The sequence below is a fragment of the Pleuronectes platessa genome, chromosome 5 (genome assembly GCF_947347685.1).
Source record: "Pleuronectes platessa chromosome 5, fPlePla1.1, whole genome shotgun sequence".
NCBI lineage: Eukaryota > Metazoa > Chordata > Actinopteri > Pleuronectiformes > Pleuronectidae > Pleuronectes > Pleuronectes platessa.
The window spans coordinates 20,340,903-20,604,680 of NC_070630.1; the positions used below are offsets into that span (position 1 = coordinate 20,340,903).

The 263,778-nt window shown below is 40.6% G+C and overlaps 4 protein-coding genes, 1 long non-coding RNA gene and 1 pseudogene across 6 annotated transcripts; 1 reads left to right on the forward strand and 5 right to left on the reverse strand.

Annotated features, from left to right (window-relative positions):
• Positions 1–3,341: 3,341 nt before the first annotated feature.
• LOC128440804 (dehydrogenase/reductase SDR family member 13) lies at positions 3,342–8,619 on the reverse strand. Its single transcript, XM_053423645.1, has 5 exons — positions 8,444–8,619; positions 6,529–6,647; positions 5,687–5,810; positions 5,261–5,587; positions 3,342–4,565 (listed from the first exon to the last, which is right to left on the reverse strand). Exons 1-5 carry the CDS (start codon positions 8,568–8,570, stop codon positions 4,309–4,311), a joined length of 954 nt encoding a protein of 317 aa, XP_053279620.1. The 5' UTR covers positions 8,571–8,619; the 3' UTR covers positions 3,342–4,308.
• Positions 8,620–9,348: 729 nt separating this feature from the next.
• Positions 9,349–21,385, reverse strand: phf12b (PHD finger protein 12b). Its single transcript, XM_053423347.1, has 16 exons — positions 21,053–21,385; positions 20,641–20,749; positions 20,137–20,318; positions 18,348–18,420; positions 17,752–18,208; positions 16,688–16,808; positions 16,470–16,602; positions 16,184–16,348; positions 15,386–15,529; positions 13,626–14,370; positions 12,651–12,752; positions 12,398–12,544; positions 12,223–12,318; positions 11,604–11,686; positions 11,360–11,498; positions 9,349–10,550 (listed from the first exon to the last, which is right to left on the reverse strand). The coding sequence occupies exons 2-16, from the start codon at positions 20,704–20,706 to the stop codon at positions 10,072–10,074; spliced, it is 3,132 nt and encodes a 1,043-aa protein (XP_053279322.1). The 5' UTR covers positions 20,707–20,749; positions 21,053–21,385; the 3' UTR covers positions 9,349–10,071.
• Positions 21,386–27,259: 5,874 nt separating this feature from the next.
• LOC128439734 (free fatty acid receptor 3-like) lies at positions 27,260–30,035 on the reverse strand (annotated as a pseudogene).
• Positions 30,036–31,739: 1,704 nt separating this feature from the next.
• LOC128439735 (seizure protein 6) lies at positions 31,740–164,880 on the reverse strand. The gene is made up of 19 exons (XM_053422125.1): positions 164,837–164,880; positions 164,468–164,587; positions 163,426–163,517; positions 126,971–127,564; positions 119,460–119,593; positions 92,710–92,899; positions 73,925–74,110; positions 71,532–71,700; positions 66,184–66,350; positions 61,325–61,519; positions 60,116–60,254; positions 51,945–52,141; positions 49,273–49,467; positions 47,824–48,015; positions 44,917–45,111; positions 36,213–36,248; positions 35,832–35,940; positions 34,325–34,424; positions 31,740–32,319 (listed from the first exon to the last, which is right to left on the reverse strand). Exons 1-19 carry the CDS (start codon positions 164,878–164,880, stop codon positions 32,269–32,271), a joined length of 3,105 nt encoding a protein of 1,034 aa, XP_053278100.1. The 3' UTR covers positions 31,740–32,268.
• A 44,962-nt stretch (positions 164,881–209,842) lies between these two features.
• Positions 209,843–224,983, reverse strand: LOC128439862 (uncharacterized). 2 transcript variants are annotated; one of them, XR_008338457.1, is made up of 4 exons: positions 224,894–224,983; positions 224,274–224,445; positions 221,758–221,936; positions 209,843–209,928 (listed from the first exon to the last, which is right to left on the reverse strand). It is a non-coding gene; the product is annotated as an uncharacterized LOC128439862 (long non-coding RNA). The 2 variants fall into 2 exon arrangements; XR_008338458.1 differs by lacking the exon at positions 209,843–209,928 and adding an exon at positions 220,413–220,777.
• Positions 224,401–251,930, forward strand: pipox (pipecolic acid oxidase). The gene is made up of 8 exons (XM_053422335.1): positions 224,401–224,599; positions 226,588–226,736; positions 229,680–229,893; positions 234,212–234,394; positions 237,352–237,504; positions 239,906–240,055; positions 242,121–242,196; positions 251,167–251,930. Exons 1-8 carry the CDS (start codon positions 224,489–224,491, stop codon positions 251,295–251,297), a joined length of 1,167 nt encoding a protein of 388 aa, XP_053278310.1. The 5' UTR covers positions 224,401–224,488; the 3' UTR covers positions 251,298–251,930.
• The last annotated feature ends 11,848 nt before the right edge of the window (positions 251,931–263,778 follow it).

Below are 263,778 nucleotides of genomic sequence, written 5' to 3' on the forward strand. Positions count from 1 at the left end.
AGCAGGAGATTTTCCATTCAGACGTAACAGCAATCTGCAGAGTGTTCAGATGAGGGCTGGTACAGCAGGCAGAGGCAGGACAAACTGTAAAGTCATCAACATACCCACTCGCTCTCTGTGAGTCCTGTGGAGAATCTTCGGCTTGTGTTCTCACATACAGCTCCTCTGGAGATTGTCCAGGGAAAATCCAGAGTTTGGTGCATGTCTGAAAGAAGCTTAAATTGAACTTGCAAAAGTAGCATTATTTTTGCAAATGCTTCCTGCTCATTTGATTTTGTTATACCTATGTCATATCCCATTTAGAAGTTGGCGTGACAGTGGGACATGTCTTCTACTGTAATACTTACTTTAGATAACGTTAGATTCCTAATTTGTTTTATCTTTAATACTAAAAGATGCCATCATAAACAGTGACAAATTGAAACAGAATGTAATCAGTTTTTCTTCCCCTCACTCAGATTTGTTGATATTGTCCCCATGCAAACATCCCATATGTGGCTTCTACAGCATCCAAATCAATCAGCATGGCTCCATGCATCCAATAGCTGCCTAATTGATGCACTAATCCAGTCACTAAGTACTGCAGAGCAGTGAAGTCTGCCCAAAGCAAACACCACACACAAGTCATCAACAGGCAGCACCTCGAACAAGAGAGTGGGGCAGGACTGACAGAACATCTATGAACTATAGATCAAGGAGGAGCGGTGCACGCCCATGAGCTGCAGACCTTTGGCCTGAAACAACACTGCTGTCTCATCTGCTGAGCCTCCATGAGATGAAGCTAAAACACTCGGCTATTGCAGCACCTCCTGCTAGTCTGTGATATTATTTTACAAGTGTGGCTGCAAGGTATATATTTATTTTGCTGTCATCCCCTCAACCTGCACTGATGTCACAGCCTAGGTTTCTTTTCTGTTATTGGGTTTAAGCATCCATGGTGTTCCATTCTTTGGTGTTTTTTTAAGGCAGATTTCCGTATTATTATGGATCAGTGTATTAAAAATACGATGGATAACTGCATTTTATTCCTTATAATAGAGGACTGTTTTTTCAGAAAGTTTACTTTAAAGGGATCAAAGTTCTGTTTACCTTTTCTAAGAGCAGGTCTCATACTAATGTGAAAAGATGCATGAATATAAACATGAAATAAATTGTGTTTATAGATCGATTCAATTGACTCTATAGAACAGAGTAATGCTCAGGAACATACCAGCCGAGTCCCTACAGCCTTCGGAGGACGGGGTAGACGGGTAGACCGCAAAGGCTGCCTAAACCAGGAAGACCACGTAGACCGGGTTGACCACGTTGACAGAGTTGGGTTAGACAAGGTAGACTTCAGAGGCCGAAACTAAATTAGATCATCTGGTCTACAGAGGATTTCCTATTTGCTATTGGACTGAGTTGAAGCCTAATACTTACTTTCAAAAATGCATTGAAATGTATTTGTCAGACTGTTTTGTCAGCGGGACACAGTGAGTCCCCCGGGATAGGAGGTCCTGAGACGGATCAATCCATTGGATTCTTTGTTCGTAGGATTCATTTCTTTACCACATTTGAAGGAGCCTTAAAAGTGGAACAGTTGCCGTTACACAATCGGTCAACCTACAAATGCTGAGACCCCTGAATAGGGACATAGTTACTGAGTGCCTGTGGAATTCAACTGAAAATCAAACCTATGATCCAAGCCTTCTATAAACACTACGATTGCATCAGGCAGGGTGATCATGGGTAGATGGACCAGGTAACTGACAGAGCTCATTGTGGACCTACTGTATGTTTCACAGGGGAACAAAGAGAACACTGACATGCAGTATTCAAACATCTGCTACAAAGACACAGCCATGGAAAACAGCTTTTGCAAACAAGAGAAGATTTTAGTATGCTCAAAGTTAAAAGAGTAACTTTTTTCACTCCTTTAATATTCCATTAGGGTTCATACACTCGTTCATACACTCCCTTCCTTTTAGGGATATCAGACCATGCAGAGTTAATTTTTTGTTGAGATTTCTGCTCCAATCTCAGTCTCAGGTCAGTGGAGCATTGCTTAAAAAAATGACAATTAAAAAAACTTAACTGCTAAATCTATTTGCAGAATAAATATCTTCTGTCTGTCAGTGTCTGTTTTCAGTGTTATCCACAGATCTTGCTTAACGGCAACTGCTTGGGTGTTAAACTTTGTGTTCCTGTCTGGATGGACGATATTGAACTTATCGACCTCTTGCCTGTAACTGCTTGCCCAGTGTTTGCTGGACCACATGTGCTGCAGTGTGGTGGTGAAAAAGAGGCTGTCGTGAAAGCTGCGACTCCGGTTTAGCCCAGGTCCCTTCAACATGCCGCAGAGACAGTGGAAAGGGGGGGTGGAGGTTGGAGAAGGAAGCAGACAGAGGAACGGTCGCGGGAGGAGATAGGAATCGATTGTGGAAGTGTGTTTCTCCCCACCAACACTGAGGTCAAAGGAGGAGCCTGCAAAGAGGAATGTCCTACTGAGTAATTACAAAAGCACCGCTCTTAACACACCCAACTGACCTGGCTTTCATGCCAACCTGTGTTAATAATCAGTGCTCATAATGAACAGAATCCATAGGTCTGCTGGGTTAAGGTCTTCAACAACCTTGCTCCAAGCAGTCAACGAACAGCACGGTGAGGCGCTGTGGCCTCTTACTGTTTGAGCTGTGCTTCGCTAGTGACCCCTGGTGGACACATTGAGCACTCACAATTTTAAATCATTTAAAAAATCTAGTCTTTCAGGAGGGTCGTGCAACGTCTGAGGCAAAGACACATTTCATCTGTACGTCATTGCACGTCTGGTCAAATTAAATGGTGATGAACGTAGAATATTTATTAATTGTGTTGACCGATGGAAGTATTAATAAGAACCACACATTGCTGTGCAGGACTTAAAAAGTAAAAACTGTCTTCACTGCTATTCCATTCCTGTGAGAACCAGCTGTGGTAAAAGTAGCTTCAGTTATTCTCACAGCTGAGTTCCTTTAGTAAGTTTCTGATCCAAAACATTCAAATTAAGTATAGTGTAATTGTCAGAATGCAAATGTGAGTTATGTTAGTTGGGTCATACTGAATGCAGCTGGTCCACCTTTAACTAGACCCGCATAGACAGCGAGAACACACTTCTCTTCAGGGCTTTGGTACAAACACAGTTAGTGTATAAACCATACAGGTAACATTTACATTTCGTTCTGACTGCACTGAGTCTCCTATCCTATTCATATTGTTAAACAGTTATAATAGCTTTCCACTTCATTATATTTTCCCTTTTAATAGTTGCAATTAATAGTCAGAGTTCTGCAGTGGTCCTGATTAGGTTACATGGTCTGTAACTGGACGACTCAATACATAAATTAATTTGCTTTAAATGTGTGTAAAAATTATTTGACCATATTTGATTTTTTTTTGCTTCTACGTATACTTAGCTTTTTTTTAATCCCCCAATTTATTAACTTTACCTTTTAATTATCCATTTTAATAACACAATCAATTCATAAATTGTAACTTTTATAAATTAAATAATGTCTGCATTTAAAGACATGTTGATTTATTTATTTTTCATTTGACAGTTTTGGTCTTCCATAATGAAGAGAAAACCCAACCATGTATGTTTTTTATAAAATACTTTACAATACATGTTGACAACAGTTATAAAACGTGTTTAATTAGTAACCAGATTTCATGTTCAGGTGAGCTCAGCAAATCTGGTTAATAAAGATAGAAATGTGTTGAACCTTTAAGCCCCAGTTACAGACACTTCTGAGACACAAATACAAAGTAAACAGAAGGTTGGGGTTAGAAGACTTAGGTAAGCGAAGGCGAGGGAAGCGAGGAGGTCTTCAGGCTAAAGCTAACCCTCCATCAGCTATCTCGGAATCAAAGCAAGCAAGGGCATAGAGCATAATAACTGCTCTACAATGACTCAGCAGACAGGCTTTTTCCTCAATTGGGTTAACACCTGCTGCAGATTAGAATGCCTATTATTACATACACCACATGGTTGTTCATTTTTAAATAGGTCTGAATAATGCCAAATTGGGACTGGTGGTAAAACAGCAATCAATTTGTTGCCAGATAGAGTGAAAAGGGCAATTTAGACATATCTTTGGAAAACTGTCATAGCCCAGACAGAAGGCACAAGTGTTACAATAGATGTATAACAAATATAACGGAAAAAAGATCCACCTCATTTGAAACCAGCCCTTAAAGGAACATTGACCAACAACAAGGCATGTTGAGGTCTGCAAAGCACTAACAGTCCATACAGTCTTTGGAACATCTGGATCAGGTTTCAGTCAAATGTCATAAACCTGTTAACCTCTCACTCAACTCCCAGAGCTTCTTTGCCAGGGCATCATCTCGTCCCTTGGGGCCCACTCGTTGGAGTGCACAGTTAGAGAAGTAGCGCCCACTGAGAGGCTCGATGCCCTCTTGCAGGGCACAGTGCAGGGTGGTCTGGGCCCCCCCCTCCGGGTCCATGAAGAAAAGCTTGGCAAAAGGCATGATGAGGAGCTGCTGCCACAGGCTCATATTGCGTAATAGTTCTGTGTAGATGACTCCTGGGAAGAACAGAGTGGAGTTTACTGTAAAGCACAACTTGGACTACAGGTAGTTTGAGCTTCCAGTTACCCCCCCGTACTATTCCGACAACATGCAATCTTGTAACTATAGGGGACCAGCTTTCTTTTCCATTGTCATACTATCTTATTCCCTTCACTGGTGATATGTGTTGTCTGTGGTCTTCATTGTGCCACACATTCTTTAATATACGTGGAAAGTTTGTAAAGAGAACCTGTTACACCTATCAAGCAATTTTTTATATCAACACAATGCACTGGCTCATTTTAGACAAACAAAAACATAGTTACTAGTCTCAGGAGTGTTTAAGGCAAAAGAGCCATGGAGAACGTACATTGAATTAATAGAACCCCCTCCCCCCAGAAACACATGAGACTATTATCACAAGTAAAAACAAAGCACATTCTGTGAATTCACATAAATAATAGTAAAGGAGTAAAGTTTAAGTCCAAACCCCCAACATCACCCCAGAGACATCATGCACAGACATTAAAGTGCAATTTGCATGATTATGCGATAAAATAATTATATCAGTGGTATAAAATGGTGTGAAAATTATGACAATAATATCATTCAACCCAATAATTTCCGGGACAATATATCCTTGAAAATAGCTGCCACAGGATATGTTACATCAGCCAAAACTCTAATTTTAGAATGTGTGGTTGCCACTGACCTGGGTGCAGGGTGTAGCAGGTGACACGAGTGCCCTCCAGCCTATTGGCCAGCTCCCTGGTGAAGAGCACATTACACAGCTTGCTGCTGCAGTAGGCCTGAACGTTGTACCAGGTGGATTGACCCGACACCAAATCTTTCTTGGAAGCCAGCAGAGGGAAGTCAATGTTTCCAAAGCGGTGCAGGAGTGCAGACACGGTGACAATGCGGCTCGGTCCACACTGCTGCAGTCGCTCTAGGAGGAGGTTGGTGAGCAGGAAGTGACCAAGGTGGTTCACCCCAAACGCGAGGCCGAAGCCATCTTCTGTGCGTCCTTGACTTATCACACCTGAAAAGCAGAGTACGTGTATCAGGCAGCTGCTTCAGTTTATTGAAGCCATTTCGTAATGGGATCAAATATGAAAATAACCCAAATCATAATCTTCACCTGCGTTGTTGATAAGAATGTCCAGTCTGGGTTCAGTCTTTAGGAAGGTTTTAGCAAAACTGCGCACAGACTGTAGACTCGCCAGATCTAACTGCATGAACACCACCTGATTGTTCCCGCTCTCCTGAAATACAATAATTCTGGATCAAACTCACATAACGTATCTAGCAAAAATACACATTTATGATAAAACTCATTGCACTCATTCAACAACTTCCTGTTTGATGGCAAAATATCAACAATCAAGGTCATGCCATGGACATGCACTTCAACAAAAACCCAATCTCTAGATTTCAAAGTCAGTCTGAAGTCAGACCTGTTGACGTACAATGGCTGCAAATCCCCAAAAATGTCTGACTCCCCTTTTGGTTACACTATACTAAACCATGATTATGTGCAAGACCCATGCCAGACATTTATTTTTAGGTTTCAGTAAAGTTATGTCATGTTTTCAAGCACATTAAGCCACAAAAATTTGATTTGTTTGGGAAAAAATAAAAATAATTCCTTGCATTACAGCATGGTCCTCTCACCAGTCAGTGCTCTGACCTAAAGAAACATTGCATGATACAAGGTTTAAGACACTCAACTTAACGTGAGGGTTTTTAAAGGTGTTCAAAGGTTGATGTGATATACATTTAATCCTCTGTTCATGTCCAAAGCTTTGAACATACATGACGACTGAACATGAACAAGTCCACCTATGCAGGCTCCAGTGCGGTAGATCGATGTGCATGTTCACTGTGATAATCCGTTTTGAAGAATATCTGGACAACATGCTCTATTGCCACAATATTAAGATGAGTTGATCTACTGACGTCTGCACCTCTCAGAGTACTTACCCTGCGGATGTCAAAGGCAGCAGCATCGGCTTTCTCCTGGTTGCGGCAGGCCAGAATCACCCTGGCTCCTCTCTTAGCCAGCTCCAGAGCCGTGGCCTTGCCGATGCCAGTGTTGCCCCCTGTTCAGGCAAGTGAGTCATATGCATGAAAGTCAATGAAAAATGACCAAAGGGCATCAAGCTGCACTCGTCAAAACATAACTCTCATTCAAATGCCTGTCAATCAATGTTGATTCACATAACAACAAATATTACACAAAGAGCAATTGTATAAAGGGATCATTATTCAGCATCAGAGGAGCACTTCAATCCAATACAAGTCTTAAGACATCGGGGGTAGAGCACTGTGTCTTCAGCCTGTGGACTAAGTCAAGAATGTCTTCATCTACATCCTATGATAAACTACAGCAGTGGTCAGTAACTGGATGAAACCTCAGGTCCGAATCACCACAAGACCAAATTGAGAAGTTTTTATTTCACTAGATGAGACCAACACATTCGGAAAACAAGTGCTAATCATTTTCTCCAACTGGCCACCAAGTCTGATGTCAATAGACATCCAGGAGAACTTGATGTGTGAACTAATGATGTTTCTAACAGACCAAAAAATGAAAACAAATATATTCAGATGAAAAAGTGGTGACAAACACGATAAGACACCAACTGAGATGTTAAGAGAGTTTGTGGTGATAAGAGCTGACGTCTGTGTGTTGTCAAGGAAATCACGCGATCTCCGCAGCAGAATTTTATACGTCACTTCCTGCCTCTTCCACCTCTCGTCTAAATGATGCAGAGGATTTGTTGCTGTTGTGAACGCGTCTGTGCAGAGAGCCTCCCGTTGCGTTGTGCATTAAGTCTCTGGAATCAAGTCTCTGGACTTTACCCGCAAGTCATGTCTGAAAGTGGCTTCAGAAAAATGGTCCATCACAAAGTCTCACCGCATACATCGTTAAATGGCAATTAGGTTTACATCGCCAAACCCATTAACTGGCTGTATACCGCAGGCTTTTAAGGTAGAAGTAATTCAACTGCTAATTAAAAAGCACACTCTTGGCCCAGATGTTTGAGATATTTATAGACCAACATCAAACCTCCCTTAATTTCCCCAAATCCTTGAAAAAGCTGTTGCCAAACAATTGCGATTACTTGCACAATATCGTTCTGTTGGATTTCGATCAGTGTTTGGAATCCATCCCAGCACTGTTACAAGTTACTAATGACCTCTCATGTTAGCCTCACGATAAGCCTCCAATAATCTGGTTTGCTGTCGTACTGGTAATAGGTCTTTCCCAGAGTAAAGGGGGATTGACATGATAATCACTTATCAAGCTATTTTAAATAAAAGGCAAACTGAGTGAAGGGTTGACACCATAATCTCTATTCATATGTTTCAATGCTGATGATGTAATAGTGGTAACTTGAGTCAAGTCACTTTGTCCTATTTTTCACATTGTTTGATTGTGTACAAGGTGAAAATATATGAAAATACAAGTTAAATCAAAAAAATTTAGGGGAAGAAAAAACTTCATAGGAAAAATACTTTGTTCTATGAATATATTGACTTTACAGATCGAGTTTATTCTTTCATATTGGATTAATTAGTTCCCTAACTAATTTATCATGGAATGGAAAATGACTATGACAGATTGTTTGATTGTATGACAGGCAACAGGCAACTTTTAGTGAAAGTTGCCTGTTGCTTTGAGAGACCACCTAGCGGCCATCAGACAAACTGTAGATTCACTCTCCCCCTGAGCTGGGAGCTGTTGTGTCAGATTTACATATTCACACATGTCTGCCGGTGGAGCAGTTTGCAGCAGTGAAGCAGGTGAAGATCCACAGCAGCTCAGAGCCGGACGTGTCTCGGGAAACATGAAGCTACATGTTAGCAGAAGCTAACAGCTGAGGCTCTCTACCTGTCACGATGACCGTCCTGCCCTCCAGCTTCACCGAGCGGGAGCGCCGCGCTCCTCTGAACACGCCGTAGTACACGAGCACGTAGAAGAAAAGCGCGCACGCTGCGAGACACAGCATTACTGACATTACGGCTACAGACCGGCACGAGAGGGAACCATAGTCTGTATAGAAGGAACGAGTGGTCCGGAAGTCCAAATTTCCTTTCACAACTTTCAAAATAAGACCCTTTTAAAAGTAAAAAAAATATGGCTAACTGTAATTTATTTTCACTGATATTGAATCTGCTTTCAAAGGCCAATCTACTTCGAAGCTGAAGCTACTTCTGGTTGGCCTCGTGGTTTTGAGGTAGTCAGATTTCCTGTTGTTTCAGACCAAGCAAACTCTTATTATATAATCACATTTGAATGACACTTTACCAATCCAGGTTATGCAAACTTGTGTTTAAAATGATATTGCTAGTTATTGCACTGCACCACTTCATTGGCAGAGTAGGTTTTACACTTTGTTCACCAAAAACTGAGCAATTCACTTATTGAAGAAAGTCCTTGAATTCACCATATTAACATGGCAGCCAATTTCCTTTCAGGTCACCGGCAAGGCAATATGGACAAAAAGTTACATGTTTAAATTGATGCAGCAATCAAAATAATATTTAAAGATTAAAGTGGAAATCAAGATGTTTTTTTTTATTTACATGTTTATTTATTTCTGCATTTATTCATTCATTTGAACGAATGCCTTTTTTGTTCTTCATTGGCAGGAAGCTCCAATGCTGTTATTAAATAAGATGACTGACTGATCATCATTTAACATTGAAAATGATTTGATATGATGCAGAAAAAGGAAATCCAGACACAAATTGGACTCCCAAAGGCCTGGAAACATTAGAGAATACATCCATAGGTTGTTCTTAGAAAATCTTTCTGTATTTACAGGTTTGAACAGACAAGCAGATACAGACAAAGAGTGCTTATATACAGAGCAGCACAAGATGTTAAAATGAGTGCTAAAACAATGTGGTATTTACAGACGGACTACAGCGAAAATTACAGACTAGGAACAAGTTTTATCACAAAACTTCAGGTACTCTAAACAGTATCACAAATTCCATGAACTGTACAGTTAAAAACCAAAAAATGGTAATCTACATGAAATCCAATGTTTCTCCAACTGAGAGGCACTGAATTATATATATTTACATTATATATACATATAGTGTATAAGCATGTATGTTTTCATACATATATAGCTACCTGTGGTGCAAAAGCAGCAAAAGAAATAATGTATGGAATTCAATACTACAAAATAAAGGGTTTGTGCTAAATGGGATGACTGACAGAGTAATGTTACACCATACATAACTAATATACTGGCAAAAGAAAAATTGAGCATAGGTAAATAATGTTGCTCAAACTCCTAATGGTCTGAAGTGAACAGAAGGTTACTGTCAGTCAAAAACAGAGGAGATTGTCAATAATACTTCAAGTTCATGCAAAGATATAAACTATTAAAAATGACCAGAAAAAAAAAAACGTTTCCCTGTTGACCAACCAGCTGTGCAACTTTCCCTTCATTGTGTCTAGGAAGGTGCAAAACAAAGGCGGGAGGGCAGGACTTCCTGTGCAGGTTACGGAACAGAGTTGGAGTGCAGTACGGGCACTTGGTGGGGAGGGACAGTCTCAGTGTCAGCCTCCTCCTGGCTGGAAGGGCTGCTCACTGTGGCAGTGCTGGGCAGTGATGGTGTGGAGGGGGAGTTGGTGGCGGTGCTGGTGGCAGCTGCGGTACTGCTGCTGGTGGTGGTGGTGGTGCTGCCAGTGCAACTGCTGGCCGACGTGGCAGTCTGCTCCTCTTTGGGCTGCTTACTCGCAAACTCAGTGATGCTGAAGACAAACTGGAGGCAGCCCAGTTTAATGTAGCTCCCGTGATGGAGCAGGGCCGTACCCTCCCACCCTGCCCCACTGCCTCCAATCAGGCTGGAGCTGCTTGCCTTACAGGTGCACGACAGCTCAGAGCCGCCCTGAGACTGGCTGCTCATCACTCCACCTGCTGGCAGCAGACCCACCACAGAGCTTGGACCCTCGCCCTCCTCACGCTTCTTACTGCGACCTGCAGAGAACATAGGGAGACGTTAAGAGACATTAAGAGGCAGTGACATGTCAAAGAAGTCTTCGTGCCTGATCTCACTGGCACTGACTGGATTTAATTTATTTGAATGCAATGGCAATGAGGAGCAGATTTTCTTGTGACAGGCAAGTATCCAATGTGTTATTTTGATAAAGGCCCCATATTTTACAACTTTCAGGGATTGAATTTGCGGTGTTGGTACCCCTAAAATGATATATCAGTGGTTTCAAGTTGAAAAAACTGCTCCAAAGAGTATTTCCATGTCCTCTCTTCTCCCTCTCTCTGGAGCTGCAGCCAGAACAGGCTGTTTTCGCCTGCCTCTTGAGCCCCTCCTTTGATTGGCTGACTGCACTTTGAGTGACACGCGACCAAGCCTATCACCGGTCTCTGTAAACACATGCAGTGACGGCATCTACACCAATATTTATTTACAGTGCTAATGCAAAAAAAACATTTGTCTAGTAATCCTTCCTGGATTCACAGACAGGAAAAGGCAGCATCTGTGAGTCTGTATGGTGAAGCTATGTTTTGTAAGATTAGACTGAATGACAGCAACTCAAACATTAGATTGAGGCATGTGCAAGGAGTGCCATCTAGAGGCAGGATGGGGTGTTGTTCACTCCTGCTCCGACTCTATGCAACGACAATAATAACTATGACTGATAGACACACTTAGTTGCATCTGTTTTATTGACTGCATTTGAAAAAAGAAGTGAAAGATTAATTGTGAAACTTGCTGATGATCCCACAAACAGGGAAAACTTTAGTGTGTAGTACTATGATTTACTCACGAATGATGCCTTGGACTTTGGCCACCAGGCCGCTGGGTACAGCTGGTGAGACCTTCTCAGAGAAGTCACACGAGTAGAGAACATTGTCCACCGTGGTGCCGTGCTCACTGTAGTTGAGCAGCTCATAATGCTTGGTATTCTACAAAGGGCATACAAACTATTTAGTCTATGACCAACAACCACAGCACTGTTGTAGTAATGGTACAATATCACACATCAGGGAACAACAACAAAAAGTCCAAACCTCATCGTAGAAAATACAGGCGTGTTTCCCCGATATGTAGTTGCAATGACCATAGTTTGTAAGGCACACGTCCATGTCAGCACCTTTACAAAAAAAACATTACAAACTAAATTAATTGTTGTTATATGGCCAAACTTAGTAATGCTCATCTAATAGACTAACGCCCAGAGCAAACTGGCCGCAGAAGCAGCGCTGCTCTCGAGACAGAAGGTCTTGTACAGTAAATTACGCATTGAAAAAAATCTTTCACCAATTGCCTATTTCAACACTAAAGCTCTCTACTGTTTATTTTGACTGAATCCATTCACAAGGCTTGGAAAAGACTGGAAGATGCACACCTTCATATCGTAGTCTTATTTTATTCGAGGAGACACAGTAGTTATACCAACAGCTCAGCTGCTGAACCACAGCGGACAGGCTACCGTTCCACAGTGCGAACACAGCCAGTGTGGCCCGGGCATTGTATGCAACACTGATTACAGTACTTAGCTGCAAGGCACTACTCTTGCTAAATAAAGTTTCTCATTAAAGTCCATCACTCTACAGAAGCGCAGTCAGTAGAGTGCACAGAATGCAGCCGAGTAAATGGTTTGGCAGTCCCTGTGATAAAGTGTCTTACCAGATCCTATGTATAATGTCCTGTAGCACATGCTGACAGCTCCTCCTTTCCCTGTCAGAGGGTAGAAGACAGCTCGGGCCTGCACCTTCTTCTGACCTGTTTCAGAAAACATTTAACTGTGATACAGCAAACAACTTACTAAGTAGCAGTGTCAGAGGTCGGGTAAGTAACTTACTGTCAGGATGGGGGGGTGGGGTTTTGGGAGCATCGCTGGGCGCTGGGGTGAGCAGAGTGCTGGGTGCTTTGGGAGGGAAAAGCTGCTGGATCCTCTGCCAGGCCAAGAGCTTGATCATCTCTGCATCCAGTTTTTCAAGCATGATCCCTACAAACACACACACGACCATTTAAACATAATCATACCATTTGTTGGCTTCTTTACAGACATGGCATTGTGTTGCCACACCTCACCACTGATTGAGCAAACCTACCTCCATCACCATCCTTTCCATCTTTCATACAGCTCGACAGGTCAGCAAATGTGGGGAAAGTGCTGGGCAGCAATGAGTCAAATCCAGGTCCAGCCTTGACGTCTACAGAGGAGAAACACATAGGGGTGATGGAACATGTGGTAGATTATTGCCTTCTTTCATTAATTTAAATCTTTTTTTAAATAAATTTTAGACTGAAACTATTTCAATGTGTTTTTACTTCCAAAATCTCAATTCAGTTGGAAACATGGAATTTGATGACAGTGACCACAAGAGGGAGTCTACAGTCTGCTGTGATGTGTTGCCCAGTATCAGTGACAGTGGAGAGAGCTGTAAGTTGACATGTCTGATCACATTGCTCTGTTACACTGTTAAACTGAACAAGTGTTTGGTATTGTGTAAACATAATTTTATCAATTGCTGATTATTTTTTTATTAATCGAAGACTAAACAGCAAAAGATGTCTGTACCAACATTCTGGAGCAGAGGTTGAGCTGAAACCAGATAATGGGTTATTATGGACATAACAACAAATACATTTACCAGCAATGACCATAAGGAGTTCGTAGCAGTAATTTATGTTGTTGAAGGCGGTTTAATACGCTCCATTTACCTAAATGCATTTACTTTTTATGTTTGAATAAGGCAGATGGAACATGGTAACAGGTAAGCTTTGTGGTTTATATACCTCTTTCAACTTTCTTGTAGAATTAAGAAGAAAACAAAAACCTTAGGGTCAGAGTTAGGTGTTTGGTCTATTTGGAGTGGAGACGATTTGCTCTGGGTTCTATATAAATTAAAGGATTCACGTATTCATATTTTTCGTTTTTTAATGTATCCCATGAACCTTTTTTCAGATTGCTTTCGGGTAACAAAAAGAAAGGTAAGAAAAAAAAATGTTATATCCAAGCAATACACAATTGCAGACTAAACGAGTGAATAAAAAGATACTTGTCAAATACAAATCATTAGTACCTGGAGTAGGCGACGATGATCCTAGCTTGGTAGAGCCATGCTCCTGATTGACTTTAAGTGGTGTGTCAGTACGGGCACTGCTGGTAATGGAGTGGGAGGGTTTTTCTTTGCTGGACATACACGCTTCCAGGAGCGCCGTCTGATTCCTGTGGTTTTGCTGGCTGCTGTGGGGCCATATCGTTGGTGCAGGGGGGCAATTTTTCTGGGCCCAGGTGACTGTGGTGCTTTCAGGTTCCTTTTTAACCGTTTCAGCACCTATGTGGTTCACCAGACCACAGGTAGGAGCCGAGACTGCAGGCGTTGAGCTGAGCTTTGTTCTGCACTGTAGCTCCACCTGCCTGCAGGGGTCTGACGAGCTGTTACAGTCTATGGGTCCGTTGGCCTTGGGAGGCTGATGCTCCTCTGCTAGAGGTCCGTTGGGTTTCCTACAGTTCTGACAGGACGCCATGTTGCATTTACAGATACCCTGCTCTGCTGTGGTGTCCATTGAACGAGAGGCCCGCTGCTGGTCGTCGGCTGTACTGCAGTGTTTAGAGCAGGGGTCAGGGGATAAAGTCCTTCCTAAAGAGGCCTGAGTTTTCTTGTCCTCTGAAGTTAAACATGATTTAGTACCAATTTTCTGCTCAGACTCCTTCTCTGCTGACGAAGTTACTGATGACACGGTAGGTGCCGTGGATGAGGCCTTTTGTTTGATGGACAGGTGTCGCATGATGCTGCACTGGAGGGCGATCACATCCTGAAGCCACTGTTCAACACAATAGAATCCGGTTTAATTTCATGAGGTCATAAATCCATTAAGAGAAGCCTGTTCTATGTAATCCATATACATTTATATCATAGAATAATCTAAACAATCATTTTACTTTTGTTAAAATATTTTGATAATCTGATTTCTGAGGAACCATTTATCCTAACTATTCCGTCATTGAACATAAGGTTTTCCAAATGGTAAATTGACTGCATTTATATAGTATATTTATATCTGTATAGTGCTTTCCAAGTCTTCTTCCAGCCAAAGCACTTTACATTACAAGTTTCATTCATCCATTCACACACATTTATTCAACACTACTATACACAATATTTTTCACACAACAATCATACACTGTCAGTACAGCCATTGGGGTTAACTTGGGGCCCAGCATTTTGCCATAGGACATGCAAAATGGAGGAGCTGCAGTTCAAACCACCAACCTTTTGGTTAGTGCCCTCCCAAACTCCTGAGCCACAGCAGTGTTGTGTGGAGCAGTGCTCGGCGATATGAATCAATTTCACCAATAAAATTTTGTTTAACCTTTATTAAAACTAATGAACGATTATGTTATGTTGTGTTGTCTTACACGCATATCACGTTTTGTACGGATTAAATCTCTATGATTGTATTTCGTTATTATATAATTCTTACTTAAATCTCACTTCTGATTACTTTCTTAGAGAATAAACCACTTAGAATTAATTGAGTTTAAAAAGTCACTATGAACTGTAACATTTGTATTCAGGAGTTAGACTGTATGTTATTCTCCTGCAAAAGGTATAACGTATTAAGCTGTCTTTAAATTGTCGTCAAGAGGCCTGGCTTCTTTCTGAAGCCATTGTATATGACAGAAAAAATATTTACATATAAAAGTATTTGTACATAAGGATCTCAAACTGAACCATTTTTTAAACCTGCAATAGGAGTTGTGTGGCATACAGAAAACAATGTGATTATGTGTACAGTGCAATAGTGTGTAGTAACTGCAGACGTTTCTTTTGCCTACCTCCCGCTGTTCGGCCTCCGTGGTGAGTTGCTTTGAGGCTTGATGGTCTGGAACTCCACTACAAACCAGCTCCAACTGGTGCACCCCTGCAGGAAGCAGTATTGGGGGAGGGTTCTGGTAGTGGGACTTAATGGCATCTGGTACCTGAGAGGAAACAGTGATATTAAGAAATAACTCGATCGGTAAAATTTTGCTTTTCCAAATATATTTTAATGTCTCTAAATGAATAAACGACCACATTATGACTATCTTTGGGTAACATGCCAAAGTAGATTGACACCTGTGCAGATTATGTTCATTCATGTATTCATTTCTGATGATAGAGCTGTTATTAAACCGATTTCTGACAAGAACTCTGGAGAATGTTTGCACAATTGGGTCCGGACTCTATCCTGAGTCCGCCCTTTACAAAAAAAACAATTCAGCAGGAGATTCTCTACTCAGAAGCCGTCACAACATAGAAATCTCTGAAGCATTCAGGTGAGGGGTGGTTCCGCATGTAGAAGCAGGACAGAACATTAATTCCACTACAGAAATCACATTATTGTTTACAGCACATCACCAAAGGCTCTCAGAATCTTCATTGGTGTTTAATAAACTGTATGGCCCTACTTTTTCATCCTGAGATATTTGTATTATTTCTGAAAATTTTTCAGTTTTGCATGCATCGTGCTAGAGAAGTCATGACGTCCGACACTCCCACTCGCTCGCTCTGAACGCACAACCATCAACGATAAGGATGCAAGTTACGGCATGAACTGCCTGTATGTCATCGGCTTGTCTTAGCATTTCAGCTACCTTGATGGTCTTCCTGTTGTGGTGGAGGGGGGTGCGCTGGTTAGGGGCGTTCTGACGGTGAACTCTGCGCAGGAAATCCAACTTGACAGCATGCTGGGACATCCTGTCCTGGAACTGGTCGAAGAGCTGACAGCGGCTGGAAAGGGTCAAGCTCCTCTGATTCAGCTGGACATCAAACACATATTTGAGATGAAAAATAATTATTCTGTTGCACCTGCCCAACTGAGACAAACTCAAAAGAGGAAAAAAAGATTGTTTCGCTCTGAGCCGAGATCGAGCTTCTCACCACTATATGCTCAATGTGGTTTGGACACATCCATTTGCCAGCAGGTAAAGCAGTGAGTGGGGGGTCCAGACAGTCCATGTGAAACAGAAGGGGACAATAATCACACTGGATCAGTGGAGCCATCCTGCAACTCCTGTGAGAGGAAATAAAAGACTTCAGGTTAAGAGAGGAGACACTTCACAGTCTGTGTGCACCTACTGTGATCTGGCAGTACTGACCTGTTGCATGAAAAGCAGACTTTGACTGGAAGAGGGACCAGACCGTTAGTATCTAGTTCGTGCTGAGGCCTCCTGAAGGGTTTCCCAAATAGCTCTTCTTTTCTCCTCCGTTTACTGCTACCTATAAATACAAAAAACACAGGATCAATTGATTAACAACCCAGACCAGATCTCCTCACAATAACCTTATCAATACTATAAACTTTTGTTCAAAGAGCACTTTTATAAATCCACATAACAGAGAGCTTCATACAAGGCAGCCACTTCAAAATAAGCATATAACAAATACCTTTTATGCCTAGAGTTATAAGCACATAAAACCAATTATAGTGCAGCAAGCATAACGGCAGAGACAGTGAAAACCAAGTAAAATCCGGAAAAGCCAACTCATAGGAGCATGTATCAGGAAAGATTTACAAGAGGCCAGTGATTCTGCCAACCGTGGTTGACCTGTTCCATAGCTTCAGGGCTCTGGCATGAACGCTCAATAAATTCCAGGACACGCTCTACAACTAAATCAAAATCCACTTTCAGGACTTACTTCAGCTACTGCTAGTTTGATTTATAGTAGTGTCAGAGTTTCAAATAGAAAGGCTGTGATGGAGTTTCTGAACCATGGGTTCAGGATCCAGCACGGATCAAACTTTGTCATAATTTGTATAAACGTATTTGATGGATTAATGCTCATGAAAATAAAATACAAATGTCTTTCAGACTCAGATTCAAAGGACAATTTAGCAGCTTTTTAACTGTTATTTGTGCATTGGGAGTTAGATTGTGAGGTCAGAAAAGTAGTTGTACCATAAGCAAAACTCAAAAATAACTATTATGATTGAGTTAAATAAACACAGATCTCCAACTCAGTTTAGAGTTTTTTTAAACACACCAACTATAATCTACCGTGGCTTTGTAAACCATACGCGTAAGTAGAACTACACCAAAATCAGCATGACTGTGGCAGTATTTTACAAGGATTATTATTTACGTATCATTTGAACTAGATAAAAACAGAAACTATTTTTTCACAGTGGAGTTTATGTTGTCATAATGACTGACTGACTGACCTGGCAGTGCAGTGGTGCAGGTGAGCTCAGTGGGCAGCTGGAACTGTGTGGGGTTTCTCTCCATAGCAGCAGCTATCAGCAGCTGGAAGGGTCTCTTGAGGAGACGTGGTGTTGGAGCGGATAGCGGAGCACAGTCAATCTCTACACCCTGAACTTCATCCTCCGGTTCGGGTACCTCCTCCTCCCCATCATTCTGCTCCTCAGAAGGAGTCGGTGTGGATGAACTGTTGGAGGTGGGCGTCCCGGGTCGGCTGCTTGGCCTACTGCTGGTCCTGCGGTCCAAGAGGCGCACCTGGGCCACCCGTAAACCTGGTCCCGCCGCTCCGGCCCCTGGGGGCAGGCCATCAAGCCGAAGTGGGCCAGCATTGAGCTCCAGCTCGACGGCTGGGGAAGCAGAGCGCTTCGACGAGGACCTCTCTGACAGGCCGTTAGTCTGTTCGGACTTCTGCTCTCGCTTCTGACAGTTGCAAACAAAGACATACACTCAGATTAATATATATTCATGTAACAGAGACACCTTTCTCTTCATTTTAACAGTAGGATGACAATAGCATTGGTTAGGGATTGGGGTGTAACCGAGAAGAACTGCCTCTCACCTTTTTCCTGACATTGCAGCGATGACACATCCACTCCCCTGGGGGAAGCATCTCTTCACTTAGAGGTGGATTACTGTGATAAGAAAATAAAATGCAATCATAAGTAAATGGGTTGATATTTTATGCAAGACAAATAATATACATTCATATTTAATCCTCTGTATATGCAGTCCTGATAAACTATAACTAACTTTGGTCTTTTGTGCAAATTGTAAATTACCAATCATTTAATAATGAAAAAAACATCACTGTTTGATGTTTGCTACAGTCACAAGACAATCAGTCATGTGTTGTTGATAACAATTTGTAATTTAAATGTTAAATACATACTGGAAGTTACTACCAAACATAAAAAAAAGTAAACATTCAGCTTGTAATCCTAACACTGACTTTATTTAGCAGATTGATAATTACTTCAGACAATGTCATTATATTTTCCATCTTACTTATGTGTAATACATGGCTATGCACTACTGAAATCCTACAATAAATAGAGTACAGTTTCCACATAAATGACAATAGCGACCCTAACCCTATTCCCAATTGGCGCATGCTAAAAGTGTTATAAAAATGAGTCTGGTCCAGTAACACAACCTCCAAAATGATACACACTCGCAATGCAGCAAGTTACCTCCCAGTGTGCAGGGATACGAGCCTGTACAATCTGAGCAGATTAAGCCATCCATGGCCAGAGCATGTTTGATAAAAACATGTCAGTTTGCGGGTGACAGTCTGATCTCAGTTCGTCCAAATGCACAGTTACAATAATCCTGCGGGCGGATGTTGAACAGAGAAAAGCGGCACCGGATAAATGCTGCGAACGGGGGGACGAGTATTCTACGACACGATCACAACAAACTGTGCCCTGCTGCTCATGCTTTATCTGACAATGTTAACCGACATGTCATCGCCATTCCACCTTTTCTCGATGCTTGATTTCAAAGGTTGATAAAATGGCGGTGGAACAGAGGAAAAACGGAGCGGGGAGGTCGCCATATTGTAAACACAGGCAACTCGACTCCATTTTTAGCAGCAGCAGCAGCGGCTCCGCTGGCTGCAGCCACAACAGGAGGGGAGGACCGACTGCAAGCTGAGTCCAGCCTCTTCCTCTCAACACGGCTACGTGCACACGCTTCTCTCCGGCCCCATACTTCTTTCTAGGCATGCTTTTCGTTCGCAGTAACGATCGGAGTTTTGCTTAATGCAAACTCTCGGCTATCAACGTTGTACTGCAGCGCGTGTCAAATGGCACACGTCCCCCAAAGAATGAGGAAACAGCCATGAGCTACTGTAAAGTCCCCCGACACCGGCTTGCATCAGATGGACAGTTGTTCTCTTTGACCACCAGACTTCATTCAATAAACCTCTAATTTGATGTCCGCCTTTGAATACACCAAAGCTGGCTGTAAATGTGACTAAACAAATTTGTCTACATTGTTGTTCATGCGTGCGGATGTGTTCGGCATATAAACTGTGGACAAAAGAAGCCACTTTACAAAGTGTCATGCAGTTGGTTGGCATGAAACAAGGTGTATGAAACCCACCGATGAAAGAATTGGAGAAAAAACTGTGGGCATTTGTGTGGCTTTAGATAAGCGTTGATTAGTGGTTACAATCTCTTAATTTCATTCATTTACTTCACTCTGTGTCCTTCTTCCTGCTCATTTCTGCAGCACCAAACTCATTCATGGCATCAACCCTCCACACATTATGCATTGGTGCGTGCAGCTACTGAGTTGGAGTGTTTCACCCTGAACATGCAGTCGTGGACAGGCTGCACGGAACTTACCAGCACTGGAGGTGGAAAGCTGCAGGACAGTGGTCGCAGCACAGCAAGTCTCCCCCCTCCCGGCAGCTATCGCAGGTGTCATGGTTGGTGGCCCTGCCGCTTCTTCGGACGTCTCGCGTCAACTTGCGACTCCTCTTCTCGACATCCTCGGACTTCGGGGGCGCGAGCAGTGTCTGGATTTGCTGTGAAAACATGTTGAATTGTAGATGATGAGATCGCGGTGGCCCCTGTCGGACAGTTGGCCCACAGAGGTGGAAAATATGCAGCTCTCTGCCGGCTGTGGCTCTTCAAGCTGAGCTCGCGGCTGAGAGTGGGGGGCGGTAATGTTAACTTGTGGGGCTCCATTACCAACCCAAACTACTGAGTGAGCCGGCCGAGAACCGCTTGACAGCATGTCGTGGTGCTCTACGTATTACCACAATCTAAATGGGGGAAATTGCATTAAAACATGAGCAATGCAGGAATGTTTATGTTAACCACGGCCTTACAGTAGAGCAGCCTCACCTCCATTAAGCCCCCGGAGGTATCCAAATCGTACACAATCGTCGGGGTCTCCATTTTGTCCCACATTCATCCAGAAGCAGTCGCCACAAGAGGATTGCGGTTCTACTGCCTAGCGGGCACACAGCGACGACAGGAAACCCCTCAATAAGTCTGCTTTCCCTAATGTTTCTGACCAGCGGGTGGCTGGCCAAGCGATGCTAGCTAACGTTAGCCGGCTACAGGAGCTAACTACGAAGGCAAGACGTCAGCCAGTCAAGGTTGTGAAGCTAGCGGGCTTACTAGCTTGTGCCGCTGCCTCCTCCAAAAGAAAGCAGGAAACAAAGATAGCTGTGTGGTTAAACCACCTGCTGCTCAGCACCACGCTTTGTGTGCTAACGCCAGACCTACGTACGGTTTTTAAATATGAACGGACCGTCGCTGTTGGCTACAAAACCCATCTGCGGCCTAGCTGGCCGGCCATGATTCTGGTTTCTGCTCCGGCGAGAAGGAGCCGTGTACATTTGCAAACCCCTCCGCTCCCATTGTCAGCCGAGGACGTAGCCAGAAGAAATGCGGGAGACAATCGGTGCCGCGGTCCAATGCACGGTTTCCGACAGCGCTCGAGAAGTAAAATCCTCAAACCGGGAACGTGCAGATGCTAATTTTGTTGGTGTTATTGTTGTGAGAAGCCCGAGCATCTACAGTGGCTGCTAGCGACATCCTAAACCTATTGGCGCAACCGCGAACCACCGGACGCGCATGCGCAGTGCAGCGGAAATAGATGAGCGAGGAGGTCCATGCATGTGTGGCGAGGAGCCAGCAGATGGTATTATTTCACTGATGTGGCAGCAGCTTCGGTAAAGAGGAGGCTTCATCCAACAAAGGCGGGAGGAAAGGTGGGAGAAGGGGGGGCAGGAATATGTAAGACTCAGACATGGACACACAGGAGTAAACAGTGCGGTAAAACATGATACACGAAATAACTCATTACATTACATTTCATTTAGCTGATTTCATCATGTCATACACGGTCAGAAATATGAGCAAGAAAGAATAAACCTCGGCAAGATAAAAGCTAATTTTGATTAAAGATACAAATTTACTCAAAACGCAGGTGTATTTAATTATCTTATAATAACAAATAACACTTTGAGAGAATGTTTGCTTTTTTAACTCAATACAATAGATCAGACATCCTGATCCAAACTCCAATCCAGCTGGTGGCGGTAATGCGCCAAATCGTTGTCTGCCATCCGCCAATAAAACCCAGAATAATAGGAAGAAGATGGTAGACTTTAAAATCCATCCAGATAATGTCTTGTTGTACTGAAACTGACACATATAGCACTATTGAGTTTACTTCTTCTATTGCCATTACTAGATCTTCTACTTCTTCTATAGCCATCACTTCTTCTTCTTCTTCTTCTTCTTCTTCTTCTTCTTCTTCTTCTTCTTCTTCTTTTTCTTCTTCTTTTTCTTCTTCTACATATTCTATTTCTATACCCATCACTACTTGTTCAGCTTCTTCTATTGCCATTACTACTTCTTCTATAGCCATTACTACATCTTCTACTTTTTCTATAGCCATCACATATTCTTCTATTTCATATATAGCCATCATACTTTTTCTGTACTGTTGTTAGAGAGTAATGCAAACAGCTGCTTGTGTATATTTAGGAATTGGGAACATACAGCGGCAGAACTGGGAGGGAGTGCTGTGGAAGGTGTAAACCAAGTTGTCTAAATGGAAATGGCAGCCCTGAGAGCCAATAACCTGGTTGCAGCATCTCTGTGGCACAGACTCCAAGTGGTTACTCCCCCAGGAGTCAGGGAGCAGCTGCCGCGGCTGCTGGTGGACTTCTGGTCGGGTCATCACTGGGTGCCGGCATCCTTCATGTAGGCCACCTCCCTGTGACAGAGGGGTGGGGGGCCGGGCCTAACAGACATCATCTCTGGGACTTCTGCTTTTAGACTGCTGACAGGTCAGCGGCAGCTGTGTCCCTGCTGTCTGTGCTGGTTGGCTGTGGGTTGCCGCTGCTCTGGAAGCTGGGTGGCTCGGATATGATAAACAGCTCTTCGTGATCAGGTCCCCTCTAGACAAATCACTGGACAGGCACCATTTTACAGCTATTATATCGATGCCTGGAGGACTCTAAGCTTCCCTAGACCTGCTGATCCAAGGGCTTGGATGTGGCTGTTTGAGTAGCCACTGGTAGATAAAAGGATTTCTGTCTGACATTGTTTTCTCTTCAGCTCTCTTATGAAACAAATTCATTTAGGCAGGTAACATGAAGCTGAGACACCTTACGAGGACGTCACTTGAGAGGCTGGCTAAGGCGCCGGACATACGACCAGTTGAGTGAGGGACATGAATACATCTTGGTTTCATTATTGTATGGTGTGTCTGTGCTCACTGGGGGAGAACCACTCTGCTTTTAAACTTTTAGCAACTTAGCAATTTTTTGTATAATTTTAATTGCAGTGTTAAGTGTGAAAGTATGAAAATATTATCATTCACATTGATTTAAATATGTAAGTTTTTTGACAATGTGTCATAAATAAAGTTGTTTAAAAGTCTATAGCCATTACTTCTTCTACTTCTTTGTTTAGCCATCACTTCTTCTTCTGTACGGTTGTTGCTGAGAGTAATGCTAACTACTGCTTGTGTCAGTAGCCTTATTGCTAACGAAGGTTACTGTCATAATGAAAGAATATTATATATGTTATATATAATATATGTAATGAAAAAAGTAGTGATGGCTACTAAACCAGTAGCGACTGTGAGCTGCTTCCATCATAATTTCATCAAATGAGCATGAACATGTTCTATAATCGATAACCTGCACTAGTATTCATGGACAAATGCAACACAAAAGAAATCATTAAATTTAAAATACATTCAAGTTAAGAAAACATCCTGTATACATGTATGGTGTGCATCAGGATGTGAGGATACGGTTTTACATTTTTTGTGATAAGTTAAGAAACAATAAAAAATTTAAATGAATAAGGAATATCACTGATGAGTCCATTGTTATGTTGCTCTATATGCGACCTTGTTCAAATACATTTTCACCTTTTTTTTTACATATACTGTTATAATGCATTTTTTTTGTATGAGTCATGGGATGTTTCTGTTGTAAGAAAAATGTAATAATAATAAATGAGAGATGATGATCAGTTAAAATTCGGTAGACAAAGATAAAGGTCATAACTCCATCAGACACATCCCTGCCTGGTGGAAGATGTGTAATAAGTAGCACTTGCCAGCAGAGGGAGGCAGCACTCTGTCGCAGTAGTTTGATTCATGGGGAACTAGATGATCGCCATTGTTAACAGTTTGATTGAGATCACCCAGGAAAGCTTTCTCTAGCCAATGCGTTTAAAGAATCTCGTGTTGGTTTAAAATTGTTCTTTACCTAAAATGGCCTCCACACTACTTAGCAGGTCAGATCATTAGAGGTCAAAGTTAGCGATTGTTGAACATTCTATCCTCATGAGGTCTGTGTAAACCTCGTAATTGAAGCAAGTATAGTGAAAGACACTAAGGTGTTACGAGAAGAGGCACCAGTGAATTCAGAGCCAGGTTAGTTCCCTGTTGGATAAACTAAAACATCCGTTGCTGGCAGTGATCGGGGCTTCTTAATGGACAGTCTGTTGAATATGTCTCAGGAGTCCCTTAGTGTCAACTTAATTTCTCTATCTACAAAGCAATAGTGGGCATGTACCTGTATTAACAGACAGTCAGTGATTAAGCAGATTACACCATCATCTATGATCTGTATGGCCAGTTGCAGTTTAGCAGTGTCCTATTCAGCGTGTTCTACTCACATGTTCTTTCTTTGTCTCTATATGGGCTTTATCCCTGAGATGGATGGCCTCATGTTCAATGTTGGACCCATTTCGCCCACAGAGGACTATACATATAGTGCTGATCTCAGTCTGGCCTTAGATGTGTCTGTGTCCTCTCCCACACAGTCAAAGCTATAGTAAACACTAAAAGTCAGTCAAGTTATTATATATAATATGTATAATATATATAATATATTCTGAGACACAGCCATCTTTACACTGCTGTTTGATAGTGGTAACACCTCAGTAAGTATAATATATTTATTTGGGGCTCGAGCACTGACAGGCACTAACAGACAGTGAGGCCCTATTGAAATTGTAAGGATTATTATTATTTTCACGCAAATGAATTGGCTATTTGAAGGCTTTAACATGCTCAAATTCTTTCCAAAATTTGCAGAAACTTAGAAAGTAGTGAAATTTACTTTTCATTTATTTTATCTTATTTCTTTATTTTAAATTGTATTTATTAATTTTAATTATTTTAGTGGACCTGTGCAGAAGCGAATTGTGCAGGATTCATTTAATTTAATTAATTTATTTTCTTAATTTAAAATTATTTTTTATTTATGTATTTAAATAGTGTAAGATATTGTGCAATGAATGAAGTCCTGCCAATTTTAGGGGTCCAGTATCTTGCCAAGGAAACTGCAGAAATCCAGATGGGGAAGAGTGGGGATTGAACCCCCAACCTTCTTGTTGGAGAACAACCACTCTACCATCTAGGCCACACCAACATTACATTAACATTAAGGATTGGATTATTTTATTATTCCCATGAGAAACTAAGCACAGGACAAAGATCGACAAAATTATTGTGTGTGTGTGCTTGTCGGTTTTGATACACAAAAGCAGCGACTAAGTTGTCTTTTGCTCTTCTATGAGCTTCATTATTGTTCTAGTTCAGATGGTAATAACCTGTTAATTGACTTAGGACAACGTGCACAGCAGCACTGACCTCATCCCCCGCTGGCTGAAATTTAGTGGCACCAAACAACACTGAGGTTGATTACTCTCACATCAACTCTCAGATTTCTAAAATAATAAATATTAATAAATAGGTGTGAAAAAACTGAAGTTGTGCGTCGTACTGTAGGTTAGAGTGTTTAAGTCTCAGACTGTTAAAAAAGAAATCCATCAGTAAAACTGCTCTGACTCACTGCAGACATAATACATCATGACGAATGACAGATGCACTGCAGTTGCCTCATGTCAAGACTTCATTACATAGCTAATTAACACGTTTAATGGGACTATTTTCATTTCTTCATTACCCCATACGGCTACTGATTTCTTTTCTGGAGGCACTTACGAGGCCCAATGAAACTTAATGCAGTGGAAGGCAGAGATAGCTTCATATTCAATTGGAACAAAATGGAATTACTTTTATTATTGCTGAAATCATTGCAGTGTTGAAAAGAAGAGTGCAAGTAACGATTATTGCATACTTTCATTAATTGAACAGGATGTTTCTGCCAACTTCTCCAAATCAGTGAAAATGCTTTGCAATTTTTTTACTTCTGCTGTAAATACCAAAAGAAAGATATTATATCAAATATAAATTACAATCATGAATTAAATGTTGGCCTTCATATTGGTGGGTGTGTCATTTTCATACATTTGTCAATTCACAGGACATGACTCACGAATTCACATTTTCAGACAAGTCACAATGCACATGCTCATTGTTGGTGATGCGTGCATAAATGAAATAGACTGCCAGTCAACATAAGGTCTGGTCACTCCAAAGTGGACAGAAATTTAAATTCTAAAAGGCAGCGTCTCATTTAAATGTCTGTGTTATAGTTTAGATGTCGACAGCCACATTTTCTGTCACCACTTGTAAACCAATCGTTGATAAACTAAGGTGCAGGGGCGGCTCCTGGTACAGGCGACATAGGCGGTTGCCTAGGGCGCAAAATGCCGCGAGAGCGGCAGAAGAGATTGATTTATCATGACGTGACACATCCAATGTAAAACAATACAGTAACGTCATACCATCATCCTCTGACCCCGGGACGCACCGGAGGTAGAAGCGCCGCGAAAAGGGGTCCGCCTCCTTTCCTCGCCCATGTTAAATACTTAGGCTGTTCGCACCGGCAGCGTAGTGCCGTGAAGAAAGGGGAAGCGCCGCAGCCAAACACACACACAAGCACATAATCTCCTGTGGGGGGGTGGTGGCTACAGGCTTGTGTAGGTCTGTCACCTGTGAAGACCAGCATCATTTACCCCTGAACCATCGCGGAGAAATGCGCTCTCTGGGCCACAGGGATGAGCCAACCCCACGCCACTACGCTGCCATGGGTGGAACCAGGTCACCAGTGGACACAGGAGCTGGGTCAGACTGTCGTGTTGGCAGGACTTCAACCACCTATTCATTGCAACATATCTAATACTATGTAAATTTAAAAACAAAAATGAACCATAACCATTTAAAATTAAATATATATTTTTTTAATTAAATTAAAGGGGACATATTATGCCTATTTCACCACAGTTGATATGGTTCCTTGGGGTCTTAATGAAATGTCTGTAAAAATTTTTGAGAGAGTTTCAGTCACATGCAGGTAATAATAACGATGATGATATCATATCCAAGTCGGCAACACGACCATTCCCACAGGACAAAACACTCCCAGGACAATGGGTAACTTTGAATCATCAGCAAAAACCACAGACGTAACTCTGGGAGAGGATGACTCCACATTTGTAGAGACTTGCAAAACTGCATTGATGTTCTCTGGCTTGTTGGTGGGTCCATGTGTGTGGATGGAGTTCCACTGTGACCTCACTCCTGGCTGACTGTAGTCACCTCCGCCCCGGCCTGGCTCCTCTCAGAGAGCGTCGGTGCTGCCTTGACCTTTGCAGCATCATTGGTGTTAATGCACTGAGGCCGAATCCCTTCATTTTGGCTGAAGTGACTTTGCCGACCCCAGATTCTTCCCATTATGCCCCTGGACAGTGCCGGTGACAGCATCAGCATGACGGCAGGTTCCAGGAAAACGTTGCACGAGCTCGTCAGCATTGCGTACGTCCTCCACTCCACACTTGTCTCCAACGCAAAACCCAACGATGTGCGAGGCGTTGTAGGGCGCATGGCACACCATGAACACAGTGAGGGTGGAGAGCGCGACAGTCAGGACTCGCCTCTTCCCCATGAGGGGCAGATTGGAGCGCCACACAAGAGTAACGCAGCGCAGTGTGCAGAACGAGGTCACGACCAGGGGCAGGAGAAACAGCTCGATGGCCATCTCCAGAAGCATAGGCAGCAGAACATCCAGCTGAGAGGCGTTAAAATTGTCATAGCAAGATAAGGTGTCATACTTGACGGAGACAAGGTGGGTGCCCCCTTCGGCCACCAGGCCGCCGCCAAGGTGTAGAAGCACTAACGCCCACAGGGCAACGCTGATGACGCAAGAGAATCGAGCATGGCTGTATCTCTTGTAGATAATCAGGAATGCGATGCTGAGGTAGCGGCCCACTGTCACAGCGGTGATTAAAAGGCAGCTGCCGTACAGCCAGGAGAAGAGGAAGAAGCTTTAGAGTGGCAGCCTCCAGCCCTGAAGCAGAATCTCCATGGACTTGACTGGCAGCCAGGCCACGAACACCAGGTTGGCCACACACAGATTGAGGGCGTAGACCAAATTGGGGGTGGCGCCGCGCTTGCGGGATTTGCGTACATACACGAAGAGGACCCGCAGGTTTGAGGGAAGGCCCAGCAGGAAGGTGAAGGTGTGGACGGAGAGAGCTACGCAGTCAAATCAAAATCAAATCAAAGTTTTTTGTCACATGCACCAATGACAGCGTCATCAGAGCAGTGACATTCTTGTGACCTGGCAGGCAACATCTAAGCAGTAGATTTTTTTTTTTTTTTTTTTTGCACTTAAGTTTTTATTGAACTTTTCTTAGGCATGGTACATGGCAAATTAAAAAAATGTCTTTATACAGGAACAGGTACTATATGGTTGAGAATTTACTTTAATAACAAACTGAGGTATACAGTATTACAGGATCCCACTTGGGAAAAACACAGCAAAACAATAAAACCAGGGTCCTAGTGGGGATCATTATTTACCTTTATGTAATTCCAAAACCTGTCCCAAGGGGTCACCCCCTCCTCCCTGTCATCACTCAATCTACTAAGCATACATTCATAGGATGTAGTTTCAGTCATTGCACATAACAATTTAAATTTAAAAGAAGGGCAAGCAGCGGTTTACAGGATTAAGGAGTGAGGAATATTAAATTAAATATTATGAATATATGTGTAGTAAGTAAGTGGTAAGTGTAGTTGTATGACTTGGGGAGCAGCATAAACATGGTAACTGTTCAGTGGGTCAGCGTTGCTTGTTCAGAAGCCTTGCGGCCTGGGGGAAGAAGCTGTTTGTGAGTCTGGTAGTCCGTGCTCGGATGCTCTGGTAACGTCTGCCAGACGGCAGCAGTGTGAGAATTCCACAGCCTGGGTGGCTGTGGTCCTTGATGATCTTCCGTGCTTTTCTCAGGCATCTTGTGTTGTAGATGTCTTGCACAGAAGGGAGATGGCAGCCGATGATACCCTCCGCAGCTACCATACCAGGCAGTAAGGGAGCCTGAGAGGATGCTCTCAATGGTGCAGCTGTAAAAGTTTGTTAAAGTTTTTGCAGCCATGCCAAACTTCTTGAGTCTCCTCAGGAAGTATAGGCGCTTTTGTGCAGTTGTGACCACGAGACCGCTTTTTTGGACCAGGTAAGGTCATCCGTGATGAACACATAGAGGAATTTGAAGTCAGAGACTCTCTCCACTACAGTTCAGTCGATGTGTATGGGATCATGACCCCCCCCCGTAGCTTCCTGAAGTCCACGATCATCTCCTTGGTCTTGCAGATGTTGAGAGACAGGTTGTTCTCTTGGCACCAAGTGTGGGTGTGCTATGTCTTGAAAAACAGCTTCGGATTCCTATCACTTGTGCACATGTACCAACTTTCTGGAGGCCAAGTATGAATTACGAAATGGGAGAATGGATTTAAAAAAAAGAACAGTATATTGGTGTTTGGAACCGTCATCAATGTGTACGCGGACGTTTACATAATCCATTAGAAAAAAGCACTGTTGCATTTTAATCAAACTTAATTTCAAATTTACATTTTTCAAACAAATTTGTGATTTTCTATGCACAGCCTCTGCATAGTATGTTTTAGCATTAATAGGTGCATCATTGTCAGCTGTATAGCCAGTTACAGTTTTTATGTGGGTCCCATCAAAAAGTAATTTCAAGTAAAGTTGAAAAAAATTATAAAATCAAACTATTCACACAATGTGCTTCTGTGCCAATCCAGAAGGTTTTGAGGTACGACCAGATACTCTGAAGGGACATCAAATGGAGGGATAGTCCATAGGAAGCGGAGAAACAACACATCAAGGCATAGGATGAGAGATGGATGGAGTTGATGTGCTAATAGTCCAATAAAACCAAGTATATTTTCTGTCAGCTTCCCTCTTTAGCAATGTGCAATATTGAATTAGCTTGAAGTAGAGGAGGAGAAGAAGGAACAATATAGAAGTAAGACTCACCCCGATTATGGACATCATTAATGTTTATTTTTGTCGACATGATATATGCTATCAGTACAGCTGATTTCAGACTCTTTATATTTTTTATTATATATTTTTATTGTTTTTTATAGCTTACAATTTTTTCTGCCTGTCGATGCATCTGTATACAGTCCAAAAGTTATTGGGGATGCATGACAGTTTGCGTGTGTACATTGTATGTTGGGGGGTGCCAATTTGAAATTAGAATCAGTCAAAACAACATTAGAAGTCTTAGCAGATTTCAAAGTTGGCATAAATCAGGGTTCTTCCCTTAAAACTTGTCTTAGTACAATCAAATCTGTCCCTGTGAGAATTCAATGTTGGATTGAAATACAGTGTCAAAAGGCTATAAATCACTTATAAATGATGCCATGAATACAACACCACAACAAATACAATTATTATTATAGAAGTGTATCTCAGAAATGTGAGTTCTGAGAGTTCAGAACTTGAAGAAAACTTCTTAATCATCAGTCAATTCTGTTGCAGTCAGATTCAGTGTCAAAACATTCTATAATTCTCAGTTCTACAGATTTATATGTATGTATTCTCTTGATCTCTCTCATGTCATTAATTCTGTATGATTATAACAAACAGGAATTGGTTCAAAACCAGTCCCATAGTCTCACAATCTCAAATGAACACAAACCATTCACTCACCTGTCAAGGATATGAAGCAAATAAGAAACATTGTCTGAAGTCTGAACAATACCTTTTTATTGAAGATGCTTGTGATGTTAGCTTGGTCAGTACTTTGTGTGCATTCAATCAAAAATAGGTTGATTATAATCATTGTCATCACACCAGCTTGCATGGATACATACTGTATTCTCCTAGGACAATATATACTGAATGTTTGAATGACAGTAATGCTCTAAATTTTGACATAACCTGAATTCAGGCAAGGGTAATACTGTATAAACAACGGCTGACATTGGTGTGCAATTCCCTTTAGCTTAATAGACAGTTCAACACATGGGATATCACTAAAATTAGAAATCAATGTATGTCTAACTCTTTAATTTTGTATTTTACACACAGTATGAACACATTCAATCAGTTTGGTCATTTGAAAATATAAACTGACACTTTAATGATCCCCATCGGAGTTGGAAACATTTTCTGGGGTTTATTGACAAGGTGTGTAATGTATAATCTTAACTTGTGTGTTAACAGTGTCTGTTTTAGAAATGGTTCAACACTCTGGAAAATAGGCGTGTTTGCTTTCTTTGTCAAGGCGAAATGGGAACATTAATACAAATTTAATGTCTGTGTTAAACACAGAGCTGGTACAGATGAGTTAAGCCTAGCTGAGCAAGAGCGACACCTAACTAGATGGATAAAGTATAAATAATGTCTACTGAGTCTGTAAAGACTCACAAGCTAACAACTGCAAATGTTGTATAGACCTCTAACAGCCTTCAATGGCTTTGTGTCAAGCAGAACTGTAAAACAATAAAAGAGAACTCTCAGACATTACGACAATGGTTGTCTTCTTTGCAGACATTTTGCACAGCATGGTATTGGTTTAACCTTCTTTCCTCTATGTTCACTGTCACTTTTTCAGCAAATCACTGTAGAGAATCAAGTTTCACTCTCACTTGCATGGAGATGCACGTTTAACTTTCATATGAGTTAATTAATGTTTTCTCATGAATTAGCCACATCCCAAAAACCACCAGTTGTTAATTGGTTTCAGCTTGTGTTAAGTGCACATGGTCATTTTACCTTTAAAAGGCCATGCCCCCCTGCTTTTATAATCAAATGCTAAGCTAGGCTAACCACATCGTGACTCAAGCTCTGGTCTTAACATGCACACCAGGATGATATCAGTATTCTCCTCTCTTCTCATCAGTTTTTCCTTAAAGGGCCTTTTATTTAAGGCACATTCTGATTTCTCATGGGTCACTTAAAGTCAAAGAGCAATCATTTTGAGCAACTGCTTGTAAAAGCTAATGCTTTTCCTTTTTTTCTGTAACAGGTCTTACTCGTAATAGACATCCCATAAAACCCTTAGGGATTGTTCTTGAAATGAAAGTACAAGACAAATAGTGTATAATGTGCACAACACAATGCAAGACCTGTGGATATATGCACTTGATGGCACAAACTTTGCATCTCTTCCTCCTCCTTTCTGAGATGTTACTTGCACTGAAAGTCCTCAGGATGCAAGCACGGGATTAAAAACTGTACAAACTGCTGCTGCTGGACTGTAACTGTTGAAGAGCTAGAAAAATAATCCAGTGGCCCAGCCTTTCCAGGGGCGGTGAGGTGTCCTCTGTTGGGTAAATAAAGGGAGGCTCATATTCGGTGACCAGAGAACAGGGGTGTAGGCGTCAAATGAGTCACCAAAGGTGCGAGTCTGACGGACATTGAAAAGGCCAGCGGGCTTCTTATCTGTCCATACTGAAACACACACACTGGCGTCTTCAGATCGAAACCTCGTACTCTCTTGTTTCCTTTGAGACAAGAGAATGAACACGTCAAATGACAGAGAACTTTGAATGGTTGTCAGACATTTTCTCAAACCTCCAAATGGTTGACCTTCGACCACTAATACTGATTTACAGTCTAGTGAAATTAGTGTCAAACTGGTGCTCTCAGTAGATTTTTTTAAACAGTGGCACGGTATTCAAAGTTCATTTTCTTGTTTGGCTCAACACATGGGATTGACTGACCATAAGAAAAAATTAAGATTACCACCAGATTTATCCCTCAAGTCTATGACACATGCCGTTTTAACTTGGGACTGTTTAACGTTTGATAAGCTTCAGGTTAGGATGAACTTACGTCATTGTTCTTCAGGATTGCCACCATGGAAGAAGAAGAAGAAGAAAGAAATTAATATCGTCAATTATCATGATGCTGTACCTGGTTAATAGTTATATTCCGGGTAAGCTAAGTGAATTTGAATAGTTGTATAACATGGATACACAATTAAAAAAAATAAAATTAATAGTTTTAAATTAGAGATGCAACTGTTGATAGCAGGTGTCAATAAGTCAACAACTGAGATGAAGACATGATGACATACATGTGTTTACAAAAGCACATTTCAGTGCTCCTCTTCAAACTAATGACTTGGGATTCAACGACCTGCATATTTAACGTAACAAGTCTCAGGATCTGTGACAACCCATAGAGGTTTAACACCTGAAACCTCCAACTACTCAGTTGGAATGTGGATGAGAAGTGAAACATCATCAATAATCAGTAGCCCATCCAGTTGCCTATGCGCATATGTAGAACTCCTGAAGAACCTTCAGAGACAAACCACTGAGCGGGTAAGGGTGCATGTGGTGTTGAGGTGGCTCAGGTCAGAAGCTTCAGTTATTGTTCACATCATACATCAGAATGTGTAAAATGTGATCTAAGTGACTGTGACATGATTGTTGGTGTCAGATGAGCTGGTTTGAATATTTCTGAAGATACCAAAGCTGAACATAGATTAAAAGCAGATAATAATAATAATAATAATAATAATAATAATAATAATAATAATAATAATAATAATAATTTGTCTTGCTGGAAGTTTTAACTTCTGTAATGATTTGTGCTGATCTTAATGTGACTGCAATCATTCCTACTGTTTTTTTTCTGTCTGATTGTGATTTTTTTGACCGGGGATGGTAATGTTCTTTCACCAAATATTGAGCAATAGAATGAAAATAAATAGCTGAAAAGGGGCTTCTACCAGAAGAACAAATTCACAAGGAAATGCACCAGGGTCAAAGAGCTCCTACCAGGGTGGTAAAACTTGAATTTGAACAGGACTCCTTCCAAAGACAGAGCAAAGACATATTTGAATCATGCAGCACCCTGGAGCAATATTGCATTTTTGCAGTGAAGTGGTGAAAATGTTCTAACACGTTTGCAAGAAATCTAATTAAGAACCATTTTATGCACAGTGAACTACAGGCTGTTTTGGACCCCAGGGGATATTGCCCGCACTGCCCTATTAATAACCCTGCCATGTCCATGGGCTCAACTGGTTTGTGCTAATTTAATTGAATTTGTGTTTAGCAATATGCACAAATAATGAATAACTGACACGACAAGCTGCTCAAAGTGGTTCTGCTTTATTCCCTGATCTTGAGGCCCTAGAGATCTTCTCTGTGTCAAACTCTTAAGACTTGTAGTATTTCTGCTTTGCTCTTACATGCTGCATATTCCTGCCTGGTGCTCCTGCGTAATGCAGTATACAAAAGATCCTGCACCAGGATCAGTCAGGTCAAACTTCCCATCATATAATTACACAAATAATATAACATATGTTGACTCACAGTTGTCTCATAAACAGAGCTGTCGATTGCAGGTTCTCCAGAGATGTTTTCATATGGTAAGTTGGAGGAGAGGGAGAGCTGTAGTGACTTCCTCGGAACCCTGAGGTCCATAAAGAAAAATGCCTTAATATTATCTTTTGCAATACATGTACATCACATACAATAAATACAACACAGTACATTAAGGCTTCAAGTCATTGTCACTGTGAAATAATGGTACCAAAGTCAATGTAGTGAATAAATTAATAAATTAAAATGTGGTTTCTAGATTCTCAATACAAACCTTTATTTTCTCTGAAAAGGCTGTTGTGTCACATAATATGTCATGTAACGTTCTTATTCAGTTATATATCTAATACATGCCTAATTCATTGTAATCTGGATATATCCAAAACTAATGCATGACTTCAGTGGGAATCACAATGATTCGGTGCTGGCAGCCTAAATTGCACAGTGTCGGCAGTGCTAAGAAGGAGTGGTGCAGGCCAGCTATGATGGAGGTGTTGTGGAAGTGGGTGGATGGTGAACGATCAGACCTCATAGAAGTAGAAGTGAAAAAGACCTACGCTTGGCGTCGGCTCTTATCACCACAAACTCTCTCAATATCTTCGTTCTACACCTGTGTCTACATAGACTGGGTTAAGAATATAATCAGATCTGTTCAGATTTTAACCCTTTTTTTCCCGTTAAAAATTAAAAAAATTATTCAGATATATTCCCATCATAATCTCAGTAATTTCCGAACGACAAAGTGAAACTAGGTTTTAATTTTTTTAGAAATTTTTTCTAATTAATTCATTGTCCAAATAACTCTATGTAGACCTCAATGCTAAACTCATGGTGAGCATAGATCAGGGCAGGCGTATAAAAGCATTTCAAAAGCTTACAGTGTTCCTAGCAACACATAGGCCTTTAATAATAATGAAATGGAAGAAGAGTGGATCCACAAGAACCTTTCCTGCCACCCAGGCTGGTTGAAAAGTATCTAAGACTACAGCCAAGTACAGAGAGCTCCACAGAGCACATGAACTGCGACTGGTGCGAACATTCACCTTTTAGCTGACCTGGAGCATACAGCCAAGATAAAACTGAAGTGGCTTTAAGTGGTCCAGCCGAAGCTCAGACTCGAACCTCACCACAACACAATACTTGAGATAATGTGAAGACAAATTTCTATTTTCTATTTATTTATACCTCTCTCATAATCATTTGATATTTTTTGTGCCTTTTGCATAGCTCAAGTTTTTTCTATCTCTCATCTATTATGTAAACATTATTTTTTATTTATTTAAATAAATAATAACATACTTATTTTCCTCTGAAACCAGTGCTCACAACAACCTCAAACTGTTTTCCAGTTAATTTTTTTCTAACCAAGAATTACATTTAGTTGAACCTAAATAGAAGCTTCGATGAGGACAATTTTTCCGTGTATCAGTGATACAGAGAAGCTGAGTTGACATTCATATACAAATGTTCTCCATCTGTACTCATCATTCAAACTTACTTTGAGAAGTAGAGGTACATCCCAATTATGAAGATGAGGAGAAGGACGACAGGGATGAAGACAGCAAACGCCACTTGGGCCCCCTCCAGTCTGACGTCTGCAGTAGACACTATTGGAAATAGAAAGGGGGAAAAAAATGATTTGGTCCAGAACCAACTCTTTCATTGAATGTGCTTTTTGTTTTATAAATCCTCAGTAGAACTGAACTCATTAGAAACCAATTGTTCCATTTTGAGAGGGCAAAATAAATACTTTATAAAAGGTTTTATATTCGTTGAAGATTTGACTTATTGGGGATAGTTTTTTCTATCAGCATTACCACAGAAACTTTAATGTGAACTCAAAAAATCTAAGCAGACATAACATTATGGAAAAACTTACCATCTAATCTGTGGTCATCCAAACCCGCAGGGTTGGCTGAGGAGAAGACATTTAAGAGAACAAGGTTAATATGGGAAAAATACCTCAATTAAAAAAACAGAAAACGTATACAGTAATCAGATCTGATCTTCAAGACAAAATGTGGCAGCGATAACCAGGACCAGTTCAGTTCAAGCTTTCCTCAGTAAACTAACTGAATATGAAGTTGTTGTGGCTTGCTCCTGTAGGCGCGGATTTTCACCACAGGAAAAGACTTTTAGCAAACTTAACAGAAATAAATGAAAAACATTATACAGGGAAACTATTATCAGAGTAATATTCATTTGATTTAAGCAAAACATGTCAGGAAATACATAAATAAAACTGGTTATCCCGACATCCCTACTACATAGATCAATGTCACAAGAAATTGAGCATTGAGCGTGAGTTCAGACAGGCAACACAGTTAAGCTCAGCTGCTGATGGCTCAGCTGACTCCCTTCCACACATTCATAGGCAAAGCTCAAACAAGGCGCCTTATTTAAGCTGCTTCAACCTGGCTACTCCTGCTGCTTCCTCTGCAAGCTGCTTTAACCCACCTCCACCCTATCTTTTTCCCTTTTTATACTGTGTTTAATATACTCAGTGTCTGTTTGAGAGAATGGATTGAGAGGCGTGCTCTATCCGTCTTAGGCTTTCCATGTATGTGGAAGGGCAGGGAGATCCTGGAACAGAGATATAACGCCAAATGAAACTTATGCATCTGCGAATTATTTATTTGACGGAAGTGGTCCTGACTGAACCTCATAAATTGAATGTGCACTTTGACTTTTTAATTTGGTCCATGTTCCATCCACTGACATGGAGGAGGCAGAGTTTCTGACTGAGCTGTATGTCAGAAGTGATGGAGATAGACGCAAAACAAGAGTTAACGTTGATACTGCTGTCCACCGCTGCTCGTCATGAGTAGAGTGTAAAGGTTGACACTGAGCTCAGTAATTCTACAAAAATAGATCACAGGTGACACAATGCTGACACTGGCTGTGTAGCAGCAGAAAAAAAAATTGCATATGTAGGACACTATTCAACAAAGTGCCACCTTGGATTTAGATTTGCATAAAATTAGTTTCTAAAACTACCTATGTGTGGATGTGGTGTGACTTCCCTCTGTGGTTTCCACCTGGCCTAGTTACCTGTAATACTGCTTTTAAGTGGACTGGAAGCAAGACTGCCAAATCAGAAACTACCGACCCCAGTTTTACACTTGACTGGAGTCTGAGCTCACAGGTAAAACTAAGAGTGCACACAATAGAGACGCTGAGAGAGACCCCGTGACTGTGACACGGCTCGGCCGCACAGGAGAGATAGCAAGGAGAACTCATCGAAAGATTATTGTGCACGTTGGTAGATATTAGGAAACAAGCAACTTATTATCAAGAGGACAACAGAGACAACAGAGCATGATTGTAATGACAAAATACTGTTACTATACATACACAAAATCTGTTTCACACACTGTGGAATAAGTCATCAGTGAAATGCAGTGTGGGTGCATGATTTTAGGGATATGCAGAAGTTGGGCTGTGAAATCTCTAATAACAGCGCAGGTCTCCCCTCCAGTCCTGCTGATGTCTAATGTGTCCTCAGAGCTCTCCGTCTCCTTTAGGTGCTTTGGGCAGGGTGCACAGTTAAAGTAAAGGCCACTCTTCTGTTGTTTCAGCCTCTAAACTGGAACAACCTTTTTTAAAGTGTCAGGACAACAAAACCCAGAGGCATTAAAGCAAAGACCTACTTTTCTTCCCCCGGCCTTTAACTGTGATTGATTTCCTGCTGTTTTGAAACACTCTCGGTCTTCTTTGTTTGACTTGTTTCTTGTTTTGTTCAATGGTCTGTCAAGGTGTTGCATGAAAGCGCCAAAAAATGGAGGCGGTTTAACGGATCATGTGACACCAAGGTCAGGTTGGAATAAAAGTTACATGTATAATCCTTTCCATTGAGGCGCAGTGTAAGTAAAATATAGAAATTCTGACAACACACAACACCAGAACTTATGACACACACAGTCTCACTCACACACACACACTTATATATATATATATATATATATATATACTCCTGACTACTTAGACTCAGTGTAAATAAAATAACATGTTAAGCTCATACCAAACATCTTCCACATCACAGTGAAAAAAGAACAATAATAAATGTTTTGATAATGGCAAAATAACACAAGATTAGCACGATCTGTGTATTTCACAATAAAAGATTTAGCTTTATCCCAGAAGAAATATAGAAAGAAGGATCTATGTTCTATCACAGTTCAGCAAGCATAGAAGCCTGCCAGAAAGTATTAGAACATTTAAGTAAAACAAATCTCACTTATGTGTTTTGTGTTGGGTCAGTTGCCTCTCTAGCAGTTAATACTGGCAGCTCTGAGAGCAGAAACCCTTTTTAAAAGAAAAACATTAAAATAAAATAAATAGTCTGTTGTCAAACCTTGACACCAAGAAGTGAACTGCTGTGCATCAACAGTCCGAGTACAACTTGCAAGGCAAGGGGACAGGACAGGATAAAGTCACTGTCCACACTCATCATGATGAAAGGTTCGATCTGAATTCATTCAGCCAAGACCAAAGCTACAACTGTTTACATCTGTCATCCATTTAAATTCAAATGTATATAGATAGGTTGACAACAGGCCTAACAATGTTTTTGTTTTCACATTGTAACTACATTGTTACTGTTGCTAATATGCATAGTCATACAATTTAACTACTCATCATTATTTAGATTTAAATATTATTGAGTTTATCGCTTATATATACAATGAGTCAAAACCCAGCTGATGCCACTAACAGTCAGCTCTCATAGTTAATGTGTCCGATGTGGGACTTCTGTCACCTCATGGGACCTACACTGTCAGGGTAAGATTCAGTGAGAGACAGAATTTTACAGATGGTTTCTAACTAAATGCTTTTGTAGGAGAGCAGGTCAATTCTTTTTGCCCTATTCAGGCAGCAACCACTGAAAGTCACCTCTTTATCTGAATGTCTATGCAATCATAGTAGTGCCAGATATGAGGACGCATATTTGCGATGAAAATTAGGAGAGGAAGATCAAAATGTCAATGTTAAAGCCGAACTTTTAAGAATTTATCAAACTAGTGATGTCAGCAGATATGCCTCTAAAGAATTGTTTCAATTTTCTTCAGTCAGTCTGTTACGAACCATGTTCTGTATGTCCTATATGTGTACATGTATTGTGTTCTGTTTGTGTTTTTTGTCTTCTCCTCCTGGGTGCCTGGAGATGCCTGCAAGGACCGGAAGGGGGAGCTCTCGGGCAGGACGCGTCGGAAGTGGCCTGAGGAAGAAGCATCATGGCCGCTCATCTCAGCTGGTGCCAGCAATACAATCACCACACCTGGTCCAGATCAACAATCAACCCTTCCCCTTTAAAGAGTGCTTTGTTTTTTGTTAGCGAGAGAGGAGGCTTTTTGGAGGAAGCTGTGTCAGAGCGCTGTTGGTTTTTGGTTGGTTTAGCGTAGATATTTGCTGGTGCCTTGATATAATTTTGTCTTTATTAATTGAGTTGTTAGCTGCCGCCTACGTTTGGTTTTGTCTTTGTCTTTGTGAATGTTTGTTTGTTGTGCGCACTGGGACAACAAGGACAGGTAAGATACTCCGGGGTCTACATATAACACACACGTAGGTTTACTTCTTGTTAATACCCCAGGTTAGAGTGAGCACCACCCGCTGTACTTTTGGGTGCTAAGCACCTGTAAAGGGGGGGTGGGTTTTTTTTGTGTTCTTTTCTTTGGTGCCACTGAGAGTCCTTGTTGATCCCTGTGTTGCTTTGTTAAATAAATACTTTCTTTGCCTTTTATCGAGTAATGGTTTCTGTGTGATTGCACCCTCACTTCTCCAGACCTGTCGCATTTATGCTATGCCCCACTCCGAGCCACCAGGGGGCGTAACATAAATTGGGGGCTCGTCCGGGATCTTTGATCCGTTTAAGCAACAGGTTTGTTGAGTGTTGGTGTGCAGGGCACACGTCAAGTAGGCTGGTAATATTGGTTTGGCTTAAAGCTGTTTGAGACATCATGAGCATGTTTGATATTGAGGGTTTTCTTAGTGATCCTTCTGTGGAACAGATTGATCGCTGTAAAAAAAAAGATTTGTATGCCATTGGCACAATTTGAATTTGTAGTCTCACCAGGTTTGCTAAAAACCGAATTGAAAGAAGCAGTTGTACGTATGTTGGTACAACGTAAAGTACTTGGTACGGGCAGCAGTGCAACTGCTAGTTCGCCCGCTATTCCATCCCCATCATTGTCTTCTAATGCAGAGAAGGACAACAGGGAGGAAGAGATAGTTGGGGGAGGGCAGGTTGAGGATGAGTTAGGTCATTCAGATGCGGCCTCTGATCTGGAGCTTAAGCCTCCTCGTACTCTGCCCCGACTTTCTCCATTTTCCTTTCCTAAATTAAGTGATGATGCCCGCCATAGGCTACGCTTAGCGCGTTTGCAAGTGGAGGCGCAGGAGAAAGAGAGAGATGCCGAATATAGTCATAAGTTGGCTATTCGGAAAATGGAATTAGAAATAGCAGCAGAAAAAGAGGTGAAGCTAAAGCGCCTAGAGCTAGAAGCTTCTGCTATGAGTTTAGCTCAAACTAGGTCCATACCTACTGAGCACTCCGCGCCTGCGAGAGGTTTTGATGTGAGCAGAAATATAGTGCTGGTACCTCCATTTCGTGAGGCGGAAGTAGACTCATATTTTACTGCCTTTGAGCGAGTTGCTACCTCACTGAAATGGCCAAAAGAGGTCTGGTCGATACTGCTCCAGTGTAAACTGACAGGTAAAGCACAGGAAATTTTAGCTTCACTCTCTCTAGAAGATAGTTTGTCTTATGAGGTGATCAAGACAGCTGTGCTTCGTGCCTACGAACTAGTTCCTGAGGCATACAGACAAAAATTCAGAACCTTTAAAAAATTGTCTACCAAAACATTCGTGGAGTTCGCCCGTGAGAAAGAGACTCTGTTTAATAGATGGTGCAAGGCAAGCAACGCGACTAATTTTGACACTCTATCACAGTTGGTTCTCATCGAAGAGTTCAAGAATAGTCTGCCTGATCGAATGGTTACTTATCTCAATGAGCAAAAGGTTGGGACATTAGCGCAAGCTGCTGTGCTTGCTGATGAGTTTGTGTTATCGCACAAGCAAACATTTGGGATTCCCCGATATGAGAGTAGGTATTTTACTCCTTCTGCCTCGGCTAGAATACCCTCTAGTCCGCCACGTCCCTTGCCTCGCCGCTCTAACGAGGAACGGGAGTGTTACTATTGTCACCAAACAGGTCACATAAAGGCTGACTGCTTTATGTTAAAACGCAAGCTGTCACAGCCAAGCAAACGACCAAAAGAGGTTGGTTTAGTGCAAACATTAGTAGGTCCAGTGTCACTAGCCCAGGAGATGGAGGACGACACTCTGGAACCCTGTTACGCGCCATTTATGTTGGACGGACTGGTTTCCCTTAGTGCAGATGCGTTGACCCAGCGTCCAGTGCGCATACTAAGAGATACTGGCGCAGCACAGTCTTTCATATTGTCAGACGTGTTGCCATTTTGCAATGACACTTTAAGTGGTTCCAGTGTGCTTGTACAAGGCATTGAAATGGGGTTTGTGTCTGTGCCTCTCCATCAGATACATTTATCCTGTGACCTAGCAACTGGAGTGTTTAAAGTGGGCGTGCGCCCGTCTTTGCCCGTTAGAGGCGTCACATTTCTGTTAGGGAATGACATCGCTGGTGGAAAAGTTACGCCAGTTTTAGAAATTCTAGAAAGACCTGAGATTTTGCAGCCTGATGTGTTGGCTCAGGACTTCCCTGAAGTGTTCCCTGTGTGTGTGGTCACCCGTGCTCAAGCACGTAGGTTGGGTGAAGCAGTTGATTTGTCGGATACCCTGTTCGCGACTGAGTTGACTGGCCAGACTGTTTCCCCACCTGTGTTTATTAAGTCTACTGCTGAGCCGAGTGTCCAGCTTAAAGTTCAGGGTAATACTTCCACCACAGAGTCAACTAGGTTGCCTATGATTCGAAGTAGTCTTATTGCTGCTCAGAAGGAGGATGTCACTTTAGCAAAGTGTTTTGCTGCGGCTCTTGCTCCAGAGAGCGCTAAAAATAAAGGAATGGATTATTTTATAGAAAATGATCTCCTGATGCGGAGATGGAAATCTCGCGCTGATTTTGATAATGAGTGGAGTAATGTCTTTCAAATTGTTGTGCCTACACAGTACCGACAGTCCGTGTTATCTCTGGCTCATGAACATCTCTGGTCTGGTCATCTAGGTATTACAAAAACCTATGACAGAGTGTTGCGACATTTCTTCTGGCCAGGTTTGAAGCGAGATGTGTCTTTGTTTTGCCGTACGTGCCATGTATGTCAGATCACGGGGAAGCCTAATCAGGTTATTAAGCCTGCGCCTCTTCACCCGGTCCCGGCTATAGGGGAACCGTTTGAGCACGTACTGGTTGATTGTGTTGGCCCGCTGCCGAAAACAAAATCCGGTAACCAGTTCCTGTTAACAATCATCCGTGTAGCTACCCGGTATCCTGAAGCTATCCCTCTTAGGAGTATAACAGCTCAGTCAGTAGTAAGGGCCCTGATCAAGTTCTTTTCTACTTTCGGCCTAAGATTGTGCAAACCGATCAAGGTACCAACTTCCTTTCGGGTATTTTCGAGCAGGTGTTAACATCCCTGTCCATATCACACAGGATCTCGAGTGCTTATCACCCGGAGTCGCAGGGGGCACTCGAAAGATGGCATCAGACATTTAAATCAGTATTGCGCAAATATATCATGGAGAGCGGTAGGGAATGGGATGAAGGCGTTCCTTTGGCTCTATTTGCAGTTAGGGAAATAGTGCAAGAGTCACTAGGTTTCAGTCCAGCAGAGCTGGTATTTGGTCACACAGTGAGAGGCCCTTTAAGAGTGTTAAAGGATCAACTAACAGGCGAGAGTTCTCCCACCCAGCGAAACGTGCTGACCTACGTGAGTCGCTTCCGAGAACGACTGCACGAGGCTTGCAGTATCGCTAGGAAGAGTCTATCTGTTGCACAACATGGTATGAAGCGGCAGTTCGATAAAAAAGCACTTCCACGTTCTTTACAGCCAGGTGACTTGGTTTTAGTGTTACTGCCTATTCTAGGTAATTCAATGAGTGCTCGATTTTCAGGACCGTACACTATTGACAGGAGGTTGAGTGCCACTGACTATGTCATCCAGACTCCGGATAGAAGACGGAAAACCAGAGTGTGTCATATAAATATGTTGAAAAACTATTACACTAGAGGCGAAGTCCAGCCAGAGACACGCAGTGCGCCTCTTGTAGCCTCTGTTGCAGCTGCGGTGTCTGTAGCTGAGATCCCAAATGCAGTGAGTGATGAGGATGGCCTGAGTTTGCGAAATGCCCAGCAACAGACCCCTCGGTTATCCAATTCAGAGATGTTGTTAAAACTTCCATCTTTAATGCATCATTTAAGCAGGGAGCAGGAATCTGACCTACTCTGCCTTATCTCTGAGTTCCCCTGTCTGTTTGGAGATGTGCCTACCCGCACTACGGTGCTAGAGCACGACATAGAGGTGGGTGAGTCCAGGCCTATTAAACAGCACCCATACAGGGTAAATGCATACAAAAGATCTTTGATGAAAAAAGAGGTTGATTATTTACTGGAACATAATTTAGCCCAGCCCAGCTCCAGTCCATGGAGTTCTCCGTGTTTATTGGTTCCAAAGCCTGACGCTACTGTCAGATTCTGTACAGATTATCGGAAGGTAAACCATGTAACTGTGCCTGACTCATTTCCTGGTGCCTTGATATAATTTTGTCTTTATTAATTGAGTTGTTAGCTGCCGCCTACGTATGGTTTTGTCTTTGTCTTTGTGAATGTTTGTTTGTTGTGCGCACTGGGACAACAAGGACAGGTAAGATACTCCGGGGTCTACATATAACACACACGTAGGTTTACTTCTTGTTAATACCCCAGGTTAGAGTGAGCACCACCCGCTGTACTTTTGGGTGCTAAGCACCTGTAAAGGGGGGGTGGGTTTTTTTTGTGTTCTTTTCTTTGGTGCCACTGAGAGTCCTTGTTGATCCCTGTGTTGCTTTGTTAAATAAATACTTATCGCCTTTTATCGAGTAATGGTTTCTGTGTGATTGCACCCTCACTTCTCCAGACCTGTCGCATTTATGCTATGCCCCACTCCGAGCCACCAGGGGGCGTAACACAGTCACATGACAAAAGCCAATGCACCTTTGTATCTGATCATCTATTTTAAATTTCTTACCCTAAAATTCAGTGTTATTTGAATTTCTGTAATAGTTGAATTTCACTATTAATTAATTAGACTTTATATAATTGTCACTTTTCTCTTTCTACTGACACTTTTATTATATGAAATAACTGGACAAGGCTTTCATGAAATACTCTTAAACCAACACAACTTAACAAGTACCACAATATTTAACCAGCTCAGTTGAACCAAGAAAGTTATGAATTATGCAGCAATTCATAATTAATTATTATTTATTAATATATTTTAGGATGATTGGATACATTTGTGTATTTTTTTTAGTCTATGTAGTTTAGGAGGTTTTTAAAGACCCTCAGACACTGTTGAACTGTATATGAACCGATGATATGAAAAATACATCAAGCTGCAGTTCCTCACCTTTGCAGACAGGTGGCAGCCCACTCCACTGAGACGGGTGTCCAGGGATGCAATGGAGAACAGGCTCCCCCAGCAGCTGGTGACCAGTCATGCAGGAGTAGTGGAGAGTGTCACCTGGCTGGAAGTGGAGCTTGTTGGAGTTGGGGATCCCATAGGTAGGGGTTCCTGGGTGGCCGCAGGGCTCAAAGGTCTCAGCTGGGGGTAAAGGTCACCAAGACACTTTGTATAAATACTTAATAATTACTCCATCTATCCATCTCTCTAATAGCACTGCTTTCAGGAAAAAACGTTTTGCTTCTGTTGAGGATTGCCATCAAATGTACTGAACAGATTAACACTAATGTGTCAATGTAATGTCAGGCGGGATTTGATGTTACACATAGACTGAGATAACCCTGATAAGATACAAAAAAGTATCATACACAGTAAATGTACACAGGCACACACACACACACCCACACACGCACATGCAGGAGGTTTCAGATGTTAATGCTGTTAGAGGATCTAATAAGCACTTTCTTTGGAGTACACCACTGAGACTTTAAAAACTATCTGTCCTGAAATACAACCAATGAGCAAGGCACTGCTGAGCTGCAAAGTCAATATATTTAGAAGTCTATATTAAAACTGACTATATACAGTATGAATTATTTTCAAATAACAGAAGGTCCTTACTACATGGTTACATGAGGTCACTGAAATGCAGCTGAATCAATGGTTGTTTAGGCATAATCTGAACCGCAAAAAAAGACAAATTCAAATACATTCAGCAGTTTTAACCGAGACACCTGTGACCTACTATGAAGCTGCTTTATTAATTGCAATTGTGACCATCACAGTTGTGCCAACTGCTACAGTGATCAAATCTGGAATAAAATGAAATAAAGTGAACTTGACTTGAGTTCAGAACGAAAATAGGTCTGTGACATCTGAGATGGGGTTCCATTTTCACCTCATGACGCAGGTTTCTCTACAGCCGCTCGCTCCTGAGGCTGAATCTTTTTTTGGGAAGGACAGTTTTCCGCTAATAATTGTCTTTTGCTCGTGATCTCATACATAACAATGGCCTGCCTTGTCTCTGGTTGTCCAGTTAAATTAATTATAAGTCAGTGCCGTTGTACATTATGTCTCCACCTAGAAAGTAGGTGAGGCAGAGAATGAGATGTTCATGCAAATGAGATTAATGGCTTTAAGGCTAAGGGAAATCACATTAATTATATTTTAAATCAGACTGACGCACTTCTAGCCTCCGGCTCTGTCAGAAGAAAATGGAATGGCAGCAGGTCAAGGCAGATGGTGTTGGTGATCATGATTTCATTAAAATCAAGGAACACCTCTGTCACAATTCTTAATAAAATATAAAAAATAAGGCTTTTCCTGATAACTAAAGAACATGTCATCCAAAATGATCGAATGAAACATTTTAAACATACAACCTATATGCAACTTTTAATACATGAATGAAGATGTAAGATAAGATTTGAGTACCTTTCCACACTGTGGTATGATGATGGTTTATTCTTGTCAGTGAGATGATTCTTTTAACATTAATTTAGGTCATCCTGCGACACTAGAAGCCTTCATTCAAAACCAGGCTAATTAACTTCTTTTAATGTTAGAATCATTTTAAGGAATAAAAACTGTGTGATCTATAAGTACCTGAACCAGAATAAAAAGTCCAAAGCTCCAGGGGGAAGAATGTAAAGTGCATGCAAATTCAATAGGATTGAGTAGAATAGAGGCAAGAGCACATTAAGTTAAGATTTTTTGATGTTTCCAAAAGATGATGAAGGACAAGTCCTTAGAAAGTCAATGTTCAATCTTTGGTTTCAAATAAGGGTCATGAATCAGAGCTAACACAATAACGATGTTCAGAAAATATTTCAAACACTGTGCTTGTTTAAACATTGTATCAGTGAGGTTACACAAATACACTAAGAATGACAAATCATTTGGGAACACCTGAGTGTTAACGCAAGGATTAAAAGTTTTAACACGCTATGTGCAATTGTACTGTGTGACACAAGTTACAGGTGAATAAGGGCAAATTCTGGCCTTATTTTTGGCAGTGAAAACTGTATAAGAAAGAAAAATAAATCTTGAGGGAGAATTTCCAATCCTTTACACATCCATAACATCCTCACTGCATACAGTAGACAGCATTGTCTTATTGATAGTTTCAGAGAGATACAAATAAGTTGTAGACTCTCTGTTCATGCCCAAGTGTCTTGGGTGATGTACAGCTCCATGTATGTCAGTTCACATCTAGCATTAAAATGTGTCTCCAGATTTACACCGAGTGACCAACTGTGATCAGATCTCACTTCGCCACTCAATAAGCACATACTGGACATCCATTCTGTTTGAAAAAAACTAATGTGTCCTTTTCTCAAATCTCTGTTAATCATCAGTGCATTTCCTGAGCCTGGTTTTGATCTATTCCTTGGCGTGTTTCAAACAAACCAAGTCACCCATGATTGGGCTTTTTGAAAACGAAAAATGTTGATTACATAAATATGTACTTCTTATACCTTTAGGTGATATATTTACTTCCACTTCCACAGAGGACGTCAGTAGAGTAGGGTGTTCGTTCAAAGACAATGTGATGGTCCACACCACCTTATAATGTGGTCTGAGCAATCAGATATTAAAGTGTCATCAGTGCATCTCCAGTGCATTTGCACAGGAACTTAGAGTTGTCTTCTTGTGTTCTGTGTTAATGCCAAGCCCTTATAGGAGCGCCTTAATGCACAATTATATGATCAGACAAACCCATTGCTTAAGGCATGCTGAGGCTTTTGCAGTTTGTTTACACATTATATTAACTCAAGTAAATTAAATATAATTTTTGTATCTGAAGATTTGAACAGTTTCTGTTGTGACAAACACTCTAACTCTGGTACATACGCAGGCATCTGGGCAGCTTCTGGTTCCACTTGGGGCCTGAGGAGCCTCGGTTGAAGCAGGTGAGCAGGCTGTTTCCAGACAGAGTGAGGCCCTTGTTGCAGATGTACTGGATGGTTGAACCCACAGTGAAATGGGGACCCGACAGCACCCGCCTGCTCTGATCCACCGTTCCAGGGTCAGCACAAGACACCACTGGATGGCCAACAAAAGAAAGAAGGTTGGGGACAATCAACAACTTTTCTGTCCTCTCTGTCTCCATCAAACTCTAAACTTCACACTCTTGACGACCAGAAGCGCTTTCACACATTGATTGGCAGCTGTGAGCTTCCATTGCTGACTCTGATTGGATAGAAAGATAAGGCTCACTCAGTCGACTGTCAAAATTGACGTATGCAATGAGGACAAACAATGCGGTTCGGTTTGTCGATTTTTGGTGTGAGTGCATCGTTTTGGTGCAGTATGCTGAGTCCTGTGAAGGAATTTTCAACCATCCTCAAAAATTACATTTGTTCAGCACCACATACTCCCTTCTCTCCTAGCAATACCCAAGGGCAGGTCTTTGACTAGTGGTTAATTGTGATGTTTATACTCAGGGATACAATGTAAAGATATAACGTGATTTAGGTATGCAGGCTAGGTTTTACTTTCCTATAAGATGTGAACACTTACATCTAACATAGAATTAAAGCCTTTCATGGACATATGGTTTGAACGGGTAATGCACGGCGGAGAGGGAAGGCATTAATTTGGGGTGCTGTGTGAAACATCTTCAGAGCCACCACTGTGGGTCAAATCAACGGAAATGGTGGTTTTAGGGAATCTTGTAACTGTAGAGCTGTACATGTCACGTCTGTATGTCTTTTTTATGGAACGGTGGTTCAAGGGGGGACCTTGTCTGTCTGTGTTCCCACCACATTTTCCAAGGTTCCTCCGAAACAGGCACCTGCTGGTCTTTGAAAGGTCATGGGGGATTCTCGAAACAGTGACAGGGTAAAACCTAAGAGGAGTGATCATATTATGATGCACATTAGGAACAGAAGTCATACAGAGGTCAGAGGTCTGGCTATCTTAATATTTTTGAAAATGAGAACTTTCAGGTTGTGTGTTTTGAGAAAGTCACTGTACAGATGAAGTGACTGTGAGATACTGGGTTATATACTTTTCAAATCTGAATTGCGCTACTTGGTTGACTGAGATGATGCTAAGTTAACAAGGTCAGTCAAGGTGAGGATTCGTCTACCTGTTTGACGGTTTATTAATTTTGAATTTTCTTTGATCAGCCAATACAATCAACCACAATGATACCATCGATACCAATATCACAATTTCTATATTTCATGTGAATTCCCTTGTTGGTGCTAAAAGCGAGGCAGAGACACTCTGATGCTAAGCGTGTTTTCAACATGTTTTCCAGCTCAAGTAGATAGGGCAGTAGCTGTGTGTACTCACCTCTTTCACAGCTTGGTAAGTCACCGCTCCAGGTGAGGTCCCACTGGCACATGAGCAGCTCGGCACCCACCACCTGATAACCCGGGTAACACTGGTAGGTCACCACAGTGCCCTGAACCAGCTCAGGGTGCGATGCACTCTTCCATCCATTTGAGATCTCCGGAAGCTCGGGGCAGGTGTCATTACGAGCTACCTCTGCAGTTTGTAGGGGCAGACAGGGAAAGATGAGCATGAGAAATTGTTAGGAATATAAGGTAAATTGGAGTTGTATGAACTTTCAAGGGCTGATGCTGAGTTTCGGTCCAGCTAGCAGGACAAAGATATACTAATGACAGTTTCTGTCTGCCCACACCACTTTTCTCTCATACACACTAACCAGCAGGCTAGACTTCTCTAATGCTGCAATACTCTGAGCTTTCGACTCAGAATATGAGACCCTCAGTCACCCCGAGGAAAAGATTTAAAGTTTGCAAACTAAATTCCTTTTCTCTCACAGGCCATGTAAAACTGATCATTCTAATGGCCTCATGGCCCTTCCTCTAGCCCTTTCACACAGAGGTCAGTACAGTGGACAGCTATTCAAAAGCCATTTTTCATGCATCTACATGGGTTTTGATCACGTAGTTGCACATTCGCCGCTACATTGGATGCCAGTACATCATCCTGTACACTGCCAACCAGTGGCAAGTAGTTGTAAGTGCAATTTCTTTACTAATCCAAACAAGATGGCTGTTGGGCAGCCGTAAATGCCAAGTTGCCAAATCCTAAAAAAACGTTTTTTTATTACATTTTTCACAACAAAGGAAGTAATACAATTGTTACATTTTCTAGGTATTGATTTTAGATTGGGACGAATTTCTGATTAATCATCTGTCCACTAAATTGGACATCATGCATCACAAGCTATATTTCAGCTATGAATAGCTAGCTATATAATTCATACTATTACTTTGTTGTTTGTTCTTGAAAATACTTAACATTTTTGGCTGTAAATCAATTTTTCAAAGTTTATTTAATAGGAATCTAATTTGCAGTTTTTAATATTATGTTGAGCTCAAGAGCACAGTGTGATTGAAAGGCCAACATGATAGGGAAGCAAATACTATCTGAGTCAAGTGAGGATGATGCTAGTGGCAGTGATGATGAATGGCTGAGGATGCAAAGAGAGCTTAGGATGTTGAGGATCCTGAGGGAGCAGAGGATGCGAAGGGAACTGAGGATGATGAGGATGCAGCGGATGAGTACATTCAGTTTGCGTCCAACCTGACAGCATGCTTTTCACATTGTTGATTCATATCGGACAACATATTCTATCGTCACGTTTTGATTGAGAGAGTGTAGACTTTTGGTACATTATTCGAATCTGGACTCTTTGGATTCTTTCCCCAAAGCACGGCCAGATAACTCTAACCCCTCAGGGCTTGTTGGCTTTGCTCTGCTCCCTGGCACACAGCTGTAGATTTGGGTTCTCTGTTTACAAGTGTAATTTGGACAAACACACCAAAGTAATTGCACTTGGACACTGAACAAGCAACAATTCTTCAACACCAGCCCATGCTGTTGTCTTGTGTTTACATTTATCTCTTGTTATGGCTTGAGCTATTGATCTTTTCTGAAGCTTTTCTTTTCCTCTGAATTAATTATCTCTAATCTGACATTGTGTGCAAACTGCCGCACTGAGGGTGGACCCTGCCAACACAAGGAACGGATTCTTATTGTTTCTTTTTGGTCCAATACTTTGTTTTGCATAACTTTCCTTTTAACTGAATGACTCTCTGATCTTGGGCTACTTATTTTATATATCAACGTGTGTTTAGTTCTCTGATGTTTTATATAGCTACTTCCATATTGCAACATACACTGCTAGTACCAGTTTGTTAATTAATTTGAGTAAATACTGAAAATAAGACATGTTTCCATGTTTCCTTTGAATATTATCATTAATTTCACTGTGAAATACAGTAAAAAAAACTGTCTGAGTCTTGTGAAAATATGGACCTCCATCTTTTGTCTTACCTCTGGGTTTAATTAAGACCAGAAAAAAAAAGCTACACACTGATAACAGTATGCTAAGGAAAGTAGACGTTAAAATGAATTCACAAAACTTCTCGTGTAAAGCAGACCCCCAGTTAATATAGATACAGTGAGGCTGAATAAGGGAATTGGCTATATCCCCCTCCCCCTTTTTGAAGGGAAGTTCCCTGAGATAACTTTAAAATCAAAAGAATCAAAATTTAAAAATGTATTATTTTCTGATAGCCAAATTTACTGTGAACATATGGATGCATTTAGGCCAAAGGTCTTCCTGTCAGGGCTGTCTGAAACTCCATATGCACTGTTATTTCCATTTTTATATTACTTTGATTTATAAACTTAAATAGATTTAAAACATTAAAGATGATCCCTCTGAATAATTTGATAATATACAGAGACAGCTGATAGTTCATTACCTCATTACCTATTATCAATATAAGTGATGAGGGATACTGACTGGGAATATTACAATTATGAGAAACTCTAAATTACTATTGACATTTGACTGTGGAATGTGTTTTTTAAATGATAGACTTTTAACAACATTTGCCCATGGTGACTACAGTGTTGTCACAGCTCTCTGTTGAGCTCATCTCTGTGTGCTGGAGTTAGCGCTGAGCACCGGCCGCATGGCTTACCAAAGAAGTGCACAACGAATCCGTTGCCGTAGCCATAGACATTTGTGGCAGGGTCCGACTGGAACTGGATTGTGATGTCCGCAGTGGAGGTGTAGAGCTTAAAGTGAGACTTCGATCCTCCATACTGACCCAACACCTTGGCTGTAAGATCGTCTCCATCATAAAAGGTCAGCAGGTCATTCTTCCCGATGTTCAACCTGAACGAAGAGAATCATTCTTTAGAATCATCTTCCTGATTCTAGGTTTTTTGATGTGCAGAAACAGATGGATACACATGCAATTCACACTCTACTCTCGCCTGACTGTTGGACTATTGAAGAGTGACATGGTCCCAATCCACAGATTACACACCATGTGCATACATAACCTGCACATGCATACATAACTCTATTGCTCATGACATGTGTTTGACAGAACATAATGTTAATGGAAACCTCATAACGTGTTCTTGCAGTTTTTGACAGTAATTGCACAAAGAGGTCAAACCAAGAGAGACTACTTCATCATTCATGAGAGGCAATGTGGTTCCCGCTCTTCAGAGGAACATGTCAGGGTATTAATGTGACGATTGACATGATGCATCTTATTGTTCATGTCATCTTACAGATAAACATTTTACTCACCCATGGAAACAGGATATTATCAAACCATCATAAAACACCTTTCTAACCGAAAATTAACTGAAACCCCCTCTTCCACCAAATTACCTCTGGCCCTTGAACCGGTTAAGGTCAGGATTCTTGGAACCTTAGTGCAACCTAGTGAACCAGTCCACGTTTCCACCAGTTTTGAGTGGAACTTCTGTATTTAATAATTCATCCATAACCAAAGCCATTGCACAATGCTCAACAGTAAAAGCCATACGGTGAATCTCACTGATTTCATATAGGTGTTGATGCAGATACTACACTCTCTACACACGCTTTTTCGAAAGATTTCTCATAGTCCGTCTTCATTGTTGCCTTCTATATCCACTCATCTGACTCACCAACTTGCCCCGTTGAAAAGCTGCAATTTATTTTCTGATTGTGAATTGGATCTCCATACTTATTGTAGTTACATCAGTAGTGAACACTCGGCCAGTCCACCAAAAATGTGTGTTTATAGGCTGCTTTGGTCAAAACAACACAAAACTATTGATGTTCAAACTCAAACAGGAAAGGAGTAGTGGTCTCCTGTATCTTCACCCATCAATCCAGCCCAATGTCGTCCTTATGCACTTTTTCACTCTAGATTCTACCTCACCTCCTCTTCTCTTCATTCGTCATAATTGTTACAGCCACTAGAGGTCACCTGATGATGACATTTAGATATTGTTCATTGTAAGCTGCTGTTCAGGCGACCAATGGGCTCTTTCCTTAACAGGACAGTCGAATATGAACATGTATGCTACTTTGCAGGTGACTCAAAGAGCACAACATTCATCCTGAATGTAATGAGCATTGAGATATGCCTCTGTGAATGATGAATGAATCAACATAATGCTGAGTAACCGCAATCGCTGTTACAGTTAAATTGTCTAAGCGCCATGTATTTGTGCTGCATACCCTGTGGAGCTGTAACTCTGTATAAAATGTCACCTGGGGATGAGCTATCCCTTTGTAGAGTACAGATTCGGAGCATGGAAGAAATGGCTAAGCCAGAATAAAGCAGTGACATGCTCTTTGCTGTTGCTAATTAATCACCAGCGGCTTCTGATAAAACTCATTAGCCAGCCTGAGATTGAGCAATTAATCACTATGGGGATGCTGGAGAATCAAAGGTTCAAGAGGCGTGGAGCGAATCGACACATTACGAAGCCTGACAAGATGAAATGTTTATTTTTGATGCTTATTTATTTATTTATTTGACCAAACAACTGGAAGAAATTACAGAAGTGTGAGTGAGGACGGGAGCAGATGAGAGCTGGAGTGGGGAGTGTTTGTCTTTTCCCAAGAAGAACCATTTATCTTTTGTCAGCTGTGGGCACATCCATACACACACACACACACACAGACAGACACACACACACACACACACACACACACACACACAGACACCCCCCCCCCACACACACACACGTAAGGACACTCAACAGACTCAATCTCAAATGGTAACTATAACCCTCTGATCTGAATATAACTTGACCCAAATGTAAACCAGGAGCAGGATTTATTTTATTTTATTTTATTTTATTTATTTATTATGTCTCCCAGGGAAGAGAGCCGGTCCTTATTTCTGCTCAAAGTTCTGACACACATGCAGTCCTGCTTTGGGAATACATGCATTTAATCAACTTCTTTTACTGCAGAAATCAGTCATGACAGGTGGGACCACGGAGTTGTCTCAGGTGGTCCCATCGGGTGTGAAGTCCTTCAGCCTACATGAACATTTAGGTAAATAAAATTAGTTTCGGGAAAGCTCTCTGTCGCCATGGTTACAAAAGCCAATACTTTTTTTGTCACTGAGAATTTTTTTATTTTATTCGTTTTCATGCCTTCTGTACTGTAAAATTATTTTATTTTATTTTGTATTCATTTATGTTTACTTTATAGGGATTCCATTGTTGTAACTGCTCCTCTCTCTCTCTCTTAAAATCCAGGGATTCAAAGTTAATTTCCATTTCCCTTTTTTTTCTGTTTTTAAATAATAAATGTGTGTATAATTCTAAAATAAAGTCATTCATGTCATTTCTAGCAAATTCTAAATCAACCCTACGGTCACCCAAATTTCCAATCTCACTGTAGCTAAGTCAAACATGCATATTTATCTTATTTCTTCTATTTTATTTAATGTGAGAGTTGTGTTCATTTCTCTACATTCCAAATAACTTTCCAACTCTGAGACGAAAAATATTCCCAACTCAGAAATTCAGTGCATTGTTGATTATTAAATGCATATAGTTTCTGAAAATCATAACTGTGTAAACCCAAGTAGTAATTGGAAAACATCCAAACAGCTTAAACACAATATAAGAATTTAATCCTACTCTTAAACTCACTGTGATAAAGCTTTTTAAAGCCTGTAGCCGGGCTTCATAAGCATGGCAAAATGAACATGGAACTCATGGTGTTCCGTGTTTGATGTTTGATCACTAGCGGATGAAACCTCCCCTGCTCAGAGAGTGGGACAGATTGAGAAATATTTTTGGCTGGTGTCAAATTTGTTGTGATTAAGCTAAACAAGGCCTTATGCGGCTCTGCAGCGCATCTGCAGAGAAAAATCAATCGCCGCCTCGATTCCCTGACACTAATCTGATTTAGTTCAATTTGTAAAAACAGGGCTGAGTTTGGCCTGGCCACCAGGAACAGCTGCCAACACATTCTCAACTATACACTTCATCACCTAGAATTTCCATCTCACAAATGTCAGACATATAAGAAGAAAATTGTTGGGAATATTTTATCTTCTTTGATTGTCTGATTGTTCCCCTGGAAATGTTGGTAAAATCCCATCACTTCAACCTCTTCACTTTCGCAAGCTGTTTAGATGAAATGTGACTTTACTGTATCATTGCTCAGCAATGTCATCAGTGTTTTCAAGTTTGAAATACATCTTCATCAAATCTTTCTGACAAGACCTGCGAAGCTGGGGTTGTCATGTTAACATCAACACCAACAATATGGAAATGAAGAGTTTATTCATTTATTTAGTCATATACCCACGTATGTACTCACACACACACACATATCGATATACAGAAGGAACAGCCCTTGCTCCACAAAAAAAGCCATAATTAAAGGTGTGGCTCTCTTTCTCCTCATCCTTGTTACCATCTAATCATTAAATCACCAGCATCCACTGACATTCCACATGTAAATTCAACTGCTGACTTCAATGGTGGCCATGTTTACTTCTGTACAACAATGTGCTATGGTCACGTGTATGTGAATTTAGGGGTGTAACCAGCTCACACTGGAATCTAATAGGGGCTGCCCTACTGCTTACACCTGCTATCACATTTGCTTTTCTGTTCAATTTACGTAAAACTAAGGATTAGAACCCTGGGAAATGTAGGACATCATTATCGTTAAGAGTCTTTTCACCCCAAAGTCGCCAGGTGCTTGCTCATTGTAGGAACGGTTGGGTTTCTCTATAATATTGCAAGGTCTCAACTCTACAACCATAAGGAATGTGCATGACATAATAAATGTTGTGATTTGGTGCCATACAAATAAGGCTGAATAAAAGTGAATTAAATTGAGGTCAATATAAAATCATCACGAGTCAGTTTAAAAAATGACACAACACAAACCACTGACATATCATTTAACTGTGTGTGGGGCAGATTGTCTCTTTAACAACACAGCCTAATTATCAAGTTAACAGTTACTGTAATTTCTTGATTTCCATTTTCATCGTAAAAGCAATGGGAAGTCTATAACCTGTGGTAGAGACAGGGATTACATTCATTTTAATCACACCTTTCACCCCCTCTTCTTTGATTTGAAGGCCATCTATAAAAGTCTTTTGATACACCACAGTGATAATGTCCCTCCTGCCATTACACAGATGGAGCAGGAGATATGAATACATCCAAGTGTGCACAGGTGTCTGTGTGGAGTGTGAGGAACTAATTCCCAGGGACCTTGTTAAAAGCCTCATATATCTCAGTACACTGTCTAACGCCGAGCTCAGGGAGAACAGCTGCTACGGATAAGCTTCATATAAATGCTGAGACAGAGGCATATGTTCAGACAGGGAGGAGGCCTTGTTCTAGATTAGAAGCTTCTCTCCATGGAAACTTCTGTTTTGCTACACTCCCATGAGCACTCTCTGGGAAACTGGACCACAGTGTGCTGACACCTCAAGTTTAGTTGCAGTTGCAGACTTTTCAATCGTTGTGTTCACAGATGGTCCTACACGCAGGGAAATCCAACCAACCCCTGAAGGTTGCCGTGTTCATCACATACCACAATACCCCTACTTTTGCATTTTACTTTTGTCATGACCTTACCTCCATTGGGCTAGGATTTTAATTTTGAATTCATAATTAAAGTGGTGGGGACACGATGGCTGAGCCAAGAGCGCTGAGTTTATCCAATGTCAATTACATTTTTTGGCCCCTATTTGCCTGTTATGTATTCATAAACATATTAATAAAATAAACAACTTGTTCCCTAGTGAAGAGAAAAACTTCCAGCTCATCCAGGCCCTGCATTAGATGATAACTCCACTTCTGCAGGCTTGACAGTTTACACTACACAATGTCACAAATCCCGATTATTTTTTATTTCACAACATATAAGTACTTGTACTCTAGTATTTCCATTTTATGCTACTTCATGCTTCTAATCTGATACATTTCAGAGTGAAATGTTGTAAGAGAGAACCAAGCTTTCACAATACTCAGCCAGTGTGACCAGGTGCATTCACCGCTGGTTGATGTTCAGTTGCGAAAGTGCAGACTTGAAATGATTCTGGGCAAAAGAAAAAACATCTGGGGCTACAGCCTCGGATGCCCAAGCCAAGCGACGCCCATGGTTTTGACTCCTTCCTAAAAAGCATCCGAACCAAACCTACATTTACACGTCTGATGAAGTTAGGTATTGTGCTTTCCTCAATAAAAAAGGAAAACTCCTGGATAGATAAACAGTTAGGTGTAGCAACTGCTGGGCATTGCTGCTTGACGCATCTCTGATGATCAGCCAGGAGTTACCCCTCACTGTTTTGCTCCTGTCATCCCAGAAAACCTCCTTGTGGGGGGGCATTAGCAGAGACATCTCACTGTCATCTCTTGCAATCTTTTTTCTTTAAAGCATCAGCCAGAAGGTACCCTCTCTCCCTCCTTGCCCAATTCATTCAAGGTCTTCTAATGCGTTGAACCCTTGACTACGGTATTCCTCAGTGTTAGGTAGTTCTTATTTAGTGTAAGAATGGATTTCTACAGGGTAGGTGGCTGTCTTCCACTTGGCCTTGTTTGCTTTTTGTTTGCTTGGGACCACAGTTTTCTTCACAGATTCCATTGCTTTGTGCCACTGCAGCAGCTGCCAATCAGTCTTTGACTTCAGGGAGGTCCAGCTAACTTTAAATTGTAACTACAATAAATCAATTCACTGTTTTTATTAATATAAACACACTGCAGACTGTGTTGGCTGTCTGAACCAAACTCAGCTCTCCAAACACTGACAAGAAGCTATTCCAAACACACAACGACATCAGGTATTACAACATGAGAGACCCACAGTTATAACACACTTGCATCTAGTTGTATATTAAACAGCTGAGAGAGAAAGTAACGTAAAAGTAATCGTGTTGGACAGGTAACCCCAGGTCATAAAAATATCCAGTAATGCACAGAATGTTGTCTGAAGGAGTGTTTCAGTCGCAAATATCGACAAATATGTGAATGTGTTCTTTGCTAGCTGCTTTTTCTCACATCAACGATTGAGCATCGTTTTAGTGCTTTATATAAGAAATTAAGAAATCACAGCTCAGTTGTGATGCTGCAAGAGATGACGTTGAATTTGTTAGACTCGTCCACTATCAATGTTGCATATGGTGAAATGGTTTAAAGGAATAGAAAAGTTTGTGATACTATGAAGGAGAGAGAGTCATAGCTTTTACTCATTTCATTATCACTACCTTTACATGGCAGGTTTGCAGAACGTGTTAATGCAACATTATGCAACTCTTCATTTCAAAACAAAAGCTTCAAAATCATTTAGATGATGCAATGACTTGTAATAGGAAGAATTCCCTCTGTTTAATTCACATATTATATAACTTTGGTGAACTGGTATGATCTCCTTCAAGACGTGCCTCACTGAATGATTGTCAGAGGCTTAACCTGCAGGAACGAGGCCCAGACAGCAAGTTCAAGAGTAATGCTGAGCAGCAGATCAGTTAACATAATACTGATATATACACTGATATCCAGTTTGGAAAGCTTGATAACATTTTATAGCCCCCTTTATTTCTGTGACTTTAAATATTTTAAAGATTGGAACACCTCTCCATTTATGTTAGACCTTGACTTTTCAGTGCTGTTGTAAATATTGTCATTATGTGCTGTGCTATTCAAGATGTTTACTGCATGTCTTTCCGGCTTGGGAGAAGGATCCCTCAGATGTGGCTCTCTTTGAGGTTTCCATGATCTTTCCCCTGTTAGTAGGGTTTTTGACAGTCTTTTCCTCACTCTTGCTGAGAGTTAAGGACAGAGGATGTCGAGCCTCGTTAAGTCCCATGAGACAAACTGTGATTTGTGAATATGGGCTATATAAATTAAACTTGAATGATTGATTGCAACAGTCCTCCCAGTTCTGAAAGCAGAGGATCCTGAAATGTACAGCCTGTTCAGCTTTTTTGATAAATGTCTTGTCTTTGATTTTGGTCTTATAGTCACACATTTGTTAGGTTTATTGTATTGTCCAAATGTTTTCACAGGGTTACTTCACCTCCACTAAAATCACCTGCTCTGCTAAATGAAAAACAGCAATTACTTATGCTGACAAGCTTTCCTTTCAAAAACCAAGAGGCAGCCATTAATCAGTGTTTCCGAACATACAACAGGAGCACAGGTTGTGTTCAGAGAAGGAGAGGGAAAGAGAGAGAGAGAGAGAGAGAGAGAGAGAGAGAGAGAGAGAGAGAGAGAGAGAGAGAGAGAGAGAGAGAAAAAAAACAAGTTTAAGACGGAACCTATGCAAATGAGTCCTTCTTAATTTGCTTGCAAATTGCAAATGATTTTCAATGGCTGACTGACTTATCGGGCTCTGACATGGCGCGGTGTGCTGTTCGGTGTCCTCACCTTGGCACTGAGATCACAGGAAACACACACTCCCCAGCTGTACAAGCGCACCCTCCACTCCACACAGCAGCCATTAGGGGAGTAGGGGAAGAACTCCCACACAAAACATCCCTGATATAATTAGTTTTCTCGGCTGCACCTAATTAACCTTTGTCTGCGTGGCACTTACGCATCCTATTCACAAGCCGAGCACCCTTTCATTAGCAGCGCGAGTTGTTTTTTTAATGTGTTTTACCAGTCATGGTGAGGTAGCTCTTTGTAATCTTCAAACTGCGACCATGGCTCTGTTTGAAGCCAGGAACTGGTGTATGCATCATCCCATGAGGTGAAGTGGGTTTTGTTTTGATTAGATTCAAAGAGCCCAAGGAGAGGGACTGCAGTGATGTGGTTCTCTGCATATCAAACGAGGCGGATCAAACTGCATATGTAGAAGGTGGATACGTACACTTGAATGTCCAGCATGATCCTCTTGTCCTCCTCGACATGGATTCCCCAGATACAGTCCTGGCCTTTATCGTAGGCTTCGGGCCAGTTAGGAGAGAGCACCACTCCAGCTGAATCTGTGATTTCGCCACTACACACAGCTGGAAGACACAAAGGTTTTAGACAAGCAACCATGAATCTTGCCATTATAAAATACAGTTTGAAATGGGTCGACATTGGATTGCAACTGCCACAATGTCAGTTTTTAGAACCCTACGGTGTAGATTGTTCATTTCGTCTAGACAGTGCTTCACATCCATTAAAGACTGAGGTATCATGGACAGCCATTTCTTTGGTTACTTTAGCTCCGAATGGAATCCGTGACAAACAGTGTAGTCGTGTCATCTCTTAGTTATGAACAGGTTTTGTGAGAAGGACAAGTCTTTTTTTGTGTTTCGTATGGATTGTTTCAATACAGTAAGTTTTTGCCAGTAAACTGCAATGCAAGTAGCCATGTACATTCTGATCTATTACTCAATATACCTGTGTAACTTACAGACACAAACACCCATTGTAAGATAAAGTCCGTCGAATTGGGACCAGACTTAACTCGCAGTTTGCTATTCACACATGCACAACGCAGCAGGAGGTTCTCTGCACAGACGCGTTCACAACAGCAACAAAACCTCCGCATTATTCAGGCAATGGGTGGTCTAGCCAGCAGTGGCAGGAAGTAACTATGTAACAGAAGTAATCCGCTGCGGAGATCAAGTGAGTTTCTTGACAATGCACAGACACCGGTGTCGGCTTTTATCACCACAAACTCTCTAGACGTTTTTTGTCGTTGTCTTCTTCGTGTGTGTCACCACTTTTCCCCCAGGAGATATTTGCTTTCTTTCATTTTATTCTGTCGTGTTAGACCCCCCCACACACACACACAAACACACACTAGCTCGCTATGATTCCAGTGCTGAATCCCCTGCTGTGCCCTCACATCGGATTCTCCTGACTTCACACATGCACCTCCCTCTGAGCAAATGAGAAGGATTTCCAGAGTTCAACGCATGTCTGAAAGCAGCTTAAGTAAAGTCATGCCTGACCTGGACTTGCAGCCCCAACAGCCCTGAGTCCTGCTTTTCAGTGAAGTATGATATAAATGCCCAAATAAAAGATCAAGGTGTAAAGAGAGTGATTACAGAAGGATGTAGGCTGAAGTCACGGATATACAGACCTCTGCAGGCGGGCTCAGTCTCATTCCATTGGGGATTGTTGGGATCCATACATTCAATGGTGACAGAGCCTTGCTCCAGAGTATAGCCAGGGTCACAGGCAAACTCCACCACAGCTCCCACTGCCCAACTGTTGTCACTACTGGTCAGGTTACCATACTTCACGAAGGGCTCGTAGCAGTGGCCTGCTGCAAAGGCTGTGGAGACAAGGTGCAAAGACTTTTTCAGTGGTGGAAAAGAATGAAATTTTACCAATTAGCAAAAGAAAAGCTGCATCTATCCGGTGAGTTAATTTGAGTTGGTGCGACAGTCAAACATACAGCAATGAATATGGATGATAAATGTTTGAGATAATTGTGAGATAAATTTAGTTATTGCTGTAGCAATGGTCCAAACTGAAATATACAAGATTTTTGGGATGGATTGAAATTAACTTGGGTACAGTTACAGGTGTTAAGATTGCCCAAAGCCTGGTTTTGACATGCATGGTTCCCAGAGGTTGAACCATAGGCTAATACATGTGTGATTCACAAGCCCCAGCTCTTCTCTCTTTTCAAAGCTAATTTGACCATGTGACCACACTCTATTAAAATGGTAACTATTGGTACAATGTACTTTGCCTGCCATGCAACTTGCATTTCCCCCAACCTCACTACTTATACCTACATGCGCTGCACTCACAGAGCGGCAATTAATATAGCATAACTTAAATCCTCTGCTGAAGATGTACCAGTTGTACCAGCGGTGAAAGTGTGATTAATGTTAATAGCGAAATAAATAAAGCTATGGCTTCAAGTACTGAGTATTGTGAATTATTATTTACTCTACCGTTTAACTGCCAATCTCACATATACCATAGTTTCAGTAGAAGAACATAATCCCCCAATGTGTCCTAGCTACATTTCCAAATTGTTGTTGAATTAAATGGAAAAGAGGCAGTTGCAGTTAGAAAAGGCTAATGCTCATGATTGATGTTATCGGTTTGCCAAATTAAGAATGGCTTGTCAGGAGAAAGTAGGGACTATCAAATCTGCTGGAGACAAGCAAAACAGCGTTACGTCCTGTTAATGGCCTTAATGAGATCCAGTGGAAATATGCACGGTTGCTCCCTTTGGACCTAATCCCATTGGTAGCAGTGAATTGGAGGTCTAATCAGATTACCCTGATTGTATTTCCAAGTGGTCCTCGCGGACTGGAGACAAGGCTCTTATCTGATGGCGAGTGCTCAGACAAATGTGAGAACAAAAGATAAGAGAAGCTATGTGCTATCTCACCCTGACAATGTTGCTGGAAACTCATTGTAAAATACATCATATGGATTTTAATGCATAATATTATGCTGGTGGGATCTGCAAGTTCATATTGCGCACCTGAAAGACCCATGGCTCTTTTATTCACAAGCTCCATTACAACAAAACTAACAGATATGAGAGAAAAGGCAATAAAGAGACGTACCTTCCAACAGCCAAGGAAGCATTTAAATGAACCTATAATGTTTATTGCCAAAATTACTACTAGCAATGAAAGCAGTAATGAAAATAAAACTCTTCTGATGAAAGGATTTCGTAATGGGGCTTTTGTTCTGGCGAAATCTGTTATTGTCCTCTCTTTTTTTCCAAGTGGGAGATATAAAGGTTTATAGAGAGTTGTGTTGCGTGACATCTGTCTCACTCTATCACACTGAGACATGGTGGTTGCTCTTTCATCATTCTTAGCTTCATCCAGGATAGCTCCCCCTGGACCAAATTAGGATTTTAAACTGAAAGTGGCATGGTTCTGGGGGTGGCAGTTTTGGTCTGTTGATCCACAACTTGGTTCAAAATGAAATATCTGAACAACTTTTGTTTGACTTGCAATACATTTTTGTGCAGACATTCCTGGTCCTGAGGAAATGAATCCTGCGGACTGGTGCACCCCTGCCTTTTCTGCACCGTGACATTGACATTTGTGGTTTACATTAACACATTTTGTCAATCCTGGATGGATTACCTTGATATTTGCTACAGACCTTCATGTTTCACAGACAATCTATTCTAATGACTTTGGTGTCTTTTCTGCTAATGCCATATACGTTTGACATTTTCATTCTTATTGAAATATCTCCACAACTATTGGATTGATTGTTTGAATGTGCTCCTTAGGAGTGAATTCTAAAAACTCCCAGTGCTATCATCAGGTCAAAGATCCTTTTCTCCAATACTTTGGTTTATGACTAAATACCCCCTTAACTTTATTCCCACCAGCCCCAGTTGTACATTTTAAAAATAATTAGCAAATAGCTGAACAGATTAAACTTAAAGTGAAGCCTCACAGAGCTGTCAGCATAGCTGTAGACTCTTATTCTTACAACCAGCCTAGAGCCAGACAAACCTCGGTCACATGTAAGGGAAGTGTCTTTGACAATTTAAGACTAATGCAGATGTCGTTATCACTTACAGCTCCCACATTTCTTAAATAGCAAATGCACTTGCACTCATCTGAGCTCTTTGTTGCTGTTGCATTTTTGTTGTACATATATATATGTTTTTGGATTGACATAGAAAGATATTATGGTCATATGAAGACATCTACACGTTTTTCAGTGTGAAAATGTGCCCTGCAGTCTTTCCTGTGGATCAAGAGGTAGGTAGTGAAAACCCTGTATTCACACGTTTTGTTGGCTCTCTTCTTATACTAAACCAAACGGCCTCGTTCACATTAACGTTCTCTTTTTTATCTCCGCTACACTATACTCAAGTCAGATTGTTTTACTCGGAAAGTCGGACGAACACCACCACCCCAAAGTTCATTGTGTGGAAATATTTGCAGTTTGTTAACACAAGTGATAATGAAATTAGAATTACTATCTGAGTATAATGAACAGTCTCGCCTGTACTGATTGCCCTTCTTTAGTTCGGTTTACGTTTCGATCAATATAGTGCCTACCGTCTAGTTGTGAGCATTTATACTTGTGCACTGTTATGTGTTATAAATTAAATAATCCCTCTGCCTTTATTTGGGTGTTTCTTAATATTTATTTTCTCAGAGAAATATGAAGCCACCAGTTGGAGCATGATTGAAATCCATGCAGAGGAAATTCCTACAAGCCACAAGCTGACTTTTAATATGTTTAGGACGTTTGTACTTTGTGGATCAGTGGAAGAAAACTGCTAATATCAGTTGACGTCACAACGTACAGATGTACTTTATGTTTCTGTATGTTGAAAAACACCTCAAGCTGTCCTTTCAAAAGTGGTACTCAAAATTTGCCATTTTTACCTTCTCCTCCTCTCCATAGGATGTTTTTCCATTTACTTAAATAGCATTACTGCAATGGCTCTACTCTTAGCTAGCTTCATTGTTTACTAAATGGATAAGATTCTTTAGACATCAGTCTTAATGGCAAACCCAAGTTTACAAGATACAATGTCACAAAGTTTCAGCAGGTGTCATAGGAAACGTCCTTTAAACCATGGCCTTGTCTGTATTTCACAGTGGAATCATATGACCCATAAGCATGTTGGCAGGGCCATTTGACACTATGTTGAACAATATATACTTACAAGACTTAGATACCGATATACTTCCATAAACATCCTTAACTTTGGGGTTCTGCTAATATCCGGATGTGATATGTTTGACTGCATTACGCTGGCGGGCAGTGGAATAGTTTACAAACTTCATGGTGATCTGTAATGTCAAACTATAAATAAAGGGAGATAGGAGGGCGGACATATAGTGTTCTGTGGAGTTTACAGCAGTGTGGGAAATTAAGGGTTAGGGAGGGTGAATGGGTTTGACACTGAAGTTAAATATTGTTGACAGCTCTGCAGAAAGTAAGTAGTCTAAACCGACCTTTCAACTGAGATTATTGTATGGAGGCAAAGAGAGCGGTAAGGTTATAAGCAAGTGAATATCTATAATTGCGACATTTGACCCCTACCAAAATTGTAAAGAGGAAATTTTGCACTGGTTTATAAAGCATTTATACTATATTTTTGAATATTTATCAGATTGTTAGAGGAAAAGACCCTTGAATTTATTGTTTGAATTTGTGATACAATCTATATTCTTACCATCCTTGCTTTGATTCTATATTACTTTGCTGGAGGAGATAATGAATAACTTTACCCACTTCATTTAACCTGCATATGACACATCATAGCAATGTAATACAATTAGAAGATGTTTGAATTAACTTTCCGAACCATATAATTATGAGACAAATGTCAGAATCTGAATTGATTTTAGCATATTAGAATAGATTATTTATAATTAAATCAAGACAGTGAGGCAGCTGGAATCACTGAATGAGCCGAGAGAGATGAGCTGTACTTTCACTCCTACGTAAAGTCTCCCTTCAATACTACATGTAGCTCCCCATAGAGACACCTCTGACAAAACACCACAGTCTTCTTCAGCTCCGCTCTTCATATTCCTCTCTCCAACTGATTTTTCTTTTGGCCGTTTGAAAGGCACCTTTCACTGCTGCAGTGCAGCACTTTTAGAGGCTATATTGGCCTTGATTAAATGGATTTCATCATCATTGGAACTCCTGACCTCCATTCACCAGTCAGCAGCTCCATCCATTCACCGCAGTTAGCTTTTACACTACATTCTTTTGAAGGTCTTTGTTCATTATGCTGTTTAACTGCTAATTCACTGACAATCTCCTGCAGGCCAAAGTTTCTGACTTATGCTGAGGTGTTCTGGGCCTTAGGAAATTAGCTGACATCTTTTCTATGAACTCCCTTTTTGTGTTTAACGGAGAATTAATTCAGATGATCTGCTGTCTTCTCCATGTTTTTATGATTTGTGACATAAAGCACAAGCCCTCTCTCACATTATACACGCTGTGTCCCCACATAGTACTAAAGCTTACCTTGGTATCGGATGGCGATGCCAGTGGATGTGCCTGTAGCGTCTGTAGTCAGCTCAATGAATAGATGTCTGGACGAGCTGAGTAAACCTTCATTAGGCAGATACTCCACCTCATAGGAATCATACAGGGCAGCTGCATCTATGCTGTTACCGTTCTTGATCAGCACCCTAGAAGAGAAGGAGCAACGAATCATGAGCAGGGATCATCCTGGGATTTCTGTCTCAGCCCTTTGTTGACCATTCTGTCTCTGCCTCCTGTCATACTCCACCGGCCCACCGTACCTCCTCATCCCAGGTCCACCTGCTCACCTGTTTCCTAATCCATTCCAATCACTGAAACTTATTCATTCATTTTCCACTGGTTTCCTGTATTTATTGGGTGTTTCTTTCCAACTTAAAGTGGATGAAGATCTGTCCTTACTCTACCTCTGATTGGCTAACTCTGCTGTTTTTCCATAACGCTAGCTCAATCAGAGTCAAGGTAGGGACAGGTATTTGCCCAATGCAGGCAAACAAAGAAATTAAAAAAATTAAAAAATTAAGCCAAGCTCCGTGACCTTGCGCTTTTGAAAACGTTTTAAGCTGGAGTCTTTGCAGAAGTGATCAAGGAGTGGAGCCACCAAAACATTTCAACAATCAGAAATCTATTTCAGCTGTCACCTTGGTTTTGTTGCATCAAATAACTACTTAAAACCAAACTTTTAAGAGAAAACTAAACAGTGGAACTTACACGAATGTGATAAGAAAATCCTAAAATAACAGAAACCATCTTTTGAAACAAATATTTGGCTTTTATGGTGAATTTGGGTAATTTGGGATATTGGGTAATGTGGGACACCTGAATTCCTGTCTGTTTATTTCCATTTTTAACAAAATCTTGTCAACTTTAACTACTACTTAATGTTAAGGATATAAATCTGTTATAAATAAGAGTAAATGTTTCTAATTGTTATTAAATATATGTTTGTGGTGTATTTAATAAACACAATATGCATTGAGTTGTTTAAAATGTGTGTTTATTTAAAAAAAAATTGTTTAGGCGTCCTACTTTATCAAACGTGGTTGATAATGTGGGACAGCATGCTTTGGGTAATTTGGGACAGTTCTTTAAATTCTCTAAATGGGGGAAATATGCATTAAGGGACTTCCTGAAGTTAAACAAATAAATATAAATCATCATATTACCATACTTTCATATGGCAGGTGTTGTGTGTGGTTGAAAAAAATAAGAAAACCCAAGTGTAATTACTACTGAATTGTACAAAATCTCAACATAAATGTATGATTCAAAAGAAAATGTGGATCCAAACATTTGATCATGAAAAATTTAGAGATTTCCAAAAATATGATTGGTTCCCTGCAGTGCCCCATCCATCGACCATTTTTGACAGACCGATAGAAAGTGCTAAAAACAAAACCTTCCTGACATCAGAAGGAGCTTTTGTGAAGGAACCTTGTCACTGCTCACTGAGAAAAAATTGTTTCAAGTGTCAGTTTGCGTTGAAGAAAGGTTGCAGAGTAGATAACTGATATGGCACAAGACACTGATATATCATTGAAGGACATCTCAATATGTGTTCAGTCCTCTCTGGTCTACAACGAAATAACAGACATAACAAATACCATCCAAATTGTAAAGTTTTGCATTTGATCACTTCCGAGTTTGATACGAGGGAGGAACTTCTGTGTTTGTAAGTCAGGTATGGTACTACCACAGGCGCATCATCATCATCATCATCTTCATCATCATTACCCTCTGACATCACCAGAGAGAGGCAGATCTAGCCATCGCTTTTGCAGTGTGATGTATGTGTACAATAATTTAATATGTTATGTCATGGACATTATAAAAAATGATTTGCCAAAAAGCCTCCCAACCCCTGGTTTAGAATCTCCCTTCCATTTTTTTCAATTAAGATGTGGAGAGCTTGACCAGATATAGATAAACCTGGACTGATTCTTGAACTAACCCATTAATGATAATTTTGTACAACCTGTGAAGGTGTCAGGCTTGTAAAGATGCACTCAGAATTCTGCTGATGTTAAACTCCATGGCAGACATCTGTGACCTAGCTGATACTTAATGTTTGATTGCCATCTGCACCTGAAGCAGTCACTGTTCATCCTCTGCATGTCACAGCCCTCCGCCAGCAGCAGCAGCCGCAGCAGCCTCCACCCACTGCTCTGTTCCTTCATGGTTCCCCACAGAGGTCTGCATTGATCTCTCCCTGCTCTGCCTGTGATGACTTAAGTTATTCTTCTCAGGTAGCAGTGAAACAACACAACAGAGTCTTGGTGTCAATCTTAAATCTATATTTACATTTCTATTAACAGTGACTGAACTGATCTGAATGTCAAAATATTCTTCCTTTTTGTTTTGTATACTCTGAAGGGGTGAACAGTTTTGTTTTCCCCCTTGTTTAGTGAGGAAACAAAATTCGTTGTGATTCCGCAAAAAATACTTGATCTGGATCAGAGGCAGCTCTTGCTACTGATTTCCCTCTTGCGACATGTTGCTGTTTTTACCTCATTACCGAAAAACTGTTTAATGACAAACAGAGGAGCTTGCTTAACACAGCCCGGGGTGCTGTGAAAGCTGTCAGTCAGACTCTGATACAGACTAAACAAGCAAAACAACACAGTCTGAAAAGATGGGTCTTGCTCTTTGATGTGGTAAACAGCAATCCAACAATTTCTGTTGGCAAGATTTTTTATTATCTGGGGGCGCTATCACCTATTGCTTCTCACGTGCCAAGGTAGCCGACCTAGTTGAACTCATTCCTACTCTTACTGACCTGTGCAGATTTGCAAGATTTGGCATTGTCGCTGGCCCCATTCCAACAATAAAAAAAAAAAGTTTTAGATGACTTTTCAGTCTCCACCACTGGTTAAGATTCTTCTGCTCTGTAACATGATTTGAATCCATGTCAAACTTTAAGTACTTATGGACTAATCTGAGTCTTCACAGAGCAGATTGTGTGCATCCTAATGAAAGGGAGACAAAGCCGCTGACTGCTAATTCGTATCCAGTTTATAGCTTTTAACTTGTCCTGCACCACGACAAACCTGATCTAGACCTTTGTGTCTCCCACTATAGCATCAAGCCCTAACAGTGTCGGCCTCACGCACATAAACACACACGTCTCCAAAAAACTACAGACATCCTAGGCTTTACTGTGCCACTGTTGACAATTGTAGTTATTCTGCAAACTATTAAAAAAGTTGCACTCATCGATGTCACATCCCGCTTCAGCACAACTTTTGTTGTTAAGGACGTAGATCTCTAAGGTTTGATTGTATTCTACACCTAAGCTTCACCCCACTTTGCCACTTTTTCCAGTTTTATCAAGTAAAACTACTCATCAAGACTAGAAAAGCTCTATAAATATGGTCATGATTAATGTCAGGTCCTTCTCATGTCTGTGTGATCACCAGAGAAGATACATTAACAGCTGAGGTACACTCATGGGCTGCAATAAATAGCTCTCAGTGATGCTTTTCACCATGTCAACCAGGCAGCGCTGATAATGCTGGAGGATATCATTAAAACTGTGAATGAGGCTCATAGGACTTCACAAATGAGACACAGCTGTATCCATAGAGCACCAGGAGCACATGGGGATTGAACCTAGGATTAGAGGACACCCCACTCTTCCTCCTGAGCCACAGCTGCCCACTTCAACTTTACTCCACTGGGCTGAGTGGAAAAAGCTGCCAACTCAAACGGATGCAGAACTAAAAGGAAGGAATGTTTCCCCTTACTCCAGAGTTCAGTTAGAGAAAAATATGATTAGTAAATTGGTGCATTTACTCTTGGAGCTAGAATTCCATCAAAAATGTCAGGGATGATGGTGTTTTTCAGTTATGTTTATCTGATCAAACTTTCACTTCTAAAGTCATTGAGGCAGATTGTAAAGGGAAACCAAAACATCAGATGGTTAACGAGAAATCACTGACATAAGGAGACAGCCCGTGCCAGCTCTCTGTCTTCACAAACGTCCTGATCTTTTTCAGTTTCCTCAGAGCTGTCCAGATGTCTCCTCAGATCTGAGCTCTACACTTGTAGCAGGAGCAGTTATGGGCTGGTATACAAACTGGATTATTCAGCTAATTTCGCCCCTGTGGTATCTCTTCTCAGTCCTCTCTAATGACAGCCCCGTGCTGCTTAAATGACACAGCAGTCATTGCCATGAGCTCACAGCCAGTAGTCATTAAATCCCCCCCCACTGAAAACATTCACTGCAGATAATTTTCCAGAGTTCATATTTTTAGGTTGTATTTTCTTTGTCAATGTGTAAATCTTTAAACCTGCTATAACTGACTGATATCATATATTTACCATCACCTTTTCCCGTATGGCGAACTTCTGTCCAAACAATTTACACGTCTAATAGGTTCACAGCAACATTATCATTCACATTCACATTCTCATTGTATTTAGCAAATTAGAAAACTAAAGTGAACAATTCGGTCTCTTACAGCTCTCTTTTTGCTCTCCATTAATTCCTGGAGGGAACATCAGCTGCTAAATGTTAGACTATTTTCAGTCGTTAGTTTCTCACGGTCTCTCTGCCATTTGGCGTCGAGCAGGTGTGGAGTGCGTTTTTCAGAGCTAAACAGTGAGGTGTAACTCCAGCACTCTGAAAATCCGAAGAGCTCTAGATTCAGGCGATAATTCACTTGTGGGTCCAGCACAAAGAGAGACCCTTTTCACATTGCCATTTGTTACATTGTTATTATAGAATTCAACTTTCAGCAACTTTTATTCAAATCAATCTTTATTTCAATTTGTTCAGTCAGCGAGACTGCTAGTGAGATTCTACTAAGTAGTAGACCAGAACCACCATGTTCACATATTGACTGCTAACCCGAAGCTCTCCCTGATTGGTTATTTAAATAAAAAACGTAATTAACCTATTAGAAAATAGAAACACAATGTGGACAATGTACTTCCTGTTGCAAATACTACAGATGTGTCATTTTAGAAGATTTTCATTTCAAATTCCATTGACTTTAATCCTGTATATTTAGACTTTGTTTCCACATCCTCGCGTTTCATCAATATTGTTCTAAATATTTTGCATATCTCATGTCACATTGATGGTCTTTTAAGACAGGGTGTGATTGTGTATTCATTTTGTTATGTACTTTTATATCTTTTACATGTTTTGAGGGTCTTTTGTGATAACATTTTCGAAGTTTGATAAACGCAAATACATTTTGGTGCACAGTCTTACACGTGTTTTATGTTTACATGGGGCGACAATGTCAACCAAGACCAAATTGGCTCATTATGTCCAAACCGTCCTTGTGTAAAAACTCAATGTAAAAACTCAATGTCCTGCTTACCGATCGTCATCCTCGGCCAGTGCCACCTTCTCAAAGTGAATGTGAAGTCTTTGGGCCCCGGGAGCCTCCAGCAGCCAGTGGCACGTCAGGTTGTTGCTGTAGTTGCTGGGAAAACCAGGAGAGATGATCCGACCCACTGTGACGTTCGTGATCACACCACCACAGGCAGCTGAGAGAGCAGGAGGAGAAGCAGAACGGCTATTTTAACGACAATGAATGTCAAACACATATTCACGAGCTGGTGCTGAGACCATCCCGCCCCTATTAACCTGCTGATAACAGGTTCACCTCATCTGCCTGGATGAAACTCTTAAGTCAGTTTAGACAAAGAGGAGGTGTCTTGGTTGCTCCACGCTGATCCTCGAGCTGTTTAGATTCACCTGTCATTCACTTCTATGCTGCTGTCTCTCAAGTGCTGTTGACTTTCTGTCAGCACTTCCTGCACATGTTTCACAAAGAAGGGCCTACTGGGAACAGTGGAGTCTTTCAGCTGCCGAGAGGCTTTAATGCAGAATGCTTGTGCAGGAAGTGTTGCAACAGTAACAAAAACAGACAAAATGGAAGAAACTAGAACAAAATTGTGAAGACAGAGAGTATTTGTGTTTATAAAATGGATTCTGACACTTTCGTCATACTGATGGGATTTCTGTGGAAATGTACAATTCTATGTAGCAAGGTAAGAGGATGTCAAGTTTATGTGTGAGTCTGTGTGTGTGTGTGCTATAATTTGTTAGACAGTGAATCTCAATGAAAGTAAGAACAAAAATGAAAATGAAAATGAATCTACAAAAAATTACTGTTTACTTTTAATTGAGGAAACCAATAAGCAAGGTGAGAAATAAAAGAGATAGTATCTGATTTATTAACACATACAGAAAATATATTTGCAGCGATAGAAAGGTGTTTGTGTGTGTGTGTCTGTGTGTGTGTGTGTGTTTGTGTGTCTGTCCCAGCTGATCAGGTCAAGGTTACTCGTGCAGACAAAGCTTAATTAAAGCAGAGCAAGAAGAGTAAACCCAGTGGCATCTTGCCCAGATTTCAGTAATCACACCTCAATACACCTTCTTTATGCTCTGACGCCCACACAAATACATACACACAAACACACACACAAGCACATACACAATCAAGATGGCAAAGATACAGATGCACAGCCACACAAACCCCCTCTTAGAAATGGCTCTCAGAGGCTTATTTCCTGTGCTGCGAATCAGAGTTGATCCGAGTGGTCAGGAGCAAAATTGTCACTTATTATTCATCAGCCAGCCCCATCAGAGCAGATAAAGAAAAGAAAAAAAACATTCATCATCCACACAGTCCTGTGGGAGTCCAGGTCTGTCTATCTCTATGGTTGTCATGCAAAAGGACTAGAAGGTCCAATAGATAACTCTTGGCTGCAAAAAAAAAGAAAATAAACAAAGAGACAGAAAAGAGAAAAAAAAAAAAAAAATACTATTGATGGGAATTGTGCGGAAAGCTGGCATAGAGGGGCTGGAACACAGAAAACCGTTTAAATGAGAAAACCAATATTGAAATGAGTAGAAAAAGCCCATCGGGTCTGAACAAAAACAGATGTCCAAGGCTCCAATGATCAGGCTTACTAACAACAAAATGACACAACAGTAGTGTACTATGCTCAAAGATGGTACGTAATGCTAACAATCACTAATAAATTTTTTCTAAAGCCTCCACTTCATAATATTTTTTTAACTTTTTTGTATCATTACTTTACATTACATTACATAACATATGATTTAGCTTACGCTTTTCTCCATAGCAATTTACGAAAAAGCAGAACCACAAGTGCTAAGTGTAAGGGTCCATATATAAGAGCAACTAAACTCAATGATTAATTATTATTTATTTTTTATCAAATATGAACACCAGAGTTGACATCATCATCTTCTTAACCAAGTTAAAATAATACAATACAAAATTAACTATTATGAATTATATTTACTACTAACTTTAATAATACTACTATTATGCTATTTTTACATCTATTGTACTTTCTAAAATAATGCATATTGAAATTAGAAATCAATCTCAAAAATATTAAATATCACAATTAATATAATATACAAATTTATATTACAAATAGTTTAATATTTTCAAATTTAGAGTGACATACACTCTAACGCTAGTAGTACTTTTAGAGGTAGTTTTTCTCTTCTTGTCCTTTTCAAAAGTAACAATAGGAAGAGCGATAAATCAAGGAGAATTATGACTGTGAAGCTGATATCTTAGAAAAATGACACACAATTGAAAAAAAAAACAAATCAATAACCTGTGGAGCAAAATTGTAATTATTTCAAATAGTGTTTAGTTGCTGTCCTTCATTACTGCGGAAATCAAGGGTCAGCTCTGATCGTTTTCCCCCATGGTGACCTTACCTAGGCAGTGTGGTTCCTTGCCACTCCAGTAGGGGGTGCTCGCATTGCGGCAGGTCAGCACACTGGGTCCTTGCAGCTGGTAACCAGTCAGGCAGGAGAAGTAAGCCTCCCCTCCAGAATGGAGACTGCTCACTGATACATCTCCATAAAGAGGCCGCTGGGGGAAGACACAGCTCAACACGAAGACTGCAAGAGACACAGAGAGAAAAAGAGCAATGCAAGAGTCAAAGAGGAACGAGACTAACAGCAGAAGACAGACATTGACAAAAAGAGAGAAAAACCCAAAGAAGAGAGATATTTCAGCAAGAGGAGATGCTTGTATTTAGAAGCCAAAAGGGACCAGGGAAGTTAGTTAAAGCTTGTGATTCCTGTCACACCGAAACAACTTTCTGCCAAACTCCATAAAAATAACCACATTAGCTCCAGTAATAAAATGCTCTAAATCACCACAAATGGGCAAAACCATAACCTTTTCTATTTAGCACATTTACCAATCCGAATTTTGATGGCCTCGGCAGCCAGAGAACATTACTCAAGCAATTTTGAAGTGATTCACCCAAATCCCTTCCATGAAAAAATGAAAGGGTAAAAGCTGCATTTTGCAAGCGGGGCCATTGTCCTTCATCAGTGTTTGTTCCACCTTTGAATTTTCAGGCTATTGCATATCAAAGAGAGGAATCAAGGAGATTGAGATGAGAACTGAGTAATGGTCATCTCGCAGAATAGGCAAAGAAACAGACCAGAATCTAATGAAACAGAATAAAACCTGTACTATAATGCCTCACATGGGAAAGACAGTATAATGCACTGTATCAATATAACAACAGAGTGAAGTCATATTCACCACTCTGCTGCTCTCACTCTCCATTTTTAACAAGCCAAGTGTTTTCATTCACTAATTAATTTAAATCTTTGTCATTTCTTTTTCATTAGACGTGCAGGCTGCTCTTAGTGCCTCTCTACGTTTTCACATTAGATCATTTTCTCTAACACACACCCCACACTTCAGGACCACTTTAGTGAAAGAAAACTTTATTTGCCACTGCATAATTTACATTTGGTGGTATAGCTCTGTTCTGGGGCCTCCCTGCCCTTCCATGTTCATAAAGTGGACAGAGAGAGATGGAGAGAATGCACCTCTCCATCCCTGCAGTGTGCTTACATGGAAGCTTAAGGCAGGGACAGCAGCAGTAAGACCTCAAAAAGTATTATTAAGTATTACTATTATAAAGCTTTCGTTCGTTATGAAAAGGTTTGACCTTGGGTCTGAAGGTGTCGTTAGCTTAACAGATATCTGAAATAGCCAACATGCAATATTTTGGAAACATAACACCAGTGAAGAAGATCATTCAAACATATGTATAATCCAAATACTTCAACATTAATAAGGCAAATTCAGTAATTTATTTTGAAAAACATGGACAATTAAGTCTTCATTGGAGATAAACCAGGTGGGTACACTCTATCCTCAATCAGAACCATAAGCTGTTTCTAAAAAGCTCGGCACACAACATCCAGAAATCAAACAACAAAAAAGTTTATTGTAGAACTGTCTGCGGAGGACTTTGTAATGCACAGAGAGAAATAGCAGTGAAAAGGACACTTCTCGTGTGAAACAACCAGGACTGGTCCAACTTTGGCCGGAAATGTAGCGTATGAGATCCCTTGACAAAAGCAGGAACATGATTGATAAAAAAAAAGCATCAGAGTGGTGAATAGTGCTGAGGCAGACTGGCACTGTGGAAATGTATGAATGGAGACAACGAGTTACCATGAGTAATTTTCAGACATGACCTCTGGTGGATGTCCACAGAAATGTGTCCAGTCTTTCTCCGTGGTTGCCTTTCACAATCATAAAATGCAGTAGGAGATTCTCAGACCGTTCACAAGAGCATGGAAATCTGGAGCTTTCAGGTGAGGGAGGGGCAGCCGGCAGAGACAGGACATAACATCATGTTTTTCTGTTAACATCACATTGTTACTGGTGTTGGCCTTCGATCACCAAAAGCTCTCTTGACATTGTATGGCACTGGTTTTTATTCTGATATATTTGTTGTGTTTTAGTTTTTTGCATCTTTTGCATGTTAGAAGTTTCATCAACACTTTCGTGTTTATATATCCAGCCTCTCCACAGAATGTCTGTAGATCTCTGGAGCTCAGTGCTTGTATGAAAGCAGCTCAGAGTCGAGCTTACATTGACAATTTAAACAGAAACAGGTCAGACTACAGGGAGGTTTTGACTGAAATATGAACAAGATATACTTGTATATATTAAATTAAAATAGAAATATGGGCTTGTACAGTACATGTGATTGCTAAATATAGACCAGGAAGGGGGAGGGGACATTCCATATTTAGCCTCCATGGCACATAATTTGCATTTCAGAGTATGCTCACCAGGTGAGATTCTTTAAACAGAGATACTGCACTGAATCATTTCTAAGACTGGAATTAAAGCAGAGTAGTTTGTGAGTGTCTGTGACTGTCAAAGTTTCATGTATGTGTCAATAATTCAACATTTTACAAAGACGTCTGCTTTGACAGAGGTAAACGAAACAACAAACATCCAGTGGAAAGTACACAACATCAACACCAACACAGTGATATCTGGTTTAGCAGTGACCCCCTGAGAATACCACCTTCTTGATCTGTATGGAAGCATTTCCACCTACACACAAACACACACACACACACTTTTACAAAGGCCTGTTACGCCACTGACAATCTGTGAAGAACACATCCTTGCTGGCTCTCAGGTGGCCAGTTAACTAACTGGCTTTTTTTTTTACTGATGATGAGTTGTTATACCTCAGCCTCCTGGTGCAGGGCCAAACAAAGTAATAATATATTTCTGCTAAAGTCTCTGATCCATCTCAGTGTAATTGTCCTCGTTTTATTGTTAGCCCTCGGATGGCTTGGCAGTTGGGCTGCTATCGATTCTGTCTGCTGGGGACAACTCTGCGCCTCAGGATAGGAAATATGTAGGGAGATTAAAAAGGCCAATAAATGACAACCTATGACCTCCCCCGCTTCCAACACTGTGTTAGTGCTGAGGGATGGTGCTGGTGCTGTGGTGTCTCCCTGAAACAGTGATAAGAAGTAGAGTGTTGGTCTTTATAGTATTTCTCATTAGGAGCATCATCCCAGGCTAGTGCTGCCGTAGCCGCAGCAGCAGCTGCCGGAGCTGTGTCCTATCACTCCCTAAGCTAGTCATTACCATGGTCCGCTGTAGCTATTAATATCCAAGCCAACCAAAAACTGTGAAACTCACAGGCTCACTGGAGACTAGAAAAGAGATAAAAGAGCCATCATGGTAGCATTGTGGAATCATAACACTGGTGCTTTGCAGAGAGCTTTCACAGAGACAAATTGCTTCGAAGGGTGAAAATGTCTGCTATATGCTACATCACTTTGTCTTGTCTCCTGAGACCTAAAGATCATTTATCACGTTTTGGTTATAATGGAAGGCTATTGATAAGCCCTGCGTTTAGTTCTTCTTCAATACTAAAAGGCACACATTGACCTGTAGCTGGAGTCCAGTAGATCGCAGGGATTGTTTGGTTCTTGAGGAGACAAAGACGAGCAGCCAAACATAGATGATGAAGAGGGAGAGAGCAAATCAAAGTAAAATGTAAACATATCTTTAATAAAGTAATGCTACTTGTCTGTCAGAACAAAAGTCGGATCTAAGGTTTAACAACAGGATGCCGGGACGGTGTTCTCTGAATATTTCCTGGTTCCTGAGCTTGTCCCTCTCATTCCGTCACCTTCACCTATTTAAACCAAAATTAGTGGGTATACAAGAGTTTTTGAAATGCAGGTAAACCCGCCAAAAAGGGTGTGTTATGTTCAAAACCCTGCAGCAGTCAGCATCTATAGTGCCGGATACAGAATAGGAGGAACTGTTTCTGTCACTGTTGATTAGAGCAGGAGCCGTTAAAATATTATATGGGAAAAATTTATTGATGAGAGAATCAAGATGTTATAAGTTGTTAATGGGTTTTTGACTAATGGTAAAGAGCCTCTGCACTATAGTGTGGAAAAAAGGCGACATCACAGATGCCTGACCATCCAACTTATACATACAGTAAGCATTGATTGCCATATATTTTAAGAAAGAAAGAAAACAATTCTTTTTTTTTAGATTTGCAGATGGTTTACCAAAAATAATGACTTTTTGAGATATGACATTAGCCCTTCTGACTTAAGACAAGCGGTCATCACCAGCAGCTCCTGAGATGACCGGCCGCTCAGTGTGTACCAATACATTATAGACTGGATAGCAGATGTATCTTTTACTACATTGTCAGTGAGTCCCCCCCCCCCCCCCCCCCCCCCATCATATAAGTCTATTTATGGAGTGCTGTGTAAAGATTTCTATGTCATGTGGAATCTAAGAACCCAGCTTGGATGTTGAGGCCAGACTTCCCAGGACGGAGAAAACATTTGTGTTCTTGCTGACATCGGCATCCCAGCTGGGCACGTTTTTTTTTTTTTAGGAAATAAAGATACTCTTTTGCTCTCTCTAAGTTATTCAACAAATCAAGCTGAATTTATTGTGGACTTCACTTTCTCTGTTCACTTTTTATGTATATATTTGTTTTTATAAAAAAATGGTAACAGGGAACATATAAGAACCCCCAAAACAAAGACACTCTCCATGTTAAACTGTCTAAGAAATATTTATAATATTTATAATGAATTCACACTTATAACACCTACTAAAACATTACAAACAATAGAACGGAACCTGCCTTAAATTTCAGAACCAGACCATAAGCTGCTGACATGACCGTTGGTCTCAAACAGCGCTCTCTATCTGGACATTGGCCTCATTGTGGATCAAGCTGAACAAAGATAACAACCTGTGTGATATACCATATATATTTTTTACTTTTGGAGTCTCAGGGGTAAACAATGTTGCTGCCAGTTCCAGTACAATTATATAATGCCTCCATACTGCTCTTGTGCTGTCATCCAAATGTCTGCAAGCCCTGACATTCATATTTGACTCAAACTGTGTCTTTTACACCATATTTTTAGCCTAAAGGTCCTCTGATATCCTCCTCATAGCCGCGTGCATGTTCGTACACACACCACAGGAAACACAAGCTCTTTTTTTCTGTTTGAAGAAGTATCACCATTTACTTGAATTGTATTGGATTAGGCTCCAACGCTGTTTACCCTTGAGATTCCAAAATTGTTTTGTGCACTCAAACACTTCACCCACTCCTCCGTCGGCATTGTGTTGAGTAGATAATGAGTGAATTTTCTACTGTTCCTTTAAGTAAATAGAGCAATGTCTGTAAAAGTAAGTTATGAAAGTTGACTTTTACATAAATATATTAAATTGCTGCCCTTACTGTAAACCCTCAGCTGCTATTATCAGTACTTGTACTTAAGTAGGATGTATAACTGTTTCCTCTGCTGCTGCTGAGCTGCTAAACGAAAACAAGCCCCAGACTGGCCATAAGCGGCTCTCTACAGCTGCTCTGAGGAAATGTTGGCCTCCACCACATATAATCAGGCTTCATGGCCACAGTGTAGATCACAGGGGTAGAGCAATAATTTGAGCTGTTTAATGGTTCCCTGTAGCTGACGAATGTAAATTGAATTTATTTATTTTGCGCTCACATTGTGATATGGATTTCATGTGGAATGGCTGTGCGAGGATCAAACTTCATCTCTAATCTCATTTTGTTGCACAGAGCATTTATTTCTGCTGACCATTGACCTCGTATTACTGCGAGGAGCTGAAAAAGTCTCCAGAGATTAATGCATCTTGCCGTTCTGTTTCTGCACTTCGCTGCCGTGCAGCTGTGACAGAGTTTGTGGGCAAAAGTCCCCAGGCTATTTTCTGAGGGTGTCATGCTTCATTTCTGGCACATATGCTACGATTGTCTGAAAGGGTCAGTTAGGCACTACTATATATGGCTACTAAACTTAATATATACAGACATAAGAAACATTCCACAAATTCCTTCACCTAAAGGCATATACTCAAAGCTATAACCTGAGTTTCGGGGTTTTCAGTAAATCCAGCTTGAAACACCGAAATGAGATTCACAGACGATTCTTCTCAATGAGAATAGTTTGATTCAGACTCAAGAGATGATGATTCTCAATTCAGTTACTATAATAACAGCACTGAGTCAATGTTCTTTCTCTGCATGCATTCAAGAAGAAATCAACACATAGAAAATGTTTCTTTACATAAGAACTACTACAGATACACTCCTGTCTAGCTCATAATGCACACAAAACTATTGTATCTTCTTATGTGTACCCAGATCTATAGCATAGATAGTATACAGTCTGCATGGTGAATTATTTGATAGCAAGGCCAGACCATGAATATCTTTGAAGGCGTTGTCTGTATATTTTGAACAACAAATCCCCTGGACAATTAGAGCCCAACAATTAAACATCAGAAGTAACATATGATACCATTACTTTCAACTAATGAGCCACCTTAAAAACACAATAACAGAGTAGCTAGGAGCGGGAGACAACACCTTAAAAGGACGTTGACATGATGGGGTTGGTATTTCTGGAAAGGTTAACAAGAGCAGGCTAAAGTAAACTGACACTTCCCAGCCCCTCCCATCGGCCCTCAAAAACAAATGAAAAACTGCCTGACAACTGCCTGACAACTGCCAAAAGCAGACTTTTCCAGGACTCGCTTGTTAACTTCTGGCTATTATCTCTGCTTCAGCAGTGTGTGTCTCTCAGACTTGTGGGAACGCATGTGCAGTGGGAGTACATCTGCATGCAGGTTAGTTAGAGACAGACAGGTATGCCAGCCAATTCTCTCAATCGTTCTAAATCTAGAATAACTTTAAAGCTGCTTTCCGACATGCACTGAGCCCTGCATAATCTCCTGAAATTATCCCGAGCAGAACAAATATCAATGCAAATATCATCATATAGAAAGCAATTATCCGAGTCATATGCAGTGGACCGAAGCCCAAGTGAGAAAACAGCAGGAGATTCTCCAGAGGATTCACGGCAAGAGAGTGTGTTGATCACAATTCTGAGATGTGACGGACGCAAAAGTAAAAAACAAAATAAAAAGAATAGAAATATCTCAGGATACTAAAGAGGAGCCATACGCGTAGAAGACACTGACAAAGATGTCAACTTGGAAAGACGACGTGATTAGAGAGCTTTTGGTGATAAGGACAGACGCCTTGGTCGATATGTTGTGAGCAAACACAACGTACCAGTGTCTGGCCCCAGAAGTGTGGACATTTTCCAGAGTTCATGTCTGAAAACAGCTTAACAGTGGATAATGGTGCAAGATTAACTGATGAACTGTGACCAGTGATTTAATGGTTTAGTTGCACTTTTTTAATAAGTGAATCTTAAACCTGAATAACTACGTCTCTTTATATCTTTAGGTATAATCTGTGAACTCAGCCTTATATTGTTACACTTGCATAAAGTATTCACACAGCCAGGCGACAGAGAGCAATGTGAACTCACATTACTTTGGAGTTGTGCTTATGTCCAGCTGATGAATTCAAGTTCAATATTCACCTTCTTTTTATGGCCTCCACCAACCCCGGAGAAAAAATGCCTGGCTCTTCAGCTGCTAATTGCAACACTGTGTTCGCCAGCTGGTCTCTAACTGTGTGTGTTTGGTGCTGAGCAGTGCAGCGGGCAGGAGGGTGTCAGAGCAAGTTGGCTGAAACCAGATGCCTGGTGAGAGTGGTGAGAATACAGGGCGGGGGTCCTATTTGTGTGATATTAAACTAGTGGCTATGAATTTTAGAACACTTGACTATGTCTTGTGAATTTAGGCTTAAGTGTGACAGGAAGTAGCACCTTTTTGTTTAGACTTGCCAGTATTTGATAATTGTGGGATAAAATATATATTTGTTAACATTCTAAATCAAAAACACATGCCTGAAGAGGATGAAAACAATGTCTGGACCATAACAACCATAGTCTGGCTGGTAGGAGTCTTTAAATTAGGTTAGCAGCTCTTTAATATGAGTATGCCACTTTCTTTTATAAAACGACCTAGTTTGGACTTCCAAGTAAAATATTTCCGTACTACAGTAGATTGATTTCGCTGCTATAAGATATACAAATAATCGTATTAGTAGTGACACAGCAACTAGATGTATTCAAGGAGGAGTTGACTTTAGATCAGAGGTGGTTTTTAAACAAATATGATGCTCCACTTGTGTTCTGTTTCAACTGTATTCCAGACAATTTCTGCTTTGTCCTAATTTCGCTGAGATCTACTGGGAGGGAGTCTTGACAGAGAGAACAGAAGAGAAAAACAAACAGAAAGTTGGAGAAGACCGACAAAAGCTGCCCTGAGGAGAATCCACTGGGGCTGCAACCCCTCCTCCCTCTACCCTCAAAAGGCCATCAACTATGATAAATAGCCAGCAGGAAAGAGAGGATGAAGGCACAGAAACACCCACGTGGAGATCATACATAAAGCAGAGGACCACAGATGAGCTGATAGAAAAAAAGAGCGAGGAAAGAAACAAATTGCTGGCACACTGTGGTCCAATCCAGTGAATTTCAACCTTTTTTGAGCCGCGGCACATTTTTTACATTTACAAAATCCTGGGGCACACCACCAACCAAAATGACACTCTATGGACTAACACAGTACTGTATTAAAAAGCACTATTTTAAATTATTTCAGCCATTTCTTACTCTTACCTTTTAATGAGCACAAATTGAATCAGATTTATGAAACAATCTTTGATTTAACTAAACTTTATTTAACGGAGACATATTATACCCATTTTATCACATTTGATACGCGTCCAGAGTCGCTGCCGTCGACTGCCGTACCCGGTCCCCTCCAACGGCCCGCCTTCCGCACCGGCGACGGACACCGCCCCACGGTCCAAGAGAAAGAAAGCACCCCGCAACACTGACGCCGTGAGGCACAGCGGAATAGGACCTCCCCCCCCAAAAAACGTCGAGGCGTGCCGCACGCCGAGTCTCCGGCGGCGTGGAGAGGAGGGCGACTGCTCCCCCAGCCGCGGCACCTGCCCAGCGGTTTAACCACAAATACCAATGATATCGGTGAAAGTCAAGTTTATTACCGATGTGCAGATGTCGGTAAACGAGGCAAATATCTACCGCTACCGATGTTCGGCCGATACTTCGGTGCAACACTAGATATTAGATAATTTCCCACGGCACACCTGAGGATCTCTCACAGCACACTAGTGTGCCTCGGCACACTGGTTGAAAACCACTGGTCCAATCTACTGTGTGTTGCAGTGAAAACGCAGCTCTCCTCTATTCACCTCGCTCCCTGGGAGTCAATGAGCCAAGGAGGTGACTTCTAACATACTGTGCAACCGCCACACCCACCCTCTGCCCCGGCAATCCATTTTATTTATGCTTTATTGCATCAGCATCTCAGCTCAGCGGGGGCCTGTAGCTGAGGGACATGGACATGTTGTTATAGCAAAATCACCCTGCCGTTTGTTTTTCAATTAGCCAAACATGGCATGGAGCAGCGGACCTCCCGCCCCGAGGTAAATCACCCGGTAGCAGCTAGCACTGTCCCCTGAAAGCCAGGTGCTTTATAGGCCAGTGGAAGGACATATGGTGCTTGTAATGACAGGGACGGGAAGACTCTCTTGAGGTGAACCAGCGGTAGCTGATGACACATCTTTGCTGCAGCCCAACATACACAATCCCCACAAGGGCAGTGACTTTAATTGCTGTATATTGCTTCTCTTTGGGGCCTGCGAGTATAAGAATGGCAACGTCAGAATATATGTCAGTCCAGCAAGACTTTTCTACAACAACCAGCCAGATTTCCATTGGAGCTTGAACGTATACTCCTTTCACTCCATAGTTAATATTAAGAGCTTCTTTCTACTATAAAGTTTTTTCCCCTTCCAACTCAACATCCCTTGCCCTTTTAAATCAGTAGAAGGCTTTTAATGTGAAATGCAAGTACATGATATGATGACTTAATAGTTTGACAGTGATAGAAAAAAGTGATTAACAAAAATTGTATATCTGTTAAAAAGTCAGAGGGGCAGAGCGGGTGAGGATGATTGTCATGATATGGTCGGTTCGATCAAAACACACATAGCTCTCAAGATTATGCAGAATGTGTATCTTTCCAAGAGAAACTCATTATTTTTATTTTTTTTTAAGTGAAAGTCGAGCCAGTGTTAGTAGTTTGCGAGGACGAGCTTGCATTGATGAAAAATACTAATGTCAGCTCTAATACAGCAGGAATCAAGCAGCTAAAGTGGATGAGCTACAAGGACAAATGCTTTGTGGTATGGTGTCTACGAAGAAGCTTTCAGAAGACATATTTTGATAGAGACAATGTTGGGCAGACACTTTTACTTTTTCGTTTTGTCAGTTGAACCATCCACTAACATGGCTAAAACCACCTGTGCGTAGCATCATCATCATCACTACCATCTGGCATCCGACACCCCACCAAAGAGAAGCAACTCACATTATAGAGGTGAGTGTGATATTGAATTTGGACATTGAGTTGACTTACCAAAGTAAAGCATCATATTTTAGGTTTGGTTGTGGTAGCACAGGGAAGCTGGGGTTAGCACTTTTGCCTCACAGCTAAACTGTTCTGGGTTCACTTTTCTGTGCGGAGTTTGCACCTTTTCCCTGAGTTTATTCTGGATACTCCAGCTTTCTCCCACATTTCAAAGACATTGTCCATAGATGTGCATGTGGACATGTAGTGTTTATCTCTTTGTCAGCGCTGTGATCGACTGGTGACCTCTCCGGGCTGGAGCCGACCTCTTGCCTAATGTCAGCTGTGATTTGCTTCAGGCCCCCTCTGGAATTAATGGGTAGGTTGGTTGTATTTTAGCATTTTCCTACATACAATTGAAAAATGTGGGATTTGGTAAATGAAATGAAAGTTTGCATAAATGGCTATTGAAACTACTTTGAACATGCTGATTGAGAGAAAATTGGGTATTCGTGAGAGAGAGCAGCCAGAAAGAGAGAGAATAGACAATTTTGGACTCTCTTCTTATCAACATTTCAATGACTTCAATACAATGAGAAGCACGTCAACACAGCAGGATAGGGAACACTGCAGCAAATTAAAGAGTCATGTTACAGGAGGACCAGAGAACATAAAGACTAGTGTTTTCTGACCCTTCTGCTTGAATGTGTGATGTCAGGTGTTTGGTGCCGAGCATGTTGTGGGTTTAGAGGTTTTTGCTCAAAAAGAACAGCTGCCTGCTGTGGCACGGAATGAGAACGGTGAGATGAGTGAAGTTGCTAAAGCTCAATAAAGCTGAGCGAAGATTCAGGTGATCATTTTCTTTTGTTTCACCACTTTCACATTGTTATTTAATAAAATCTTATTACAAAAACATTGATTTTAGCCTCTGTAAATCAATGAAAGCACTGAAATATGATATGTTCTTGTGTAGCAGTAGCCTATAGCTGTAGACTTTTAAATAAACACCTAAATCTATTATGGTGAATGAGCTCAACAATTTGTTTCAAAATACATCTTTATCAAACAATAAAATGTAAAGCTCCATTAGTTTTTGTCTCTCTCCATTGCTTTGCAGTCTCATACAAGATTTGTGACAGTGTTTGTGATAAACTGCTTCTCCATTGAGCCTGTGTTCATTTGCATCATCAGTGTTGGTTTATAACTCGCGAAAATAGAAGGCACAGAGCAACACAAAACTCTGCACCTCTAGTTGGTGGATTATTTAAAAGGGACACTCCATTGATTTTAAGTTGGAACATCAGTTTATTCATCATGATTATTGTCGCAGTCAGTGGAAACAACTCTGGGGGAGCTTTGTCTAAGTCCAAGAAATAATAACCCTGATGATGTCCTCAGGCTGATCTCAGCTGGGGCTTGGAGACTACAAACTGCCTGAGCTGGAGGTGGGTCCAAAAAGGAAATGTTTTAATTGCACTTCCCAGCTACAGTACATCGTTGAGTTACTAGCTCTTTTTGGAGTTTAAACCATATGGTTACTCAATTTAGTCAGTTTCCATGGTGATAGATCCACTTATTGCAATTGTGTTGCAACAAGATCCAGATACTGCGTAAACACCATCTGTTAAACGAAGACCATGTGATGACACTGAGCCCAAGAGAAAGACGACAGTGAGTTGGATTTGTTTTATTTAGGTTTTCTTTCTCCTGTTTACTGCAGAGGTTGTAAAAGTGCTTGGAATTAAATAATATCATCTTGCATGTCAGCAGATAAAGCTCCATGACCAGCGAACAAACTGCATCTGCTGGTGGAGACCATGAGATACAGGTGAAAGCTCTGGAAAAAGCTATTAAGGGGACCTTGAGTTGTTAAGTCAAACTGAATGTGTATAATTGGAAAAACTTGGAAAATCTTGATTACAATGAGGGAATAACAAACATTGATTTGTGTTATGAAAAATGTTGGAGCTTGACCCCAACTATAGGGGCTTAGAGTACAGTTCTGCCACTGTTGCTGCAGTTTTTACTATTTTGGTCTGTAAGTCCCTTGACTGTCGAATGACAATATAGAGAATTGGAGTTGCCAATTATTTAACTCATCTCATTTAAATTGCATTATAATACAAAGTAATAGTGCAAGTTCAAACATCTCCAGGTATCAGTCCCAGTCATTGAATAAGGGTGTACCATTTCCTGGACTGTATCCAGACAGCATTGTATTTTATGGAGCTGTGAAATTTCCTCTCCCTAACAGAGACAAATGACCTATTAGCAGTCTTGAATTTTACATGGACTGATGAAAAATAGATACATATTTCTCCATGTCTGGATATCAATACAGAAACTGACAGGGGATTCATTTCCGCCTCGCTCATCGAAGCTCATAGAGAATAATTGGGCGTGACAGGCTTTTACAGGACAGGACAGTGTGGGAGGGAAATATCCTTAAGTGATGAGATTCAATTTCACACAATGTCGTAACCTCGGCTGTGTCGGATGGTGCAGGGATTTGAAGTGTTGAATCTGGATGAAGGGATGGTTTACTGTACAGTTTCCTCAGAACAGCAAAAAGCTGCACACATGTTTTGGTATTATGAGACTCATCTTAACCATGTCAAGGTGAGGTGAAACATTAGATCCCAACTTTTATTGATGACTTATGTGGAAATGTGTTATCATGTTAAGAGAGCAAAGAAATGCATCTTTCTTCTTAGAGAATCAGAATCAGGTCTGGGATGGAGGAGAACGATCATGGTGAATTTCATTCAGATAATTAGATTATATGCAAAAATACAGAACTAATGAACTGTGCTGTGAGATGAACCCTTTGGGCAACACAGTTCAAACTGTGACATTTCTAACTGCCTACAGTGGGGAACAGACACCTACAGAGAGGTCCTTGAAGAAAACCTGCTTTAAAGCACCTGCAATGGTTCAGCTTTCAGCAGAACAATGACCTGAAGTGTAAACCCAGGACAACACTGCTCTTACTTTCAGACAAGTCTCTGACTGCCACTGAGTGGCCAAGCCAAAGCTCAGACTTCTACCCATTCTATCAAGCTTTGGAGGATGGGAGGAGAGGACAATCTGCATGAATACAGATGTTAAACGTTTGTAGGGAAATGACCAATACGACTTATAGCTGTAATTGCTGCCAAAGGGGCTTCCACCATGTTCTGAATGATGGTACTGGACACATTATGTAAATTAGATATATTATTATCTTACAAATAATCAGGAAACATGTTTGCAATTTGTTATGTGCTACTGAATTACTAAATTTTTTATCCATTAACAATTAAATTGTTAAACTCAACGAAGTATTGTGAATCTTTTCCTAAGCCACTTTATTTAGACATGATTCACATTTCCTTTGTCCAGTACTTCTTTCATGAAACAGGAACATAACAAGGACAGAATGACTGTTAAACCATGATAGTGGTAAATCTCAAGTTCAATATGTCCTTTTCTATGAAAATCACACACTTCATCATCATTCTTTTGCAACTGTAGATGCTAAAAGACAAAGCCTATAAATAACAGCAGCTCCATGACTGCTGTCAACTCTTGTTCTTCTGTGTTCTATCAAATAAATTGAGATCAATAGTTGTTCTATTTAAAAATGACACTCAATGACACTGCTACTTCTTTTTCAGCTTTTTGTCTGGATTATTTTCAGCAGTACTGCTACCCTGATTGTCAGCATACGTGCACTTTGGCCCCAAAAAAACAAAGTCCATCTCCAGAACAAGAGTTTGGTTTGTCTCTTCTGGGCAGTGCAACTTGTTAGGCCTCATGGAAGAACACAGGTATAAACGGTTCATTCTAAGGTGATGGAAATACAATGATTCTTGGTTTCATGTGATTATAGACGATGAAAACACAATTATGAATGTGTTAAATTACAAGATCCCTGGACCATTTTATGCTTTGTGCTTCGTGCCCTAATTCTCGTTTTTTTTTACCTTTCCTCCGAATTTGTGCTTTTGTTTGACCTTGGATTGTTTTTTGCTTTTGACTGAATTTGAATTTGACTGCCTTGATTCTTGCCTGCTTCACTATCCAGTGAACCAACTCGCATTGTGTAATAAATCACAGAGCTGACTTGTTTTGTTTTAGAATGAATTTAACAATCTGTTCTACACTCTGATGTGAGGATAGCATGCAAGGAAGTGTCCAAAAAGCTGTTGTTTGTCAGAGTGGCTAAAGGACGATATAACACCCCTGATTCAGCCAACACTTCGACTGATAAGCTTCCTGTCAAACCCTGGAAGAAAGTGTGGATTATGAAGAGGTTAATTCCCCAAGTAACCCAGCTCCTAAGACCCTTAGCGTCCAGCGACCATGAACCTAAGCTACTTAGCAACCCGTAGCATCCACTGCCTAGGTCTTTGATTGACGCCTACCCAGAACCCAAGCTGGACCCAACTGACCTAAAATGTATTCCTGAGTCTGTTCCTGAGTCAGCCATTCCAAGGTTGGTTACGGGTCTGTTGCTGAGCCAACTAACATCAACAATGCTCCTGATTTCTGATTCGGGCAGCCCAGCCAGGATCTTTTCTATCCATAAATCTGGTATACCGACAGAAGTCCTGTCTGTACTCGTATGGGTCTGAGCCAACATTCTGCATGTTCCTTTGTTAGGGTTCTTGGCCAATGTGCTGAGTCAGCTGACCCAGCTAAAGTCCTGTCTGTTCCTTAGTCAGGAATGATCTCCAGTAATTGACCATGTCCAGTCTCGTCATAAATGCCTGATGTTCCGGTTTTCAGCCTCTGCCAAGTTCACAAGTTTGTGTGTTGGCCTGTCCAGCTCCCTGTCCCTGGCTATCTAATCTAGTTTCATTCTCTGCCTACAGTGGACACCTGCCTTCACCAGTTGTCTTCTGCTTTGCCACAATCTACACCTGTGAGGGGAGGAATTTGCTAACCAAATTTTATTTGGAGTAATGTAAACACTTCGGCAACTAAACAATAAAGAGATCAGCCCCAATGTATTTTGTATGCTTGACAGACTCAATTGAATGCCTGCCTATTTGTGTGTGCTGTAAGTCATGGTAATTGCTCATATTGCAGTATTTTAATGCAACTATTTAACCCCCCCTCGATAATTGATTAATGGAAAAATCCTGTAGCAATATCATCTTCATAATGACAAAAAGAATACATGCCCTTTAAATTAATTTGTCATTATGTCAATTGTTCATAATTATCTAAGGAACAGAATGAACTAGCCCTTCTTGTGCTCATCGTTTAGCTCAATATCCTTGCACTACTACAGTAATGCAATAGTCAGATGGAGGATTACAATACAAAGTGTTTTCAATCAAGTAATTAGATGAAGCATGCAGCTCTTAAATTCAATTTCCATAATCTAATTAAAATGTATTGTTTTCTAATTAGGGTTCACTGAGGGTTTTTAAGCTAAGATTCTGACTAATAATTCACTCGAAGCACTCTACAGTACAGATTGGCCATTCACCTATTCACACACCCATTCATACAGCGTGTCTAGGGGCAGCACTTTTCTTTTATGAGGGGCCATTTGGGGTTCAGCTTTAGTATGCAGATAGGGAAGACTGAGATCAAGCCACCGGCCTTCTGTTTGGAGGACGATCCCTCAACCCCTCAGCCTCAGTTACTGCACTTGGTGCAAATGCTTTCTACCAATATACAACATTATTTCTGTCAAGGACCCTTTGGTCATTCAAAGTACTCTGTGGTCTTTCGTATTAACCTATGGGGTCTCCTGTCTACTGACAGGAGATATGCCACAGATTGGCTGCTAAAAACCAACGTTTAAAAATGACCACTGGTAAAGCTTTGCACAGGTATTGGCACAAAAACAACCTGGATGAGTTTTGGGAAAGATCACAACTAAATACTAAAGGGTAGAAGAGCTTCATTGACATAGTTACCATAATAAAAACACGATTGATTACAGGACTGTGGTTACGGTGGAAAGAACCACTTACTGTCTGTTTGTCAATAACCCCTTCCACCCTGAAGTTCTCCCTACAGGGACTTTGAGGCTTTATAGTGATGTCACCTGACCCTCTTTTGCCCCATCATAATTACTACAGTCACAACATGGCATAGTGGGACACAATAGGTCACTTAACAATGAAGCATGACTCTGGGTTGTAATGAGCTGCACACATAAACAACCTATGGGATTATTTTTTATGGGAAAACAATCTCTCTTTGCCTAGTAAAAGTGTTTTTAGCCACAGAAAATAGACAATTGACTTCTCTGGGTCATGCATTGTAAATCACCTCACACACTTAAATGAAGCTATACTATGAGATTCCTTGTGCCTGCCTTCATATACGGTATATATTGGCTAGTGAGAACATATGCCGGGGATGTGGTTAGAATTTCCAGGAGGCTGTTTTATACATGTCAGAAATTATATATTGAACATTCAGCAATGAATACAATTGAATGTGTATGGTGCCTGTCTCTCATTCTCCTCCACTGGTGCCTGGACTGCACTTTCCTTTCTCTGCCTGGGAACAATAAGTGGCAACAGCAACTCAATGTGATGAATCCTATCTCTCCCAGCACATGCACTCCTTCACTGCTCAAGCTGTACACATTGAATGTATTGATCAGTAACCTTTGTTTCAGTGTTTCAGACAAAAAAGCCAGGCTGGGAAGGAAAGCTTCTGGAGGGGTTTGAATTGTGAAGCACTGAATAGAAGAGTATTTCTGTGGTGCAAATCTGTGGACAGTTTTAGCCCAAAGTGTGGGAGCAGTAACTTGCAGATGAACCAATGCTTCAATTCAAATTCAAATATGGAAGAAGGCACAGGAGGGATGAGCAAGCAACCGTACAAATGATTATTACTAGTTTAAAGGTCCTACTAACTGCTGAGTTTTCGCTGCTGCTGGACGTGATGATGATGGTCGCTTGCCAAGAGCGTTTCAAAGACACAAGTTTATAAAATACCCTCTGAGCAGTGCTGCCTCTCCAGGACAGACTGGATGCTACAGTCAGGGCATGTTAATGCCCTTACATCTTCAAGTGCTGCAGATTATGACAATATTTAGAATTTGAAAGGGGTCCTGTTAATAGCATATTCCATTCTAATGTTCTGATTTCAACCTTACTCCAAATTATACATTTTCTGATTAGGGCAGGGTGATATTATTAGCATTTTAAATATCTCAATTGGGGTTTTTATGACAGTCTGCAACACCTCTTTTTACAATTGTGCATATTACAAAAAACAACCAGAGAACAAATGCAAAAGTTGAGGCAGAGATGCATATCCAAAATAAATGCACACATTTCTTGACATAATGAGATCACCGCTTTTTATACAATTTAGAAGATTTGAAAATGTATGGATGAAGCTGTAGATCATAAGTCATAAAGGTGCTTTACATTAATTATAATATGAATGCTGTATGGAAATGGTAATCAACAGGCTGTTCTTTTTTCTGAACACACAGTAGGCAGAAATTGAAATATTTTGTCAGTCAGGCCGGGGATAACTGGTTAGCATGCTAACTTCACAAGAAGCGAAGAAGTGATAGAAGCAAAACAGCTAAATTTGCTGCTGCTTTCCACCATTGGAGCCAACTCAAACTCTTGAAAACTATTGGAATTGAAGTCCCATCTTTAATGCGTCAAGCCTTAAAACAAAGCCAAACAATTCCTTATGATTATACATTATATATTTAAGTCTCTGTGCTGTACATATCTATCAAATCTGCTGATAGTTATAGATGGGCCACATGTGGTGTGTGTATGTGTGTGTTTGTGTGTGATATATGGGCTAAGGCTTTCTTGCTGATCCAGCTTCTAGCAGGACCATACAAGAACAAACTGTCTCAGAGGAGAGAAGTTAATAAACCAATTCTATCAGTATTTGAGGGGGGGGGGGGGGGGGGGGGGGGACTGGAGTCTTCACTCAATCTTGAACTATGATCTTTAACAAATCATAAATCTGGCCCTCATACAACATGATTATTTAAATGTTATCTGGTCCAGGACGCATCTCTTTATTTCTCTTCTCAGATCCATGATATATTTAGCAATCTTCCTATTTCTTAGGGGTATGTGTTTTATGATCTCTCAGGTCGTTCCTCAGGGAGAGATAGTGTCAAAAGCAGCTTTTTATTATCAGCTTGTCAAGTTATTGTTGCTGTGACCTACTTTTAGCTCTTTAATGTCTGTGTTGGAGCTCTGTTTTATTGTATATTGTCCAGTTCATTTTCAACTATTTAACTCAGAGATTGCCAGGTTTTAACACAATCAGCTGATGCTGAGGGACAAAAATATCCCATTTAGAGATACAGCATTTTGGTGGAATCTGTTGTGTAGTTCAGACTTACATTGGTATCTGAGCAGGACGGATCCGGCCTGGGAGCTCTGGCTGTGGAAGCGAATGGAGATTTGATTGCTGTGGCTCCGTACCACCAACCCCCTCATCAGAATGGACTCGTTGGCCAGCATGGTGTTCTCCCCATAGCCCACGTCTTCCAACACCACCTTGTCGCCCTCAGACAGATTCACATTCATCACCTGACAGAACACAAACAGATTTGAATCTTTATATATGATATAGGCACACAACAACAAAATAATGAACAAGATTCTGGGATTTAGAGTCGCTCAGTACTACAAGCAGCTGAGGATGTTCGATCTCCCAAAGGATCTTATTCTTCGCTGGGTAGCAATCTTTTCTTTTGAAAAAGCTACAAGTTTATGAGTCAGTCATCAGGATCTTAGCAGACGCTGTCTACGTTTGATGTTCAAGAAAACTGTAAGTTATATGTTGTTAGTTCCTCCCCCCCACACACACAGACAAAGCAAGCTCCATCAACAGAGGAGGACTATTAGATGTGGCTTAAACTAGAGGGAAAAGAACAAAGCATTGTTGGTTCTTCACAATGTGTAAATTCATTGACAGCTAGTAAGAACAAGTCTAATTCCTTGTATGCAATTCTTGAGTAATGAATTAAATATTTTGATTCTGATTCACGTAGGGACTGTGCAGGTATAAATTGAAATATATAAATTTACCATATTAGAAAGTCATGCTTTTTACAAACCACATAAACTGAATTGAGAGCTGGCCAAAAAGTTAGCCGGTCCCTGCCTGCCACCATGCATATGTAAATTGTATGTAGATTTCACTATTTACATAATGTGTATTTGTAGTCATGGCCATTCACATCAAAATTTAACCCAGCTCACTCAGCAGTTCCCCACATTATTCTGGATACCTTCAATAGGGGCATAAAAGCTGTGCACAGAGTCTGTCCATTCAAAGTGCCAGCCATTATGGCTGCCATCAACCGGTGCGGCTGCACAGAGAGAGTTTTTCTAATTTCAGATCAGATAATGAAATGCTCCTCTTGTGAAAAGGGCTTCAGGGCACAGGAGTGTCAGCCCTCAGGGATTCATTTCACATCTGAAGCTATTTGCACTTATACAGTTTGGGATGAAGGAGTTATTACTTGCACAGTTCAAGGGCCTGTTTCCGCTATGTGGGGATAGAAAACACTCAGGTAGAGTGAAGAATGTTGACCTGAGTGACACTCCATGTAGCTGACCATGACCTTTGTGATGGTCAAGTGATTCAAGTGTAGTGCAGTAAATGATAGATTGTTTTATCACGAACATCTCAGCATGTTAAGTAGGAGCCAGTGATGAAAGTCTGGTTATATCCCAAATGTAGAAAAAGCCAAAGGACAAACTGGAGCTCAGTGATTACACAGCAAAAAGGCCTGGTAATTGTCAGCTTGTCTCCTTCACTGACAGCGCGTCTGCTGACGAATGATGCTTTTATCTGCTTCTATCACAGCTAGTGCATCTTTATTCAGGCGTTAAAAGGTACAAGGCTTCTCGTCTTCACATGGTCCTCCATAGATCATATCATGTGAATCCTATCTCACCAAGCAGGGAGATTAATCCACAGCCCTCTGCTGAATGACACTTAGCTGTGTGCTTGTATTATGTGAATCTCCAAATCCGACTTCAGAGTGTTTCTAGGGGTGAACATTGGGAATTTATATGCCATAAAAATAGGGGGAAAAAACAGTATGGCCTAATTTAGAATATTACTGACTTATTATCTATAACTATCTGTGTTGAATATAATAAATAGCAGTGGTATTCAAAATCAAGCTGTTATTCTGTTCCTCAAAACTACATGCTTCGAAGTTTTTTCCCATTCAACAAAAATCTCCTTTTGGCCGTAAAATGACTTGAATGTCACTGTACACCTTTGCCTCATAAAGTATTCATGGTCTTATGAATATGCAAATTGACCCAATCTTTATCCCCACCCACCCTCAGCTGCTCGTCTGCAGCTCTGATTCAAACCTCTGCTAGTTTTTTTGCGTTGCTACTGTGCACTACACAACACGTTAAAAGTGGAAACTGACTGTGAAGAAAAAGAAAAGAATTCTGTTAAGTCGCCTATAATGTCAATGTATAAGAATGATGATATATTGTATTTCATAGATCACTCTCTACAACGTTCTGTCTGGTCGGCTTGACTATGTTATCAAAGGGCCAATGATGTGAAGCTAACATTAGATCAACCTGGATCCCAATCACCAGCTCTGACTGAGCTATCATGACTGGTTCCTTGGATATTTGATGTATGACTATAGTCCCAAGGTGGAAACACTCAAGTCATGTGATTGACTGATTGTTTGGGGAGGCTGTGGCTGAGGGCATTGAGTGGTCGTCTTCTAACCAGAATGTTATATATAGCGGTTCGATTTCTACATACTGCAGGCCAAACGTGTCTAGGGCAAAATACTGAAACTCTCAATTTCCCCTTCTCATAGAGAAAGTGCTGCACATGGATGCACTGTATGAATGAATGGGTGAATGGTCAAAACTGTACTGTAAAGCGATTTGAGTGGTCAACAATGTTCGTAAAGCGCTATATAAATACAGAGCTTTTATTTTACCCATCTTTCTTGTAAGGTACAAAAAAACACCCTATGAAGATCATGACAAGGAATGTGTTTTGTAGAGCAGTTCATTTCTTTTGCCGTGTTTCATGACTCAGGGACAACTACGACAACTTGGATATTCACATGGCCAAGAAGGATTTAAACTCAATCTAGTGCCTGGTGTGCGAATGATACAGCTCACAGCCAATCGTCTATGTGTAAGAATAATAACGAGTATATTCGCACATTGCTCGATTGGAAATGAATAAAATGTGTCAAATGGACCATATGAAATTTACCAGTGTGATTTAACATGAAATCTTTTTCATCATAAAAGCTGAACTTTAAACCGAAAATACAGTTGACATTGTTGTAACATTGATTCTTGAATCCTATTATTTTATACTAAAATTAAGCTACTGCCATGAAAAAGATTTGGCACAGAATAAAACTTAACAGATCGAGGTGTCAGATTTTAACAGAATAGACATTAGACATTTAGCTTCAGAGTCTGGTGCAAAAGTAATATTTTGCCATTTAAAAAATGTATTAATGTTAATCCTACAAAGAAATAAATTGAATTCGCTAAGTTAATTTGGGACATAACCAAGGTTATATGGTCTAATTTCCCAGTTACATTTTTATAACAGCATCTCCAATGTCTTTGTCATTGACACACAACAAACCACTGCAGACATTTATCACAGTTTAGGTGCACACCAAATTCAATAATCAGGGTAAGAAATTACCTCTCCTCTGCTCTTATGTTTAAATGAATGGCTTTCTGTCATGTTAGAGGGGTGGTTCAACAACTTAGAATGGCTCTGCATCTTATTTGCTTTCAGTCTAAGTGAAATACCAATGTCATTGCTGTGTGTTAAGTTCAGAGCTGAATCTGGTTAGCTTCACTTAGCAAAACAACCGGAGGCAGAGAGAAACAGATAGCCGATCTAACTGTGGCATTAATTTGATCCACACACAAACAGAACATGTGAAAATGACACATTGTGGTTACATGCTGAACTTGAACAGCCATTTGCAGTGACTGTGCACAGCTTCCTTTAGTCTACGTGTGAGTGAGGTCGTCTATATTTGTTACCATCAAGCCTTTATTGCCTTTGCAACTGGCACTGCACACAGATGCAACCCTAACCCTAACCCTAATCCTGACCTGCAACCCACATCTTCTAAATCAGAAACTTTGACTCGAATAAAGAAAGAAAAACATGACAAAAGTTCCACACACTTTTTAATAAATAAGGAATGATGGTCAGAAATAAAGAAAATAAATCTGACATTGAGTTAAGATTATTTTGTAAAACTTATTCAAGTCATTTTCGACTAATTGTCAGTTGTGACAGTCAGCAACTATGTAACAAGGTTTTTCTTATGGTTTAAAGTCTGAAATGAAGGAGGAATTGATGTCACTTAACACTGGACACATAATACACAGTAAGCTCAGCACATTATTCAATTATAGCGCACTTACACTGAAACTTTACTTGCAGACCACGTATAGCAGGAGCCTATCCAGCCTGAACGCAACATGAATGACTCACACTGTACCGTACTGCCTTGTGTATAACAAGTCATAATGTGGCGTTAATGAACTCATGGACACAGCATCAGGATAATAGTGGAAAGCGGAACAAAGGGCATCGCCGAGTAATCACATTATGCCTTCAGCTCAGGGATAATAAAACACTTGAGGGAACATTGGGAGACGTAATCCAATTTGCCCTGGCACCAGCCCAGCTTCTGTATAACTGTACCTCACAAACATAATCATGAGGGTTGGTCCCCCTGCCTGGAAGAAGAGTTATTACTCTGACAACATAATGCATCCCAATACATTTTGATATCGGAATCACTTCATTCATCATTTATGGAGAGAAATTAGACTCAAAATGGTCAGAAGTTAAATGATCACCAAATAAGTTTTAGATTCACAAATGTGTACAACGATGTATGCGAAATTAGGGTTAAGCTGAATAAATTGAATATATTTTTTACACTCGACTCCTTAAGAGAACATATTTCTTAAAGGGCATGCATCTGTAAGAAGTCAAAGACAAACTTTTGATTTATCACAGGGTTTTAGGTTTCAAAACTCCTGTGTGATTGTATCAGTTGGTACTTAGTAGTCTAGAATAAGCAGAGGTTATGGGGCTGTCCAGCAGTGCAGAACCATGCCTTGATTGAAGCCTAGCGGTGTGTGTGTGTGTGTGTGTGTGTGTGTGTGTGTGTATATATTTTTGTATTATTTATTTGTATTACATTTTTTATATTCTGCTGTGTGCTGTTTGGTGGTAGAGGCCCAAGTAGGGTGTGTTAACGGGTCTAATTTATAGTTTCAAGTCTACATCATGGGGACATGGGTTATATTCATCTATCCATCCATCTCTATCTATCGTGGAAACATGGATTAAGATAGAGATAGAGCTCAGGGAAGGACATATAAGAACAGAGATGAGAGGAAGCAAGGAGAATGGAGAGAGGATAAAAGTGAGAAAGATGGGACAACAGATAAACTCCAAACACAGGATGGGACTCAGCTATATTCCAAAATTCAAGAGTTGCAACTGTATCATAATTCAAAGTGCACAACTTCCTGGTGAAAACCAACAGCCATTTAAGTCATATATATTTGGAATGCAATTGGTTTACTATGAACTGAAATACAGTCTCCCTTAAACCATCACATAACTAAATATACTCTATATCTATATACTGAATAAATGAACCCCCGTGCTATGGTGTGAAGAGAATCATCTCTGACATCAGTTTACTTTATAAAAGCAACAAATGACAGCCGAATAATTCATATGACACTCCCTTATTAAGAGGGCGACAAGCTTGGGGGGACTGCGAGGAGGATGAGAGCAAAACAGGGAGCGATAGAACCCTTGACTAATGGATCCAAGTTTAAATGTGTGTGTGTGTATGTGTGTGTGTGTGTCTGTGTTTGTGTGTTTGTGTGTGTGTTAATGTGCTTATATCTCAGTGGGAACCATTTTAAGCATGAACACTACAGAGTGAGGACATTTTTGGAAAGTGAGGACTGTGTTTGAGGGTTAAGAGTTGGTTTTAGAGTTCGGGTTAGGATTAGGTTTAGGTGAGGGTAAGGGTTAGGCATTTAGTTTGTATTTTTAGGGTTAGGGTAACGAGCTAGGGAATGCATTATGCCAAAGAATGTCCTCACTTAAATAGAAGTACAAATGTGTGTGTGTGTGAGTGTGTGTGTGTGTGTGTGTGTGTGTGTGTGTGTGTGTGTGTGTGTGTGTGTGTGTGTGTGTGTGTGTGTGTGTGTGTGTGTGTGTGTGTGTGTGTGAAAGAGATGGGTAAAAGCAAACCCGGCAACTCAAGGAAAGAGATGGGAAGAAATGAGGGGGAGAAGCAGGGTAATACAAAATCATGTAGACTGTATGTGTATATTATATATTCCCCCTGTTCTCTACAGAGACACTTTATTGATCTTGTTCTTTTATTCAGACATAGAGCCGGGGCCTAGCAGGGAATAAAGGGACTATTTACCTCTAATTGCTCGCCTCCTTCAAAACACCACACCTTCTCCCTTCACCTCCCCCAAAAATGCTGGAACTTCCATTTAAATGTGTCAAACCGTGTTTTATATATTCACTTAACATCACTACCCCTATCATTACATAAGATCAGAGTCTACTTCATGTGTGTTCATAATAGGAGCTGAACGTGTGTGTGTGTGTCTGCTAATTAACAAGAATAATTAAGAGGGAGGTGAGTGATGTCGTTGTCGAGGGAGCATCTGTTCCAGCAGGAGAAGTGGGTCATGGTGGAGAGACAACCGCATAGGCCACTAATGATGAGAATCCTCGCTGACTACCTGAACTGTCTCACTGAAGTCAGGACTACAGATGTGAGCAGGCTGAATTTCACTTTGCAGGAACTCTGAAATCAGACCGCCCTCCAATTACGCCACTAAATGAATAAAGACGTTAATGATCTCGTCAGCCATCATATTTGCTTAAAGGATAGGTCTGGAGATTTTTCGTCAATACTATATTAAGTAGCAAAGAGGAAGGGTTCAGGTGGCCAGCAGCTTCTTACCTAGAGCCTTCTCTCTGTGAGGCAACATCCAACCATTCATGTGAGTGTGAATGGTTGTCTATGTGTCTATGTGTCTGCTCTGTGATTGACTGGTGACCTGTTCAGGATGTACACTGCCTCTCGCACAGAGGCAGCTTATATTGGCTCCAGCCCACGCACTACCCACAAGCACGAGCATCTTGGTACAGACTATGGATCTAATTAAATAGATATTAAATCCTGTGACATGTACTTTCACTACCATGGACACACAAACACACTCTAGTTCTTTTTGACCCCAAACTGACAAACACCCTCCCGTTGCCAAAAATATACAAAGTGTGTTTTGATTCTGAGGCTGAAAATAGAAGATGAAAACTGCTCTATATTTCCCTCTACTCCAGTGAGCAACTGTTTCAGAAAATAAATGTTTTAGTTATTGCTGTTGGTACACAGCATATTAACTGCTGTTTTCTTCACAATCCATTAGAAACATTGCACAATTAGAAGCTTTTACTCGCCATGAGCTTTCTCCACCGATAGAAATCAACACCAATGCGAATTCCTGTTTTGCTTCTACTTCTATCGCAGCCTTGCTTCTTCTGGATTTAGCATGCTGACCTGCTAGCCCCAATCCAGCTGGCGGTCTCGTCTTTTCTTATAGCGAGCCACTGCATCATCCTGTCTGCCCTGTAGAAGTAGTGCTGCTCAGAGGATGGATTATAAGTTCTGTAAAAAACGCAACAACTGCTGAAGCACTTGGCCAATGACCGTCACCACCATCTGAACAACTTTCACTGATGGAGAGAAAACTAACAAGCTTAAATCTCGGAGCTGAGAGCCTCAGCCCTAGTCAGAAGGTAAGTTTTGATCGATTGACGAACATTGTCGGTTGTGGTCTTTTTACAGGATTTGAATAGGGTTGGTTGATGTTAATAAAATGAAAAAAATTAATAAAGAAACGTTTTGGACTGACACAGCTTTACTGACTTGTTCTAATATATATATATCGTGTCTTAGTTATCCCAAAGCCTATTATAGACTAAATACAATCGACATTCAGATAAATGAGACAATTACTATAAATTAAACATTCCTGGCCAGCTAAACATATTTATTAGATTACATATATCCACATAAATGAACTATTTTCAGTTCACTTTCCTCCCTCCACTATAAAAAACTCCTTTTATCAACTAACAAGAAGCTAATACATTAGTGGCCTTTACAGTACTTTTCAATAATGAATGAACTCTACTGTTTCTTATTAAGTGCACTGGAATACTTTCATCATTTCTCCCAAGAATGATTGATGTAATAGATTGCGCACATGTTTCTAAAGCATGGAAACCTTCTCACAGTCTCAGCGTGATGCTCGTCTGTGTATAGAGATCTGTGCAGCGGTCCTCTGTAATGACCAGCCAGAGATAAGACTATTAATGTAGCTAGGCACTCGCTATCTGCAGCTAACATTCACTAATCCACTTAAACCACAACAGCAGCACACTTACCTCTGAATGCAGTACTTGTACTTTCTCCTTAAACTAATTTGTTTCTCACAAACACTTTTCTTTCCATATTCCCCATATTAAGCTTTATCATAATTCTTCTTTTAATCAGCCCAGGCTTTAACGCCTTTTATAGGCTCTGATAAATGTTTCTGTCAGTGTTTGGATGGATCCTCCAGTCTGGAACAGTTTTGGTATCATCACCGCAGGGGCTCCAGCGTGTCTTTCTTTTTCTCTGAGCTTCTTATTTTACTTGTGTAAAGTGGGTAGGATTAGTTTTGAAAAGGTCATTTTTCTTCCTGTGTTTAATCAGACTGTGATTATAGCTGCTGGGTCGTTTGGTCACTGCCAATCGAACCTGCTCAAATCATACAAGCATCATTTCCTGAATTTGGAGTATAAACATACAGATGACAACAATATATATTAAACTTATTATAAGCTTATTAGTCAGGAAGTTTAGTCTGATGTTTAATGACAGTTGTATGTGAATTTGAAAGTGATTAGAAAACTAAGATATCAGGGGCTCTGATGTTTATCTTATTATTTTATATCATTTAATATTAGTCTCTTAAAAATGGGTACCCTTACATTTATGGTATTAGGAATGTTACCATAGTGATATCTACCTTTGTAAGAGGCAGAATGACACCCTATGGTTTTTTTGTTACCTGCACACAATGTACGGCCACTAGACAAACGGTCTTATTTCATGACTATCTCACTGATTGAATTCAATTGTATTTATATAGCACTAAATCAGAACATTTAATTATCTCGAGGCACAATACACAGGTCGAGACCATAACAATTATAGAGAAACCCAATAGTTCTCATAAAGAGCAAGCACTTTGGTGACTGGAGAGAAAAAACTCCCTCATTATCAAGAATAACCCTTTAGCAAGACCAGACTCAATGTGGGCGGCCATCTGTCAAGACCGTTCCAGTGTTCTATGAATTGATGTGTTTAAAAAAAAGTCATAGAACTGTGTGTTGGTGGGAGACATAATCAGCACCTGTTAAATGGATTGTCATTTCATGGAATTCAGGTCCATAATAGACATCTTGGTCAGGATGAAGGACAGGTGGAAAACAGACCTGTATCCATTGACTGATGTGCTGCACACTTTCCATCCAACCTGCTCAACAGTAAAAGACGGTGGACAAAAGACATGTGGCACATGAGCCACCAAAAGGTACAAGTGTCTGATGTGTAACGTGTTTGTGTGTGTGAGTGGTTATTTTGTTTTCGCCTCTCGTCCTTTGCATAAAATGTATTCAAGCTAAACATGGATTATTATTATTTTTGTTTTTTTCAGCTTGTGCAGTCGTTTTTTCATGTAGCATTAATGCCAATGGAGTATCACTACAGACAACATTAGATGAACATGGCTTTCAATATGTAAGGAAAAGTGCAGAAAGATATCTAGCTTTCTCTCACAGCCCTGTCCTTGAGTGGCCCTGTAGTCCCCACTACACAAGTTGCTCTCTCACAAGAGCTCCAGCTACAAACACAAAAGAGAGAGGCTTGAGATTAGTCTGGCCGTTTGAAAGGAAATTGAACATTGTGACACAGCAACCAGAAAAGAGTTCTCTCCCTCTCTCTCTCTCTCTCTTTCGGGTTGGCTTTTATTCCTTTGCCCCCCGAGGACAGCCAGGTAATCATTGTTTCATGGGCAGCATGAATGCAGATGGGCAGATGGTCATCTGAAAAGAAGACCAGCCCGCTGAAGGTCAAGCCTGTAAAGTCTGCCCTCACAAAGACAGCGGCAGCTTTGCTTAGCTGCATGAATAAAGATAGAGTCATTGAAAGGAAAAAGTAAATGTAACTTCCCTGTTGTATGTTGTGATATTTGGGATATAAAAGTCCTTAATGCAACATTGTGCATGAAGACGGGAGAGTAAGAAACTCTATTCACAGTTGAAACACTCTGTATTTGAGATGCAATATATAATTAAATACACTCACAAGCAGGTTTTTTATGTACACACCAGCTTATTCATGCAATGATCCAATCAGTCAAGCATGTGGCAGCAGAGCAGGGTATACAAATCCTGCAAATAGGAGATTCTGTCTATTGCTGCTGACCGTGTTTGTCTCATTATTTTCTACCATTAAATATCTTCTAATGACTAGCTCCTGAGGGATAATACTCCACAAAGTAAAAGTCTCAAACAGGTTTTATGAACATGGCATTGAGTTCAGTGACCTCCTCTGTCACCAGTTGTGAAGTAGAACCTGTGATGTGATATGTGTCTTGGAGGGTTCCTAATAAAGTGCTCACTGAATGTCTAACATTGAATCTTATCTGCCAAGACATACAGAGAATATCATATTAACCATGTGGACCTGGGAAAAAGAAATTGAGTTATTGCTTAAAGCATTTATCGAGAGATTGTCACGCGCAGAGAAATGAATGAAAGTCGCTCCCCACTCCCTGAATAACAGTTTTAGGCGCTCTTGAGCAAAGCCTCCAAAATCACATCTGCTCCAGTGTGGTAGCTCAGCTCTATGGATGCACGGAGAGACTGTCAGCATGAAGGTGCACGACCATAACGACTGAAGGGATGGAAAATCATGTGTATATATTTACATATGTTTTGTGTAGAGGACTGCATCCAGTTCAACTCTACTCACCAGCAGGATCAAATCCTCATTTTCCAAAGCAATGGAACAGCCACTCACTTTATGTGTTTCCACTTATCTTGTTTGAACATTCACCTTGCCAATTGCTGTTTCCCTGTTACCCCAGTCCCTGCATGTCTGTCTGAAAATTGGTTTTATCCAATATGCCTGAATGAGGGGTGTAAAAAAAATGCATAAGCTGAGAAAACCATAGAAAAATAAATTATGAGCAAGTAAGTTGAACGTGTAAGTAAAAAATAAAATTCAGATGCACTGCACTGGGCTGTATGCATTGACAGAAAGAGGCTGGAATTTACATTCTCGGCCTTGTTTGTCATTGGAAATGGTGCGGAAGAAAATAAATCACATAGAGGTGAACAGAACATGTATTTCTTATCCCAGGACCTGGAATGCATGAATTGGACTCTAGGATATCCATATTAGGCAGAAGTGGGAAACATGGCGATGGTATGATGGTACTTGGATCGTTCCTTGGAACCAGAGTTAGGATATTTTTCATCAGATGGGTATTTAACGGAGTGATACTCCAATCTGAGGAGGGCTGTGTAAAACAGCCCTCCTCAGATTGACCTGTTTGAGTGCCAATAGATACTCCCGCCGTTTACCCACGCTTCATTGAATTTCTTCACTTTGACGTGAACGGAGGGTTCCCCCAGAGGGCGCCGTAGCTGAGGTGATCCGCGAGAAGGGCCCGACACGCGTCCAGAGTCGCCGCCGCCGACCGCCGTACCCGGTCCCTTCCAACGGCCAGCCTGTCTCAAAGCTGCTGCTGCTGTCCTTGGCCGATCTGTTCAATGTCTGTTGTTCAGTATACTCTTATATACTACTATAATACTCATATTTTTTTACGTTTTGAAGACATTTCACATTGTTGTATTGGCTATTTCCACTCTTTGTTCAATGGCTGATTAATTTTTCTTCTACTCTTTACTTCAAAATGTATTTTCTACCATAGGCAGCTTTCAGCTTTTCTTTATCATTTTGAAAGCTACTTACTTCATACTCAGTATGAAGCACAACTTTGCTTGAAATAGCCGAAGAGCTGTTACTATATTTAGGATTATAAATGTTGTGTGGCTATCAACTGCCTTTAAGAGAGTGGTCAGTAGGAGTCACATCTGCTTTGTACCAAACTATTCCTGTTTTACTGTATTTTTCATGGCAAACATTTGCTAAATGTTATTTATATGAGTACTTAACCTTCAATAACCTTTGAATATACTGTCTGTCATATTGTGTCCAGTTTTGTGAGAATCTTGAAAGACTTGACAGCAGGCGGGAAAATAACAAGCTGAAGTTAGGACATCCGACTGTTTCATTTTCACATGAGCTTCAATTATTGTTATTTTGTGTTTTCTGTGACCTGCAAAACTCACACAATCTAATCAAATCATCTCTGATTATTCCAAAACAGTACTTTAAGAATAGCTTTTACAAAGAAAGTGATTTCTTAGGCAGTTTTCCCATTATATTAACTGAGTTTCTATATCTTTCTCACTGTGTCAATAAAGTGTTAACAACAAGCCGAGTTCTAATCAATGGAACAACTCAGAGCACAAATAAGTACTCAGGTACCTTTATTATCACTGTGCATTCAGTTCAGCCTTGACTCTTTTGTTCCTTAAAGTATTACCTCTGCTTGGGTTTTCATGATCACTCTGTCACCAAGCCAGAAAAATCCTATTTTTCTGTTTGTTTTAATGTATAAAGGATCCGGAGGGAAGCGTTAGTAAAGGCTGGGAAGACAGGAGTTCCTAAAAAGCAAAATGAAAAGTCAAGGGCAAGAGGAAGGAGACTGTGCATGAAGGTGTGAGTACAGCCACTGATGTGTTCATGTATATATAAGCGAGTGTGTGTGTGTGAGAAAGAGAGAGAGAGCCAGCATGAGTGTGTGTCTTCAAGTGGTGAATCAAAAGCCTTATGTGCAGGGCTGCAAAGAGCTGATAGCTGACCCATCAAGCGTGGCTCACCTAAAGCAGAATAAAAAACACCCACATCAGAAAAAGCCCGGCGGAGAGAATTTCTAAGTGCAGTGCTGCACGGTGCACATCTAAAAAGCCTACCTCAGCCACAAACACATGCCTCAAATCCTCAGCCAACAATGGGCGCTTACAAAAGGAGGAGCTGAGGGCAAAGAGACTCCGGAGAGAGAGGGAAGGGTGGAACAGGCTTGTGTCCTTCACTCGTCACTCTCCTGCCTTTCAAGCGTATGCCTCCTTTCAAGAACACTAGCGTACTCTATGTAGTGTGGAGTAGAGGTAAAAGTTCCCACTACCTGATCTGTAAACATCAGGTGGATAAAGCCCAGTTAAGGTCTGAGTACACAGGTCGAGGTCCAGCTGTGGAACTTGATTCCCTAAAGATATGACTTGAATTTTAGATATTAGAATGAAACATTTGCGTCTCCCTTTTTATAGAGTTTTTTATTAGGAGGTCCTTGTTTCGTTTGCATTCTCGTGCACACGTGCCACCATGTTCATGCAGGTGGCTGAGGAGCAGATGACGAGTAACAATTGACAGTGCTTCATGCTTTTCCAATGATTCACCTACGTGGCAGTTAAACACCAATAAACCTAGTGATGACCAAAGAGTGAATTGGGAAGATGACAGATGAAAAATAATATTAACTATTCAGCCTTCAAATGATCCATCCATTAATTCTACAAACATGTCTGTATGTGGAACGCATGTTTCACGACCCCTTCATCTTTTAAAAATGTGCACATGCCATAAGTTTAATATTATTGAAAAACGAATAAACAAGTGATCTGCGCGCTGTCGCAGTCAGTGTGTTAGTCAGGCTGGGGGGGGGGGGCAGCATAATAATCGCCACTCTTCCTGTTGAGTTAAAAGTGATTTCTCCTTTGTCCTCTAATAAACTACAGCAGGTTTGGCAACTGCGTCAAACCACCACTCGACCACTTTAGTAATTTGTTTTTGTGGTCAAAGACTGACACAGACAGAGACAGGTGTATACAATCTTTATTACAGATAAACCAAGGTTTCTAACTTCACACTGCACTGTTTATAAAAAGCTCTGCATCGTCTGCAGTTACATGAAGAGAAAGCATTTGTAAAGCATTAAGGTCAGTGATCAGTGGGCAGCATGGTGGTGCAGTGGTCCTGGTTCTGGGTTTGAACATGCTTACCAACCAGGTTGTTTCTCAGTGGAGTTTGCATGTTCTCCCTTTTGTCTGTGAGGGTTTTCTCCTGGTATGTCAGCTACGAAGACATGCAGTATTGGTTAATAAGGAGTAGGTTTGAATGTGAGCATGATGGTTGTCTCTGTATATCAGCCCTGTGATGGACAGGCGACATGTCCCTGCCTCTCCCTTCACCTGGGATGAGCTACAGACCCTCGGTGACCCTCAACGGAAACGTACCAAAAATGAAAAATGAGTCAGATCATTGGTCAGTGGTGAATATATAGTCAGATCGTTTTCTTAAGAGAATGTACCAACAAGCTATTTTATAAGTAAAAGTCCCGAATGAAAATTGGCATTTATGCAAAAGTAAATAAGTATGAGCAGAAAAATGCTAAGGTGTATGAATTGATTTTGTCACTATGACCTTTGTCAATGTAGCTGTGCTGAAATCGAGCCACAACCACATGAGCAGCAACTTACACCCTTAGCTGGTGTATAGCTTCATGCTAGAGTCATTCCAGAAATGCCCCTTCGGCACAGGACTGATCAAAACCCAGTGGTCGCAGCAGCAGTCTCACATCCAGCTCTTGCCCCACTTGCTTTTTTCTGGGGAGCAGCACAATACCGAGTCAAGAGCAACCCCAATCAGTGTCACTGTGTGTTTTTCACACCATCGCCCAGGCTGATGGCGGTAGGAACAATCACCAGATGATACAGTCACGACTCCCCTGTTGCCAAATTAAGTGCAACTCCATGTTTCCCTGCTCCCCACGGTGATGTTAAGTGAGGCTCCACATGGAAATCCTATAATTGAACCTCTCTCAAGTCTATGCTGGTTTTTCTGAGGACGGGGATGAGCCAGACAGGAGAGAAAAACATTGCTGGGCAAGAAAGCACTCATCGCTGATCTCTTTTCTCCCTGGAGAAGTCATGATTTAATTTATATTTAATTCTTAACAAAGAAAGGCGCATTATCATATTACAGCAACAGAGTGGATAATGGCCAATCGAATTCTCCCGCACAAACAACAAATTCATAAGAGGGAAATTATGAGGGCTGGAGCTAGAAGAGAATAAAGAAGGAGTGTGTCTGACAAAAAGCAAGTGTTAGGGTGATGCAATATTGTTGACTACAAAATACCATCTGCTTAAAGATTTAAAAGTGTCTGCATGTAAAAATGTGTGTGACTGTTCATCTGATTTTGATTCTAGTATATTTGTTCCTGAAGATCGACAGCGTTACTCTCTGCTCAGTAATTATGTACTTTTTCATATATTTGACATAGAAAAAAAATGTTTACATTATGTATACTCCATTTTAAACTACAGTCATATTTCTTTGTTCACTTAGTGTGACCTTTATAGCATGGCTTTTTTTTTTTAAAATATTTTCTCAATTATCGATACACTGTGTATTACACTGTATTTATACACTTTGGGTTTACTTGTGACATTATGATGTGTAATTTTTTCTTTTTTTCTTTTTTTATGCATTCCTTGTTTTCTAAGTTTAAATAACTTTTTAGCTGCTTTAATAAATAACATATATGGGGAGAAGTATTTAGTGTGTCTATTGTACATTTACTGTACATATCCTGGGAGGAGAGCGACAACACCACTAAATTATATATTCAACAGCTTCCTGAAATCTAGAGGCACATCGTTGGGAAGAGTTTGTCTTTACATGGTAACTTATACCATCATTGTTAATATCATACATATAAAGTTCAATTCATAATTGTTGTCTTGATTCTGAATAGGCTATTAATGGTAGGAATCAGTCCTCACAACACTGAGCTTATTTAATACAGTAATAACTGAAAGAGAGAAACCACATCTTTAAAGTTAAAAGTTCAATTATTTAAAGTGTTGTCTATGAGGGAGAGAGAGAGAGAGAGAGAGAGAGAGAGAGAGAGAGAGAGAGAGAGAGAGAGAGAGAGAGAGAGAGAGAGAGAGAGAGAGAGAGAGAGAGAGAGAGAGCGCATTGGCACTACAATAGACTTGTTCCAGGGCAGTGGCGGAGGAGTGCAGGGGTTGTTTTATTGAACGCTGCTGTCTACGGAGCTGTTTGACTGCTGTTCATTGAGCCGCTCACTGTCTGAGCGTAAACACTGGAGTCGTGAGGGAGAGGCAGCTTTTCCACAGATGAAAGGGAGATTGGCCTGGTTCAGTGTGGGCTATGCATCATGGGAGTTTGAACAGATTCCACTGCAGTGCCTCTCAAACCAGGGGCTAGAAAACCAACGGACTGGTGATGTAATAGCTTACGGATAATGTAACACTGTATCTGGTCAAAATATGGTCAGAGTCAGTAGCATTTGATGTGACCCCCCCCCTCAATGCCATTCAGGTATCCTATGATAATTAAAATTGCCTCTGGTTGGGCCTACCTGCTGCCAAGGACTGATAGCTGCTGTTGATTTGGAGTTTATCATAAAAAAAATAGTTATGAAAACAATTATGAAAGCGGAACTAAAACCAAGTTTGGAACGAAAAAGGAAAACATTTTATAAACTTACACCACAGTTTAACAGAAGTTATTATCTACTAGATAGCTGAGCTACTACTGTATCATAGCTGGAAAGCATAAGTAAATGAAGGTGGCTTGGAAACGCCCTGGACCATTAAACTGGCTGTTTGTGTTAAATTCACTTTGATGTACATTTCCAAGTTAACATTTTGGCACATTTCATTCTTCACAGCTGAAACACTTATATACACTTGTTTATCTGAGCCTCATAGATGATATATATTTTGCTGCATACTGGTCTTTATCCAATAGCAATCACTTGCCTGTTATAACCTTCAATAGCTAATGCAATCATTTTTTTTTTAATTCTAAATACTCTCGTGTAACACCTCAGATATTCAAGGAAGCACAGCTATCAGTGACTCTGCTCAAACACTGACATAGACTTTCTATGTTTATTTAAATTTTTCAAATCATATTGTTTCAATAATTGTTTTATTATTCATATAATACACAACAAAATAGTAAATTATAAATGATGGTGTCAATTGACTGTATAAAAATGATGAACTGCAATATGTAAAGTAAAATTTGTAGAACTGATACACTGACACAGTGCATCCTGATGAGTGAGAAAAAAGTTGGCTGTGTGAGAAAATGATGAAATGTATATATTCATGCAGTGTGGGCCCGCTGGGCGGCTGCCTCACACTGTATCCTTTCCTCTGGTCATTGAGATCCTGACAGACTGCTGCAATCTAATCAACTCCTCCACTGTTTTTAATCCTGCGCCCCAATCTATTGCCTTCTCCAATTTCCTCCTCTCTGAGAGGCAATCACAGAGTGTGGGGCATTTTAATAGCTATTTGGCAGAATGCATTTGAAGGCGCCATGAGCTCGGTACAAGGACCTTTCATTAGATTGTCATCTCTGAGTGATGTAAAGCACTGTGGATGGCACAGGCACAAGGGCAGAGGAGGGACAATGGAGTGGACGGTTGAGCTGTGACCTTGTTCTAAAGGAATCTCTGCAGGTGGATAACTACATCTACCGTATCTATAGTGAACTTGTGCTGACTGAAATGTAAGACATTACCCAATAACAATGTCCTTTTTGATTAATGTTGACTGTTAGCCTTTAATGGACTCATTCAGGATTAATAATCACCGTTTCTGACAGTCCAAATGTTTCAGCAGATACATTCTCAGAGGTTTTATACTGTGTCCTGTACGGGTGTGCCAATAACTTTTAGTTTTGCTTCGGATGACTGACAGCTACTGTTTGACACGCAGGAGCTGCAGCTCCAAATACATGTTACTCATTATTCATGTAACCCCTCTACTATACAACTCCTCGCATAGTTTTGTTGTTTATTACTATTTATTCATGCATCAGTTGAAGCAGGTTAGTTTACAGCACCATAGGACACACTGTACTTTCTTTTTGGTGAATAACCTTAAAGTTGCTACCTCTAGGGACAGTGGGGGGTCACAAAACTCAATTTTTGGGAGGTTTGTGGCTGAAAAGTAATGGAGCCCCTGGTAGGGGTTTGATTTAGGGACTGTAGTTAGGGGAAAGCAACAGATATAGGAGCATTTTGCAGTTAAGATTAGTTATAGTTAATTATAAGGTAAATTTTAATTGCAGCTCTCCAGTATGAAAAGTCATACTATATATGTCCATGTGTTAAATCTGACCTCAAGGACTTTGGGTAAAGGTTTTATCAAATGGTGGCCATGGGCAAATAATCAAAATGTAGAAGCTGACTTTGAGGTGCGACTCAAACGCAGGATGCTGATTAAGGCGAAGGCTTTACAAGCCCATCCTCCGCCCCTTCACTTTACCACTGCAGTACATGGAGGTCATACTGATCACTGCCACCGTGTGTTGCCATTTAATGTCATTCTCTAATGCAGATTGTAGTTTGCAGAATGTTGTATGGGTATTGGTGGAGTGAAAAAAAAAACAGAAACTGGCAGGCCACTAATAGCTTTCAATGACTTAACAGCTTTCCTTTTCACAACTGGATGCTCTGCTGTGCACACACAGCAGCAGAATGAAAGAGGAAATTAAGTGTGTTTCTTTACTGCACTGTGCAAAGTTTAGCCTGTGGCTAAAGTCTTGTGAATTTGTGTTGAACTTTTTTTTCCGAAGTGTTTCCATTGCAATTAACTCTTTGAAGGAAAACCCAAGTGAACCTCTCCTCTTCTGCCGGGGCACAAAGTAATGAACGAGCCAAAGGGTAAAGATACACATGTTTATGGTAATGCAGCTTATGCATAATGTAGCGTGGTGCAGTGTAGTGGTTGTGTGCAGCTAAGGTTGAATTAATTATCCTCTCCTTCAGGTGTCCTTCACAAGTGTGTCGTTTCTGTCTCGTTTCTCGGCGCCTTCATCGTTTAGCATGCCTGGGATGATTAGTCCAGGGCGACGACACGATAAACCTACAGGCCTCGGCATGCAAACACGGTTCAGTGGTTTTACAGCAACAGCACGCAAGCTCAGCCATTCATAATACACAACGAAGGCTCATTATTACAATCTAACCACTAAGCAGAGAAGCCCGCACATATTTCAGGAAAATAGCTAAAAGCGATGGCGCAGCTGCTTCCACAGGATGTGTATGTTACCTATTTCTCTTGCAAACTGTCTCAGCATTGACAAATGCCCCCTAATCAATCTCTGCCATCAGCCCAGACAGGGACTGAAGATAGAACTGTGCTTTATTGAACTAAGGTGGAGTCTGGCTCAGCTAAAGCAGTTGAAGGTATTGATTCATCGGTCAATACCCTGCTCTGTGCGCGGCCAAACCTTTGCTGACTGTTGTTTGTATCTGTTTGGAGCTCTCTTCAGGGAGAGTGCTGTTTGGCCTTGGCTTTGGTCTTTATATGGTCAGCTGGGATTCATGCTTGGGCTGCACACACATACCGGGGAAGGTTTTCATTAAACAAGAGGACTGTCAGAGTAATCACAACACACTGTGTCACAGCTCACAGCAGTATCAATACTGAAGCCAATTGACCTATAGACACATTTACAACCCACACATAGTGTCCAGAGTGCTCTTCCGAGAAGATACTTTTATTACTAAATATTAAATAAATGCATATTTATGTTACAAATGAGTATTAAATACATAATAGAAAAAGCATAATGCTAATGTAACACTTTAAAATATGAATAAAAGAATAAGAGAGGCTGCAACTGCATCGCACCAGTCACTGCTATTTTGTAATTGAGGCATTTTGTGAAGGGAAATATCCCCTATTATGAACTAACATGAGAGTAGCTAGATTTCCTTTTCCCTATCACTACATTGGGGAATATTTGATTTGATCAATGTGTCTGAATAATTCCATGAGGGATCTGTTTTTTTGGGGGATTTTTTTCCGTTACTCATTGAGATTTAAGGACAGAGGATGTTGCAACTTGGTAAGCCCCATGGGACAAATGTGTGAATATGGCCAAAACAAATAACATTGGATAAATTGATGGATGATCGATTGACATGAAAATAAAAGTATCTATTCTTCCATGATAAAAAATAATTCAATACCTCACATTTATGTTGCTTATTATTAAAACTTTGTTGCAATGACGACTATCCCTGCAGAAATGTTCTTGCACAGAACCATCACATGTCTGAGCTATTCAACGTAACGCAGCCTTTTTTGTAGCCACGAGGTCTTATTAAGTCCTGAGATAAGCATTGCGACCCCAGAGCTCCTACGCATTTCGGGGGGGCACGGCCAGGTGAAGGAGTGGAGATTGAACAAAGCTCACCCCAGGGCTGCCTTGCTGGGGTGATGAACTCTCTTCTCTCCTTTGCCGACAGCACTTTTCACACATTCTGAGTGCAGTCCCAACCCAGATTCATACACTGAGACTTCAGGCCAGCAGACCCTCAGGACCTGCTCAGTGAGAAGGTGCTATAGTCCTGTACATGCAGTGGAATAGCCTGGAATAGAAAATTACCTTGTTACTAATGCATTTCATTGGACAGCCTGTCCAGACCTGCAGTCGATCATCAGAGCTGATGCAAACAGAAACATGTCGTACAGTCGAGAAGGGGGACTCCATTACAACAAAGAAAAGACCTAGAATTGGACCTACATCTGGACCTACATCCACCACAAATCAATGGGTCAACATGAGTCCTCCTTGATAGCAGTCTATATGTTTAAAAAATATTGTGTTCTTTCTGACACAGTTACAGTAGTAGGCCATACAGTATGCATCCACCAAAATAAAGTAAAGAAAATCACCCCCGTGGATTCTTTATAGAACTCATAAGATTCTCACAAGGAAATACCATCTTCTTTGAAACTCATCTCGTCAAAATAAATGGAAGTGCCAGTGGTTTGATCTAATGCCTAAACAGCCCAGGTTCATGTGTCCCTGAAAAGGAGTTCTCGTAGCTGTGTGATTTATGACTCATGTTTGTCAGGAACAAAGTGACATTGTTGGCATACCCTCGAAAACTTTGAAAGGAGCATTTTGAAGTTGGAACGAGAGGAGACTAGGGGAGAGCGGGGTAATGTGAGACATTTTTTACATTTGCTCCCCTCTAGGCGAGCTAAAATTATGTATCAGTCAAATTTACACATTTCCCATTAATTCAGGATGTTTTTTAGCGATGGAAATGATCAGAATGTCTTCAGGACAAAGGGCAGGGAAAATATGATTGTTTTTAAAAAAGTGGTCTTGTGTCTCACTTTACACCAGCTACGGGGTAAAGAGAGACGGACCAGAGAAATCAAGGGGGTAAAGTGATCCACTTACTTTTTCCACTTTAAATCTACCATAACAACACATGTTGTAATAGTTAAAATCCTGACAGCTAGATTGACAACCACACATTCCAAAACTAATATCGGACTAGTAACAGAATCATGGGGATTGGTCAATTAAGCACATTTATGATTATTATGATCCATGTGATCTCTTGCACACCCTAGCTTACCTGCACACTGTTTCTCTGTCAAATTGGAAGGGACAGGGATATTGTTTTTCTCTGCGTATTCAAATGCCAGTTCACGGCACTTAAAGGGGACATATTATGAAAATTCCAATTTTGTAGTGCTTCTACATTGGGTATCTGGCATGTCTACCGTCCCAAAAACTCTAGAAAGATACAACTCCCACGATTTGTTGTGGTTCCTCTATGTCAGAAACTATACGCTAGAGTGCGTTGAATGTGATTACGACCAGAATTGACGTCACAGTCAATCTACATGGTATAGCCATGACTGGAAATAGAAATAACTTAAAAAGTCACACTGCTATGTCATTCATCTGTGAAACACAATCTTTCAATTATAACAGACATGGTTGTTTAAACATGCACGTCATCTCTGACCACTTTAGAGGTTGTTGTCAGCATCTTGATCATAACATAGAAGAACAGTATCTATGTTTCGGCTGAACCTTAGTTGAAGAGACACTGGACACTTTGGATCCTGGTTTGTCTGGGATTTTTCCAGTTTCAAGCATAGTGTCCCAAGTCCTTACAAATAACTATATAACACAACATTTTCTCTGCTTTTTGCCACAATTTATGACTAACCTCAGGCCTCAGACTTGGACTGTCGAATCTGCTTCTATAATCCCACAATTCCCCTGAGTTGGAGATATAAGAGCTTTACTGTACTGCTCCCGCTGCAGGTTTTCTTAAATGGTAAAAGGGTCCAAACTATACCCAGTAATCCCTCTTATCACAGTCCTGCATCACAGTAAAATCTTGCTTATCTTGTATAAAAAGACAATCAAATTAGGTACCTGTGATTTGCCAGGGCTAATAAAGACCTTTGAAGTAGATTAATGAGTGTGATTTCTTGATAAGACAAATTAGAAGCTATGTCTCGTAATATATTGAAAGCTCAGACTGACCTCCCTGGAGCGTCTGCCATCTCTGATGCAGCTCCAACATTTAGAATCCACATAACCAGGAAAGGAACTCAATTCAATTAAGGTAAAAGACGCTGATAGACATTTTAGCCAAGGCACATTTAAAGAGGTCCGTACACAAACTAAAGGAACAGACAGATAATCCATGAGCAATTAATTTACCGCTGCAGCATCTGCGGAGTCGCTTTTTTTCACTGGAGTCCCTTTTAATAATGGATGTAAACTGCATATATATAACACCTGAGTTGAACAAATTCAATAAATATATATATATATGTATATATATTCAGATATCTGATATTTACCTCCTCTTTTTCCCACTCATCTTTCTTTATCCTCTCCTCCCTGTTCCATCCCCCACCTGTCCTCTTTCTGCTCCTCATTGGATCTGGATGTTCTCCCCTTCTTTTAACACGCTTTCCTTACCTCTTCACCTCTTCTCATCTTTTGCTTCACCGTTCTTTTTCTTCTCTTTCCCCCGATTGATTTTCTTCTTACCACCTTTCCCAATCTTCTCCACTCTCATTCACTGACTTTCAACTCATCACATTTTTGCCAATTCTACTCATTTTATTTTACCCAAGGGTGTGATTTCACCTGGGGAATGAGGGTTTATTGTGGTCTGATGATCAGATCCAATGCATCCAATTTTGTTTCATTTCATTCCTTCGGTCTGACACTTCGGTAATTTCAGCCCGTTCCCCATTTTGTTTTGCCCAATTCAATCAGTAGTGAGTGATGTTACCATCAATCTGTTTTCCTGGGAATAATGGTTGGACAACCCTGTGACCAGACAGGAAGGCAATCATAGGACAATTTGGCAAAACTCAAGATTATATTTACCAACATGTTTATAAATCCAATGAAAACTATTGTATAATGTCTGCATATGGTAATTTCACTATCATGTGGTGATTTGTCCTTTTGATTTGTTGCTAACTGTCAAAAGATCTGACTCCAGAGTGTGAAAGTAGAAGGAGACAAGGCATGCTGCCAATCTTTCATTGAGTCCATGACAGACAATGATGGACAACCAACATTGAGATATGAGCAGTCAGTGCATTGTGTCTGGAGGAAACTGTGAGTGGGTCAGAACTGCAGAACTACTGAAAAGACTTCCTGCATTCTTTCTCTGAAGTGGATCTCTGGATGTTGTGGCCTGTATAGGTATGTAACTTGGCAGTACTTAGTCTACCCATTCTCACAACAAACCTTCATTAATACCTGTACCCTGTCAGTAAATGTGGGATGGTTAAGGTTCAGGGAGGATCATAGTTCGGCACATAAACTTAAAGTATATGGTTATGGTTTAATTGGTTTCCATGTGGAACAAGGACTAGTTTACAAACTTTTGGGCTATCTGAGAAGATGTCCCTAATCTGGGAATCTGAAAGAGTTCAAAACATGTAGGTAGTGTACAGGTACAATTCTAGTAGATGCATGATCTAAGGCAAGAGGAAGTTGGTCCCTTCCAGCTCTGGTCTAGTATTAGCTTCTGTTTAATGGCTGGTAATCAGAACACACATCAAACGCTACCAGTCCCTACGAGGAGCATTTGATGTGAGCATTTTCAAGCCCCTCTGTCTTCTGGACAATATCCCTGTTAATAAGACTTTTTCTTTCCTTTTTGATTTCTGTGCTCATCATGTCTTTCCATCCTAATTTTCTATTTGGCCTCAACCACTTCTCTATTCCTTTCACTGTCTGTTTATCTGACACCGTTTTCCCCTTCCTTTCTTTTCCTTTTCCTTCCTCTCCACATCAGTGACAGGAAGCAGCTGGGAGATATCATTGACGATGATTTGCAACCTCATATTCATTTTTTATCCTAAATATATTGGGCCAGGCATCTGGAGGTTCAGCAGCGTAATGGCTATTGTATATTTTATGAGCAGCAGGAAGCAAAGCTCTTGGAGTTAATCATGTGAATGAGGGTTTTCAGGTGCAGACAAGGGCACTACTTAAATCATCACATAAGCCTCCCCAAAAAGGTCAGATGCTTTAAAATGACACTGAATGTCCTAGAGTGAATAGAGTGGCTGTAATCATTTGGAGCACCTGTCATTGTCTACAGGCCAAACAACATTTGTGGAGGTGACACTGGACACCTCCACTGCACTTCCATAGCAGCTATATGCTGGTGTAAGCTATTCCTTGGTGTATCGGACCCCTTTATTTTTGCTCACAAAGTTGTAGATTTAATTACAAGGCGAAGCAACTGTTTGTTGATTTTGTAAATGTAGTAAAAGTTTAAAAAAAACTTTCACAACCCTTTGGCAACTAAAATGTGTTAATAGTCTTAGGTCATGTGTCACACTCAATAGAATTACTCAGAGAAAATGATTGCAAATTTCCAAACAGTTCAGCTTTATCAAGGCTCAGCAGGTTGGACCAGGCAAGGGCAAACAGGAAGCAAATTAATTACATGGGCAATGGTTGGTAACAAGCCAGGAGAGGAAACAGTCAAAAGGCAAACGGAGAAGGCATAAGGTTGTGTTGAAAGAAAATAATACAATCCAGCAGAGAATGAGTAGAAATACGCCAGTATAGTATAAATACTATCTGCTCATTGGGGAATAGGGAACAGGTGAGTAAATGGGTCGGGAAGAGGTTGCTAGCTAAAGGGTGAGAAAGCCAGGGTCACTCCAGTGCAGTGCAGGTGGGCATGACACAGTCTACAACAACAGGAGACTTATTGATATGGAAATGGAAGGCAGACAAGGGATGGATGCATGAATGAACTGTGACAGTCATGTGCATATGAGTAGATTTTCATCAAGGACCTCTCTGCATTCAACCTCCCTCTGGCCCCCTCACTGTGCCGCTGAGAAGCCTCTGCTACAGCATAATGCTGCCAGTACCATGCTTCACCTTTGGGACAGTGTTAACCAGGTGATGAGCAGTGCCTCATGATCACCAGACATATTTTTTGGATTTCTGCCTAAAGATGTTTTGTCTCATCAGTCTAGAGAATATTTTTCCTCAGGCTAGATCCTTTAAATGCCATCTGGCAAATACTAAGCAAAGTGGCTTCCTTCTCACTTGATTGGTGGAGTGCTGCTGAGATGGTCGTCATCTCTGTAGAAGAATTTCAAGGTCTGTTCAAGTGACCAGTACACTGATCAAAAATCCTAATAACAAAATATATGCTAAATATAGACAGTAGATACTATTTACGATATCTACAAAGCTAAGTGTGAGAGTGAATAAAAGATTGAAGCACGAGAAAACACTTTGTGGAGATCAAGTTAGGGAAGAACGTCATACTGTATTGTGCAAGTAGTCCATACAGAGCTTTGCGTGTTCACAGGAAGTCCTCATTCTGAATGTGTGTTTGCTGCAGGGGCACTGCTTTACACTGCTTGACAATGTAAAATGTAAAATGTCGTCATCTCTTCAATAACACAAAACCAAACAATAAATACGGATGTAACTCTGGTTCTATGAATGCAGGATGACCACCTGTCTTTCTATACATTCTCCACCCAGTTGTCTTTTCCGTCTTCATGCCTTAAAGGTGCTGCTGTATGGTTTGGTAGCCTACATGCTTTATTTTTGAATTTCCCTTTTCTGTATGTAGTGTAAGCTTCTGTTTCACTTTCAAAATAATGGTTAGGTGAACAGTATGCACAGCAACGTCAAATTTGATATGAAGTTGTATAATAATTCATTATTGTTTTGTTTTCCTTTTTTTTTCCAAATCAAGTTTGCGGCCTTGTGGCAATCCCAGTACTGGTCCACACCCCAGGGTTTTGCAAACTACTATCTAGAGGTGAGATTTACTTTGTTTTGTACAATTATTTTCATCACCTCCTCTCTCAGCTACGCGTGATAAGTGTGAGTACGTGGAGGGTGATATAAGGGAGGCTGGAAAGGAGGAGCTGTTGGTAAGCCAGGAGCCTCTGACACACTTCCTATCCTTTGTTTCCTTTTGAGTTGGGAGTCTGGTTTACCAATTTTTGGTTTGTTTAGTTTTTTCACTTAGAGATATTTTTCATTCAGGTGCTTTTCCCAGATCCTTTGCTGTTAACATATCTTTTTATCTGTTGATTAAATGTTATTTTTTGCTTTGACCATAACATTTACAGAGCTACAAATTTGATCCTAAGTGCAAAGATGTTGTATTTTCTTTCCTGTTTATATTAAGTTTATATGTCTTCTATTTAATTAAATGTGTTTGAATTTCTTGAGAAATAATACAGAGATCTTGATGACTCATACTGATATCTATGAGTGTGTGCTTTTTACTAAGGCTTGATTAAATTTAAGGGGGCTCTTAGGCCTTGTCATGTGCAATACTGAGTGCAATTTTGGTTGTTTAATACAGTGAATGATTATAGTAGTATAGAGTATAAGAGTTGTAATTAAAATCCATATGAAATTTTCAGAAAAAGAACTGGATTAATGGAAGTAAGCCTGGTTCTTACCTGGACCTCCACTCCATAGCCCATATAGACAGTGATGATGTAGCTGCAGTCCATAGTGGAGTGAAAGGCCAAGCTGGACTGTGGTGGAGCCTCTATGTATCCTTCTGGGCCGGTCAGGTTCAGTTGGCAGGGAACTGCAAGGACAAACACAGCAGCATAGAGATTACTGTAATGGAAGCAGCAAGGGCACACACACACACACACACACACACACACATGCTAGTACTCCATTCATCGCCAACTACACAAGAAAAGGCAGCAATCTTGGACTGTTTATGACTGGAGCTCTTTCCTGATAAATGTATACATGGCAATAATGAATGCTTCCTGAAACAGCATTGAGACCAAATCCCACCAACAGTTGACCCTGATATTCTACTGACAATAATCTGTTGTGTAACACCAAATATTCAATTTGAATCCCTTGTAACAACATTCTGACAACAGTGGTCAGAAGTGGCCGACAGACAAGGAATGTCCCGGGTCTGTAAAGTGGTGTGCACATGATATTTATGATATGTCTGCCTTAGTGATGCACCGATTTATCGGCCGAACATCGGTAGCGGCCGATATTCGCCTCGTTTACTGATATCGGCTTATCGGCAATAAACTTGACTTTCACTTTCAACCGCTGGGCACGTGCCGCAGCTGGGGGAGCAGTCGCTCCGTCGCCCTCCTCTCCGAGCCGCCGGAGGCTCAGTGTGCGGCACCGGGAGGTCCTCATCCGGTGGCGCCTACGGCGTCGCTGGTGCGGGGGCTTTCTTTCTCTTGGACCGCCGGGCGGTGTCCATCGCCGGCTCGGAAGGGGACTGGGTACGCGGTCAGCGGCGGCCACTCTGGACACGTGTCGGGCCCTTCTCGCGGATCACCTAAGCTACGGCGACCGCTGGGGGAAGCCTCTGTTGGCGCGGGGGGGGGGGGGGGGGCACCCTGCGGTGCGCCTCGGCTGGCGCCTAGCACCTGACTGAGAACTGGTGCGGACCAGGGGAATCCGACTGTTTAATTAAAACAAGCATCGCGAAGGGCCACGGTGGGTGTTGACGCGATGTGATTTCTGCCCGACACTAAAAACAGGTAAAACTGAGGAGGGCTTGTTAAGTTATCTTGACTCACGCAGAGTAACTTGGTGTAAAAAGTATGAGCGTAGCGTCTGTTTAAGTATTTGAGGCCTAACGACGCCCCTGCTTTATTCTCATGTGCACCGGCTCTATTCATCCGTCTCATGCACAGGTAACAAGGGAATTCACAACATACGTCATACACACAGAAGCCGTAACACATCTAATAAACGGGCAATACTGCTACCGTAAATCAATGAGAAGAGCGTTCTCTATAATGATACTTTAACAGGGCTGTTTTAGACAGGGTAAAAAGATGCTGTTTTAAATTATCCTTGTGGTATTTTGACCAAAATATGTTACAGTCATTTCATTAAGATCCCAAGGAACCATTTCAACTTGCGGTAAAATGGGTATAATATGTCTCTGTTAAATAAAGTTTAGTTAAATCAAAGATTGTTTCATAAATCTGATTAAATGTGTGCTCATTAAAAGATAAGAGTGATGAAGGGCAGAACATTTTTTAAATAGTGCTTTTTAAATAATGATTTAATTATTTTTCTGGCAAAAAAGGGTGAATGAATAACAACAAAAAGAAAATAAACAAATATCGGTATCGGCTATCGGCCAGATTGTTATTTTAAATATCGGTATCGGCCAAGAATTTCCATATCGGTGCATCCCTAGTCTGCCTTGCTTGCAGCCTTCAAATCAAATTAGGGATAACAGGCTTCATATGCTGTATGATTGTAAATCCCATATAAAAACATTGCTTCAATTGGATTGGCCTGTTATGGGGCTGCAGCCGGGTCTGAAGACACATAAACACAGTTTACCCTAACACTCAAATCAAATTGAGCTGTTTACAACTGTGTTAAAACTCCCTCTATCACTTTCTGCTGCAACTTATTAGATGTTTGACTTTGTTTTAGGTCTGAACAATGCAGCTCAGTCTGCACGACTTGTGGAAATTCAAAGAAAGATTTCCAAAACAAAAGTTTGATTATCTTGTCTTTGGTATTGCTTTTCCGCAAATGGAACCACTGTGTCAGTCAACAAAATTGGTTACTAACAAAGAATATTTCATTATTAATAAACTCATTTTATACCCTGCTCCTGGCGATCTTCTGCTGTGAGATAGAATGTCCATGGTTAAACAGTTTGTGGAGCTCTGTTGCTTACAGGAAAACCAAGTGCATGTATAGTTCAGTGATAACAAGGCTACAAGGGTTAAACATACCCCTTTGCAATTAAGTAGTAAGGAGAATAAATACGGCAGCCGCCTACATTAAGTTATTCATTCACCACTACTGTAATTAACACTGTGCAAGTTCGACATGTGCTTGATCTAGTTAGAAGAAGCTTGAGTGAGTGAATGGGCAAGAGAGGATACAGAGGAGAGGAAGAAACTTGGGATGCAATGGTTGAGACGGAAACACAGAGAGTAATCTGAGTGGAAGTGATTTAAGATGTGAAGAAAAAAAATCAGCTGACCTGAAATCTCAATAAATATTCTTCTATTTAAAGGACCCATCGTATGCCCATTTTACCACAGTTGATATGGTTCCTTGGGGTCTTAATGAAATGTCTGTAACATATTTTTGTCAAAATACCACAGGGATCATTTTAAATAGCACCCTTTTTACCCTGTCTAAAACAGCCCTCCTCAGATTGACCTGTTTTGAGTGCCCCTCTCCCCCTCTCCCACCCACCCCTCCTCCCTCCTTCATGAAATACAAGTGCCCAGATTTTTAGCTATCCATTACCTCTGTAGAAATATGGCTACTGGAGACGAAGATACAATCTTGCAACCATATTGTTTTGAACCAGAGTCAGATGGGCCGAAGCCTGGCTACGAGAGCCCCAGTGCCCCAGCTCCCCAGCTCAGCCCCGCAGTGGGAGCAGTGGGAGCTGCTGCTGGCGCTGCAGCAGCATCCTTCCACAATGTTGAGTCAACGTTTAGAGGTGTCCCGGGGGTCTCCGCCTCGACGATCGGCATGTTTATGCGGCCACTTAGATGTCTGACGGGTAGCAGCAGCGAGCTAACGCTAGCTTGCAGCATTAGCTCGCGAGCGTTACCGTCTCCCCCGGGGAGACAGCGAGACGGTGGAGCCCGGCCCGGCTCCGTAGGCGCCGTCTCCCCGGGGAGAGGGTGGAGCGAGTTAGCTCGCAAGCTAACACTAGCTGAGGAGTCGGGCCGTCTCTCCCCGGAGCCGGTGAGATGATGGTGGGGGGCCATGTAGCGAGACTCCCTACATGGGCATGGTTGGAACATGACGTATTTTTTGTTCATAATCCCATTCGACACCATCTAGCGTATCGTTTCTGACATAGAGGAACCACAACAAATCGCGGGAGTTGTTTTAATCCAGAGTTTTTGGGACGGTAGACATGCAAAATACCCAAATTAACGTGTAGAAGCACTACAAAAGTGGAAGTTTCATAATATGTCCCCTTTAAGGTACATCTACAGCTACCATAAAAACACATGGGACAAACAACTCTGCAACATGGGTTCCCAAATCTGACCAAAGGGTTGAACTTGTTTATATATCGCCATGTGTTCCTATGCTCTCTCTCACTTTGTGTTTTTCCTTATGTACAGTGTACATTGCTTTGTTTCCTCAAGTCGGCCCTCAGGGTTTATATTTCTGGTTGGTTTCTTGGAGTTTATCCCAGTCTGATACTGTTTTCTTTATCAGATTACTTATCTGTGCATGACCTATCATGTGTGTACAGACCTTACTGTTTTTGATTCTACTTTTGCTCCTGTGAATTTCTCTGTACCTGAGTCTCAGTTCTTACCAGAGTTGTTACACTATGGTAATATACATTAGTAAGAAGATAACATAAACGTCTGATGCAGCTTGAACTTTGCAACAGTAGCGGAGAGAAATATGGAGATAATGACCGTCTTTCTTCAGTGCTGCTTCAAGATATACTACTGCTGGATGTAAGCTGCCGTGTACTACCGTCTCTGCCAGCATTTCTTGCTGTTGTGGTCAGCCAAAAGTAACACAATATCTTTCTCAGAATGTCCTGCTTGCCAAAAACTCTGGTCCTGTCAGATCATCAGATGCCATCCCTACCTGTTATTGTGTTCAGCATGGTTGTCCATGGAAACACAAACTGGAATATGACCCATCTATAGCAAACTTGTCTACAAGCAATTGGAAGGAAGTCATTCATGTTCCTGCAAATATGCTCTAATTTGATACAAAAAGGACATGGTGATTCAATGGTTAACGACTGCAAAGTGTTACAATTACATCCACATGGGAGGAATTGCAACATTTCAGTTGGATATAGTGGGCATTCTAAATATACCTTTCTATATATCAGTTTATATGATTTAAGATTCTGGAATCGCATTTCCTGGGATTAAAAGTAATTGAGACTGTGAAAGGAAAGGTTTGACAGTGAAGGGCAGTAAACTTGTCTGAGAGAAATAGATCAGGAGTATATAGCCAACATGAACCCATGGAGAAATGAAACAGAAGTTGAAGGAAGACATCCTCCAACTTTGACTTGCCCAAGCTTCATTTGGATTTAGCAGACAGTGCTGCCTGTCTGTACTTTGTACATGCTGTCACGCTGCACACAGATGAGCTGATGAATTAAGCTACTGCCTTCTTGCTCTTCCTACAAAGTCCACCAAGGAATCACAAGCCGGATATTTATTTTCCCTGTCCGCTCTCTTAATTTCAAGGTGTTATGCTGGGATCCCTGTTTGGACCTCTTGATTAAGGGTTGGTGATGCAGCAATGCTGTCGTAATTTATATCAGCCCCTTGTCTGTGTGGTGTTGAGAGATGCAAATAGATACAATATTAGTTTAGTGTGTGGAGACAGCATGAGTCCACTCAAAAGAGAAAAACATCCTTTGATGAAGTCTCGATAGAGAAGAGGACTGCTGTGGTGGGTCTGTATCTCAGTTTTGAAAGAATCCTCATAATAAATATTTGAAGATGACATTTCATGGGTAGATATTTCTAATACAAATATTCAATAAAATATATTTATAAAGTACATATTCAAGGTTAGAGGCCCCTTCATCATCATATGGTCCAGTTATGGTTAAAATAATATTTTGACAAGCAAACTTATTATTATAACATGAAATATTTCATGTAATGAAGGTTTACAGTTGACACCATTTCTTACATCATGTAGAGAAGTCTGTGCCCCTCAAGCTGATCAGTCAGAAATGATGCTACCTCCAGGAGTTCACTCATCTGTCTTCTTATCACAATGTCATCCTACATGCTAATTAACAGCAGAATCTCGCCATGTCTCAACCCAGGCATGAAGAAGACTTTATCAGATTGTGTAATTGAGCCATGTTAATTAAATTACGAATGACGTAACAAAATAAAGGAACTTATTACGTTATAATGTGATAATATCTTTCAATAACAATCAACATTTTACTTTAAACTGTGATTCGGACATATGTGTTTCTTAATGTCATGGCAGCAATAAGACACTGTATGGAACACAAAAGGATCCAAGCTTGTTTTTTATGGCAATAGCAGCTGGCAGGAGGCATCATTTTTCCCTGTTCTTCAAATGTTCAGATCTTCAAGGTCACTGTGACCTCTCAATGAGCCTCATTCACAAGAGTGTGTCTGCACAAATCTGAGCTTAAACCGTGCCTATGAACGTTCGATGCACAAAGCTGGGGTTCATCAAAATGTTCTTACCTAAATTTGTTTGTACGCTACAAGGACATTCATTCCCACACACACGCTTTGATAAAGCGCACATCTAAGCAGCTCAAGCGTTGTGAGATGTGCTTGGACACAGGTGGGGGAAAGCTCCTTTATACACCTGAGAAGGTGCAGAATTATCATGGCATCCCCTTACCACCAGAAGAACCACAACCAGACAGACACGAAAACACACAGCCAAATGTGGGGCTTCCCCGGCAGAGCTGCAGTGCTAACTCACCATGCCTTAAAGCAGTGTGTTTAATGATGGTAAGTTAAAATGCCTTTTTTCAAAATGTATACTGAATGAGAAGTAATTCAGTTCTCCAAATGGGTTTATCCTAATATTTCTGAAGCAAATGACACACACAGAGATATTCATACAAACACTGAAATGTTTCAGTGTTTTTCAATATTTTCTATTCCCGTCGCAATTTCATTCTCCTGTTTCCTTGTTTTTTCTGGTCTGCGATTTGTTTCTTGCCATCAACTTTGATGTAAGTCATTCTTATACCTAAACAGATGTCCTTATATAGAGACATAGAGGCGTGGCAGTATGCTAATAACAGATAGAGGACACGCACTTACTCAATTTAGAATAGACAAACACAAGGTGGTGAGGACAATATTGGCTGAAGAGTACGTGTCATGATGTGTCATGAGGCGGCAATTTTGCCCAGGCACTTAATTTGTGCAGCGTGTAAGAACATTTCTACGGGCAAATTAGCGATGAGACCTAAAGTCTGTTTTTGGAGCAGATTCCTCGCAATGTCAGAGCAACGATTTTCCTTTTGTCTGACCTTTGACCGACTGTCCGATAGGGTCATACTGTTCAGTACTGCTGCTCTGAGGCCTCTGAGAGAGGACACCTGGAGAGTACAACCTGAACTGACGGATTATGCTCCCTGCGATGTCCTCTCTTGGCCTGAACTGAATAGGCTGAAGAGTCCCCGTATCTGCACAGTCAAGAAGATCCAGTGCAGCTCATAGACAGTGCTTTATGATTTACAGAACGGGTCCTCCAGGGAACAATTCAAGCTTGGCAGGAGCGGTCTGGCTTCATGTTGAAATGAATCACTCCATTGAGAAATGAAACCTTTTTTTCTAGATTTCTTTCAGTTTTGATAACACCCCCTACCCACACAAACACACTTCCCCCAAACACAGCACATCACAACTGGCTTCCCACAAACACAACAGCAGTTTTCTCAATATTATATTTCTCATTAAAGACATGCAGAATTAGAATCTAATGCGGTGCAGTTTATACTCCCTGGACACTCCATTAGGAACACTATACTAATGGGTATTTTCTCCCTTTGCTCTTTGAGTTTTCTCTTTGTCCTGCTCTACTACATCCCAAAGGTTCAACTGGATTCACTTGGAGGGTCACAAGTTTTAAATTAATTAATATCTAGGAGTATCCTTAGAAGCTTATAAACAGAGGCCACAGAGATACTCTGCAAAAATCTGCAGTTTCAGAAATAATCAAATCAGCTTGTCTGGAACAAACAATCATGTCACAGTCAAATTCTTTGAGATCACACATCTTGTTCTCTACTTTAATGTGATGTTGGATGTGTCCACTAACCAAAGCTCCAGACCTGTATCTGTGGAATTTGATGCTGCCCCTATACCACCACTATATCATTGGCTGATAATTGCCTCAATAAGCAGGTATACAGGTGTTCCTAATAAAGTGGTCACTGGGCACAGTTAAAATAAGGGTAAGAATGTAATTTTACCTGGATTCTGCATCGTGGTGATTACGGTGGTGGTAGTGATAGTGGTGGTGGTTGTCTCCTCTTCATTACGGCCTGGTCTCACATTCGGCCTCAGTCCAGGCTGATCTGGCCTCACTACATGGTTTTCCTTTGTAGCAGCAGCAGAGGTGATGGTGGAAACATGTCCTGGATCCTTTACAACCACTCTGGTGGCTGTAATGGGGGAGTTGGAGTGAGAAGTGGCTTCTAATGCATGCATGACAAGGGTTGTTTGCATGCTGGAGCCTTTGGCGCTCTCACCTGAAGCCCTCTCATCAGCATTATGTGGAGTGGAGTATGCAGTCCCGGATGGCACGGTGGGGGAGGTACGAGTGCTGGGGTGTGAGCTGGACTCTCCGTTGTCTTCGAAGTAGTTTGGCTGAACATGGGGTCCGAGTGGTGCCTGGTGTTGTGGGGGATTTCTGTAGAGAGTGTGGTGGTTCAGGATGTTGAGAGGCGAGGCGGTGGTGACCACGGGGAGTCTCCTGTCCGTGTCCTGGGTGGTGGAGTACAAGCTGGCTCTGCTCTCGGGAGGGCCCCCCGGGGTGATAGATCGAGCATCCTCAGAGGCAGAGGCTGCAGAGAATGAAAGAGAATAATACGTATGGTTTGAAGATTATTGATTCACATCACAGACTAAATAATCACTTGGCCAAGCAGGTGCAGAGATTTCTGGCTTCATTCTCCTGCCTGCTCTCTGCTGTTGCTCAGAACCACTCCACCCACAGCCATTGAGCACTCTGCCAATCCCATTTTCAATGGGATAATGATGGAGGATGGTGCTAGAGCCAGAAACCAAGGGGCTATCAAGCCAGGAACATCTTAATCTACCAGTTTCTAACAAACTGAACATGGTGACTTGCTTCCTTTTTACTTGACTGTCTCTTTTCCACTGAAGGGCAGTTATTGAAATATTTATATTTTATTTACTTTTATTCACTTTTTCATCACAGTTTTTTTACATTCTAAATTCATCCATGTTGTGTGTTATATGCAAAACGTTTCATTTCATTATGTTAAGGACACATTAGTGCATTAGGATTTTTCAGTAAATGGTAGTTTTTCACCTAAAACAGTAAATGTGGCCAATGAGTTTTCACGCTGTATGTTGAAGTGCCACATAGGTACAAATATATATTTTTCATTTATAACTTCTTCAGATGAATCAGATTGCCAATTAATTACCCCAAAAGACCAGAGATGTGGAGGTGTGAATTATTCACACATCATGAAATCCTTTGACAAGACATTGGCCCTATTTCATCTCATGTGATTGAGTTTTCGCTTCTTATCTTGTATTTGAGTGCGGCTGTTCAGAAGAGCCTTACAGACTTATTTATAGACAATGTTCGAAGAACACGTCGTACAGGTGCTCCCCCAGTCTGTTTACCCTCCGAGAAATATTGTGTGAACGGATCTAGTTGCCTTTTAGTACCCGTCATGTACAGAGCACATAACAGACCATACTGCATGAAAATATAGACATGACAGCTTTAGTATATGTTGCCTTCAGCCCCTGAGAACATTCTCCTTTCATCAGAAAGAATAGGTAATTTTACAAACACAAAATCATTAAAAACAAAATAAAAGTAAAATGCAGGGCCTCTGAATTATGTAATGATGCAGGGGCAGCTTTAAGGCTCTCATCAATTTGTATTTGTCTCACAAATCATTTACACAAACATAGAACGGGTTCCTGTCTGGTTCTTGCACCTAATTTAGAACCGTTTGGAGTGTTTAAAAAAATAATAAATTGGTTCATGTCTGAAGACAAATAACTGCCATGACAAACACAAGTTATCCACAATTTTGCTGCTAATGATGCACCTCTTACTATCCCATGCTAGTTACAGTTCACATCAGAGAACTAAGTTTAAGTAGGGGTATAAATTATATAGAAATGTGAATGAGATAAATATTGTGAGATTCTGATCCTCCTCATGTGTTTCTGTTCTCTTTACTTCCAACCTCCAGTCAGTTTCACTGTCTGTCCTGTGCCCCCTGTCTCTAGTTTGTCATCAGTTCAGTTTGTATTTAAGTCAAGTCCTCAGTACTGTCGCCGTCGAGTCGTTGTCTGTCTAAATAGTCGCTGTCATTTTTTTACTCAATGCTGTCCAGTTGTTTTTTGGACCTGCCTCCTGCCTTGCTCCTGCATTTGTCCACCTGCTCTCTGCAATTGTGACAGGTTCAGTTTGAATCTGTGTACGTTTGAAATGAACACACTATATAATCTAAACATGTGCCTTTTGTTAGTTCTTGATGCAAAAGTTACACACGTAATGCACTGTAAATATTACATCACCTCTGAAATAAACAATAAGTCTATTGAGCCCCATCCTCCTTGACCTTTGAAAATGTATTGTTTGTTTTAATTATGTCATTGTAATCTGATGAAGAAGAAATTAACATTATCAGTATATACTGTATATGTGCTGTACAACAACCCTGTCCTACTCTACAGGGGTTGCAATCGAATTTCCTCTATTGGATATTTTCACAAATACAGAGTCGTTGATTTATCTGCCTTTAAATATGAAGTTTTTATTTCGCTGCAGTGAATTTGACAGCAGAAAATATAACTTCATAACCACAGAATAAATCCAGTCACACTCTTCATCTTTCTCTTTTCACTGCTCTGCTTCACTGTACTTCAGTCTGACGTCAAGCTGAGAGAACCTGCTCGTCCTTCTGGACAGAGACAGGACGCTCAATCACACTCCATAAAACAAAGCCTTTCCATTATTCAGAGCTAAATTTGAGCCATATTTCCTTTCAACACTTCCTTATGGGGAGCAGTGCATTAGTTCTGTTCCACCCTGTGTGTCAATTGGCATACTGAATAACCCTTGTAGAACGTCAAACAGTACAATCCAAACAATTCTCGCAAATTGCTCACATCAGTGGTTTCTTCCCTCCCTATCCTCCTCATAATAAGACTTAATATTCATTCCTGAGGAGATTTGATGAGCCGCTATAATTCTCCCAGTGTAATGATCAGCGCTTCCCTACCAAGTGCACCTGTGAGATCTAATCTGAGACCCCTTCAGGAGGCTATCATCCGCTGAGGGAAGTCTTATGTTTCTTTAACAATGCTTCATTTCCACCATAATAGCTCCCACTCTCTGCACGCTAATAGCTATCTGCTTCAAACAATCAGGGTTTATTGTAGTTGTGCCACTTCCCTACCAGCACCTCGTTCCTCAAACACACACACGCACACACACACACACACACACCTAGCTCTTTGCACGGAAGCAGACAGATTGGCAGGTAGATTTACAAGAAAAACAATGAATGTCAAACAGGAAGCCAACATAACTGAATGCAGATTCGTCTCTACACTGCTGCTCAAATGTGTGAAAGGTAATGTACACTGGGTGAGCAGTGTGTTAAGGTAGTTCCGTTGGATTTAAGTAAATCTGGTGTTTGCTCGAAATATGACAGATGCCTCAGGAGCAGCTTGTCTCCACTATCAAGGCTGTTTTCTGCTTCTGTGTTTTTTTTTTTTTTTTCAGAATGAGGGAACACAAAGTAAATTTTTTTAAAAATTATAGACTTACTCTTGTACACATTTTCCCATCTGTTTGTATGGACTACAGTTAGATTTTCTCGAGCTTAAATGATCCTCAATTAGTGAATCATGTAATCATATCAATATTTGATTATTTATTGAAAGTATCTTTCAAACAGAAATTAGAGAAGTAACGCCAAGCTCACATCAAATGTTAAGTCGTTCATTTGTTACTTTTTTATTTTGGGTGTCAAACAATGCCTTGGCTAAAAAAAGACATTTAATATGTTAACTTAGGCTCTGAGAAGTTGTGAAACAAATGTTTTCACAGTTATTTGACAGCAACAAAAAAAAAAGCCTACACTTGGCAAATTTTCCAATATTGAAAATAATTCATGTTTCCACCTTAATATGCTGTTCATATTAAGCTATGTGTATCAAATTACATACATTTTTTGACTAAAATATAGTTTTCTAAAACCGTTTATTGTCCTAGTTAAACTGTTGCTGTCTTAATTTTGGCGGATGTTCAATACAAGTGTATTTTTAAGAGCATACTGAAGAGGTGGAAAAATAAAATGGTCAATATGAATGAAACCGAGGCTGAGATATCCTGGTTTAGTCCCCCTATTAGTCACATACAGTAATATGATCGTATGATTATTAAGAGAAGCAGGAATAAGAAGGGTCCAAGCCAATTGTTTTACATTTGCACTTGAACTGAACACACTTCACAAAGAAGAAAAAAATTGTAGAGGTTGTCTTGAACCAGTTGCCTTAGGGTTCAGACACAGTTACCCCCTGGCTAAGGGCAGCGTTTGGCCCTGGGCTTGGTGGGCTCAGGGAGGGGCTATGGCAGCTGTAAGCCCAAGGCATATGGCAAAATCCTGGCACATCCCTTTGCTAACCCCAACTTTAGCCAAGGACTTGCTGGACCTGCTTCAGGGTAAGGTTAGCACAAAGCTTGTGAGGTTGTCCTCTGGAAATAGACTAAACAGCAGTAAAAGGTTGCCATGTGAAATGGGGCTTTCAAAAACCTCCTTTTGAATAGTAGCCTAGCAACATCATTCTAACTCAGGGATACTACAGAAGTAGAATGGAATTTTTAGACCTGGATTTGGGTTAAATCTGGGTTAGCAACAGCTATGTTCCAATGCGGGCTACATTACATGGACTGTGTATAGATACACCACATTGTCAGGAGGTGGTGGCCTTCGTGGGCAAAGAATACAGTGTTTTTCGTATTTTAATTTTCAAGTTGTGAGAACAAGACATGACAATCAGGGTTAAAATTGTGCATTAAGGACAAGGTCGAGCGTTGATGTGATGAATGTCACTCCTACTTTAATACATGAATTGGCAAAGGATTCAGAATAGTCTTTGTCTCCTTCTTGTTTTTGAGTTTATCCTCATTAAAATACACACTGACGCATCAAGGTCTGCCGATATCTAATCAGATCACCTTACATCTGTAATTTTGTAGGTTCTATTGCATATTGTTCTTGAGTTAATGTTAATAAGGATATGCTTGCAAGCACACACCATTAAAATGGTTCAACATTCCAGATACCACAGTGAAAAGCCCCCCAAAAAAGACAATCTGTATGATGTCAACATGAAACCACCAGGAATCTGATACATGTACTCCAAGATTGTTCAGGCAATTGGTTTCATGTTGCACAGACAGTGAACATAGGAACATTCAGCATTTAAACCCCTGCACTGAGCAGATCAGGGTGTATAGGTGGATTGCAAAAGTGTAACTTAGAGGGGGGATTTCAAATTATCTGCCATAGTGTGGTTTCTTGCCGGTAGAGAATGGTGGTAATTCTTATTGCCAAGAGTTTCAACCACAATTGTTTTGTATCACCTATCTAACGCCTTTCCAATTGGCTTGGAAAAAGGATACAGGCATCCTGAAATAAACCACCACAGACGAGTATCTGCACATGCAACACTTCACATGCCACTTGGAATTAATGCGAAAGATAGAATTAGTCACCCACTCACCCACCTGTGCTAATTTACCTGTACAGTTCCAGTGTCAACATCACTCAGTTTCTAATGAAGAAACAAACACCCTAAACTTTGCTGAACAAATGAATCAGCCATGCATCGAAGGAGTAAAAAGTACTTTTACTTGTTCACCACATGACATTGTTTGAGTTTAATAAGAAGTGCAATGAAGGTTGCCAGACTCATTTTGTTAAGGGTTCTGTTGTGAAGATGAAGCATCATGATGGCTCAAGGTTTGATGCACTTAAAGCAACATTAGCAAGGTAGGAAAATCAGTCACTCTGGTCGTAAAGCTGACTGTCCATAAGTCCTTTACCCTTAAGCCTTGAAATTACTTATCTTTAAATCAATTTTCCCATAATAATTTTTCCAAACTATAAAAAACTCAAAAAACAACTCGGGAAGTCGTGTATATTTTGGCGATTATGTGGTAGAGTTATAAGAACACTGCTGCTAGGCAATGGGGCTGGTAAGTTCATGCAGTTGAATGACGTGCTGGTGTACCAGTCTGTCGCCAGCGACCTGCCTGCCTACAGTGACTCTGCCCGTGCTCTCAACACATATTTTCAAAGTGTAACCTTCTGTTGATAGCTTTTCCAGGATCAACCCTAGCTTTAAAGTCCCTTTTGACTTGCAACAATTAAAAAAGCTAGCAGTTGCTTTATGTAATGCAGGAAATGCAAAGACAGAATTAAGGAGGCCATGGGGAATATCAACGTTTCCCCCAGACATACGAACATTGGAAGATAAACTATTTGACCAAAATTCATTTATATGAACTTACCACTCCACAAAGTTATAAACTTCCATAGTCTAGTGCTGGGAAGGAAGGCGTTACTCTATGGTCAACCACCATTTTTAGAACACCCTAATTTGCATACACACACACACACACACACACACACACTCATAGACGTCCTTGTTAGTTAGAACGTTTGTTTAGTAATTTTGTGTTTTTATACTTTATTATGTTCATAATAAATATTTTTCTTTCACAAATGTTCTGTCATTAATATTGCATAAGTGAACTTTGCCAACCGTTACACTGTTAAGAACTCCATAACCTTCACTGTTCATTATATCATCTTTAATGGTAAAATATTGAGATTTCTAATTGAACTAGATCTAAATGAGACTGATCTTATTCAATAAATTGGCTATCTTTTCCCTTCTTTGAAAGTTGGTGCCCCGAGACAACATTAACCAATTAAAGTTATGATTTAATATTAATATTTTAAATATTAATGTTTTATATTTTATTTTGATAACAACATTTATTGAGTGCCTAAATGCACACCATTCTATGTTAAAACTTGTTAAGCACTATTGCAAAACACTAGTTACATGCCTTACGTTGAAAAATACCGAGAGAGGGGGACTTTTGCATGGACTCTGAGTAAAGTGAGTGTGCTAGCTGAAAAGTTTTAAGTTGGATCCTGGCTCCTCTAGTCAGCATATCGAAATGTGCTCAGATCCAAGTTGCTGCTGGCGGCTGTGCCATGGGAGAATGTGATGTGTGATTCATATAGAAAAGCTGTATGAATGTGCGAATGGGAATTGTAAAATCTAGAACTCAACTTTATAAGAGCGTTAACCATATATGGCTAAAAAAATGTAATCCTATTAACAGCTTTATAAATGTTATTTGTATATAACATGAAAAAAAGTGTTCCATTTAACATTTTGCAGTTCATCAATCTTTCATATAGAATGACTGCATTCTGTGTTTTATGCTTCTACTCTCACAACACTTGATTGAACTGCAGGAAAGACCATGATCTTGACTTCAGACACAACATATTCCCAGAACTCAAAGTGCTTCTGTTGTCTTAACCTAACCACAGACAGGATGTGTCTAGATCTGATCCCCGGCCTCTGGTGTCTCTATCTTGTGTCTTACTCCTCTACTATCCACCTTAAACTCCTCCTTGAGACTCTGCTGCTGTAAATTAATAGCGATTTTTGCTCTTCTGAACACAATGCAGGCAGTGATTACATTGTCATCACAATACACTTGCACAGCAATGTTCTGTGCCCTGTCTCTTCACAGTTAAGTCAGAAACTGATAAATCAGTCAACATGGATTGGAGTCAAACAAGAGGGTCACAAGGCCTCTGCTTTAAAATTATTAACATAAACCTTTAATAAACCATAAACCATGCGACAGTTGAATGAGTCATCACAAAGCAGCAAATCAAGCCTAAGCCCTTGTGAAATGGCCCTTAAGGTGTTTATATGCTGTGAAGATAACTCATGAGTCTGAATGTCCTTTTGCATACACATAAATATTGTAGCTACCAACATCAGTGCATAGGGGAAGGGTGACCCCCCCACCCTGCAATATTCACTTTTATCTGTCTCCTGAATGAGCGAATAGAGCATTTATTCAGCCTCTATAGCAAGGAACTGCTGGATCAAGCAGTTGTCTCACTGCGAATGAACTAAAACAGACATGAAAGGAGGCCTCCTGCGCCTTTTGATAGGATTTTTTTGATTTCAACTTCTCCAGCTAGATTGCCTGACCACTTTATATGTGAGGGCAGCACAGAGGACAGTGAAGTTTGTAAGGATACCAGCAGGTGATGGCTGTGTGTAACCATAGCGCGGAAAGGGGTCAATTGTGAGTGCTTGTGGCAAAAATGTACGGTGGCCCTGAAAGCTCAACGAACGGCAACTTAAGAAAACACATGCAAGTTGACAAAACACCAGCAAAGTAAAAAAAACATCTTCATCAATTTCACAACACAACACAACACATTACAGCAGCGCGCTGCAAAAAGAGAAACGCGCAGCAAATACCGGAACGCGCAGCAAGAAGCCAAACGCGCAGCAAGAAGAGGCCACAACACAACGGAAGTGTTTCCATGGGACAGCTAAGTGTTTCCATGGTACGTGACGTTCACTCACGTTCACGTCACATCGTTACGTTCACGTTAATAATATGAAAACTGATTTGTTAAGTTCAGTGTTCGCTAAACATATGCGCAACATTGTACTGTGCAGCCACTGCAGAGGGGCCGAAGAGCCGCGGGTGGCCGAACCCTGTGTGGAACCGAATTTCTATGGTGTATTGGACGTTTTTGTGGCAGCAGTGTCCATCACTTTTAGCTGTCCCCTGGAAACACTTCCGTTGTGTTGTGGCCTCTTCTTGCTGCGCGTTTGGCTTCTTGCTGCGCGTTTGGCTTTTTGCAACGCGTTCCGGTATTTGCTGCGCGTTTCTCTATTTGCAGCTCGTTCCGGTAATTGCAGCGCTTTTCTCTTTTTGCAGTGCGTTGCTGTAATGTGTTGTGTTGTGAAATTGATGAAGATGTTTTTTTACTTTGCTGGTGTTTTGTCAACTTGCATGTGTTTTCTTAAGTTGCCGTTCGTTGAGCTTTCAGGGCCACCGTAAAAATGTCTACAGTAGAATAGAATAATATAGAAGACGGTGATTCTGCCCAGAAACATCTGTGCATCAGGTTCTTAAACTATGAAATGGCAAATTGTTTAGGGAGTAAAGACTGCATCTCTATCCCTCAGTCTCTCTTCTTATCTCCTTGGCTTTAAAAACAAAGTCTGAATTTGACATTTTCATTAATTAAATTCATTATTCATATTTTGGAAAGCTTCCACTGCTCTCGACTCACCTAACTACAATAATACAGTCCATCCATCCATTGGCTGCACTTGCTTATACTTGAATGTTGCAGGGGGGGGGGGGGCTGGGCATAAAGCTGACATTGGGAGAGAGGTGGAAAAGGGACAATCGAATGACTGAAACAAAGGGGCACATTCACACCTATGAGAAATTTAGAGTTGCCTATTAACCTAACCTATTAGACTGTGGGAGGAAGATGTGGTCCAGATACCTGGAGGAAACCATCTATTTGGAGGACACCCACATTCAAAGACTTCCTCCAGTAAAACCACTGAACCCAAATGACGAGATGAGACAATGCTTCCACAAAATCACCAGGGGGAACACAACAATATCCCAGCCTGCATATGTCGGTCTATAGCTTACCCTAATGTACCACAACATGTGACAGATGTTGGTTACTTTACAGATTTTGAACTCACATTATTAATATCTACATGAGATGACCTTCATAAAGAGAGGTTTATGTTCTGTAAGTTATTCCTAATCGCCACCACCACTCACCTTCTGACCTTCAGCTGCTACAAACATGACGACCTGCTGTCGCCCATTTCCTAACCATAGAATGACCCCATCATGCTAACACCAAATCCATTTTGCCATAGGTGCTGTTTGTGTTGTTTCAGGCGGTTCACTGAACCCTCGAGTGGCCATAGCCCAAATAGATGTAGTGATAGTATCTCTAATTTGTTTTATAAGAACACTGTTTCTCATTAATGTGTGCTCTTTGCCTTGCTCTTGCTGTCATGCTGACTCTCTTCCTGCCTCTCTCCATCAGCAGCACCAGCAGGAGTTTCGCTACGTCTGAGTGCCTTCAAAACATCCATAAAGTTTTTACCATCTTGACCCGCAGCCAGCTCAAGGTGTGCACGTTGCAGTGATGATAATGGAGTTCTCATCAGGCTGGGAGACTGCAGTCTGTCTACTTTACTGTTGTGTTTGTGTTTATCTTGCAACTATTCCATCACTCATTCTACAAATTTGTCAGGGTATGAAAATGCACCTGCTGGTATCAAATCTAGTGTGCACACACATTTCTCCTAGATTTTCTTATTGGTTCAAATTGCACAAATGATTGCCATCTTACAAGGGCATGCATTAATTCATTTCATTTTTTGTAGAAGGAAGCTCAAACTGTTGCCAAACTGGAAAATGTCCAATTTTTTTTCTTGGTGGAACCTTCTCAGATACAACCAAGCCTAACTCGAACAAAGTCCAATGAAAAACCTTAAGAATGTTTCACACATCATCAGCCATGCCTTACGTCTAAAAGAAAAAGCTCAGTTACACGAGATGCATACTTTGAAACTATTGACTCAAATCGAAAAAAGGGTTTCTTACCGAAATGTGATATATCTTATCATTGAAATGTATCTTGGCTTCTCAAAAAGTACGGTGAAGAGTTTTCAATCAGATCTCACAAACTCACAGTAAAAATCATTTGAATTTGATTTGATCGAGACCTGAAAAGGGAATAATTGCTCAGCTCATGTATAAACTCAGCATATCTGCAGCATGTTTGGGATTTTTATGAGGCAGAATTGATCGCAAAAACCATCTCAGTCAGCTGAATACAAGTCCAGCTCTTATTCCAGAGTTGCCTGCAGCTAAATGTTACCCACTTAAAAAATTTCCCTCATTATCGATTGTGCTCCCATCACCTGCAGCAAGGGACACTCATCCATCCAATCTAACCAGGTATTCGGCCACAGCCATTATATATCCAGACACAAGTCTCTTGGCTACCCTGTGGCACTTGAAACATCACAGGAGTCAAAACCGCCAATGACTCACTTTGCTGTGGTAGAACCTCTAAGATCTGAAGAAAATAAATTAAATGAAATGCAGTTCTGTTGCTTGTAAACAGCCAGTTGTTTGTCCTTGTTTAAAGGTAAAAGCCTTAAAAACATCAAATTCGACTCTGTGGTGTTTTGCAATGTTTTTGCATGTTTAATCTTTATATAATCGAATACGCTGTTTTCCATTGAATAGTTAAAAGTAGAAATGTAAATGTGGCAAATTAAATTTTCTTCAAATGATTGGAAAGGATTTTATGCTTGAATATTTGACTTTTAAGGCTTTCTTCACTGTCATTTGAACTGCCTGTCTAGAATTTTTGATATTTTTGGGTCATCCTTTGTACTAAAAGCTCAGAATGTGCTCAGCATAGTTTATCTATTAACTTATCTCACATTATTAAATGGTTACATCCATAAAGAAACCACAGAAGCCTCCCTCTGTCACAATGCTGCTAATACTACAACAGCTATTCCTTCTACTACTCCTATAAATAAAGAGCTATCATTACCATGCCTACTGCACCTATATCTACCTTAACTACCAATACCCAAAATCATTTTATACTGATACCAGTACTGCAACTATTAGTGCTGCTTATTACTACCACCGCTACCTAGAGTTAATATTCCTTCAACAACCGTACCTGCCTAACCCAGCCTTATGTAGAAATAGCATGACAGGGATTACCTTGACATTGTTATAATGGCATATATCTTTAAGAACATTTGTATGACAGTCGTGGCTAATGGTGATCTTTCGAACCTGCACTGTAAGGTGGAGAATCAGTGCCCCCAGGCCTTATTATGATGAAGGCTGTTAAAAACTCTTCTTTCCACTCGCCTCTGGAAAAGGTCACTCTGTCATCGCTATAATGACCGAGGACAAGGACGAGGCAGAGTGGATCAATAGACAGCTCCAGCCCGTATCAGTGTAGATGCATTGATCTGTGGCTTAGAGGGAAGATATGCAATGCTCTGTGCCAAGAGACTGAGAGCATGGCCTGTTTTTCTAGCAGCAGATGAGAGGAGCAGTGGCACATGTGAGCAGCAGTTATTCCACTTAATAAACCCCTACAGGACTGTAAAGCCTGTCGACTGAACATGCATGTATATGACAGTGCTTGGAGGCATTTACTGAAAGACATCAATGTACCAAGTACTGAAATGCATGTTCATTTATGAATAAAGATATGAAAATTGTCATTTCTGTCACCACTTCCTAGTTGGTTGTACAGTAGCGATTTTCACATCTGTCTGTAGCCATTATTTCTCATTGTTAAATATTTCACCTTTAAGCTTTAGAGTTTCTATTGATTTCCCATAAATAAGGTACTGTAATTTTGTTCCCCTTTAACTAATCAGTAATAATAAGTAAATCAAAGATCGTAATAATCATAATGTGAAAGCCACAAATACAGATATAAACATTGATCTCATTGGTAAACAAAGGAAAGTGTGGATGATGACCTGATGGTTCACCTTGTTTTCTTTGAGAAATTAACTTGTCTGTGATGTCACTGTGTTTCACACATCCCGGACATTACTGGTTATCACAGCTTGGTACGGAAATCATATCAGACCTTAGAGTAGCTGAAGAGTGCAGTTCCTCCACAGACCACAGAAAGGACTGTCCTCAGTGATGTGTCATCTAGGCGTTCTAACTGCAACCTGCAGACTCATGTCGGGATGAAGAAAAACAATCTGCCAGCAGCTAATTGAAACTGTCTGTATCTTTGTCACCAACCCTGCTCACGTCTCACGTCCCCAAAATGCCTTTCTTCCCCCTCCACCACACGTTGCATCTCCGCTTGTTTCGTCACAAGCATTCACCCTTGAGCTACAGATTAGCAATGCCAGCTCTTTGTGAAGCTACACAAAGCCCGAGCAATTAAAGGTTCTTCTCTTGCTTAACAAGCTCTAATCCAGACATGCTTTTATTGCATTTGATTTTGCTCGCTGCTTGTGCCAAAAACACTGAGAGACGGGGACCCTGCTCTTGCTCTAAGTGCAGCAGTAATCAGTGAGGATTCAGACACCGCTCAGGTTCTGGCGGCTGTCACTTTCCCAGCTACGGATGGCAAACAAATTAATGTAAAACAAAATTGCCCAAGAGAGAGCCTGGATCCACCTATCAAACAACAGCAAATGGAAATAGTTTGGCAGCCTCACACTTCAACAATGCCAGGAATTGTGATTTAGAGGGAAAGCACTTGCTGCAGTATCACAATGCAATGTTCTCGATGCGGGACATGTTTGAGTGAGCATACATTCATTCAGACCTCTGGAAATGACTAAATGTAAACTGGGCACACACTGATAACTGGATGTTGTGGCAAGCACACATGCAGGTGCCCACTGTTAACAGCGAAGTGGCTGGTGTCTGTGTGCACAGATAAAAAGCAGGAAGGAATTCACACTCTACAGTCAACGCGAAGGCTTGATGAAACACTTTGCAAAGCTATTTATTTGAGAAATGTCACGTTTACATGCAGAAACCATTGGCGTTCAGTTTGTAAAATTCCTTTCAGAAAAAAGTTTAATTATAGACTTTACATAATTATATGTAGATTTGAGCAGAGTGCAGAAACAATACATCTATTAAAATATGTCTTTAGAGCCAAAGTTCTCAAACGTTAATTGTTATCTAAAGACATGCAACCATTTGAGGGATTTAAATAAAATAGGATTTATAGATTATATAGGGAGATACAGCTTATCCTTAGTCAAAACGGAGTGTCTGCAGAGTGGATTTAAGCATCAGAATATTTTCAATAGACTGAAAACCTTCGAGGTAAATCTTTGACTCTGCTGGGTTTTAGCCCGGAAAATTATACTTGGTTGATTCTTGTTGTTCTGGGTTTGTACCCTCATGGTTGAATGCACTTATTGTAAGTAGCTTTAGATGTCAGCTAAATGAGATGTCTTGTAATGTTATTGCCTGATAAAGACTCAAAATATGACCTCTTTCAATGCAACACTCTTTTTTGGAGCTGAACGACAGTGAGAGACACATTTGCAGATGTAATGAGGTCCAATGTCCAGCTTTTCAGAATCAAATAATGTCACAAATGTTGTGAAATTCAGAAATATCATAACTATTGTAGCCTCAGAGCCAGTAAAGAGTTCAGAGTGGGGACATTCAGCCTGTTCATGGACCCGATATCCTGCTGTTGAACCAATTTTTTCTTTTAATAATTATTATTACATTATTTGAGGTTTTGTGTCATCTGGCTAACAGCGGTTTCTCCTAGAAGTTTCTAAGCTTAGTTAAGTACAGTAACGTTAGTCAGAGCCTTGTTCAACCGTCAACCGAAGACTGGGAGACTGCAAGTCTAATCCAGAGAGTCTAAGAAAGGTACAGGGCTAAAGAGCCTGGACAGCTCTCCATACATTGACACTGTACATCCGAGTATGCTAAGCCAATCATTTTAGCTTGCTATAACTAACTGGGTTGATTTTATTCCCTAAATTGTTCTATCATAGAGATCTTAGCATCTAGTACCATGATACTTCACCCATTATCTTCCACCATCACTCACGTTCACATTACGTCTTTGTTTGGTTACCACTCATGACAGTTTTGATGCAATGAGTAAGAGATAGTAAATACATATGTCTTCCATCCATTTGTTGCCTGTGTGTTTTTTTGAAGTAGAGAACAGGGATGCATTGAGTTGGAAGTCACAGCTTCTTATCTGAGACTGAGCAATTTAATTAAACTAGCATAATTTGCTCCAAAAGGAGCTGGTGCCCTCTTTATGAGTGCATAATAAATTCTGCCTTGAGGCCCCGCTATGCTAATAATCCTGTCAACACGTCTTGTAATCAACGAAGACATTTTGACATGTAGGACAGTGGGAAAAGTACAGGTTTTAATTGTCACTATGACAGAACGTCTGCTGTGTGAAAGGCCTATAAGATTACAACATGTAAACACTTCTCAGTGCTCTCAGGCTGTGTGATTATCTCTTTTGAAATGTCAATGAAATCATACATACAGAAAGTATTCAGATGCAGCATATTTCTATCTATCAATCTTTATGACAATGTGAAAATGCTTTTTAGCAGTAGGGACAGGGAGACGGGTCAGAACTGATGGAATGACTGTATCAATCCAGTTGGTATGTAGTGTGTGTGTGTGTGTGTGTGTGTGTGTGTGTGTGTGTGTGTGTGTGTGTGTGTGTGTGTGTGTGTGTGTGTGTGTGTGTGTGTGTGTGTGTATATGTGTGTGTGCCATTTTCAGTGTTTGCCAAATACCAGCTAATTAATTTACCAGAAAACACTTTAAGAACTGCATTGATTACACTGACGACAGACTTCCTCATTAGACAAAACACTTCAGAATTCACTTGGCACCAACTTGACATCTGTGCAACAAGCATGACAAAGTCAGCTGAAGATCCTGAATTACCTACTTTTAACAGCAGTACACAAACAAAAACAGGCACTGATATCAAACTTGTTTCAAGTGTCAGATGCATATTCAAGTAAGATACTGTGTATAATCAAGTATATATTTTTTTAAACATCGTACATTGAATCCAGAATCACATTTTAGGTTATCCTGTCATTTGCTTATTTTCTCCTGCTCTCAGTGACTATTAAATACTGGCACTGGATTATACCAATAGAGAAGAAAGGGGGAGGGCAGATGCATCAGGGAAGGAAGCTTGTGGAAAGGAACTCAATAGACTCAGACAGGTTTCTTGAGGAAGGATATTTTTGCTGTTTTATTATAGAATAAATTGTGTGGACTGAAACTCCAGAATTTAATGGGTTCCTCTCTGGTTCATGTCTCATCCCTTCACCAAGTTAAGAAAAATTCTTTCTTTCTTTTATATGTTTTACTGATAATTAAAGACACAGGTAAATCACAGAAGCGCTCTCTCGATCAATTTGTCATTTTCAATTGGATAGAATGGTGTGTATCGACCAAAAGCTTTCATTTCATATAAATATTCTATTGTACTTTATATTGTACTGCTCTGTAATCTTGGAGTACGCTAGGACAAGAATTTCCTTCGGGATTAATAAAGCCTTATTTGAACTTATCTTAATCACTGTGCCTCTGCTGTCATGGTAACGTCATGCTATGCTGTGTATCACCTGACGTTGTTGTTCAACTATTGCATCTATTTCCTGTAACAGTCATTTCTGAGTAACAAATTGGCTTAAACTTAAACCTTAAATTGTGTCTCATATTTTCCCTGTCTTACTCCAGAGATGAAAGCATTCCATTGAGCTCTTGAGAAAATATATTGATTCTCCAGCTCAGGTAAAGTCTTGCTAGTGAATAATTAATTATTTGGTAAACCTGCAAAGAAGTAATTCAGTTTGAGGCCTGCAATAAAATCTCCCTCTAACAGATAGTTATCGATTCTAGAAATCCAGCAACAGTAGATCGATTTCAAAAGTATGCAAAGAAGCCATTTCACTCCTAGAAGACAAATTTGATCACTGTAAAATACTTGACAGGTAGGTTGGCCATCCAATCATTTCATCTGGGACCATTACGATGATTGGATCAGCATTTTACAAGGCCTTCAAACAGATGACAGAGTTTTCTTGTCATTGTCAGAGTTTTTCACTCATTCATTGCTTTGGCATGAAAAGAGAATTTAAAGAGGTTTAACGAAAAATGCTTTAGCGATAAATTGTCAGCCCTGCCTTCAATGGGGATTATAATGATCCTTTTTTATTGAATCTGTTTAAGAGGATGTTTTCTTTTTATTTCATGGTCATTTTGGAGGCTGTAAGTTGTGGCGTTGTTGAACTGAACTGAGTTGCACTCAAAGGAGTTCCAATAAAAACTGTTAAAACTTATCATCCTCAAGGAGGAGGATTTACTGCAGCTCTGTTGTAGTGTACCTCATTAGTTTTATTTCAGCGTACCTAATAAATTGGCGAGTGAGTGTATGTGTCAGAGGGATCCTTTAGAATGTGTGCCCAAGTATCAGATGAACAAGGTCTGTATAATAAAATAAAGACTTTTTGAATCAGGGATGAAGCAGATCACGTGCTGCCTCTTAAACCAAAAATAGCAGTTTACAGTAATTTTTGGGTTTGAACCATTAAATCCCTTCTCTCCTCTTTTCTCCCACATTTATTTTTCCATTCAACCCAACCAGGCAAGGCAGATGGCTGCCCACATTGAATCTGGTGGTGCCAGAGGTTTCTTCAGGTTAAACTGGAGTATTTTTCTCCACAGTTGCCAATGCTTGCTTGTTGTGGGATATGTTTGGGTTTCCATATAATTGTGAAATGTATGTTGTAATTTGGCACTATACAAATGTTTTTTTAGTTAAGGGCCTTAAGAGATTTAAGATACATTTAAGGGACTAAACCTGGTCACGAATTGAAATAGAAAATATTATTATTGTCTACTGCTTGAAATTAAAATATTTAACGTAAATCATAGGATGCTCTTTGCAATTAGTCAATTAGTCAATTAGGCTTGAAAATCAAGCTCACTTGATTTTCATACATGTAATCAAGACAGTGTATATAGTGCAGCTCAAATAGATATCAGCTGTTTTACTGTGTTACTGTGTATCTAAACACATCAACTCTAAGGACATCAGTTTGACCAGTTTTAGGCTCAGTCAGCTTCTGATTGGTGAACTCGCCCCCATTCATCCTGGTGTCTGCTAGCTGTCTATCAGCTGTACGACAATATACTGCCAGTGTCCAGCAGCTTCAGTCCCTCTGTCACCTTGGATCTTTCCACCTACTGTGTCCACCAAGATCCAGACAGAGACTATTTGACTTCATCGAGAGGCTGGAGGGGGTGAAGAGAGGGTAAGGAAGAAAAGGGTTTCCAAAGAGAACAGCACTTGAGACTGAAAAGTAACAAACAGATACACACAGACAAAGAGTGAAATGGAGGACAACACAAGGAGGAGTCAAATATGAATGTATAGGCGAAAGTAGGAAGCAAAGTCATTACTTAGGCTGTGTCGGGAAGCCCCGAGCTAAGTAATCAGCGGCAGAATGCTGTAAATGTGGAGGAGGCGGTGGTCCTGTATAAATGAGATGCTGACAAGCCGCAATCCAATTAGATGAAGAAATATGAGGGGTGGTGAGATGTGGGACCTATCAGCAGCTGGCAGCGTTGGGGGAAGATCAAGTACTTCAGCACCTTAGCTGCTCAAGTGTTGAATCATCCGACACTCGCTATCGACACTCACACACACACTCATCAAACACCATGCAACACACATTTTCGGATGTGTTAGCATGTTAACATTTTACATTATTCTTTAATGGCTTTACAATAGGTGGAGCCTGTTATTGGGGTACTGCTTCACATTATATTATATGAATATTTAAAACATATAAGGACAATGACTACTTGAAATCTATACAACCAGACCTGTTGTATGCTGCCATGCTTTAAACAAAGCTTCAACACGACACGCTAACCTCAGCATGCTAACACTGGCAGTGTAATAATAACTAACAACAATTACAACCAACATGGTATTTACCCAAGTCAAGATCTTAATTTAGCATGTTGACATTTATCAGCAAACAGAGCTGGTTTTGAAAATGCTACTGACGGTTCAAATAATGCCGAGCTCCATGACAACGTATAACCTTGCTCGGGAGGTTGATATTTGTCAAAATAATTTAATAAACTCTCTGAAGATACAAATACATAATAAATGCATAAATTGTAAGTGATTGATAAAGAAAGACCTTAAGGTCCAAAGCTACATTGAAATGAAATGAGAATTTGAATTTGTAATAATTTTTTCTTTTTTTATCTGTTACCATTATACTTTAACATTCATCTCAGGTGATCTGATCACAAGTGGGCAGCTTTCAGTTGTAGCTTTGAATGCAGCCAAGACACACAGAGGAAGACATCAGATCAACACATTCTTTTAGTTTAAATGCAAATGTGTGCCGAGCCACATTAAAGCACCTCCTCCTCACCTGAAGTCCTCTGACGGTTTCAAATGGGTAAAATCTTGTTTCGTCGTAAAGCTGTGTCCAGCACATTGATTCCCTCAGCACTTTTTTACTTACCTCCTTCTCTCTTTCTCTTCCCCGCGCACACACAAACACACACTCTCTCACACACACACACACTGACTAAAAACAAGAACCCATTTGGGTCTTTGTAAATACTGATGATGTATGTATTTTTCTTTGCATATAGATTGAGGAAGTGAGATCTAATCACAACTACTGACTAGAGACACATGTGGAGATGCATTCTAATGCCAGTGGGAGGTGTATTAAGAGTCTTATGAGCAGATCACACAAGACACACATTACAGTTTTTCTCAGTTGTTAACACACAAAAAGCGAAAATTCTGCACAATTTGCACAACTTTCACTTCATGTACCAATCACTCGACCCAATTTGGCACTACTTCACACTCCCTTATCTGCATTAGACTCTGACTTTCATTCTTTACACTTACGTGTCAATTACACATCACCTTGTTGTCAAAACACTACACACAATGTTCAGTTGTTGCACACACTTATCAAGTAAAATCTCAAAGCATCAACCTACAACACACAAATACTCAAATCTCTAAACATTCAGGTCTGTTGAGCAATTTCACCGCATTTACACCGCCGAACAGGAGACTGAAATTGTAGATATGGTTTGTGAGAACAACTCTATCACACTCAAACAAATAAAAACTAGGATCCTGGCTGACCATGCTACATTTAGAAACGTCCAGACCGTCAGCCTCTCTACATTGGACTGTATTCTTCATATGAATGCCATGCGGATGAAACAAGTGTTCAGGGTCCCATTTGAACGGAACACAGGCATCAAGGAGTTATTGCGAGAGTTTGTGCTTGTAAGTACCAACATTCAGCACTGACACATGCATGTATTGTACCTGTAATTCAATATTGTTCCTTTTCTACAGTGTCTCACTGTAGCCCACTGTGTTGACCTCTCTGTGTCCATACTGTAACTTGCATTCTCATGCTGTCTGTGTCAGCGGATCCACGAGCATGATACAGCTCATGTGTTGTACCAGAACATCTTTATTGATGAGGTAGGATTCAACCTGCGGGCCATTGTTGAGGTCCCCGGCCAGCGTGGTGGGAACATCACAATGTGTGCTGCAATGAATCACCATGGGATCTTGCACCGTCATCCCCACCTAGGGTTCTATAACGCTCCCCGTCTCCTCGTCTTCCTGGATGGCCTGCATGACCTGCTGGTACCACCTGGCCAGATAGATGACCCACAGCGGATCGATCACGTTGTCATCTGGGACTATGTGAGCTTCCACCGGGCTGCTCAAGTGTGTGAGTGGTTCCAGGACCACCCACATTTTTTCTCCTTTCCTGAATCCCATTGAGGAATTATTTTCAGCTTGGAGGTGGAAGGTATATGAATGGAACCCACAGGACCGGGTCCCACTGCTCCAGGCCACGGAGGAGGCTTGTGGCGGCGTGAGTGTCGAGGCCTGTCAGCATGTGTGAGGTATTCAGTTTAATGTGTGCAGTTTTGAGAAAGCCGTTATTGTTTTGAAATAGGTGTGATAACAATTGTTAAAAACTGTAATTTTTGTGAAGGGGGGGGGTATAAACCTTTTTATGCTGCATATTTGTGTGCTGTTTTATGTTTGACTATGAAAAAAGTATGCCTACACTGAGACATTTTACAAAAGGAGAAATGGCTCATTCTCCAGAGTCATTGTCAATCATATGGTGTGTTCCATTTTGATGATTGTGTTTTCAATTTTGCACTTCAGTGTGCTGTAAATGCTTGGTAGTGTGCAAGTAAATGCTTAGTTGTGTGTACTCAATGAATGGTATGTGTGTGTCATTTGAAAATATGGCTGTGTGTACCAAATGAAAACACGAGTTCCATTTTGTGAACAGTTAAGAGATTTGATGAAAAAGAGTCATCTTGCAAAGGGAGTGTCAGGTTTAGCATTTTGTGTGTGAGGTTTTCAGTTGTCTGTGTGCAGTTTTGAGAAAGCCGTTATTCTTTTGAAAAACGTGTGTTAACAATTGTGAAAAACTGTAATGCCAGGTATAAATAGGACCATTGAGCTCTTCCTCCTCATGTCCTACCATTTTCCAGGGAATCAGTTGTAAAATAAACAACCCTCATGAAAAAAACTAAAATGATTTGAAGGTAGAGAGTTTGAAAATAAAGAAATAGAGAAAAGCACATGACGGTACAGTGAAATAAACCCCACCAAGTTATTTCGAAGAAAAACAGAAGAGAATTCCATTCGGGGGATTCAACACAGTAATCCCCCTCCTTTTATTCACAACCCCCACTGTCTCTCCACCCTCCGGTCCATAGCATGATAGAGCTGCTGTCATTAATTCTGTAGAATGGAGTGAAGATGAGAAAGACAGCAAGTCCCAATCTTCACAGCCATATACATGGAGCCTGGCCTCCTTTCATCTCCCCAAGACAAAAACACAAAGATACTATCTGCCATGCCTGAAACCCATTTCTCTGTGCTATTAGGAGCTGAAATGGGGTCCTCGAGAAGACCTGCAGGCCTGGAATCCTCAAAGCCCATAGGTCACTGGGTAGTTTCACCTGCACGAGTATTTTCCGCTCATAATCTGAATGAAAACTAATCAGTGGAGAGCGACACAAAGATAAGTAAACTTGTTTTGATAGAATGGATGACATTTTTATTTACAGCGGCCGGTGATGCAGACAGGAAAATGTTTGTTTAACCCATATTATTCTAAATGAATCTGAGGAGACAATCAGTGTCTTCTGTAAATGCAATACATTTCCGTTTCTATAGATATAGTTGTGATTCCTTTATGGTTGAACTGTACCCACCCACATTATTGCTTGTTTACCATATGTGTGTCATCATTTTCAGCAACGAAAGCAGTAACACAACAGTGTGAAAACAGTGATGTTTCTCCACATGAAAACATCGTACATAGATATGTACTCTCAAACAGGGGAGGGAAACAGAAAATCACACCAAACACTTCCTCTGAATCAATATGTGGCCGGTTCGGAAGCAATAACATGGTTCCCTGGGAGGGAAGAGAAACGAGGAAGAGAGTGGCTCTAACAGTCTTGAAGCCAGCTCAATTTCCACTGCTGGGAATGCTGGCAATACTGTGCTGTGTTCCACATGGCTGCCCGCCTTCGCCAAACTGACAGCCACAAAAATGAGTGTTTACTGCTCTCCGGCGGAGCAAGATAAGCCCACAGATGGGCCCTATCCACTCCAACAGGTCGAGAGAAGAGCCGTTGCAAAGTGGCAGAGGGTTGGATGGAGGAGATGGGGGGATGTTGATGTGGAGGTGGAGACTGGGGGGTGTGGTATGTTGGGGGGTGACAGTGGAGTGAGTGAGTGTGTGTGTGTGTGTGTGTGTGTGTGTGTGTGTGTGTGTGTGTGTGTGTGTGTGTGTCGGGGGGGGGGGGGGGGGATGTAACTGGCACCATTTTAACCAGTAAGTTAATAATTAATACTTCGGTATAAATAATAATAATCAATGTATTAGTGCTATTGCACATAAAATGCAAACATAATAGGATAAAAAACCTAGGTATGTGTATAGCGATGAATTGTAACGGTTTTAAAAAATGTGTGGTCCTTACGAAATGTATAATTTATCATAAATATGTTTGTGTGTGTGTGCGTGTGAATGTGTGTGTGTTTGTGTGTTTGTATGTGTGTCTGTGTGTGTGCGCAAACAACAACTTCACATGTAATGGTAATGTCACATTAACCTGTGATCTTACTGCAATTTAAAATTGCATTCATTTGTAATCAAGTTCAGTTCTCACATCGCATAAACTGGTTTGGTCCAAGACGTCTGAAAGTGTCAAAAAGCTAAAAGTGGTATATTAGCAGTGACTCCCAGATCTTGGCTGATTTGGTTGGACTGGAACATGTCAAGGAATAGATCCAGTCTGATTTGTTTTGACGTCTTCTCTCAGATAGGCACATAGGGTGCTCTGCCTTCCTTTACCTGGTTGAAAAAGGGAATGTATATCTTCCTTGCAATCAGAAATGATGTAGGTTACATGATTATTTGCATATAGAGCAGGGAAGTGACCTCCGCTCACAAGTGGTCACTTGAGATGCATGTTGAGATGCATGCTAATGTCAAGTGTCACCACCCAAGTCGCATGTTGATGCCAGGTATGAACAGGTCCTGTAAGATCCAGGCTTCAAGCAATCACCTCGGGAGATTAGACAGCCCTCAAAACACAGAAGAGACAGCAGGGGGTTACGCGCAGTTGTGCTTGTAGCTGTTTGAGGAATCAGGCGGCCTGGCAAGTGTGAAATCTGAGTGAAGCCAGTGGAGTGGAAGGGAAAGGACTGTCAACATCCAGTGACAAGGAGAGCAGAGGGAGCCCAGATGAAACACTGACATTGTAAAGACCTTTGAACTTAAGATGGAGAGGGACACTGGCGGCAACAAGGGTGCTCAATGGGAAAACAAGCCGCACACTGATGTTTCACATGGTTCCACGTACGTTTCGGCAGAATGGAGGCGATCCTTGATTTCCCAAGTGCAATTTTTAATTACTGAAGCGTGAGAGAAGGAAAGCCACAGGGATTAATCCAGGAGAAAAACAAGAAGTCCGTTGTAAGTTTATTGGTGAATTCCACCCACATTTCAAACAGTAAAAAAACTCAAGTAGATGAAGTATCTCTTTCTGGTGTGATTAAAACACTCTCCCACTAAGCAATCTGCATATCATTGCAGTGACCAGAATAATTCAAATATAGGACGTAGACGCAGCATGTGGAAATTGCTTTTGAATTATTGAGGGGTCCCTTTGTCTAAGAGGAACCCATCGGCAGCAGGTTCAAGTGTGCTGCTTCCTGTCTGTGTTATCAGGCCGTCAAACGGAACCCGAGCACAGCTACCTGATGATTTCCCCGACACATGGGAGATAACTGACAGCAGACAACCGCTGATTCAATCGGAGATGGGCACGCAATCTTGCCCCCTCGAGTCGCTCATCTTGCTGCGACAGGCAGCAACACTGGGTGGAGATAACAAGACGGGGAAGGCAGAGCCGGGAACCCTGGTGCAGACCGCACGGATCTGTTTCTCTCAACGGCTGCATGCGGTTTAATCAGACATCGAAGAGACACAGATGAAACAGAAAGCAGAGGGGGGAGAGGGAGATGGAGAAAAGAGGTTTGTGTGACAGCTGCACCAGCGATGACAACACGTACAAAAATAGTGTCAAAATAAAAGACAATATTTGTAGTGGAGAAATCGCTGCTGCCTCTGTTGTTTTCTAAAATTAAAATCTGAACATCTTTATGGTACACATTAGTGTGGTTCTGTACTTTGTTGGATACATTTTGATGTGTTTTCATGTGATATGAAATGTGTATGTGCAGGTTTTGAAAGGTGCTGGACATGTTTATGAGCAACTCAAGTTGAAGCTTGATTTGTAACTTTTGATTTAAAAACTTATCGTACCAAAATGAAAAAAAGCAAAAATGATATTCTAAATAGGTTTCCAGCTTAAACTGAGTTTAATCACAGCTAATGGAAAAGATTCAGCACCATGTGTGGGTCTCTTAGGCCTTTGCCCAATGGTTCCTGAAACAAGTGAAATGCTGAAACATTAGGTCTGCCATGTAAATCAGTAAAAAGAAACCAGCATTTGTTGCCTTGATTTAAGATATTTCATCATATTTAGATTTGGCATTTTGCAGTGGAGCAGCTCCTCCATCTCCATCACCTTGTCTCTTTATTTTTTCCTCCTTTTGTCCTTTCGCTCCTCATCTTGTCTCGTATCTCTTTCCATCCCAAACCCGAGCTTTGACTGATTCAGACTTTTCGTTTCCCTCTGTGTGAGTGAAGAAAGTAAACACAGGCGCAATCGATATTTATATGCAAATGTTACCAGCCCCAAGATAATCTTGCACTGAGATGAAAAAATATACGGTACCTCATTTTAACAAGCGTTTCAACCCTTCACACACACTGAATTTCATGAAAAAAAGTTTAACTCCTGTTGACATTTTGTTAGTCCGACATTGGGTGGATGGAAATAATGTTAGCTAAGTAACAAGCCATTTTACTCTATTGAACCCAACTTGCTTTCATGATGATCATCAGATAATAAGAGGTATTTTACAGAGTACTGGTGGATGACAGATTCAGCTGCCTGTCCTGTTTGAAATATTACTCAATGACGTGTACGATTATTTAGTAACCACAAGATCGTTCTCTCCACAGAAACATATGACACCGGGGATCAGATCCCAAGTCAGTTATCTTGGTGTGGTAGAGTGATTTTATTTCATGTATCTTACAGAAGTCAGAGGTCCAGACCTCGGCCATGTACTGAAGGTATGTTTATCATGTATCACAAGGTTGATTTGAATTGATATATTACATATATTTTGAATTCAAACTAATCAAACATGTTGACTGACAGATATGTGTATGTGTTGCATCATTAGTCTGCTGGCTCTGATGTTATGTTGGTTGCTACACCTGCTGCCTTAGCACCATTGAAATTAAATTGCTGATGCTGAATAATGCAAATCCCAGTGTCCACTTTAATAAACCAGAGATCCACTTTGCTTGAAACTGTACAAAGCAATAGAATACATCAGTAGTACATATATCGTATTTACTATATAAGAATAAAAAATATGCTTGTTCCACATTAGAATCAGTACTGACACAATACGTTTTATGATGTTTCTGTTCTGAGGATAAAAATTGAGAAGCCCGTCATCATAAATAATTAAGATCTTGCTGTACTTGGTGCACGATTTAGATGTTCGGTAAATGTGTCGTTCTAATTTTAGCAAGACCTTTTATCAATAGAACACTATGTTGTGTTAATGTTACTGGCCTGTGTCCCTCTTGGCTGAAACAAACCAGCAGCAGAACACAATAACACTGCAGTGCTTCAACTGCAATAACAACGTCCTTAATTCATGCCAACAAAGTTTTGGGTCTAGCTCAAGAAAGCAAACACAATTACCAAATCAATTATGGTCCGCTGATTACTCTTGATTTATAATTACTGAGCTCGGGGCCCGCGCTGCTTTTTAACATTAATTCAATAAGCTTGTTTGTGCAGAGCGCTGGCTCGCGGGCAGCTGATTGGCAGTTGGCAGGCTGTGCAGGTGCAGGGCCTTGGCCTCCGTTTCCTGCCTGACTGACAAAAAGGCTTGTTAAACAAACTCACAGGGACAGACGGGCAGTCTCAGGTAGCAGGAGTCTCCCAGTGGGATACATGACCTGCAGGGCAGCAGTGAGATGAGGAAGACATATATGACCAAACTGTAAAACCAGACCCTGCTGTTTGTTTTCCCTTTCGGACCAGCTCCCGATAATGGGAGAGTAATAAAAGGTGGCCTTCAATTAACATGGCAGTGATCTCTAGCCCATATTTTTTATCCAAAGATGTGACATCTAGATGCTGAATACCAAATCGCCCCTTATAGAGTCAAAGAGAAAAGTGCAGCACATATATGTACTGTATGAATGTGTGTGTTACTGTGTGAATGTAAACATTTTAAGTAGTCTTCAAGACTAGAAAAAGTACTAAACAGCCTATTCACATTTATCGTTATGACCAAAACCTCTGAGACTTGGTTCAGACCAACACAGCACAACACAATTATGGAAGCTGATCCATGTTTCTGAGGATTAACAGCACTTTAAAAGACCACACCAACAAATTTGCAAATTTCTTACCCTTCAACTATAGAAACATGTTTTAGTTTGATTCTCAAGCAGCTGTGCTCAAGTCAGGAAAGCCTGTGCTTTTAGAAGGATTTTCTAAAACACAGCCTCTATCGTCCCCTGGATACTCTCACAACACTATAAATTAATGACGCAGCCACAATATTAAAACTTTGTGCGTAACATTTTCACAACTTTTTTCTGGTGGATTATGTTGAATGTTGTGGTTCTAATGAGAAACAGTGTCCCTCCCTCATCTAAAAGACACAGATGTATTTGTCAGAACATGATGAACAGTTTCTATAAAACCAGATTAATGGCCAAATTATGCCGGATCAAAAATTTGCTGCTGGGTCCTTATTAACCTTTATTGACTCCCGCTCTTGGAGAAGTAAATACAGTACTCACCCCAGGTTAGTTGTATCACCTGGCACGAAGATTTACTAGTGTACGCTTGTCTTTTTTTGAATTTTCCAATCACATATTCACGTGGCTCCAACAAGCCAAGAAAAGAGCAGATTTGAAGCTTTCTTGAGAGAGAAACGTGATGTAAAGCACATTTAGACATAGCACTGCCAGACAGTGGAGGTGAGAGATAGCGCCTGCTGAATAGAGCTGCAAACATTACACAGATGGATTTAATAATGGGAAAGTCAGGGTATAATACAACACCTGAGTGGGTGAGAACTGTGTTGAGCATTCCTGTTTTACAGGCTATACACCAGAATAGCTGTGTTTTACTTTCAGTAGAGAACATTCCTTTTGAATAAGCTGGACCCATTACACAGAGAATCCATTTACACCTGACATTCATATCCAAAATGAAAATAGCCTACATATGATGACAACCTGGTTACATTTACAACTGGTATGCTTCTTCAGTGTCCATATTGAAATCTGACATCTGAGATCCAATCTGTCTCTTAAGCTCAAGTCAAGCATCCTCCTTATTTTCTGCAGATCCAGGAAGACAACAAAAAACAAAAAAACAGATAGCAGAAAAATAGAAGATGGAAGCCATCAAGGAAGCTGCCTTTTGTGCTGTCTGCTTTTTGATTGGTCACACCTTCCCTGCATCCACAGGTATCTTGAATAATATGAGGACAGAGGACAGGACCACTCTTTGGGTAAAAATGCAACTGCATTTGCACTTGTGTACAGTTTGGTCAAAATGTGCCCTTGACCACCTCCAGAGGTTGTCTGGCCAATCAGATCACAAATCATCCTCAATGTATCTAATAGGTGCAAATGTGGTCAGACTCTGATTACAATTCAATATCTCAAAGCACATTTTAAGATGTAAGCAGGGTACGAGAAGGCTCCATTCTCCCAAACCTTCCCTGCTCCTCACATGCACCCACACATGCACCACAGTCCTCCAAAGCAAACTATCCACCAGCTGACCATGTGGTAGTTCTAAGTAAACAGCAAACAGCATGCTTAGCTGATTTATTACATTGCAGCAATCCAGCCATATCAACCATTTAGCTACCTGACCTTAGCAAACAACAAAGCAAAAGCTTCACCAGCTAACATGAACAGGCCAAATACTGCTGACTTCAGCATTAACTGTAAGATCTGATGCGGGTTATGTCTATGCTGCTGTGAAATGAAAACTATGAAAGCCTCTTCAATGACAAGCCACAGGAGAAGGACAGAGGCACCTCACAGTGCGGAAGAACAATAGATTAGTTACAAGCTGAATAAATAATTCAGAGTGCAGCATCAGCGAAGCTGATTTTTATGAAGCCTCAGAAGACAAGGTGACACCTGTGAGGAAAAATAGTCTCCTGGCAAAAAAGTTAGTTCAAATAGCCGAATATTTTCATCGCTTAATAATTTATATTCCACTGTAAAAAAAATAGAAGAACTAAATAGAAAAGAAATATAAAACACAAAGTCAAAATGGGGTTACATAAGCACCAAATGGACTGTGAATGTCATAGCAAAATATTGTTTTTTGACCGTCTTAAAAATGAAACGGAGGACAGTCCAACTCAGCATTGGAGGCGCCCTTCAGATCAAACAGACAGCGAGGATATGTGAGCTGATGACCTGATTAATTTAAAGAAATAGCGTGACTGACAGGTGACCTGCAGCCAATCTGAGGAGGGCTGTTTTAGACAGGGTAAAAGGGGTGCTGTTTTAAATGATCCTTGTGGTATTTTAACCAATTTTGTTTACAGACATTTCATTTAGACCCCAAGGAACCATTTCAACTTGCGGTAAAATGGGCGTAATATGTCCCCTTTAAATTACTGGCAGCTTGTCAAACCCACTGGCATTATATCGATAAATATGAGACACGCTGTGGTGTCAACTGGCTGCAATATTTACCGGTGGTATTTTAACACCCAGAGCAACTGCTTTGGCAGTGTACTGACATGAAGACATGACAAGTGACATGTAGACCTATTATAAGATGTAACGTAACCCTTTATTAGTCCCGCTGAGAGGAAACCTGCCACATTACAGAAGTGAAGGGAAAGTAAAAATTGAAACATCAGTCAGTAACAAATCCAACAATATAAACACACGGAATATAACAAGAAAATAAAATACAAAATGTAAACATATATATATATACTGTGTACCAGGATTGCACATATAACATTGAAACATTTGGAAAATGTGTTTTTCACAGTAAATGAGGTTCAACCTGACGAACTGGACTCAAATCTGGCACCTATTGAATCAACAGAAAGAGATGCACAGCCAACTGCACACACACAAGGGTTTTGTATGCAAGAAACACCAATAAGATACTTTGATAGATATTTTGTAGTTTTTAAATGAATCAGATATGTTAGTAGAGCGCAAACATGGGACTGCATATTGAGATTCAGTTTTCTTAAGCTAGTGCCTGGAATGGTCTGTTTGCTTGTCCTGTGGAAACACTGATTTAAGCTTTCATTCTGAAACTGTAAAAGTGACCTGCAGTCATTCAGCTGTGGCCGGTAAAGACTGACTACAGGACTCAGTTTACAGAACCCTGAGGCCGCTCCACCTCTGCTGCACCAAGAGTCGTTCACCTGTTTAGCCTGCTCGAAGTTCAGTGAAGCACCACTCAGTCCAGTTCAAGTTCATCTGGGGAACCATTATTGTTGGATGCGTCTTTTGTCATGAACGTCAACGTCAGTTAAGTCTAGTTCAGGCTACTGCTGCTTACAGAGAACTGATCACCTCTTAATTTTAATTTTAGATATTCAATATTGAACATATTGCCTGTCCAAATCAGTCAGAATTCAACACTTTCCTGGGTCCTTAACAATACACATACCAAGTGTGAAGACGATAACATTAATGGTTCTCAAGACAGACAGACAGACAGACAGAGGGTGGATAGATTCACTGACTTCAAATAAACCATTTTTTTCAAGCTCAATTAGTTCAAGTCAATGGTAAACAGTCAGTTTTTCACCACAGTTGTTAATGTGCCAAACAATTACACATGGCAGGAAGAGTTGAAGGCAAAAAAATGCATGACCGATGCTCACCAATGACAATCACCCAGCTTATCAGCCAGCAAGAAAGAGCAGCTTCTTATCACAAGCGCTGACAATGTACTCTGGGAAAACTGCTGAACCCAAGGGAGTCAGTCACAAAAACTGCAGTGTCCAAGATGTCAATAGTTCGTCCTCCGGAGAGCATTAGAGCTCAGCCAATTTCATGAGATCTGCCCATGAAATTTAAGCAAAGAGGTTCTGGAGGAAAGGTCAGTGCAGGTCACCAGCAACATTAGGATTGATCTTCTGTGGACCATGACCACTTAGAGTGAATTACATGACTACCTGGCCATTAGATGTTCATATGCGGTATCTTGGAGTCATATATCTGAATCTCTCCAGCAGGCATTTCAGTGACAGAGATGTATAAAAGTGCCATATTCTAAAGAGCACAAGAGTAACGGCATGTGACAACCTTTTCACATGGTCCTCCATCTTCTGTAGCATCAAAGTAATGTATCTTTTGTAAAAAAAAAAACTTATTTTTTCAATGTTTCGCTGTAGTTCTACCTTCCAGTCTGTGTGGAGCATGTCTGTTTTGGAATAGGGCACTAACAGCTATACTATATGTCCACACACACACACACATACACACACACAGCACTCACACTGAGGTAATGGAGGCATTACTGTGAGTGATGGGCCACGCCGGACTGCCCCACTCTATCACCTGCCTGTCTCCAAGACATTTCCATTTGCTCACCACACCTAGGCAACACTCGTACAGGGAGGAGAAAACGAAAAAATACAGTCAAGTATTTTGATTTCCACAACCCTGCTACTGTAGGTCCACGAGATGTGCTCTGAACACCTTTATTTCTGAGACATGCTAATCCAATATAATCTCATTCCATCAGCCGGGCTCGGTGCAACGCGCTGTGCATGGAGCTTCATTAGTTACCTGAATGACAGGTTCAGACCTCCACACCGCGCCTTGGTATTCTGGTTGGTCAGGCACACGCACGCTCTGCTGGCTCATCTAGAGCGTTCATGCATTTTTAGCTGCCCAGCTACATCAGTATGGAGACTAGGATAACACACTGTTCTGAGTCTTTACAGATTGCTCTTATTATTATTGTAAAAAATGGCCTTTTATCTAGCACCTTCTGTATTTTCAGAGCAAATTCATATTTTCACCATCCTTAACTGGTGAAATTTACATTACAGAGCATTTTTATTAATACAACTTTGGTTTTGTTGGGAGTAGAGAGGCCCTTCTATGCAAGTCAGTTAAAATTCCTCTCACAGCAGAAATTGTGCTCGCACATATTTAGAATTTACCCTTGACCCATTGCAGCTGAAAATAAGCGTGCTCGCCCTTCCAAACACCACCAACATCCACACCGCAGTCCCATTCCTGGTTCCTGCACCAATGTAATAATGTCCTATCCTCCTATCATTTCCTGTTGGGGAAAAAAAATATTTCACCCTGCATTCCTGCATGGGACAGCATTTTGAGACATTTGAGCTTAGTTCAGTCATTTCAAATTCAGAAAGAGCAGGTTGAATCAACAGAATTCTGCAGCGTTAGCACTTCTGGTGCAGGAAATACTCAACTAACTATAGTGACAGTGTGCTGCTTTATTTATAATGCATCACGTAGGCACTTACATTAAAGGGGCAAACACAGTACCTGATGACGGTGCGTAAGAATGTGCTGATATGTCAAAGCATGGCAAATGCAAACCTTGACCATAACACATTTTTTATTAATGCCCTTATGATGCTATGTTTTTTAGTATAAAAAGGAGTAACATTTTTAACATGGCAGGCAGAGGGCCATGCAGCTTGCAGGTTATCAACACTTCCGTATTTCTTCTTAAGTTATAAGGGAAAACCCAGGACTCCAAACAGGAGAGGCATTATGTAAGGCTGCTGTTTTGTCTCAGTAAACACAAGAGGCTTAATGGGATTCACGATTATCCTCCAAGGCTAGCTGCAGCAAATCTTTCACTCATCCCTTTCTACAGGCGGAGAATATTGATGACAACAAGGTAGCAGCAAAACATTTTTCTGCAGATCTGGTCGAGAGCCAAATACCTTACTCCAGACACAACAGGAAGGTCAAAGTCTCTGTGACCACTGAGCAGGGACATGAAGCTCTGTCGCCAAGCTGGGATTGATAAGGGATTCTGATCATAATTTAAAACACTGCGAGCAAGACAAAAAGAGAGACATGGTAACACATGACTGTGTAAGCAGTGGTTATTGTCTTCTATTTTTTTAGTATATAGTTATGTGAAGGATTATAATTTAAAATTCAGTTATTATATTATAGATCCCAGTAATGCTCCAGTACATGAAGCATTGAGCACAGAGAGAAAAATTCACTTCACTTGTGGTATGAAGAGCAACTTTATATTTGGCTTTAGGGCTTAATCAAAGATACAATTCAAAGAACGTTTTACGTTTTAATATGATGGATATGAGGAAATTAAAAGTATCACATGGAATAGACCGGAAAAATCTACCTTTTAAAGCATTTTCCCAAATAAAATGAATTATAATTGAAGCTAAGGTTGGTAATCCTATAAAAGCAAGCAAGAGGCAACTCTTTGAAAATATGCAAACCAATGCCTTGTTACCACAACGCCACCAAAACACATATACGTGCACTGGTAACAGCAAGAAGCAGACATTTTGGTGACTCGCTCGCTAACTTCTGTCTATCGTCTACGCATCAGCATTGTAGGCCACGTCCCTCCAGCCTGCAGTGAGAGCAAAGGCAGAGTGCAAGACAAGCAGGTCAGTTAGTGACAAGCCAGCAAATCATTTCATGCGGATCAAAAGAACGGTCGTATCTATTACACACCAGCAGGGGCTAAGAACTTTGGCCTTTTCTCTTGATTTCAGACAACTTTATTTATTGATAGCTATTGAAGGATGAAGAGGATTTCAACGAATAAGATAACAAGGGTTTCAGAGACAAATTCCCAACCCTACATTAAAGCACTATCAATACATACGAATGTATACTGGAGGCACATAAATGGTATTTCTCAAGATGCCTTATCGGACCCTGCTTTCCATGAGCTCATATAGGATTATGCACACGAAAAGGCCATGTTGTGGGGATTTGGAGAACAGTGGCATATCTCCACTGTCAGGCCGCTTAGATCAAAGCTCTATATGTGCACTGGCATTTCCTTGTTGCACTGGGATTAAAAGAGCCGGCTACTTCTGGAGAGGCCACTGTGTTATGGCACTCTTACCCTGCTGCAGCTACTTAAACCTGCTGAGTTCTCAACAGACCAACCCTCCCTCCTCAGCCTGTCACAAGTCACTGACCAAAGCTCTGAGTCAGCCGCTGGATATCCAGCACATGTCAGGGGAAAATAGCTTTCGTGGCAGCAACCATCGTGTCACCTGAGTGAAATGTGGCAGAGGTGGACACAAAGCCCATTTACACATTAGTGCACAGTCCGACCAGGGGTTTATAAAAGCCAAAGTGGAAGTTATCCAACCTAAATAATAAAGTTTGCATTGTGTTCCAAGAAATCCCAAATAAGCTTGATAAAGATGTGTCCGGCCCTGATGGTAAGAAACATTAGAGAAATACATTTTCACCGATGGGAGACCTAACCACAGCAAGACATGACCTGGCTAGACCTGAGGCAAACAGATGCAAAATGAACAGACCTTAAGACAGAGAGAGCACAATCACTGGCAGCACGATGCCACTATCAATTAATTTGAGCTATTTTATGGAATAGAACAGAATTGCAATAATATGAAACCAAGGTCCAACAGTTGCCTTACGAAATCCAGATTTTCCTTTCGGATCCACACCAAGTCGCACACACTCACAAATATCAGCGCGCTAAAAATTCCCAAATTTCCTCAAGATCTGTGAATACATCTATGAGAAACCAACACAAAATGAGAAAAATGCTCTACACCACAATATTAAAGAAAATGAAACAAAAATCCTGGATCTGCCCACTGATCCAAATAAGGCATTGCGTAGCCAATTGGTCATAACATGCACAGATGGACAAAACACAATGCTCTCATCTATTTACTGTCATTTTAAAGAATACATTTGCTTCTGATTCTGCTAACACCTGCTCAGCTTCAGCTCCTTCAGCACATCTAAGCTGAAAGATGCACTGTTACCATCTTTTTGAATTGCAATTTTTCGTAGAGGTCAGTCTCAGTAGAGAGAAACACCATTTGTTCATAACGAGCCACCACAAGTCAAATGTTTGTGTGTTTAAATCTAAATACCCCCTCGGGTTTTTCTCACCTGGAGTCTTTCCAGGGAGCCATATCAGGGGCTCTGTTTGAAATCCAGCAGGTATTATTGAGCTGTGTTTAAGGTATTAAGTAAAGCCCTGTGGATCCGTTCACTGTGCAACGACTCCTGTTAATTAAAGAGTGCACTGAGCCGACTGGAGGTCTCAGGGGAGAGTCCACTGGTCACACTCTGCTCAAAAAGTCAAACACTGCCAGAAGTCGAAGATCAGCTTTAAAGATCATTAATCTAGCCCAGCCCCATTCCCTGGCAGCGCCCCAAGGGACCCGGGGGATTGGGGCTGACCAGTATTCCCTAAAGCAACGCTGAACCTAAATTCTTCAGGGAGAGCTAGTTCCCCCACCCAAATCGACATTTTTGCTCCATTAAATCACAAGATGCTGTCCGCATTGAGCCTTTCAGGGTACAGAGTGATGAAGACACACAGTAATAGGGCAGCTTGAAGAATAGCTCGCAGAGAGGAAACTAATACTCGCATTTTTTCCCTGCACGGTGGGGAAGATAATGATGCTTCCAGTGCATCAGATTAATCTGGGACAAACTGGATCCCACGAGAGCTTAATCTAGTTTAATTAAGCCCACCTCTAATGAGGGATGGCACCTAGTTAAGAGGGAAGCTGGAGCAAACTGGACGACGAACATCTTTCTAAAATATACAAAAACATAATATTTACCAAGTTTCTGTCCCTGGACACAGATGCATTAAAGCTCTCCCTCATTGAGAACATGCTGTAAAGACAAAGCTGTTAGATTCTATTGTTTGACTGATTCCCTGCACCCGTCTGTGTAACTGCCCGTAGTCTTGGAGTCCACTTAAGTGATTCCCAACCTGGGGGTCCCGACCCTCATGGGGGTTCTTAGATAGTGTCCGGAGGCGCCAGATGGTTTTGGAGAAATAAATATAATAATAAATATATTCTAAAATAAAATTGTCTTTGCCACTGATAAAATCTGCTTGCCTGATTAAAGTGTTGGGTTACAACTCATTCTGATTTATGTTATTCCAGTTTAGGAGAGACATTGAAGTGAAGCAGCCATTCACCTGCCCTTCTCCTTCTATCAGCGGTGCTACTGAAGCAATCATGGATCGATGCTGATAGAGCACCTGCTACTGGGTGCTGAAACATTTGAATGTGAGTGGCTACCTGCTCTTTTTTTTCTTCAGAACAAATTTGTCCAACAAAGTGGCCTTGCTGTATGTTTTTCTTTAGACCTTGACAGAGTAAAGGATATTAGCGATTTCACAAATTGTAATTTTTTTTTTAAATGATTGACAGAATACACCATTCTTCGAAGTTGCCTTAATTCTGGTGAATTTGTCCTGAAATGAAAACACCTCTGGAAAGAAGACTATCCATCCAACTGTTAGATGTAACACAGCAGCCAATCACACATAGAGACAAACAGCCATTCACACAAACAATTATGTTATATGTATATATATAATAGGAGCCAATGGAGATACTTGTCTTCAAAAAACAATAATAGACATGATAAAGACCTATCCACAAAAATATTGAAATTCTTTATTTAAGAACTGCAAATATATTCTCAATTCTCTTTTTTCTTTTCATTCCCCCTGATCTTCCATACAATATAAAATGGTAAAATGATTCCTATATATATTATGGTACGTGTGTGGCCTAGAGCAGCCGTGTGCAGAGTGGGGGAGTTAAACTACAGAACAAATGATGTTGGATTTTCAATGCACTATTGTTTTAACAGGCTGAAACAGAAGACTTCGATTCTGTTCTCGTCGTGCCGACGCTACACGTTACTTTCAAACACACACTGGCCTCCCACTCAGTCAGGCAGCAAGGCAGTGAGTGCCGCTCCACTGATATGTGGCTTCATGTCTTCTTCATAAATTTACTGTCTCTTCCATATATCTAGTGTATCTGCTATGTTGTCAGAGCTGATACAAGTCTCCTGCATCTGAGGTCAGAGGCTAACTCAGCTGCTTGTATGTCATACCAGCAGGTAGGACTCTACCAGCCCTGATATGGGAGGCTTTGTTTCGAGTGTCAAACAAAACCCGACCCGGTATTAAACATACCTGACACCTCGGCGCTCCAACATTTACACTCCATAAAATACGGATGGCGGGATGCTGCTGCAGTCAGTCTCACTAATGCTGCGTTAAACGACCTGAAGGATCAACAGTGAAACACTGTAGGAGACTTCAGGACAACAAACACCTTGTCAGATGGGGGAAAGGTGTGTTGCTCTGATAAGTTGCTTTTAGAGATGTGCAGAGTCTTTTGGAAGAACACAGCCCTGCCCTGTCCGAAAAAGAAAAGATGCATACTACTGATACTGCATGTTTAGCAATTGATACACTGTAAGGTAACAAATGGACTTTAATTACCGTTAGGGAAAGACAGTGTTTGTGGTCACTTCGGACTCTTCTGATATTCAACCACTATTTTTCCCAGTGACTAACCTGACCTTTAAAGAATATTTGATCTTGTTCCTGGATGCTCTGAGCACCAATTACATTGAGCATTTTAATGATACTGACATCCAGAGCAGTGTTAATACATTTAGGATGCATTCAAATCCACTTATGCCAGTTGTGCCAACGCATGTTTCAAAACCTTGTGCTTCTGAATAAATCATGGGTGTGTTTTCAGTGTAACATGCAAAAAAATTATCACAGTGGGATCTCCAGTTTCCTTTGAAAGCCAGGTTTTCAGATCACTGTTATAGCAGCAAATCAGTAATATGAGAGAATGCTTCTCTACAGAGGAAACTGATTTGATGCAAAGTGAAAACATGAACAGATCATCTGTTTGTGTAACAAGTAGTGTACATGTGTTGAGCTCTTACTTATAGGTTCATATAACTGTCTTGATAATATATCTTCAAACAAGTGAAATACTGCACCACTGACTTCAGATCAGTTATTTGTTTGTCAGTCATGCAATTACTTTATGCTACCTCGTAGTAAAATGCACCAAAAATGCACCTGGCCATACCTGATTTTAGGACCAACAAACTAGTAAAGAGATGTAGGCTGCAGACAAGGCCCTTATTTTGGTTTCTATTTTAAAGTCTGCAGCAATTAGCTCAGAACCATGAGTATGAGGAGTTTTTACAGACAGGTGAAAAGGTCGATATCTGACAGCGGCCCAGTGTGAGGCATCAGAGCAGTTCTCTTCACTGCTGCTATGGCCCTGCTGTCACCACTTGTTGACTCTGCCAGACAGAACTGGAGGCTACAGAGAGGAACGCAAAGAAAAATGGGAGGTTTACTAAGCATACAACTCATTAGCCTTGGGGTGATGGATAAACACCAGATATTAGCGTCCCCTTCACCCCAGCCCATGTGTCAGTCAGTCAGTCTATGAGGCCTCTAGAGAGGCTGCAGCTGTCACACTGTCCCTCTTGGGGCCAATTGAAATGCTGTGACCTTGGGAGAGAAGACTGAACTAATATGTCAGCCGAGGGCCAGGAGGGGATTTCACCTTCCTAATGGAAAGCTCCCAGAGAGCTTTCTGAGAAATGGCATGGCGTTAGGTGCCTCCCATTTAGATTCATGAAACTCAGAGGCAGGAGGAACCAGGCACACAGCCTCTCAAAATGTCTGCAGACACACAAAGACATGCACACACACACGCAAACACACATACACAGTCACTTAACGCCCAAAAGAACTCCAGAACAGTTTTAATGTTACGACGATGTAGAAAATGTAACACAAAACACACCATGACTTCACCCTAGAAGCCTTTATTCAGCCGAGCACAAAGAAATGTTTTCCAAAATAGATCCTCACAGAGCTGGAGGTCAATCCCTCAGACAGCAGGATGGAGAGAATCAGCGACCTCACTGGATTCTGCTGAACTGTCTTGTTGTTTTATTTGTGACATTAAAACACGTCCCTTTGTTTTCACTTGTAAATATTCAGTATAAATTACAGCTGCACATGATCAAGGTCGCCATGCCTTACGTCTGTTTTCTCTACTGTCTGGATCTGTTCCTACGTTATATGTTGGGTTATATCAGATGTGAACATGGTTTGTACTTTGCTGTGTTAGAAGAAGAAGAAGAAGAAGAAGAAGAAGAAGCCCATCCAGAGGGACTTCCAGTGGTTTTTGTAAAGCTTCCATGGCTCTGTCGTGTGGACTTTTGAGATGGTTCTATTTTTATTATATGTGAATGAAATATTACAAATGTGTGGGGTGAGGTCGAAACCAGTAGTGGCCCCTAACACTCCTCAGTTTTCTCTCTACAACAGGCAAAAAGAAGCAAGAACACAACGCGTGTACCACAACTCGAGCTTTCGTCCACAAACTTCATCGTCTCCCTCCTGTGGCTCTGTGTGTGTTTCTGCCTCCTGATTGTCACACTCTGAGTCACACAAACTGTGACTGAAAACCACCTGCTGCCTCCACAATCCCGCTCAACACCCACTGCTACAATTATCATTACTATTATCACCATCACTATTACTATTATACATCTCTATGTTGACTTACCTCCAGCCCTCTCATTTTCTCTCAACCCAGCCAGTGGAGGCAGAGGGCCAACCACCAAGAGCCTGCTTCTTCTATTACTTACATCATTGTATATAATATATAAAAGTGATAGTCTTAATCTGCTCTATATGGAAAGTGCAGTCAGAAAAATTGATGATTTGACACAATAAAAATACAACTCTATTTTGCTATAGTTTTGACAATATACTGACAAACAATCGACTGGATTACTCTGCCACTATGGCATATATGAAGACTGATTGTGTAATGAGGATTGCTTCTTTACGTAAACGTAATCAATGCATGCATGAATTCGATTTGAATCCATTCTTGGTTTACCATGCATGACATATACCTTTAATCAAGTAGTATTTAAAAAATAACATATCAATATCCATGCATGCTCAACAGGTCAAGTTATGTTGTACACAACTACACAGGATTAATAAAGTATCCATCTATCTATCTATGCAAGCACAATAAATCACACACATCTTCACACGTGTACAGAGGAACAATAAGCTTTATGTTCACGCCCAATCAAATGTGCACACACGTTTGAAAACATGTTCAAAATTGGACAACCAGAAGGACGTCTGTCCAAGGCCCCATGGTCTTTCCATTAGGCCCACCCTTCCTTCTACCCAAATCTTCTCTGCAGCCATTTGGCCAGAAAGACAGATTCTCTTCTCTAGTATAGACAAAGGGACCTGAGCATGATCTCCTCTGGTGCATGATTCCTAATGGATTCTAAGGACGTCTATCCATTAGGGACATCAGAGAAACCAATGCAAAGAGAGAACTCAGCTGATTGAGACAGTGTGTGTCTGTGTGATTTCAGTGTGTGTGATATCTGAGAAGAAGCAGTATTTCTAGGTAAATTGTGTAACAGTGTGTCTATTTTGTGTCTGAGCACACAATATGTGCTTTGTCAAAACAATTCATCTGTATTCATTTACACCTGTTTACAAGGTAACGTCATCCTCACAAATATAATTAGCTTTGCTTCACTGGTGTACAAATCCATTGCGCTAATTATAATTGTCAGACAATCCTAATAAATAAAAGGTGCAGTCATACAACACAACTCGCACTTTGTTCAGTTCACAATAGAAACCAAGCAACACCTTTGCAAGGACTAAATCTTAACCTTGTTGGAATCAAGTGATTCCAGTTTTTATTATTATTATGCGTGATTGCAGTCATGTGACAGGCTTTAAGAAAAAGTTGGGGCAAAACGACTACAGTGTAACACTCTTTTAGTCAGATTCATAAAGACGGTTCAGACTCTGTAAAACTGTGAAATTTCCATAGTCATGGACACCAGCCCTGACTCAAACATTTGCATATTAATTCTACCGCCCACTCCACCTCTCCTTTCAAATAAAAGAGCAGCAGAACATGGACCACAGTTTCACTAATTGTGGCACATTGTCGAGGTTCTACATGACAACAGTGTCACAGTAGCTGTATATAGTAGAGACTGTATCATTAATTCTACACAAATACCTGTCCCCATAATCACCAGGGACATTTCGATGATCACAAAACTACAGAAAGGTGATCAGTCATTTAGTTTGAAGCATTAGGGAAGACTCTGACTCATAATAGAGGATTGTGTGGAAATAAACATAGAGTAATAAAATATAATTCAAAAGATTGATGAAGTCAGGCACACATGGGTGATTAATACACCTTAGATTGTTTTACAGATCAGTGTGTGAATTCACATTTTAGATGTTTCCACTCATCACTTCACCCTCAGATTGTCTGAAGTATGTGAAAAATGTATATATAAAAATCATATAATATATATACACAATGCCAATCTGTATACAAGGAATTAACACACGTAACTATTTTGTACTGACAGAAATATTATCGCCACTGACAAATGCTTGTAGATGGCAAGGTTTGGGATATAGCTACCAGTCAGCCCTTACTGTATATTTAACCTGCTGTATGCTGGAGAAATGGGCAAGTGTAAAGAACAGGCTGATTTTCCCCATTGGCCAAAATAAACATGGCCATCTCTGAAGATGAAAGGTTTGTTGGGAGGCATAAGAAGTCAGAAGTCCTGAGACTGACAGTGATTTAAAGATGAAACCACAAACCGGTGACAGGATGTTGGAGGATGTGCTGAAACAAGTCTGATCAGTGGAGGCCGAAGCTCATGATTTATAGGTCTTAAAGATAAAAACAATTATTTGTACCTTTAGGTGTAAAAATATCTACAAGTAAGTTGATTTTGACAAACCCAGAGAATTTTGTCTTCTAAATTAAGGTAAACGTTTGTTTCATTGTCCAGTTTGTGCATGTGTCAATCCTGTGGTCATCTGCCAGAGCCATCAAAAGTTACTTTTTTCCAGTTTTCAGCCTCCTTGGCATGATACACTTTTTTTGTACATCTCAATGGTTTTTATGTTGATCAAATGAAGGATTTAGGTTTTTGGGCATCTAGCTCTTGTGTTTTTCAGAAAAGCAAGCTGAACTCGGCTCTCAGCCCCTCCAAGACATGTGTCCGCAAAACAGCGCAGGAGGAATGCTGAGTTTGGATTTGGAAACTGCTTCATTCATTGCTTTTTACCAGAGGGGACCATACTAATAAAGTTTTCTAGTGCAAAAAGTTGCTCCTAATGATGACATTTCGAAGTTGTGAATTCTAACTACATTTACACAGTTCTCACTGGTGCAGAGTGGAGTGGGGGAGTGTGGCAACAGTCTGCTGCTGTATTCTCTCACACCTGCCTGTTGGCAGGTTTTATACTCATCATCTAATCAATCTAATAGTAAACACTGAACGTCTTTGCGGCTGGGTTTTTTGTTTTATTTGCTTCCTCGGATGTTGCTTGTTTGCTGGTTTATAGTCGACTTCCACATCAACCAGTGCTGCTACCTTTTTAGATACTCATTAAAGCCAGCAATCATGAACACTGATGAAAGCCAGGTCATTTTACCTCCGTCAATATCAAATTGCTATACTAAAAATAGCAGGCCAGTAAAGACTGTCAGCATGTGAACAAGCTACTGCATACGGAGACATTGTGTCAACTATTTTTTACAATTTATTCAACAGAGACGTTCAATACATAAAGTAAGAATTTCATAATTACACCATATCTTAAAAGAGACTATATACACTGTAAGATAAGCCATTCTATGATTTTATTTCACACCTTTTGAAAATAGAAATATTCATAATGTGTAACAGGGACAATCACCATTCCTTATCAAGGTGGAAATGTTCTGTCCTGTCCTTGCTCAGTCGCTCTGTGAGGTCTCCTGAACCACGTGAGAAGCATCCTTGGACAAGCTACAGATCACAACCCTGACGGCTGTGATTTGTGTTTGCATGTGGTCAGGTATATACATGTGTATATATATGAGTATTAATGTGTATATAGATATGTGTAGATATAATATTTTCATTATGTATGATAATCTATGGATATATTTACATTTATATCAATGCAAATTCCTCTAGTATTTGTCAACTGGGGGCATGTATGTTGATATGTCATGAGTGAGATGATACACAGCAAATTTAAGATTAAAAATTCAACAATATATGGTTTTCCATGTCTGTGTTTTTTTTACTATAATTTTTATTCCAGAACAAAAATTTGCATCAGCACACGTGCATTCACTCAGCATGCTTCCTGTCCAGGATGCTCTAAAATTAAAATGTCCTTAGAGTCAAGGTTACTCAGATTAGAGCAGAGGTGACCCGGCAGCTGATACTGCAGCCTCTCTCTCTCTCTAACTGACACCCAGCTCGTTTCCAGTGACAGGTGGAGCAACGAGACAGCGATCCATCAACGCTAATATGCCTGACTCCTACCAATCAATAGTGCCATACACTATATGTGAGCTAAGAAAAGAAGCTCTCAAATAAATGTGAGGCGGACACGAGTATAACTGCCTGGAGCAAAGAGAGGTCCCCCCACTATTAATATGAGCAAAGCAGACATCTCCTGGAAGAGTCTGTTTAATTTATATCGACTGCTTCCAGCCATTATGGACTCCAATCTAAATCTCCAGGGAAATAAAAGTCTGGATGGTGCGGACTGTAAAATATATTCAGGATGATGATGGAGTAAGTGTTTTTGCAGCTGTAATGTTGTAATTCCTGACGCAGTTTGGGGTCTTGGTACAGTACAGCTCGTCGTCCATCAGGGCTGATGATGTTTTCCCTGAGCTTCCCGCGGTAAAGCCGTTTGAAGCCTCCCAGTAATGCTAAAGCAAATGTCTAATGGTGATTGCTGTGGCAAAACCTGCAGCGCCACCAATCATAATCAAGACGGTGCTGATTAACATCTGTGATCCTGCATAAACAAACCCCAGTGTTGGTTAACAATGGAAAGCACTCTGCACAAAAAACTAAAAACAACAATCACGCTCACTATGAGTGATTTTTTCAGAATCATAAACTGATGGATTTATTCATCGCACATCGCTCATCCCACATTGTGTTACAGTTTTACTCCTTTGCCCTTTTTCATGCTTCATACATCTGAAATCAGTTTATTCTTTGCTTAGTTCATGTTAAAAAGATGAGCGAAACCTAAAAAGTGCAGCTAAATCACAAATGCCATTCAAGAGGTTAACACAGAGTCTGGCTGTGCGGTTTTGCTCTGCTGTGAAACACAAATGACCTCTAACCTCATCGGCCCCATCCTCCATTTCAAGTCAGCTAACCTTACTGTAGATCAGGGAGCGGCTGTTTCTAGTAAAAAGATAAAGTCCTTATTCCAGAATTAATTTGGAATACATTCATTTTAAATTCAGTTTATTCTCATCTATAAAGACTTTTGACTTGAAAATAGGGAAACCTCTGCACTCCCCTCTTTTATACTTCACTAGCAACTGTAAACTATTGTTAAAACACAGTAGATTCAGCAGTCACACACTGCCAACCTTGGGATCGCACTGAGAGATATTGTTCAAACACGTTGAGATTGTGATGTGTTCAAAAAAGCATTGCTTATTATATAGGCTCTTATTAAAATAGCTTATAACATACTTACTACTAATAAAACAGATTTGTAATACACATTTAAATGCATAACTCACACAAAGAAAACTCTAATTCAGAATAAATGTGGAACCCTTTTCCTATCAAGAGCCATCTCAGCTTTTATAAAATCCCCTGATAGCCTTATTTAACTCAAAAATAATAACTTGGCTGTTGTATTTTTGTTGTCTGGTCAAGGGTCCTTAACAAGCTCTCCTTACAAATAAGGTGTTATTACAATGTGGTCTTGTGAAAGATGCTCATTGAGCTCCACAATTTTGCCAAAGAGCCCTTTGTGTGTAGACACTTCCACTGTCCACACACACAGGACCTACCACAATTGCAGAGGCAAGCATTCATTTTATGATCATCCACTTGTGCCTGGTGTTCCCCAGGGTCATATCCTAGGTCCTTTGCTGTTCCTGCTTCTTATGCATTATTCAGAGAAACAACATAGTTTGCACTAACTACGCTTTGATCAATGCTTTAGTGTAATCACACATGACTGCTGTAGCTTTATTCATATAACTGTTATCCTTTCACAAAATCCAAAATTCTGAACTGTATCAGCTGCTTTGCTTCCACATAAATATTAAATTGAAGATGTGCTAATGGCTTCCACATTGTTTTGTGTTGAACAAGCATCCAGTTTATTGTAATTTTATTTCCTACCAAATCAGACTGCAAACTTAGATGAGTGTGGATTAATTTGTCCAGACTGAATACTACAAATTTTTTCCCCCAAGGAATGAGCTCTTTTAGATTACACACGTGGTATACGGTTAGAATGTATCTTCTTTTACTTTACCTACTGGAAATGCATTATATACAACTTAATGCCACTATTAATGACACATTTCAGGATTGGTGATGTTTTTGTTATTTTCCTTTATTTCTTTGTGTCTCTTCTTTGTTCAAACACAGCCTACAATACCTCCATAGTCTTATGTTAACTGGTGGTACATTACTGTGTAATGAGCACAGCATTGAAGTGTATTCCATTTGTTTTAAACAAATGATAGGCGATAGTGACCTAGGTGAGACAGAGCAGTGGCTTGGCTCTAATGACATTTTAATGGGGAACTAATGGGGGTTTCTGCAGACAGACCTCAGTGGGTTCAGTCTGAGGTCAATGAGGCATGAGAAACAAGCTAATTGCTGCTTCATACAGGGTGTGTGTAAAATCATTTATTGTTCTGCTCGACCCTCAAGGGGAGGTTTTTTGCTCCGGGTTGAGATTTAATGCTCATTTTGTGTCAGGCTGTGCTCACTGATGCAAAGTTTAAACTTTATTACATGTAATACAACTGCGAATAAATACAAAAATATCATTTGACTGCTGAGGGAGACAAGACAATTCTAAAACCATTTGCGTCCTCGTCTTTTCATCCCGGCTGGATGTTTAACCTTATAGGGGCAGATTTAAGGACTTTTATTGTCTATATATTATGCACACCCATCCGAAATGTTCCAAAATACCTTTTTCAAATTGTTTGATGCATTTAAGTGGATAATTGGACAATATTGGGTTTTTAGCTTGATAGTGTAATAGTTTTTTTTCACAGCAGAAATTTTTGACATATCATATTTGCAAAAGCAGAGGTGCTATTGAAATCATTGCTGAGGGCTCTGTCCAATTTAAGCATCCAAGCCAGACGGATTGCAAATTTCCAGGGCTGAATCTGAAGCAGCTAAATAGAATCCAACCCATAACCTATTTTATTATTTACACCTTGGCTATTGCTTATGTGACATATTTCCAAATGTTTGCTGTAAAAAGGCCTATGGAAATTATGATTGGAAAAGTGAGCGATTAACTTTTCCTCAATTCTGTGAGATGAGTCACTTTCCCATCAGTGCATTTTGTGGTAGAGGCTGGTACTGAGTCTGAGGGCTCTATTTCAGTAGCTCTCTTACCACCATCTGTTTCAACCGTCACATCATATTATTTTTTGTCCATTTTTTTAGCCGCTGTATCTTTATTTTGCAGCTTTAAGAAAAAAAGTCTAAAACAACGGAATCTGCCATGATTATTATATTGTGGTTAACACTGTCACCTCCCTGCAAGAAGATTCTGTATTCCAATGTGCCGAACATGCTGAGTCTGCGTGTTCTACATGTGTCTGTGTGAGTTTGCTCTGGCATTCCATCTTCTTCCCATAGTCTAAAGACATGGACCCTAAGTTAACTGGAGACTCAAATATTTGTCCATAGGTGTGAATATAAATACTCATCTTCTGTCTCTATATTTCAGCCCAGTAATGGGCTGTCGGCCTATTGAGGGTGTACCCTGACTCTCATTGAATGTTATCTCGGAGTGGCTCTAGCTCCCCTACGACCCTCAAAGGATAAGTTGTCTAGATAATGGATGGATGGAAGACCAAGATCATCACAGCCTCTTATGCACCCACGTATCAGGTATGATAATGTGCTCTGTCTCATCTCTTTGGCATGCCCTCAACGCACTGCGCCAGGTGCACTTGACTACAGCCCAACACTCATTTCAGGAAGATAGCGCCCTGAGGAGGTGTCACAAAGTCGGTCCTTTTTGCACTTTTGTCTTTGCATTTGATGACATGGTGAATGGATGTATTTGTGCAGGCTGCTCATATTGCAGCCTGTGAGAGTCCACAGTTTGGCACAGAAAGGAAAGGCGCTACCTTTTATGCGCGGGTAAGTTTTGTGCGGGTGAAGAGTTATAGTGGTGTCAGATCCAAGGAAAAAATGACTTAATGAGAGGAGGAAATGTGATGAATGAAGATGCTGACAAACTGGTGCACTGCAATGGTACAATTAAGAAATTAACATCCAATCATAATCTGTGGCACGTGTGAAAACACTGAGCAGGCACAAGTGATGAAGATGGAACCAGGAGACGATTAACCTGATTAAGACAGTAGTTTGAATAAGACAGTGACGTGTAACAGCCTTTCCTTATGACCTTAACCTGAAGGAAGTCATAATTTAATAAACAAGACGAATAATATTGAGAAATTAAAAATGTTCAGGTTGGGGTTTTAATGTCAAAGTGGGCGCATCAAAATATAGTCTCAATCAGTCTTTGCAATTTAACATGTAGATGATAATATGAATGGAATATTCTAATAGCAACCTGTTTTGAAATAGTGCTGAATAAGGTCAATATTCAGGATAATGGTGTCCATTTAAACAGTCACTTTTGGATTGTGGTTGGCAGGAGCAAACTCTTTTTGTAAAAGCTTATTTTTGTATCTATGTATGTGACTTTTGTTGCTTTTAAATTTGTCATGATGCCTTTTACATTTTCTGTAGCACTTTGCCTTGTTGTTGAATTGTGCTGTACAAATAAACGTGCTGTGCCTTGCCTTACTATCAGAGACTAACGTGACATTTACATGTACAGGTCAACTCTAAATTAGATCTGAAATTGTGGATGACAGCTGCACATTTGATGACTGTGACGCTTGTGCGTAACTGTGAAGTGACAGAAAAACAGAAAAGTAACTCTTCCTGAGGTGAGAATGTCAGTGCAGCACGGGATCAGACTGTGTCAGCAAGAACAACCCGTCCACAATTACATAGAGAGGGATATTTTGCTAGAGCTGCAGTGCATAAAGCCCTCATTACAGAGATGAATGCACATTTGAGAGTTCAGTGGAGCGAAAAACCACGGACACTAATCCACAGAGATTTGGAAAAATGTGATGTGGTCACAAGAGTCTTCCTTCACCGTGTTCTCAACAAGTGAGAACAGCACAGGAGAGACTACTTGACCCTTACAGTGAGATGGATCCGGTGGCTCTGCCGGCATGGCCTGGGTCCACTTGTCCCCTTAGTGGGAAAGGTCACTGCAAATCAATACAAAGTTATTCTGAGCCATTCCCTGAATCCTGTGATGGAATATCTCTGTGATGATTGGAGTGGTCTCTTCCAGGTGACAGTGCCTCCACCCATAGGTCCTTAGGGGTCACAGAATGGCTTGATGAGTATGGAAATAATGTCCGTCCTGTAACCATCGGAATACGTGTCATCCCTGAAGAGTTCCGTTGACGAGTAGAATCAATCCCATGGTGCACTGCAGCTGTTCTGATTGCTCCTGGTGACCCATCCCCTTACTAAGATACCTCACATTGTTTGTTATCACCTGACCGACCAAGCATGTATATATATTAGAAAATTATTTGTTGCTGTGTGTAGTTATCGATAATTTATTCCATTTATTCAACTTATTCCACAATTACCAGAGCATTATTCTCAGAGTCAGGTTTTATATAAAAACAGAAAATAAAACCTGAACCTAAAATGTCCAACTGAATTCATCACCACAATAGTTATTGGTTATTATCAACGTATCTCACGCACATTGAAGTTTTGCTGCAAGGTCGCCAAAGAATTTCTAGCATTCACAGCACAGCCTGCGATAATCCCCTTTTCAGTAAGAGGTGAGGAGGTGAAGGAGTCCCCAGGGGAGGGGGTGTGTGTGTGTGCGTGTGGGTTTGCGGGTGTTTCATCGTGCTTTTCATTACAAAAGCTGACCACGTGAATGTGGCCGTTCTGTCGGCAGCTTAAAGCCGTAGTGGGGGGTCAGAGGCCAGGCTGCAGTTAATGCTGTTCTAAATTGCCTTTCCTTGGAGATTTGCCCCCATTGAGACACCTGAGAAAGGTGGGAAGGTCGCTCTGTGAGGAATGGGGTGTAGGAAGTGGATGGGAGTCTCAAAGCAGCCCATTCAAGGCCTTTTAACATATCCACTATGCTGACTCACCACACTTACAACCCCTTGTGACAATGGATTGAATTTCACCTACTCTATTGTCTACTTCGGTGTTCTTCGTCTGTTTGTGACTGATTCTCTCCAAGGGGAACATGGTGGTGCTTCTCAGTTTGTCATCTTGCCACAATTGAAGATGAATTTGATCAAAATGACTCTATGACTAGTGTTCATATCTGCAAAGGACAATTCAATTTGATATTGGCTGACAAATGATCAGCAATGATGGTTCAGAGTTTTATTGTGCAATAAGGAATTGATGCCATGGTTTCACATGTCATCACTTTCAGTTTGACCTCCAGATAAAACAATTTATGAAGGCTCATCTTTCTGATCTATTTTTAGTGTCGGTGTTGTGTTCTCTGGTCTCAGTATATCCTTTGGTCAGCAAAATGAGTGTGATAACATCCAACAGATTTTTATTTAAAGTATGGTAAAAGTGTTGGTAGAGGTGGAAAAGTTAGTTTATGGATAAAAGATGAAGTCCAATTGAAACAAATTTAGCAGGTTAATAATGATGTACAGAAATAATTTAACAATTTCAATGTCATTCCACTAGACATGTGTTGACCGATAAGGACAGGCAATGTTTCTACAACTAATCACAACTGACTGAATAATAAGCGCTACTTACATCTATAAACTCCTAATATCTGCAACAGTCGTAAACAGAAACTATGTTGACATTTTCGCATTTTATATATATAAAAAAAAAAAAGAGATGTTTGGATGGAAACCCAGCTAATGTTATATTAACTAATTACCACAATACAACAACTGACATTTAAGAAAATCAATTGTATTGCTTTAAGTAACTCTAATCATAGTGATCATCACTGTCATGTTGTCAATATAAATGTATTGATGCCAACAGAGTAGATTGGGCGGATGGTGGGCCACCCGAGTTAGCCACTATAGCATTCACATCCTGATGCCGAAGCAGTGACGTCACTTGAGGATCAGTTTTCTCTCAGTGTGTGAACAACCACTGGAAGGAAATTCTCATTCGGGAGGTAGCATGATTTTAGCAGAGCACCAGATATGGCCTCAGTAAAAAAATGCTATCTGAAAACATTTTGCAGTATTAATGAATTTTATTCATGAAAATTGCTTGAATATAAAGTTCCATTATAAGGTGCATGAGATCCTCATTTTGAATAATGACAAAAAAGGCCTAACGGACTCTAATTTGCATATAAAACACAACAGAGACGGGGGTAGTTTAATCTCTAATTTGACCTGCCGACATCTTCCCTCTAAAAGACAACAACACACAGATGCATGCTGTTGTGTATTCCAACCTTCTTTACTTGCATGTGTAACCATATAAATCTCATACAATGTTCTATTAAAAATAAGGCAGAGTTGAATGACACCTTGTTGTTGACTCTGTGGACCCGTGCAGCTCCCCCTCCAGTGCTCTCTACATTCACTTTGAAACTAACAGAATCAGGTCTACAGTGTTAAATATTGCCTCGTACTTTGCCATGTACCTGTTTCCCTGCCACAGCAACCATGAGCACTGAAGAGAAAGAAGGAGTAACAGACGCCAGCGCCAGGAGACACCTGGCTGACATGCATTTAAATCCTGGCGAGGCTGTGGTGGAAGCGTGTTTGACTTTCTGCACTGTGCCAAGCGAGGAAAGGTAAACATGTCACAGAATGCAACAAGGAATGTAGAGAGCAGCACCCTGCAGAAAGGTTACTTGTATTCATCCTTTCAATACATTTTCATGAAAGAAGTGATGATTGGCCTCGCATTCCATTCAGCGTTGCAGATTTCAATAGTGCATCAGTTGAAAGGAAGCCCACGTGAAAATAGCACAGCATTGACCTCGTAGTGGAAATGAATAGCAGACAGTGGCATGGATCATAAGTGTAATTTGTCGGGGGGTACATGCGGGGGCTGAGAAGAATGAAACAGAGAGCACCTTCTGTCTGCAGCGTGGCGCAGAAGCCATTACTGGCCATAGTGCTGTCAGCTGTACGGCATCAGATCCTTTGAGAATGAAGCTTTCAATCAATCTATGAAAAGCCTGTATCTCTGTGGAGCGAATGAGACGGAATAACTCATGATGGCGGCAGCAGTCAAGTGAGTGGGTGTTCAAAAGCAATGCAGTTGTCCAGGAGGAATAGTCCCGCTTTCATCCGTGCCATCGGCCCTGGTTTGTTGTAATGATGGTTTTCTTGGCTGCCGTCAGCCGCATTGACGGGGATGTCACTCCTGAGAGGAGCAAGCGTGACTGGACAGTCCTGTTGGATTGTTTCTGTGTTCGTTATGTAGATATTCCAATTAATCCTAATCAGTAAAAATACGGGTATGGTTTATATCCAGCGCTCATTTCGATATCAAATGACCATACCAATGATTTTTAAGGTTAACTACTTATCACATGCACTAAATAACATAGCTGATCTCGCAGCATATGCTTGGTTTGCGTTAACTTTAAATTAATTTTTAAATAACAGATAGAAAACCCACCAACTACACCTTTTAAAGGGATACTTGACTCATTGAATTCTGTATTTCTTTGAAACTAAAAAGGGTTCCCATACAACAATTACTTTCTTTAACTTTTATTATTGCAACTTTCTTTAAAATACAGAGCTAAAATTAAATAGTTTTTTCTTCCTTTGGACTGGGGGCAAAAAAAAGACTCCTAATGAAACCAATACGTTTGTATTTAGTTCATAAAGAACCCAACTGTTTCCTTTTCCTTCAGTTATATAAATGTATTTTAAATATTAAAATTGAGAAAATAACGTAGCAATTACCTCATTTAGAGTTATTGTAATTGGCCAAATTTGTTATACTTTTGCAGTATAAGTATTTAGTTGACAACATTGTTACATGGTGCTCCATTGTTACCATGGATGGCTCAGACAGTACGGTAACATAGAAAGCCTAACTTAACGTAATGTTTCGTCCTCCCTGCTTTTGTTAAACAATGTGCAACACTCACAGGGAGGAAGGTGCTAGTCTGTTGTTTGCAGTGTTGGAGTTTTGAATATTGGCCTTAATGGAAATGGGAGCCAGTTACTGAAAGGGAGCAGAGGAGTCTGACTCATTGTCTTAGATTCCTACAGCCATTCACAGTGGCCCCTGCAGCCAGCAGCATTTCCTTGGTATGTAATTAAGCTTCATTCAAGAGTACTGGATAATACCTCCAGCTCTTTCACAGGGCTCTTCACTTATATCCCATTGCCCTGCAACACTACACTACACGCTGCCTTCAGGACAATTCTATGCAAGAGCCGGGCAGTTGTCTTACTCCCTCAGATTTGCGATGCCGAGCTTATGCCAGCCATTTGTTCAGCTCTGGGTGCTGCTCTGCAGCCTGCCAGACGCTAAAGGTAAGTAATGACGCGGCTGATTTCTTCTGACAGGATACTGTGTCTCGGCTCTGCAATTACATGCTTTATGTTTATTATTGCAAGAATGCGAGTTGGGGGTGTACTCTCTGTGGCATTTACCTGGTCAGTTTATTACATGCGCAACGCTCAGCCCTAAGGCCCCTCCCGCTCATTTCCATGAAAGTGATTAAGAAATGCATCTCCTTCTCGTTTATGACGTGTCGTATTTTAAAATGATAAACCCACCATTAAATAAATGTAATGCGTCACTAATTTCACCGGGATTCTGAGTTCATGTTCATTATATCTTAAAACTTTGACAGCACAAACACATCCAGCTCCTCCGTCTGCACAGACACTTTCTGCTGAATGAATAATCAGTCTAATATCTGTGGAGAGGAGAAATAGCTGAAGGGGCAAAAAGACAGAGTGAAAGCAGGTTGCACCTCAGAGCAGGTTCTGCTCTTCTCCACCCCCCCCCCCCCCCAATCTCCATTCATATGGCACTGTTTTGCAACAGCAGCTTTCGTATCGTCCTCAGTTTAAAGCAAATGGCTTGGCTTAGTGTTAACAAGCAACAGCATGGCTGTGATCATCTGCAGTGCTACTGTACTAAGGAGAGCATTACGGCCCCGGGCCTCACAGATGTCACCGTTCCACATGTACTGTGCTGTAATCACAAGTACAGATCTGCTCAGCCTCCTGACTGCTTTAACATGATCTACTATCTGTGCTCAACTGTTTTCATCAAATCTATGGGACAAATATCATCCACTGCTTTGAGCTGCCCTCATATGAAAGCTGCAGTGCACCTCTCATTACAAACTGATGTATTTACATGGCTTGGAAAAGAAAGATATATAGATGATGGGGATATAGTAAAAATGCGTTAGTGTGTGATTTTGTAGTTGAGTAACAATGGGAACCTGTCATTCGGATTGCATCTCTATCCCCTGCAAATACTTAATTATTAGTTTGAACTGGTTTTGAAACATTTAGGAGCAATGCTTATACCTGTCTGGATTACTTTCATTGGTAATGGTTTTTGTTTATATTCAGTCCATTAAGTGTGATCTTCTTACAATGCACAGAGGGCACATGCAAGACTGCAACAGTTGCCCCAGCTCCCAATGCACTTACAGGCACCAGGCTGTCCGTGACACATTTTGTGGTCATCTGATCAATGATAAATAGACCAAAAAAAATGTTTGTGCACAATCAAAAACTGATTTAATGCACATAACATAGCAGATCAAAGGTTGCTCGTATATTTTTATCCAACCTAAAAAAAAACATTAAGTTGAGGGATAAAATAAGTTTTTAATTCCTTTAATATATTTTTGAGATGTGCTTACTATAAACCTGCATTTATTCAATTCTTCAGGACAACACAACAAGCTGAATATTATTGTGACCAAACTATTGCCTACTACAAGACCAATACATATTTTTACCAGCACGCAAACGACAACATTACCATTTAGTAAGAGTCATGTGTGTGTGTCCATCCGATGAGTGCAGGTCCTATAGCTCTGGTTTGGCTGTAGCTGCCGAGTCAGAATCCAAAGTTAACTGGTTTTAAATGCTCAAAATTTTATCGGGTTTGATAATCGAGTGTGTGGCCATACTCAAGTAGCCTCAGCATGTTTTTAAGTTAAATTTTTTTAAAGCAGAAAGTCTGCAGAAGCTCCAGAGTTCAGTGCATTACATTACATGTCATTTGACTGACTCTGTTGTCCAAAGCGACTTACAATTAGTACACTCAACATCTATGAGGGGCCATTTAGGGGTTCAGTATATTGCCAAGGACACTTCGGCATGCAGATGGGGAAGAGTGGGGATTGAACCGGCAACCTCTTGTTGGAGAACGACCACTCTGCCCCCTAGGCCACACCGCCCTGCATGTCTGGAAGCAGCAGAATGTACTCTGTCAGCCTGTGTTTGTACAAAGAAATTACAGGACTACAAAAGCCTGGACACCTAAACTAAGATGGCTCTAAAACTGACAATTGAATTTCCTAGATTTAAGACTGCTTTTCCCATTACCCTCTTTTGCTTATTTCCCCTGTCCCCATATCAGTTCATCACAAACATACTGGAAGCAACATCATCAATGGCCTTTCAACTGGAACATTTCTTCAGCCGTTGGCAGAACCTGTGAAATCTGCACTGATTGAGGCGCTTGTGGCATCAGCGTGATGAGCCCTGGAAGCTGAAAGCCAAAATCTCTCTTGCTCTGGAGGATCAGCAGCAATTTATGTGATCGCAAGCATCATCCTTTCTTTCTGTAAATATCTTCAGCTCATTTTCTGCCTGATCTGACCTGATGAGAGCCAAACAGCCAGAGTAGACCTCTTATAGATATTATGTAACTGTACATCAATATCTATGGTCCAGGAAACACATTGTATATTTGACAACATCCATTATCCTCGAACAGTGGTGACTGAATGTGCTAAATGGGCAAATTGTTCTTATGCTGCATACGATTCATTATGTAGAAGGCTGCATGTTGAATGGAAATGATGGAAATTATTACAAACATTATGCAGGTTGAAAAGTTTAAATGTTTCTGTTTTACTAGATACATTTACTTGATGTAAATGATAGATTATACATTGTTTGTTCACTGCTGCAGAGCCTATGCTTGATTTTGTTCAGACTTTATTCAGAGTCTCATATTTATTTTAAAATACAAATATTTTCTACAGATGTGCAAACTTGAACGTCTCACACATATTTATTTATAGGTTTTTCATAAAATTGATGGAGTTGGGATTATTTGTGAATATAAGTCTGTTGAGCGTGTTGGGTTCAGTTGTAGTCTGAAAAGGATGCTGAAAAGTTTTTCGAGTCTTGTTCTAAGAGATGAAGCCTATTCCAGGTAAGACGTTGAACAAAACTTTAATATTTCATACAAGGCTGAGTACTACTCCTTCCACAGCAGAGTAAAAACTGGATCTACCAGAAGCCAAGTGGGACAATCTAGTTCACAACTGAGCAGCTGGACACGAGTACATCAGAGTTTCTGTTTGAGAAAAAGCCACACCGGTGCTCAACTGCCAGTAAAACACCAGACTGCCCTCTAGACAGAGTGGTAAAGAAAGAAATGTATGAATCTGGCCAATAAAAGAAAAGATTAATACGGGCAAAAGAACACAGACAATTGACAAAGGAAGTTTGAGAAAAAGTGTTGTGGAAAGACACATCAATTTTGAAGTCTCAGTGCAGTTTATGACCAGTCTTACAGCCAGCCTCCATCTCATTATGTAATGAAAGAAAAAATATTATATTAATACCAAATCAAGTCTAGAAATGATAGATCAGTTTTGCTTGTCCTGTATTGCTGCTTTCAACAAAGTTTAATGTGCTCTAGCACATTTCTAACCGGCCGTATGGTGGTGCAAAAATCTTCATAGCTGTAGTTTTTCTTGAGTGGTAACGATGCTTATGTTTATGAAAAATACAGAATATACAATTCTTTATCAAGTGCTACAATAAACACTTAGTACTCATTTATGAATATGAAGTAAACCTTCTTTTTGGATTTTCAGATCATTAACATTTCACATGAGACTTTCATGTGTTTTTATTCTTTTCATGTAAATACTTAATACGCACATTGAATGGTCCACGATAAATGCCTAGTAATATTTCACATTTTTACAACAGATTATGACCTTGTGTGCAACATCTTCAACACAGCAGAAACTAAGATTGCACAGTTTTTTGTGTCCACATCTTTTATATCAATATTCATGTGACATTTTCTCAGCCGATTGTCAACAAAATCCACAGGCCTATACACCTCAGTGTGTGAAATATTGTGGCGGTCATGTTTGTTCACTTCTCTTCTTCTTCCCTTCCTAAAAACTCTGGCTTTCACAAGTAAAATGTTAGCTGAGCTCGGACCGATCTAAAGAAGGTGACAGGAAAGCAGGATTGAAATCTTAGACGGGTGTCTCAACACAGACAGGTGTTGTTTCTCTCGTCCTCGTTCTCACACAGACTAAGACATCGATAAACAGAGACACCCGTCCTCTGCTTCTGCCTTCGAGGATCACACCCTCCTCTGCTCTTCCACCCAAAAAGCTCTGTGGGTGTGTGTCAATGTAAGAGAGAGCCTGGCCTGTCAGAGTCCTAATCGTTGTGGAGAGAACCTTGGCTCTGTATGCACAGCAGACGCCAGCCCCAATTAGACAGGTGTATACAGTGTGCCAGTGCATCGGGGGAGAGCAGACAGGCCCAATTCTCTGCACAAACACCGGTTCTGTGCCGCTGCCGCCCGATCGATGCGACTCCCTGACTCAGAGAGCCGGACTGGGAGCCCCTGCGTGCAGAAGGCAGAGGAGCAGCGGAGGCTAAAAATAAGGGCTGGTAATATATTGACAGAGGAGGAAATGAGAGATCACTGGGGAACTGAGGAGCACAGACAAGTTGATGCCGATGACTAACACAACTTGTCAAAGCCAGTTGTTTACCCTGGTAAAACTATGACAGTGAAGAGACGGCCTTCTGTGTTAATATGTAGAGCCAGGAGGTGAGCTGAGACACCCTCTGTAGCCATTTGCTCTCTTACTGTGCTCCATTTCATTATGTATGGAATAAGTAACCAAGTAACATTTTTAAAATTATCTATAAAGAATTAAAGAAATGATAAACTTGACAAGAGAAACCGAATTACATACAAAACTCCTTAGTTTCAATACAGAACTATAATAAATGCAAAACAACTTGCACAAAAATACAATATCACAGCAAACTACAGCATCAGAATACACCCTAATGGTATAGTCAGGATTACATTGCACATGAGTTTATGTTAGTAAGTAGATGTCCTTTGTTTACAAACCTTTAATTCCACTACACAGCCGTAGCTACCCCAACCTGCCACAGTCACTTATTTTACCAGACAAGGAATCCTACTGCCTTTGTTGATCGTCTGATTTTAAATTAAAATTTTTGACAAGCTCAAATTCTTCAACAACTTTTTGATGGACTGCCATGCAATTTGGCAAATATATTAATGCTGTCCTCGAAATGAATAACAATAATTTGTGCCACAAAAAAGGATATGTTGGAGTGGTTGCTGACTTTAACAGTCCTATTGCACCCAACACAAAGTTGTACAAAGTGGGACACTTAAGTGTATTTACTCATTTCAACCTGACACATGCACCCACGTCGTCAGCTTTAATGGGCTTGCTGTTTTTAGCATGAGGTGGCATTGATGGCCTTTAGCAATCGAACAGTAGAAAGCAATTGCACAACTCACAGAGAGAAGTATGAATCACTGTTATTTTAAGGCAAATTATCAAGATTGAAATATGTGCCAACATTGGCACACAGACACGCAGATCTGTGCAGAGTGAAAGCACTCATGCCATTTCCTCTGCAGAGTAGCATTTTCTCCCCACCATTATCATAGCAATCTGAAAACCTGGCTCTGATTGGTTCATTGCATGCTACACGCACACCACACCCATGGTTAATTGTACAAAGAATAACTCTGTTGAACCATGTGCCAGGTGCAGACACCTTTAAACTTACAGAAGTGGACACAACCTAAACACACTTTCACTAATGCCCTTAAGACCATGTGCATGGATCATTAAAATTGAGCCATTAGTGTTAGTAGTGTTTTGGCGATGCATACGCCCAAATGAGATTATAAATCAAATGAATTAGCACAAACTTACTTCCACACAGACAGGCTCTTTAAGGGTAGGTATTCCAGCTCTGTCAGATACAATAGCAACTGATTAACTGCTATTTATAAAAGCGAGGAGGCACAGTGTTGTGTATGCTTTGCTTTATAGTGAATATTTTGTTGACCGCTGACCATCGTCCATTAAATCCTCCCTAGCTTGTGACAGTCTGTGGCAGTTACACGCCATATGAGCTGCATGATTCATTGATATTATTCTGAAGCAGCCGGTGAGAGTGAGCCGATCGCTGCTCAGGTCGAGGTGAGGCATCGAGCCCAGCATCACTCAGACCGGCCATTGATCTGCCAGAGAAATCCACATTTGCCAAGGGCACCACGTTTGAGTGGCAGCTGTAACATGACAACTATCAATTAGGCCGTGTTAAGTATTAATTCAGCAGCTGGGGAGCAGGGGAATTATTCTGAGACTTAAAGTGGAATTAAGTGTATCTGTGAGCTGAATTGGATTTGGAGAATGTTCCATTGTCAGATTTAGAGCCAAATGAGAGACATTCAGCTCATTGTGCGTCTGTCGGCACCGCGGCGTGTTATTCAAAGACCAATCCACCGGAGAGCTGATGCGATGTTCAAAGATGACAGAACGTGGGATGTGATGGGGACACATAAAGCAGGTGCAGTTCAAAGCACATCAAATCCCATTTGCATCGTCTCTAATTTAAGTCAGAGGGGCTGTGTCATGAGGAATCTCAAGCAGGGGAGGAGACAGAGATGTTGTAAAGCTGATGAACGCAGCCTTCAGGAAACCAGCTTTGACTGACAGGGACGAGGGTAAACACTTCACAAGTGCACGCTCGCTTCAGAGGGACTGTTATGCAAAGAGGGGCGAGAGACGGAGAAAAGGGAAAATGAAAGTACTCCACCCCTAGGCCCTCTCAGCTCCTCTCAGGAGGTGTCAGGAGCTGTGTGTGAAGAACCCAGCGCCCCCATTTCCTGTGAGAGGGAGTTGCGCTGAATTTTGATAACACTCATTTCCAACCAAGCACTTCAAAGAGGAAAAGGCTCGGAGACAATTAGCCTGAATAGCCCTTGTTGAGAGCAACAGGCGAGTTTGGATAGGTTAATCAGACGTAATCGTAAAGCAGGTGTTGAACGCGCACCCTTACAATCCACCACCACCCGAATTATATGATCATCACATTCACAAAGTGCGTCGTTTAATTAAACACAGTGTCCTTCGCGCCTGTCTTTTCCTTATTCAAAAGCGTGAAGCAGTGCTGATTGCATCAGATCAGTGACACCGAGAGCAAATTGCTTTTCTGCCGTGGCAGGGATGATGAAGGGGGTGGGAACAGGCTCGGCGTGTCTCTCTGTGTGTGTATTTGTGTGTGTTAGTGTGAGTGTTAGTGTGAGTGTGGGTGATAGGAAGAAAGTGTTGCTTATCACACGAGAGGCACAATGGTGACTTTAATCTGAAGATGATGCAAAAATTGTTGTGTGAAAATCATCTTCTCAAGTTGTAGGAAGGAGGATTTCAAGTTCTGTTTTTTAAATACATACAGAGTTAATCTTATGAATAAGCTCACACACAGGTCAGCTTTAAAGGTACACACTTAAATCACACATCGAGTTGATGAACAAATTATTCAAGTAGAAATTCTTTACTGATGCACATTGTTTAATTTGTTGAGAACAAAATGATGTAATGTCAAATTGAACCAATTCATCAACCCACTGAAGGCTGGATTCAAAACCAGACCGAGAATCAAAGTAAAACAACTGAAATCACAGGGTTTTCCGACTTGCGTGAATTTCATTATGGCAATAAGGATTCACAATCACTTCTGCTTCCTGGAATGGACAGATTGATATGCCTGAAGTTTAACTGACTCAGTGTTATACTGTGAAGATAAAGTGTTCCCTTCATTGTATATCAAATGACTTGTTAATATAAGAAGTCATTTGATATGAAACATATCAGTTTCTAAAAATAGCCGACAGTTTTCCATTCAGGATGATATTATATGATAAAGGAAGGACTTCGGGTTCAGGCTTTACAGTATAAATCTGTTTGTTTCTGAAATGGTTGGAGTGTAATTGAAAATAGTCGCCAGCACTTGTATCTGCCAAGCAACCACGGTTTGTCTCTGGTGTAATTCTCACTAACGATGTGTGAAATCCATCAACAAACAAGTCTTTGGATGTAAATAAACCTTTTTTCACAATTCAAACAAGTAAATCTGAGTGTTTACATGATCAAGTCTAGCAGCATGGTGCTCTGTGTGAAAAGACAAAATAAATCAGTGGAGTCACATTATTACCAAAATAACAGATGAGCCCTGTGTAGGAAAAGTCTAGGCCATGATTGGTTGATTGATGGACACAGACTCTACAAAGATGTCTTACAGGATTATTTTACTAAGATCTCAGGTGGAGCCTCCTGCTTGTGATTAAAGGCTTCCTACAACGTGTCTTGCATTGTTTCAGAAATAGTACAAAACAATATTGGATCATGAATGTAGTTTAACCAATGAAAGATTAAAATTTGATTTAGATTTTTGAATCCAACTCCTGTACGACGTGTGTTGTACTTGAAATACTTCGTAAAATGAAATGTAGCCAGTGCTCTATAGTGTCTATCATATCTTGAGATCCTTAAGATCCCACAGTTGAGATTCTGGGCTTCTCTGGTCCTGGATAATTTTTAACTCTAATATACTGATATTTGTTTGGCATATTTTAAAGTTAAGCAAACACAGAAAAATGTCAAATGATAAAAAAATAAGACTGACTCAAGACCAAGAATTAATGAAAGTTCATCATCATCGAGGTACCAGAGGATCAGATCGGAGCTGTTGAAAATCTGCCATTGAGCTATTTAAATTGGAGATATTTTGATTTGGCTAATTTACTGAAATTTACAAGAGCTGTGTCACCAAATCTAACAGGACCAGGAGGAGGAATCCAAGTTCCTGAAAGAACCCACAAGGAGCATTCACTACATGTTCAGACCTTCACTATCTGATATCAGCTTGTCATCATATAAAGCACATGAGATCTGGTCTGTTTGATTATTTCTGTTGGAAGCAGGGTTGTAGTCTATTAGGAAGTTAATATTGTTCTTTTCAAGGAAAAAACTGATTTAAACTCTGATGAGAATAAACTCGTTTAGAAATTCCAAATACTTTTGCTAATACGATAATTATTGCATTATTTGTTTAAGGACACACGCAACTTCAGCTATCAATCTTGTTTCTTGACCATATCAGAATGGTGCCTGTTTAGACTAATATGCTCAACTCAATAAAACACTTTTAATGAACTAGCAGTGCCTCAGAGAATGTTTTCAGTAAAGTTGTTCTAACTTAACGAGCAGTTTCAAGCTTCCTGGATCCACAGTGTAACATATGCTGTGTTACACTTATACATACACATATAAGGTAACTTTCAAATAACGGACTATATAGTCAGAAAAGAAAAGAAAACGTTCAGACACTACTTGATGCATTTTCTCTTCCCCAGTAATGACGTCATTGATGCAGGATTATGATTCAAACCAACAACAATGTCGGCCGATATGTATACACCACATTTTTTTGAGTAAGATTTTGTTGTTGTGAGTGTTGTGGAATGATTTGCCAACAGATAGTTTGGGGTCTAGGGACACTAAAAGGGGGGGGGGGGGGTATATTGGGGTCAGCTAGACCTCTAAATAAATGATGTTACACAACATTCTTTGACAGAACTTGGCAATAGTATGGGAAAAGACAACTCCCAGAGGTAGCCTTATCTGGTCAAAACATACACACACACAAACACACACACACACACACACACACACGGCTCGAGGACTTCACATACACTTCAAGTGAGGAATTCCCGGAAAGGAAACATGCCCACATACACATCAGCACTGGCAACAATATTGTTTATATAAAGGGTTTAAAAGCTGCAGCAGTTGTTTGAATAAACAAAGTCTACCACTGCAACTCATCCTCTGTGTATACTTCATCTTCACCAACAAAAATCAAATTAATTAAAAAAAAAATCATTTTACACAAAGTAATAATACTTATATAATTAAAACATGACCATCTTTAAATGTAGAAATAATCTAGTTTCACGAACGTTGTGCTGTGATGTGCTGCTACAGGTCAGGTTGTTCCTGCTGCTCTCGCTCCTCTCTTCTTGTGCACTATAGGGTGATTAGTGAGTAATTTCAGACACAGCTATAGTGACCGTGAAGCCTCCTCCTCTGTCTTAGTTTGGCTATAATTTGTATTTAAAGCACATGTGTTACCTCAGCATCATCTTAACTATGTCAATACAGACACTAAAACTAGACTGTGGGGCTGTGCTCCTCCACAGAGGACAGATCCTCATCAACAGATAGAAATGAAGTATGCTGAAGCTCAGAGGTATAAGGTCAAACCAAGGTGCTGTTTAAGAACAGAAAGACTGTCCCTTCAGTATATTTTGTGCTTAAGTACATCTTACCAATCAAATTACAAATGAATCAAATTTCCAAATGCTCTCATGTCAATATCTTTACAATCCTGGTTTAGTGGCCGGTCAAAATTTTTTACTGGTGGGAAGCCGAGCTGGGAATGCTGGTAATCATTTTGGTCTTAGCCTCGAAAAAAAAGCTTCATGCGGAAAAGGGGAATAGAACAAGCATTTCAAAAGAATTTTGTGATAATTATGCTTCATCAGTTTAACAATTAAATGAGTAACGAATAAATAATGTTCAGAGTGAGGCCATCCTTGATACCAGATCCATTAATCAAGGTAATTTAAACAGTTACAGAACTGTCTCGGTTTTGTCAGTAAAATTGTAAACTGGGGATGTGTGTGTGTGTTTTGGATTTGTGTGTGTGTAGGTTGTTTAAGATTGCATTCCTTCCATCAGGACTGAACAGCTCCACCAATGCTGCAGTGTGTGTGTGTTTGGTGCACTGAGCCGTTGCTGTTGTTGGCCTTGTAGCAGCCATTAGTTTGAGGCAGCTCTCCCAGCAGAGCGCTGACAATGATGACAGGCCATGGCTATGCAAGCAGACCCTGGGGCTGGGACTCTAGGGGCATCGCTTGCTGTGGGTCAGTCAAGGCCAACGTATTTATCTGGGCGGTAATCTGAAGGGAAAAGGACAGTAATTCTGACCCCAAAACCTCAGGGACATCATCAAAACAGCTGCGATTTCAGGTCCGGCGTAACTCGCCCCGTTCCTGCTCTCAGACGGCACACACTTCTATAACAGGAGAGAGAGCGAGAGCAGAATGGATGAATAGTAGAGCAGCAATCAGCAGCGAGTGTAGCAGCGAGGGTAAACCATTAAGGAGACGCTGGGCTGATCACTCACGGAGCTGAAACTGGCCCAAAGCTGAAACGGCAACATTGTCACCTCACGAGCGACTCTGTCTGCACTGTGATTTACTGCAAACCGCCGATACTTCATCAGGCTAATAGCTTGTACACTGGCAATGCTTACAAGTGCTATATATAACTTATTTATAGGCTGAGATGTTTTAAAGCACTTTTACAGTTCCTCCATAAAGTAAGAGTATAATTGTTGACCACAAATTTTGAATTATTTTCCAGGTCTCTGTTTTTCAGCTCCTGGTGGCTCCAAACGTCTCTGTCTGAGGCCTCCGTGCTCCTGGGAACACACAAAGCTTTAAGAATAGAGATTTTGAGGGACTGATGCAGTGTGAATTGCAAGGTCTTGTATACACAGGTGTGTCTTCTTACACTGTTCAGTCAGAATTCAAGTTCTTGACACATCCCAAGGATAATTAAAGCAAACAGGACGGCACAGGGTCTGGATAATGCAGAGATTTGCATTTTTGAATAGATGTGCATCGTTGTCTGCAGTTATGGCCTCCGTCACCGTGACCATCGAGTGCGCCTTCATGTCTGTTGAGTCACAGACTCGTAGCTGTGAATGCAGATGAATCTGAAATGCTGAGATGCAATGTGACATCCTTTAGGTGATGGTCACAGTCATGGAATTTGTGATAAATGGGATAAAACATGCACCACAGGACTGAGCTGATAAATTGATTGAATTCATCTCACATATTCCTGTGGCGGAACTTCCAGAGGTCAGAGTTCAAGGTCAGCTACTGATGATCACCCCAGAGCCAGAACTTACTCAAAACATCGAATGTTTACGTCATGTTTATTTTAATGTCAACGATACTTAAAAAAAAAAAAACACTGTTATTTGCATGGGTGATAGTGCAGAGCCATGAATCAGTATCATAGTAGTGGCATCATATCAGTATCATACTGGCAGCCAGACGAAGTGGCCACAGGGTGTTGGCACTACTGACCGCAGTCTAATCAGGGGGCAGGGTGGAGGATGGCCCACTTTAATGTGAGCTTTGACTTGCTGAAAGTACTTGTCTGTTAGGGCAGGAATATCCCTTCCTAAATTGTATTAATCTCAACTGGCTGTTGATGGATGAACAGTTTAAAATCGGCTAAAAAACTAATATGATATTTATGTATACTACTGAAGTGGAGGGAACTGGTGTCAAAAGAAAGTGTCTAGCTGTGTCTCAATTTGGGGGCTGCCTTCTTTGGAGGCTGAATTCGATGACGGATGTGTCACTAGACAACTCCAAGGCTCCTTCAACTTAGGACGACAAATGTGTCCTTCCACATAATGGAGCCTCTACCAGGTGGAGCCTTTCCAGCCCAGCATATCCCAGGATTCATTGCGCTTTTTCAAAGGGAAAATGGCTGTAGCAAGTGATGTGAGAGTGTCAGAGGAAGTATCGGCTTCAACTCAAATAGCTAGAACGTGTGTTAAAAAAACATTTTTTAGAGGTCAATCAAAGAATGCTCCCATCTGTAGTTCTGTTGCCAGGCGACTGCTGTGAGGGCGGGACAGGCTGATGACACAATAAAAAGACCAGACCCTCACATTTCAGACACGGTCAACCCAGCAGACGAAGGTTGTTGCCAGTTCATGTGTGCCAGCATTAGCCAGTCTAGTTCCTATGTGTTATATTCCTAGAGTTTTGCCTTTTTTCATCTCGATTTTGATCCGTCTGCCTGTTTTGGACTGATTCTCATGAACCAAAGCTTCTGTAGTAAAGGTCGTGTTTTTTTAACCTGATCCTCCTTTTGTGTCTGCTTGTTACTGACCAGGGATGATTTGGCTTTACCACAGCTACATGAAGTCGTAAAGGCTGCACTTCACTTCAATTTCATGAAATAATCCCAAATGGTTTTCAAATTCATCTTCAGAAATGAAACGGATAGTCAGACAGATATACTAACCACTCTATCCCCCAGATATATATGCTGGGGGAACAAAACTAAATGAATAACTGCTCTACCTCCCATTTTAGCATCTCCTTTTCAAACAAACATTACTTTTTACCATTAAACCCAACTCCCAACTTTACCAAACTCATCAAACATTTAAGAATTTAAGCGAGCAGCTAAATCCATCTACGTCACAATCAATTGTCTGCTCTTTGCACACAATCACCCCCATGTCAGAAGCCAGAATATGGACCTGAATGCACAAAGCCCGTCAACACATTTTATTATGCAAACACTGGTTTAAGCGACCAAAACAGCCTGATCACAAATAGCAGCGTGTAGAGCGTATACCTCCACCAAGGCCAAACTGCCAAACAGACATCTGACCAGCTCTTATAGTAGAAAAATAAAAAGGGAAAGGGAAGTAGTCTGATAATCTAAACAAAACTAATCAAACTGAACAAACCCATAGATCAACACCATAAATGTCTGATTTTATTTACATCAAATCTCAATCAATCCTGAGAAAACTCTTACTGTATATATTGTTGTTCTATATTGTTGTTTTTATATTGTTGTTTGTACAGTGCACCAACCACACCAAGGCAATTTCCTGTATGTGCAAATATACATGGCAATAAAAATTATTCTGATTCTGATTCTGATTCTGAACATATTGAAAAATGCAAATAAAATATCTGAGAGGAGAGAAAAACGGTTTGAAGAACATCCTGTATTTTATTCGATGGATCTTCCCTGGCCCTGTCCCTCCACCAAGTTTGGTGCAAATGCTTTCAGTACTTTCTGTGTAATCCTGCTGAGAATTGAACAAACAGTCTTGGGTGCAAACATAAATATCAAGGTTGTGGAGTCAGCTGTGTCTACACAGAGACGTCCAATTAAAAGATGACTGACAGAGCAGAAAGTGTGTCTGCAGATAACTTCATCTCCTGTCATCTGTCAATACAAAGAGGCCTTGATATGATATTTGTATAATAGTTTTTTAATGCCAATATTTAACAGAGTGGGAACTGATTTATTAATAAATCCCAGGGCTTTAATTTGCAGTGCAAGGAGGAGGAAAATATTGAGTGACTGTTCAAATCGCTGCAACTATCCAGGGAGACATCTCTCTGACATCAACCATGTTTTCTAGCCATCTCTATTTTGTCAGGGGATATGAATAATGCAGGGAGGCAGCAAAAACACCATCGGCCATTCCACTACTTTAACAAGAGGACCACGAGATAGGTTCTACTCATTTAGAGCATTGTTTTCTGCAAGGCTAGAAAATGACATTTTTATCAGCCTGTTTGCCTACTTGACTTTAGTTTTTTTTCTTCTTGAAAATTGTAATTCAGAACTATAAAATGTCATCTAAATATGTAACTATTATCTATTTACAAAGACTTTGGAAAATATACTCAAACATTTTTTATATATGTTATCAAACTACATATTCTGTATTAAGTCATCCTCTTACTCATCATACATGTGTATACAGAAAGGTATACATATATAAACAGGGTCCCACAATTCACGCTGGCTTCATGACTTTGCTTTTGTCCCGACATGCGGAGGGACTCTCTGAAGACCTTTACAATAAAGTTGGGGTGAGGTACAGAGCAGTTCAGGAGAAGAAAACAACTTTAAAAGTTTGATATGTTACCAGGAGCACAGACACCATAAAAGATTTGTGAAATAGAAGAAACAACCAAGAATCACCTGGCACCGTTCACGGTCCTGGTGAATACAAACCCAGCTGTGAAGCATGGTGATGACAGTCGCAGCGGAGAGGGGAGACTTGCCACAATTGAAGTATTGAAAGATAAATGCAGCCAAATACAGAACAGAAACTGTTTGATCGTGCACAGAACCTGAGACTGGGGCGACCGTTCACCTTTCAGCACAACAACAACCTAAAGCAAACAGCCAATGACCCGGCCAAAGCCCAAACTGAAGCCCAGAGCAAGCATGTAGAAAAAATACAAATTTTTATATATTATATATATATAATAAATATAAATAAGTATAAATTGATTAAACAAGGATTAGCCAAACTTGTCGTAGTATCATGACAAGTTATCCATATATCCATATACTATTAAATCCACAGCACAATAAAGTGTGGGGAAATTGAAAGGGGCTGAGTACTTCCTGTGTCTTAACTTTGACAGTGTCTGAGGTTGTGTACTATCTGTACACTTTACATATACTGTTCTACTAGACTAAAACGAAAACAATCCAGCATAAAACGTGATAAACTACCACATCGTGAGCTCATCACATGAAGGAAGAGAACCAGTGCGCTGTCTGAGCACATGGGGGGAGACTGCGCGCGGTGGAAACGGAGCGGAGACAAGACAAAGATCCACAACAGAAACATCTCATTTGGGAGCAGCGAGGTACAAGCCCGTGTTAAGAGCTCTCTCTCATTCAGCGCGAGGACAGAATTAAACACAAACAAATTAACACATAAACAAACAGGGAGTAAATAATTATTCATCTTACCTTTAGCGCCCGTTTCTGTCACCACCGCCACCACAAGCAGGAGGAGAGGGGAATAATCTCTGAGCGCCTTCATCACGGTTCCCTCCGCTACACGCGTCTGTAGCTCTCGGTCCAGAGTGAACGTCCTTGGATCAACACTTTCTTTTCCCTGAAACACACTGAAACACGGTGGGCTCCCGCACACACGCGCACACACGCAGACACACAGTGAGCGCTCTTCTCGCCGACTTGAGTCCGTGTGAATTTACTCATTCACAGAGACAAGGGGGGCTTTTAGTTTCGGTCCGCCACCACCACAGACTCTGCTGACTGACTGGAGGCTGGAGAGAGCGGAGCTGCTGCTGCTGCGATCAGCGCCTCCTCCTCCGGGCAGCAGCACCGCGCTTCAGCACCACGGACAGCTCCTAGCGTCGGCCGGTGGAACACACGACGCTCCGAGTCGTGGGACAAACCACAGTCTGTGGTACTTACATGTTACATTACTCAATCACTGAGTGCACTGGGGAAGTCAATAAATCCAATTCATTGCACCGGCGGGGAAAGTGCTGTAGTTAAGTGAGAGTAGTCACACAACACTGTAAGAATGAAGGATACAAAAGTGCATTCCACTATCTCCTGACTCTTAAGTGCAAGTAAATGAACACTTTTACGTTTCTACTTTGTTTCGTACTTGTGATTTATTTACTCTTAAGTAAAAGTACTTGTTATTTTCTGTAAGCTTTTTAATTGTAAAAATGCAGTTTTGAGTTCATGTTGTCCTCTATTGTTACTAAACCGTATTCTGTCTTAGAAAACAGCAATGTGATCCATGTCCTGCTGCTGCATTTAAACTACTCTTCAATGTAAGTCAAATGTTTTACTGTTCTTTGTTGTTTGGTACTTACTTGAGTACTTTCCTCTGAAGTAAAAGTATTCATTATTTTTCCATATGTCCCTGAATGTAAACCTGCAGTTTTCGGTTTAATGTTGTCCTCTAAATTAGCAAAAGCTGATGCTAACTTAGCAACCACAACTGCAGTAAATCCTCCCTATCATGTAGTTTGAAATATCCCGAGGTTAAAACTGCACTTAAATAATCACCTGACTGGAATAAGTAGTGACGCATTATTTTCATTTCTGATCCATTTCCAGTTAATATTGCAGTTGTCAGTGTATGTTGTCATCTACAGTAGCTACAGTATATGCAGTCTAATAAAACAGCTCTGTGTGAAGCATGCTCTTGTTTCTGTATTACAGAGCGTTGATCACTGTGATTATTGTGGTGAATGTGGTTTGTGATCCTGTCACATTATACACAGGTCCCTGTGTGCCGTTATGCTGATAATACATGTATAAAAGTAAATTGTGTAAATGTTGCAGTTATTCTTTAATCATTTATTTTTCTTTCTGCTGTGACAGTAAACATCTTGTTTGGTTTTGTTGCATTTGTAGCATTGATTTTTTTTCCAATAAAATTCACAAAATAGAAAAGTTAAATGTGAAAGTGTCTGATAAAATATATATCTTAGTAGTAGTAGTATTAATATGAGTATATTGTGAAATCAACATTATCATGTAGTGAATATCACATGACAGCCCTGGTAGTAGAGTTTTTTGGAACAAATGCTAAATAATTAAATCAAAAAATCAAAAAAAGATTTGTCCAAAAGTAATAACACAGGTATCTCATGCTATTTATTATTTACTGGCCCTATCTTTAAAAAAAAGTGAAGATTGAAAGAGAGAACCCTGTGTTTGTTAATAAATAACATGCTCTTTAGATAATTTTAGACTAGATTTGTATCAAAAAACTCTGCTGCTAAATAAACAATCCCCCATAAGACTATTTGTATGAATAGAGAAATAAATGTGACACTGGGGAAAATATCAGATACTTAATATTATTATAACTTATCAGAGTATCAGAGAAGCCTTATTCTGAGGGAACAAATTATTATTTTCTTTAGCCCCATGTGCACTAACAAAAAGAGAAATGGGAGAATTGTGACTGTCTGGCAAATCACCCCATTGTGCTGCCATAATATTTGATGGGGAGTAGACACTGTTGGGGGTGATGGGATGAAGAGAATACTGAAGATCCGGATGTGATGTCGAGTGGACCTTGATGAGCTCGACCCAGGTGCTGGATGTGAAGTCCTGAGGAGGGTCACAGCAGTTCACACTGAAATGACAACTGGCAGCAGTTTGCCAAGTTGGACAGCAATCACTTGAATGAATGAGTCTTACAAGCAGAACCTCGGATCAAAATAAAAGGGATAGTTCACCCAAAAATAAGTGTTTGAGTCCACAAAACCCTTCAGGAGTTTCAGGGTCAAACAGCGTTGCAGCCTGTCCAATAAAATTGAAGTAAATAGCGAGTTCCTGCAGCAGTAAGTATCGAGATACTTAAATTATTATTATTAACGTTTTTGCTCACAAATAGACAAAGAACACATCCAAACATCCTGACTATATAAGACGGTACACCAGAGGTTAATGTTAAATAATACAGCTGCTTGTTTGGAGTACACTGCATCAATCAGTACTTCATAACAGTGATTAATTGCTCTGCCTCTAGGGTTTATCTATTCTATTTATAATTGAAATAAAACAGAGCCTTAGATTAAAAGTCTCTTATTGATGAATTATTGTATACGTGTGCATGGTCTTTGTAAATCACTGTCTAGGTAATGAATAAGCCTGGTGTGATGTAAGAGCTTGTTTACTTTTAGAGCCGTGTTCAACCGACTCCTAATGATGTGGGTCCAAAATAAGAGCGTTTTGTGTCACAGCCTGTGCATTCTAACTGTTAAATTACTGAGCCACGGCAAATGTTAATCCAGCCTGTTGGAAGTTATGGGACGATCAGCACATCACTACCAGCCAGTAATACAGAAGGTAGCATTACATTCTTAAAACAGAGGACAATTGTTTTATTAACAATAGGCCGATATGCATAAAAATCAACAGCTTCCTTTTTCAACTGAGAATCTGTCTGAAATTAAGGACCCATTGTCAGAGAAATTAGAAAGAACTTTGATTAACCCCATTATAATACCAGGTGAATGTATGCCATAAGAGAACAGAAAGCCAGGCAGGTGTAACAACTGTCACTGAGGGGGCGGGCGTCAGTGAATGTGTTGACATTAAGTCGGGAGATGGATCATTTCTTCTTATGTGTACTTTCCATCAAAAGATATTTGAAAGATACGTCTCTGTGGTGTCCATGCTAGTGAAAAAACTATACTATAATATAAAACGATTGTAAGGATTATTATAAAGGCATTATGCCAATAATGCAAACTGTATTTATCCCTAACATCTCATATTTATAAGGTTGGGATCCTGTCAAATGATTCCAAATCACAAGGCAGCACAATGGAAATGAGGTGCTTGAATCTGTCTTTCAGAGAGATTAGCAATACCACGACCTGCTCATCAACATGTTTGCTTTCTGCAAATAGCGATGTCTGCATAAAAGAGAAGAAACTAATGAAATATACATGAGTTTAGACGGTGGCCTTTTGGGGGTTCCGGCAGAAATGTTGAATGTTTTTTCCGATGTGTGATATGTGAGCTAGTGTCTCGTCTGTGAGTTTCTTCTCAGAAATCTGCATACTTCCTGCCACTGATGTGTCTCCCTTGCTGCTTTGACTCAGCATGCATCGGTTTGACAGTGTTGCATCAGCAGCCCTCTGTCAGCACAGCCTGTTGGTTCTGAGTCATCCTTCCACTGCACCTCTGGCTACTTAAAACCCATTGAATGCCTGTGGGCACACTGAGCCTTTCGCAGCCAAGGTGCTCCACATCCCTCCAGTGGTTGTCCAGCCTGGCTGCTGACCCCACTGAGAGATGACTCAACATGTCGGTGCGGGAGAAAGTGTCCAACACAGACAGGGTTTCATCTCCTCAACACACTTGTTGTCATTTACACACCTTTGCCTCACAGCAGAGAAGCTAGTCATAGATTCATCACTCTGTATGTGGAAGGCAAGTCATGCACAGGCATTACTCATCACACTGAGCTTTGGCATCCAATTTAACATTAACACATGCGGTCTAGTCACATAATCAAGTAACTAAAGAGCTTATTTAGTTATGTATACAGTAGTAACTGCCATTGGACTTCACACTAGAGCACCAGCATCTCTATTCACAAACCAACAATGCCTTGCTTTAGGTTTGAACCATATTTCCTTTCTAAGAAACGGTATCACTAACACTAAATGTTGCACTAGAGCACGAGAAGAAAACAAACGCTTCATTAGCGACACATCCGGCCTCAAATCCCCTTCTGTTTATCATGTTAGCAAAGTGTTGCAAAGCCCAGTGAAAGCAGCCTCTGAACACACAGAGAGATGTAGCCTAAAACTGAAGAAGTCTAAATAAAAGCTAGATAAAAAAAAAGCCAAAATGATTACGCCTTGCCAGCCATGATATGTTCCAGAGCAATGTGAGCGATAGCAAAACTGTGCTGTTGAAATTAAATTTCAACTGCAATGTTGTGCATGCAGTTACCAATATTATGCACGTTTTTCTCCCGATCAGTCAGTCACTGAGCAAACAGTCATGTATTATCATTTACCCATCAAGTTATTTATGCATTAAGGAGATGAGAAGCACGTTTCAGGGCAAGCTGGAGTCCTTAAGCAGTTTCTCCCCCTTGAAGACACCAATATTTTTCTCTGTCTGAGCCTTTTTAGCTGGAGAATGTATTTTGCTTGTCGACAGAAGTTCTGGAAAAAGGCTTTCACCTGAACGCTTTATCGTGGGGAGGGTCATTGTCTTACAGGGAGAGACTCGCATGCACTAACATCAACATGCGGCTGGACCGACTAACAAAACAAAGAACAGAGAAGCTTGGATCATAACACACACAAAAAGAGTGTGACTTTATTCTTTGCTCAGGATGCTGTTAGTCCAGAATGGCTTCCCTTATAGGAGAAAGTTACCACTATATTGTAAAATATCATATATAAACCAACAAAGAACATTTGCTTCCAGTGGGATTAGATGCACAGTGCTTATGAAAATAATATGATTTAGATTTAATTGACTTGTTATTTCTATATAGAAATTATAATTAAATTGATTATAGCTGATAGTGGAACAGATAATGGATTTTAATAAAGTCAGATCAAACTTTAAATATCATATGGTGGTAAAAGAAAATGCCGGCATCAGTCAACATTTTTTGCTTGAAGCAAATACAAATCTTTATGGTGAGGCATTGTTGTCGTCTGCCTTGGTGGTAATGGGACCAGTAAAATGAGGCAGAACAGGGAAGGACACTGCTGGTTACCAAATGGCAGGTTTCAAATTACTTTGCAAAGTAAATTGGCTTTGCACACTGCACATATTTATTTTCCTAAAAAAAGTTCCACAAACTTCCTCCTTTATCAATATAACAGCAATATAATATATACTACATATAATATATGGTAGAATTAAATTGCCAAATATTTATGTTATTAGTAGTATTATTATCTGCTGTTATCACTTTGATTTGCATCATTAACAGTCTGACAGTAAACAACAGGTACACAGCTGTTTCTGTTTTCCTCCATTTCTCCTGTCAAGTTTGATGGAAGCAGGTGGACCCAAAACAAATGCAGAAACAAAAATATAACCAAATGGTGTTTTTTAATTAAGGAAAGGTTCTTACAAAAAGGGGCAACATCCAAAAACAGAAAAGCACGGTGATCAAAAGTACTCAAAAGCTCCAATGGGCTAAACAGGTAAAAAAGGAAAAGACTAGAAATCACTAGAAATCACAAGAGAGGGATGATGGAGGATGTGACTACAGGGTGGTGAGACGGGCATGTTAGACATCAGGAAGCACAGGATGTTATGGACAGAGGGGAGGCGGGGCTAATGGAACACAGGTGAAACACATGAGGAAGAGGTGCAGACAAACACAAGGGCGGGAAACAGGACAAAGACAGAAAGTCAAGGTGGAAACACACAAGGAGCAAAACTACAAAAATAAAACAGGAAACACAGAACTGAGGGAGAATACAAGTCCAACACAAACCTAAACACACAAAAAACAGGAAAAGTAATAAAGAGTCCAAGAGTAAAACTTGAATACCTTTCATCAAAGGAGTTAAAGTCCCTTTAGAGGAGGTCAATGCAGATGCCTGAATGGTATTACACAAAATACTTCAAACACAACCTTTTCCATCTTTACTAATGAGTTTTTACTAAGTATAATAGACAGTCCAAGGCCGAATCGAATACTGTATGCTTCGCATACAAATTGTGAAAAGTATTTCATTAGAGATATTTAAAACACCCCTGAGAGTGGATTAAAAAAAAAGAAGTTTTAATATATGTTGAAAGCAAAGAATATAAGACCATTACTTTTTGTCTTTGAGGACAGGAAGCAGCAGAATAGTTACTGGGGCTTCAGGGGTTCATTGTCTCTTTGTGTCTTTCTCTCTGCTTAACCCCCCACCCTCAATGCTACTTATATCTGGCTTAATTTCCTCTCTATAGTAGATTCTACGTCAAAGTGTCAGTCACATACCAAAGTATTTCTTTATGACTCCATCTAACTGAAAGAGAGAAAGAGGAAACTGAAATTTAAAAAAAAGACAGAGAGACAAAATATACTCATTACAAATTTTAGGGCAATATTACTTTACTGCATCTTAGCAGATTTTGAAGATGATGTACAAATATGATGACAGCTCCAATAAAGCGTCTTGAAGCTATTGCACAGACAGGGGCGTCTAAAAAAAGCTGCACTCTGAAATCAGGTGGTGACATCAGTGAATGAAAAACCTTATTTTTTCACAGCATGTGGCCTGAAAGAAGACGTTAACTCAGTTCACGGTTAAGTTTAAGTTCATCATTCAATGCATATCAGTGAGATTAATGCTGAGACAATGCACTGAGTGAACAGCCGACAAATTGAAGATGTTTTAATTAGTGAGAAAGTTCATCCGTGAATTTTTTTGCAATTCAGGCTGCTCATGGCGGGAAACATTACCGAACACAGTCTTAATGATCATCTACATACCATCATCATCTTTTGCAATCAGAGATGGTTAGATCACCCTGTAAGTGCAAAAACCGAATCCATTCAAATGTGTTAATTTACCTGACACTGAATCATGAGCTACTACTGAAGCAGTGGACCAGTTGGTTTGTTCATCCATGCAGTAGATAATCATAATTGGCTTTGGAGGCCTCTCAATCAGATCACATCTTTTACTTCAGGAACGATGAAGACTTTGGTCACAAGCGATTTACCCTATACATTGATGCTCCCCAGAGGATTTACCTGTCCAGTTTGCACCATCTACGTTTTCATCTTGTTCCAATCATTTACAAATTGTTAGTTATATTATACAAGATACAGCTTAAACAGGAGCATCTTTAGATTTTCAACTGCTGAGCAGCATTGCTCTAGCAATGGAAACGTCATTAAGTCAGACCACCACAAACACATCCATGGAGTGAGGAGATGAAGCATTATCATTACTGAAAGTAGCCATCCGAATATGGTATACTGTTGGTATAAATGGATGAACATGGTCGATATCCAAACACTGTTGGGACCAGAATCTGATCCTAACAGATACAAAACAATAAATGAATCATAAATCAAAACCTACCATGTAAAATTGTTTGGTTACCTTTAAAGAATCTTTTATTCCAACTATTCTATATCTTTATACTAAGCAGATTTAACTCACTTTGATATTTTTCAATATTTAAAACAGACCATTTACCCCCAACCTTAAAATGACTGGTCTTGAACGTCCATGTTGGCTGTAAATGTTTAGTATCATTGCCATTTTTCATGGTGGGCATATTTCCTTTTTGGTTGGTAAAACACATAATCCAATTGGCAATGTGTTTTCTGCAGAACGATTTGTTGAGTATGAATGCAATTTTCAAGAAAAACAGCAGCATAATCTTGCAGTCAGACTGGCATAAACTTTCCGAGCACGTTTTTGCTGTGAAGATGAATGTTGTATATTTGTTAAGCACCACTGCAGATACAGCTATGGACATACATAAGTCACAAATCCAAATACATCTACACATTATTCTGCTGGAAGCTTGGGGAATGTTGTTGTGAGCTGCTTCATGCGAGTCAAACCAGCTTCACGTATCAGAAAATTACCACAGACGACCCAAGAGTTAATTCTATTGAATGTTTGCCACGTCTCTGTTGTGGAACAGTTTATCCTCCAGCAGAGAAGGGTTTATATGAATTTGGATGGTGTGTCACGGCTTCCCCCCCATTCAGGTTTTCGATTGGTCGATGGGACCACACCATTGTAAAACACACCGTGAGCTCTGTCTGGCAGTTTATTATCATAGAGGGTAGGGAATGCTTCCTCCACAGGAATCTGGAAAGGCTTTTGCCCAAAATCAGAATTTCTGCCCAAAAGTTTTCTTGTTCCCTCCTTTTTCAGGCAGCCAGAAGTGTGAGTGTATTTTTACAGGATTCAGAACAAATAGCATATTGACAGATATATCCATCCCCTTCAGATCAGGGTAGAGCAGCTTTACTGGTTGTGATGTGAAGTGGAGCAAGTCAGTTCTCTTGCCTCCTAACTGCATCCTCACAATACTCTGCTCTATGGGCTTATTCGTCTTAATAAGCAATGGTGTCTTTGCTGCTTATATACACAGTCGGGCTGAATGTGTTTCCCTTCGGAACCAATGATAGATAGCACCAGCAGCTCCTCGGGAGGTTACGGTGGGAGAGCCGGCCTCTCTGCCAAGACAGGGGAACCACGTCTCATCTAACCATGGTTGTATTTCTGACTATTTGTTTTACGTATAAAAAGCAAATGCATTGTTATCATACTGTGTGTAGAGATAGTAAAACTTCACTTCCTGCTGTATGGTCCAGCCAGGCTCCCGCTCAGTGAAGAGGGGTTGCCAAATGTCCCTCTCAATCTGCATCACAGCTATGGGTGACCCGCACAGTTCAGACACTATTTGGTCATGTTCACACTGCACTGAAAATTGTGTCAGTGTTGCTGTTGTTTTTTCCGCTCATGCAATGCTGGTATGCTGTTTGTGATCTGTGAGACTGAATAATGGATCAAGGGGAAAGTTTATTTTTCTCACTGCAAGAATTAATTTGATATCATGTCATGTTTGAATGAGAAAATAACATGTGCATCTTCCAACGAGAGTGTGGGGGGGGGGGGGGGGGGGCATTTCTTACACCCAGCTCAAAGCAGCGTGTGTGTTTTTATTAGATCAATACAGTGCATTGGTCTTAGAGTTGTGGTCGGGATCATTGTTGTTGCATTGCTGTCCTTAGGAAGTGATTGTGCTTTTGAACAGTAAAAAACAGCTCTTAAGTGGTGCATGTGTTTCAATGTTATTTTAAAGGCACTCTCTCAAGATGATGATATGCACATACATGGACAAGTGAACAACACACTTACACTCTGCTTGTTACACACAGCGAAAACATGTTTCCTCTGCAGAGAAAAGATCTAGCTTAGTACATGGTCATGTGGCCTTTATAATAGAAATCTATCCAAGTGCAGAAGATGGCAAGTGGCCTCCAAAACACACCTGTAATGTACAGTACACTATGTTTGAGCCATGTGCCCAGTACAGCAACCTTTTTACATTGGTGAAACTACCAAAAGTGGATTCTGACACCTTCTAAATATACATACACCATGTGCTTTTGATCATGTTCAGAGATAATGGAAAGTGAGCCCAGGCTAGAGAAGGGCAAAGCCTCAATTCACGCTGCCCTGGTTCAATTCATATTTACCGACTTGACGAATCAAAGGAGAAAAAGAAAAAGAAAAAAGGACAAATGAGACGACAGTGCCCCCATCCACAGGACACAAGGGGTCGCTGATTGTTTTAAACAGATGTAAAAGATGCAATGGCCCTCGGGGTCACCGGTGCCTGATTGTGGACCGACCTGTTTGACAACTCTCTCCAATTACATCATCAAAACACTTGGAGAATCAGTGCTGAGAAGCATTGAGGCTGTTCTGGTGGCTCGTGGTGACTCAGCACTTTAGTTGTCTTGGGTGTATGAACAAACCTTGGTTGGAGTGTACAAGTGTATAAAATATCTTGTGTAGACAGAAGTACTGATTAAAAGAGGAGCATTAATGGTCCATCAGACAATTGATGCTGAAAAACGTGGCAAACCACCCAGGTCTTCAGTGAGGCTTTAGCGCGCACTGCAAGCAAAACCAAACTGTTGTTGAGGTCCACCATCAATATTTGATCCTTAGGAGTCGTGGTGTAGCTCATTTAACAGCTGGCCAGATAGTTTTGTCAAAGTCAAGCATCTAGTAACACACCTCATAAAGGTGTGTTGTGTTATAAATATGCAATAGATCCAATTAGAATTTTTGGGCTTGAAGACACTTAGATGACACCACAGGAGCAGTTTGGAGACATTCTCAGTTGTTTCTGTTGTTTTCTTCTGTCTGAAGTGCGGGGCGCCGGGTACTTCAATTGAATGGGATGCGGCTGCAACAAAGTTAACCCCTAAGACTCCAAAAGTATTTTGTGTACTCAAATACTTTTCAACCCAGCCCTCCATTGGCGAAGTGGTGAGTAGATTAGTGAATTCTCATTTTTCGATTGAACTATCCCTTTTTTTTTAGGTGTAAACGTGGTCTTCATAATAACACAACCCACTCACGTCCCTTTTTAAACATGAATTTTAAATCACTATCATCAGAATTTCTTTTGTGGTTCATTCACTCAATACAGTCAAGCTGTCATAACTGTGACGGCTTGGCTGAGCCGCAGTTGGCAGAGAGGACAAAGAGACAAAGAACACCTCAAATGAGTGAATAACGTTCAGCCTCCAGCTGAATTTATTGTGAAGGAAATTAATATTGACTGCTGCAGTTTCTCTCTGTATAATCTGGGAGACTTCTGTGAGAATTACAGGGACAGCAATGACTCCACAACGCTGAAAAGAGAGCCATGAAATTCAGGACTGACTTCCATTCCATCCACAGAATCAACCTTGATATCAAAAAGACACTGGTATCCAGTCCAGGGCAGGATAGTGCACAGTGGGGGACACTTGACACATGGAGCTTCTCTTTCCTCTTAACCCTCTTTATCACATTAGTGTCTGATAAATACATATCACTGACTTGACTTTTTGCAGGGAGTCCTTGTGCTTTATTGTTTGCACATCCATGGCTGCAGCTGCGGCAATATCATAGATCGTGTTGGTGGATTGTGATCGTGTTGGCAGCTGATCGTGTACTATAATTATATATATATATATAATAAAAAAGACTGCTTGACATACATTTCACCATTATGTGACACATTGTTTCTTCTAATCAATGTTGTAAATATTGTTGTTTTGTTGAGGTTCTTTGTTACACGATCATCTATTGCACCTCTGTGTATCCCAACTTCCCGCCCAATGTCAGCTCCCCTTAAAGAAGATTGGAGGATTTGTCAACTTACAAAAGTTCTGCAATCCATCTTTTTATTATACAGTATTAACTGTTGGTGTTGAAATGGATGTTGTGCCTAAAATAGCTCAGTGTTACAACAATTATGCTTGAGGGTTTGCTGGGGTCTGTGCTGATGTGTTGTTCAGCTGCGGCTAAAGTTGAGCCAGTTTTTATTCAACTTATTTCAGAGGAGTCTGGTGCACTGGCTCCCGTGCACTTTCAACACTGTGTTCCCGATGTAATGGATGAGAGTGTTTGTCTGAAAAGTAAAGAGTAAGTACAACTGTCAACTAAATGTAATGAAGAAAAAAAATGATATTTCCCTCTGAGTTTAGTGGGAGGATGTCTGTCTGACAGAGTAGCTGCTCGAGGCACATATGCTGCCTCCAGTTGTTGATGCTCATTTCCTGTTACAATTTTTTATTGACTTACTGCAGTGAGATAAGTAAACAAACACTGTTGTTGTTTTTTGATTCTCATGAACTTGGAAAAAAGGTGTCTGAACTTAAACCCACCTCAGCAAGTCGGGAGACGCAGCCGGCAAACACTTAACAACCAGCTGCGAGTCTTTTTATATTCTTGTTTGAGTTGTTTTTTTCGCCCACTCTACACTGCAGATCGCTTCACAGAAATATTTCCTGCACCATGAAAATAAATTAAAAAAAAATGTACACCCCTCATGCAGTTAAAAAAGTGTTCTTTTGATATAGTGCTGTTTCCTTTTTTATCTGAAAGTTTCCCACAGTTTGTCTCAATTTCCACAGTTTCCTTCAATTACCATTTCTTAATGACATTTCAGTTTTTTGTATCCTTCCTCTGCTTTGTGGGCATTGTTTAATTTCATTTTTTACATTCTCAGTCAGTTGCTGGGTTGTTCAGTATGAATGTTGAAGAGTCTAAGAATGTATTAACCCTGCTGACAATTCCTTGACAGTTCTCGACCTGCCTTACAAGTACTAATGAGACAGTTAAGTCCTTACAAGCTAATGAAGTTCTGCCACGTTCACAGGTCGATTTAGTCGTTTTTAGGGCCTGAAGCCAACACATGCCTTGTTCAACCCTTCTCTATCCATGACAAACTTGTAGGATCTTATTTTGATGTCCAAATCTCAGGACAAGCATTTGTAAAAACACAAAACAAAATATATAAAAAGTGTCAATCTGTCTTTTCATGATCAATTTGATCTGCAGTTTATTGTCCATCCAAATGGAAGATCCATCAATGGTTGTCATCTTTTACTTTGCTTTTCCACCGGGTGCTCTGATGGAAGTTGTTTAGGATCTTCTGTCTTCTATGCTGTGTTACTCGAAGACAACAAGAGGTCAATTATGGACACACAAACATACTAAACATAATACAATGATAAAACATATTTACTTTTCTCTCTGCTTTTGTCCCTGTCTCCTTCCTCCTCTTGCTAGGTGGTATATTTATTTATATTTGTGCAGTTTGTCTTGGTTTCTTTCACTCATCAACTCAGCCTTAGTCTACCGGGAAAATATGATCGAGCTGTTGGCTCATTGTGTATCATTTTATCAAGAGTAAACAGTGAGTCTTTCATGGATTCTCAGAAGTGGTACATCAAATACAATGTGCCTACTATATATATGGCTGGCTGACACAATTAACATTGCTAACATTGACTGAATGAGATAATAAATATTGTGTTATTTGACCTTGTTAGCCTGCTATTGCTAATTCCATATCCAGTGACTTTCTGACATCAGAGCAGCAGGTGGAGACAAGCGCTCCTTTAACATTGTTAATGTGAGGTATGTTTTAATGAGTTTCACTGATGGGAAACTTCTCTCACTTTAAGCTACAGAGAAAGTGAGAAGTCTGAGATCTACAGTCACATTTGGACAGAAGTAAGATATATTCTCCTCATATATAATCAAGCATCACAGATGGTGATGGAATATGTGTTGGGATGGGATAACGTATCGTACTTAAGATTTATTTATTTATATTTCACTTGCACTGTTTATTTGGAGTTAACTGTGCAAACATCTACTATAGGAAAAATGGCACTAATGCCGATTGTTGCAAATGGATGTTTGACTCGATGCTCGATCTTGTGGTTTATGATGAGGGTGAGTAAAGTCGTTCTGACTTGGGGTCAGATTCACATGCTCCAAATCCAGATTTTCTCACCAGAGGCCATCTGTATTTTAGATGAATATCCTTCATGAACAAACTGTTCTTCACAGATGGGCTAAGTGACACTTGTGGCATTAATAACTTAGCATGTTCAAATAAAACATTAAAACAAGACAAAGAGACTAAATAATGTTGACATGCTAACATGAAGATGCTAAGCAGGGATACACCAGGTTTTGAGCCAGTCAGTCAGATTGATAACGAGATATTTCACATGATAAGAGAAAACTCTGACCTGATGGAGACACTGCTGAAGTGAGAGGATCAACAAAGATGGCAGGATTTATCATCTGTAGACAATGAATGTCTCTACAAAATCATTGAAGTACCAGAGAATTTGTTTCAAAAATGTTTTAGTACTCTGCTTGAAAAAAAAGGAAAAGGAAGTGTGTACTGCAGAAGGTTTCACAACAGACCTACACATTTCCTAAAGCAAAATTGAAAGTATTGATTGATGAATAAATGAATATGTGAATATATGAATAAATGAATATATGAGTACATTCATAACTAAATCACTTCCATTGCAAATACATAAAAGTAAGCTTAAAACCATAAAGACAGCATTACAGTTTTTCACAATTGTTAACACACGTTTTTCAAAACAATAACGGCTTTCTCAAAACTGCACACAGACAACTGAAAACCTCACACACAAAATGCTAAACCTGACACTTCCTTTGCAAGATGACTCTTTGCCATCAAATCTCTTACCTGTTCACAAAATGGAACTCGTGTTTTCATTTGGTACACACAGCCATATTTTCAAATGACACACACATACCATTCATTGGGAACACACAACTAAGCATTTGCTTGCACACTACCAAGCATTTACAGCACACTGAAGTGAAAAATTGAAAACACAATCATCCAAATGGAACACACCATATGAATGAATGAGCCATTTCTCCTTTTGTAAAATGTCTCAGTTTAGGCCTACTTTTTTCATAGTCAAACATAAAACAGCACACAAATATGCAGCATAAAAAGGTTTATTTCGGTACACACAGAGAACAGTACAGAACTGTAAACGGACCTACTCAACCCCCCCCCCCCCCCCCCTTCACAAAAATTACAGTTTTTCACAATTGTTAACAATCGTTTTTCAAAACAATAACGGCTTTCTCAAAACTGCACACAGAAAACTAAAAACCTCGCACACACAATGCTGACAGGCCTCGACACTCACGTCGCCACAGGCCTCCTCCGTGGCCTGGAGCAGTGGGACCCGGTCCTGTGGGTTCCGTTCATATACCTTCCACCTCCAAGCTGAAAATAATTCCTCAATGGGATTCAGGAAAGGAGAATAAGGTGGAAGGTATAGAAGAATGGAAAAATGTGGGTGGTCCTGGAACCACTCACGCACTTGAGCAGCCCGGTGGAAGCTCACATAGTCCCAGATGACAACGTGATCGATCCGCTGTGGGTCATCTATCTGGCCAGGTGGTACCAGCAGGTCATGCAGGCCATCCAGGAAGACGAGGAGACGGGCAGCGTTATAGAACCCTAGGTGGGCATGACGGTGCAAGATCCCATGGTGATTCATTGCAGCACACATTGTGATGTTCCCACCACGCTGGCCGGGGACCTCAACAATGGCCCGCAGACCAATGACGTTTCTGCCCCGTCGCCTCCTCTTCACCAGGTTGAATCCCACCTCATCAATAAAGATGTACTGGTACATCACATAAGCTGTGTCAACTCCTGGATCAGCATGAGAATGCAAGTTACAGTATGGACACAGAGAGGTCAACACAGTGGGCTACAGTGAGACACTGTAGAAAAGGAACAATATTGGATTACAGGTACAATACATGCATGTGTCAGTGCTGAATGTTGGTACTTACAAGCACAAACTCTCACCATAACTCCTTGATGCCTGTGTTCCGTTCAAATGGGACCCTGAACACTTGTTTCATCAGCATGGCATTCCTGTAAATGTAGCATGGTCAGCCAGGATCCTAGTTTTTATTTGTTTGAGTGTGATAGAGTTGTTCTCACGAACCATATCTACAATGTCAGTCTCCTGTTGGGCTGTGTAAATGCTGTGAAATTGCTCAACAGACCTGAATGTTTAGAGATTTGAGTATTTGTGTGTTGTAGGTTGTTGCTTTGAGATTTTACTTGATAAGTGTGTGCAACAACTGAACATTGTGTGTAGTGTTTTGACAACAAGGTGATGTGTAATTGACATCAGAGTGTAAACAAGGAAAGTCAGAGTCTAATGCAGATAAGGGAGTGTGAAGTAGTGCCAAATTGGGTCGAGCGATTGGTACATGAAGTGAAGGTTGTGCAAATTGTGCCGAATTTTCGCTTTTTGTGTGTTAACAACTGAGAAAAACTGTAATACAATAACAAAAAATGCATGTAAATAGAGGAAGTGAATAAAAGCAGGTGTCAATGCACACACACAGACACACACACACACTCACACACTTGCATATGGTAAACATGGGTGTGCACAGAACAACAATGTGCTGAAGGCCAGATAGGCAAAGCTTATGAGGTTTATGAGGCACTGCAGAGCTTAGGAGAATGAGCGTTTAGTTGACAGTGGCAGTGATTCAAAGCATAGAGAGACAGTAGGAAAGAAACATGTTATAATGCAAAATGTTAGCGCCTGTGGACAATTCAGGGAAAATCTATTGCGGAAACTGAAGTTTGGCAATTCTCCGCACTCTGACTCTTGTGTTAAAACCAGAACAATATGAAAAACACCTCAACAATCCACTAAGGTTCTATTTCACTGATTTAAAAGAACTGATTCCACATCAGTCACGTGTATTTGTAAACGTTGAACATCATTAGCCATGTTAAATTGATAGAACAACACCTCAATACTAAGCTTTACTGGGAAATGTTTTCAGTGTTACGGGTGACATGAGACCTGAGGCCATTCTGCTAGCGCTGGTGGAATTGATGAAAATGTACATGATAGTTTAGTAGTCATGTCTTTTCCATAAGAGAGGCCTCGGTTCATACATGGTATTAACGAGTGGTCCAATCACAAATCATCAGCTCTGAGTTTGTCAGTTCACACCTCACCATCCAAAACGTCCGGATGTGTCTTTTATTTGTTTTTTGGTTTGTTTTTTCGGGGGGGGGGGGGGGTATTTTGACCATTATCAGAGAGAGAGATAGTAAGGGTGAGAGGGGGGGGATGACATGCAGCAAATCTTTCATCGGGCCAGGAGTTCAATCAGAGACCTACTGCTCGTGTGAAATGTTACCATGTTGTTCATGTCCTAAGCATTCTGCTCTCAGGTCACCCTCACGTACCTCATTCAGCCAGTCTATGACAGATGGGTCTGTATGGATCAGTGTGTGTGTGTATGTTTGTGTGTGTCTGTGTTTTTTTGCATGCGTGTGTGTGAGAGAGAGTGACAGAGGAAAAGAGAGCAATCTAATGCAATGTGTGCAGCTTTACAGTGAAATAAGATTTAACTTTCGAAAAAGTCTGAGAAAAACCACAGACAATCAATATGTGGTGGACAATACTGAGATAGTGGCACACTAATGAATCAACAAATGGGAGTTAAAAATAAATAAAAAATACCTCAATATAAAACTGTTGCAGGTAAGAGGACGTGTGTTATGCCTGGCCCTGGAGGTTAGAAGACATTTGATGGAGAGTTTGAAATTTAATTCTTTTTCTGTTTTAGCAGTGGAATCGTTATTTAACTACAAATTATTGTTTTGAGTTATGGTTTTATTCATTATTTTGATTTTGCTATGTCAATTTCTAGCTGTAGTAGTTTTGCACATATTGGTATTCGTATATATTTAAGTTAAATATATTTTAAACAGTTAATCTATTAAATTTCAGCCTCCAAATTGTCTTAGCAATACAAATATAAATGGTCTTATCATCCACTGTCCACTTGTACTTTATAAAATACATCGAAGAATTCAATTCACCTTATATAGGCTGTTATAGGCTGTTAATATTTTTTCTTTGGGATAGATTCTCCTTACTCTTGTTGAGGGTTAAGGGCAAAGGATGCTGTACCTTGTTAAGCCCTACGAGACAAATTGTGATTTGTGAATATGGGCTATACGAATAAAATTTGATTGATTGATTCATTGAAAAAAGTATCGGTTCTGGCAGGTTTCCTTTTAAAAGTTTTGATTTAGCACCTGTTCGTTCCCGCGTGTTCTCAGATCTGTCCCCTTGAGATGGGACCATACGAGACACCTGTTGATGTCAGGTCTTAACACTGCCTGAGACTTTGTCTGTCTGTCACCTAAAGATGTACAGAAGCTGTCTGACCCTCCCCAAAAACAGATATTTAATCTATGAAATGCTACACTATCCACAGACTGACTTGGTTTTACTGGAATCAGAATGTCGACTTTCAGATTACAAAAATTCATATAACATTTATCAAGCAAACTGCTGTCATTATACACAGACAAGGATGATCCAAATAAATGAGTTTAACTACACCAGTGAGCAGTCTGAGCCTTTATCCACAAACATCTTCAAGAACCAAAGGTATCCGTGTCCCCTCTCAGCGAGCCCACATCTATCTGACAAGCAGAGAGCGGCCTTTAAACCAGACAATAGGGCCACAGAGGGAGAATGAAGCAACTAATCCTCCAGCAATTCCTGTGCAGAGGAGAGCAGTTAAATAGAGCCATTAACACAGCAGGGGCCGAGTGTGGAGACTACTCCTCGGGTCAGAGCAGTCTCTCTGCCACGGCCACTGGAGCCACACATTATCATGGCCACGTGACACTGGCCTCTGCCTGCACACTCTCTCCCTGAACTGAATCAGTGGGGCTGACGAGTTGCTCATTATTCATGAGGCTTCGGTTATTCATTAAATGTTCCTGAGCATACTCTTGTCCTGTTGGTATGGCCGGTCATCATGAATATTTACACGAGGTGCTTGATATTTAAAGAATGTAGGACTCAGAATACATTGCCAGCAGTAAATGCCAGGTAAATAGCAACGGAGTAGCACTCGGGTCTTTGGGAGCGCTGCCTGTTCTTGCCTGACCTTTTTCTCAAACGAAGCTGATGTCCTGGATTTTCTGCCTAACAATCCATTCATGCAGAAAGCTGATTGTCAGCAAGAGTGACAAGAACATGTGTCAAATATCTATAACTCCAAATCCATGCAGTGGAATTTAAACATTATTGAACAACTCCAAGCTTTTGATTTTTGTCGTTAACAGCTGACATCTGGTGGAGGAAGTGCAAATGTTTGCATCAGCAGCAGTAATAGACACACACAGCACTCTGTCAACTAAGTCAATGCACTATCTGTAATAAACAAACAAGTTGTAGAAAATAAGGATACCCAGGAGAAAAGGCAACAAAGAACAGATCAAAAAGTGAGCGAAAGGCAACATCCAGACTTTGTTTAAAAAAATCTCTCTCTGAAAACGATCTGTCCACACAAGCGTTTTGGCTATGTATCAGTTTTAATCCCTGTCTATACTATCACACCTGAAAATACATATCACGTGACCATTCATGTACACTGGGCATGTGCTTGCCGGTGTAAACAGGAAGGCATGCAATAGCTTGTCTCCTATGTAAACAGTTGTATCATTGTAAAATGCAGAATTTAACTACACAACAACTGTGGCAGAGACAACAGGGTCAGTAACGCTTGTAAGTTATTATTCTATTAATATTAGGTTCTACAGTGGTAGCTGAGGCTAGTGATGGTTGTTTTCTTCAGGAACACGGTTTACATGTGTCCTGACATTGGACATTTATATAAAGTCTTTTTGTTTTATGTTGGACACTTTTTCTTTGTGGACATTTTGCTTGTGTTTGGTTTATTGACTCTTACCTGTGTTTCACTGTGTTTGGTTTTGTGTTCAATTGTTTCCCCCTGAGTTCTGTGTTTGTCTGCCTCCCTTGTCTATATAAGTCTGTGTGCTTCCCTTTGTCTCTGTCAGTTCCTTGTTGTTCATTCGCCTTTCACACATTTTTACCTCGTGAGTTTTTTGTTGTCCCTCGTGTTCCTTTGGATCCTGAAACCTTGCTCCCTTTTTTCAATCTTTTCTGGTTCCTGTGTTTTTCAGTTTGTGATTTTGGGGATTTAGTTTTTTGTAAGTACCCTTGGTTTAATTAAAGAACACTTTTTAATATTTTACTCTGCTTCTGCAAATTTTGGGTCCACCCACACACCCCAACTCTGACAGACTTGATAGGAGCCTGATAAATCAGCGACAGCTACATTGTGACCTAAAAGACCCAATCAGCAAGCTACTATGTCTATTTGATTGTTTGCCTTTGCCTTTCTATTCTTGAATGCAGCCCTGGAGTTTTCAAACTAAAACTTGATCAGCAGCGCTTCCAAGCGTCACCACTGTAGCGCCTCTGAGGAAACGACACATAGCAGAGTTGACGCGTTTATTAAACGACATTCAGTCAGACAACTCACGTTCGATCATGTAATATATTTATTACAACAGATTTAGTGTTTGGCGTCTAGGCTCCAACTTAATCACTCCCCCATATGATTACACAGGAATGATGGGAGTGATGAGCAAATACTTGTAACCCCCCGTTGGAGCCTACAGGTGGATGCTGGGGTGGTGGAGGGTTTGAAGCAACAGTTAACAATACTGCAGCAGCAGTGTGAGCAAGAGGGGTTGATGGGAAATGTCTCTCTGGTTAAAAAGACCACCTGATAAGGTGGGTGTGTATTATAGATGGTTGTGGAGATTGAGGTATGTCACATGATGTATGTCACATGATGTATGTAATATGATTGGCACAGCGCATCTCGAGTTGTCTGCCAGAAATAGCTCGCAGGCGTCGCCATATTTGTGGTCGTGTGGATGTAGCAAAGGTACAGTTAGCTGCTGGTTTGTTAGGTCCACTTAGTTTAAATCATTAATTGTAACACCCTGAACTTGTATCCATAACATTTAGTTTAGCAATAATATGACTGACGTGATGAAACGGTTTAATGACAAATGAGTGAAGTGACTGTGTTTTGGATGAAGATGTCAAACAATATGACATCATCTTGTCATATGTGCAAATGGGTTTACACTCACAGCCACAATCAGATAATGCAAACAAAACCCGCTGTTATGTAAACGTACAATAACAATAAATCACAAATACAGACAGAGTGATCAGTCACCATGACTGTTATGACAGTGAGATGACCTGCTGGTCCCGTCGCTGTGCGGGCGGAGACGTGATTTAATTAGCACTGCTCTGTGAACAGCAGTCCATGTTTGTCAGGCTGCTGCAGAAATAAAGTCTCAGTCCTTCACATTGGGCATCATATTGTGAAGCTGCTCGGATGTTTGGTAGAATGCAGGCAGAAGGTGATCACAAGCAGCAGATGTCAACCTGAACAATGTGACACTCCCACGCCTTTGTTGCCGAAACACAGCAGTGTGTTTAAGTGCTTTTTTAAATGTTGTTCATACCACTAATCCTCAACTGGAGATATTGATTTAATTAGTACAGATATTAGTAGGTTATAAAAGAGGCATATCATACACACAAAATATATTAATATCATATATACAAAACAAATGATCGGTTGAAAACACATCATGTTATGGTCATTTCGGGACAAATATGAATGTCAGGGCTTGCGGGTACTTGGATGACAACATATGAGCAGAATGAAGCATGTTATGTTTTTTTCTGTTGTTTTATTACGTCTGAAGTCTTGGTCACCAGTTACTTTGATTTGGCTGTTACAAAGTTTACCCCTGATACACCAGAAGTGTTCTGCGGACTCGAACACTTCACTCACTCACCCTTCCATCCAACTATCCAACTATCCCAATAACTTTGGTCAGAAGTATATTTACAAAGAAGCAGAGCTTAATATGTTTACCCCGCTTTCATTGGGATAGCATCAGGGAAGAGATCTTTTCATGGCCAGTATGGTCAAAATAAACAATGACAGCAACAAGTTACCACTTTAATATGCAGTGTTGCACTGATGCACTGATGTAGAGTGAGTACTGTCTCTGAGAAGGCCTCTTCCTGCAGGAGCCAGATGGGAGAATCACTGTATCTGGTCTGGCTGTAGGAAAGAAATCACTATCTATATCACCTCTTGCTTCGAGATTTGTTTTCCTAGTATTTTGAAGTATATACCTACATTTGCTTTTCTTAATTTTCTTGAAATAAACTAAATTAGAACACCAATCAGCTGTATTGTATGTCCTGAGTGTGAAGCTGTTGACAATCCTGACAGCAAGTGTCAGGCATACCCGCCATCAAGGCTTAAATCAACACATATGAAAGTGCTGCGGTACAAAACTACAGTATTCTAACTGGAACGGCACTCAGTGGAACGGCACTCCCTATCTCGCCATGTTAATTCCTGGATCTGCACCAAAATTGAATGAGTTCTTTCCTCATCCATGCTGTATCCTTCACCGAGTTTTGTGATAATCCGTCCAGTAGATTTCACATAATCCTGTTGATTTACAAATGAAATTAACCTCCAATTCTTTGTGAAACACTGGTCAATGGTACAGGTTCCCTGATTTAAATCTTAGCCTAGGCAAAACATAACCAGTATTACCTGATGAATAAATTAGACTGACATTAGGTTCAGAGACTAAGAAATTACTCATCTCAAAGTCCTTGGGATATTTTATTAGCTTTAGCACTTTAACTCTGAGACCTACTTAATTGGAATTTGATCTAAATTGTGTGAAACGCTAGTGTCTAAAAGACAAAAAAAAAATTCAGAAGAAATCTTGCAGATTACTATTGAAAATCCTTCCCAAACCACAAAGATCCGCCTGAGCATGTGTCCTTGTTTAATATTCAAGTTGTCAAAGTTACTTTATCACAGGGGGATGAGGACATTTTACGATCCTTTTTTTCTCACTGCTTCCAGGATCCCTGATGTCAGGGACAGTGGCAGTGGAAATGCCCTAACGCTGCATTTCCTCCCCTGCTGCACAGCAGAGGGGTGCTTTTGAAACGGAGGGGCATGGCTTTCTTCACATTGCACTCACAGCTGAGGGACGTGAGGTGCTAGGGCCTCAGCGGCACGCCCACACCATGTGCCCAGAGAGAATTAACCTTCACTACCAGCAGATGGTGATTTCAGTGTCCCATATCATAAACAGCAAAACCATGTCTCATTCTGCCTTTCTGTGGAGCTGTGGAGATTTTTAATATTAATCAACAAAAGTGTCTATAATTATTAATGTTTATATAGGTTTTTCTTTCTCAGGGAAGACACAGCGAAGGCACAAGATCAATACTGCAAACGTTGTCTCATGCAAAGTCTCAGTTTAGATATAATATTCAGAAATAGTGGTATTGGAAGGTTGATTGTTATTAAACCTGTATTGTGCAGAATATGTGCAAATACACCGAAGAATGGAGGACCTATGTTTTTTCTTTTGAAAATCTGAGTGATGTCCATAGTGAGATTATGTTGGAATATCATCATTCCTTTAAAACGTTAGCTGACTGTTAAGCATACATATATAGACCATTATATCAAAAAAGTAGTCAGTACACCACTGCTACACTCAAAACTTAAGTTCTCAATTCATTAATTATTTAGGGATCTTTCATTTGCTGCTTTCAATCCTCTAATGGCTCTAGTGTTGTATAATAAATTTCTATTTTGACTACTTTGAAGTTAAGGGCAGATATCAGCGCACTATTAGTGCATCCCATCATCTCGACAGTGGCTTTATTCTGCCTGATTAGCCCATAGGGTGAGTCAATACTCACAACCTTACCGTTGTTGTTGTATTTTGTAGAATGTAATATCAGCTATCTATTTCACAAAGGGAACATATCAAATTCCATGCTTGTGTTTTTGTTCTACCTCAGGTAAGGGTATCTGATAAAACCTTTTTTGAGGACTTTCACTGTTACTAACTGCCATCATAATTCCACCCCTGCCATGTTTAGTACAATGTAAGACAGTGCCTGAACCAGCTGCTGTGAAATATACAGTGCCTTGCATAAGTATTCACCCCCCTTGGACTTTTTCCCATTATGTACTGTTACTAACTGGAATTCAAATAGACTTAAATAAACTTTTTCCCGTTTGATCAACAAAACATGCATAGTACTTTGGAGGTGCAAAATAAATTTTATTGTGACACAAACAATAATGAGAACAAAAAAGTTGACATCTGTTGGGTGCATAAGTATTCACCCCCCTGTGTCAATACTTGGTAGAACCCCCTTTCGCTGCAATTACAGCTGCAAGTCTTTTGGGGTATGTCTCTACCAGCTTTGCACATCTAGAGATGGAAAGGTTTGTCCATTCTTCTTGGCAAAAAAGATGAAGCTCATTCAGATTGGATGGAGACCGTCTGTGAACCGCAATCTTCAAGTCTTGCCATAGATTCTCTATTGGATTGAGGTCTGGGCTTTGACTGGGCCATTTTAAGACATTAACATTCTTTAATCCAAACCATTCCTTTGTAGCTCTGGCTGTATGTTTAGGGTCATTGTCCTGCTGGAAGATGAACCTCCGCCCCAGTCTCAAGTCTTTTGCAGACTGCATCAGATTTTCTTCAAGGATTTCCCTGTATTTGGCTCCATCCATCTTTCCCTCTATTCTGACCAGTTTCCCTGTACCTGCTGAAGAGAAGCATCCACACAGCATGATGCTACCACCACCATGGTTCACTGTTGGGATGGTGTGCTCAGGGTGATGGGCAGTGTTGGGTTTTCGCCACACATAGCGTTTTGCATTGAGGCCAAAAAGTTCAATTTTGGTCTCATCTGACCAGAGCACCTTCTTCCACATGTTTGCTGTGTCTCCCACATGGCTTCTGGCAAACTCCAAACGGGATTTTTTATGGATCCCTTTCAACAATGGCTTTCTTCTTGCCACTCTTCCATAAAGGCCAGATTTGTGGAGTAGACGACTAATAGTTGTCCTGTGGACAGATTCTCCCACCTCAGCTGTGGATCTCTGCAACTCCTCCAGAGTAACCATGGGCCTCCTGGTTGCTTCTCTGATTAATTTTCTCCTTGTCCGACTCTTCAGTTTGGGTGGACGACCTCCTCTTGGTAGGTTTGCGGTTGTGCCATATTCTTTCCATTTTCTTATGATGGATTTTATGGTGCACAGAGAGATGTTCAAATCTCTGGATATTTTTTTATAACCTAACCCTGCTTCATATTTCTCCACAACTTTATCCCTGACCTGTTTGGTGAGCTCCTTGGTCTTCATGATGCTGTTTGTTCAGTAATGATCTCCAACAAACTCTGAGTCCGTCACAGAACAGGTGTATTTATACTGAGATTAAATTGCAGACTGGTGGACCCTATTTACTAATTATGTGACTTGCAAATGTGACTTGTGAATGCAATTGGTCGCACCAGATCTTTGTTAGGGGTTTCACAGTAAAGGGGGTGAATACATATGCACTGAACACTTTTCAGATTTTTATTTGTAAATAATTGTGAAATCCATGTAATATTTCCCCCCACTTCCAAATGATGCACTATTTTGTGTTGGTCCATTACATAAACTCACGATGAAATAAATTTTAATCTGTGGTTATACCATGACAAAGAGTAGAAAAGTCCAAAGGGGGTGAATACTTATGCAAGGCACTGTACATGTACATGTATGCATAGTCTCAATGTGCTGCACAGACCAAATTATACCAATCTATATAATTCAGAAGAGCACATTAAACATATAGTATTAAGTATATGTGTGTAATTTGTTCAGTAGCTCCAGCAGGTTTGAGCCACAGCTGCCCTAAAATGCTAATTATTTTCATTTATATATCTCTTATAGTATCTTGAATTTCCTTAACACATCTTGACAGAGAGTTAATACAATTTAAAATTTAAAAGATGCTTTACAAATAATATCAAGGTTTGACTCTGCCATATTTTTCTGAGTTCTTCTTTGTTCTTCATTCCTTGTCGTATGTTTGTGCCCCAAATCAACACATGTTGATCTTCACACTGAGGTGGAATAACTGGAAAACAGTGGCTCTCTGAAAGTATTTAAAACATAAGCAAATCTAAATCACTTTGATGTCTTTTGGAAAGTGGTTAGCAGATAGAAGCATATGCAGGTTCAACTTAATGCACTGAAACATGCAACATAACTGATAGTTGCATGGAGATAATGTTGGGTGGTATAATGTTGCAGGATGGAGACTGTGGGAAGGTTCACACTTCGTGTGTGTGCGACACGGTGGCCCAGCGGGGTGTTTGACCATCTGACCCTCTGCAGGTCTGTCCTGCCTCACCATCCATCTGCTCAGCCTGCTGTCGAGAACAGAGGCCATTACCCACACGGCACGTAGTTTATCCACCATCCATCTAACATAACATACTGCAGGTGTGGTTACAACCTCTTTCATCAAAGGCAGCTATAATGTGCGGTCAGGTGGTTGAGAAACAGTGAGCTGCACATGCTGTATCTCTGACCTTTTGCCCCATAAGGGTCATTTAGAGTTCATCTTGTATAACTGTGTTTGTTTATTCATTTATGTATTCATATGGTCCCCAGTCAGTAACATACACATGTTTCCAAATCCCTCCAATGATAAATTGGACACACTATTTACATACACTTTACATGCAGCTATTTGTTTTGAATAATATCAGTGGATTGAAGAATGTGACTGTGACAGGGGTCACTCCTTTTGGCAGCTTCATAGTGAGCTTCAGCATGTAGTTTGTCCATCTGGCCCACAACTCCACTGCCTTGGTCCACTCTCACTCTCACTGCTCTTCTGGACTTGGTTCTGGCTGCAGCAGCAACCAAGCAAAGGAGCCCAACAAACCAAACCCCACTGTGCAATACCTGTTCAGCATTTAACCCTGTTAGCAATAAGAGGGTGAAAGTAGCAAGTAAATAATCAGATATAAGTTACATATTAACATAAACAATTTTTTTTATCAGTTATATTTATGTTTAAAAAATTGAAAACAACCTTTAGAATTATTTGGTGGTTTCTGTCCCATGTTTGACTAAAACACATTAATGATAACCAATGATAGCTGTGCTCCTGATGTCTTTCTAAGGAGAGAATCAGGCCTAAAATAAGTCGTATTCATATATGGTCCACTATTTCTCTCAAGGTTAAAACAGAACTTAAAAAATGGCTACACTTGAAATATGCTCATGTTTATTCAGCAGGTCTCTCACGCAGGCGCTCCTTACTGCCACATAGTACTTTGCATGCTTCTGTCTTCTTTTAAAGTGAATTAAATGAATGTTGGGAATTCAGGAGAGGCAATAAAGTCCATGAATGGAGGGGGCAGCATGTTAGAATGTGAAGGAAGGTCATTAGTCATCCACCAACAACAATATTCTAATAGAGGGTGTTCTCAATTACTCCTGTTTATTCAGCCTGATGATCCCAAAGGACCCTTTTTCTGCTGTGATCTCAGCAGCCACCTGATAATCTCCATTAGTGCCTCAACCTTTAGGAATGTGAACATTTTAGGTATTAAAACAACAACAAGGATATTTTGGTGTTGGCCAGTGATGATTTAGCCCTGATTTCATTACTTCACAGTTCGGGAACATGCAATCTACCGAGCTTTGTAATACTAGCCCAGTTGCAGCTGTTGATGACTGATTTGACTTCAAATCGATTTGATTTCAAATTTGGCCACAAACATTCACAAACCTTCCACTTGGTTTGCACCATGTCAGGCTCAGCTTGTCCAAAAAGGTAACCTTGGATTAGTCCACTGTAAATATGCTCATAAAATCATCCCTGTCCTTAGCCACCGCTATTATTCAATTATCATTCACACTGAAATAATAGGACGACTATTACATCAAGACTTACATGCAAATAAATGGAAGCATTTCCTCTTGCAGACATACCGAGCAGGTGGACAGGTCAGGTTGTTGATTTGGAAGAGATGCTGCCTTACCGCTGTGTTCTTCTGTTGAAGAGGTCAATGGGGATGAGCCATACCAACGCTGATCGATTGCAAATGAGAACTATTCAGACTGAGGCTCCAGCTGTCCACAGAATTAGAGGAGAAAGAAAAAATCAATGAATGAATGCTTTGAATCTTTCAACGCGCATGAGAGAAAAACTCCTGTGCCTGGAAAGATTCGGTTTCGGTCAAATTAAAAGACAAGAACATTTTGTTTAACTGTATGCAGAGTGCATATCGTCAAAAAACTCTCAAAATGTAAATGATCTCATGATGCATTAGAATTAGTTTTTAAAGCGAATGTGTATTTTTGCAGCAAACATTTAAACTTGTCAAATATAGCGCAGGAAATTATACTAATAACATGTGTGGCTATTATTTGCAAGTGTCACAGTAAGCCTTAACAGTATAACAATGAGTCAGCATTCAAAATACCACGACACTGAAACTGAAGCAGCAGAACAGAATTCAGACATTTTTTATTTTGTTATCAACTTGTGCAGAGCCTGTTCTAAACCTGCCTGTTTGGAATGGATGTTCTTTTGACCTGTGTTGATGCTCTGGAGCTACTTCAGAGTTGTTCCTAGTCGTTAGTGAGACCTCTTCAAGAAGTTCTTCAATATACAGTAACTCTTTTATTGTTTGTGTAGTGGACGTTGTGTGCAGAGCTTTTTATAAACAGTCTATGGTGCAGAGTAAAGTTCACTTTGTGTTCATCCTACCTGGATTATCTACTATGAAGATTTTATTGTCAATGTTTCTCATAAAATGAAACTGACATTTAATTTATTACTTTTCATGTGTGTGGTTTATATTTAAATTTGAATGAATGACATGGCATTTTTTATACATTGCATGCCGACGCAGAGGTTTGTTAACTGACCCCATAATCAGACCTAAATTCAGACCCAAAACCTGACAAAATCAATCAGCTGTACTTAATCTTTACAGAAAATGTTAGCTGGCTAACAGGCTAATCTTTGATGTTAATCATGGTAAACATTGTATACTTGTGTTTGCATTAAGCTCAAAGTAATGCTGCGCTGAGTAATAGCCTCACAGCTCTTATTTTACACTGTGCTTATTGGTTATACAGGCACATTATTATTATTATTATTATTATTATTATTATTATTATTATTATTATTATTATCTCTGGTAATTCATGGCTCTTACTGGAAAAAACAAGCGCCATGTTATTATTGCAAAAATAAACATATTCACCGATCACACAGATGTAAACTGTAATGTAAAACTGATCAGAGGATTGAATACACATATTCCAAGGTAGCCACTTAATTTTGAAGGCTACAGTTTATGAAACTCAATGTAAATAAAAAGTTGAACATATACAAAGATCAGTTTGTTATAAAGATTTTTTTTAGATCATTTCTAACTTAAAGAGGACAAAGGTCATACTAACAACTGTGTGTTCCACCTGCACTCACCCTCTGGACTTTGTAGGCTATTCATCGTTATGTAAGTGAGTAAAAGTTCAACTATGGAGAGAGGACAACAACAGCGCTGCTGGAATAGACTTTTATACAACAGCTGTGCATTTTATAAGAGCTACTCATAAAACAGTTTCCTCTTGTTTTCTGTTGTGCACACTCACTCAGTCCTTGTCACACACAACTAGAACCTTGGGTCTGCTTTAACAAAGAATGTCAAATATTGATGATTTTTCCCCCCCTCTCAGTTGTCGACACTTTAATAAAATACCAACTGATACAAAAAGGCTTTTCAGCTCTTTTGCTAAAAATGCTGTATAATATTTAACTGATAATATTAACATTTTGATAAATATTTCTTCATCATTGACAACATATTAAACATAATTTTCTTCTCCTGCTTTTTCTTCCATATATTATTATTATCAATAATAATAATACACATGTCAATTTATTTGTTAATACACTAGCTATATGTTATAGTTACTTTAGCTGTAGTGTCCAGTCTTCCGAGGATAAGTATAGAGCTGCTCAGCAAGCAATAGATTATAATATCTCCCTTTTTAAACACAGTGGCTAAAGCACCAGTGCCCGTCACCACCAAGAAACCACATTAACCAGAGGAGAAAACTGACATAAACCCCCTGTAACTTTAAATAGATTATTTGATTCTTCCTTTTTAGATTTAATACATTTATATTTGATGACAGAATAAAACACACTCAAGTCAATTCCACTGCTTAAGAACTATAGTCTGAGTTCTATAAAGCCCAGTAAACAAGAGGAACATGTGCTGAGGTCGAATTAATGAATAGTGAAATTCAATTCAATTTTGTAAAGTTTTAATAAGGGTATTATTTGCCCTGTTCACAAGCTCACAGGCACTGGTGTGCTGTCACGCTCCCATAGACTCCATTCCCCTCTCAGCCTGTCTCCCATCCACACCTGAACAATGTCCCAGTCCTTACCATGACCTCAGTTTCCCTTCGAACACACTGGATACACCTGCTGGTGAGGCCCACAAGCTGCGTGCCTGGCAGTCAACAGTCAGGGCACAATGTTCCAATCGTGTTCGGTTCCTCCTCCATTCAAAAATGGGAGGGGGCAGTCCAAGCAGGAGAGGGAGACGTGTTCGTGTGTCTGTGAGCGTGTAGTCAGAGCTAGTAGCTACAGAAAGACCAAGATGTCGACCACAGCTGAGTATGACTGTATAGTAATCGGGGCCGGGGTCCAGGGCTCGTTCACGGCCTATCAGCTGGCTCAACACAACCAGAGGACTCTTCTGTTGGAGCAGGTGTGTCTCTCACTAACTTCGTACTGTCACGTTTATTAAGAACTGTTAAGACAGTGTGTGTGGCATTAGTTCGTGATGAAAAAGTATCATGATTCAAACAGATTCCTTGTCATCGAATAATAATAATAATAATAATAATAATAATAATACATTTTATTATTGTAGCTCCTTTAACACATTCCCTAAGTCAAAAACTGGAAGAAACACAAAATATTCTATTATATAATAATAACTATTAACTTAACTACTTATCCTTCCAGTGAAAGGCTCTCCAACCCTCGACCTGACCATTACCTTTGAACACTCCGTGTTAGCCCCCACCCAGACACTTAGGAATCTGGGTGTGACACTCGGCAGTCAACGCTCCCTTACTTACTGCCAACATTACTGTTACATCACGTTCCTGTAGATTTATACTGTACAACATCAGGAGAACACGCCCCCTTCTCACTCAGAAGGCGGGGCAGGCTCTGATCCAGGCCCTGGTCATCTCAGGCCAAGTCTATGTAACTCACTCCTGGCCCGTTGAAACCTTACACCCCAGCCCGTTCACTCTGCTCTGCTTCGTCCAATCGGCTTGTTGCCCCATCACTGCGAGATGAAAACTAAACAAAATCAGGAATGTTTGCTGTCCTGGCTCCTAAATGGTGGAATGAGCTACCAAATTACATCAGGACAACAGGAAGTCTAAACATCTTCCACCGCAAACTAAAAACACATCTCTTCCGACTGTACCTTGAATAAAAGTTTAAACTAACAATTTAGAAAGCACTTAAATGGCACTTACTTAAAGAACTTTGTAGTTTGGCTTTGTTGAAGAAATTATACTTTTCTTGATTCTTGTTGTTCTGGGTTTGTACCCTCATGGTTGAATGCACTTATTGTAAGTCACTTTGGATATAAGGATCAGCTAAATGAAATGTAATGTAACCCAATTATTATTATTATTATTATTATTATTATTATTAATATTATTATTATTATTATTATTATTATTACTTTAAATGTTAGTTGTAAGGCGTGTTGGTTTATCCTAAATAAGAGATGAGCCGGACTGGTCCAATTTAAGTATTTATTAAGATGCAATGAAAGTTGAACAACATAGCTATGGACAATTATCACAGCCTAGGCTAAATCAGTTAGCAATAGGTAGTCAATAAGGGCCCCGAACAGAAGGGGTTTGATATAATTATAACAGTAGATTTAATGTGATTGGTTTAAAATATTGGAGGAGAGTCCCCGCAAAACAATTTGGTTCTCCCTTATTGGTCCACAGCTGTAGTCCCACACCTCCTGTCACGGAATCCAGGAAGTGACGAGAAGCCGTCTCCGTCACGCTGCCGGTTGCTAGACAACCCTCCCTCTCCTGATATTTCGATGTTGTTTCATAAACTAGCCTTGAGTAGAAAATATTATGTTCCTGCTCCCTCGGCTGTACATTCTGTTTGTACAGACATTCAAAACAACTTAACCAAACAATGTCAACCTGACTTTGCCCCAGATGGGACAGTTCCTTCAACTACGGGAATTATGCTTTAAAATCAGAAGTTAGAATTTAGAACAATTACAAGATTCATTATTTATAAATCATTTGTGTGAAGGCCTTATCTGGCTCAAACTGCTCATACCCCCCCCTCCTGTCTTTATTTGTTAAGAGTTCAGTCAGACCCACATACCAGCTATAATTTAAATGCCTAACATAGTGGAACTCATTTATGTAAAGCAACACTTCTGCAAAATTGTTTTTGAATTGAAAAAAATATGTTTGTTCACCCTGACCTTTGACCAGTCAGCACCAAAAATGTATCATCTGCAGTAAAATGCTAGTTTGAGTGAAAATCCATCCATTGCTTTTTTGCGTACACACACACTGGTTAATAATCTCCATTGTTGTTTTATTACATACGACATAAACAACATATTTGGGGCCATTGGTGTCTTTCCCAAATTAACGTTGTTTTTCTTGATGTTGCGTTCATCTTCTCCAGTTCGTCCTGCCCCACACCAGAGGGAGCTCCCATGGCCAGACCCGCATCATCCGCAAGGCCTACGATCAGGACTTCTACACCCACATGATGGAGGAGTGCTACGAGCTGTGGGCTCAGCTGGAGAGGGAGGCGGGCGTCAAACTGTACAGGTAAGCAGTCAGCAGAAACACAAGAGACAAAAACCCATTAAATAGAACATAACAAAAGCTTCAGCGGAACACGGAGATTTGTCACATTCAAGGTGCTATGTAAGCACAAGAGCCGCAACTCAATCCACGGGAGCCGTAAATGCACGACTTTCTCATTACCTCCAGCGTCACTGAATCACCCCTTGACAGCTCCCATGCCTCTGAATGTAGGGCAGGGGCTTTTTCATCTCACTACACCTCTGGTTCTCGTTCGGGGAGCAGGGAGGTGTTTGTGTGTTTACAAAGATGACAGTGGCATCAAACTGTGGCCATGCTTCCAGCTGCAATATAAGTTCCCTGGTCTTATTACCTCTGAGCAGCCGCATGTGTTCTCAGCGCCAGCTAAATAACACAGACTCATTATTCATGGCTCAGGGTAACTGTCCATGATACTAAGCCATGCCCACATTATGCTCCCTAGAAAAACAGTGCACCTCCCTGTCCCCCTGCACCCATCCACCGCTCATGACTGATGGGTCCACATCTTAAAAGCCACCTGTGCCCTTGGGCTGGCAAAACAAAAATGTCTGCATCACAATGAGAAATGTCTGGGCTGATGTGAGTAATGCCTCCCACTTCTATTGCTGCCTCTGGGACAGATGGAGCCATCGAAACAGCCCCAGAGCGCAGCTAAAATCTACCCAGCAGCCATTTTTATCATCTCCACATACGTGACGACCTCTGGTGACAGCCGATCCCCTGCTTTAATAGGCCAGACTCATTGAGGAATAATATTTACAATCCTACACATGCTTGCCTTGCTTATGCTCCCTCTGTCACACACTCTCAAATACACACAAGCACAAAGGCACGAGACACGGTCATAAAGTATACTAATGGATGGCTGAAGCCTTTAGTCTGGCGTGTCTGTGCCTTATGGCTACCGACAGATGTCGGAGCAGCCCTCAGGAAACACTGCTGGCAAAGCTCAAGTCGGTCATCTATCAAGCATTACTGAATTATACCCTATGTTTCACAAGCTCTTAGTCTGAGAGATGCTGTGATCTGCTGTTTTAATGTTCACCGGACATTTGATGTGCAGTCAACTGCCACTATGAGGATGATTATAAAGGTTAATTCCCTTAATTACATCTGGGCTCTTAGTTATGCATCTTATAAGGGCCATTGTAGGTTAAAACAAATTGCACACCACAGAGGGGTGAGAAGAAGGAAGATATTTGAATGTCCTGAGATTATTAAGTCATAATGCTGTGAGAAAAAACTCTTCCATTCAAATGACAAAATTGTCAAAAGGCTAAACTTCAATTTCCTCATTCCTGAGTCTGATAGCAAAGTAAACTTGTATGAGATCAGCCACTGCAGAGGGTGCAATGAGAGTTTTTTTTTTTAAAAATATATATACATTGGTGACATTAACTCCTTCTCTTGCAATTTTTTTAGTTTGTAAAATCAGAGAATATCAATGTTATTTCTCATAAATGAAAGACGTTTATGTCCGAAAAGCTGTCGCAGTATTACTCCCTTCCCCCGGCTCAATAGTATATGCTAAACAGATGTCAGGCTAAGACCCACAAACGCTCACAGGAGAATTAGATGTCAATAACGCAGGTTTTTCATTGAATTCCAAGAACACAAACAAAACAGACCAAGTGTCTGCAGCAGCCACGTAGCTTTTTGCTTTCAGTCTGAACACCCAGTAACCTCCAGGTTAGTGAAAGTAATGGAAGAGAAAAGTAAGTACTTTTAAGATTACATTGTTATCTGTTGCAGACTGACTTTCTGTGTCTGGCCTGTGGTACTTACTGATGCTGCTTTATGACTGAGGTTTTTTTCTAATGATAACAGTAATTACCCAATCTTCTTAATAAACATCACTCAAAACATCGTCATCCTTCAGCCCCACTACCAGCGAGCCGTTTCTAAACTCTTGCAGATGCACTAGCGTCATCACATCAGCATCTTCCCAGGTGCCTTCACTTCTGGGGCTTTTTTTCTTTTTCCCCGGGGGCTTCTTCTGGGCAGGTGAAAGGCTGCGTAAAGCCATTAGCCTTCATACAGGGCAGTCGTGAAGAGAAGCATTGTGGAATCAAACAGAGTGAGTGGACATAGCATTATCATCTTTGCTTCCAGTTGGCCAAGAGAGTAGATAGGAGGGTTGACCTAAATGACAGTATTACTAAAGTGACAGTAAAGCATATGTCCTCCATACTCTGAGACCCGAACATTAATAACTCTCTCTCTGAACACTCAGCTGGTGTGTCGGAGCAGAAGGCTGGGATTTGTTGCACCAGCACCTCACTGTCGTTTGTCTTATTTAATATTATTTTCCAAGGATCTATAGGAAGGCGGAGGGGGGTTTGTGAGGCAGAACCTTAGTGCCGACATCCTTGAGTCAATCCGCCCCGCTCCATGAAGGCAATACTAACCCACAGCTCTATTCAAGACTCTGCTTCATTTTGATTCCTTTTTCAGTGTGAACAAGAAACAGACAAAGGACGAATAACCAGAAAACTAATTTGCGTCTCTGTGTTGAAATATGTTAAACTCAAGGTTCCTTATTAGCCTTTCAAAGAGCTTTCTACTTGATAATGACAGATGACTGATGAATGTTCTTAATCAGGTTTTATCAGGTGTCACCAGCTGACCTTTTACAAGACATATACTTAAAATTCCATTAAAGCTATATGTATAAAATTATATATCAGTAATTACATGATGACACATGAGCTTTTTATTGTACTCTGAATATGAGATATGGTTGAAAACTCCAAAAGAGCTAGTAAGTGACCTTTGAGTTGTAAACAATTGTCAAGTATACTGTTGACAAAGTCAGAATGAAGCCAATACCTTTCTTCAAATCATTACCGAACTGGCCCCCCAGGCTGAATATGTGCCCTGGATTCAACTTTCACAAGCTTTGTCCTCATCTTCCCTGATTTTTAGACAAACAGGACTCCTGGTGATGGGACCAGAGAACAGTGTGAGTTACCAGCAGTATAAGAGCACCCTGCAGAAAAACAAGGTTCCCATGGTGACCCTGACCCCTGACAACTTCAGCCAGCACATCCCCCAGATCCACCTGAATGAGGGAGACGGAGCGGTGGTGGACGTCACTGCTGGAGTTCTCTTCGCTGATCGAGCACTTAAGACTGTACAGGTACAGCACTGATGTCGTTGATACAGCATTTGGGGGGATCGGCTCCAGCAGCTGGTACCATGAGTATAGGCTTGATGTCTAATGGCGGGGGGGGGGGGGGGGGGGGACACTGAAATGCTCCATGTTTCATATCGCTCTCATGTTGCAGTTGTATATCAATCAAACATACATGGATGTTTGTTTCTGGGTTTGTGGCAGAAAGCCTGTGTTTCGCTTATCATGATGAACCTGAACTGACCTGTCGATTTTTCATTTTTTTCCTATTAGCAAAATAATACTTTTCCGAGGATGTGGAAGTAATGAAAGATAAAAGGAAGCAAAACATTTTCTGATTTCATGTACAAGCACGACATAGAAAACTGGTCTGAAAAATACCCAGACGTGGATAATTGTTCATATTTCATGCCCATTACTTGAATCTAATAAAAGCTAATACCGGGAGTGTCTTCAACAATACATTCACATTACTGTATCCTGTCAGCACTGACTGAAAAAGCACTGGAGGAGAACAGAGTTATCTGTGGCTGCCAGGTCAAGCACAAAACACTTCTTTGTTGTTTCAGCGAGGTGCCACATTCAATCGACTGGACAGATGTTCCTGCGCCTTTTTTGTGCAGCAGCTGTCAATTATAAATTAAAGCTTGTTGTGATGGACATGTATTAGATTAGTAGATCGTTGCTTTGTGCTCTTTCATGCCATGGCTTGTTAATCGGCCCTTGCCTTTAATATTATGTCTTAATGAATGTCACAATTGATCTACCTTGTTCCATTATCTCAGGGTTTCTTAATGTCTTCTGTCCGTCCGGCTGTTTTCATGGCTCCAGAAGGGACACAGCCAATGGTCGGAGGCATTATGATTTTTGGGTTGCCTGTGAACACTGCGTTGGGTGAATTTCTTCAAAATTTGGAACAAACATTCACTTGGAGTCGAGGATGAGATGATCCGATTTTGGTATTTGAAAGTCAAGGTGACCAGGGTCTCACAAAATATCTTTATGTTTTACTTGACCATGATAAATATATTTGTGAAGTGACCCTACACTGGTTAATGTAGGCATACAACCGTAGTGTGTATTTTCTAGGCTCTATTTGACCTCAAATTCAGGGCCAGCTCTGGTGTGTTTTAGTGTATCTAAATTATTTGAAGGTTTCATTAAGAACAATGCATTAGCAACAAGAGCAATGTCTATATTATGATGATCTAAAGCAGGGGTGTCTAAACTTTTCATCCCGAGGGCCACATACAGAAAAAAATGTGAAGGTCTGGGCCACTCACGCCGCCACGCCCCCCTGCCCTGGAGCGGACTGTTGACAGTGTACCTCAATCGCGTCGCTTAGGGTGGGGGGGCGTGGCGGCGTTCTGAGGGTACAGCTGGCAGGTCAGGGGTGAGTTGGATGCCACCTAGTGTCAAAACTGAGAAGTACAATACAGTGGGCCATAGTCCATTACATTACAATTAATTTACCTGACGCTTTTATCCAAAGCGATTTACAATCAGTGCATTCAAGGGTAGGGGAGAGCAGGGTAATGTGAGTCACCCCCTGTATCTAGGCAACGGACACAATTGTGGTCATGTGATCATTAAGTTTTCAAGCCCCTCCCATTCCACCCTTGCCATGAAGGAGAAGTTGGTGCTGTTGCTGTGGTTAGAATGTTTTTTCACAAAGTAAATTTTCTTGCTTTGAACTTAATCAACTGTTGTGTACAAAAAAATGTATCCAGGTAGAAAAACTTTTATCATACATGTTGATGAACTTCGAACATATAAAACCATGTGATTGATGCTAGCTGAAGATTAGCCTGAATTGCTAAGAGATGTTGTTTTTTCTAAAATGATGGCTGTGGGGTAAAGTGAGACAAATGCTCTGGGGTAAAGTGAGACATGTAGCACAAGTTAAGTTTAGTCTTAAACATATTCTAGTGTTATATTACATTACATATGTTTTATTTTTAATGCCATAAACATTTTAGAAAAGCCATCATGCCAAGAAACTACACCAGGAAGACAACCTGGGGCCAAACACCCCTCACAGAGATGGAGAGTGTAGCCGCTGAAGTCATGCAAGGAAAGAAGTCCTTAAGAAAAGCTGGAAGGGATAGAAATATTGATAAGACAACCCTCAAAAGATTCATAAAGAAAAAAGAGAAAGGGAAAGTAAAATCAGTAGCATGGGGTGCAGTAGCTGAGGTAAAGAGAATATTCACGGATGAGAAGGAGGAGGAGCTTGCCAAACACTTGAAACAACTAGCTGACCAGTTCAATGGCCTTGCTCCCGTGAACTGGCATTTGAATACGCAGAGAAAAACAATATCCCTGTCCCTGCCAATTGGACAGAGAAACAATGTGCAGGTAAGCTATCACATGTATCAAAATAAATAATCATAAATATGCTTAATTTACCGATTACAACATGTGTTGTTATGGTAGTTTTAAAGTGGAAAAAGTAGTGGATTACTTTACCCCCTTGATTTCTCTGATCTGTCTCCCTATACCCCTAAGCCGGGGTAAAGTGAGAAACAAGACCACTTTTTAAAAAACAATCATATTTGAACTACCCTTTGTCCTGAAGACATTCTGATCATTTCCATTGCTAAGAAACATCCTGAAATAATGGGAAATGTGTACATTTTACTGATATATAATTTTAGCTCGCCTAGAGGGGAGCAAATGTAAAAAATGTCTCACATTACCCCGCTCTCCCCTACTCGAGGGTACAAACCCAGAAAAACAAAAATCAAGAAAGTACAATTTCTTCAAAAATAGAGCAAAACTACAAAGTGCTATAATTAAGTGCCATTTAAGTGCTACTAAATTGTTAGTTAAAAAAAAAACAAAAAAAAAAACGGGCGGGCCAATTTAAAATGGATGGCGGGCCGCAGATGGCCCGCGGGCCGTAGTTTGGACGCCCCTGATCTAAAGTAATGATGTAAAGCAGATGGAAAAGCATGCTGACATTTACATCTCATTGCCAAGTCATGTGGTTTTGGTCAATCGTTGTCATTACCGTGTCACGGACCAATGGAAACCTTGTCCTGGTGATGGCGCTAGATTAAGGGCCAAGTGGTTAAGATTCATCCTCAGAAAGATACTGCAACAGTTATGTGAATTTGACTAATTCTCTATCGTTCCCCTCTAAGTAAGCTGTTGACTTATTTGGACTCGTAGAGAGAACTTAACCTTTTTTTTTACTTTTAATCTCACTTCAATTATTTGAAGTTTGCATTGTCACATGTCACAATCTTATTTCTCTTCATCACTGCTGTGAATTCAGGGAACCGGTTCGAAGTCTTTGCCAAGTACATGCTCACTTATCAAGCTACATAAGTACATAGCCAGCAAGGTTTCCATCACTCGGGGGCATCAATGGGGAAATCAGGTTTCAATAATCCCCTGCTCCAATCACAAAACAGGGTAAAACAGCATCTTGTACAAGTTGTTTTCATCTGCCCAAGACAAATACCCACAAGCATGTTTTACTGCTATTATCTGACAGTCAAATGATATTTGTTGTTCATGTTGATGTTTGTAGCTGTCATTATGTTAAACTGCTTATTGCAGTTTTAACAATGAAATGTCTCACTCTGGAGCAGATTGCACTACGTTGTGATTGTAATAATATAATTGGACCTACAAAAAAAAAACAGTTGGCAGTGTAATTTGCACATCTAAGATTAAGAAATATTAACCATTTGAAAAAAAAAGTTAAGACGAAATTATTCCACCGACTGTCGTTCTTCTATGGTATTATAATGCAATTGAACTGTGAAATACACACAGTATACTGAACATATATTCCTCTTGTTATGTTGTGTAACAGTACAACTCTGTCGCAAGTCATACTAGTTTTATATCGTTTTTGAGTATTTGAACAAATGCATCCAGCGAGCACTTTATTAGGTACACAGTTGTAATACATGGTAGTTCCCCTCTTTGCCTTAGTTCTTCATGTCGTGATTCCACAAGATGCCGGAAAATATTCTCGGCCCTCTCAACATGCCTGATCCGCTGCTCACTGGAAGTTTAATTTAGCTTTTGGTTCCATTCTGAGGAAAAACACCAGACACTGCTGTGTGTCGGATGTTTGACATGAACCTTGACTCAGGCTTTTGACCTGTATCTGTAGGATTTGCACTCCTGCCACATGATCATGGGATAGTTTCAATATTATTTAATTCTTTGGAATAAAGAGTGATTAAGAATTGATTATTGATTCATCAATACCAGTGTATTTGAAGGATTTCATAACATAAAGGTTAATAATGTATAGCATTGGAGCATTTTCATGAACACATGTTCTGTCCGTGTCTTTTCCCAGGGGCAGTTTCAGAAGCTGGGTGGGATCATAAGAGACAAGGAGAAGGTAACAGACATCGAGCCTGGACCTATTGTCACCGTGTCAACCACTGCTGGTGTTTATCGAGCCAAGAGTGTGGTGATCACCGCTGGACCCTGGGCCAATAGACTGCTGGCCCACACCGGCTTACAGCTGCCACTAGAGGTACTCACATTTTTCAAGTGTTTAATATGCAACACTTTAAACACAATACACATGAAATGATACAGAAAATTAGGTTCTATATCTACATCTTTATAATACAGTCCACTTTTACAACATCATCAAAATGTGGGCGCATGATCCATAACTCAACCTAAAAAGTTAATTATTATATTATATCTGCATGTTCTGGTCAAATGCCATATTTATCCTTAGTAGCTTGGGAGTGACACCAGCTTTATACTGCTACAACAGCAAAGGAAAACTATCAAAGATTCATCAGCAACAGCTTCCCTCTCTGCTAATTGCGAAAAAGGTTTTATTCCAATTCTTCATTTCTTATAAAGCATAGACAAAAAGGATTAGCATGATACTTAAAACTGCAACAACAGTAGTGAGTAGTATGCAGTCTTTTTACCTTATCATCATAACTAGTTCACGGCAGGAGCAGAAACAATAATTCAGGTTGAGAATTTGACTCCATCCAGGGTGACACTGTTCATATTAGCCATCAAATGGATTATTTCGTTGGCCAGCCGTATCTGTGGATGTTACATCTACCAGACTAGTAATAAATTCAGTCTCCATGTTTATCTGGGAGGAATACTGACTTTCAAGTTTCAATATACGGTTTGCTCTGTAGGAATAAGCCAATCATAGAACATTCACATGTCTAAGGTGAGATGCACAAACAATTAGCCAGATTCTTTAAAAAGAGAATAAGATGTAGAAAAAAATCATTGGAATTCTGTGTTCAGAGCAGCTGGACACCTGAAGCTTTCAGCGATTTTTTAATATTTACCACAAACTTAAATGTGACTATGTTTGGTATGGACATCTGGCTTTATAAAGGTAAAAGGTGCTTCCCCCAGTGACAATGGCACTAATGACATTATCGAAGCTCACACACCAGCTTGACTTGTTTTGCACGAGTCAACCCGAAACCCTCAACTGAGGATCCTCACAGCGTTGACAAAAAACAATTTGCAGGTAATCACGATTCACCAATCCAAACGTATTAAGCTCATTATATATTCTGTATGTGCAATATGAAATCTCATATGCATCAATAAGCTTACAAAATTTATAATAAAAATAAAATAAAAATGTAGTTATTTATTATAAATGTACTTTCATGTTTGGGAGTCAAGTCTGAACATTTGGATTCAGCCACAGTCAGCAAGGCAATTTTTTCCATCTTGCAATTTGCCACATATTCTGAAAAGAGAAAGTGATGGGAAAACAAGGAGACAGCTGTTAGAGTGGAGAGCTGGAGTTGATATTGGAATTGCATTATTCAGGCTCGCAGCAAGCTGGGGGGGGGTCTGGGGAATGCCATGCCTGAGTGAACTAGTGAAAAAAGCAGGCTGCGAGTTCATTGGCTCGCCAGAGTACTACTGTCAGAATTTGTATGGTCCCTGGGAATGAGTGCACGGCCGACCAGTTCATTACACTGAAAGCTCCTGAACAATGTGTCCTTAATTATTGCCACCTTCAGATGGACGTCATTTGTATAACCATGCTTACATTTCATTAAAAGCTAATTCTCACCTTACTGTGGCAGAGCTGCTTTTGTAATCACACCTTCTATTGGTGAGAAAACAAGAAACCGATGAGGCGGATGCAGTGTAGGTGGTGATTTGCATGATTGTATTTTAAGGTTTAACCAGTGTGGAGTTTTAGTGCCGATACCAAGCTGCTTATTTTGTCCCAGTGTGTATTCATTCAGGGTTAACTAGTCAAGTGTTGATTAGTTGTACAACAAATGATTAATGACTCAGGGGGGTGATGCTCGTGCTGTATATATCCCAATCAGGCAATGTACCTTTACAATAGTATATTAATACCATTTAATAATGAGAAACTTCAAGCCTATGATGATGAATGATTGGTTAATCCAAATAAATAGTCTCTTATTGTTCATGCAATAAATTACGTTATTTTCTCTGTAACTTGATATGTTTACACAGACAGACAGACAGACAGACAGACAGACACACAGACACACAGACAGACAGACAGACACACACATAGACAGACAGGGAGCCGGAGGAATCATTTTGTATGAACATCCTAATCTCTTATCTCACTACCAGTGTCCAGCAGGTCAATAATTCCAATCTGCATCTGCAAAACTCATGAGCAAATTTCCTATCTATGGTCCCTGATGGTTGTATTGTGACCTGTGACCTTTCCTCATCTGCACAAACACAAAAAACCTTAAAAAAGGAATAATAGATAGCCACGACACGTGCTGAGCATAGCACATACATGCTGCTCAGAGGACGAAGTCTGTGTATTCAGGACACTTCTTCAGGACAGAGGTAAATAGAGGGTGTTCTATTCTAATGCACGAGTGGTGTGTTTAATCGCCTCACCTCACAAAGGACATCAGCAGCCTGAGTCAATCAAATCAAGTGGGTCTCTTCAAAATATTTGTACGAACAAAAGCGTCTTCTTTGACTCTGTTTCCATATTGAACTGAGGTAGGGAAAAGAGGAAATGTGCAACTAAATATACTAAATGAGAAAATATAAACTAAAGCTGCTAAAATCTAATTTAATTGTAGATAAAGTTATTCTGACATTTTTACGCAAAATAGAGACTGTTTAATTTGTCTCATATTTCAAATACTGGATGTACAATAGGAAGACATTTTAATGAGCACTATGGAGGCGTGGGGGGGGGTTACAGCAAAGCAAATACTGTAAAAATAAAAATTTGAACTTACCCTTTGAATATACAAATAACAGAATAGTCAAAGGTCATTTGAATAGTTTTTGTTATGTTCATATATCAACAATTTTGGTAACATGCACTGAAGCAACAAGTAATACGCAATAAATATTTAATATATATCAATATAATGAGATACACTATAGTGTGTCTTCACATCAGTCATTATGTCTGCAGTAACAACCAGGTGTTAATAATGGTCTCTCCTGTTTTCTCTTCTATAGGTGGTGAAGATTAATGTGTGCTACTGGAAAGAGAAGGTTCCTGGATCCCATGGCGTGGAGCAGCGTTTCCCCTGCTTCCTGGTGACTGAGTGTGAGGAGGCCAGAGCCCACATCTATGGCCTCCCCTCCAACGAGTACCCAGGCCTGTTGAAGGTAACAGGAACTCTGGGTTACTCTACTTACAGACACCTCAGGTCAACTCAGCGTGTTCATTTTATGTAGACTGTAACATTGAATATTTATTTTTCATGTGATTTAATCTGTTAGTTTTTCTGTTCTATCTATGGTGTCATTACTCAGTATTAGTGTCTAAACCAGTGCTGTGGGAGCACTGAGCCAAACACAGCTTTGGATTAAATGAAGGGACATGCACCCACTGCATCCAATGATGGGACTTATTATAGAGTAACAAAGAACATTCTTTCTTATAAATAACCATTGATCTTGATTTTACACAAACAGACACACACTAATATCTATGTGTTTCTATGTGTACACATTCTTTTATCCATTAAATATCTTTAAATCATCAAAGTGACACTAGTGCAATCCAAAGAGACCTGAATTATTTTCAGTGTTTAATCTTTGTTAACTTTTGGCAGCAGTAGAAATCTCCTATCAGCTCTGCTACTATGTTTTCTCATTCTTCTCCACGGAGCTGTTTAAACTCTGTTGAGCTTGGTTGATCAGGGATTTTGTGGTCGAGCAGCCTTTGTTAATTTCAGTTGTGATTGGCTTGAGACTGACTCTGACTGTGACTCTGCAGGACTTAAACATTGTTGTTTTGCAGCCATGGCTTGAGGCTCAGGCTGATTGTCTCGCTGTGGAACAAATTGTCTCTAAAGTAGCAGGTTTCCTGTAGACTGCAGTGATCTGGGTTTTTTATTTGCAATATATTCAGATCACTCCAAGGAGGGTGTTTTTCTGTTGACCAGTGTCAGAAAATACACAAACATGACACCTCACAGGGATGAATGTTTCACTGCACTATATATTTCACAACTTCTGTCCGCGGATTCCAGAAATCTCTGTTTGTCTGTATGTGGTTCACACATGTACGGAATCATTCATCTTTCGTAATTTGTGGTTCATATCACAGATATTTTTAATATTAACAACCTTTAAATGAACAAGACCAGTGCTCTGTAGCAGCAGTGGGACGCATCGTGAGTGACGCTTATGAATAAAACTGCCTTTCCCTACCTCACAGGCGGGTTCACAGCAACACTAACGACAACGGATTCTCCATTCAGGGTTCTGTGGACTGAGCCTTTGACAGTTTTAAAGAGAAAGGTGCAACCAGGATTTTGTACCTGCCATTTTGATAGTTCATTGTCAGACATATATAACCCTCACAGCTGTAATCATAAACTGCTGCGATAAAGCACCGAGGGATTCGTGCATAGCTTGGTTGAGGTGTTGGTGAATGTTGCCGTTAACAATGCTGCCACATGGGTACAGTTGCTCCCCACTCTGAAACTCAAACACAGCTGCAGAGTCAACTGTAGAGTGGGATATGTCCACCCCACCATCAGATGAGTTACAAGAGCTGTGCTTGGTTCGATGGCACATGTCTATTTGGGGCATCATGGGTAACCAGTGGGAGCTCGCAGCCTAATAGCAGACCACATGCACAGAAGAGAGGGGGGCACAGATGGTGATGCCACGTCCTATTATTCACTGTGAGACACAGCCGCCAAAGATACTGTATGCCCAGTGTTGGGACCATTTAACATAATTTGAAAGAAAACGAAGCAGAGTAGAATACTGTAATTACTCACTGTGTGTGTGTATGTGTGTGTGTGTGTGTGTGTGTGTGTGTGTGTGTGTGTGTGTGTGTGTGTAAACTGGAGATCTTTTCATGCCTCAGCCCTCCTGCTGTGCCTCTAGTCTCTGGGTCTGACTGCATGCAGTATGTCAGACCATACAGGGCACATAAAAGCAACTGGGAGGGTTTGGAGTGTGTGTCACTACTCACTCTCAGTTACCTTTGAAGCTGGTAACGAGTGCTGAGGTAAATAATGCAGTCATGTGATGATATCATTTTGTGCCTTGTTTCTAACTTTACCGCACACAAAACTTCACCTAATCAATTTCTAAAATATCCCCAACTATTCTAACATTTGTTCACGAAAATAAAGAGAAAATTAACAATTTATATTGATCATCAAATGTGTTTTCATCGTAAGATGTCATGAAGTAGTCACAAAGAAGAGAAAAAACTGAATCATTCCCCTCTGACTCCTACATGACTACAGAGGAGACTTAAACTTTTATTGATCGTCCTCTCTGCTCTGTCACTGCACAGATGCTGCACCTGCTGCTTAGAACAAGAATGGCTTTCATGTGGACATGCTCTCTTAAATTATGGTGGTGGTAGCAGTGAAAATCAAGGCTTAAACAAAGACCATAGATAAAGGAAGTTTTTTTTTTTAAAGTAAATATAGGCATGCAAAAGCATGGAGCTATAGAAATTCTGCAAATGCCAATAAACAGCACACACCTTACAACACATTGCTTATAAATAATATTGATTATGTCATCCTTTGTCTAGATATGTTACCATATTGGCGGCAGAACAGACCCAGACCAGACGAACAAGCAGAGGGACAGGTCTGATATTGACATCCTCCAGCGCTACATTGCCCGCTGTCTCCCTGGCCTGGACCCTGAACCTGCAGTGGTGGAGAGCTGCATGTATACGGTGAGCAGCAACACGGGATTCCACAGTGTTCACTCCTCCTGATTCATCAGAGTGTTTGAGCTCCAGAAGGTTAATGAATGTGTCGTCATCAAGGAATGCACAACAACACTTAGTTGGTGTGAGTTAAAGGTATCCTGTTTATTCAACGACATCTTACAGTAAGTCATTTGTATAAAGTTTAAGATTCAAGATATTTGAAAATAAAAATGAATATTTAAAGTGTGATCGGCAGTTGGCTGTAGACTTAGCAACTAGTGTTTGAGAACACAAGTGCATCTAGTTTTTACTCACCTTTGCATGCCTCGGTAATGCTTACAACTGGATTTCTTGGCTCTTCACCAAACTATTGTTGCGTCTTCTCTCTCTGTCTGCAAGAAAGTCAAAGTGTTTTCTTGTGAGCTATCTCTCTGACTTACAACTCAACATTGGTCAAATACTGCAATAGAGAAGAGGGGACACATAACACATGTCAGAGCAACTTGCAAAGTGCCAGACAGAGTTAATGACTAAGAGTTTATTACTGAGCCTAGAATTTATATGAAACTATTCAGAGCCTGTTCTTAACATGCCTGTAAGGAGTGGGCTGTTCTCTTGTGCTGTGTTGACGCTCTGGAGCTACTTCAGAATTATTCTCATTAGTGACTCCTCCTCAAACAGTTTTAGAGCTTTTAATAAATTGTCTATGGTGCAGAGTGAAGCTATGTGTTCATCCCACCTGGTTTATCTGCAATTTAGATTTTATAGTAAAAAAAAATTATAAAATGGAACTGAATGTCAGCTAAAAGTCCGAAAAAATCTTCAGACACAAGTTTACAACTTTTCAAAACAATAAGAGCTCTGTAATTCAGCCTGATGCAAAATATAAAAGCAAAAAACAAATTGTACTTTTACTATGAAGACAACTTGCTAAAGAGGAAGTGACTCTCGGAATGTTGTTTCCATGACTGAGATCAGCACCTGTGGACTCCTGTGAGTGTCTGGGTCAGTCCTTTGTGGTGAAACTATACTTAAATTAATAGAATCATCAAAATTATTTTGACCTGCGATTTGACCCAGTTGCTCATCGATGCTGTAGTATATCAGAGGAGGTTTATCCACATAGACACATTTGACTGCTGCAGAACGCTGATCACCTTTCAATTACATCATTATTAATGTTGAACAAGTTGCGTTTCCAAATCACGACAAAATAGAATCTGTACTTCTTTGGGTGATCGCAAATAGATGTGCCAAGTACAGGCACACAGACGTTTGTGGAATTCGTGGGTAGATGTGAAAGTGTCAGGGCTTCAGTATTTAATTTACTGGCGAATTTTACTCTCAATTCCTTGCTCAGGTGTTAAGATTCTGTTCAGGGGATGTCTGTGTATGTGTTAGTGTGTGTGTGTGTGTGTGGTTGTGTGGATTGTGCAGCCGCTCTCCCCTCAAGCAACACAGCGAGCTGCTCACAAATTGAGGCTTGGGGAAAACATAATTTCTGTGACCTTGTCCAATGGCAGTGAAAATCCTGACAGTCACGCTCTTCTCTCTCTTAACAGCGAGTGTGGTGTTCCATCCCCACTGATTGTTAAGACAGGACAGGGAGTTAAATGACACGTGTCTCTGAAGTTCCAATAAAATGTTGCGTTCTGTCAGAGGTCGTTATGTATTCTACGACGGTCTCTTTCATGCCGTTAAACACATTTTACACTTCACCCACAGAGACACAAAGACAGACACAGCTCTAAAGGCCACATGGCCATATGGAGAGAGGGAGCGTGTGTCCTTGTCAAACAGTTCCAAGGACATTCTGCCTAGTTCACAAGTCATGTCTCCATATAGCGGAATGAAGAAGCAGGAAAAAGAAGGCTGTGGTACTCTTAAATAAAAATGCTGCATTGCTATTACTGAACAGGTGCATCAACACAGGCATATTCTGTGAGATCCTGCTGCAGTTCTAAACCTGAACAGTTTGTACTGTTCAAAGCTGGATCTGAGTGTATCAGTTTCCCCTTGACACTGTGGGTGCTGTCATTTGAAACTGTGGCTGTCAATGCTGACTCTTCATGTTCTGTTGTTTTTGCAGATGACGCCTGATAGTGATTTTGTGCTGGACTGTCACCCCACCTACAGTAACATTGTGATTGGAGCAGGATTCTCAGGTACAACAGAACACAATCAGACAAGGTGTTTGTGTGTGTGTATGTGTTTTATTAGAGCCATGCTGTCATATCAACTAAGACCCTCCCACAGTGCTACTGGTTCAGTGAGTCTTTACTTGGGTCTAGTGGTGCTTTGCACTAAATTCTAAAATGTTAACATTGCCATGTCTACCATGTTCACCAACATTAGCACTAAACACACATTGAGCTGAGGCTGATGGACATTAAATTGTTTTCTACGCACTTGGTTTAAACCAAAGTATTGGATCATTTCAAGTTTGATGCATGGGATACATGTGAAAGCAGAGGAATGCTCTGTATTTGATTGCTTGCATGACCACATGCACATGTTCGGAGCTGGAGTAATTTGCTCTGTTAAAGGGATAGTTCACCCAAGAATGAAAATTCACTCATTATCTCCTTAACACTATGCCAAACGAAGGGTGGGTGAAGTGTTTGAGTCCACATAAAACCTTTGGAGATTCAGGGGTAAACAGAGCTGCAGCCAAATCCAAATCAATTGAAGTAGGTAGCGATACTCACAAGTTCCTGTGAGAAGAATCCATGCTCGAGGCATGGGGAGGTTCTCTGCACAGTTCTTCCACAACAGCAACAAATCCTCTGCATTATTCAAGTGAGAGGTGCAGCAGGCAGAGGCAGGAAGTGACGTATTAACTCTGCTGCCGCGATCACGTGATCATTTTTACAGAACCCCGGAGGAGACTGTTGACTATGCTTTACATTTGTTATTTAGAGGAATAGCTGTATATCATCAGAATAACAGTGATATGGAATGTTGTATTTTCTAAATACAAATCCCTCTCATTTACAATGAGAATCATAAAGGACCTTAAATTGAGTCTTGTGGTACACCAAATGAAACATTAGAAGAAAGGAGGAAATTATAATTTAACTTAAATGGATCTACATTAAACATGTAAATCAGTCAGGAGCCTTGCCTTGAACGCCTGCAACGCCTTTGAGATGCATTATGAGATTTCCACCACGTCAAATAAATATTCCAAAAATATAATTGGAGGTAGACTGTACTAGTAATAGATCATTTGTTATCCTGAACAAAGCGAACACAGTACTACTGTGGCAGCCCGTGAAAACATAATGGTTAAAAGTTGTGAGAGGACAACTTTCTCCAGCACATTTTATATGAGTGATAGTTTTGATATAGGCTGGACGTTTTAGAGATCAGTTGGGTCTAAGTTTGGCTTTATGATTAATGGTTGAATTTTGGTTAGCTGAAAGTGGGTGGGACATAGCTGAGACGAGTTTATCAGAGATAAAGTACTGGAGCCAACTCAAATATTGGTTTGGGAAACTACAAAAGCTGCACTTGGGGATGTGGGAAATTACAGTTTATCAAACAAGGAAGGGAGATTCTAAATAACTTCAAATTGCAGTGAGGTCTTTATTTAGTTATAGGGTTTGATATGTGAAATCCAATGTTACATTTTTCTTGTTAGGACTTAAGGAAATGATAGAGTTTTTACAGTTCCTGAAAAGCGAAGGGTAGTTAAATTCAGTAATGTGCTTCCTGTATCAAATAAATCCTTGAGTCTGTGAATGCTTTAGAAGTAATCTCTAAAAAGTACATACTTAGTACTTGCAGCTTTGTCACAGGCTGTTATTTGGACAGGCAATTTCTACGATGGCAGGGATTTCCCTCTGGAAGGCTTAGGTGCTGTGGTGGTGTGGGTGTGTGTCTTTGAGTGAGTGTGAGTGTGAAAATATGCCTTTTCTCTTAAATTTGGAACATTCTCATGAAATGATATATAAAAATGCAAAACAGGTTAGTTGAGGAAATAAAGTGAAACAGATGGATTTATGAATGGAGTTCCATGTCCTGAACTAATCCTTCATGTTAGTGATACTGGTACATTTGAGGTTAACGCATTGATTTGAGCTGAAAGTTTCTCACCCCCCATAACAACTTGACTGTAACAGAGTTTGGCTGCTGGACAAAACCTTTGTTTGGTTGTATGTTTGTAGACAGCTCAGTGTCCCAGTGGCCACTAGCTGACTCTAACAGTTACCGTAGCAAGTCGGTTCCGCTCTCACTCATTCCTCTCACATAATTATTCCCTCTGACATTTAACATTTTCGAGACTTCAGTCTTTCTGAGCTCATCATCTGTGACAGCCTGACTCTTGGCTGTTTGACAGATATTATCCCTGGTTCATTCCTCCAGTAAATGCAGAGGGAGACACAGAGAGCTTGTTTCCAATACTCATGAATTTACAGAACATTCCCCATCAGCCCTCAAAATAACTCCTGCATGTTGAACAGACCTAACTAAAAACAGTGCTGATTAACAAGGACTGACTCGAAAACACCTACTGGCACAGCAACATAATGAAGCTACAAAAAATTCATAATGTAACACTAGATCAGTGTTCACGTATCAGTTTCTGTTGAGGCAACTGACAAGTAATTGTGTAGGTCCAAAAAGTAGGACAACCATAGTTATTTTACAATTAACTTTCAGAAAATGACATTGTTTTATGTGTCACTATCTAACCCCGTCTTTTGGAATTGTTCTTTTCTATTGATTTTGTTTAGGTTTTAGCTAAAATACTGAAGGTGCTGCCACTGTTTTACAACCAATAATCTGTCTGTATCTGTGGTCTATCTTCAAATTGCTTTTCAATTGATTTGCATTGTTTGCTTTATCTTGTGAAACAGTGTTACTGTGTTTTGAAGGGTTCCATATAAATTAAGTTTATTAGTATAAAGGGAAGAAGAAACATTGGTGGTCACACAAGACCTATATATCAGGTTTCTTTGTCCACTCTCGCTCTGCTCTTCTTCACTTTCGCCGAAAAAAACCCAGTGAGATGGTTGAGCTGAGGTTAGACCATGTTTCCTTATCTTAAAGGGGGCTAGAGGGAACAGAAGATGAGTACAGATGTTGTTAAACACTGAGCAGCTGTTCTGTGCCCGGACCACAAGAGAAAAGAAGCAGGGTGATGGTAAAAACATCACAGAGTATTACTCTATGAGTACATGTACACCGAGGGAAGTTGCGGGTAAAGAAAATGGGCAATTAGTGAGTCTATGACAGGTTGCTGTTGTCACCAGGGTTTAGCCACAATTCAGTCAGAGAAACAAAGTGCAGGTGATGAGTAAAAATAAAATCAAGACTAGTTACCTATAACAGTCAGACATTTAAAAGTGGCATCTGTTTGGTAGGTGCTGCCTGGGACTCAAAAGAGCTGAATAGTTTTCTTACTACAGGTTCTTGATATGTGGATGTAGATCATCTGAATTGGCAGCAGTGGGTAATTTGAAGCTCCTTTGGGAAAAAAAGACCTGGTGGAGCTTCCAGCTTGTCATTAGCACAGGTATGCTGAGCAGGATGGGTGAGCTGGGGTAGGGAGGTGTAGCCCAGGCCCCTTGGAAATAATAGTCAAAGGGCTTGGGCTCAGGGGGCATCATTAAGTGATGCACTGTTGATCTTGCTTAAGGCTATTAAATCTACAAAAACAGGTTCACCGATAGCTTCAATGACCCAGGCTGAATGTGGGTGGAGAAGTTTTCATCTTTCCTAGAATAAGTTAAAGTTGTCAAAAAAGTGCAGGCGGCATCTTTTTCACATGGATGAAAATAGATAGATAGAAGTTCAAGCTCAGTAATCAGGAGAACACTTAAGCCTCTGTGCACCTTAGGAGGCGGGCAGAAAATAAACACACAGAATATTAAAACGAAGATTAAACATCTCTGTCAGCCGCTCCAGCAGGAAATGTTGTTTGTTCCAATGGGAACAAGAACATTATGTTTTTATAATTTAAGAAACATACACAAAATTAAGTCTTTTATCTCACGTAGAGACCTGTAAAAATCATTCACCCTCTTATCGCCTCTCGCCTCGACTACTGTGACTACCTCTTTGGTGGTCTTCCTCAGAGATCAGTCCAGCGTCCACTGTTAGTTTTGACTTGTCTTCAATTATTTCATCCACCCACATTAAGAAAAATTTGGTGTTTTAAAACCGACAGAATCTGCAAAGGAAGTGGCATTCCACCAACCGAGAGGATTTTCACTTAACCTGGAAAGGCAGTCCAAGAATGTAAAAGAAAGCCCTCTGAAATGCCAGAAGCTCCTGTCATTCATGATTAATAGAGGAAAATAAGAACAACCCCAGGTTCCTCTTCAGCACTGTAGCCAGGCTGACAGAGTCACAGCTCTACTGATCCATCTAACTCCTCTAACTCTGAGGAGCATTGTTTTCTTGAACTTCTGTACAATTAAATTATAACTATTGGGGGTAAAATATCACAGATATATTGTCCAGGACAGAAACCTTGGAACCAACTGCAGGCCCAGATTTATATTTAGACCATTTCTTCAAAACATCTTATGGAGCTGACTTTGCTATTTTCTTCTTCTCAACCATCAACTTGTCTCAGCCTTCTATGTAAGGTAAGATGATGTATATTGAGATTTAGGGTTATACTATACAATATAATTGAATGTAAGTGCAATAGATGTCACATGCAGCAGAGCACATCAACAAAATAACAATATTTATTGATGTCTGAGGTGTATCAATGGTTAAAGTAGTTGTACTCAAGAAAATGTCTGGCAGAGATGAAGAGAGCCGTGATGACAATTGCAATGACAGGTATTGCTAATGGCATATTGTATATCTGAGCAATTTAGTTGTTATCAGGAAATGTATACAAAATGTATAACACATTTCATACACATTGTATACAATACACAGAGACATAAAACAAGTATGACGCACATGATTATTCTAGAGTCCTCAGAAGTTTTTGCACAGTTCAGAAGAAGGCAGCTTTCATTTTTTAAGCTGATTCAGTTTGAATGTTCTTGGGAAATAAACTGTTCATGGGTCTGGAGGTTGGAGTTTTTAGAGACCTGTAGCACCTTCCTGAGGGCAGCAGATCAAATAGTGGCCTGGGCAAGAGCAGTCCTTGACAATGCTTTGGACTGTAAAGAGTTAGCGGGCATTTGCAATGTCTTGGAGTGAAAGAAGGGGACAGCCAATGATTTTTTTGTGCTGTATTTCTTCTTTGTCGGCTGCAGTCACCCCACGCTGTGAGGCAGTATGTCAAGGTTCTCTCTATTGTGGGGCGGTAAAAGACCACCAGCAGCTTTTCAGGAGGGCCTATTGTCAAAATGAAAATATCAAAATCTCAACCAGACAACGAGCAGAAAAAGACCTTGTACACCAAGCACGTGCTGAGGAGCGTGAGCAGCAGCCACATGAATCCGCAACACTTGTTCCTCCTCATGCAGGTAGAGCAGGGAGCCAAGTGGCCCAGTGCACAGAGGAGTGTGTGTGAGGAGCTGTGGACGTGTGTGTATGTGTGAAAAGCTCCAGGGTTACAGGTACATGTCTGTGCATGTGGGTCAGAGGATCCAGATCACACTCTGAGCTGTTTAATTGGACAGGAGAGAGAGAAAAAAAAAGGGAGAACAATAGTTGATAACATCATCTGGATAGAGAATCAGGATGTTAGATAAAACGAGCTAGAATTCAATATTTATTATCATTATATAGACCAGGCTCTTTGTGTGTAGTTTGCATGTTCTCCCTGTGTCAAGTGGGTGTTTCGGTATCTTAATCTTGTGATGCGCTGGTCACTAGCTGGGTTTGGCTCCAGCCCCCTCACAACAGTTATAGATAGTTGATGGATGGTTTATTTCCTGTGCAACTCCTGGTTGAATTTAAAGGACACAACTATCTAATCAGTGCAACAACAGAGTCACCATGCTGCTGCACCGTCTTGCATGAACTCATTACCTCCTTCTGTTTGTTTGTTAGTATGTACATTTGTTTGCCTCTTTTATAGGATAGGTTACACAAAAACTACACAAAGGACTTTCACAAAACTTGAATCAAATGATCTGGTCAGAAGAGAACTGTGATATTTTGTTCTGTATTTGATCACAAGAATTTGTATAACTTTTTTAAACATTACAAGATTTAGGGGCATTTTGCAACATTTCCACAGTTTTCCCTGCTAATTATTCATGGGTTATGATTAAAAAATCAGGCAAATTAAGGGACTAATTTCTATGATTGTGTGAAATTAGGTCCTTGGCGGGGGTATGTGTTCTACTGAGAGCCATGAAGTAACAAAAAATAGAAAAGAAACATTACATTACAAATAAAAGTAACAATGGGCCTCTGCAAACAAAAATGACAACCTACAGAATCGGTTGTTGTTGTGGCGTTGGTATTTTGTCTATGGCTAGCATCATGGTGGCGGTGAAAGTCGGGAGAAACCACCACAGTCCCATTAGGAACTGCTTTGAATACGACTGTGTCACAAATAAGAGCAGGTGCCTCATACAGGGAGTTGATGAAGTATGTGGAACAAAAGCTCACGCAGAATGCTAACCTAGCTTACCTCACAAGGTAAAGGAAGGCAGCCCTCTCATGAAAGGGAAGATATATCCAGGTGGCAGAAAACAGTGATCCAGTGTTTCCACCATGTATATAACAGAGTTTTCCACTGGGGACCTAACAGCTGCTGGTTACTTAATTCATAGGATCTCCACAAATAGGAGGAGGGTGTTTGGTTGAGTCAGCTGGAACAAACAGACAATGTGAGCAATTGGAAGATCAATATAAACTATAAAACTGAATATTTTATTTCTTAGGAATACAACTGACTTCTTGATCTGGGCACAGGGGAATGACTGCGGTTTAGAATCCTTGATTAATGGGACTGAATATTCTTGACTGGCTCATGAAGCAAGGTCCTACAAATGAAAAACATTTTTTTATTTGATGACAAGTGGCCGTGGTACAAGCCGTATAATACCCTCCAAATTTGTACTTTTTTTATTATTAAGTCCAGTGAGGCAAACCTTAGCCCCCACATCATCCATAGTAATCCTGGGATGTATAATGTACGCCACACACACTGGTCATTCTGCCATGAACAGGACTTTCAAAGTCATCGGTTTGCTTTACTGTTCACACCACACAGCTTATTGTCTAGTGATCAGGAGTCACTGTTATCACAGCGCTATCACAGAGCAGCAGAATATCCACAGGGTCTAGTTGGACACACCAAGCCTTCCAAATATTCTAGGGACATAGATCCTTAACTTTTAATTAGTTCTTGTCCATTGTTAAAGGTGGAATTACCTTCAGTGTGTCCTGGCACTCTTCCATCTCCTCACGCCGTCATGTCCTATACTTAATTATGTCTGAAATTCATTATTTGCTCACTCTTCTCTACTTGAAGTGGAGCAGGTGAACAGAGGTAGAAGTGTAAAGACCCGGCATACGAATGAATTGCATACTAATGATTTAGCTGTTTCTGGGTTCTTAAGGGTAGGGAATGTTTGACTGAGTCTGTTTTCACACCCAATGAAACAAGAGCAACGTGAGGCCATTTTGTTCAGCGGTGGGGGCTGTGTCGCCATAGTGATTTGCACTGGTCACATTTTTCACTAGGAGATTATTCTGGATCATGTCAAAGATGGGCGAGGCTGACAAAAGGGAATGATCAAGCTGAGATAATTCATAGATATTTTGTATGCCTATAGAGGAAAGGCAATGGGCCTCACTGATACTTGGAAATGTATTTCTACGGACATTATACAAGGAGGTCGGGCCAATTAAGTCTGTAGAAACTGCAGAACACCTCACTCTCATATTTGTGCTCACACCAAAATAGAGTTCAGTGCATGAAAGCAGCCAACATGTGTGTTTCCACCACCTGTAATTATCTTCACCCGACTTGTGTTCGGCAAAGTCATCATCAGCTCTGTGAAGCTGCACTTGGGCGTTGCGGTGCACTTGTGTCATCAGGCTCACGATGATGCTGCTGTTTACCAAGTGTGTGAAAGATGTTTACTAGTTTAGTGTGTTGGCAAACTAACGAACACAGAGAACAGCTGAGGGCTGTGCAAATGTGGATACTTTTGTGAATTTAGAAATAAGAAAACTATTGGATTAGAGAGATGTTAATTTGACTTCACTTAATGAAAGCTGAACAACAGAAAATTTGCAATTCCTCCATGACTGTCTGCATTGGTATCCGTCCATTAGTAGAGATAATTGAATTTGGCCGAAGTGGTAGCCTTGCAGTACTGGCAATAAAAGTCATTCACTGGTAAATAAATAAATCTAAATGTCATGATTTGTTTAGTGGGTTGGTTTCTGATGTGTGTTAAATATTATCTGAACTGTTTGTTCTCATTCTCCAGCCTCTCAGCAGCTGTGGCAAAGGAGCTCAGAGCCACACTGGAGAAGTTCACAGGGCTTATCCATAATACAGAAAAAAAAGTGTGCTGCCTCCCCCCCCCTCTTTCACAATGTGCATTTGTCATCAAAGCCCGACACAAGTGCTTTATAGCAAGTGCTGGGGGGTTGCCATGGCTACAAAGTCACCCTGTGGGCCCGGCCGTCTATTGAGGTTTTTCCATTCTCCTTTCGCTGGCGAGATGAAAATTCACGTGGCCAAACTGTCAGAGCCAAGCTTTTATGACTTCAAAGCCAGACAGAATCCAGGGGAGCTCAGAGACCTTTGTCAGATGGCAACGAGCTGCACTCCTCGAGCCCCGTTGACATTCACATTTCTCCTCCCAGACCTTAACAACAGGGAAAGTCAGGCTGCTGCATTTGGAAAATAGATGCTTTCTCATCTCAGTCCCTGGGCTTGAGCACATGGACCCATTATGCAGAGAAAGGACAAATCGTCCTCATTTAGATTTTGGTCCCGGTTCACTAAAGTGAGTAGATGCTCAGTGACAGGCATTGCAACAGCGTTTCTTTTCTTTAATGCATTCATTCATGTGGGGCTTGTATCCATTGACTCAGACCAAGGCCCACAGATGCACACTATTCATAGGCTGCCTACGAGGTGCAGGGCAAAGTCCTGCTTACATTAATACATATTTCCTCTGGCATGGTTTGATGAGCTGTGCACTGTACACACTTTGCCCATCATCATGACTTCTCTTTTCCAGGTCATGGCTTCAAGTTTGGACCAATCATTGGCAAGCTCCTGTGTGAACTCAGCATGGGAAAGGTGTCCTCCTATGATCTTTCACCTTTCCGAATCCGACGCTTCCAAGGAAAGAGCAAATCGGCTTTATAGAGTTGTTGGTGGAGCATCAACATGTTCATCGTGTCTCGTATAATTCTAACTGAGATTGTCATGGTAATTTTACACTGCAATGCTAGTTTAATCGCACAGTGGATCCACACTGATTTATATTTTCTGGCTGATCAGCTTGTGTATTATATATGTATAAACACAAATATTGCTGTCTATCTTCACACAAATTATTCCACATTGACTTTATTAAAAGTGCTATTTCCGTAGCACCTTCTCTCTGATTTGCGTTGGAATCAGATTCCTCATGGAGTGGACACCTGTTCTAAATGGCTGCATAAGGAGCTGCAGAGCTTGAATATCAAGTGTAGACTCATCACCACTATTGTTTTAACATTACACAGTTTCTGTGAGATGCTCGGTGCACAGTGCTATATGATGCCATAATACTATATACAGCTCCCATTATACAGACCTGCTTTTGAATGGATGACATAAGAAATAATGTGTGGAAGAAGCCTAGCTGTTCTCGAATCCACAAGAATGTTGTTTAATTTACCAGCAATAAACTAACACTGCCTCAATTTGAACTGGAAGATGGTGAAAAATTTGTGGTGCAATTGTAAAATCAACCATTTGAGACATATGGATGGTAATAAAAAAGCTATATTCTTATTGTCCTGTATGATTTCATGCGTTCGTAAATTACCCTTGCACTTCTCAGCATTCCCCACTTAGCCAACTGAGGAGATGGTTAAAAAGAGATAAGCCCTCAAGCCATTAGGCCATGAATCAGAGGTGGCCTCTTGCCGGGATCTATTCCTCCGTGTACTGGTAAACATTTAAATCACTGATCAGTCGGCCTATTACAATGGATGCCAAGCAGGGCCATCAGCAGGAATGGGGAAATTATGCAGCGGAATGGCTGAGATCAGTGAACCATTTTGCTCCTTTGCCTCAAAGTGACTTCAGATGGATTTGAAAGGACCATTATGCAAATTGCAAGAATTAGAAACACATTTAACATGCAAATGCAAATATTCACCCACCAATAATCATCATGCAGGGCCAACCAAAAAGCCTAACTCCCAAAATGTGTCGGACATTTGATCAGAGCTCGGTCATTTCTCTCAGGTTCATTGTTGATAATCAAGCCCACTTACAAGAAGAGGAACCCTTTTTTATAGAGGTATGTTTATACAGGAAGTTTGACCATTACACTTAACTAAAACCGTCCAGCAGTTGGGTTAAGCACATTAAGGCTGCATTGATCATGTGCTGTTAATGGGGCTCAGTGTCTGTTGAAAAAAAAATTGGTGTTTGTAAAGTACTGGGATGGAAATAAAGGTTTACAGCTTCACTTCCCCCCACATTGCTAAAACATATAAAAATAACTAATATACGGCTTTAAATAGCTGACAGACATATGTTTTAACAGATACAAATTATATCCGTCAATCAATCAATCAAAATGTATTTGTATGGCCCATATTCTCAAATCACAATTCCATTAATTAGGCATCAATGTGGAGTCAAATAAACTATTGTCCAAAAAATGCAACTTTTAATGGAGAAACTTCAGCATGTGAGGGATTCCTCTCCCAGGACACAAGTGCAGTTTATCACATGTAACAGCACATCAACAAAATAACAACATTCACAAGATGGATGAGAAAAGACAGCGTCTAAGATAAATGAAGAGGTGTGCCAACGTTTAAAGTATTAACACAAAAGAAAAAGTCGACAGAGAAGAAGACAGCAGCAATGAAATCGTTAATAATCACAGATAATGAGATCAAGCTGTAAAAAATACCCAAACTTTGCCAAACAGTGATCACTGTTTAGTCACAAATGGCATCTGTAAGATTATGGTCCAAGACTTTTTGAGTCATTTGTTTTGAAGACATGATCTTTAGGTGACCTGACTTAGATCTATTGGATTGGGAAGAAACAAGAAAGAAGACGTTTGTTTATTCCAAAGTGTGACACAGTTATCCAGCATGATCTATCACACGCTATCACACATAAAAAACCAAGTCGTGGAAAATATTCTGTTTTATGGGAAGAAAAATAGAAAATGGCAGAGAATGTTAATTTTGACTTAAATTTAAATTTTGTGTAGATTTGGTTATTGTATGAAATGCATAATTAGCTTAACGTCCATTAATGTCTACTAGAAACAGTATCAGTGGGAGACGACTCTGAAGGTAACCATGAGAGGCGAGCTGTGAGGAAGCCACGTGGAGCAGAGACGAGCTGCTGCCGCTGGCCTCACAAACCTTTCCTCCATCAAACCCTTTGAATATCAGAGCAGAAGAAAGGAGGACAAAACAGAGGTACCACTGTTGAAGGATTTCCCAGAGGGGGGGGGGGGGGGCAACAGTTTGAGCCATCTCTCAAATCACTACAGTGACAGGGGAAAGATGAGAAAAGATAACAGACAAAGACAGTAAAGGCATTTTCCACACAACCAAGCGTACAGAACGGTGTCACGTCTGTTCTCTCGCTGTTCTGCAGGAAATGGGCCTCTCTGCCGACATGAGCTCAGAGACCAAGAAGTGACATCTTCCCAGAATGCAAACAGAGTGGATGCAGTGATGAATGCTTACATGGCCAGAGTGAACCTGGAGTGGGGAACGATACCCAGAGGAGAAGAGGCAGCAGAGAGAGGCTCACAGACACCAACAGGTGGGTCACTGTGTGGACCAATCCATGTGTCCATATATTCCTCTATGGTGACCTGCAATAATCACCAGGCTCCTGTGTGGAGTTTCCGTGTTCTCCCCACGTCTGTGTGGCTTTTCTCTGGTTACTCTGGAGACTTGTGGTCAAGACCAGTTGAGACTATTTGGCTCCAACCCCCCACCACCATAGAAGGATGAGAGGTATAGATTGTTAGCTAGTATTAAGACATATCTTCCAAGTGAATTACTTTCAATTTTGCATATTTGTACAAACTACACAAACAGTGACATCATAAAACGCACAGGACTACATGTGTGTTCCCTCTTTAAAAAAAGATAATCATCATAACCCGTTTTGAGTTGTGTGGGTAAGACTTTCCCCTGAACAGACTTATCTCCTCAGACACACTCAGAGTTACTGAACCAGGGACCAGAGGCCCCAGTATGTAACAGAGAATGGAAATCCTATCCTTCCTGGTGAGTGTGGATGAGCAGGACAGGAATGTCACAGTCGCTGATGGTGCAGTGAAAGGCCATGAACAGCACACCAGCCTGGCACCTGTCTGAGAAACATCACTGTCCTTCATTAGCCTTTTTCACCAAATAGCAGCCAGATCAGCTGCAGACGTGAGCAGGAGCAGTGATCACCCTCAGCGTCTGGGAAAGGATCAAACTCACAGGTCCTGTGTATCTTTTCTTCTCCTGAGTCACTGATGAGAACAACAAGGGATTTTTCCAGGTTCTGTCGGTTGCCAGGCGAGTTCATGTCTTTCAATGAACACCTCCGGCCTCAGCTGAACCAGCTCAGGGTCAATTACAGTCAGTTCATATAATATGACATGGAGTCAGTAAATGTTTAGGTCATAGATTAACGTACCTTGTTCTCATTTATCATCGAACTTAGGACAAAGCATTGGTATTGCTACTGGTCAGTCTAAAGGTAAACATGCACAACACATTTGAATAAACAAATGACATGTATGTATTAGATCAAATATGACACAGTATTTATGTGCTGAAGTATGATGTTAAAGCTGCACTAATCAATGTTTTTAAATGATCAGTGGTTTAAATAAATTGAGTGAAAGAAATCCCTCAAACTGATGAATCAACAGATCAACAACCGATCAACCAACTCTGCTTTTCAGTTCAGATTTACAAACTCATCACCATGCTTGTCCAGATGAAGATGTTTATGCTCCTGCCTCCACCTCATCCCACCTTCTACCTCCACCTGTGCATTTCATATAAACCTTTTATCCTGCTCTTTCCCGTTCAGAGCAATGAAACTGCAGCTTTATTTTTTGCTCAACATAAGTTTTGTTTTTGTCATTTAACAAAACACAAATTTGCTTCAGAAGCACAATAGAGACTGAATTTAAAAACCAGACTGCCCATCTTTTACACCTTGGTATTGAGGCATTATTCTGGCTGAGAGCCACAGGCAGGATAGGAGAGTCATAAAGCACAGAGAGAGAGAATAAAACAATTCAGCTCACGATGAAATGGGATTTGTTGATGCCAAAAATAAAAGGATAAAACTAGATTCATTCTTTACGTGACAATACAGGACCAACCTCAGCTAGTTCAGATGATAAAGCTGCTTTGTGTGGTCCCTGAGCTCCTGGGACCCAAGGGCAGTGGCTGAATTTGCCCAAATGCTACCAAAACTCATTCTCTTTCTTACGGTTTCAAAATTAACAAAGAATTTGTAATATTAATGGTATTCTTTGGAACTGACCGGAGTACTCTACTTTCATTTCTATTAAATAAACTGAAACGTGGGATAACAGATTCCAAACTGACCAACATCTCCTTATGCTGAAGCCGATGATGGAGCATTAGTGCTATAGGCTATCCAGTTATGTTTAAAGCCATTACCATAGTATGGTTTGGCTTAAACAGCTAGAGATACTGCTCCTATAAGCACAATCACCATGTGGACACAAAGCTGTGAATATGCACACTGCTGAGCGCCTGGATGTGTGGAGAGAAGCCTGGCAGTGTGATGTGGGGAGCTGCTGGTGACCTTCAGAGGGCAGAGCTGTAGCTCACAGGCCTTTTCCAAACACTCCTACACAACCCCAGAGATGAGCCCTGACATGAGGTCAGTGTGCAGCAGCCCCCCCAGGCTTTGCTTCACCTGTCCTCTCGATCAGCATCATGCGCCCCAGGGCTATGTGCACACACCGATGCTACCGAGTGTCAGCTGACCATGACCTGTGCACGGCACACCTACAACCGTGCACGAGGAGCAACACAGGTGCCGGGCGCTTGAAGAAAGGAGAGGTGTCAACCAGAAGGAGCACAGGAGATGTTAACATGACAGCGAACGACAAGACAGAGAGAAAACATCATGAAAAATAAAAGACAACTTTGAGTTTTTTTTGTTCTGTTCTTTGCTGGCACGAGAGGAGCATCCTCCCAAACACACGTAACACTGTGCCCCGTTTAGAGACACACAATGATGAAATATTTTCTGTCAATGAGTTGTACCATCAAAAAAACACTTTCCCACACAAGAGGCAAACGGTTTCTGTACTTGGGTTCCAGTGAGGCCTGAAGCAGACCTGTACGAGCCTGACTGGACTCGGCTCCTTTCTACTCTACAGCTGAGCTTCCACAGGAATCTTTGAATACTTGCGTCTTAGTACAAACTCTCACCAAATCTTTGATGGAGGTAGAGGAGCAACTCTGGATTGTCTGGATTCTACTCAGCCACACCGACTGAACATGCTCTGTGCTGGCAGCCACGCTGTCTTACAAAGAGTCAGTTCAATCAAATGACAAAACCTACAATTAATAACACACACACACGTGCTGGTTATTTTATAATCTGATTCCAGTACAAGTCAGATGTCTCAAGGTCCAGTTGTGCAGGATTTAGGAACACCCAGGAATCCCCCAAGAACAACTGGGAGGTGTGGCCAGTGAGAGAGAGACATCTGGGATGGGCAATTTGTAGGAACTGGCCTTTAATATGTCTCATGTACCGTGTTAAATCAAGGTTGTCAGGTTTGACATTTACAGTTACATGTAAGCTCCATGGTTACAGTATATATCTCATGTCATAGGTTAGAGCCGGGGAGGTACTTAAAAGATAGTTACTATGGCAACCTGTAACCACTCTACATTAACCCTATATATTAAAGCACCTTATTGTAATTTGACTGGAAGTTTGACTTCACCTGTAGCTGACATGTTTAGTGCCGTGAAACCAACCCTCAGTAACATGTTATGGAAATTTAGCGCTGATCTCGGTTGATGTTAATCTTTAACATCCATATGTCGCCATCTGTAAAATGTTTGCTGGGAACAGGAAGCAAATTAAAAACCCATCACAAACTTCCATATGGTTGCTGGTCGACCTGGGAGAGCGTTGATATCGCTACGTGCACGGAACTTGCTGGTGGAGCCGGTTCACACCTGATGTCTGACACTGATATGAACCTTTCATCAAGATCCTCCTTCAGCGCATTATTAAGGGCCTTTCTTTTTCTAGATGCTTGTGGGTAGAGAATGATCTCCATAGTTTCACTTGGCCAGATATCATTCTACCTAAATCATTATCTATTAAACCTGGATTTAAATAAATTAAATATGAAAGTAATTTCTGTCCACTAATAATGGGAATGACACCGTGAGATAACAGATACACAAGATAGTGAAGCCGTTAACTCAAGATTACAGCTGAGCTGAGACAGTCAACAAAAAACAAAAAGATTTTCTTTTGACCAGTTATAAATAAGCAAATACAGTTTTATTCAGCCTCTTGGAAACTGTGACAGACCTTTGTTGAAGAAATCTGCAGATTAATTGATAATCTGACAAGCGAAGGTCATCCCTGACGTTGGAAGCAGAATTGGAGGAAAACATCATCAGCACATGATCGATTCAGTGAAACTTTTGATCGCGTCACATGAACATCCGCAGAACGAGCTGTCATTTAATTGCAAACGTTAGAAAAGTAATTGATAAAGAATGAATCAGCAGTGAGACAAATCCATGAAATAAATAATAAAAAAGACTGTTTGGAAAAGACATGCTTCAGTCACAGTCAGAAGAGGATCAGCAGGAAGCCTCCAGTTCCTGATGGGGAAGCAGATGGTTTGGGCTCCAGGTCCGATGCTCCCAGCCTCAGGCCACAGGCAGTGACCTCAGGCCTCCACGTTGGCCTGTTTTCCCACTGTCTCCTCCCTCGTGTTGAAAAAGAACCACTATCAAGTGGTTTGCCCTCCGAAGCAGATGACAGTTCAGAGGGGCTGTCAGCCGTTTGCTTGACACGGGGTCAGAGGCAATGACTGCAAGTCAGCCAAAAAACAAGATGGCCTGTCAGCCGCAGAGCCCAGGGGAATAGAGAGGAACAGCCGCCACATTTGGAAGGGTAATGAGCTCAGCGGTGAGGCAGCCAGGAGGAAACACTGAAGGCTCTGCATGTTTTTACAACATCTTCTTGTCACTGTCTCTCTCTGGGGAAAAGGTGTGCCCGCCCTCCCACCGTCTGTCTGTCCTCGCCTCTGTCTCTCTGCCTGCAGAGATGTGCTACAGCGGCTAAAAGGCTAATTTCCATCATTCAGCTCATGAATACTGTATGGCCACAAGTAGTTCTGATTAAGAGGGTACAAGGGCCTCAGACAATAATCTGCAATCTTTCACCAGGCGAAGGGGGAGCTGGAGGGAGACAGGGCCGGTGGAGGAAGAGGAATAATTTATGCTTCATTTTTAAACTAATTCAAACAGAGAGAGGCAGAGGCTGTTTAAGGGAGCGCAGTTTCTCATTTCAGAGGAATATAAGGGAGAAGCACCTGAGAGAATTGCCTGAAATTGCCATTTCCTCATCCTGTAGGTGCTCAGGCAGCGCAGCAGCTTTTTGACATGGTGAGCCACGAGGCGGGTGCAGCAGGAGGAGGAGCTGCAGCCGCCGGCCGTTTGGGGACGTTCCCCTGAAGAAGAGCCAGAATTCACCATCGCTCCGCAGCTCCACAGAGGATCTGACCTCGCCTCTGGTTGCCTCCTGCTGGCTCCTGCTTGTCAGTGAGACTGCACCGCAGGCTGGGAGCAAACAGATAAAGGGCAAAATGCATTTGACCCGTGAAGATAAAACAGCATGAGACCGACCTCCCAGTCCAACCCAGTCTCTGTGCATTCTCCCACAGATGAAATGTCAGAGGAGAGGATTCCTGCATTATTGGCGCTCAATTTATTCCATATATCTAGAAGTGCTAATGAAGAGCGACTTTTCAATTCATTACCACCCACCGCTGCATTTCGATCAACTCACTTCATATGGAGGCCTTGTATTTTTTACCTTATTTATGAATTTTGTAATTCTGCCACTTCTCCGTCCTGACGCAGCTCCTGCTCATGACCAGGCAGTGTGGCGCAGTACTCCAAAGAGGCCCAGTGTAGGAGCATCTATTTTTTTGTGATACAAAATATAGGCCATGTTTGAACCAAGCTAAAGCTAATGAAATGTATCAAATCCCACACTGTCTTCAAAAAGACTCCATTTCTCTTCCAAGATACAAAGTAAATATATATTTTTAGGGAGCATCATTTCGGGATTACACGTCCCTCTGTGTTGATTTCTTGAATCACTCTGCTAGTTGTGTGAAAGCTGAACTCAGATTTCTGGGCACTGGGGACAGAGGAACTGGTCACAGTGGTGCAGCCGTCGCTCAGGGCCTGTTCTGTATGGATTCTGGTGACATTTCATCTCACATGAATTAGAGGGAGTTTGACCTTCTGACCTCAGTGTATTTAGAAATCCTGCTCACAGTCCTGGTTGTATACAATCATTGTTTACTATTATATGTGCATATATATGCTACTGCCTATTGTGATATGCCGGTGCTGTTCGATCATCTTATTGTTGTAGAAAATAACGTGTGATTCCTCTTCTTCTACAATCCACAGTGTCTTCAGAGAACATCTTTGTGTTATTTTAAAAGGCATAAATTTGTCATTTTATTCTTCAGCTAACACTCAATAATGAAAATGTTATTTTTCTAAATCAAAAGCCTGGATTTCTCAGTCACAAAACTTTGTAGAGTCTTTGGCAGCAGTTGCAGCTTGAAGTCGTCTCGGTTGAGTTTCTACAAGCTTTTCAAAGACTGTCTTTATAGTTATTACATTTGTTTACTTTAGTTATTTAGAATTGATTTGGAAATGAATGAGCTTTGTTCAGACTGAGGAGCTCAGCTCCTGCTGCAGCAGGATATGAAATATAGGTCTGACCAGGGGCTCTCTGGATCACTCTGTGGCCAGTGTGTGTGTGTGTGTGTGTAGGTAGTTTGCATTATTTCATCTTGTTGCTGTGGTTCTTTTTCTACACGTGTCAGTCTTGTGATAGAGCGTTCTTGGTTATACCACCCCCCTCCTGGTGCATGCTGGGATTGGCTCTTGGTCATGCTGTTGGCTGTATGGACGAACCTTTTGACAACTACATGTGTGCAGCACTGACTTAAAAAAACAATCTCTTGTGGGGACATGGCAGTCGTGAACCCTGTTCCCCTGATCACAGCAAGAGACCGTGGAGGTCTGCTGGAGAACTGACTGGACTCTGCTGTGGTTTGTCAAATGTGACAATTCAATTACAGTTGAAGGAAAAGTAAAGACAGTGCTCTGGTGCTGAAGCAGACTGAATCCACACAGCTGTAAATATACTAAACAACTCAAAGTCAAATGATCATGGTACAAAAGTTTCTGATGGTAAGACCGTTCTTTGGACGCACATACACATCTGATTAATCCACATGAAGGACTTTATCTGCTCATCTGAAGTTGATGGGAATGAAATGCACGGCACAGCCCTCACATGTATCAAAATATTAGATTGAATATTGATCAGAAAAAGATTACATCTTAGTTCTCACTCCGACGTCCTTCAAGGACACATTGAAATTAAAGTCTACGTGCACAAGCCAACACACACACACACAGTCGGGTCTCCATGACTTTAGAGGACATTACATTGACTGACATCGATTCCCCTGGGGACTTTAACTACTGTGGCTTTAACCTTAGCCGTTGTAACTATGTTCCTTACCCTTACCATAACCTTAAGAAAATGTCTTTACCTGATGTCTACATATATATATATATATACACACACATCTAATCATAAATAACTTATCTATCCATCCTTCCATCTATCATTTTATTACAAAGTGTTCAACCAGGTCAATATCAACATTAAACTCTATTGCCTACAGTCTATCATTGCTATGGAAAGCCATGTCATTGCAGTTTATTTCTATGTTGGAGATGACCTATATCCTCACCTGTACATTATTATCAATGACAGTAGAAAACTCATCTGGACCAATGTTATCTCTGTTTATTTATTTTAGCTGCTATTATACAATCACTTGGTTTATTGTACAATTAAGTCTATATTTAAATATGTTGCCTCTGACTAAGCTGTTGCCCCGTTCACCTCCTGTGACCTTCTAATATGTATAACCACTGCTACACAATGATCATCTCTCCAGGGGGAACACATCAGGCAGTCGTTGTCTTGGCTGCTGCTGCTGTGGGTGACGCATGCTCAGAAATGTTTCCTCTCTGTCTCGCTGGTGTTGCCACCGTGGTCACATTAATACTTTATTTACAACAGACAAGCGCAGACATGCTCTAACCTCTGAGCGTAGCCTCACACAGATTAAAGTCATCCTGCACAGATATTGTACTAGACAAGAATTTTAAAAAGGCCTGGCACTGGATAACAAACAGAAGAATGCTGTCATTGATCTGCAGAATCATCCCATATCAAGCCTCTTGTCTGGTGATGAGAATATGTTAGAATTCAAATCTACTTTGACCCTTGGGTTTCCATTTGTATGCTTCTTTCTTACACTCCGCTACATTTATCTGTTCCTACTTACTTTTTGGATCAAACTTTTACACAGTAGATGATTTAACAAGCTTTTAAAATACAACAAACAAACCACAGGTTTTCGACCTTTTGGGTTCTTACGTCTCACAAGAAGCAGTGTGTCGGCGGGTCACATTTCATGTCACTGACCTACAGCTACAACAAAGACTGATGTGGAGGAGGAAGTACTCAAACACTTTACTTCAAGTACAAATACATGTATTTAAGTACCAAATTAACTTCTCTACTTAAAGTAAGTAAGCGCTGCCAAAACTATACTCAAAGTATTAGAAGTTAAAGTACTGGCTGAGGGTATCCTCTTCCCTCATAAAACAGTATACTGTATCATTATGGGTGAGTCTTGGCCTCTGCACAGTCAATTTGAAGTGTCTCTTCACCACCAGTGATGCTGCAGGAGGCGGGTTCTGATGTTACCTGCCCGCTCTGATTGGATGAAGCAATCTAAACACGTCATATAATGTGAGGTAAATGTAGTGGAGTAAAAAGTACAGATATTTGCTGATGTAAATAGACGAGTAAAAGTGAAAAGTACCAGAAAAAATAATCGACTGCCACTCTATCTGTACTAGACTTCAGTCAAGTACAGATAGAGGAACATGTATAGTGTACAGTAATGAGGTAAATGTGCTTCCACATTCCAGGAAATGAAAAAACTACTTTTACCCTTCATCATCCAGTATCCTTGTATATGAAACACCACTGGAACCAGCTCCACCTGCAGCCATAACACAAACTGATGCGTCTTTGTTAACTATATAATGAGGTCATATATAATAACACCAGTCCATTCGATGTTTGAGATACGTCAGTCTGGACCAAAGTATTGAGTGGACTGATAGGTCGACAGGTAAGACGACTTAAATCTGCAGTGAAAAGTGCTCAGAGAACATTCTTCAGTAGAAGCTTCGAGTGCAATGTGCTTTTTTAGGACATAGAATTTATCATCATGGGAGTTAATCCCAGAGTCTGTTGGTTAAAGGACTTTTAGCTTGAGAATTGAAAGCCTGAATTTATCAATCTGACGCTTTGAATCATCTCCATGTGAACTGAGCTTCTCTAGCAGAGATCCTGCTGCCACCGGCCATGCAGATGTGAATAAGTGCTTACAGTGCAGCGGACAATAGTTATTCTCTCCCCAATAGGAGAAGATATTAGATGAAATTATCTAGTTTTATTTTTTCTACACCGCATTCTCAGGGTCAGTGCTGCTGACGCATCTCAAAGCAGATGAGAACATTACGAGGAGGCGTCAGACATCATGTGTGTGTGTGTAATGTCAGGGGTGTTAAGAAACAACACACAAATCCAGTCTAAAACAATCACCATCATTTATTTACAATATATTAAACTGTAATGCAAAATTTATACCAAGTGGTCAATTTGTTCAATAATGAAAATAAACATGAAGTATTTTCGAAGCTAGCATGAATCATACACATATTTATATATAAATACTGTGTGCAGCCATCAACATCATGTCTGCTCTTGAGTTATTTTTCCTGTTCAAGCCAGACACTATCAGGGTCAATCCAAAAAAACACATTTGCACACTTGTTGACTGCATAGAGAATAAAGATGAAGAACCAATTTCTCCCACAATGAAGAACTTCCACTTTTTTTTTTCTCCAGCCCCCAAATGCCAAGTCACGCTCTTCTGGACTTGAAATGGTTATCAGTTAAAATCGTAATGCTAGAGTATATCCCCAACAGCTGACCAAAGAATGATGGACGTAAGCCTTAAGCTAATGTGAAAATGCAGGATCTTTTTTTCTGGCCATTTAGAGGCATCACTGGTCTTTTCTTTTCTTTACAGGAAACAGGCCTCAAAGATGCTGACAGAGTTTTCACAGTATTGGTTATACAGGCTGCAGTTCTGTCCAGTTGATGAAGTGACCGTTAAAGAACCCGACGAGGCTTTAAAGGAGACTGGTGATATTCTCGT

What these genes read in the sequence shown, in the direction of transcription:
- LOC128440804 (XM_053423645.1), bottom strand. Translation starts at nt 8,570, where the DNA reads ATGTCAGTAATGCTGTGTCTCGCAGCGTGCGCGCTTTTCTTCTACGTG. An exon ending in CTGCCTTTGACATCCGCAGG is followed by an intron (nt 5,811 to 6,528) that starts GTAAGTACTCTG and finishes ATTGTATTTCAG; the next exon opens with GAGAGCGGGAACAATCAGGT. An exon ending in CATTCTTATCAACAACGCAG is followed by an intron (nt 5,588 to 5,686) that starts GTGAAGATTATG and finishes TCTGCTTTTCAG; the next exon opens with GTGTGATAAGTCAAGGACGC.
- phf12b (XM_053423347.1), bottom strand. Translation starts at nt 20,706, where the DNA reads ATGTGGGACAAAATGGAGACCCCGACGATTGTGTACGATTTGGATACC. An exon ending in CTGCACCACTGCACTGCCAG is followed by an intron (nt 16,809 to 17,751) that starts GTCAGTCAGTCA and finishes TTGTATTTATAG; the next exon opens with GTAGCAGTAAACGGAGGAGA. An exon ending in ACCACATTGAGCATATAGTG is followed by an intron (nt 16,349 to 16,469) that starts GTGAGAAGCTCG and finishes TTTGATGTCCAG; the next exon opens with CTGAATCAGAGGAGCTTGAC.
- LOC128439735 (XM_053422125.1), bottom strand. Translation starts at nt 164,880, where the DNA reads ATGCCATTTCTCAGAAAGCTCTCTGGGAGCTTTCCATTAGGAAG. An exon ending in TTGGAGCGCCGAGGTGTCAG is followed by an intron (nt 127,565 to 163,425) that starts GTATGTTTAATA and finishes CATTCTCTGCAG; the next exon opens with CCTCTGCCTCTGAGGATGCT. An exon ending in GACTGAGCCCGCCTGCAGAG is followed by an intron (nt 60,255 to 61,324) that starts GTCTGTATATCC and finishes TGTGTCTTCCAG; the next exon opens with CTGTGTGTAGTGGCGAAATC.
- pipox (XM_053422335.1), top strand. Translation starts at nt 224,489, where the DNA reads ATGTCGACCACAGCTGAGTATGACTGTATAGTAATCGGGGCCGGGGTC. An exon ending in GAGCACTTAAGACTGTACAG is followed by an intron (nt 229,894 to 234,211) that starts GTACAGCACTGA and finishes GTCTTTTCCCAG; the next exon opens with GGGCAGTTTCAGAAGCTGGG. An exon ending in GATTGGAGCAGGATTCTCAG is followed by an intron (nt 242,197 to 251,166) that starts GTACAACAGAAC and finishes TCTCTTTTCCAG; the next exon opens with GTCATGGCTTCAAGTTTGGA.